The sequence below is a fragment of the Symphalangus syndactylus genome, chromosome 24 (genome assembly GCF_028878055.3).
Source record: "Symphalangus syndactylus isolate Jambi chromosome 24, NHGRI_mSymSyn1-v2.1_pri, whole genome shotgun sequence".
NCBI lineage: Eukaryota > Metazoa > Chordata > Mammalia > Primates > Hylobatidae > Symphalangus > Symphalangus syndactylus.
Window position 1 is genome coordinate 27,401,779 of NC_072446.2, and position 288,358 is coordinate 27,690,136.

At 42.4% G+C, this 288,358-nt stretch overlaps 7 protein-coding genes and 2 long non-coding RNA genes across 19 annotated transcripts; 5 read left to right on the plus strand and 4 right to left on the minus strand.

The window, feature by feature from the left end:
• Positions 1–1,594: 1,594 nt before the first annotated feature.
• Positions 1,595–2,662, plus strand: WFDC12 (WAP four-disulfide core domain 12). Its single transcript, XM_055265804.1, has 3 exons — positions 1,595–1,717; positions 1,821–1,979; positions 2,144–2,662. The coding sequence occupies exons 1-3, from the start codon at positions 1,639–1,641 to the stop codon at positions 2,239–2,241; spliced, it is 336 nt and encodes a 111-aa protein (XP_055121779.1). The 5' UTR covers positions 1,595–1,638; the 3' UTR covers positions 2,242–2,662.
• A 7,052-nt stretch (positions 2,663–9,714) lies between these two features.
• Positions 9,715–16,374, plus strand: WFDC5 (WAP four-disulfide core domain 5). Of its 2 annotated transcripts, XM_055265803.2 has the most exons (6): positions 9,715–9,860; positions 10,507–10,712; positions 10,905–11,032; positions 15,073–15,213; positions 15,307–15,447; positions 15,834–16,374. In XM_055265803.2, the coding sequence occupies exons 3-6, from the start codon at positions 10,948–10,950 to the stop codon at positions 15,836–15,838; spliced, it is 372 nt and encodes a 123-aa protein (XP_055121778.1). In that variant the 5' UTR covers positions 9,715–9,860; positions 10,507–10,712; positions 10,905–10,947; the 3' UTR covers positions 15,839–16,374. The 2 variants fall into 2 exon arrangements, with proteins under 2 accessions (XP_055121778.1, XP_055121777.1); XM_055265802.2 differs by lacking the exons at positions 9,715–9,860; positions 10,507–10,712 and having other exon boundaries at positions 10,847–11,032.
• Positions 16,375–24,538: 8,164 nt separating this feature from the next.
• On the plus strand, positions 24,539–33,414 carry KCNS1 (potassium voltage-gated channel modifier subfamily S member 1). Its single transcript, XM_055266378.2, has 4 exons — positions 24,539–24,846; positions 26,529–26,607; positions 27,073–28,115; positions 30,387–33,414. Exons 2-4 carry the CDS (start codon positions 26,532–26,534, stop codon positions 30,855–30,857), a joined length of 1,590 nt encoding a protein of 529 aa, XP_055122353.2. The 5' UTR covers positions 24,539–24,846; positions 26,529–26,531; the 3' UTR covers positions 30,858–33,414.
• A 12,397-nt stretch (positions 33,415–45,811) lies between these two features.
• STK4 (serine/threonine kinase 4) lies at positions 45,812–163,282 on the minus strand. 3 transcript variants are annotated; one of them, XM_055266389.2, is made up of 12 exons: positions 157,712–157,792; positions 156,421–156,571; positions 152,960–155,751; positions 151,306–151,434; positions 147,594–147,708; positions 142,215–142,379; positions 134,077–134,244; positions 132,034–132,171; positions 128,821–128,949; positions 127,985–128,171; positions 101,675–101,832; positions 45,812–51,072 (listed from the first exon to the last, which is right to left on the minus strand). In XM_055266389.2, exons 4-12 carry the CDS (start codon positions 151,320–151,322, stop codon positions 50,914–50,916), a joined length of 1,236 nt encoding a protein of 411 aa, XP_055122364.2. In that variant the 5' UTR covers positions 151,323–151,434; positions 152,960–155,751; positions 156,421–156,571; positions 157,712–157,792; the 3' UTR covers positions 45,812–50,913. The 3 variants fall into 3 exon arrangements, with proteins under 3 accessions (XP_055122364.2, XP_055122362.2, XP_055122363.2); XM_055266387.2 differs by lacking the exons at positions 152,960–155,751; positions 156,421–156,571 and adding an exon at positions 163,138–163,282; XM_055266388.2 differs by lacking the exons at positions 45,812–51,072; positions 152,960–155,751; positions 156,421–156,571 and adding exons at positions 72,860–72,958; positions 163,138–163,255.
• A 1-nt stretch (position 163,283) lies between these two features.
• LOC129474773 (uncharacterized) lies at positions 163,284–165,966 on the plus strand. The gene is made up of 3 exons (XR_008654631.2): positions 163,284–163,625; positions 164,065–164,188; positions 164,300–165,966. It is a non-coding gene; the product is annotated as an uncharacterized lncRNA (long non-coding RNA).
• Positions 165,967–168,178: 2,212 nt separating this feature from the next.
• LOC129474768 (uncharacterized) lies at positions 168,179–169,304 on the minus strand. Its single transcript, XR_008654627.2, has 2 exons — positions 169,132–169,304; positions 168,179–168,430 (listed from the first exon to the last, which is right to left on the minus strand). It is a non-coding gene; the product is annotated as an uncharacterized lncRNA (long non-coding RNA).
• A 19-nt stretch (positions 169,305–169,323) lies between these two features.
• TOMM34 (translocase of outer mitochondrial membrane 34) lies at positions 169,324–186,942 on the plus strand. 2 transcript variants are annotated; one of them, XM_055266417.2, is made up of 7 exons: positions 169,324–169,596; positions 173,263–173,362; positions 174,526–174,678; positions 177,746–177,915; positions 180,857–181,004; positions 185,579–185,705; positions 185,946–186,942. In XM_055266417.2, the coding sequence occupies exons 1-7, from the start codon at positions 169,470–169,472 to the stop codon at positions 186,048–186,050; spliced, it is 930 nt and encodes a 309-aa protein (XP_055122392.1). In that variant the 5' UTR covers positions 169,324–169,469; the 3' UTR covers positions 186,051–186,942. The 2 variants fall into 2 exon arrangements, with proteins under 2 accessions (XP_055122392.1, XP_055122393.1); XM_055266418.2 differs by lacking the exon at positions 169,324–169,596 and adding an exon at positions 171,509–171,572.
• A 1,947-nt stretch (positions 186,943–188,889) lies between these two features.
• On the minus strand, positions 188,890–217,724 carry PABPC1L (poly(A) binding protein cytoplasmic 1 like). 6 transcript variants are annotated; one of them, XM_055266366.2, is made up of 15 exons: positions 216,046–217,724; positions 213,567–213,760; positions 209,524–209,639; positions 207,343–207,482; positions 207,111–207,205; positions 204,649–204,786; positions 201,784–201,879; positions 198,141–198,407; positions 196,569–196,659; positions 195,816–195,944; positions 193,541–193,647; positions 192,362–192,455; positions 190,937–191,067; positions 190,382–190,456; positions 188,890–190,004 (listed from the first exon to the last, which is right to left on the minus strand). In XM_055266366.2, exons 1-14 carry the CDS (start codon positions 216,236–216,238, stop codon positions 190,388–190,390), a joined length of 1,860 nt encoding a protein of 619 aa, XP_055122341.2. In that variant the 5' UTR covers positions 216,239–217,724; the 3' UTR covers positions 188,890–190,004; positions 190,382–190,387. The 6 variants fall into 6 exon arrangements, 5 of the variants coding, with proteins under 5 accessions (XP_055122341.2, XP_055122342.2, XP_055122340.2 ...); XM_055266367.2 differs by having other exon boundaries at positions 188,890–190,456; positions 195,816–195,929; XM_055266365.2 differs by having other exon boundaries at positions 188,890–190,456.
• A 120-nt stretch (positions 217,725–217,844) lies between these two features.
• On the minus strand, positions 217,845–240,664 carry YWHAB (tyrosine 3-monooxygenase/tryptophan 5-monooxygenase activation protein beta). 2 transcript variants are annotated; one of them, XM_055266428.2, is made up of 6 exons: positions 240,466–240,664; positions 224,541–224,843; positions 222,250–222,373; positions 221,243–221,406; positions 220,265–220,360; positions 217,845–219,978 (listed from the first exon to the last, which is right to left on the minus strand). In XM_055266428.2, the coding sequence occupies exons 2-6, from the start codon at positions 224,838–224,840 to the stop codon at positions 219,922–219,924; spliced, it is 741 nt and encodes a 246-aa protein (XP_055122403.1). In that variant the 5' UTR covers positions 224,841–224,843; positions 240,466–240,664; the 3' UTR covers positions 217,845–219,921. The 2 variants fall into 2 exon arrangements, with proteins under 2 accessions (XP_055122403.1, XP_055122404.1); XM_055266429.2 differs by lacking the exon at positions 240,466–240,664 and adding an exon at positions 238,607–238,702.
• Between the last annotated feature and the right edge of the window lie 47,694 nt (positions 240,665–288,358).

The window sequence follows — 288,358 nt, forward strand, 5'->3', positions numbered from 1 at the left end:
GGCTTTGTGATTATATTGAAGAATATCCTTATTCTTAGAATTTGCATGCTGATGTATTTAGGAAATAGGAACATAATGTATTCAATTTCATTCAAATATTTCAACAAATGTAGCTATAGATATTCTAAAATATCCCAAAATATTAATAATTGTTAAATCCAGTTGTAGGTATACAAGTAACATTGTTCTGTTATTTCAATTTTTCTGTATGTTCAAAAAGTTCATAATAAAAAGCTGGAGGAGAAAATAGCCAATACATTCCAACATTCCAGTATTTGTTTATTAACTTCCCAGACTCCATCCCTGGTATCCGAATGATCTGAGTCCAAGGATATGACTGGTGAGATTGTAACCAAAGATTCACCATCTAATAAGGAGTTGGCTCACTTCCAGGAATGGAGGGATCCTCCCTGCCTCTACTTAACCCCAACTCAGTCCCTTCCACACTTTAGGATGTGGAACACCCCAAATCCAAATCTTTGCATTACTCAGGGGTCCTGTTAGTAAATGACAGAAATCCAATTCAGACCAGCTTAGGCAGAAAGGTGAATGTATTGGGTGGTAACCTAACCCCGAGTATGAGTGGGGCTGATCTCAGGAAAAAGGTTAGTGCAGGACTAAATTTCCTCAAAATTACTCCCTGTCCATCTCTCATCTCTTCTTATCAGCATCTTAGATTTATCTTCTCAGAATTTCTCTCTCACCAGGGCCAGGACCAAATTTCTGGAGTTTCTGGGCTTATATCTGCAACTTTTCCAACAGGAAGGATTTTCCTCTCTTTAGTACCCATTCAAAGAAAGGACTCCAAAAGCCTGGTCTCAGACACACACACACACACACACACACACACACACACACACACACACACATCCATGTCTTCTTCCAAATCCAGGAGTTTGGGGGGATGCAGGGGCAGAGGAGGGAAAACAAATCCTATGAAGACGATACAGTATAATTATTATGCTCATTGTATGAATGAGGAAACGGAGGCTTAGAAAGGTGAAGCCGCTTTCAAAGTCACACAGCTGGTGACAGGTCCAAGATCTGCTTTCCTCCAGGCCACATGAGATTGGCGGGGAGCAGGAGCACACGGTGCTGGAGCGCAAGGCTGAGAGTGAATGTTCAGGACAGACATTTTAAGCACCGCCATTCAGATTCTTCCTTGCGGTGAGGAGAGAACTGAGAACAAGTCCAGGGCAGCACAGGAAGGAGGGAAGATTTTGGTCCCAGGTGAATCAGGCATGAAGAGGGGCTGACAGAGAACATGGTGGAGTTGAGGGAGTCTGGCCCTGTCGCTGCCTCGTGTGTGAACTTGAGTAATTTCATGCCCTTTCTGTGCTTCTTTTCCTCCTTCCATAGGACAGTTTGGCCCTGGTGGCACCTAATGGTCAATCAGGTGGCCATTTCTTCTCGTCGTGCGAAGAACGAGGGTCGCTGTTGGATTTCTTCATCTATTCCAGTGCGGAGCCTTAGGGAAAGCCCCAAGTCCCTCCTCAAAAGGGGCCATTTCCAAATAAAGCTGGGAAGTGCAGCCTCCCTTGCCATTTTGAGCCTTCAGCTCCACCCACTGGCGTGCCCAGCAGGGACACTATAAAGCCAGGCTCAGCCCAGCTCCCAGCCAAGCACCTGCCTGGCAACATGGGGTCCAGTAGCTTCTTGGTCCTCATGGTGTCCCTCGCTCTTGTGACCCTGGTGGCTGTGGAAGGAGTTAAAGAGGGTGAGCAGACATGGTGGAGCTGGGTGGGGCTGGGCTTGGGAGAGGTCCTGAGGGGCCCTCTGGGGCTAGATTTCTCATCTCACCTTGTGGTTTCCTCCACTAGGTACAGAGAAAGCGGGGGTTTGCCCAGCTGACAACATACGCTGCTTCAAGTCCGATCCTCCCCAGTGTCACACAGACCAGGACTGTCTGGGGGAAAGGAAGTGTTGTTACCTGCACTGTGGCTTCAAGTGTGTGATTCCTGTGAAGGAACTGGAAGAAGGTAAGGAGACCTGCCTCCCAGGGCTGGGGCTGTCCCTTCCCCTGCCTCTATCTGACCCATGAAATTTCGGAGGAATTATTCCTTTTAGCTGGTATGAGGAGGGATGGCTAAAGCTGGCAAGGCCCTCAGAGACCAACTAATCTGAACATTTCCATTGTCCAAAGGAGGAAACAAGGATGAAGACGTGTCAAGGCCATACCCAGAGCCAGGATGGGAGGCCAAGTCTCCAGGCTCCTCCTCTACCAGGTGTCCTCAGAAATGAGGCTGGGTCCTTTCCACCTCTGGGGGTCACTCTCACTTGGCACCTGCCCCTGAGTGTCCTGAGACTTGGAATATGGAAGAAGCAATACCCACCCCCACCAAAGAAAACCTGAGCTTGAAGTCCTTTTCCCCAAAAAGAGGGAAGAGTCACGAAAAGTCCAGACCCCAGGGACTGTACTTTCCCTCTCTACCTGGTGCTCCTCCCTAATGCTCGTGAATGGACCCCTCATGAATGAAATCAGTGCCCTTATAAGAGACCCCAAAGAGCTGCCTTGCCCTTCTGCAATGTGTGATCACAGCTAGAAGGCGCTGTCAGAGATGAGAAACTGGTCCTCACCAGATGCTGAATCTGCTGGTGCCTTGATCTTGAACTTCCCAGCCTCTAGAACTGTAAGAAATAAATATTTGCTGTTTATAATCCACCCAGTCTATGGTAATTTGTTATAGCAGCCCAAACCAGCTAAGACAACCTAATAGTAAAAAAAAAATTCTATTCAACATTATCAAAGTGAATAAAATATAAAATACCTACACATAAACAAATTTAGAGATGTACAGAAATTTTCGAAAGAAAACCCTGAAACTTTATTAAATGACATTTTAAAAGATCTGGATAAATAAACTAAGCTTTTCTACAGAATAAATAAATCAATAAACGTTTTTTAAAAGATATGCTCTTCCCCAAGCAGGAAGCCTCCACAAAATGTTCATCTTGGTCAGCATAATTTATACCTGAAATATAATTAAAATTAAAACCCACTGGGTTTTGCAAACCCTAATGAAATAATTGATTCTGGCAATGATCATCCATGGCTTCTGAATATTTACAGGGCACCATTTCATCAGCCCATGGTATATTTACAGTTTGTAACAGGGGAAACACAAGTTTACAACTTGAGGATTCAGGTGCACATCGAAAACACATTAATCTGTCTCCACAATGCTAAAAATGGGTAAAGCAGACCTCCGTTCCTCCTGAGGTGATGCAACACAAAACACACAGTATCATTCAAGAAGGGCTCCTGCCAAGACAGTTGAGCATGAACCTCACCAAGTCTCTACAGCTAGCAATCATCTATGGGAAATGTGAAGGACAAAGAAGATGAAAGACATCACAGGGAAGCAACATGAGACATTCTAAAGAACAATTTGTCTGTTTTGTTCAACAAGTCAATAGCATGAAGAAGAAGGAGGAGGGAGGAAAGGAGAATAAAAAAGAGTTGGAGAGATTGTTCTAGATTAAAAGAAACTTCAGATACATTACAGCCAATGCAATACGTGCACCAACAACCATACAGTCACTTTTGAGACAATAAGAAAAACAAGATGCAAATAGAATATTAGATGATGTTAAGAAACTGCAGTTAATTTTCTTAGGTGTGACAGGAGTATTGTGATTATGTGAGAAAGTGTCCTTAGTTTTTAGAGATGCACACTGAAGTATTTAAAAATAAAGTATAAGATGGGTTAGATTTACCTTAAAATACTTCAGCCAAAAAAGAGGTGGGGATATGCATGAAGGAATTCTTGTAAAATGGTTCATTGTTGAATCTGGATGATGGATGTGTAGGCTCCATAAAAGTATTGGCTGTTCTTTTGTGCATTTTTTAAAACTTTTTATGATAAAAACAAGGGTTTGTTTTTGCAACTTAACAAAATGATCATTAGGTTCACATGGAACAATGAAATACTTGTAACCTGGAAAACTGAAAATGTAGACTAATGAAGAGTAACGGATACTACCAGTCACTATAAAACATATTACGGAGCTACAACAATTACAACCACAATACAAGCATACCTTGTTTTATTGTGCTTTGCAGTCTTTGCATTTTTTACAAATTGAAGGTTTGTGGCAATCCTGCACCAAGCAAGTACATTGGCCGCATGTTTCCAACAGCATGTGCCCACTATGTGTCTTTGTGTCACATTTTGGTAATATTCACAATATTTCAATTTTTTTCATTATTATTACATCTGTTATGTTGGTCTGTGATCAGTGATCTTTGATGATACTATTCTAATTGTGTCAGAGTGCCATAAACTGTGCCCACATAAGACAGTGAATTTGATCGATAAATATCGCATATGTTCTGATTTCTCCCCCAACCGGCCATTCTGTGTTTCTCTCCCTTGGAACACAACAATGCTGAAATAAGGCCAATTAATCATCTTACAGTGGCCTTTAAGTGTTCAGGTAAAAGGAAGAGTCATGTCTCTCACTTTAAATTAAAAAAAAGCTAGAAATGATTAACCTTAGTGAGGAAGGCATGTTGAAAACCAAAAACGGTCTAAAGCTAGGCCTCTTTTACCAGTTAGCCAAGTTGTGAATGCAAAGGAAAAGTTATTGAAGGCAATTAAAACAGCTACTCCAGCGAACACACAAATGGTGAGTGAAACAGACTTATTGCTAATATGGAGAAAATGTTAGTGGTTTGGATAAAAAAATCAAAACAGCCACAGCATCCCCTTAGCCAAAGCCTAATCCAGAGCAAGGCCCTAACTTTTTTCAATTCTATGAAAGCTGAGAGGTGAGGAAGCTGTGTAAGAAAAGTTTGAAGTTAGCAGAGGTCGGTTCACAAGATTTAAGGAAACAAGACATCTCCATAACATAAAAGTGTAAAGTAAAGCAGCAAGTGCTGATGGAGAAGCTGCAGCAAATTCTTCAGAAGATCCACACAAGATAATTGATGAAGGTGGCTATGCTACACAATAGATTTTCAATGTAGATGAAACTGTCTTTTATCAGAAGAAGAGGCCATTTAGGACTTTCATAGCTACAGAGAAGTCAATGCTTGGCTTCAAAGCTTCAAAGGACAGGCTGACTCTCTTACCAGGGACTAGTGTAGTTGGTGACTTTAAGTTAAAGCCAATGCTCATTTACTATTCCAAAAATCCTAGAGCCTTTAGGAATTACACTAAATCTATTCTGCCTGTGCTCTATAAGTGGAACAACACAGCCTGGATGACAGCACATCCATTTACGGCATAGTTTAGTGAATATTTTAAGCCCACCGTTAAGACCTACTGCTCACAAAAAAAAGATTTCTACTTTCCTTTTGTAATATTTCTACTTATTGACAATGCAATTGATAGCCCAAGAGCTCTGATAGAGATGTACAAGACGATTAATATTTTCATGCCTGCTAACACAACATCTATTCTGCAGATCAAGGAGTAGTTTTAATTTTCAAGTTTTATTATTTAAGAAATACATCTCATAAGGCTATAGCTGCCACAGATGGTGATTCTTCTGATGGATCTGGGCAAAGTAAACAAAACCTTCTGGAAAGGGCTCACAGTCTAACTGCTATTAAGAACATTCATGATTCATGGGAGTAGGTCAAAATATCAACATGAATAGGAGTATGGAAGGAGTTGATTTCAACTCTCATGAATGACTTTGAGGGGTTCAAGACTTCAGTTGAGAAAGTCGTCGCTGCAGATGTGGTGGCAATAGCAAAAGAACTAGAATTAGAAGTGGAGCCTGAAGATGTGACTGAATTGCTACAATCTTATGATAAAACCCGAATGGATGAGGTGTTGCTTCTTATAGATGGGCAAAGAAAGTGGTTTTGAGAGATAGAATCTACTCCTAGGAAAGATGCTGTGAACATTGCTGAAATGACAAAACCAAGAATTTAAAATATTACGTAAACTTAGTCGATAACACAGCAGGGTTTGAGAGAATTGATTCCAACTGTTTGTTGTTGTTGTTGTTTTCAGAGACAGGGTCTTGCTCTGTTGCCCAGACTGGAGTGCAGTGCCATGATCATAGCTTACTGTAAACTTGAACTCCTGAGCTCAAACAATCCTCTTACCTCAGCCTTCTGAGGGGGTAGGACTATATGCATGCACCACCATCCAGCTAATTTTTTAATTTTTTGTAAAGGTAGAGCCTCACTGTGTTGCCCAGGCTGGTCTCAAACTCTTGGGCTCAAGTGATACTCCTGCCTTGGCTTCCCAAAGCTCTGGGATTACAGGCATGAGCCACTGCACCATGCCATGACTCTGATTTTGAAAGAGGATGTACAGTGCATAAAATATTATCAAACAGCATTGCATGCTACAGAGAAGTCTTTCACAATATACCTTTGTATCACACCTGCACATGTACCCCCTAATTCTAAAATGAAAGTTGAAAAAAAGGAAGAGTCCATGGATGTAGCAAACTTCATAGTTGTCTTATTTTTTTAAATTGCCACAGTCAACCTATCCTTCAGAAACCATTACCCTGATCATTCAGCAGCCTCAACATCAAGGTAACACCCTCCACCAGCAGAAACATGATGACTCACTGAAGGCTTACATGATTATTAGCATATTTTAGCAATAAAGTATTTTTATATTAAGGTATATATTTATTTTAGACAAATGTTATTGTGCACTTAATAGACTACACTATAGTGCAAACATAACTTTTAAATACACTGGGAAACCAAAAAATCCACGTGGCTCACTTTAATCCCAGCATTTTGGGAGGCCAAGGTGGGAGAATCACTTGAGTCCAGGAGTTAGAGACCAGCCTGGGCAACATAGAAAGACCCCTGCCTCTACAAAAAATAAAAACTAGCCAAACATTATTGCAATATTCTCTTTATTTCAGTGGTCAGGAACTGAACCCACAATACATGCTCGCCTGTGCTGGCATAAGAATGAACAGTCAAAAGCAAAGAACGGGCAAGGCACGGTGGCTCAATGCCTGTAATCCCAGCACTTTGGGAGGCTGAGGTGGGCAGATCACAAGGTCAGGAGATGAAAAGGAGCTTGACCAACATGGTGAAACCCTGTCTCTACTAAAAATACAAAAATTAGCCAGGTGTAGTGGCACGCGCCTGTAATCCCAGCTACTCAGGAGGCTGAGGCAGGAGAATTGCTTGAACCTGACAGGTGGAGGTTGCAGTGAGCCAAGATCGTGCCACTGCACTCCAGCCTGGGCGACAGAGCAAGACTCCATCTCAAAAAAAAAAAAATGAAAACCCATAAACAGCCCCTGTTACATACAAGACTTAAGTTATTGATAAAGTTTTAATTCCTAATCAATGGCAAAAGTTTACATTATTCATTAAATGATCATAGGACAATTGCTTAATTACTTACAAAAAAGATATTTCCTATTTCACGCTCTATACCAAGATAAACTTCAGCTAGATTAAAGAATTAGCATATCTTTCAAAAATCACAAAATAATAACAAGTAAATATAGTGAATATTTATCTGACATCAGAGTCAAAAAGCCTTTTTAGCATAAAAATAAAAGGAGAAAATATGAATGAAAAGATTGATTACCCTAAAATTTAATCCTTTGATACTAAGCAAAAATGAGGAAACAAATATTTGCAATATAGCATTAAAGCATTTATCAAGCTTATCTCATTCAGTTCTCAGAACCATCCTATAAAATATATATGATTATGTCTATCTCTACTGGTATACAAGAATAAACAGGGGTTTTACAAAATTAATGTCAGATAGAGCCTATGACACCAAGATTCAAAACTAGGTCTGCCTAACTCCAGTACACATCTTTCACTACTTCACCATACTGCCCCTTGTGTATGACAGGTTAATAGATTCTTAATATATAAACAGCTCTTAAAACTCAAAAATGAAAGGACCCCCAATAACAATGAGCAAAATACAAAAACAGGCAATTCACAGAAAAAAGATACATTCAGTATGCAAATATGAAGAAATGCTCACCATCATGGGTATTAAGAGGAAGAGGAAGACAAATTAAAATGAAATATTGTTTTCCATTAGCAAAGATTTTATTTACTTACTTTTTTAATATTCTGTATGTAGTAAGAATATCCACTGAGGATCTTTGGCTGTGAGCAACAGCATCTGATCTTTGGACTGTTCTGTTTAGAGCACTGGCTTCTCTGTTCAAGACTCTAATGAAGGCGTGGGCAAGTTAAGGGTGGAGAAAAGTGCAGTGGGTGTAACCTGGATTGAGTGCCCTCAGCTTTGATAGGAGAAGTACCTGCTGATCGGCAACCAACCAGAATGACAGGAGTCAGGGAGCAATGGTTCCACCGAAGGAAGAGATGCTGGGCAGACAAAACAATAGACACCTATTGCAGGGCAGGTGAAGGCTCTTGTACACTCACTTACTTCCTTTCTGAAATTTAATTTGACCAGATATATCCAATGCCTGGAAACATCATAAGGCCTTTTGACCTAGCATTTCTAACTTTGACAAATTTACTTTAATAAAACAGTCAGAGATGTGACTCCAAAATGTACACAAAAAGATGGTTATCACAGCTTTATTTATGAGAGTGGAAAATTGGAAACCTCTATGTTTCATAATAGGATACTGATTATGTATATTTGGCATATCTTTTTTCCCTAAAAACTTTACTGAAGTGATGTTTTGACATACAGATCTAACAAAACAGCATGCAGCCATCAAAAAACATGATGTTTAGAGAACATTTCACAGCACAGGAAAATGTCTACAAAATAATTTTAATTTAAAAAGCATTGGCCAGGCATGGTGGCTCATGCCTGTAATCCCAACACTTTGGGAGACCGAGGCGGGTGGATCACCTGAGTTCAGGAGTTTAAGACCAGCCTGACCAACATGGTGAAACCCTATCTCTACTAAAAATACAAAAAATTAGCCGAGCATGGTGGTGGGCGCCTGTGGTCCCAGCTACTCTGTAGGCTGAGGCAGAGAATTGCTAGAACCTGGGAGACGGAGGTTGCAATGAGCAGAGATCGCCCCATTGCACTCCAGCCTGGATAACAGAGCAAGACTCTGTCTCAAAAAAAAAAAAAAAGGGCATTTCATGGCTGGGCACAGTGGCTCACCCCTGTAATCCCAGCACTTTGGGAGGCCAAGGTGGGAGAATCACTTGAGTCCAAGAGTTAGAGACCAGCCTGGGCAACATAGGAAGACTCCCCATCTCTACAATAAAAACTAGCCAAATATGGGGGTGCACGCCTATAGTCCCAGGTACTCAGGAGGCTGAGGCAGGAGGACTACTTGAGTCCATGAGGTCAAGGATTCAGTGAGCCATGATGGCACTGTGCACTCCAGCCTGCGTGACATAGTGACATCCTGTCAAAGACAGAGAGAGAAAGAGAGAGAGAAAGAAGAAGGAGAAGGAAAGAGAGAGAGAAAGAAAGAAAGAAAGAAAGAAAGAAAGAAAGAAAGAAGAAGGAAAGAAAAAAGAAAGAAAGGAAAGAAAAGAGAGAAAAGAAAGAAGGAAAGAAAGAAGAAAGAAAAGAGGAAAGAAAGAAGAAAGAAAGAAAAAGAAGAAAGTAAAAGAAAGAAAGGAAAGAAAGAAGAAAAGAAAGAAGAAAGAAAGAAGAAAGAAAGAAAGAAAGAAAGAAAGAAAGAAAGAAAGAAAGAAAGAAAGAAAGAAAGGAAGAAAGAAAAAAGAAAAGAAGAAAAGAAAAGAAAAGGGGGGGAGGGAGGGAGGAAGGAAGGGGTCATATATTTGTCCTCCAAAATAAAGCTTCCAAGGAGGTGCTAGCATTCCAAAAGTAACATCAGATCATAGAAGACAGAGCCTCTCCTATCTTGATAGCTTAGAAGACAGCACGAGAGATTCACATTAAACCCAAGGAAGAACTTCCTGCTGCCAGGGCTGTCCTGGATTGAAATCGGTAAGTGAGACAAGCCCGGTAATATCACCCTCCTTTCTCAGGATCAGTTGAGGCATTGACCTGCTTTTAAAACCCAGGAACTGAATGAGGATGATGGGGAGGCCACAGTGGGAAGTCCCAGCTTCGTCAGGAATTAGCTGCATGTCCTTGGGCCAGTCGCCTCTCATCTCTAACTCACAGTTTCCTCGTCTTTCAAATGGGAAGGCTGAGAGAATGTACCTCGATGGAGTTTCTGTTTAGGATGTCCCTTAGGATGTCAAGTCTCAGCTCCCTCTCTTCTACCAAATGCAGGAGCCAACATCAGAGATACGAAATCTAAGGTGGGGGTCCCTGGATGAGATGACATTTTTTTGCTCAGGATCCCTTAGGGCCAGAGAAAAGGTTTCAGTGGCCACGCATCCGCTGTGACCAGCAAACAGCCAAGCCAAAAGCCATGCTCCCCCACCCTCGACAGCCAAGCCAGCTCCAGGAAGAGGGCAGTTCTACCAGAAGCCACTGGTGATCTCACCGAAGGCGCGGTGGTCTTTCTCCCATCCACAGGACCCAAGAGGAGAGGCCAGGGCTGGCCTCACTCATTATGCCAACCTGGGCCAGCCTTCTTTGGCTGCAAGCTCTGGCCTAACCCTAATGCCTTCTCCCTTCCTAGGCATCCAGAACTCTGCAAACCCCCACTCCTTTGTTATTCAAAGCTGACCTCTACCCGCTGCCTAGACATCACTGGGGCTTCAACATCTCTGAGAGCCGGGAAAGCAAGCATCTGACTCAACAACCTTCACCCGGTATACAGATGAAAAAACTGAGGCCCAGAGAGACAAGACTTGCCCAAGATCACAGCCCAAGTCACCGATACAGGCAAGACTGGATCTGAGTCCCCCACATGCAGGATGTGCCACCACCCTATCTTCAGCTATTGTGACAGCATCCCTTGCACTGAGGCCTCCGGGCCCTCAGGGGGTGGGGCCAAGATGAAGCAGGCACGGTGTCACTCCACACCCCTCTCCTTCCTCTCCTGACTAAGTTTCTCTGGCTTCGCTGAGGCTGCAGGTGTTAATCTGGGGGGCCTGGGCCCGGAGCCAGCAGCAGAAATATGAGGATCCAGAGCCTCCTCCTTCTGGGGGCCCTCCTGGCTGTGGGGAGTCAGCTGCCCGCTGTCTTTGGCAGGAAGAAGGGAGGTGAGTGCGGGAAATCCCTCTGCTGTGGGTACCAGATTGTCTCTACTTCTCTAGAGAGAGTAAGGTTTGGGGGAAGGCAGGTAATGCCCTGTGGGGTGTGTGTGTGTGGTGTGCATGTATGTGTGGATGCCTGATTCTTAGTGCTTTCAGAAGACTGTGTTTTTATTTGTGTACATTTGTATCTGTCCACCTGCCTGTGTTGGTATCTGTAAGTGTCTTTTCTGCCAGTTTCTCAGTGCTTGTGTGTGCCTGTCTGTATGTTAGGGGGTGACAGGGCGGGGAATACATGTGCCTGTCTGTGTAGACGTGTGTCTTTGTGCCTGCTTGTCTGTGCAAAGCTCTGTCTGCACACGTATGCTTAGGAATGGCTGCATGCATGTGTCTGAGCTTGGTGCCTGTCCATGTGTGTCCATGTGTGTCTCTGTGCCTCCAGGTGTGGGGAGGGACCCTGTCTGTGCCTGCTGGACTGTGGCGTGACTGGGTCAGTGGGTCCACCACCCCATCTGTGGAAAGGACTTGGGAATTGAGGAGAGGGTGTGGCTTCTGGGATCTAGGCTTTGTGGGGAGGAAGCTCTTTCTAACTCTCGTCGCCCCCAACCTCCTGTCCCTGTTCCCACCCCTGACAAGGCTGGGGCTGGCCTGCTGACAGGTGAGGGAGGGCTGCTGAGTGGCTAAACAGGTGACTCCTGATCTGGGTGAGGCCTCCACCTCCGTCCTCTTCTGGGGCTGGAACACTCTAACCTACATTCACCCGTGCAACCCTGGCCCTGCCTTAAAGAAAGGGGACAGTAATGGGGACAGGCTGAGGAAGGAAGTACACTGGTGAGCTCCAAGGCTGGACCCCGTGTTGACTGTGATTCATGCACCATCACCACGTAACTCCTCCATGCGATGCTATGAGGACGGGACTATTTTTATCCCCATTTTGCAGATGAGGAAAATTGAGGCGTAGTGGGGAGCCACTTAACAAGGTCAAAGACCGACTCTTGAGTTAGTGCCAAACGTGGCATTTGAATGCAAGGATTTGAAATCAGAAACATTCACCTTACCAACTATTACAGCAAAAACCCAGGACTGTACAGGAGAATGCACCCCCAACGTAGCAAGGAGCTGAGAGACCAAAGAATGACTTAGACAAGGCCAGATTGGCAAGTGCATGAGTTTATTAGGACTTCCAGGCAGGGCACTCCTGGAAGGCAACAGGACAGGTCTGGAGACTTACTCCTTGTAAAATCGGGTCCCATGCCTCTCTCTCCGGAGTAAATAGTGTCTGGAGGAATAAGGGCCTGGCACACAGTAAGCACAGCATAAGTGGGTGATTTGGCAGAGTCACTGTGTTCCCAGGGAGCACACCCCAATATTCAGCCCAGCTGCTCAGAGGCAAAGAGCTGGCACAGCAGAAACCAAGCCTGCGCAGGGCCACTCTGCATGGGCAGGTGTGACATGCTTGTCTCTCTTCCAGTTCACCACACCTTGTCCCCCACTGGCTTCTCTCCCGTGAGACATTGCCGAGCTGTTGGTAGAATTTCAGACAATGGAGGAAGGTGACGAAGCCAAGGGAAGGGAAGTCTCAAGTTTGTTGCCTGTAGAAGCCCAGCCACCTCTGTTTATAAGAGCTCCCCATTCCGCCCCTTCTCACTCAAACGTCTGGGTGTCTCTGATACAAAGAGCCTGGCATAGTCCCTGATAAACAGCAAGTGCCTAATTGAATGCTGTCAGTGGTTATGTGGTAATGGGAAGATACATGTGTCTGTGTAGCTCTGTGCATATGATTCTGTATATATGACTGTGTATGCGTATATATGTCTCTCTGTTCACACACATATGCTATATATTTATATATTTATATACATAACTGTGTGTGTCTGAGTGTCTATCTGTGTGTATGTATCTATGTAGGTAGGCATGTGTACATGACAGTGATTATGTTCTAGCTCATATGTACATACATGACTGCCTGTTTATATATGTGTTTATAAACATATTGCATATATATAACTATCTCATGTATGTCCGTATGTATATATGTGTGTATTAAGTTGAACCATGTAAAATTGCTACTTTTGTAGATAAAACAGTTGACTCTCTGCAATTTCTTATTGTTAAGCCTGTAGCTAATTGTGTCTCTAGATCTGTGTGCTTGTGTATTTGACTATGTGTGTGTATCGTCTGTGTGTACAGGTGTATATATTTAACCATGTTTGGATATGATTCTTTTGCTCTCTAAGTCTACACACCCATGACGCATGCATCCGGATGACCATCTGTGTGTGTGTCTGTCTCGATGTGCACGTCTGTGAGTGGAGAACCTGGTTTGGAGGGATGTTAGGAAAGGCAGGCAAACAGAGTGAGTATGACCACCCAGAGCCTCTCACGCCGGCTCTGCACACGCCAGGCTTTTATCCCCACCTCCACATTGCAGCTATCGCAGTTCTTCCACTGGAAATGCCAGCTGCCATGCCTCATCCCTATCTATCCATTCCCCAAGGCCAACTCCAGGCCCCTCACCACAGAAGCTCTCCCTGCCTGACCCACCCGGCCCCACCAGCTTTGAGTGCAGGTAGCTCCGTTTGGCCCACCCTTTGAGACCTGCGCACCTTTGACTTGGACTTGTGAATTCAGGGCTAAACCTTGGACCTCAGACAGTTTCCCAGAAGGAGCCCTGCCATCACCCCCACCACCCCAAACCCACACTTTTCCCCCCTCCCCACGCCAAGCCTCTCTTTGTCCAGCAGGGGGCAGCAATTCAATTTAAACCAACCCGATCTGACAGCTGAAGTTGACTTAGAGCACGTGATGTGAGCAAGGTGCCTACTTATGTGTGCAGCCAGCACCCAGGCAGGGGGCTAAGGGGGAGGGGCGGACATAGAGGTAAAGTCACAGCACCAGATCCAGCTGCCCCTCGGAGCTCTTGAACATTTTCTCTGATGCTGGATTGAATTGAAGGCCTGGGACCTGCTCCATCCCTACAGCTCAAAGACAGCTCAGGGTGGAGACTCACAGAGGTCAGAGGGAGCCGGGTCCTGGGAGTCCTAAGCCCAGCCCATGTGGGTCTGGACAAGTCACTGCCCCTTTCAGGCCTTGATTTCCTCCTCTACATGGAGGAGGATACTGATTTCCAGCTTTGTGCATGAAATCTGAACATGGCCCAAAATCCCAGCAAGAAGAATGGTTAGGTAAGCTCTGGGACGGAACACTCTATACCATTCAGAGGAGTGCCTCAGAGACAGAGTTAATGCCCGATCCTTGAAACCATGCCATTTGCAACCGTGATGAACGCAACAGTGCAGACGTGGCCAGCTGTGGCTGTGACAGTGCACCAGGCTGGCCACTGCTGATGCACATGCAATGCTGGGCCTCACTTCAAAACCCTTCAAGTCACTGAGCACCCACTGTTGTGTGCCAAGTGCTGTGATATGGACCAATGGTGAGCAAAGCTAGCAGGGTGTCTATTCTCATAACCTCCAGCCAAGTGAGAGACATAGACGAACAGATGCAGCGTCACAAACTCTGGAGGAAAGAAATGAGTGTGTGTGGGAGGTAGGGGGGGTGCTGACCTAGTTAACGTGGGGTCAGAGAAGTAGGGTCTTCTGAGGATGCGATGTTTCTGCTGAGTCCTAATGAGCTGACCAGGCGAATGGAGTATAGAAGAAGTACACTAGGCAAAGGATGCAGCCAGAGCAAGAGCCCTGCTTGGAGCAGATCAGGAGGCACTGAGTGGAAGGGCAGTAGAGGATGGGGCTAGAGAGATGGGCAGGGCCCAGACCAGGCATGGCCTTATTGGCCACAGTGGAGATGTTGGGCTTCATTTTCCCCTATCATTTGTGCCACCTGAGTCTCAAACTAGCCCAGCTTCCCATTTCACAGCCAGAAAACCGAGGCTTGGAGTCATTATAAACAAACAAACAAACAAAAACAACTAGCCAAATGACAGGCAAAAAGCAAGGGATGGAGAATTCAGATCTTGTCATTCCCAGGTCAGCACTTATTACATAACCGTGAGCTTCCTCCAGCGGCAATATTGGGAGATTCTCTTACAGAGAAATCGGGGGGCTGCCCGCCAGATGATGGGCCCTGCCTGCTATCGGTACCTGACCAGTGCGTGGAAGACAGCCAGTGTCCCTTGACCAGGAAGTGCTGCTACAGAGCTTGCTTCCGCCAGTGCGTCCCCAGGGTCTCTGGTAAATGCCCCCCTCCACCTTGCTGACCACCCAAGCCCCAAGCTCCAGGGCCGGTGGGCAAGGACAGAGCTCACCCAGTTCCCTGTGTTGCAGTGAAGCTGGGCAGCTGCCCCAAGGACCAACTGCGCTGCCTCAGCCCCATGAACCACCTTTGTCACAAGGACTCAGACTGCTCAGGCAAAAAGCGATGTTGCCACAGCGCCTGCGGCCGGGATTGCCGAGATCCTGCCAGAGGTATGGCTCCTGGGTGCCCAGGGCAGGTGCCTTCCCTCTCTGAGCCCCAGCTCTAATACTTTCTTCATTGCTACAAGCTTAACAGGATGCCTCCCCAGAAGTCAGGGCCTCCCATGGCCAGGATTAGGGAATTGGATTGGGGTTGGGGGAGTCCTGCTAGGATGACAGAGGACCCGGGTGTCCTTGGTTCTCTTCTTGAGCTTGCTGTGGCACCTGGACGACAGCCCTAAACTGCTCTGGGCTTCAGTTTGCCCTTTTGAAGGGTCGGAGGAGTCCTGCCTTGGTGGCAACCAGAGCTGAGCTGGTGGGGCATGGATGGGAGACCAAGGCCAGAAACCAGAGCCCTATTACGGGAAGGAATTAACCCTTTCTTTCTCCTTCCTCAGGCTAATTCTGATTTAGGATCTGTGGCTCTGCAACCTAAGCTGGGGACCAGCGGAAAGAGTTCACGATGGGAGGCCTGGGGCCCTGCCCGCTGGACAGCACTATCTCTACCAGCGGTGGTTCCAGCCTTCTGATAAACACTGGCCTCTTCCCTGCAACCCATCCACCCCTGGTTTCTCCTCCTGGGAGTCAAAGTCCATAGCCTGAGCTCGGAGGAAGCCCTCTGTATCAACCCAGTACCCTGCACCACTGCCATACAAGCTTCCCACCCTTCCTAACACTTTCACACCAATCCGTACATGCTGCTTCCTCCACCAAAAATGCCCAATTCTGGCAGACCCTGACCTCTCCCTCAGGCAGCCCAACCATCCAGAATGAATATTCTAGCAGAGTTTTCCAAACATCATTCGCCTCTTTCATGATTTTCACCATACCTACAAAACAGCACCATGATAGGTTGCACGGTGCCTGTACCACCATTTACTTAATGTTTTCTTTAAATGACTCACTTTTGTATATAAATAAATTCATTTCAAAAGAAAATTGATATCACTACTATAAATGAGATAAATGAGATCAGTTGCCACAAACGGAACTATGAAAACAAATGCAGTGGAAACAGCTCAGTTCCATTAAAGTAAATCATATCAGATTAAATGATATTAAATAGTGTTATTAAACTCTAGCTAGCTATAGCCACCTGCCAAGACTGAGCCTGAAGCCTGTACTAACTCTATGTTTTTGGTTTTTTGTTTTTTGAGACACAGTCTTGTCCTGTTGCCCAGGCTGGAGCGCAGTGGCACGATCTTGGTTCACTGCAACCTCCGTCTCCCGGGTTCAAGAAATTCTCCTGCCTCAGCCTCCCTAGTAGTTGAGATTACAGGTGCCCACCACCATGCCTGGCTAATTTTTGTATTTTTAGTAGAGACAGGTTTTTACCATGTTGGCCAGGCTGGTCTCAAGCTCCTGGCCTCAAGTGATCCACCTGCCTCAGCCTCCCAAAGTGCTGGGATTACTTATGTGAGCCACCGCGCATGGCCGGTCTATGTTTTAATCAATGAAGATTTAAAGGGTTAAAGATGCAAACATCAGCCAGGCACGGTGGCTCACGCCTGTAATCCCAGCACTTTGGGAGGCCGAGGCAGGTGGATCAGGAGATCGAGGCCATCCTGGCTAACATGGTGAAACCCCGTCTCTACTAAAAATACAAAAAATTAACCAGGCGTGACAGCGGGCGCCTGTAGTCCCAGCTACTCGGGAGGCTGAGGCAGGAGAATGGCGTGAACCCAGGAGGCGGAGCTTGCAGTGAGCCAAGATCCCACCACTGCACCCTAGCCTGGGTGACACAGCGAGACTCCGTCTAAAAAAAAAAATGTTGCAAATGTCTAAGCTGAGACTTTCTCCCTCGGGTAATCAGAAGGCTTGAGAAGGGTATGACTTTCTCCCTCCAAGAGTCCATGTTGCCTGACACTGCATCCAGGTACATACCAAGGTCACTGCAAATTGCCCAAAATTTGGGGAAATGTTGTTCAAGTCGTCGGGATGTCATTATTGTGGTGGGTCTCTCTCCACCTCACTCACCTCAGTTTCTCCTGGGTCCAGTATGCAGTCAGGGTTTAATGAGTGTTTATTGCGGGGAGAAGGGGTCAATGAGGGAATGACAGTCATCCCAAGGGACAGCTGGATTCCTGACTCTCCCACTTTCCTCCCAGGAAGGAGGTGGCAAATTCCCTGCTCTATCTGCTGGGCCTCTTGTGTCTAGCACAAGACTGAGGGACTGGGCGGTCCACTGTGGAGGTAAACTTCGGAATCCTTGGTCTTCTTTCCCTGTTCTCTTGACCTTGCAGTATGATGACAGGTGCATCCTTCTGCACTCTGGGCTTCTGTTTGCCCCACTGGAAGATGGAAGGGATTCTACTTCCTCACCCTCCTTGTCCTTCCCATGGGATTCAAATGCTTGAACAGTTGACTCAAAAGTACCAAATGCTAACTACATGGATATAGACTGAGGTCTTGGAGAGGGGAAGGAGAACTATCTGGGAGTCACTGACTCTGAGCAACCTTGGATATTTCTGTTCCTCTTTCTGGGCCTCAGTTTCCCCATCTACATATAGCTTCAGACAGTTAACACAGATAATAATGTAGATTGGATTATTTGCCTACAATTGTCCCTTTCCCCTCCCCACCCCATGCTTACAGTGGCTTCCCTCAGGGAGAGTGCACGTCCTGCCCCAGTGACTTGGGCTTGGCGAGGAGACCTGTTTTAGCTAATGGGATGTGGGTGGCAGTGACAGTGTAGCCTGTTTAAAGACAAAACACCACCATTCTTTTTTTTTTTTTTTTTTTTTTTGAGATGGAGTTTCGCTCTTGTTGCCCAGGCTAGAGTGCAGTGGCACGATCTGGGCTCACTGCAACCTCCACCTCCCGAGTTCAAGTGATCCTCCTGCCTCAGCCACCCAAGTAGCTGGGATTACAGGCACCTGCTACCACACCCGGCTAATTTTTATATTTTTAGTAGAGATGGGGTTTCACCATGTTGGCCAGGCTGGTCTTGAACTCCTGACCTCAGGCAATCTGCCCACCTCAGCCTCCCAAAGTGCTGGGATTACAGGTGTGAGCCACCGCACCTGACCTCCACCCTTCTTAGAGCTTCTGCCCTCTGCCATGAGAAGAGCTTGCCCGGAGCCACTTGTCTTGCTGGAGAGACACCTGGGGCAAGCCTGAAGCTGAGCCAGACCAGCCAAGCCTCAAACTTGCCAAAGAGAAATAAATATTTGTGGTAAGAAGACACAGAGATTCAGGGGTTGTTTGTCACAGATTTATCACAGTAAGAGCTTGACTAATTCAGATTCTGGTTATTAGTCTGTAATGAATGTCTACTGTAGATCTCCCACTTTTAAACATCATTTCATTCATCCAACCCATGACCCTGAGAAAGGCTATTCCCATTTGACAGTGAAGAAATAGTGGCTATGAGATAAGTGACTTGCCCAAGACCCCCAGCTGAGAAATGATATAGCCAGGATTAAACCATACCTTACTCCTCCCTTGAGAGTAATAAAGGCAGCAACAGCTAACAATTACAGATCATGTGCCATGGACCAGGTATCATTTTAATCACTTTACATGTATAATCTTGTATAATCTCATTAAATCCTTGTATCCTTATCGGGTAGGCTTCATTACTTTTCCCTATTTCACACATAAGGAAACTGAAGCACGAAGAGGTTAATTTGGCCAAAGTTGTCCAACTGGTAAGTACTAGAGCGGGGATTCAACCCCAAGCAGTCTAACCATAAACTTTACATCCCTATTGACTACACTAATTAATTACAATCGGTCTTTGAAGATTCCTCCCATCTGAAGATTCAGTGCCACATCTGAAAAATGAAGATCACAAAGACCCAAGAAGGTTAAGTGACCAGACTTAATTCTAGACAACTGGAACCCAAGCCTGTTGATACACAGCTTGTTGCCCTAGGTTTCTTTCCTCAAAGGCATCAGGAAGAAAATTAGGGGGTCGCGGCAGGAAGCTCCCAGTTCAGCCAGTTAAGACTTGGCTGCCAACAGCCCTATGACTATCCTGGAGCTCTGAGTTCTGAGCTAGGTCCTTGGAATGGCAGGAGGTGACAGGTCACAGACCATGGCTTCTCTGGCTATAGGTAGCAGCATCTACACAGCCCATTCTAGATTCCCTGCTCAGCTTCCTGGCTAACTCACTCCCTGTTCCAGCAGTTCTGTGAGTTGGTCTGTGCCGTGCCAGCTCCGAGTTCAGCTCCAACCCAGTCAGCTCTATCTCTACTGCCTGTCTCCGCTGCCTTTCTGGAAAGTCTCCTAGGAGGCTGATTTCCTTTTGCAGACTCTAACCTTGCTTTCCTCCCTCACTCATTCAATAAATGTTTGCTGAGCACTTAATATAGGCTCTAGGCTGTGCTTCACAGAACTCATGCACTAGTGGATGAGACAAAGCCTTAGCTAGAGAGTTGCATGACATATACCAGACTGGAGAGGCCTGGGAGGCTATGGGAGGCCAGGAGAGATCTAACTTAGCCTAGAAACCAGGCAAGTCTTCCTGAAGATGATATCCAGGTCAAGACTTTGAGTTTTAGCAGGAGCTAGCCAAGTAGAACACTTCTAATTATCCATTCTCCCCTTCTTCCTTACCAATAGCAGTGCCCATGGTTAGAAATATTTGCCCTGCCCCACCCCCAGGCTCTTGGAGTGCCGGTGACATTCCATATTTTGACCTGGATGGTAGTTACAATGGATACATACATTTATTTCAAAAAAAATCATTCAGCTGTAACTTAACATTGTGCACTTTACCATGGGAACAGTATATTTCAATTTTAAAGGTAAATTAAAATTTTAGAAATATGTTTCCTCTCCAGGCTCCTTTGCACCAAACAACGATCATGTGACCCAAGACTGGCCAATCAGAAGTAAGGAAAATCTACTGGGGGGCTACATGGCAAGCTATAGTTTTCCTAACTAAGGAGATGGACTTGGCCTTTTGTCTGTCATCCATTTACCCTGTGTCCTTCCTGGAACATGGCTGCTGCCACTAGGACAGCTATCTAGTGTCTTTGAGGATTGTCTTAGTTGGGTTCCCCCAGAATAAATCTTGAGATGAAGAATCATATAACAGTGATGCTTTGGAAGTGTTTCCAGGAAAAATGGCTACAGGAGTACAGAAGTTCACCAGGAAGAGAAGAAGCCAGTGACGATGTGAAATCCAGTGAAGTCCCACAGGGCAGTTCTAGAAACAAGCATAAATGGAGCACACACATTCTCAGGTACTTCAGGTTCTCCCTGTGTGGAACCATAGCAGGCTCTGGCAGCCTCAGGAAAGCCCCAGATACCAGCTGTCAGGAGGAAAAACATACCAGGAGCCTGTGTGCACAAAAGCGGTAAAGGATCCCAGAGGAGCTGTGGGCACGAATGAGTCACATAAGAAGGTGGAGGAGGAAGTGACAAGGAGCCTGGGTCTTCAGGGCTATTCATGAGCAGCTGTACCTACCCCGGCCTGCCAAAAAAAAAAGCAAACTCTTGTCTAGTGAAGTCACTGTAATTCTGTTTCTGTTCCTGCAGCTAAATTAAATTCTAACTGATATGCAGGGTAAAGAAAGGGCAGGAGGAGTTGTTCATGGAGAGGGAACGGCATGTGCTGTTCCTCGTCTCAATCCTGAAAGGTAGGTGTTGTTCCCATTTTACAGATGAGGAAGATAAGGATCCAAGAGAAGTGCTTGGCCCAAGGTCACACAGCAGTTTAGTGGCAAAGGCAGGATTCAAACCCAGTGTATTCATTATCTATTGCTGTGTAACAAGGTTTCACAAATGCAGCAGCTTAAAGCAATACACATGTATTATCTCACAGTTTCTATGGGTCAAGAACCCGGGCACAGCTTAACTGGGTCTTCTCCTTCAGTTTCTCTGCTTCACGAGACTGCACTCGAAGGGTTGGCCATGGTGGGAGCCTCATCTGAGCCTCAATTAGAGAAGGATCTACTTTCAAATTCACAGGGTTGTTGGCAGAATGTCAGTTCCTTGAGGACTAATGGACTGAATACCACAGCTCCTGGCTGGTTGTTGGCTGGAAGTCACCCTCATTTTCTTACCTTTCCCGCCTGGCAACTTGCTTCATCAAAGCCAGCTGGAAGGCACAGCCTTAAGTAACCTAATCAGAGAAGTGACATCCCATCACTTTTGCTATATTCTGTTCATTAGAAGCAACTCAGTAAGGCCTGTCCACACACAAGGGGAGGGGATTGCACAAGGGCATGAACACCAGGAGGCCGACATCACTGGGAGACATCTTAGAAGATGCCCGTCACATCCAGGTCTACTTAATTCCAAAGTTTTCTGTATTTTCTGCAAAATCAAGCTTACTCTGAAGGTAAAACCCCATGGATTCCAACGACTAAACCTGGTCAGGGATTGAGGGAGAATTTGGGAGACAGACCATCCATGGTACCTGAAGGACAGGGATGCCCTGTCCTTCCCACTCTTGTGGCTCACAAATTCCACCAAAACTTCATTTACCTCTCACTATGTAATCTGGGGATGAAACCAGATCCTGGTTTCATTCTCTTCTGCCCTTGGGAAATAGGTCTGTCTTTTCTCTCAGTTTTGGAAACAGTCTCTGCAGCTCCAGGGAAAACTCCTGAGTCCTGAGGGGTAGTGAAGGCTGCAGACAAACTCTTAGGCCAGGAAACAGAAGACCTGCTTCTCGGGAAATCTGCCTCAGTTTCCCTGTTGGTCAAATGAGGGAATTGGACAAGATGCTCACTAAGCAGCTTCTTGCTCTAACTTCTTCTTTCGAGGGAAAAACTAAAGTGGCACAGCCTAGGGCTGTGCTGTCTAATATGGCAGCCATGAGCCATGTGTGGCTACTGAGCACATAAAATGTGACTAGTCAAAACTGAGATTTGCTATAGATAAATCTCAAAAAAATCTCTCTCAAAAAATAAAAAATAAAATAAATTAGTACACTAGATTTATATATGGGAGGCAGAATTCAGATGATCCCTCCTCAATGATCCTCATCCCTGTATAATCTCCTCCTCTTTAAGTGTAGGTGGAACCCGTGAATGTATATTATATGGCAGAAGGGAGATTGCCCTGGGTGGGCCTGGACTAATCAGGTGAGAGTTTTAAAGTCAGAGATTTTTCTCTGGCTGGTTACAGGATGGGAATTCAGCACTCTGATGTGCCTGAAAGAAAGCAAGCATTCATGCTATGAACTGCCTATGGGGCAGGAACTGTAGGCAGCTTCTAGAATCTGAGATTGACCCCTAGGGGACAGCTAACAGGAAAAGAGAGACCTCAGTCCTATAACCACAAGGAAATGAATTCTGCCAACAATCTGTGAGCTTGGAAGAAAACTCTGAAGCTCACATGAGAATCTCAACCCTGGCCAACACCTTGGCTTCAACCTGGTGAGACCCTGAGGGTCCAGCCAGGCCATGCCCAGTCTTCTGATCTACAGAAACCATGAGATCATAAATTTGTATTGTTTTAAGCTACTAAATTGTGGTAATTTGTTATGTAGCAATAAGAAAAATTAGTACACTGGATTTTAGAGACTTAGTACAAAAAAAGGAAAATGTAAAATATCTCAATAATTTCTTTACTGATTCCAATGTTGAAATTATAATATTTTAGATTTAATAAAAGACATCAGTAAACATACAGTTGATCCTGAAACAACACAGGTTTGAACTGCTACTGTCCACATATATGCAGATTTTTTTCCAATAAATACATTGGAAAATTTTTGGAGATTTGTGACAATTTGAAAAAACTTACAGATGAACCATGTAGACTAGAAATATCAAAAGCCTTAAGAATAAGTTAGATATGTCGCGAATGCCTAAGATATATGTAGATACTATTTATGTGTTAATCGACTGTTTATATTATTGGTAAGGTTTTTGGCGAACAGTAGGTTATTACTAGTTAAGTTTCAGGGGAGTCAAAAGTTATATTCTAATTTTCTAGGCAGGCATGGAGGAGTGGTTTCCCTAACCCGCACTGTTCAAGGGGTAACTGTAATTTCACCTGTTTTTTACTTCTTTAAAATGTTGCAATCAGAAATATAAAAGGATATGTGTGGGCCAGACACGGTGGCTCATGCCTGTAATCTCAGCATTTTGGGAGGCCAAGGCAGGTGGATCATTTGAGGCCAGGAGTTCAAGACCAGCCTGGCCGACATGGTGAAATCCCTTCTCTACTAAAAATACAAAAATTAGCTGGGCGTGGTGGTGCATGCCTGGAATCCCAGCTACTCGGGAGGCTGAGGCAGGAGAATCGCTTGAACCCAGGAGGCAGAGGTTGCAGTGAGCCAAGATTGTGCCACTGTACTCCAGCCTGGCAACAGATTGAATGAGGCTGTATCTCAAAAAATAAAAAATAAAATAAAATAAAATAATATATGTGGCTCACATTATAGGTGTTGGACTGTGCTGGCCTAGAGGACTCAGAAGTCAGCCATGGGACCTCCGGCAGGTCACCACATCTCTCAAAGCAGTTCTTATCTGTGAGATAGGAATAATAGTAGCACTTACCCCACAGATAAATTTGCAGTTTGAGTGAGATTGAGGTCTATGCTTGACCCAAGGTAAGTACTCAATAAGTGTTGGTAATTATCATTATTATTAATAACAATATCTGCAAAGGCTCATATCCAGGCCCTAGTCTCCAGTAGCCTCTCCCCAACCAGGCACACAGCAGCCACACAACAGGTACATGTGTGGGGATTTCACAACCTCTACAAAGCTCTTTGGCACATGTTCTTTGCCCTCACAACCCACTTGGCAGGTGGGAATCAGGAACCCGTGGGCAGGTAAGGACACTGCGCCTCAGGGGTAAAATAATCGTTTCAAGCTTCACAACTCACCTAGGAAGAACCTGGGGCTCCAAGGGAGATGAGGCCACCTTCTACAGCTCCCTAACTCAGATGCCCACGGTCTGAGAAAATGACTGGAGCTCACCCCTAAAATGGGGGACATAAGATCCTGGCCCTGTCAAGTGTGTGCCAGGAATACCTGAGATCAATCACTTGCAGCAGCTGAAGTACCCTGGCACATACTAAACACTCAATTAAGCAAATCATTTCTACTGTTGTTCCTTTGCCAGAGAAGCTTCTGCTGAAATCCCTCTCTAGGGGGAATCCTCACGCCCTAAATGACCCCTCCTTCCCGGCCCCGTAACTCCAGAGGATGCCCCTGCAGGTAGGCCCAGTCTCCAGACACCACCACCCCCCAACCGAGTCAGGAATAGAAACCGCCGCCTCCGGCCGCCAGCGGCCTCACTCCCTCCTCCGGCAGCGATCGATGCGGCCTTCAGCCGCGGGGGACTAGGCAAGGAAGAAGGAAGGAGAGGGCAGCGGGGCCGCCTGCAGCAGGAGGCTCGGCGGGGCCGGCGGGGCAGAGGCGAGATCGAGTATAGCCAGCGGCTCCCAGCCTCGGTGCCTTTGGGACGGACACGTGAGGCGCCCGGGAGGTGCCACCACAGGTAAGGGGCCTCCTTTGGGGAGGGACGTGGCTCCGGGACGGTCCCGGGCAGCCAGAGTGGGAGGCGGGGCTGCCTGGGGATCCTGGTGCTCTTATCCCCTCTAAGAGACCCCCCACCCCCAGCCAAGGAGGAAGCAGTGTGGGGTGGCCGCGCTTTGGAGACCCTGGCTGGTACAGTTTGCTCATCTGTAAAATGGGATTAGAAAACCTCCCTGGCAGGGCTGGTGTAGGGATTAAACCCAGTGAGGTGTGCATGGAGCCCAGAGAAGTGACTAGCAGATAGGAGGTGCTCAAAATAAGTGTGTGGAGAGAGAAGGAAATAAAAAAACCTGGTCTCCAACCTTAGCTGTGCCATGGACTAGCTGGGTGATTTTGAACAAGTCACTTGATCTTTCTTACTGATATTCAGGTTCTTGTCAGAAAATGTTTGTTGAATTAATTATCCCGTTTCATAGAGCAGGAAAGTGAGTTCCTGATGGATGAAGGGATTTGCCCAATATTATGCTTCTAATGGGTGATGGAACTGGATTAGAAATTTCATTTTTTGATGCCAAATGCAGGTGGAGATCCAAGTGGAGGTGGGAGTGGAGCTACATCACACATGTTTATTGTGCATTGATTATGTGCCAGGGACCATGCTGCCGATAAACACCTTGCATCATTTAATTCTCTGAGCCTCTCCTGGAAAGTATGATGCTACCCGGTTCCACACACAGGGAAACAAGCCCAGGGAGGGCAACGAATGCACTCAAGGTCAGCAGCTAGTAAGTGGCAGACTCAGGTCTGACCACAGGGAAGTACACAGGATTAACATTTATTGAGCATCTACTGTTTTCCCAGGGCTTTGAACATATACCACAATAATGATTCATCCAAAGCAACATTATCCCCATTCCAGAGGTAAAAGAGCTAAAGCCCAGAGTGGGAAGGAGACTGGCCTGAGGTCACACAAGTGATAGAGCTAAGGGTGGAACCCCAAATCCATTTAATGCCAAGCCCAGGTGCTTTACACACACTTAATCCCTAGTCTAGATATTACTGAACCCACAGTGCAAATGAGATTGCCAGTGGTGAGGAGGTGTCACTAGCCCCCAATTCTAGCAGTCAGGAGTTGGTGGGTAGTGGAAGAACCTAAATCCTTCCTGAGTATCCACTAAGGCTGAGCACTTTCTATAATCTACCTTAATCCTCCAGCCATCCCTGGAGGTAGGTGCTATTGTCTACGTTGTGCAGGAAATTGAGACCTGGAGGATAAATAGCTTCCTCAAGGCCCCAGGTGCATCAGGGGTGGAAATAAACCCAGGTTTGCCTGACTCCAGAAGATAGTGACACCAGTAAATAATTTATTAAATTCCTTCTGTGAGCCAAGCCCAAGAAAGACATCGGGTCATTTAATCTTCATAACCACACTTTGAGGTGAATATTTTTATCTCCATTTCACAGAGGCTCAGAGAGGTGATGTTACTTGCCTAAGGTGACACAAGAGAGCCACGGATCAAGGTCAGGTCTGGCTGACTCTACAGATGCTTTACATAATCTAAAGCAGGAGCTCTCAAACTTGACCATGTATCTGAATCACTTTCCAATCTTGTTAGAACACAAACTGCTAGACCCCACCCTTAGAGTTCCCGATTCAGTAAATCGATGGCAGGCTGAGAATTTGCATCTTTGACAAATTCCCAGGTGATGCTGATGCTGCTGGTCCGGGGAACACACTATGAGAACCTCCGGTCTAAAGTGGTGCTCCCAACACCCCCAGCAGGTAAGTGTTACTATCCTCATTTTGCAGAAGAAACAGGTTCAGAGGGCTGGCGGGCCCAAGATCCCACAGTAGACCTTTGGTGTAAATAAATCCAAGTTTGTCCTGGAAAAGAAGACATCCTATGTGAGCACCCACTAGGTGCCAGGACATCCTGCGATTCCGCCGCTTTCATATCCTTCCAGGTAGATCTCAGCATTTATTTTCCAAAGGAGAAAAATGAAATGGGGGTGGGGTGGGTCAGTGATTTGGCCAAAGTTAAATGATGGGGATGAAGGATAGTCAAAGCCAGGCCTGACTCTGAGTCCTGAGGGCACCTGACATTTACTGAGCGCTTCCTGCATACCAGATGCTTCACACAGAGCCTCCAACACTCCTTGGCTGGTTGGATGGAGGAGGGGATTTTAACCTGGTCTTCCAGGAAGGGAAGCCCGGGAACTCCTCAGCGCGCCCTTCTGGTGTCCGCAGGGAGGAGCACTGAAGTCTTTGTGAGCGAGTTCCCGGCCCCCGACACCGGGATCCGCTGGCGGCGAAGCGACGAGGCGCTGCGCGTGAACGTGGGTGGCGTGCGGCGGCAGCTGAGCGCGCGCGCCCTGGCGCGCTTCCCGGGCACGCGGCTGGGCCGGCTGCAGGCCGCGGCGTCGGAGGAGCAGGCGCGGCGCCTGTGCGACGACTACGACGAGTCGGCGCGCGAATTCTATTTCGACCGGCACCCGGGCTTCTTCCTGGGCCTGCTGCACTTCTACCGCACTGGCCACCTGCACGTGCTCGACGAGCTGTGCGTCTTCGCCTTTGGCCAGGAGGCCGACTACTGGGGCCTGGGCGAGAACGCGCTTGCCGCGTGCTGCCGCGCGCGCTACCTGGAGAGGCGGCTGAGCCAGCCGCACGCCTGGGACGAGGACAGCGACACGCCGAGCAGCGTGGACCCGTGCCCCGACGAGATCTCCGACGTGCAACGAGAGCTGGCGCGCTATGGCGCGGCGCGCTGTGGCCGCCTGCGCCGCCGCCTCTGGCTGACCATGGAGAACCCGGGCTACTCGCTGCCGAGCAAGCTCTTCAGCTGCGTCTCCATCAGCGTGGTGCTCGCCTCCATCGCTGCCATGTGCATCCACAGCCTGCCCGAGTACCAGGCCCGCGAGGCGGCGGCCGCCGTGGCTGCGGTGGCCGCGGGCCGCAGCCCGGAAGGCGTGCGCGACGACCCGGTGCTGCGACGCCTCGAGTATTTCTGCATCGCCTGGTTCAGCTTCGAGGTGTCGTCGCGCCTCCTGCTGGCGCCCAGTACGCGCAACTTCTTCTGCCACCCGCTCAACCTCATCGACATTGTGTCTGTGCTGCCCTTCTATCTCACGCTGCTGGCTGGTGTGGCACTGGGCGACCAGGGCGGCTCGGGCGGCAAGGAGTTCGGCCACCTGGGCAAGGTGGTGCAGGTGTTCCGCCTCATGCGCATCTTCCGCGTACTCAAGTTGGCGCGCCACTCCACCGGGCTGCGCTCGCTGGGAGCCACGCTCAAGGTACGGCCTCTGAGGCCAGGTTGGAGCGGGGGTGGGCGGGGGTAGCCATCCAGCAGGTTAGCAGGTGAACTTACAAGCCTGCCGAGTCCAGGCTTACGTTGAACTGAGATGCCGTCCTTTATGCCAGGCACAGGGCTGGACACCAGGTGTATGTTTCACATTCCCAACAGCCCTGTGAAGAAGGGCTTACCGTTATCTCTTTTTCCTGGGGAGAAAACTGGGGCATAGCTTTGCTTGTCTTTCTTTTTCAAAACAAAGAAAAAAGACAAAGATCACTTTTGATATATCTGTCAAACATCAAATTATATATATCACAAAGATGCTCAAAGCAGGATGCTAAATGGCTTTCTGCTAGAGCCTTTCTTCTGGCACTATCGGGGGCTCTGATAATCATAGGTCACTCTTAATAGATAAAGTCTAGGAATAGCCCCAGGAGCTAACACTTACTGAGCACTAAATCTGTGCCAATTTCACATCCGTTATCAATTTAGTCCTTAGGAGAACTTCCTCAGGAAGATGCTATTATTTATTCTCTTCCCGTAGATGAAGAAGCTGAGGTTGGAGGGTTGGCTCTTTAAAGCCTGGTTGCAGTTTACTGAGCATCCTCCTTGTGCCAGGTGCTGCATTGTGGGTGAATCACTGCCCTGGCAAGCTTGCACTCAAGGGGGTGAAATTAGCCTGGTTTGAAGAGGGAGGCAAGGCGAACGGCGTGTGCCGAGGCCTGGAGAGAGAACAGGATGAATGCTGGGAGGGGGACATGGAGGGAAGGAGATTCCCAGAGATGAGATTGAAGAGGTGAGTGGGGCAGGGCACCGAAGGGCCATGAAGTCTTGGCACATGATTTTGGACTTTTCCCAAGGGTATAGGAGAGCTCGTGAGGGTGTTATTGTCACTGCTTGGCAGAGGTGGAAACAGGCTCCGAGAGGTGACAGTGCTTGTTGGAGGTTCCTCAATAAGCAGTAGAGCCCAGAGAAGAATCCAGCTGTGCCTGGCTCCAGCACCTCATGTTCTTTCTGCTAAAGCTCCATGCGGCCCTGCTGATAATCCCCAGACAATGCTAAAAGAAAGATCCCTTCCACCCATGGCTTAGTAAAGCCTCTTATATGCCCTCAGGATACTGGGTGCTGGCAGATGACCTAGGCAGAATCCAGGTATAAGAAATTACATTCGCCAGACCCCCTGAGCTCAGCATCTCCCCAGGGAAGATCCCTGTGCCCCAGAACGTTGCCCTGTCCCCTCCATGCAGAGAGCCAGGGCCTGACACTGCTAGCTTTGTCTTCAGTAGGGGAGAAGAGTATTACTAATCAGGGCTGCCAGGGTCTAAGACGCAGGTGTAATATACTCCAGATGAGAGCCTTGCTACTCAAAGTGAGGCCCCTGACCACCAGCAGCTTTCTCATCACTTGGAAGCTTCCTAGACTTGTAGATTCTCTGGCTCTACCCAAGACTATGCGATTGCGTTCTGCCAAGACCCCTGCATGATTCCTGCACGCATTAAAGTTGGAGAGACTCTGCTCTAGACTAGGGGTTCTCAGCCTTGCATTACTGACATTTGGGACCAGGTAATTCTTTGATGTGGGAGCTGCCCTGTACATTTTAGGATGTTTAGCAGCATCCCTGGCCTTTACCCACTGGAGGACAGTAGCACACCTGTCCCAGTTGCAACAACCAAAAATGTCTCTAGACATTCCCAAATGTCCCTTGCAGGGTGGAGGGGGGGAGGTGGTGGGCAAAACCACCCTGTTTGAGAATCACTGCCCTAGAGCTTGGCCTCAGGGACAAAGCAAACATACACAGCCATAGGAAAGTGAATTCTGTGGGTGGTCCAGGGGACTTATGTCCTCTCAGCTTCCTGGAGGAGCAAAAAATATTTTTATACTTTTCAGACCAGTCAAAAGTACATGAAACCAACTTTGCATTATGGAATATAAACTATGGGTCTCTTGGTTCTGCAACAGTGTAAAAATCACAAGCTCTTCATTCCCTGGCTGTGGTGCCACCAGTAACCCCGGAGTTCGAAAAAACAGCTGTAGCCTAGCAGATACCTCGGACAATAGAACTTAGGCCTGTGCTCAATACCAGGGAGTTTTGCTGCCAACTGTAGTTGAAAGATCTTAGTTTAAAGTCAGGGGACCTGGGCCTTAGCACCAGCTCTATCTTGCTGACTTTGGACCTGTCCTTTATACTCTTTGGGCCTCAGTTTCCCCACATGCCTAATACCAGGACTGTAAGCCCATCCACTCTGACTTGGCTTTCTACATTCTCTTTCAGCACAGCTACCGTGAGGTGGGCATCTTGCTGCTGTACCTGGCCGTGGGTGTGTCAGTGTTCTCTGGTGTGGCCTACACAGCTGAAAAGGAGGAGGACGTGGGCTTTAACACCATCCCAGCCTGTTGGTGGTGGGGCACAGTGAGCATGACCACCGTGGGCTATGGGGATGTGGTGCCAGTGACGGTGGCTGGCAAGCTGGCAGCCTCAGGCTGCATCCTAGGGGGCATCCTCGTGGTAGCGCTCCCCATCACCATCATCTTCAACAAGTTCTCCCACTTCTACCGGCGCCAGAAGGCTCTGGAGGCAGCCGTGCGCAACAGCAACCACCGGGAGTTTGAGGACTTGCTGAGCAGCGTTGATGGGGTATCGGAGGCATCTCTGGAGACATCCCGAGAAACCTCTCAGGAGGGACAGCCTGCAGATCTAGAGAGCCAGGCCCCCAGTGAGCCTCCACACCCTCAGATGTATTAAAACCAGGGATCCGTGACCCCCTGCCATGCCCCTACAGTCAGCTGAGACAGCAGAGATTCCTCCCCTGCTAAAGTTCTTCATGGTAGTGAGCTTCTCACGATCACTCATGCTGTCCTGAGAAATGAGATTCAAAAGCTGCATTCCTTCCTCCAAAGGCTCAGGGCAGGACAGTGCTACCCTAGATTCTGTGAGATTCTGCAAGCAACTCAGAAAGCTTTATAAACCTGCCTCCAAGCCATTCGTGAAGCAGGCATGAGCCAGAGGGAGGAAGTTGAAAGGATGCTAATGATTCCTGAGCACCTCCTGTACATGAGCCAGGTCATGTTTGGCCTTGTGTTGGAGAAAGATCATTATCCCCACTTCACAGATGAGGAAACTGAGGCTAAGAGATGAGCAAGGCCTCTCCCAGATGTCACAATTAGAAGTGGCAGAGTCAGGTTTGGAATCTGGGCTTGTTGGTGGGCCTGGAGCAGTGCTCCATCAACTCCATCTTTCTTCTGCCCTCATAAAGTTTGCATGTGGTTTTTGGTGATTCATGGATCCCCAGAGTTGATCCACAAGATAAGAAATCCCTTTCAGAGCCAGGGAAGGGTCCAGACAGGAGATTTGGATATAGGAGCTCTGGATATCGGCTGTGGTTCCTTTCTAGGAGCATCCAAAAGGAGTCAGCAATCAAAGATCAGTCCTGGAGGGAAGGAGGATGAGTCCTGGGAGGAAGTGCCGTAGCATTGTACTTGCCTCTTTAGCTGGTATGCAAGATTTGCTAAGCAATAATCTTCTGACCTTCCTCTCAGGGCTGATGTGAGAGAAAGAAAATCTGAAGGGCCCCTGGCCTGAGATCGAGACAACCTAGCTGCTGTGTAAAGTGGTCCAATCCCTGCACCCAAGTCCAGATTCCAGCCCCTCTGTCAAATGGTCAGAATCTGTGACCCAGAGGGCAATGAAAGCCAAGGAGAGCAGAGGGGTCTCTAACTTCAAGCCAGCTCAGCTCTGAAATGTTGGTGGCAGAGGGCTGACATATATGAATACTGGCTTCCCAGACCCTCCCCCAACAGTCTGACCTTGGCAATTCCTTTCTGCCCATCACACAGACGTCCAGCCCTACCTAGAGTACCCATCCAGGCCCATGTGTGAGAGTCCTCTCCCTTCTGGCCAGCTCCAGCCCCCTCATCCTTGCTGGGGGCATATCTCTCATATCCACCTGCCGAATCTTCTCTTCACTTGCTGAGAAAGTCAGAGGAGGGGACCCAGTAGCCCTTTCCACATACTGTGGCTACAGCACCCAGCACTGTGCTGTTGTTGTCTGACTGTGGCTATCTCTGTCCCATCACCCTGAGCCTCAAGATGGAAGACATTGTCTGCTTGAACTCTGGGCTTGGTGCAGAGCAGGTGTTTGGTAAATGTTGAATAGATCAACCAATTCCTACAGCCCACTAGGTGCCAAGCTCAGAGGGGAAAAAAAGATAGCCAGAGAGAGAGACCTGGCCCTCAAAAAGGTGTGAACAAGACTGAAAAGGAGGTCCATTCAGCTCCGCCTGCCCTGTCCCTGCTTGGTTCTTGAAGTTTTTACAATATATTCCTTGTAGGTTCTTCACTCACTCACTCAACAAATACCCATTGGAAGAGTTAAACTGGGGCTTCGTGTGTGGCCTGCAGTCATGTTTTGGCTTAGTCCAACAGTATTTTTATTATATTTTAAGAATCTGAATGCCTTTGCATGAGGCATGTACTCTCAGGTTCCCCATAGTGTCTCCCCCGCTGCCACCCACAAACAGACACACATGCTGTTGTGTTATGCCCAGCCACTCTGATTTACTGGCTTCTGACTTGTGGACTGCTTACTAGTCTCAAGAGATACAGTGGTAGAAAAATATATCCCTATACTCATGAAGCTTACCGACTAGTAGGGAAGATAGACTCTAATGCAATAATCACATAAATATATCATAGTGAGCTCTACTAAGTACAGGTGTGTATAATGTATCAGGGACCATGGCCCGAGAAAGTGAGAAGGCTTTCCTGAGCAAGTGCCAATCTAACCTGCCATCCAAATGAAAAATTGCTAATTAAGCAAATGAGGTTCCAGGGGGGAGTACTCCAAGCAGAGAGAATGGCATGTGTGAAGGTGTGTGTCATACACAGGGCCTAGTACATAGTGGGCCCCCTACATACGCATGGATTGTGGGTCTCCAGATTGGAACAGAGGATGGAGCTAAGCAGGAAAGGGCCTCCCTTGAATTCACCACACACATACCAGCCCTTCTGCACACTCTGCTCCTTACATCTAGGCCCAGCTGAACCTAGGTTAGGGGCAGATCAGAAGGGCTTAATGTACCACCCTTATGGTCTTGCGGAACACACCAAGAAACCCGATGGCTTCCATATTTTCTGACCCTACAAACAGGTCCCTAATACTGGTGTGGAGAAAGCTCAAGAGAGAATCATCTGGCCTGAGCCCACCATGAGGCTGTTTGTGGTCCTGGCAGAAAAGCAACAACTCGCTCCCCTTCCCATGTATCAATGAAAACCATTATGCAAATAAAGAGCTGGGCCCCAGGATGTGTTTCTGCTTGTATGGAGATGGCTCCCTGACATGCTGTCTGAGTGACTGGAGAGGGTGGGCAATATGTGGAGTGACTTGGAATCCACATTCTCAGGCTCCAGTCCTGGATTTGGCACAGACTTTGTCCATGGTTGTGCCAGCCAGAACAGGTTGCAAGTGACAGGAATTCAGTTGGAACAAACTTGGTCAAAAAGGTTAATTTATAAAATAATTAAAGTGAGGAATGACTGTTAACAATTACAGTTTGGGGGTATAAGCAACAGAAACTGACATTAAGCAAAAAATGAATTTATTGGAAGATATATTAGTTTCCAGCAGCTGCTGTAACAAATTCAGACAAACTTGATGGCTTAAAACAGTAGAAATGTATTCTCTGACAGTTCTGGAGGCCAGAAATCCAAAATCAAGATGTCAGCAGGGCCACCCTCCCCTCTGGAGGCTCTAGGGGGAAACCCTCTCCTTTTCTCTTCTAGTTTGTAGTGGCTGCTACCATTCTTAGCTTTCCTTGGCTGTGGCTGCATCACTCAAGTCTCTGCCTCTGATCTCACTTCACTGTCTGTATATGTCAAATCTTCCAATGCCTCTGTCTTATAAGGACACTTTTGATGACATTTAGGCCCACCAGGATAATCCAAGATGACCTCATCTCAAGATCCTTAACCACATTTGCAAAAAGACCCTTTCCCAAATAAGGTAACAGTTACAGGTTCCAGAGATTAAAATATGGACATATGTTTGGGGCCACCATCTGGCCCACTACAGAAGGGTATCTGTGAAATTCACCTGACCAAAGGAAGAGCTGACTGACGAGGCCTCAGGAAATACAAGGATGAGGGGAGCTCTAGGGACCTCAGTAGCAAGACTCATGAACCTTCTGTTTAAGACACTGCCACCCACATGATCTGCCTCCAGTCACCTTCCTTCCCTGTATCATCCTGCTCACAGTTCCAATCCCAGGAGAGAGTCTGATTTCACTTGAGTCATATGCCTCTCTCTTGGGAGGGATGGAGGGCAAGGTACTGTATTCGTATTTGTGGCAGTTGGAGGAAAGGTACTTACCCAAAGAAAAGACCACATATTGTCACCAAAATAAAGGCAAAAATAACATACCATACACTCCCATCCTTTTCCCATACACACAGATTTATGCATGTTTCTAACATAAGGAAACTCTCATATATAACCAAAATATACTGATCTCCCCAAAGGAAAGACACCCTATGTGGCATATCCTGTTCATGAATCCAGTTGTAAGTTCATTCTTCCACTGGTACCCCTAATTCTGTCTCAATATCCTGTAATATAAGGAATAAATGGTAAATGTAACTGCCACCAGCATACCCTATATGATACTAGAGGAAAGGAAAAGAAAAACACAGCAAGGAGGAAGAGAGGCCATTGCTACGTCTTCATTTCTGTAATGGTCATAAGGCTGCCACTGGCATTTATAACATCCCTTCTCTGTGAGCCATGTCATGCCCCCTGCCTTTGGCCAGCACTTTAGTTGGTTGGGATTGTTTGATGGGGTAACCTAAACCTTTATTCCTAGCGAATCTGAGTACTTGTTAGTCCTGCTGACATGTGAAGATTCCCCAAGGAATTCCATGGAGTTACTTGCATTCCTTTCTGCCTACTTTGTGTAGCAGTAACCATATTTCCCCTTGACAGGGTGGTTGATTACCCTAATCAAGACTGTAACTCCCTTTATACACTCATAGGGAAAAGAAAAGCTCAGAAGGTCCAGGTGACAGTCTCAGTCTCCAATTCAGAGTATTCTTCCTTGAGTACCAAAGAAGTATTCTTCCCTTGGGTACCAAAGAAGTATTTTTCCCTTGGGTACCAAAGAAGTATTCTTCCCTTGGGTACAAAATCTCTAAGTCAGCGGAGCTCAGAGTCATAGGGATAGGAAGCAATAGATTTGCAAGTGGGTCATTGGGTTTAATCAGAAAACATGCAACTTGATTGAAAGCAAACTTCTCATGCAATCAACTTACATCATTAGGGTCTACGTGAGCCAAATCCCATGTACCCATGGATACACTTGATGATGGAGTCCTTACTAGGCAGGCTTGACTTTCTATCTGGATGGATGATATCATAGTTGGTCACGTTGGATCATAAGATTACCTGATATCCCATAGTTAGGCCTTCATTCACCATCAAAGCCCAGTAGCAAGCCAGGATCTGATAGCAGTAGAACCAACAAAATCCAAATTAACATTGTACTTCTTTTGTGGTGATAGAAGTACTACACATATGTCCAGGGTACTGGACACTCTTAAGAAACTTCACTGAGGTACACTGGATTTATCTCCCACCTTGTAAAAGATGTGTCTTACCTACAGAGCTGAAGTGTCTGCTCCTTTGTGCTCTCCAGGCCCTGTTAATGTGATTTAGTCAAAATTAGTTTGCTGTCTTTTAGAATAGGGATATTTGGGGAATCAAGGCCTTCCTGGTACAGAGCTGGAGAACAGAGGTATGCCTGAGTTAGAACAGTAAATGAAAACTCTTATCCCTTCTAGGTAATAACAAAATGCTTCCAGTGGTTTCTGTTCCTCAGAGTAGAGAGTGAAACTAGTAGATGCATGACTCCAGGGACTGTAATGATGAGCATATATCTAACACAACAGTTAAAAATGGAATTATCACCTGACTAAAGTAATCCACTATCATTTTCCAAGACCCATCTAATTTTGCACCTACCGGAGGAAATTAATGGTGTTTTGATTGGAGTCATCAGCCTGCAAGGTCTTTGGTAGAAACACTAATCTCTGCAGCCTCCCCTAAAGATGTGTTACTACTGTTGACTTTTCTATTTTGAAACAGTTGTTCAGTTGGATTCTATTGGCCTTTACATCACAATGGCCCTCACTTCATGGGTCAGAGAGCCAATGTGGGGATCTTTTCCAACTACCTCTCTGAAACTGCTGATATAGAATAGTTTTGGAATTCCATTAGGCCTCCAGTGGCATGGACAAAAGCCAAAACACTATTTTTCACATGATAGATGGACCTACAGTGGTACTCTTGAAACCAAGAAACTGGTATTAGCTCAAAGTCTTCATCAAGGTTCCCTGAATGGTGTATTTCCCTTTCCCCAGTATCCAGTTACCTTGGGAAATGGCCAGATCCTTTTGGAGAAGGCAAGAGAAATATTCACATTACACTCATGTAGTATAGCAGAGTCCTTCCTCAAAGGCGAGTAGCAGATCCTTCAATCAAAGGGCTTTAGATCAATAAACGCAAGCCCAGTGTTAGGTGATGATCTGTAACTATCACAGTGGCTCAAGTCGTGACTCTTTTTTTTTTTTTTTTTTAGCCAGAACTAGAGGGTGTTTTTGGTTTTCATTTTGCTTTGTTTTGTTTCTTATGTTTTGCTGGTTAAACAAATCAAGTAAGACTTTAGTGGGTTGCCTTTAACTTTTTAGGGCCCTACACTGTGGCAGTCTGCCAGTTACTACTTGAGACCGTCATTACGACAGCTTACTACTGTTACTGCCTGAGACCGTCATTACAAGACTGAATGAAGGGACGAACATAGAAATGAAAACTTAAGACAAAAGAAAGTATTTTAAAGGAAGGGGCCAGGGGAAGAAGAAGAGAGCTCCCTGCTTCTAGTGAGCAAAGGCAGCCCCCGAGCTTCCACAGTCCTTCCTATTTACTGGGTAACAAGAGCAGGGAGGAGGAGGTAACGACTGGTCAGCTGCTTAATTGATCACAGGTTCATATTGTTACTAACAGGCTTCAGATGTACCTAATCACAAGAAACACTATGCTTGGGATGTGACTGCCCTCAGCATTCCTGCCGGGTGGCAGATGCAGTTCATCAGTTTGCCAACATTCTGCATTTATGAGAAACAGTTTGCTGCTTACTCATATAGCCTCCAGTAGTATACGGAGTTGATCACGACCCTCATTATTTCGGCCTGTAACACTACAGCATGAGTTCTTGCCTCATACAGAGCCTACTGAATATTCCAGAGATCACTCCCACTTCATTTCTGAGGATAAAGTGCCAACGCCTGGCCTCCCACATCTCTGCATTCTTCTTCCCCTCTGAATCAGGCAACCTATTTCAAATTGCAGCCCCTCCACCCAGCATTCTTGACTTTCCTCAAAGCAAGAGTAAAGTGTGAGGGCTACAGTTAGAGGTATTTGTGGGAAGGAGGCACAAAATAGATCCAATCCAGCCTCCTGTCTTCAGAAATCTTTGAATCTCTTGCTCTACATGATGCCAAGGGATTTGGGGCCCTTAAGTTCCATTTCACATGGGCCAGCATTTGTTTTAAGTTTGCATTAGCCAACTCATCACATTGTTAGAGCCTTGCCAGCTCCTGGAGCTAGCACAGAGAATGCCAAATAATCCCTGGCAAGTGAATCCATATCAAGAAGATCAGCCTGAGCCAAAATTACATTCCACCTTCCTTGATAAAGCACCACAAATATCCATTTCCACAGATACTTCCCCAAATTTTTGATGGTGTCAGTTAACAAGTCTCTTCAATTCTGTATGGGTCCAGGATTTTTACCTACTGTGTCTACTTGTCATGCTCTAGGTCAAACTGATCCCCACCTTCCAGCTAAGTAGCCTTGAGGGATGGGGCAAGCAGGAAATTGTGAGCTTTCTCCTGTAAGAAAAGGTGTGAATTGTTTGCACCCGGTGTTTTAGAGAGCTTTCAGTTTCTTCCCACATCCTCTCATAAGATCATTCCACTTGTCATAATCCCACTGCCTGTTAATGCCTAACTTCACAAAGTGCAGCAGGGTTGTGAATTCAGCAGCCTGCATCATCAATTGCCAACTTTGGTATTTGGAGAACTCGGCCCTACTGCAAGTCATAAGAGAGTCTTTTACTGTAGTCACAGAAATGCTGTCCGTTCATTCTGTTTAAAAAAAAAAAAAAAGGCATTGGGGCTTCCTTTGTTGACTCTCCCTTTATATTAATATATGCAGTTAGAAACAAAATGCTCTATCACACAGCCTGAACATTCCTCACTTCCTTAAAATTAACTGTGACACGTGTTATCCCTTCTCTGAGAGCCTTCTCAGTGGTCAGATGCTATGAAGTAATGTAAGACATAGGCCTTTACCATTGCAGACCATTGCTGGCTTCCCAGACTAGAGCATGAGCAACAACCTCATTGTATTTTGCCCCATCACAGTCCAATAATTTTGAATATCCCACATGGGATATGGTGTCTACAACTCAACTCTAGTTCCAATTTCTGTATCAGTTAGGAATTTTTGGTTGCAAACAGCAGAATGCAACTCTGGAAAACTTAAGCCAAAAAAGGACTGTATTGGAAAGGTACTGGATAGGATCAAAGTCAAATTAAACAATGAGGCTTTGAGAAAGACAGCAATTCGAGCAACATAGGGATTGAGGTAGGTAAAACTCATAAATCACCTCTTTGGGGCACTGCAATTAAAATAGCTTAGTGACAACTGCCTCCATTGTATAAATCACTCTGCTCAAGCTAAAAAATTCCCTGAAGATTGAGTCTAACTAGACTGGTTTGGGTCATATGCTCATCACATGACTTTGGGGCGAGATGGGAGGAACTATCACAGACAGTCCCACCAGGACATAGATGGCAGAGGGGTAGCTCCCTGAAGGAAAATGGGGGTCCTTTCATTAAAATGAAGGGAAAGGATCCAGGGGAGACAAAACCAACACATATCTTTTACAATACCACTGAGTGAGAATGGCAGCCAGGCGGCTTGGTTTCAGCAACAACGAAATCAAGAATGAGAGAGAGACAGAGAAACAGATAGACAGAGGGAGATTGGTTTCTGCATCACATGGTAGATAACAGGGTTACCAACATCTCCCAGTTTGGTATCTTGTAGCACCTGCACCAGAGAACTTCCCATTTCCAGTTTGAAAAATCTCTGATTGGCCCAGAGATTGGTCACCTTGGGTGAGGTGACTGGATCACTCAACTGTGGCGAAGGGGTTGGATCATGTGAACCTATGGCTGGAGTAGGAGTCAAGCAGTTCCCAGAAGAGGGAGTACAGGACAGATCTCATAGTAATCCTCTGCAGTCTTGCTCTCTTGGTCTTCAGTTTCAACTTCTGTAAAATGGAGGGATAATGTCCAGAGATATTAGGAAGCAACTGGGGGCACGTGGGACAGCTCAGCACATCTGGGCTCTGAGATGTGATGTGCTTGTTGTTAATGATAAACAAACTGATAGTTTCACCCTCTTTGCAGTGACCTCAAGGTGGCGACTTCCCTTGTGAGTGAGACATAATATTCCTTAGGGATTATCAGATTGAAGATCTGCCCCCTCTCCAGCCCCATTTTACAGATCAGAAAAGAGAGACCCCGAAGTCCAAGGTCACACAAGAAGCAAATCCCATTCCTCAGTCCCTTTGAGTGAGAAGAGCTGTTCAACTCAAATAAGGGCCAAGCAGGGTGTTTACACTGGGACATCAGAGTGGAAGACTCCAGTTGACTTATACAGCACTTTTTGAAGCCCCCAAGAGTGAAGATAGCCTAGCAAATAACAGTCATCCTCCACATAGCCTTGTCACTGTAATTTGCAAAGTGGTTTCACATACATTATCTCATATACTTCTCACAACAACCCCACAAGACAACAGCAACAACAATAAAATAGTAGTATCACCACTGAACAGATGAAAAAACCAAGATCCATGGTCAGACAGTTAAAAAGTAGCAGATCAGGGATTCAAACTCAGGCTTTTTAATACCAGATTGTACTCACTGAGCACCACTTCCCACTATTATCACTTTGTCTGGTAAACTTAACTCCCCAGGCACCAATGAAGCAAGTGGCTTTGAAGTGTGCGTCCTATAATGAGTTTCTTCTATCTGAAGGCTCTGGAAACAGCCCTGAGGTGCTGGCTGGGATGGTCCTCAATACCAGACCTCATACTTCAGGCCAGTCCGGCCCTGCCGGTGTGGAAAGAATTCTCCAGGAAGTTAGTAAGTTGAGAAGATAATCTTAGAAGACAGGAGTCTTTGAGAAGGAAGGGGAGGGGGTGGCGTGGGGAGTGTCTTTCAGAATCCTGTCTGCTAGAAAGGAAGAGAAGGACAAGAGCAGTTGTAGACTGGTATTTAACCTTGTTCAGAAGGGCAGAGTTCAGAACCCTCAAGAAATTCATTCATTCAAGAGGAAGAATTGCACACACCTTGGTTTTTGAAGTCACATCTGGGTTCAAATATTGGCCCTGCCACTCATCAGTTGTGTGACCTTAGATTGGACCTGTTGACCTCTAAGGGGTATTATATCAGGACCAACCCCCAACTGGTATCCAACCCCCACCCCACCTCCCCACCATCTTTTCCTACGTACCTAGATCAATAAGGAATCTTTCAGGTACAAGTGAAAGAGACCCAACAAAGTGACTTAAGTACAGGTGAATCCAGAGGTTCCACTGAAGTCATCACGTCATTTTTCCCTGCTTGTCTCTCTGCTCTGTGTTTCTGTGTTGGCTTCAGACAGTGAGTTATTTAAAATATTTGAATAAAATGGAAGAATATGAGGGATGCCATGCAGTGCAGAGGAAAGAATGTGGTTAAGGCCAGAAAGTTCGGCTTGAATCTGCTTCTTATGACGTGTGTGATCTTGGTTGGGTTTCTTTGTCTCTCTGAGCCTGTTTCTTCACTTATCTTGGTTTAATAACACCCACACCTCAGAGTGTTATGGTCAAGTTCAGGTAAGATAATATATATGAAAATGCCTGGCACAAGGTTAAATATTAAAGAAGCCCAAACAAATGCAAAGCAAGGAAATAGAGCTCAGTAGCCTCTACCAGGGCTCTTGTTTTCCTCTGGAGGGCAAAGGAACTCCAAGCAGAGGGCACTGGGAAAGGAAGGGGTTTGCTTATCTAGAGATCACAAACTGGACTCACACTTGAGGCCATACTTGGGGTCTGGAGTGAACACTGGAGTCAAGAAGCCTAAGTCTGAATCCAGGCTTGACACTGCCAAGTCTTGGGCCTCTGTTGGATCATTCATTGGAACAAGATGCTGGCTGGGATAAATGCTCATGGGCTAAGAGTAACCACACCTTACATCTGCAGAGGCCTAGGTAGTTTCCAAGGGGCCTTCCCATCCATGGTCTTGGAAGCTTCTAAAACAGCCCAGTGGAGTAGAAGGCAAAAAGCCTTGTTTATTCAAGTATAAAATACATATGGGGAAAAAAAAGCACAGATCCTAAGAGTTCACATTGATACATTTTCTCATCATGAACACACTTATGTAACAAGCACTCAAAGAATTAGAACCTGAGTAGCACTGTAGTCCCTCCTCATACTCACATCCAGTCACTACCCCACAACCAACAAAGGCAAACGTTGCCCTGACTTTTAACATCATAGAGTAGGTTTCCTTGGTTCTGAACTGTATATAAAAAGAATTGTATAGTATGTACTACTTTGTGTCTGGATTTTTTATTGTGGCAAAATACATATAGAATTTACCATTTCAACCATTTTTAAATGTAAAGTTCTGTGGCATTAAGTACACTCACATTGTTGTGTAAGAACATCTGTCTCCAGAGCTTTTTCATCTTCCTCAACTGAAACTCTGTGCCCATTAAACACTAACTCCCTATTCCTCTCTCCCTCCCTCTGCCAACCACCATTCTACTTTGTCTCTATGAAGAGACCTTGCTACTCTAGGTACCTTATGTAAGTCCAATCATGTATTTGTCCTTTTGTGACTGGCTTATTTCACTTAGCATAATGTCCTCAAGGTTCATCCATGTTGCAGCAGGTGTCAGAATTTCCTCCTCCTGAAGGCTGAATAATATTCCATTGTATGTGTAGGCCCTATTTTGTGTATTCATTCATCCATCAATGGATGTGTCTAGCTTCATTTAAATGTTTGAGAGATACAGCCATATTGTTGCATGTACTGAGAGACTGAATGTACAAATGGACAATCCCAGAATATATATATAAATAGAACTTTGACCCACAACCTGCGGTAACCTGGTCAGGAAACCAACCCCTTATCTACAATAAGTAGCCCAGGTTGCCAGCCTGCTGTAAGTCAGACTTGCAGGAAGCCAGATTGCTATCTCCAGTGGCAATCCAGGAAGCTAAACAATAACTTCTGTAACAATCAAGCCAAAATGGTCAGGACTTGATTAATAACTGACAGCTTCCCCAATTTTTGTCCCACTTCCAACTTAGGATCAAACAGAGAAACCAAATGTGCACCCCTAAATCAATCACATAGGATGTCCTGCTTCAAGTTAGCCCACCTACAGCTTTCCCATGCCAACAGCTTCCAACAGGGCATCCCTGAAACCTTCCTTTTTTTTCTATTGTAGAGCTTTCCCATTCCTTTGCCTGCCTTTGAGTCTCTGCCAAAATGCAAGTAACAGTGGCTGACTTCTTTACTGTAGCAAGCTCACAATACCCTTTTGCTTATTTCCACAGTAGCTATAGGTAGCTCATTCTCATTGTTGTATAGTATTCCACTATGCGAATCTATGTAATTTATTTATGCTGCCACTGGGCATCTGGATGGTTTCCAGTTTGGCAAAATTATAAATAATGCCATTATGAATATTCTAGTATATGTCTTGTGGTAAAAAAGCATACACACTTCTGTTGAGAAAATACCTAGGGAAGGAATGCTAGGTCATGGGTATATTCACCAGTACTTGAGTTCCAGTTGCTCCACATCGTCACCAATACCTAGCATTTCTATTTCTTCCATTTTAGTTATTATGGTGGGTACATGGTAGTAATGCATTAAGGTTTAATCTGTACAGTTGTCCCTTGGTATCTGTGGCGAATTGGTTCCAGGAACTCTGATGGATACCAAAATCTGCATGCAGATGCTCAAGTCCTTGATATGAAATGTCCTAGTATTTGCATATAACCTATGCACATCCTCCTGTATCATTTAAATCATTTCTAGATTACTTATACCTAATACAATGCTACATAAAATGCCTAATGTAAACGCTATGCAAATTACTGTTATACTGTATTGTTTAAGGAAGAAAGACAGACACAATTTTTTTTTCTTTTCTGAGATGGAGTCTCGCTCTGTCACCCAGGCTGGAGTGCAGTGGCACAATCTCGGCTCACTGCAACCTCCGCCTCCTGGGTTCAAGCGATTCTCCTGCCTCAGCCTCCCGAGTAGCTGGGATTACAGGCGTACCACCATGCCCGGCTATTTTTGTATTTTTAGTAGAGACAGGGTCTCACCATGTTGGCCAAGCTGGCCTTGAACTCCTGACCTCAAATGAGTTCTTGGCCTCCCAAAGTGCTGGGATTACAGGCGTGAGCCACTGTGTTGGGCCATTTTTTTTTCCAATATTTTTGATCCATGGTTGGTTGATGTAGAACCTATGGATACGGAGGGCCAACTGTATTTTCCTGATGACTAAAGTTGAGCACTATTTCATGAAGGCATAGTTTCAAAATGCATAAATCTGTCATGCCAGTTCCTTGCTTAAAACCCTTTGACGGCTCTCCATCTCATCAGGAATAACACCCAAACCCCTTCCCACGGACCACAAGGCCCTGAACATTCTTGCCTTCTCCCACCTTGTACACACTGTTCCAGCCATGGAAGAATCCTTCCATTCTTCCAACAAGCCAAACTTTTGTTCTTATCTCAGGGTCTTTGTTCTTGCTGTTCCCTCAGCCTGGCTGGTTCCTTCTTGTAATGGCAGGTCTCATTATAAACATCGTTTCTCCAGAAGCGTCATTTATCATTCTACATAAACCCATCTCTCCCTACACATACACACATGTGCACGCACACACATGCACACGTTACTCTCAATCCCATTACCCTGTTCTTTTCTTTTTGCTGTACTTCATCATTCTCTGAAATTACCACGTGTTTACATGTCACATAGACTTTCTGTGGAAACAACAGCTACAGATCTAAACCAATCTTGAGTGAGTGACTCAAAAATCACAAGCATCGCTGCCATTGATGATGTGGTTTTCTGAAATGGAGAACAACTCTTAGTAAAGGTCCAAATAAAACAAACTACAAGTGTCTCTCCATTCTTCATAGTTCATTCTTAAAAAAAACAAAACAGTAAAACCATATAAAAAGTACTTTGTGTTTACATGTAAATGAACTTTGGTTTAGTATCACATGTTTATAAACAAAATTTTCACCAAAATTAATAACCAGTGGAACATCTGAATGTTGTGTTGGATACTGGACAGATGCTTGTTATGCAGGACTGTCCCAGAATGCACTGCAGAGCATCTAGCAAACCTGCCCCTGCCCATTAAATGCTGGTAAGGCTCCTCAATCACTATCACCACAAAAACACTCTCATACATTTCCAAAACACCCCCTGGTGGGCAGTACTGCACACTGTAAAAGTCCGTATGTCTATAGAAAGGGTACACCATCATATACCTAAGAGTGTGTGTGAGAAAACAAATGAAGTCATCTAAACAGCTCTGCATTGTGCCTGGCAGATAATAAGTGCTTAATAAATATAAACTTACTTCATCCCACCTTCTTTCCTTCATCTGGCCATAGGTTCTCAGTGTGATCAATAAGGAACATCTGTCATCAACCCTGGCCACAGGAAGGAAGGTACACTAAATATTTCAAGGAGTGAGGTGAGTAAGTTACGGAACAATAAACACACTTATCACCCCACTCCAAGAAAGGCCCACAGAATAACATGACAGTTATACACATAGACTGTGGAACTATTCTATTAAATACTGTACAGCAATTTCACTCAAGAGAACTACATTTACTTTTCAATGTAACTCTATTCCCTCTCTGCTATGGGGCAACTTTCAAGGCTGAAAAAAAACCTAGGGTCAGGCTGGAGAACTATTCCTGGATAAGAATGGGCCATACCAGGGCAGGAACCTGCTGCTCCACCTCTGAATGCTGGGCCATGTCTGGCCTGGCTTCATGCAGCAGCAGTTGAGGATGAAGGATTCCAAGGTGATCATCTCACACTAGAGGCTTTATACAGGTGGGCTCTTCTGTCCAGGATGTCTTCTCTCCCTCACTTCCTACTCTGTATTAATATAGCCATCTCTTCTTCATTTTTAAAGTTTCAAGGTATATTGTCTCCTTTAGAAGCGTTTCCTTGGACATCCCAGCAGAACCGTCACTCTCACTTCTGTGTATCCACAGGCCCTGTACCTTCTTCTACCATGGTATGTTCAATGTTGTGTGTTTTTGTCCTTGGCTAACTCCCCAAATGCCCTGCAAGAACTGTGTCTGGTTCATCTTTATTATATTCCTGATAACTAGCTCAGTACCCTGGCACACAACAGAAGCCCAAGAAAAGTTTACCAACCTCTCCCCAGCTTTGGATCTTAGAATAAACACACTACAGAGTCAATGTCACAAAGATTGTTCACAACACCATTATCCAGGCTATACATGGAGGTTCTCATTAATAAGGGTTTGTGGTCCAAAGGACAGTTTATTTAAAACAAACGTGATGAGGTATAGGAAGAAGAAAGGAAGAAGAACAACAATTCTAACATAAAAACACAGGAAGCATCTCAAACTTAAAAAAAAAAAAAAAAAAAAGAGTGGGGGCAATGGAGGAAGCTACGTCTCATACAAACTGCTGACCTCAATTGATTACTTACATCCAAACCTTACAAAATAGCATTTCAAGTCAGCACTTAAGCCAGTGTTATTAGATTTTCTTACAAAAAGTTAAAGCTACAAACTTCACATTTTTAAACTGTACATAGCAACAGCATTTAAGCTTTTTTTTTTTTTCCAAGTTGGTCCGAGTACAAGCTGGTAAAAGAGATTTTTTTTCCAAACACAAACAAGAACATGTATTCCAAAGACAATGAATATAATACTGATAAAAACACAAACATAGTGCTTAAGAAAAGATGGGGTGAGATGGAGATGTAGATTGGGCAGGAACAATTTTCTAGTAAATAAGGAGCTGCAATCTTTAGAGGCAATATGGTATGCTAGAAAGGACACTGGAATAAGAATCAGAAGACCTGGATCTGAATCCTGGCTCTGCCATATTCTAGCCACATGAGCTTGAGCAATAGACTTTACCTCTCTGAGCCTCAATTTTCACATCTGTAAAATGAGGATAATAATACCTATATCTCCCAGCACTATTAAGTTTCTATAGATAGGGCTATTCAGATTATCTACTTCTTCTTTTTTTTGTTTGAGACGGAGTCTCATTCTGTCACCCAGGCTAGAGTGCAGTGGTGAGACCATGGCTCACTGCAGCCTTGACCTCCCTGGGCTCAGGTGATCCTCTCACTTCAGCCTCCTGACCAGCTGGGATTACAGGTGTGGGCCACCATGCCCGACTAATTTTTTTTTTTTTGATGTTTTGTAGAGATGGGATTTTGCCATGTTGTTCAGGCTGGTATCTATTTCTTCTTGAATGAATTTTGGTACTTTATATTTTTCAAGGAATTTGTTTATGATGTTCTATTGGTTTTTTAATACCCATAGGATGTATCACAATGTCACTTCTCTCATTCCTGATATTGAAAAGACTTACTGAGTTTTAAATGGTATAAATTTCTGGCATCTAGGCCGGGCGCGGTGGCTCAAGCCTGTAATCCCAGCGCTTTGGGAGGCCGAGGCGGGCGGATCACGAGGTCAGGAGATCGAGACCATCCTGGCTAACACGGTGAAACCCCGTCTCTACTAAAAATACAAAAAATTAGCCGGACGTGTTGGCGGGCGCCTGTAGTCCCAGCTACTCGGGAGGCTGAGGCAGGAGAATGGCGTGAACCCGGGAGGCAGAGTTTGCAGTGAGCCGAGATCGCGCCACTGCACTCCAGCCTGGGGGATGGAGCAAGACTCTGTCTCGAAAAAAAAAAAAAAAAAAAAAATTTCTGGCATCTGGCAGGTGCTAAATAAATGTTTCCTGGATCGAAATCTACAGTCTCAAGGAGTCAAGGCTACAGTTCTTAAGGTGCTTCAGATGACTGGTTCTATCTATTTATCAATATGTCTATTGATCCACTCATCCACTCATCCATGCATCCTCCCACCCTTCCTCTTCCCTGTCAAACATTCATCCATCCAACTGGTGGCTTGGGGAAAGGGACAAAAAAGGAAAAAAAAAAAAAAAAAAAGGAATGTGCTTCAAAATTACTGATGGAATAATTAAAATAGTCTTAAAGAATTCTGAGATTTTTGGCCAGGCAGGGTGGCTCACGCCTGTAATCCCAGCACTTCGGGAGACTGAGGCAGGTGGATCACGAGGTCAGGAGTTCAAGACCCGCCTGGCTAATATGGTGAAACCCTGTCTCTACTAAAAGTACAAAAATTAGCCAGGCGTGGTGGCACAGCGCCTGTAGTGCCAGCTACCTTGGAGGCTGAGGCAGGAAAATTGCTTGAACCTGGGAGGCAGAGGTTGCAGTGAGCCGAGATGGCACCACTGCACTCCAGCCTGGGCGACAGAGTGAGACTCCGTCTCAAAAAAAAAAAAAAAAAAAAAAGAAAACAAAAAAAGAATTCTGAGATTTTTTTTTTTTTAAAAGACAGAATCAGGTCATTGTTTCTTGAAGGCAGAGAACAAGCAAGGACCTCAAATTTCTCTGGAAGCTCGAGCTGCAAATGCCCAGGCAATGACGGAAGCCCAAGGCTCGTTGAAAGCAAGCTGATATATCTTAAATTTAGTATTCAACAACAACAACAACAACAAAAACTAGGACTTGCTCCTTTGCCTTTCTGTCACTAGAAAACAAATATACCTTGTCAGGAAATTTCTCTGATCCAAAACAAACTGACTTCTGGCCAAAAGGCTCCATCAAGCTAGACTGGTAAGCAATAGACTTTGTTGGATCAGCAAGCTGGGTGCACACATGCCTGAAACAAAACAAACTCCAGATCAAAGTTCATGACCCAAGAATAGTTATGGGGGAAAACTGAACTTTCTTTTTTTTTGGATCTAGCTTAGGAAAGGAGAAAATGGGCTTTCTCCTCCTGTCTGGCCAAGTGCAGAGTTCTTTGTCTAAAAAAGAAAGAGAGGCCAGGAGCTGTGGCTCATGCCTGTAATCCCAGCAGTGTGGGAGGCCAAGGCGGGTGGATCACCTGAGGTCAAGAGTGCAAGACCAGCCTGACTGACATGGTGAAACCCGTCTTTACTACAAATACAAAAAAATAATCTGGGCATGGTGGCACATGCTGTAATCCCAGCAGGAGAATCGCTTGAACCTGGGAGGTGGAGGTTGCAGTGAGCCAAGATCGTGCAATTGTACTCCAGCCCAGGCGACAAGAGCGAAAATCCATCTCAAAAAATAAAAAGAAAAAAGACAGAGAGAGAGACAGAATTATTAATTAGCACAGCAAATGGTGCAGGGGTATGTATCCTGGATGCTTTGGTTTTTAAAACTTACTTGGCTATCAGACTTAACCACTAATTCAGCTGTCTTTCCAACCTAAAAATGCCAGTTAGAGTTATTTAGTCTATGCAAGAAAAGGTAGTCACTTCATTTTAAAAAGGCTTGTGACTTTCCTTTTTTGTGTAAATATGATCCCCTATAGTGATGCTATGAATCCTGATTCTATCATTTACTAGCTGCATGACCTTGGGAAGGAATCTTTCTCTCTGAACTTATTTCTTCAACTACAAAATGGAGATAAAGTAGTTAAGTCACAGGGTTATTGTGAAGTTTAGAGCCTACCCAGCTCAGTGCCTGATATATAATAGGTGCACAACAAATCGTAGCTGCCATTTATTATTCCAGCAAGATCCTCAAATTGTCCTGTTTTCCGTATCTGCCACATAGCTATTTCAGTGGCCAAGCCCTGAAGACTAACAACTGCCTCTTGCATTTTTTAAAAACTTGTTTTAATTGCAAATAACAGAATCTGGCCACAGAAGAGGCACATTCCCTGCCTTTCCATTGATTCCCAGGTTTCAGGAGCAAAAGCAATTATGGAGTCAAATTACAGTATCTTGAGGTGCAACCCAGTCATGGCTCCCCATCTGAGGGAAAGAGGTAAAGTTGCAGGAAGATGGCTCTATGCTGTCTTTTGCAAAGCCCTCTGATCTGCTTCAGGCCCAAAACCTGCCTCCATGGGTGCTTGTCTGCTATATTTGGCAGATGTTGCGGAGCTCAAGGACTCGCTGAAACTGAATGATCTGGCTTGTCCAGGGAATCTCTTTACAGCCAGGTCATCTACTGAAGAGCCAAGGCAAGAGCAAGTTTCTGTTAGCAAGGTTCCCTGGAACAATTAACCAAGACTGACACAGGTCTCTTCCCCCAAAGAAGGGGCTGCATGGTTCAGTGGCCTGGGAGTGAGGACCCTGAATTCTAGTCCCAGCTCTTACGCTAACTTGCTTTGTGATTTTGGCCATTCCCCTCTCTACACCTCAGTTTTCCGATCATCCGTACAAGAGGGTCAGACCAGATGATCTCTATGGTCCCTTCCAGCTCTGACATTCTGTGTGTTCAGATTGAGCCTCCTGGAGAACAAATCTTAGTCTAATATTCATTTATCCTTTCCAGGCTGCTTAGCAGTAAAAGAGAAAAGAAAACAGTCACATATTTGAATGTGGGTCACAAAAGCAATCCCCTCTACCCCTATGTGTAAGGAATGTGGAGCAAAATGCCACATGTATGATTTTTACATGAACAATGAGAGCTTCGAAAACGCTTTTCCTTTGTGGACTGAACACAGCCCCGTGTTTGCTGAGAGTTCCTGGTAGACCTATCCCCTCAGTGGATCATGTCTCCTCTTAAGGCACTGGGCAGTATCTGTGCTGTGACTTTAGGCAGTTGAGAGAGTGGAGATGGATGAAAGGCATTGAAAGAGCAAAGGCCAATTTGCAAAGAGGGTGCCAGGCTTCTCCTGGGACTCAAGGAGTAAACATAAACTCTCAAAGCTTTCCCTTGGACATCACCAATAGCTCCAGAAGCCAGTGATGACCACACAAGGCTGAAACCATGGTAAAAGAACTGTCCCAAATCTAATTTTTAAATGCAGCCCTGCAAAGGGGGAGGTTGGCTCCTGGGATTCAGTGACCCCCTAACAGCCTCCCAGTGTACTCTGCCCTCATGTTCCACAGTACCATAATCTTACAGAAAAGAGGCAAACTGTTTAAAACTGTACCTGTACAGAGATGCCACCACACTGCGTGGGGAATCTATTTATAATTTATATATATATATATGCATATTTATATATTTTTTGAAAGTCTTCCAGAAAGAACAATCGAAAGCTATTGGGAGAAGAAAAACAAACAGACAATGTAAAACTTTCCCAGCTATCACTCAACTAGGAGTCTCTGTTCCTGGGGTTTAAAACTCTGAGTTAAAAGCGCCAATATAAATCCTTTGAAATAATATACCTGACCAATGTACATACACACATCAAGATGGAACGTTGACTGTCAAGAGAGCCCTTCCCACTGGCGCACATTCCTGAGTTCACAAAGGTGCTGTGGAGAGACGACAGAGCAGAAGTGCTGGCTAACAAATGTGAGGCAAGCCATCCAGAATTCACCCAAAGCCTAGGTGGAGCTGGGGCCCTCACAGCCTAGCCTTGCTCAGAAGTTTTGTTGCCGTCTCTTCTTAGCCTCAATGGCATCCAGGATGGGCTGCCGCTTGGACTGGTACTTCTGCCGGATCTCTTCAATCTCCTGCTCCATCATGGGGTCCAGGGCCAAGAGCCTCTTCTGAAGGTCCTCCACTGTCCAACTCTTAAGCTAGAAGAGAAGTGGAAAGTATAGTCACGACAAAGCTTAAGTCAGTGGCAGAACAGTGGAGAAGCCCAGCCTTCCCAGACACCCAGAGGGAAGGGAGACAGGAGGAAGACACTGTGGTCAGATCACAGGTTGGGTGGTGGTGGTTGGAAAGTGACAATTCATTCCAAAGAATGGCATACCTTGAAGCTTGTCTGAGATAATTTATCCCTGGAAGAGATCTAAGTGCTAACCACTTTGATTTAATGTGCCTTGACCAAGAACTTAGTGAATAATACTCTTACCTCCCCTATCTTTTAAATTAATTAAATATAGATTCATTGTTAGGGCATTAAAATAACAGTAACTTGATGTATGTGAAATAATGGTTGCCTCCCCGTTCTTGTTCTGTCCACAAGATGAGCATCTATCTGGACAGCGCCTTTCCCACTTTCAGGATATGACACCACGGAGGATAGATGCTGATGAGGCGCAGATGCCATCCCCTAACCCTGCCTTCCCATACCCCCAATGTCTTGACACTGCCCTGTTATCATCACCAGCATTTACTTGAGGCTACTATATACCAGGTAACACTCTAAGGCCCTTGGGAATACAGATGGAACCCTTGGCAGGGGTTGGGGTAAGGGTGGGTAGCTGGAAAAACCTCAAACTTCTGAGATTAAGTTTCTATCATCCAGAGAAAAACAATGAGCTGATATATAAATTAATAATAATGGCTGGCATTTAGTGTTTTCTATGTACCAGACACTGAGTGATTTACATATATGGATTCCTTTAATCCTCGCAGCAACCCATGCTACAAGGACATTATTATTCCTATGTTACAGATGAACAGTTCAAGGAGGAGGGTAGCTAAGTAACCTGCCCAGTGTCTCCCAACTAGTAAGTGGCAGAGTCAAGACTCAAACCCAGGCAGCGTGGCTCTAGAGTCTATGCTCTTAACCAGTGTTGCAGAACAGCAGACTAGCAAAGCACAGGTTTTAGAACTAACTCAACCTTTGGTTAAAACGTGGTTCTGCCTGTTGCAGATGCCATGAGACTCTGTCAAGTTACCAATCTCTCCAGGCCTTCCCCATCTACAGAAGTCAGACAGCAGTGCCTCATCACATGTATTATAAGAATTAAATGAGATCATGGCTGTAAAGTTCTCAGCACAGTACCTGCTGCACTGTGTGTGTAAAGACGGCAATGGGTGTTATAAGCCTCTCTCTTCATAAAAGCCCAGGAGTGTACCACTGTTCAACCTGTGTCTGCAGCTGTGGGGCAAGGGGCTCTGCTGCCATATGTGTGGAGTGTCCAGTGATTACAAGTCTGGCCAATCTTGGCTGTCAGGGGTGGGAATGAATGCTGACATTATCCACAGTGGGTGGTGATATTTTATTCTGTGTGCTCACAACCAGTTTAATAGGTACAGTGTTTCAAGAACTCAAAGTCTTACAAGAGGTCTGTTGTGCCCACATTTAGAAAATCATGATCCTCGGCCCCTTCCTGAGGTCTCCACAGGAAAGTAGTATAGGAGCTGGGTGAAGGGCCCTCTGTCTGTCTACCCTTCCTTGAGTGGGTGGGGTGAGAGCAAGTGTGAAGTGCTACAGTGGCCTCCCTAGAAATGGCCTGTCACCACAGGAATTTTCCTTGGCCTGCTTCAGGGAGGGTGTCTGAGAAGTGAGAAAACCCTAATAGTTCAAGACGAAAGGTGCTTTGTAATGTGAGAATGGAAGACTTGAGAGTGTGGGTAAATGCTGGAAAGTTGGGCTGAAAAAAAAAATGTATCTTTCCAGCCTGTGGTTTTATACTACCTTAGAGGTTGGTGTTCTTGGCCCAAGGACACCCCCTAATAGCAATGCTTGCCTAGTCTTTGGCATTTTCAATTCCTTCTGCAAAGAGAGAATTCCCCAAGCCTACTACTGACTGTAACTGGTAGTTAAGAATGTAATCTTTGGGATCACAGGTCCTAAATCTGTACTGGCTATGTAACCTTAAACAGTAATTTCACCTCTTGAGCCTCGGTTTCCTCCTTTGGAAAACAGACAATACTATTTCGTTCCTCCACCCTGGGGTGGTACTAAGACTTACACGAGATAATGGTCTGATGGTCTTAGCTCAGAACTTCATATGGTATGTGTTGGGCAGATAGTAAATATTCCATAAATGGAAGTTATCACTGTTGTTATTGTTGCTATTGTTATTATTATTATTGTATATATGATTGGTAAGTCTCTAATTAATCTTCCATAAATAAGCTGTTTCTGTAACCTCTAATTCAAGCTAGAATCAAACATGTGAAAAAGAAAATATTCTACTCTATTTTGTGCTAATGCCTAAGGGCTGGTACATAATACCTGTTAACTTATGTACAGTTTAACAAAATATTTTTCACCCATCCATTTATAAATACTCATTGAACACCTACTATGGGTCAGGTGCTATTCGAGGCACATAGGCTACTTTAGTGAAAACAAACAAACAAACAAAAATCAGTGCCCTTGTGAAGCTTACATTTTAATGAAGCAAGGAAAATAGCAATAAACACAGTAAATTAGTAAATTATTTTTATATTAGAAGGTGCTCTGGAAAAAAAGAAAATAAAAAATAGCGTGAAAGAAGGGGAGCTGGGAATCAGGAGGGTAGACTTGCTTTTCATCTAGCCACTAGGATGAAGAATAAATTGCAAAATGAAGAAATGTAAGTTAGTGGAGCTGCACTGACTTTGCAACTTATTCTGCAACTTTGGGCAAGCCCCTTCTCCTCCTTAGACCTTAATTTCCCCATTTGTGAGAGAGGGCTGACTAGATGATCTCAGAAGTCTTTCCAGACTCAATGTTTCTCAGTGTATGACCTATGGATCACCTGTATCAGAATCACTTGCTAAAAATACAGATTCCTGAGCCCCAATCCAAAGCTACTTAATAAGACTCCCTTGAAGGTGAGGCACAGGATTTTGCATTTTGAAGAAGCTATTCACGCTGGGCATGGTGGCTCATGCCTGAATCCCAGCACTCTGGGAGACCTAGGTGGGAGGATTGCTTGAGCCCAGGAACTCCAGACCAGCCTGGACAAATAGTGAGATCCCATCTCTGTGGGGGAAAAAAAAATTAGCCAGGTGTGGTGGTGCACACCTATAGTCCCAGCTACTTAGGAGGCTGAGATGGGTGGATCGCTTAAGCCCACTCCAAGGCTGCAGTGAGCTGTGACTGAGCCACTGCACTCCAGCCTGGGCAACAGGGCAAGACCTTGTCTCAAAAATAAATAAATAATAATTAAAATAAACTAAAATAAAGAAGCTATACAGGTATTTCTTATAAATCCTCAAGTTTGATAAACATGATTCTGTACCTTCCTTATTTTTCTGTTAGTAAAATTCTCACAAAGTATTGCTGCCTGTCCCTGGTCTAAAGCTTCTCCTGGGCTTCCGATTTCTAGGCAGTTTTGTTGCTCTTGACTCTAATCTGGGGGCAACAAGCACCCTTGCCGCATCTCAGCCACCTTCAGACTAATTTATGGCTGTCCTAAGAACTTTGGGGTTTAAGTTACATCTGACCTATTACAACACAGCCAGCCAGGCACTGCTGATGACTCAGTCATATCATCCAGATATGGATTTTTCTGAAAAACAAGCTCAGACAATAGTTTCATGGCGCCAAGTGTGGCATTTCACCTTCCTGGTCCTTGGTGGCATAAATACATTTCAAATGGATATCTTGCAGTAAAATAACTATGGTTCTACAGTTTTGCTACAGCCAGAATCTTGAAGCAGCAAATTCTCAATCCAGCCATGTAAGTAGCTTGAGCTGTTTTCACAAGGTATGGGAAATATCACCATTCAGTACCTCATCTATCCCATAGGATATGAATATCCTCTCTATTCTGTGATATCCATACTCCATACTCGCACATCCAGATCAGCTCTCACTGGATATTTCAGTCCCTGATTATCTCGTGAAAATCTGTGATATGGTTTGGCTGTGTCCCCATCCAAATCTCATCTTGAATTGTAGTTCCCACAATTCCCAACATGTTATGGGAGGGATCCAGTGGGAGGTAATTAAATCTTAGTAACTAAATAGCATGGTCAGGTCTTTCCCATGCTATTCTAATGATAGTAAGTCTAATGAGATCCGATAGTTTTTTTTTTTTTTTTCTTTTGAGACGGAGTGTGGCTCTGTTCCCCAGGCGAGTGCAGTGGCAAGATCTCGGCTCACTGCAACCTCCACCTCCTGGGTTCAAGCGATTCTCCTGCCTCAGCCTCCCAAGTAGCTGGGATTACAGGTGCCTGCCACCTGCGCCCGGCTAATTTTTGTATTTTTAGTAGAGACAGGGTTTCACCATGTTGGCCAGGCTGGTCTCAAACTCCTGACCTCAGGTGATCCACCCACTTTGGCCTCCCAAAGTGCTGGGGTTACAGGTGTGAGCCACCACGCTAATAGAATCTGTAGTTTAACACATCCAAAGCAAAACTCTTGAGTCACATCCCTTCCTCATCCCCAAATCTTGTCTCCTTACTCCCCAGTCTTCCCTATCTCAGGAATGGTATCATCATCCTTCCATTTGCTCAAAATCATTCCCAATCCTTCCTTTTCCCTCACCCCCGCCTCCTGCCAACATCCAATCCTTTAGCAGTCCTATCAATTTTGTCCCTGAAATACTGGTATAACTCAAACCCAACCACTTTTTTCCATCTCCATCTACCTTGGTCCAGGCTATCATCATCTCACAGCAACAAACATAATTAAAAATACAGAAATGAATCCAATCACATCACCCTTAGGTTTCTTTCCTATTGCATTGAGAATAAAATCCAACTCATCAGTGGCTACATGGGACTCATATGGCTGGTCCCTGCCTCCCCTCCAACTTCATAATCTATTACTCTCTCCTTTGCTCAGAACCCTACAGCTACACTTTATTTCAGATCCTCAAACAGGCCATACTTTTTCCAGCCTCAGTGGCCTACAGAGTTAATGAATCTTCTGCCTGCATGGTTCATGCCCTGTTCTTCCTTATCCTACAGGTTTTAGTTTAGATGTCAACTCCTCAGAGGATGCAGGCAAGCCTTTTCTGACCATCTTATCTAGAAAGGCTGCCTCCTCTCCATTATCCTCTATCTCAGCCTCTTGTTTTCTTCAAAACAATCATGTACCTTGTAATTATTTTTATTTATTTTCTTTTACTTGTCTCTCTTACTAGGATATAAGTTCTGTAAGGGATTGACCTTGTCTTATTTACTATGCTAAACATAATACTGGTTGAAGAAATGAATAAATTATCCTTCATTTCTAGTCAACTAAGAACAAAAGCCACTGAAACCAATGAAGCAAGCTTACATGGGGCATCATCATTTGCAACAAGGTTCTGGATGGGTGCTGAGAAGAGTTAGTGTAGAATAAGAAGTGAGTTCTGCCCTCAAGGAGTTTTTAAACTTAAAAGTAATTCCCCTCAACATTCTTTTGGAATCAAAGGAAATCTCTGTTCACTTAATGAAAATGTCTGTGTTTTGTACTGTCTGTTAAGAAGCAGGGCTCCAGTCTCGGCTCAGTTATCTCTAAAGGCATGTCCATTTAAACTGTTTATTCAAACAAAAAAGAACTTCTGTTATAAGAAATACACTTCGGAAAGAATGAGATCATCAAAAGAATAAGAGACATGATCCTGCTGGACAAGACAAAATAAAGGCCAACCCTAGAGCCACAGACTTGCTACTGAAGGTGGGTTTTGCTGAAGAGATCAGACCAAGTATAAGGATTTCTGAGTCTCTTTCTGGGAGAGATCACAGTGGAAGGAGAAACTAAAATAAGCCTCTTAATCATGGTTATTTAGAATTTCCTTGCCATAATAAGGCTAAGCAACACATCAGTCTTGGGTAAAGGAAGAGGACGGGCTCCGAGCCTGACAGTACTAATGTCTTACAGGAACTCACTCACTCACTATTGTCTAACACCTAGACTTCCCTCACCATCACCTTTACCCAGTGTGATGAGGTCTGATGTCTGCCAAAGGATGTCTGAACAAGTAAAAGCAACAACATTTGTGCAGATGAGATTTCTCTTAAAAGATGTGACCTTTCGAAATGTGTTGTATCTTAAAGTAGACATATTTTTAGTTTAAAGTTCAGCCTCACTCTGTTAGCAGGATACAAATGCTGTCTTACTGTTGGATTCTACACATTACTTCACCATTTGCATCTGTTAAGTGCTGAACTCAGCATTTTATCTGCACTATTTTATTTAATCCATCTGTAAGGTAGGTATCGTCATTATCCTCCTTTTAGAGATGAGGTCACTGAGGATAAGAGTGGGAAAATAATTTAAGTGATACAACAAGGAATTAGAAGAGACAACAAGCAATTGGAAGAAATATGAAGGGTTTCTGGAAATGGGAGTGTGTTTGTGAAAAATGTGGAAGACTGGAAGAATTATGAATTTAGCTGACATTAGATACATCAGATGGCCCTCACATTCAGAAATGCCACTAGTGGTAACGGGTGACTTTAGACAAGTTACTTGTCCTCTCTGAGATTCCGTTTTCTCATCTGTAAAATGGGTATGCTGTCTACTTTGCTGCTTTTGTTCACATAAAAATACCAAGTGCCTACTACACACATGGTGCTGCTGCTGAGATGCAGTGACTCCAGGGTGCTGAATATGATTCAAATCAAATCAACCAATTTTATTGGCAGCTACACTAGGCCAGGAACACTGCTGGGCAACATGAATATAAAGGGCAATACACCTGTCAGAGAAGCAGCTCAGGTTAGGGGCAAGAGCACTGGTATTAAGTCAGATGGACCGGGTTCCATACAAGTTCTGCCCTTGGTAGTCGGATGCCTTTGCATAAATCATCTAATATGTGCCTCAATTTTCTCATTTTTCAATGGAGGACATTATTCGTTCTACAAGGGCGGTTGTAAGGTTTGGAGGTATTGGTAAGGTATATAACATAATGTCATGCATCCACCAGAAAGAAGGTGGGTGAGGGCTACCACCTTATATCCTTTTTTGGGAAATGGAGGAAGTATGTAATGTAAATAATAGCTGCTGTTGCTCTAAGATGAGCTCACAACACGGTGCAGGACACATACCACATACACAGAGGCACCTCTATTGAACTCTGTGTGAGAAACCCTACATCATACCCACTTGGTTTATTTCCTCTGGGCCAGGCCACGGCAAAGTCCTGATTCCCAGCATCACTATGAATAATGAAGGCTGATGGGAACTGATTTATTCTTAAATCACCTTAGCAACTCTGAAATTCTGAATCATACCATTTTTCAAAGTCAGCTGCATAATTGGCCCAGAGACCCACTGGGAAGCTCCAGCTGATACTTCATCACAAAGATAATTCAAAGGAATTACACTGACAATTAGCCCATCTTGAATCAGCAGAGTCAAGCTACACTAAACACATGAGAATGTATAGTAGAGCTTCCTCTTCCCTTGTCAACCAGTCCCATAGGGAACACAAATGGGTCTGGCCCATATCCAAAGTACAGGGTTTAGGCCTATTTCAAAGTTCTGCTCCTCTGCCACTATAAACTCTCACCTCAAAAGTCTATTGTCCCTAAAAACCATCAAAGAGAGACCTGCCAGAGCTTTTAAGGACAAGTTTCAATTCCATATGTATCATATATGAACGCTCACAATTCTTCCTCCAGTGTCACAAACAGGATTTCTCAAACACATCATCCCTTCTGGATGGGCGAGTCAGACTGATCCTGTCTCAGGTGATGTTTTATTGTAACCAAGAATGAGGAAAGAACACACCTTTGGAATTTAGCAAGATGACAGGGAAGCTTGATAGAAGCTAAAAAGTTGAATGAAGCCATCATCATACCATCCCATATCTCAACACTGGCCACTAGAAAGTCTGGAAAAGTGCAACAAAAAAAATGTACAAAGGCAGTCAAAAGGCATCTAGAGCACTAATTTAGTACTGAGGATACTTACTCTTTCTTGATGTGAATATGTTACTATTTAGGAATGGATTCTAGTTTAGGGAGAGGTGACTCTAATAAGATGAGATTCTTAGGTAATGCAGTAATCTCTCATCAGGTGACAGAAAGCCAAGCAGAAAAATCAAAGAAGATGACAATCAAATCATAACTTGTGTGGATTAAGTAAGTACCACACCATTAGTTTCAAAAGACCTTGCTCCTTAAATAAGCCTTGTGGGAATTTTAATAAGAGACTTTCTCTGACTCAAATTATGGTCATGCCAAATTATTTTTCCATCAGTCCCCTATAAAGTCTTCCTAATTCTTCTCCAATAAGGAGAGAAATCAGCAAAACCATGATGAGTTAACAATTGCCTCAGTCCCATTTTAGGTTTATAATTAATCAACACTTGTAATTCTCATTATCAAAATTCCAAACAAAGAAAACTTGACCACATATATAAAAAATATTTACCAAGAAGACTGGAATGAAATGTAGATCATAAGCCTGGGTGAATCAAAGAAATCTGGCTTCAAGTAGGCATGGTGATGTAATGACAAGACCTCTGACATGGATCTCTTAGAAGACTGGGTTCAAATAACCCAAAGACTTTGTCCACAGAGCCTAGAGAGGAGACTCAGCACATCGTGTGTGTACATGTGTGTATGTATAAAGAATATGATTTAATAAATGGCAAACACAAAAAACAAGTTTTCTTCTTTAAATAACATTTTATAAAATATGAAGTACTTGCATACTGTTAGTTTTTTGTGATTACAGTAGTCCCCCTATCCACAGGGGATACATTCTAGTGGATATCCAAAACCACAGATGTATATATTTTGGTACTATCTAGCTAGATATCTCTGTGTGTGTGTGTGTGTGTAGATATATAATGTGTATATATATGTATATAATGTGTATATATATACACATACACAATTTTTTTCCTATACATATATACCTATGATAAAGCTTAATTTTTAAATTAGGCACGGTAAGAGATAAACAAGGAAGCATTTTACAGCTTCTCTTTGGCAAATCCAAATTGCCAGCATCACAACTCTTATGCTTTGGGGCCATTATTAAGTAAAATAAGGGTTACTCATATAAACTAGAGGAACTAGAGAAAGAAGAGCAAACCAACCCCAAAGCTAACAAAAATAAATAACCAAAATCAAAGCTGAACTGAAGGAAACTGAGATGTGAAAAAACATATAAAAGACCAATGAATCCAGGAGTTGGTTTTCTGAATAAATAAATAAATAAATAAATAAATAAATAAATAAATAAAATAATAAGACTATAGCTAGACTAATAAAAAAAGAGAGAAGATCCAAATAAACAAAATCAGAAATGACAAAGAGGACATTACCACTGACCTCACAGAAATACAAAAAACTCCCAGAACCTATTATGAACACCTCTCCCTATACACACAAGCTACAAAATGTAGAACCAGGACCAGATGGATTCACAGCTCAATTCTATCAGAGGTATAAGGAAGAGTTGGTACCAATCCTACAGAAACTATTCCAAAAAATTGAGGAGGAGGGACTCCTCCCTAACCTATTCTATAAGGCATCCATCTATGTCTATCATCCAGACACCAAAACCTGACAGAGATACAATAACAACCACCACCAAAACAAACAAACAAACAAACAAAAAACTTCAGGCCATTTTTCTCGAGGAACACAGATGTGAAAATCCTCAACAAAATACTAGCAAATTGAATCCAGCGGCACATAAAAAGGTTAATCCACCCCTATCAAGTAGTCTTTATCCCTGAGATGCAAGATTGGTTCAACATACACAAATCAATAAATGTGATTCATCACATAAACAAAAACAAAAACCACATGATTACCTCAGATGCAGAAAAGGCTTTTGATGCAATTCAACATCCCTTCATGTTAAAAAAAAAAAAAAAAACTTCAACAAACTAGTAACTGAAGAAACATACTTCAAAATAGTAAGACCCATTTACTAAAAACCCACAGCAAACATCATACTAAATGGGCAAAAGTTAGAAGCATTCCCTCTGAAAACCAGAACAAGTCAAGGATGCCCTTTCTCACCACTCCTATTCAACAAAGTACTGGAAGTCCTCCCAGAGCAATGAGACAAGAGAAAGAAATAAAAGACATCCAAACGGGAAGAAGGGAAGTCAAACTATCTGTTTGCAGACAATATAATTCTATACATAGAAAACCCTATAGACTCTGCCCAAAAGCTCCTTGATCTGATAAACCACTTCAGCAAAGTTTCAGTATATAAAATCAATGTACGAAAATATAATAAGTAGCATTGTTATACACCAACATCCAAACTGAGAACCAAATCAATAACGCAGTCCCATTCACGACAGCCACAAAAAAATAAAATACCAGGGAAATGAAAGATATGTGAATAGAATACAGCTAACCAGGTAAGTGAAAGATCTCTACTTAAAGAATTATAAAACAGTGCTCAAAGAAATCAAAGACGACACCAACAAATGAAAAAACCTTCCATGTTCATAGATGGGAAGAATCATTGTTAAAATGGCTATACTGCCCAAAGCAATTTACAGATTCAATGCTATTCCTATCAAATTACTAATGACATTCTTCACAGAATTAGAAAAAACAGTTTAAAAATTCATACAGAATTTTTAAAAAGCCCAAAAAACCAAGACAATCCTAAGCAAAAAAAACAAAGCTGCAGGTTTGAAGTTGGTTTAACCAAATTCAAACTAGGCTACAAGGCTACAGTAACCAAACCAGCATGGCACTGGTACAAAAACAGACATACAGATCAGTGGGACAGAATAGACAGCCTAGAAATAAGGCTGCATACCTACAACCAACTGATCATCAACAAAGGTGACAAAAACAAACAATGGGGAAAGGAATCCCTGTTCAATAAATGGTCCTGGGATAACTGGCTAGCCATATGCAGAAGATTAAAACTGGACTCCCCGTTGGCCAGGCACGGTGGCTCACGCCTGTAATCCCAGCACTTTGGGAGGCCGAGGTGGGTGGATCACGAGGTCAGGAGATCGAGACCATCCTGGCTAACACAGTGAAACCCCGTCTCTAATAAAAAAATACAAAAAATTAGCCAGGCATGGTGGCAGGCACCTGTATTCCCAGCTACTCGGGAGGCTGAGGTAGGAGAATGGCGTGAACCCAGGAGGTGGAGCTTGCAGTGAGCCGAGATCACGCCACTGCACTCCAGCCTGGGTGACAGAGCGAGACTCCGTCTCAAAAAAAAAAACAAAACAAACAAAAAAAACACTGGACCCCCCCCCCTCGTTATACCATATACAAAAATCAAGTCGAGATAAATTAAAGACTTAAAAGTAAAATCTAAAACTATAAAAACCATGGAAGATAACCTAGGAAATATCACTCTGGACATAGGACCTGGCAAAGATTTCATGACAAAGACACCAAAAGCAACTGCAACAAAAACAAAAATCAACAAATGAGACCAAATTAAACTAAAGAGCTTCTGCACAGCAAGGGAAACTATCAAGGGAGTAAACAGACAACTTACAGAATGGGAGGAAATATTTGCAAACTACGCATCCAACAAAGAGCTAATATCCAGAATCCATAAGGAACTTAAACGAATTTATAAGCAAAAAACAAACCTTCCTGTTAAAAAGTGGGCAGAGGACATGAACAGACACTTTTCAAAAGAAGACGTACATGTGGCCAACAAGCATATTCAAAAGTGCTCAACATCATTAATCATTAGAGAAATGCAAATGAAAACCACAATGAGGCCAGCTGCAGTGGCTCACACCTGTAATCATACTTTGGGAGGCTGAGGTGGACGGATCACTTGAGCCTAGTAGTTTGAGACCAGCCTGGGAAACATGGTGAAACCCCATCTCTACAAAAAAATACAAAAACAATTAGCCAGGTGTAGTGACACATTCCTGTAGTCCCAGCTACTCAGGAGGCTGAGGTGGGTGGATCAACTGAGCCCAGGAGGTCGAGGCTGCAGTAAGCCATGATCACACCACTGCACTCCAGCCTGAGTGACACAGGCAAGACCCTGTGTCCAAAAAAAAAAAACACACACAGGCTGGGTGTGGTGGCTCACGCCTGTAATCCCAGCACTTTGGGAGGCCGAGGTGGGCAGATCACGAGGTCAGGAGACCGAGACTGTCCTGGCTAACATGGTGAAACCCTGTCTCTACTAAAAATACAAAAAAAAAAAAAAAATTAGCTGGGCGTGGTGGTGGGCGCCTGTAGTCCCAGCTACTTGGGAGGCTGAGGCCGGGGAATGGCGTGAACCCGGGAGGCGGAGCTTGCAGTGAGCCGAGATCACGCCACTGCACTCCAGCCTGGGCGACAAAGTGAGACTCCATCTCAAAAAAAAAAAAAAAAAAACCCACAGTAAGATTATCGTCTCACATCAGTCAGAATTTTTTGCTATTACTAAAAAGTCAAAAAATAACAGATGCTGGTGAGGTTGTGGAGAAAAGAGAATGCTTACACACTGCTGGTGGGAATGTAAATTAGTTCAGCTATTGCAGAAAGCAGTGTGGTGATTCCTCAAAGAACTTAAAACAGAATTACCATTTGGCCCAGCAATCCCATTGCTGGGTATATGCCTAAAGGAATATAAATCATGAAGACACATGCACAATTATGTTCATCACAGCACTATTCACAATAGCAAAGACATGGAATTAACCTAAATGCTCATCAACGGTAGACTGGATAAAGAAAATATGGTCCATATACACCATGGAATGCTATGTAGCCATAAAAAAGAACAAGATCATGTCCTCTGCAGCAACATGGATGGAGTTGGAGGCCATTATCTTAAGCAAACTAACACAGGAACAGAAAAACAAATACTGAGGCCAGGCACCGTGGCTCACACCTGTAATCCCAGCACTTTGGGAAGCCGAGGTGGGAGGATCATTTGAGGTCAGGAATTTGAGACCAGGGTGGTCAACATGGTGAAACCCTGTTTCTACTAAAAATACAAAAATTAGCTGGGTGTGGTGGCACATGCCTGTAATCCCAGCTACTTAGGAGGCTGAGGCAGGAGAATTGCTTGAACTCAAGAGATGGGGGTTGCAGTGAGCTGAGATCGCACCACTGCACTCCAGCATGGGCGACAGACAGAGCAAGACTCCATCTCAAAAAAAAAAAAAAAAAAAAAGAAGAAGAAAAGAAAAACAAATACTGCATGTTCTCACTTATCTAAACAACAAAAACATGAGTACATACAGGGGAACAACAGACACTCCAGAGGATTACTGGAGGGTGGAGAGTGGGAGAAGGGAAAAGATCAACAAATCACCTATTGGGTACTATGCTAATTACTTGGTGATGAAATAATCTGTACATCAAACCTGAGAGACATGCAGTTTACCTATCTAAAAAACTGCACATGTACCCCTGAACCTAAAAGTAAAAAAAAAATAAATAAATTTCCATACTAAAAATAAAAGGGTTACTTAAACACAAGCACTGTAATACCAATACTACAACAGTCTTTATGATAACCAAGATGTCTACTAAGTGACTAATGGGTGCAACAGAGTGGATATGCTGAACAGAGCGATGATTCATGTCCCAGGCAGGATGGAGCAGGATGGCACAAGGTTTCATCACACTACTCAGGAAGACGCATAATTTAAAACTCATGAATTGTTTATTTCTGGAATTTTCTATTTAATATTCGGTGGTTGTGGGTAACTGAAGCCATGGAAAGCAAAACCATAGTTAAGGTTTGGGAGCTACTGTAATTAAAAAACATTCTTAAATTTACAGGACAAAATTCTTAAAGTAGTATTTTGCATGCTTAGAATTTATTCCAACTCTATTATGGCATGAGCTTTTACAACTTGCTCTGGAATTCACAAGGCACCTGTTTTGTTTTGTTTTGTTTTTGTTCTGTGAGTTTTATAACAGCCTTTGGCCAAAGGTAATATAGTTTTGACCAAACACAGATTTTTTTCCCTATCATCTTGACCTTGACTCTCCACAGCAAGAACCCATCAAAAACTTTCATATCCCCCAAGGTTTACTTGCTGATGTCTATCTAGCGTTACATCTTTTTAAAAATGCAGCCAGTACCCACTCTGTGTCAGAACCCATGTAAGGATAGAGGAGTATGGGTGAGTAAGAGTGGGTATGGGACAAAAAAAGTATATGGCATGCTCCCTTCACGCTAGTTGTGGAGAGAAAAGAGGTAGGGAAGTCACGAAAGCAAGCTACAGTCTGGGGTATTAGTGAGGGCTAATGATCATTAACATTAATTAGAGATACTTTTAATTGAGTTCTATGTGCTGGACATTGTGCTCAGCACCTTACATGCATTAACTCAAGTAATCCTCACAACAGTCCAAGAAATAAGTACTCTTATCCGTCATCTTACAGACGCAGACACTGGAGGCTTAGAGAGATATAGGCATTTGCCTCTGGTCCCAGAGGTTGTAAGTGGTTGAATTAGGATAGGAATCTTAGCGTGTCTGACTGTAAAGCCTGGCCAACTGTGTGTCAGGGCAACATGTGCTATAGGAATTGACAGATAGAAGAATCCCTGTGGTCAGTCTATGGGAAAAAAAACTTTATCTCGTCACACTTTTATAGTGCAGAGAAGCGGGGGTCATTCTAAATCAGGGAAAGGTCTGAATTTTAACTTCTAAAAATGAAATGCAAGTTTGGTTATATCAAGTAACACATTTGAGATACAGAGAACTAATAAAATTAGGTTAAATAAATGAAAAGACTTATGAGCTCATTAGTCAGAAATACTAACAACAACTCCCAATTCCTTCAGGTGCCATGCTTTTTTACACCTCCAAGCTTCTGCTGGATCTATTTTTGTCTTCTGCTTAGAGGGCTGCCCATTCAACCTTCCAGCTCAGCGCAAGCTCCAACTCCTCTCTCAATCCTGTATCTTTTTCTTTTACTAAAGTAGGACCTATTTGAGAGTAAAGACTATATCTAATATATTTTCAGAGAGCAGGCCAGCAAAAAATAATTCTTAATAAATATTTAATAAAGAAATAGATCCTTAATCTTTAAGCCTTTATTTGAAAATGATACTGACTTTTTACTGGGTTCTCTCAAGCACCAGTAAGACACTAGGCTTTTCAGCATTGAAAGTATGCAATCAATACATAAGCCTAAGAGGATAGTTTAAGTTCATTAAATAAAGTTGTATCAATTACTCAAAATTGACCCATGCATACCAAAATCAAAATAAGCGACTAATTCAGTATCCTAATTGCAATAAAATTACAAGGAAAGAAATGAAAAAAATTCACTCTAGTCCTGGTTGCTTGATTGCTCTTTAAGAAAAATTCTATTTTAAGAGTATATTATATTCTCCCTTATCTGTAGTTTCAGTTACCCACAGTCAACTAAAGTCTGAAAATATTAAATGGAAACTTCCAGAAATAATCAATTCCTAAGTTTTAACTGTGTGCCATTCTGACATGCATGATGAAATCCTGCGCTGTCCTGCTGTATCCCACTTGGGATGTGAATCATCCCTTTGTCCAGCATAACCATGCTATACACACTATCCACCCCTCAGTCACTCAGTAGTCACCCTGGTTATCAAATGGACTGTTGCAGAATTGGTATCACAGTATTTGTGTTCAAGGAACCCCTATTTCACTTAATAATAGACCCAAAATGCAAGAGTAGTGATGCTGGCAATTCACATATGCCGAAGAGAAACCATGATGTACTTCCTTTAAGTGAAAAGATGAACATTGTTGGCTAACAACAAAAAATCATACACTAAGGCTGTTAAGATTACAGTAAGAATGAATCTTCTACCCATGATACTGTGAAGAAGGAAAAAGAAACACATGCTAGTTTTGCTGTCATACCTCAAGGAGCAAAAGTTTCAACCACAGTTGTGTGATAGGCGCTTGGTTAAGATAGAAAAGGCATTACATTTGTGGGTGAAAGACATAAACAGAAATGTTCTGACTGACGGCAATGGGGTTCAGTACTATCTACGGTTTCAGGTGTCCAGTGGGGGTCTTGGAACATATTCCTCCATTGACAAGGGGGACACTGTAGTTTTAAATTGGTGTATAAATTTCACACTTAAGGAAGCCAATCTGTGAGAGAAACACTTTCAGGAAGTTAGTAAACACCCATTACACCTCCTAGAATAACTGTAAATGTCTATAGAAGGTAGAGTACAAGAATGCGAGGCTCTTGATGTTTGAAAGCACTAAAGGGAGGCATCAAAAGTAACCTCATTCTTGTAGGAATATTAATCTTTCAGAAGGTATGAAAACCTAAAACACCAACTGCACTGAGCTACTGTTTTAATGCAGCTTAATAATTCAGGAAAAGAGCTAGCTAATCACATAAGAAACCCTGCGAGCTATGCCTCCATATGCTTTCTTGGGCTGGAAACTTCCAAGACAGCAAAAAGGCCAAGCTGCTTCTCTCTCTTCCTGCCAAATAAAAAAAGCCCAAAGAATCCCAAGCAAAATTTGAAAGCTAAAATGCAAATTGATCTCACTTTATTTAATAGATGCAGTCTTAAAAGGCATCTTCAGACTAAATAGGATCCAATTTTAAACACATAAAAGAAAAAAAATGCTTACAGCAAACTTGTCAAGAATACAAATAGAAATTCCCTAAGTAAGCTACTTTGCAGGTCGAAGTTTTAAAATTGGGAATTTCTCAGCGTGGAAAAGATTGCAAGTACATAGCACTCAGTTTCTGGAAAGTATATAACACCCTGTAAGCCTTACTGCTGGGTACTCCCATGTAATGAAGGGTGAGAGATTCACAACCTAAATACCCAAAAAAGAAATACCCTCTCAAGCAATCCTTTGAAAGAAAAAAAAATCTGCAACAAAAGAAGACAAGAATTCTGCAAAGCATGTCAGAATCTTTTTATAATGGCCATAGTCTTAGGACTTGAACTCTCTACAGTGTCAAAAACATAAATTAGGTCTAGATAGGGGTAGGGGTGTGTGTGTGTGCGTGTGTGTGTGTGTGTGTGCGTGTGACCTTCAAACTGCTAAATATAAGTTTTTATCATTTGTTCATTTTTCTGGTTGAAGACTCTAAAAAAGATTGGTTGAATCCTTACTCTGTAAAAGCATTAGTATGTATATAGCCTAAATATTTTAGGATAGTCCTTTATTCTTTTTGGCAACTGTCTAATTGGTATAATCAAATGTGAATTAATTTATGCCATGGTAATACTTCTCAAATGTGTATAAATTCCTAAACCAGAAAAAAATTTTGTAAAGACCACGTGTCCTAGTTTTTCATTTTGAAGGGTTTAAACACCATATTCCTAGCAGTAAGCTCGTCTAGGCTCAGAGTTAAAAACACTTAGCTTCTCTGGTATAAAACCGTTCTTTAAAATGTGCTTCCTAAATGTTTTCTATAATGAGCAAACATCTTGAAGAAAGAAAGTGCTTCCAATCTGGGGTCTGACTTACAACTTGGAATCCATGATTCCAATGACTGGGAGAGGGGAGAATAGTGACAATATCATGATTAGTATATAACACAGGTCCCATGGGAAGGTATAGTTCTATTTGTCTATAAACATATCTTTGTTACTTAAAACTACGTAAGTTCTAATTTTCATAAACTCTTTTCCCCTCATGAAGGGTCTGATTGTTAATAGCACAAGCATATAGTTATTACTGCTCTTGACTTGATAGTACTTCTTTTTAAAAGAATAGGGAGAGTGTGTTACCTCTAAGATCCAAGTGCACCCTTCTAGATGCACTCTGTGATAAGCATTTCTCTGAAGAACGTGTGCTGTGAAGTTTTCTCAGTAGAGCACTGGGAGGAAGAGGCTGTCCTGAGTGTCCAGCATGGGAGTTGGCAATATGGGTGTGAAGACCATCAACACTGTGGCCCAGCTACAGCCTAGAACGTGGTCTTTCTGTGACCTTGCAGGCTCAGCCTACCCTAACGTTTTGGGAGCTCAGCTGACATGGACACCAAAGCCTCCACATGGCTCTTGTGTTCTAAAGGCCTCCTGGCCCAGCCAGGGCCCACACCCCACTACCCACTGGATGGCCAGTAACCCACTGGATGGCCTGCTGTCTGCCGGCACTCCAGAGGGTAAACGAGGGCTTGCCCAGAGACTCTGGATCAGCTCCAGTCTTGTCAAACCAGCAAACTCCTCTGTGATTCCATGGGCTGAACCACATCTTCTCCAATGAGGTCTGAAGCCCTGGCAGTTTGTCCTTCCTTGGATATACGCCCTCAGCCTTAGGGAACCCTACAGAGTTTCTTCATATCTGATAGTTACTCTTATCATAGGTAATACTTATTATATTAAACTTCCCCTCTTTAACCTACTGTGTGGTTTCTATCTCCTCTCTGAACCCAGACTGCTACAGGGAGGAAGGGTGCAAGTGAATACACATGAGCTCACGTTTGCCCACTAATGGAAGAACTTTCAAAATGATAAAACCTAAATAAATATTTATATTTGAAAAATGCCAAGATACTTTCCAATCCAGAAGAGTCTGGATGATATTTACAGTCCAAATGCAGAATTAAAATATTCTCATTTTCTCCCACTGAAAATAAAGTAGTAGTGAACAGATAAATTCTGGTAATATCCATACAATGGAAACTACTCAGCAATAAAAAGGAACAAACTCCAGACACATGCAACAAATGAACAAATCTCAAAACAGTATGCTAAGTGAATGAGGCCAAACACAAAAGGCTATATACTGCACAATTCCATTCATCTGACATCCTAGAAAAGACAAAACTGTAGGGACAAAAAACAGGGCATAAGGGAACTTGATGGGATATTAGAAATGTTCTATAGCTTGATTATGGTGGTATTTATACAACTGTATATTTCTATTAAAACTCATCCAACTGTACACTTAAAAGGAGCATGTTTTATAGAATATAAATTAAACCTCAACAAATCTGACTTTACAAAAATACTACATATCAAAAATTGTGGCAGGTAGTTGAAATAATATTTAAAGGAAATTTTACAGCCTTAAACGTTTGTTAGAAAAGAAAGATAACTGGGCCAGGAGCGGTGGCTTACGCCTGTAATCCCAACACTTTAGGAGGCTGAGGCAGGCAGATCATGAGGTCAGGAGTTCCAGGCCAGTCTGGCCAACGTGGTGAAACCCCGTCTCTCCTAAAAATACAAAATTTAGCCAGGTGTGGTGGTGCGCACCTCTAGTCCCAGCTACTTGGGAGGCTGAGACAGGAGAATCGCTTGAACCTGGGAGGTGGAGGTTGCAGTGGGCCAAGATCACGCCACTGCACTCCAGCCTGGGCAACAGTGCAAGACTCCGTCTTGAGGAAAAGGAAAAGAAAAAAAAAAAAAAGAAAGAAAAAGAAAAGAAAGATAATTAAAAATTAGTAAGCTGAATTGTCCAAGTGAAGAAAAGAAAAATAAACCCACAGAAATCAGAAAGAAGAAAATGATGTAAGAACATAAATTAATGAATTCAAAAGTTAATGTGCAGTAGCAAGGATCAACAAAACCAAAAGCTGGTTTGGGCTTAAAAAAAAAATTACATTCTGATAAGATTGATCCCCACCCCCCCACCAAAAAAAAGAAGAAACAAATAACAGGAATGAAAAGCAAGCTATGAATACAGATACTGCAAGTTTTAAAATCTGAAACTTGATGCCAATAAATTTTAAAATGTACATGAAATTAAGATGTCTTGGGAAGTGGCAGAGTCCTACATCTGGAGTGAAACCAAACAAAACTGACCACTAAGAAATCTAGACCACAAGGACAAAGTAGAATGAGTAGATTGTTAAAAACACATACTCAAATGACACAGCCACAGAGGATGAAACCATCTCTGAAAATAGAGACAACCATGATATTTCTGAATATACATGTTTTCCCTAAAGGCAAGAAAATAAGAAAAAAAAAGTTAACGCCCCATCTCCAGTTCTGACAACATGGCAAAATATCGAGGTCACTCCTGAAACCTCGCCATGTAAGAGAAGCAGCGATATCCAGGGGCCAGAGAAATTGTGTACATGCCCATCCCCACCCCTTCTTTTGATGCTTATATTGCTATTCTTGGTAAATCAGGTGAAAATGAATACCAAGGGTAGCCCTATGGAGAGAAGAAATCACAAGGACAGGTGGGACAGAAGGTTAAGCTCTGCCTGTATTGCCTTGATGGGAGGGCAAGATTCAGACACCTTGTTGTACAGTGATTACAGGAATAGTAACAATAACAATAATAAAAGCCAGAATTTTTTAAGTATTAACTGTTCATTATTAGCAGCCATACATACATTAAGTATTTTATATGTATTAATCTCATTTGCTCTTCATTAAATCTTACAGCTATAATTATTAACCCAGTGCTACAGATAGGGAATTTGAGGTTTGAAGAATTATATAATCCATTGAGGTTAACACAGCCTGCAAGTGGTTGAAATCAAAATTGAATCAGGTTCTGTCTGACTCTGGAGTCTGTACTTTTTCCTTTTTTTTAAAAAAAAAAAAAAAAAAAGATACGGTCTCCCTCTGTCACCCAGGCTAGAGTGCAATAGTGCAATCATAGCTTACTGTAGCCTCAAACTCCTGGGCTCAAGTGATCCTCCTGCCTCAGCCTCTTGAGTAGCTAGGACTACAGGTGGGCACCACCATGCCTGGCTAATTTTTTAATTTTTTGTAAAGACAAGGTCTAGCTATGCTGATCAAGCTGGTCTCGAACTCCTGGGCTCGAGGGATCCTCCCGCTTTGGCCTCTCAAAGTGCTAGGATTACAGGTGTGAGCCCTGCACCTGGCCAGGAGTCTGCACTTTAAATGAAATGTCACCCAACATCTACTACTATTGGCTAAGTGCTTTCACACTCATTCTCTCAGCTAAACAGAGAGAGAGAATGAAGCACAGACAGCAGTAAAGCCTATGTGCTGGGCAGCGTTAGCATAGAGAGAACCCATGATTTAGTTACTTGCCTTGGTAACAATGAATTGGCAAATTTTCCTCAACCCAAGCTACCATAGTACTAAGTAGTTAGGGGAAAGAGATGGTGGCTTTCTCTATCTGCAAAATGGGAAATCCAGATAATCCCAACTAACTTTTGCTAAAGTTCCTGTGAGAAGTAATCAAAATTTCATGGATAGAAGTTCCCTGGGGACAAATTTTGGCTGAAAAAAAAAAAAAAACTACTATCTTTACACAGAGCTTTGAGCAATGATTTGAACTACTTCCAATTTGTGGAATTCCCTCTTCTCAGAAATGACTGCAGGTAGTCAAGCAAATGTGAGATGATGCCTCTTGTTGGAAATACAGCAAGAGCTGGAAAATATGTCCTTTAAGACCCTTTTCAATCCTGAAAGTTTATCATTCTCTGATACAGTGTTGGAACAGATGATTGAGAGAGACAATGGCTTCTAAGAATTCAAGACATGCCAATTTGTCACCTGTGCTTACAGTGAAGCCACACAGAAGTAACCATGGAACAGCCCTTCCTAGGGCCTAAGGTGCTATGATACTTATTGCAGTTCTTAGGATCCATTTCTGAGCCAGTCTGGACTCAGCTCTTTTTCTCACCATGTAGTTGAGATTAAAATCACCCTGTAGTTTAATATCAGAGAAAAGATGGCCACGAGAATGAATGTTAAAGAAGAAGCCTGCCAAGCAGTCATGGATCAAGCAGTCTCCGAACCAAACAAAGGAAATGAAAAACGGTCTCAGGCTCACACAGGCTGATACTGTTTTAAGCAACCTCTTGAGGTCAAAAACCACAGGCATTTAAGTCCTGCTCTCAAAGCCATTTCAATAACTGAGTTAAAAACCAAGCTCAAATCAGCTAGCACGATCCACCAGCAGAACCAGGCTACTGTGGTTCTGAGACAAAGATGACATTCATTTACCATGTGGTTTCTCAGAAAGCGTATCTACACAGCAGGTTTCCCTGGCAATTTTGGATACATATGTCTTTTCCAGACTGCTGTTCTTGGCTAGTTTTCTGAAAGAAAAGAGCACAAACTCTCATTATATTCCAAAGCACAAATAAATTCAGTCTCAACATACTTTAAACCAAACTTTATAGGAAAAATAAGAAGTTAAAACAAAAATAGTGTACCCTGTCAAGAACAATTTAGGATAGTCTTCTCACCCGAAACTGCTCGGCAGGACTACTTCAGTAAAAGGCCATTAACAGGCAGTGGTGTTGAGCTTGGCTAGCTACTGGGCATTCACATGGCACTGCCAGGTCAGAAACCTAAACACCAATCATAGTCTCCATTCATCTTTCTTCTAGCACAGAAGAAAAGAAACTCATCAGAAAAAGGTTAAAAAGTAGAGCATGGAGATTGTCCAGAAAGGTGGTGGCAAGAGTCTGAGAGCGCAGGTGCTGATGGTTAAAACCCCAGCTTAATTCACACACTCAACAGGCAAAAAAACGCAACAACAAAAACAATCACAAAGACTCAATCCCCAAACCTCCCGCTGACAAGAAAAAAGCCTGGCTTAATATATTAGAATGACCTGAAAATAACCCAACTCCAACCAAAAAAGCCCCAAATGTTAAATGTCAAGTAAAAAGAGGATGATTAAATCAATCAAAAGAATATAATGTGATAGGCTACTATGTGACCCTTAAAAATGATTTCACAAGTGTTTTTAATGATATGAGAAAATGTTTAAGATATGTTAAGTGAAAAAAATCAAGATTTATTATGCATGCAGAATGATCTCAGCTGTGTAAAATAATATCTAAGTATTAAAAAACTGGAAGGAAATGTTAAAGTGTAATTATTATTTCTGGGGGTGTTGGAAGAGTTGTAAGAGACATTTTCTTCTTTAAGCTTTTCTTCAGTCTCTAAACTTTCTATAAGGAGTGTGTTTTTACAACTAGAAGGTTAAAAAAAAATAGCATTGTAACATTCTAGAAGAGCAAACCAACAACAAAAAAGAAGAAAATAATAACATTTATTAAGTGCTTATTGCAGGCCAGCAGTAAGGACCATTGTCCTAAAGGTGCTTTACATGCATTACAGGTTTAGTATCCCTTATCCAAGATGCCTGGGACCAGAAGTGTTTTGGATTTTGGATTTTCAGATTTGGGATTACACAACCTGTATCTCATTTGATACTCACAACAGCCCTATGAAAGAGGTATGACTTTACCATGTTTGACAGATAAGACAATCAAGGGTTAGACAGGTGACATAATAGGTGGAGAAGATAGGCTATAAGCCCTAACAGAATAACTCCAGTGGTTTTAACCACTATATGCCTCTCAACCACAATGGCATAATCTGTCTCCCTGCCTGCAAGCCTGACCTAAACATAAGCCTCAATGACAAAATCTACTTTAAAAGGCACTATAATAATTTAGGATAGTGTGACTGCCAAGGTACTAAGATCCTCAGATAAATATTCAAAAGAGGAACTAAAACACCTCTAATGAAGCTATAAAAAGAATCTATGTGATAGAGCAATGCATTGCTGCGCTGAAAACATACCAGCACAACAAATCAACCCACAGCTAAATCCCACTATACAAGAGAAGCTAGTAATAACTGTCAAAGAAAGACCCCTGGTAACCACTTACTGAACTACCACGAAAAAACGAATGCACTAAAAGATACAATAACAATGAGCTAGACAAAAAGCCCCCCAGCAACAAGACGCCTGGACCATCACAGGCTAGAGAAAAGAAAGAAACTAAAGAGAAAAATAAAAAGCATTGTACCTGATGCCAAATTATATAAAATACAACCAGCACAGGAGGACCCCCTTACTTTTCTTTCAGTCTAGCACTAAAGGCCTTTTGGTTAGAAACAATCAATTTTGCTTGGCAAAAAAAGGATCAAGACATAGAAGTACTTTGGATCAAATTCTGTAGAATCAGCCTATTCGAGATGCATTAAGGTTAATGCCAAAACCAATATGGTGTTCTGTTCACAGTTTCTTTTAGAGGTTTTAAAAGCCGAAAAACATTAAAACTCAGAGTTTGAAGTGCAAACTTTCTATCTGTAAAAACAAGCCACCTTTAGGTACTGTAAGCTATTAAGATTTGGTAATTCTAAATTAACTCTGTATTTTTTTAAATCCTTGGTTGTTAGAAAAATATAAAGCTCGATCGCTACCTTACTCTTAACACCAAGACAAATACCTGATAAATATTGCAAAAGAAAAAATAATAAAACATTGTAAAACAAAGTAAGGGTTAATATTTTTGTAATCTTAGAATGTGAAAAACTTTTCCAAACATGACATAAAATTCCAGAAACCCGCAAGAAAAAGCTAATAAATCAAAATATGTATAAATTTAAATGTCTGAAGTTAGATACTATACACAAAGCTTTAAAAGATATTCTAGGAGAATATCTTTACCACATATGTTAAAAGGTTCATAACCTGAAGAAGTCTTTAAAATCAATAAAGAAAATAAGAATTACCTGGAAAATTCAGTAAATAACATAAAATGACAATTCACATACCAAAAATGATAGGGAAATTTAACAATATGTATCAAAATTTCAAATTTATGAACAGTTTGACCCAATAATTCTACTGCAGGAATTACTTCTAAGGGCATACCATGCAAAGATGTCATTAAAGCAATATTTATTAATATTAAAAAGCTGAAGGCTACCTAAATGACCATGAACTGGAGACTGGTTAAATCAGAGGTCACAAACACAAATGTTTTGAGAGACTGGCAAAGACAACAGAAATAAACTCAACAGGTCAGTCATAAAACAAAAACAGGAAGTGGTGGGATCTGTGAAGAGCTGGAGAACTCAGACCCATTTCAGTAGTTCAAAGTATAAAAATTACAGGTGCCACAGGCCAAACTGGCTCCCCCTTCCCCAGTACCCACATACCCCCAGAGTGAGATGTGTAATCTATAGCCATGGGAGGAGCACTGCTGACTGTTCTCTCTGCAGCCAGCCTAGGAAGATCCCCTTACTCTGAATGCTCGTCTGTTCTATCACATTTGAGTAGATACAAAAGAGCTCATTGATGTGGACAAACAGATTCTCAGGATTAACAAAACCTTAAAGGTCATCTAGTCTAATTTGAAGCTTTCCTTGAGGCTGCAGTCATTCAGACGTTTAGGCCCAGGTGAACAGCGTGGGGGGGGGGAAGGAAGTGAAAGTGATGGAGTACAAAGCCAGAAGTCAGGGAATGAGGACTACACTTGGCTTTCCTGTGGGATTTTCATTTTCCACAACAACAAAATTGAGATGGGAGGAGAAGTGGTAAGAATTCTTAAAAAGCTGAAATCCTGTGCATCACATATTTTCTATATCACTGTACGTAAAACTCTATTAACTGAATACCAGGAACTCAAGCACCATTCTAATATGAAGTGCTGAATTCATAGTACCATTGTTAAACATCCATTTAGCAATGAACTCTGGGCAGCTGTTACCCTCACTGACCATGCTGGCATAGGGAAAAGTTTCACAGATAATGTGACAGATTGTATATGGTATTTTTACTGCAAGATCTTAATTCATCCCAGGAACTGTTTTAAAAGAATAGTTGTAGTTTTTAATTGCAGTCTCAGTAGCACTTCCAAAAGTGGAAAATCTCCACTTGAAATTGGAATGGAACACTTCTTCCCAATGTGTGAAAATAACTTTATGCTTGGTCCTGCATATCTAGGAATAAGAGCACTTGGGGGGGTAGAAAATTTCTTGACTTTACCTAATTTTTAATAGCACTACATTAAGATTTATTAAACTAGATGCATCCATGTCTAAACAACAGTTTTTGCTGTGTATTTTCTCCTAAGTAAAGGGCAAATGGAAGTGACTAGTGGGTCTATAAAATAGATTCAAGTTTGCTCTCCCTCCAGCTGCTGGCCACCCTCTGATCCAATGCTCTGCAATGTGAACTCTGCTAGATGAAAGGGTATACTCGGCAGCTGATGGATCCCATACAGCTCTCTGTCTCTCTCTGTCTCTTTCATACATACACACATACATTTACTTGAGCTATTTTACATTAACAAATGTACCATCAGGATAAAACTGTTTTGAAAAAAAAAAAAAACATCAATGTGGGAACTGTCCAGGACTTATAGCCTCCAGGCAGGCACAGAAGGGAAGCAATCAGAGAAAACACAAAAGGTCTATCAGTGTTTTAGTCAGTATCCTTGATATTTAAACCCTAGGAACAAGAAAGTCATAACAGAATTAATGTCACCCTAGGAACAAGAAAGTCGTAACAGAATTAAGCTCATCTTAGGTATAAAACAAATATCACAGCTGGGCATGGTGGCTCACGCCTGTAATTCCAGCACTTTGGGAGGCCAAGGCGGATGGATCACCTGAGCTCAGGAGTTCGAGGCCAGCCTGGCCAACATGGGAAAACCCCGTCTCTAATAAAAATACAAAAATTAGCCGGGCATGGTGGCGGGAGGCTGAGGCAGGAGAACCACTTGAACTCAGGAGGCAGAGGTTGCAGTGAGCCAAGACCACGCCACTGCACTCCAGCCTGGGCAACAGAGCAAGACTCCGTCTCAAAAAAAAAAAAAAAAAAAATCACAAAGCAAACAATGTGTGAACTAGCAGAGCCTGCAACAAAAGTGTGAAATAAGCGTGGGTCTTCCTCTTACCTTCCTTTTTTGGGGCAGCCCACCTCAGTATCTTTCCCTTTTCTGGTATTTCATCCATGTCTCCCACCCTAAGTGTTACACACGTAAATAAAATTTACTGAATGCCTACTCTGTGTCAGATACTCTGCTAAGCACTTTAAAAGCATTTTTAAATTAATCTTCTCAATAACTCAGAGGTAAATATGATCAGTATCTTCATTCTAGGTTGGGTGACAAGCCTAGAGTAACTGATCCCATAAATAATGAAACCAGCAATGGATCCAAGTCTATCCGCTCTTGGTCGGTATATTAGACTGCCTTCTATGCTCATGTTGGTGTCCTGGGTGTCCTAAGCATTTCTCTGCTTTTAAAAGAACAGCAAAAGAACCTTATATATACTGAGCATCTTTTACACACTTTACACAAGCTCTTTATTTTAGGCTCATATGATCTCTATGAGAGAGACGCATTAGCTGCATTTTTTAAATTGGCAAACAAAGACCAAGAGAGTTTGAGGGCTCTTGAAGACTTAATCTTATCTTTAGCAGACAAAGACACAGAGTCCCAGAAAGGTTAGGTGGCTTACTTAGGGACACAAAGCTAGTTATAGTCAGAGCTGAGACCTGATTCCCAATCCACTGCTCTCCTTCACTATAAATAAGCCATCACTCTAAAAGGAACTCACATATTAATAATAGAGTAGGAATGCCAGGCACTTTGCTAAATGCTTTATGCTTTGTCCAGTTCGATCAAGGGAATTCCCTACACTGTATTTCCAATCAATGTTTTTTACTACAGTTTTACCAAAGAAGCAGGGAAGAAATCTAAATTCCACATCTATGAAATTATAGTCCAATTAACATATTCCTATACACATAGATGAATGGATATTACAAAAAGAAAATCTGAAGAAATTTAAAAAGTTTTCCAAAGAGTGCACAATGGGCTCAAATAACATAATCAAATAACACATTCTGAGTACCTGCATGCTATGGCAATTCACTAAGGGCTGCATACGTTAGAGAAAGAAAAGATGCAGCATCTGAATTAGATGAATGTTCACCATCGGCACATATATAACCGTTCTCATGCAAACAAGCGTATGTTATTCTGAGAAAAATAATGGTCTATCATTTATCAATCATGCACCAAGGGTGGGACAGGTCACCTAGCATCCCTTGTCACCTAGCGCCTCAAAGCCTCTCTGTCAAATGAGTGGGAATAAGATCTATAAGATCTACCGTGTGAGGATATTATGAAAAGAAGATGGGATAAAACATTTACAGGGACCTGACACACAATAAGCATTAAATAACTGCTATTTTCATCATTTCCTTGTCAAATTCCACAATGTAGTCTTAAGAGACCAAGTGTCTCTGCCAATAAAATTTAAAATAAGACAATGAGCAACCAATATGAAGATTACTAAAAATATTCATTATCTAACACTGGAGTAAGAAAAGCAAATTAGGCTGGGTGTGGTGGCTCACGTCTGTAATCCCAGCACTTTGGGAGGCTGAGGTGGGCAGATCACGAGGTCAGGAGTTCGAGACCAGCCTGGCCAACACAGTGAAACCCCGTCTCTACTAAAAATACAAAAATTAGCCAGATGTGGTGGCGGGTGCCTGTAATCCCAGCTACTCGGGAGGCTGAGGCAGGAGAACTGCTTGAACCCAGGAGGCGGAGGTTGCAGTGAGCCGAGATCGCTCCACTGCACTCCAGCCTGGGTGACAGAGGAAGGCCTCATCTCGGAAAAAAAAAAAGAAAAGCAAATTAGCAGAAAAGCCCATACTGATTAGACAATAGATAACAGAGTAGAAGAGAAGAAAAATTCAGGAACAAGTACCTGAATGAGACTGACAAGCACACTGTGACAGATATAACCAGAAAATATATCAAATATTTCCTGTATCCATTAAGATTCCTCCGCAATAGATAACTTTATTTTCAGAGGTTACATTTTTTTTTTTGTTTTTTCCATTTAGTTTTGAGATAGGGTCTCATTCTGTTACCCAGGCTACAGTGCAGTGGCACAATCATGGCTTGCTGCATCCTCAACTTCCTGGGCTCAAATGATACTTCTGCCTCAGCCTCCTGGGTAGCTGGGACTGCAGGTACGCACCACCACACTTAGCTAATTTTTTTTTTTTTTTTTTTGTAGATACAAGGTATTGCTGTGTAGCCCAAGCTGGTCTTGAACTCCTGACCTCAAGCAATCCTCCTGTCTTGGCCTCCCAAAGGGCTGGGACTGCACCCAGCGAAAACCAAAAATGTTCTTAAAATAATAATGCCTTTTTAGTTAGAATGACATTTTCTGGCTGGGTGCGGTGTCTCACGCCTATAATCCCAGCACTCTGGGAGGCCAAGGCAGGCGGATCACCTGAGGTCAGGAGTTTGTGACCAGCCTGGCCAACATGGTGAAACCCCATCTCTACTAAAAATACAAAAATTAGCCAGGCATGGTGGCATGTGCCTGTAATCTCAGCTACTCAGGAGGCTGAGGCAGGAGAATCATTTGAACCCGGGAGGCGGTGGTTGCAGTGAGCCGAGACTGGGCCACTGCACTCCAGCCTGGGTGACAGAGCGAGACTCCGTCTCAAAAAAAAAAAAAAAAAAAAAAAAAAATGACATTTGCTGACAATAGCAAAATTCCTGTACAACCCATAATTAGAAAGTAAATAAGAAAGAACAGCAAAAGAAAGTACAAATTAAATTGCTCCAATAAGAATTGTTTGCATAAACAATTAATGAAATACAAAGCTTGTCAATCTACACTGTGTTCACAATAAGCATGAAAAAAACACGGTGAGTTAATAATAAATACTCCTCTAATGTCACGAAATTCCCAGGAAGATGCAATAAACCTGAAATCATTCTTCCTGGTTACTGTAGTCCCTATCACATGTTATTTGAAAGAAGATTCTTTTTCCTGGTTTATAATATTGGGTATTTAATATGTAAGCATAGTTTTTATTTTTGTTTTTGTTTTCATGTGAGAAAACACACACACAAATTAATACAGACAGGTAGCCACTTAGGGGTTTGGGTTCCAGACCTGATTCTGGCACTAAGTAGGAAAGATGCCTTTGTAAAATGTCTCTGGGCTCCAGTTCCTCAAACTATAAGAGGATAAGAAACCCCACCCTGCTACCTCACAGAAACACTGTAAGCATTGCCGAACAAAATATGAATGCATCTTTAACTATATTAAATGCTACCTAGATCTAAAGTGATAATGTTACTATCATCAGCAAACAGAGTCATACCAGAAATCCAGGCTTAACTGCTCCTTTGTCTTCCTCACTTCTGAATTATTTGTCATCATTCAAAGAGCTAATTTTTTATAATAGTAAAATAAAATGTGAAATAAAAATAAGTGATAACACTTAATACACAATGAACCAAAAATAAACATCAATGGCCTTATAATTCTTGGCTAATAAAATTCTACCAAAGTTCTGAAAGTAAACTTAGTTCAAATAACTCAACGTGTATTTCATTTGATCCTTTCTCCAACCCTGTGGGAAAAGCAGGATAGGTACTATTATATTTAATTTTTACAGACCACAAACTCAAATTCAAAGAGAAGGGTGACTCACCCAAGGTCCCAGCTGGGTGGGCCATTCACCCTTCTTCTGATGTAATGTAATGTTCTGATGTAATGTAATGTTCATTCTACTGGTCTGTGTTACAAGTTTTCCCTATTTTCAAAGAAACTCACTTCACACAATGTCAAATTTCTAAAGTGATTCAGTAACTTTTTTCTTTTTTTTTTTTTTCTTCCAGACACGATCTTGCTCTGTTGCCCAGACTGGGGTGCAGTGGCACAATCACGGCTCACTGCAAACCATATACTCCTGGGTTCAAGCAAGCCTCCTACCTCAACCACCTGAGTAGCTGGCACCACAGGCACATGCCACCCTGCCTGGCCAACTTTTTAAAATGTGCTTTTATTTTTTGTAGAGATGGGGGTCTCACTATGTTACCCAGACTGGCCTTGAACTCCTGGACTCAAGCGATCCTCCGACCTCAGCCTCCTAAAAAGCTGAGATTATAGGCATAAGCCACTGGTTCGGTAATTTTATCATTCACCTGGCCTGGTTCAGTAATTTTATCATTCATTGTACATAGCCAGCAAACTCTTGCCTTAAGCAAATGCCACATAGGAGATTGTGCACTCAAGAAGTGAAAGGGCGGCATCTATTGGTAGAAGTGTGTTACTGTAAGGGAAGTAGTTTCAGAGCTTCAAGATTTGAAAATTTATGTTGACCTCAACAGTTCATGATTTGAGGTGGGTGGAAAGAAACACTGTATTATTGTATAGAGATGTAAGGAAAAGAAAGGAAGAAAGCATTAGGAAGTTCTAAAACTGATACCTATGATCACTTTGGTAGTCAATTTCCAAGCAGTAACAGTTTTAATTCCTTTGTTTTGGAGTAGTTTTACATCAGTCCCTCCAGGTGCAAGTATTCTTTGGGAATGTATCTCTGGTTTTATAACAGAAGTCAATGGCAAATCACTGGGGGAAAAGTTTAGGTAATGAAATTTACTCCATGGACATTTTTTCAAGAAAGGAGGGGAAAGTGGAAGGAGGGAGGAGAAGCTGACATTTATGAAGTGACTACAGGTGAAGTATCCCTTAACCAAAATATTTGGGACCAGAAGTGTTTTAAACTTTAGATTTTGGAGGATTTTGAAATATTTGCATTATACTTACCTGTTGACCATCTCTAATCCAAAAATATGAAATTTGAAATGCTCCAATGAGCACTTTCTTTGACTGTTCAAAAGTTTCAAATTTTAGAGAATTTCAGGATTCCAGATTTGGGATACTCAATCTGTATTATATTGCAGGCACTTGATGTGCATTACTCCATTTAACTCTCATATAGGTTCAAAATGTATCCTATGGGTTCTAGTACTACTTCATTTTACAGATGAGGACAATGAAGCTCAGCGAGGAGAGGTAAGTGGCCCACAGCTACTCAGCAAATGGTGAAGTCAGGATTTGAACCCTGAAAGCCTGATTCCAATGATCTTAACTACCAAACCTACTGCTTCTTCACTAAAAGAACAGCCACTTTGGTACACAACTGCAACTTTATCAAGCCTTCTAAACAAATGTAAAATCTTTGCTATTGTGAACAGTGCTGTAATGAACAACCTAAATGCCCATCAATGATAGACTGGATAAAGAACATGTGGTATATATACACCATGGAATACTATGCAGCCATAAAAAGGAATGAGATCATGTCCTTTGCAGGGATATGGATGGAGCTGGAGGCATTTATCCTTAGCAAACTAACACGGAACAGAAAACCAAATGCTGCATGTTCTCACTTATAAGTGGGAGCTGAATGATAAGAACACATGGACACATGGTGGGGAGCAACACACACTGGGGCCTGTCAGAGGGTGGGGGCTTGGGAGGAGGGAGAGCATCAGGAAGAATAGCTAATGGATGCTGGGCTTAATACCTAAGTGATGGCATGATCTGTGCCATAAACCACCATGGCACACATTTACCTATGTAACAAACCTGCACATGTGCCCCTGAATTTAAAAGTTGGAAATTTTTAAAAAAGTAAAATCTAACATTTTCAGTCAAAAAATCTGGATGTATAGAACAACCAATACCCTGAGCTGTGTTTTTTTCTCAGTAGCAGTACAATAAATTACCATCAATGAGCCTTCTCCTCCCTACACTGTCCATTAGAAATCTCAGTAATATCAGCATCAAACTCCAACAGAGAAATGAAGAAAGGAAATGAAACATGCTTTCCATTGCAGCATTACTGGTGCTTGGAGTAGGTGTGCTATCAAAGACAAAAGATGCTAATTGCATTGTATTTCATTTGAGTAGTGGAAGATCCAGATTTGTATTAGGTAAAAGTGGTCCTGTTGGGAGAGGGAAATGACACCAGGAACACACCTTAGATAATGAGAAAAGTTCTGCATCATGTTTTTTCTTTCAGAGGCACTGGGCTACATAAGCAAATATCACTTTCAAGAGTTCTAATAGAGACCCTTTCTTTGGATGGAGTGGGAAAACTTGCATAAATCTCCTTTGTCTTCTCAACATTTCATGTCCCAGGAATAAGGATTACTGAATTGTCAAGAGTTCGTGTGAGAAAAAAAAACAGGAGGTAAAGCTGAAAAGAAAGACTGAAGAAAATATCTTTAACAGCTCAAAAGAAGAAGAGTGAAAAATATGTGTCTAAGTGAATGAGATCATAATTCAAAGGCGTGGCTATAGATCCAGGAATAAGAAAAATACATTCATCTCAGCTGAAAACTAAAAACTGTGCTTTCTAGAGTAATAGCTAATTTATATTTTAAATTTCAGTCACTGAAACCTTCTTGATGAATAATAAACAACACTGAAGTTACAGTTGTTTTTCTTTTTCTTTTCTGACTTCAAATTATAGAAAAATTAAAGTAACTGAACCAAATCTGGCTTTGGTTGTAATGAGATTCAAACTTTAAAAATTTCAGGTTCTGATTACAGCAATTAGGAATTCCAGTCCTCCAGGTTGTTAACACCCGGCAACATTTTAATACCTGGGGCAGGCTAACAAACAATGTTTGCCAGGAGATTGATTACTCACTCTTCCTGTGACACGTGATGTTATGACTAGAGTCTTAGGGGCTGCTTTATACAAACAGCACTAAAATGTGGAAGAGGGAGACCTCTGAATAAATCCACTCCTTGCTGTTAAAAAAAAAAAAAAAAAAGCTAAACACGCTTAAAACATGTAACTTGCTTCTCAAAACTGACAAAGCATGAACCTAAAAAACCAAAACAATCATAAAAAAATTGCATTCCCTATTTATGAATAGGTTTAGGAAGCAATCAACTTAAAAACTGTTGCAAACAACCTAAATGTGTATCAACAGAGGACTGGCTGAATAAACTACAATACATTCTCACAATGGAATACTAAGCATAGGAAAAAAGAATGAGGACTATCTCTATGTACAGCTACGGAGTAACTTCTAGGATACATAATTAACAAAAAACAAACAGAAAAGTATGGATAGGACACTACTGTTATCTCAGAATGGTAGTACAAACATACACGTATTTGTCTGTGCATGCATGGATGCGTGCATGCATGGATGCATGCACGCATGTGTCTTGTGTATATCTCTCAAACATAAAAAAAGGAGGAAACAGAGGAGACAGGAAGAGAAACTAAATCTGAACAACTTTGTTTTGTAGACTTGCCCCTTGGAACCATATAGCTTATATAATTATAAAGCAAAACAATAAAAAGCAACACCTCAAACAAAAAGCAAAATGAAACAAAAAAACCTATCAGCCAATTGAGTTTGTGGCATAACCACACAGAAATTATTCCCAGTAGCTTTAACATATAATAATTTGATTGTACATCTATATGGGATGTCCCTAAGGACAACAAGCTGCAACACAAATCTTTCTAACTGTTTTCAGTATTGTTGTCAGAAGTACTGATTATTCTGAGGCTGACATTTATTGTGAATTGAAAAACAAATGAGTAATTATATTAGAATTGCTGGGAAGATATTTGGCATGGGGGAAAGGATTACAGATGTGGGATGAAAGTGGTTAAGGAAGAAACTAGTAGTATTCAATCTACACTGGAAATAGCATAAGAATGCATAAGTTTGTAATTAACACATTTCCTGGATTCATCCATTGAAAAGGCTTAGAAAAAAATGACCTAACTGCAGTGAGCACAACTTGCACCCAGACTGTGGTCTCTAATTACCATTTCCCATTTTAAAAACCTGAGTTCCTTTAAAAAAAAAAAAAAAGTCTGTTTCCAGGTTTGGAGCAAGATGAGCCTGGAACATCTCACATCTCATCATACTAGAAAGCAAGGATGCTCTCACAAACTACTAGGGAGTATATAAAGCATACCTCAATAAAACATTTAAAAGTAACTACTGGGGTTATATCAAGATGGAACCATTTGAACATAAGAAATAGTTGAAAGGATTGAAACAGATCAAATAAATTTAAATCCACGAATTTATGATACAAAAAAATCACTGGTTATATCTTTGGAGAATGCTAGGGAACCAATACACTATTTTGAAAATGATAACAAAAATTAAAAAATCAAGTGCATACTGTCTTTTCTATATACATTGTACCTGAGATTATCTAAATAATGAAATGCTTCTTTACTTCAATTGGTAAACGGAGAAGAAATGATCAAATGTCACCACTTTGTAACCTCTAATGAAATGGCATCCAGACAATGACCTTCACTGGTTTCTAACAACAGAAAAAGAGAGATGACCATATATCCACATACCACCTATGAAATACCCTTGCCAAAAAAAAAAAAAAAATTGAACCTGATTCTGATCAAGCTTCTAGATCAGCAATTCTCAAAGTCTGGCCTGTAGACACCTGGAAGATCCCTGACACCCTCTTAGGGGACCCTGTAAGACCAAACTATTTTCATATTAATCTTAAGACGCTATTTGACTTTTCCACTGTGTTGACATCTGCACTGATTACACAAAAGCAGTGGGGGGTAAAACTGTTAGCCTCAGTATAAATCAAAAAGTGGCACCAAATAGTGTCAGCAGTTATTGCATTCTTCACAGTCACTGGCTACAGTTTTTTAAAAACCCTTAAGAATTTCCTTGATGAAGTAGTAAAAAAGTTCATGTCTTTTTAATAGTATCTATGATGAAATGGGAAGTCCGCATATAGCACTTCTGTTGTAACTGAAATACAATGGTCATTTTGAAGCAAAGCATTTGTGCAATTGAGCTGCAAGCTCAACCAGCTGCTTTTTCCACAGAGCACCATTTTTACATGAAAAAATGACAAATTGTGAGTATTCAGACTTGGGTATCTGGCAGACATTTTTTCAGAAATGAAAAAAGTGAGTCTGTCACTCAAAGGAAAACAACTAAGAGTGTTGTAGTTGATAAAATTCAAACCTTCAAATGAAAATTAGTATTCTGGAAAACTTGAATCTACCACTGTGAGCTTGACAACTTCCCTACACTTAGTTAGATACTCTTCTGATGAGACTGGTCATAACTTCAAGGAATGTGTGGTTTTTTTTATATTGTTTAATGAAATGTGCCAACATTTAGAAGATCCATGTAACTGAATGAAGCAACATTTTCCAAATGCCCAATGCGTGATGTTACAAAATCACGTGTGAGTAAAAGTTCCACTCAAAATTTTAAAACACTAATGAATTTTAATATACACAGTAAGAAAATTTCATGATTTTAGTTTCATACTCTACATTGCAACTAACCTATAAGAAACCACTACTTGTTGAGTTTTGGTATAGGGTCAAAGAAGACTATCCACAGTTATCTTAAACAGCTATTACAATAGTTCTGTCTTTTTCAACTACACCTCTTTTTGCTAGGCTAGACTTTCTTCCTATACTTCAGACAAAACAATATATTACAACAGACTGAATGCAAAACAGATACGATCATCTATCTGTCTAAGCCAAAAAATTTGAAAAATGTAAACAATGCTATTTTTCTTACTCATTTGTTTTTGTTTTGGGAAAACAGTCATTTTTCATTGAAAAAAATTACATTAATGTATATATTAACTTATTTTTTTAAGTAAATAAATTCTTTAAAAATTTTGCAGTTTTAATTTCTAATTCAGTAAATATTACTAGATATGACCCCTATAAACAAAAGCCCTCTGGGGTCCTCAATAATGTTTATAAGTATGAAGCAGTCCTGAGGACCACTGTTCTAGATAAAACTACCAATGTATAAGAAACTCAGGGAACATACTAAATAAGACCACTTAGATGCAATCAGCAATATCCCGAATGAGGGAAACTATATGGGATAACAACTGGGTTTCTCCAACAGTATCTCAAAGTACATGAGCAGGGGTAGCAGAAAGGGAGGGCTTTAAATTAAAAGTGACTTAAGAGACATATCAACCAACCTCCTATAAATCTCATTTGGATCCTAATTCAAACAAGCTAAAAAATATATATAAATCCAGGAAACTAAACAGTAACAAGGCATTTCTTGGCATTAAAGAAATTTATTACTCCTAATTTGTAAAAGTATGATAAAGGTATTATATTTTTTAAAAGGTCATTAATCTTTTATAAGTACATATGAAATATTTAGAAATGAGATATGCCTGGGATTTGCTTCAAAACAATCAAGCAGTGTGGGTGGTGAATAGTGGAGGTGAAGGATTAAATAAAACAAGAATAGTTGACTTGATGATTGCTGTAACTGAGTAATGGGACATTAAATTTTACCTTACCATTAAAGGCTGGTAAATTTAAGAATATGAACTAATTTTTAGACTCATTTTGAAATAAATGAACAATAATTTCAAAGAATGTTTTGGGAGAGTTATTTTTGTCTCTATGAAATGGCAGATAAAGTTTCAAATTGTAGATAACTGAGTTCCCAGAAAACATCAAGATGCATTCTTGAGAGTACTGACTTAAGCACAGGCAAATAAAGCATCTCTTCTACCATATCAGTCATGATTTCAAATTATAAATAAGGTAGTAATAATTCTTACCTCCCAGCAAGTGTCTGATTTCTAACATGTGCAGCCAAAAGCAAAAAGTACAACCTAATAATAAATGAGTAACTGACTATGTTCTGACAATTCAGTGAAGCTTCTTTTTTTTTTTTTTTTTTTTTTTTTTTGAGACGGAGTCTTGCTCTGTCGCCCAGGCTGGAGTGCAGTGGCGCAATCTCGGCTCACTGCAAGCTCCGCCTCCCAGATTCACACCATTCTTGTGCCTCAGCCTTTCCGAGTAGCTGGGACTACAGGAACCCGCCACCACGCCCGGCTAATTTTTTTGTATTTTTAGTAGAGACGGGGTTTCACCGTGGTCTCGATCTCCTGACCTCGTGATCTGCCCGCCTCGGCCTCCCAAAGTGCTGGGATTATAAGCGTGAGCCATCGCACCCGGCCGAAGCTTCTTTGTAAAAACCCAAAGAAATCTCAACTTACAATCAGATTTGGAGCCCTGATCTAGGAGAGAATGGTTAAGATAAAGTTTCGTGGAATCATAGGTTATTATCGGCCTCCTGGGAAAAACTCAGGGCTAGAATTTTTCCTTCTCTACCACAAAAAGCCATCTGAATGGCTTACAACTATCCAAGGAATCCAAGCAATCAATTTTGTTCAGGTTCTGTTACTTTTATCAAATTAATTTTGAATTAACAGTTTGGTGGTTTTATATCCTGACGGACCCATTATCACACAACTTCAGATGGATATTAGCTCTCTGTGTTGCATTAGGACTCTATTTTTAATTTCTCTGATATACCAAGGAAAAATCTAAAAGAGTACTAAATATTTCCAGCAAAAAAGGGTACATTGGGCATTAATTTACTTCACCTGAAGTTCTCTCCTTTGTTCCCTTCCTCCCCTTTCGCACTCATCCACACTGGTAATGCTCCAACTCAATTACTCAGTACTTCCTGGACCCATGCCACACTCCTTAGTATCTCCACAGACACACTTCATCTTTCAAAACACACTTCCAGTGACACTTATTGGTGCCTTCCCTGGGGTTCTTGCTCTCTCTTTTGGGCTCTTACAGCCCCTTCTTTATGTACTTTATGGATAGAACTTACCAGAATAGCCTAGAAAAATGCCACACAGTACAGATAGTTAAAAGGATGGGCTCTGGAGTCAAACTGCTTTGGTTAAAATCCTCACTGTGCCACTAACTGTCTGTATAACTGTAGTCAACCACCCCCTTTTAGTCTCAGGGTTTTCTTTTAATTGACAAATACAAATTGTACATATTTATTTTATACAACATGATGTTTTGAAATACAGTAGTCCCTCCCTTATCCACAGGGGATGCATTCTGAAAACCCCAGTGGATGCCTGAAACTGTGGATGGCACCGAACCCTATACATTCAGCTTTTTCCCATACGTAAATAACCTATAATGAAGTTTAATTTATAAAGTTGTTACAGTTAAGAATTTATCAATAACTAATAATAACACAGAACAATTACAACAACAATTCGCAGATGGAAGATTCACATTTGTTCACAATTTCATGGATGGATGATTCATTCTTAACCATAAATCTTAGCAACCTCAGCATATGGTTTTTTTCCCCCCTTATTTTTGGTCAAGAACTTTCACCTTTTCTCTTAAAAGATGCACTTTACATCTCCTCTTTGGCAAACTGGAAGTGCCAGCATCGCTACTCTTGCACTCTGGGGACATTATTAAGCAAAATAAGGGTTCCCTGAACACTAGCACTCTTATACCTCAACAGGTGATCTGATAACCAAATTGGCTCCTAAGTGACTAGGAGTAGGTACCGTGTACTGCACAGATATGCTGAACAAAGGGATGATTCATGTCCCAGGCGAGATGATGCACAATGGCACAAGATTTCATCATGTTACTCAGAATGGCATGCTACTTAAAACTTAGAAACTGTTTATTTCTAGAATTTTCCATTTAATATTTTCAGACTGCAGTGGGTAACTGAAATCTCATAAAGTGAACCTCATAAGGATATACTGTATGTACATACATTGTGAAATGGCTCAATCAAGCTAATTTACATGTGTGCTACCTCACATACTTACAATTTCTTTGTGGTAAGAACACTTAAAATCTACTCTCTCAGTGATTTTCAAAATACAATACAGTGTTTATTAACTAGTTACCATGTTGTACAATAGATCTCTTGAACTTATTCTTGCCATTAAGCCTCAGTTTTTTTTACCCCTAAAATGGCAATAACAACATTCCTACCTCATGGGATGGTTCTGAGAACGAGGTAACATATGTAATGCCTGGCACATAGTAAATTTTCAATAAATGTAAGCTATCATTAGTATAATGTATCAAAATCATTTGATTATTTTCTGCTACATCATAAACTCTCTAAGCGTAGTGACTATATTTGAGTTTAATTCAACTAGTAGTTGAATAAAATAATGAATGAATTCAGAGACTATGTCTGAGTTTAATTTGAAATGGTGTGCTAAGCCTGGCAATTGCTAGGTATTAGGAATACGAAGACGGGTAAGATAAAGTGAAGGCTGTAAAAGATCTCGCAGTCTTAGGTATTCACACATAGTACACACAGAGAACCTCAATAAATATAGATTGAATTAATATGTGAGGGCCAGTTACTATCAACTCTTTTTATAGAAGAAGTCATAAGAAATCTGAAAGCAACTTCATTTGAATAAATAGGAAATTTACTCTAAAGCCTAAGGATACTGAAAGCTAATAATCAACAATACTTGCAAAGCTGATAACTGACTGAAAAGTGTTGTGGTTCTCTTAATCTGTATATATATAACTTGGCTTTATTTAGACTAAAACCAGGAAAAATCTCAATAGAAAGTTTAAAAATGTATCTCCTAATGCTGTCCCTCCCCCCTCCCCCCATCCCACAACAGTCCCCGGAGTGTGATGTTCCCCTTCCTGTGTCCATGAGTTCTCATTGTTCAATTCCCACCTATGAGTGAGAACATGCGGTGTTTGGTTTTTTGTCCTTGCGATAGTTTACTGAGAATGATGTTTTCCAGTTTCATCTATGTCCCTACAAAGGACACGAACTCATCATTTTTTATGGCTGCATAGTATTCCATGGTGTATATGTGCCACATTTTCAACGAGTTAATGGGTGCAGGAAATCAACATGGCACATGGATACATATGTAACAAACCTGCACAATGTGCACATGTACCCTAAAACCCTAAAGTATAATAAAAAAAAAAAAAAGAAAAAACAATCCTACAAAAAAAAAAAAATGTATCTCGTTCTATTTATTCCTTTTAAGTTAAGCAAGTAATACATTAATATAGTAATAAATTCTCTTTCTGTGTAAAGACAGCTAAAACTAAAGTTCTCTCCACAGGTAATGACTTTCAAGTTATTTTTAGATCCTGTCTTTTTTATCTATGCAGCTGTATGTGTACATATACATAGAAATGGTAGCATGATTTGTGTTTTTTTTTAATTTACACAAATTTTACAGTTTGCATTATTTTGTATTTTATCATTATATAATACACTCATATATAATGCAAACTATGCATCCAACAAAGGTGTATATATTTTTAAAAATTTATCCATATTATATACACCTATACACACATATACATACATAGGTATGTTTCTCAATCCTACTCTGTAACATTGATCTTTTGTTGTTGTTGTTTTAAGACATGGGGTCTCACTCCATCACTCAGGGTAGTATACAGTGGTGCAATCCTAGCTCACTGCAGCCTCGAACTCCTGGGCTCAAGAGATCCTCCTACCTCAACCTCTCAAGTAGCTGAGATTATAGGCATGTACCACCAAGCCCAGCTTTTTTTTTTTTTTTTTGTAGAGATGGGGATCTCACTATGATACTTAGGCTGATTGCAAATTCCTGGGTTCAAGTGATCCTCCCACCTTAGCCTCCCAAAGTACTGGGATTACAGGGTGAACCACCACACCCTGGCCTATGTTCTATTCTTATGCCAATATCATAATGCTTTCATTATTGTGGTTTTGTGGTATGTTTTGATCTCTGGAAGAATAAGATCAACCTTCTTCTTCTTGTTCAAAAGTATCTTGCATATTTTTATGTATTTACACTTCCACATGGGAAGTAAATATGGCATAATGTTTAAACATCTATTTATCTAAGTTTTCAAATTTAATAATATAAAATTATAAATCATAATCTCTGATCACACTGCCATATTCTGTTTCTAGTAACTGCCTCTCGCCTTTCCCCTACTGCAGTTTATTAGTACACTCTTCCTTTTTAACTTGGTCAAATCTACCAAATATCAGGTCCTTTCAAATATCCTGCTGTTGGTTTTTACCAATCAACTTTTTGTTTTGTTTTCTATTTCATTAAATTCTGCTTTTATCTTTATCCTATTTTTAACTTATTTATAATTTTTCTTGTATTCTAAGAAGAAAATTCATTTAAGGCTATAAATCTTCTTCTAAGTGCCATTGTTTACTGCCTCCCACGGGTTCTGAATTACAGGGATTTGAATTTTGTATAATTGTTATTATTCATTTCTAAGTTGTTTATAATTTATATTTTTACTTTATCTTTAAAGTAAGATTTAGGAATATATTTTTATATCTCCAGGTGGGATAAAGTGGCTTTGACTACTTTCTTAATGTTAATTTCTAATTTTATTGCATTATAGTCAGGTAATGTGGCCTGAATAATTTCTCTGTTGAGATTTCTTGTTTAACCCTTTCAAACATTGGCTGGACATGGTGGCTCACGCCTGTAATCCCAGCACTTTGAAAGGCAGAGGCGGGTAGATCACCTGAGGTCAGGAGATCAAGGCCAGCCTGGCCAACATGGTGAAACCCCACCTCTACTAAAAGTACAAAAATTAGCCGGGCGTGGTAGCAGGTGCCTGTAATCTCAGCTATTCGGGAGGCTGAGGCAGGAGAATCACTTGAACCCAGGAAGCAGAGGTTGCAGTGAGCCGAGATCATGCCAGTGTACAACTCCAGCCTGGGCAACAGAGCAAGACTCTGTCTCAAAACAAAAAACAAGAAAACATAGTTACTCAAAGTTGACAAACACAAGCAATGGGGAAAGGACTCTTTATTCAATAAATGATCCTGAGATAACTGGCTAGCCATATGCAAAAGATGGAAACTGGACTCCCGCCTCCTTAAACCGTATACAAAAATCAACTCAAGATGAATTAAAGACTTAAATGTAAAACCTAAAACTATAAAAACCCTAGAAGATAACCTAGAAAACACCATTCTGGATATAGGACCTGGCAAAGATTTCATGATGAAGACAACAAAAGCAATTGTAACAGAAATTAAAATTGGCAAATAGGTTCTAATTAAACTAAAGAGCTTCTGAACAGCAAAATGAACTTTAAACAGAGTAAACAGACAACCTACAAAATGGGAGAAAATTTCTGCAAACTATGCATCTAAGAAATATCTAATATTCAGAATCTATAAGGAACTTAAACAAATTAACAAGTAAAAAGCAAACGACCTCATTAAAAAACGGAGCAAAGGACATGAACACTTCTCAAAAGAAGACATACACATGGTCATAAGCATGTGAAAAAAATACTCAACATCACTAACCATTAGAAAAATGCAAATCAAAAACACAATGAGATACTATCTAATACTAGTCAGAATGGCTATTACTAGAAAATAAAAAAATAACATGCTGGCGAGGTTGTAGAGAAAAGGGATTACTTATACACTGCTGGTGGGAATGTAAATTAGTTCAATCATGGTGGAAAGCAGTGTATCGATTTCTCAAAGAACTTAGAAGAGAATTATCATTCAACTTAGCAATCCCGTTATTGAGTATATACCCAAAGGCACAGAAATTGTTCTACCATAAAGACACATGCATGTGTTGTGTTTGCTGCAGCACTATTCACAATAGCAGAAACATGAAATTAACCTAAATGCCCATCGATGACAGACTGGATAAAGAAAATGTGGTACATGTTCACATGGTATACTATATAGCCACAGAAAAGAGCAAGATCACGTCCTTTGCAGCAACATGGATGAGCAGGAGGCCATCGTCCTAAGCAAACTAACATAAGGACAGAAAACCAAATACAGCATGTTCTCACTTGTAAGTAGGAGCTCAACACTGAGTACACATGGACACAAAGAAGAGAACAACAGAAATCAGGGCTTCCTTGAGGGCAGAGGGTGGAAGGAGGGTGAGGATCGAAAAAATACCTATGGGATACTATGCTTATTACCTGGGTGATGAAATAATCTGTACACCGAACCCCCATGACACACAATTCACCTGTGTAACAAACCTGCACATGTACCCCTGAACCTGAAATAAAGGTAAAAAAAAGAATAAAACATAGTTGTTTTATGAATATTCCATGTTTTTAAAGTTTCATATATATTAGAATTTTTATCTATTTTCTATCAATGTTGTTAATTGTATTAGCTTTTTGTCTAACTGAAATGTCAATTTTGGAGAGAAGAATATTTAAGTCTTCTTAATTAACTTCTTGAAGCTATAATTGCAGTATTCTCATTGCTCCTTGTATTTCTATCAGTTTGGGATAAATATATTATGTTTCATATAGGTGCATGACTTACATCTTCTAGATAAAGTATACCTTTTAACAGTATAAAAATATCCTTCCCAGGTAACATTCTTTTGTCTTAAATTCTATTTCATCTGATTTGTTTTTTGTTTGTTTGTTTTTTGTTTTTTGTTTTTGAGATGAAGTCTCGCTGCATCATCCAGGCTGGAGTGCAGTGGCACGATCTCGGCTTACTGCAACCTCCACCTCCTGGGTTCAAGCAATTCTCCAGCCTCAGCCTCCTGAGTAGCTGGGACTACAGGTGCATGTTCCACCACGTCCAACTAATTTTTTGTACTTTTAGTAGAGATGGGGTTTCACCATGTTGGCCAGGCTGGTCTCAAACTCCTGATCTCACGTGGTCTGCCTGCCCTGGCCTCCCAAAGTGCTGAGATTACAGGTGTGAGCCACCATGCTTGGCCTCATTTGATATCAATATTGTTTCACCTACTTTCTTTTACTGAGTATTTGCCTAGTGTATCTTTTTCCATTCCTCTGTTTTAAATTTTTTGGTTGTATTTTCTTTTCGTTACATCTCTTGTAAACAGCGTTTAGCCGGAATTTGACTGTTATTTTTATCCAGACTCTTTCTCTTTTAATAGGGGATTTTAGTGCACTCACATTTACTGTGATTACTGATGCATTTACATTTAAACTGCTATCCCACGTGTCACTTGGCTCCAGCCTCAATGAACTCCTTTCCTTCCTTACACAGAATCTATGTCCTGTCTCACAGTCTCTGTACTTGCTTCCCCTACCTTCCTGTGACTTGCTTCCCCTCTTCACTGATGTCTCAGCTGAATGTCCTGTCTCTCCACAAGGCCTTTTCTCACAATATCTCTATACTGTGCTTTAAAAAAAAGAAAAAAATTCACTATTATTACCTGAACTGATATCTACTAGGGTACTGGCTTACTGTCTGTTTCCTTCACTGTAAACTCCACGAGAACATGGGCCTGGTCTGTTTTGTTCACCACTGTTGGCACTTGGGCCATTTTTTTTAATTTTTGTAATAGAGATGGGGTCTCACTATGTGCCAGGCTGGTCTTGAACTCCTGAGCTCAAGCAAACCTTCCACCTCGGCCTCCCAAAGTGCTGGGATTACAGGTATGAGGCACTGCACCCAGCCCGGGTCATCTTAAGCTAAAATATTAGTGTGTTTTTGGAAGATCCATGAGCCAAAATGGATTTAAGTTTACAGCTTTTTGTGGCTTTATGAATGGCAAAATGGGAAGGTCTGAATTCTCATAAAATATTACATTCTTTTCCAAAAATGTGATCTGCTAATAGACTATGAAATACCAATTTTAGAGACTATTACATTTTCAAGCACCTTTTATATTTTAATCACTATCTATCTTAAACATTATTAGAAATCTTCGGGGGGGTTTCTCAACCTAACAAATAGGCAATTCACTTATAGAAATAGGACAAATATTCAGTTTCAGATGCAAATATGAAGTTTTTGTCAGTATAAAATTCTGCTACTCAGAGAATGGGTGAACCCAGGAGGCAGAGCTTGCAGTGAGCGGAGATCGCGCCACTGCACTCCAGCCCGGGTGACAGAGCGAGACTCCATCTCAAAAAAAAAAAAAAAAAATTCTGCTACTCCTGATTAAATTACTTCCTATTTGCCATTTTGGGCAAAAAGGTCATTGGAAAACAGCAATTCCCTTCATAGGAGGAAACAGAATTATCTTTTTTCATAATTAAATACTGTCTGCCTAGAAATCAGAAAGTCTGTAAGAGATTATGAGGGAGGCTGGGCGTGGTGGCTCACGCCTGTAATCATCCCAGCACTTCAGGAGGCCAAGATGAGTGGATCACAAGGTCAGGTGTTCAAGATCAGCCTGGCCAAGATGGTGAAACCCTGTCTCTACTAAAAATACAAAAATTAGCTGGGTGTGGTGGCAGGCACCTGTAATCCCAGCTACTCAGGAGGCTGAGGCAGAGAAGTGCTTGAACCCGGGAGGTGGAGGTTGCAGTGAGCTGAAATCATCTCACCACTGCACTCCAGCCTGGGTGACAGAGTGAGACTCCATCTCAAAAAAAAAAAAAAAAAAAAAAAGCAATTGTGAGGGAAACATGTTAGCAAGTCTGACACATATCCTTCGTTAAGCTTTCAGGAGATTATTCAGAACTTTCTTCAAAGGACTAGCTCTTTATTTGCCAGACGTCACTGACAAACATACATTTTCCATATTTTATGTGCTTCTTTGGTACCTCCAGTAAGAGTATAGGAGACTCAAAAGGAGAATAACAAGGAAATTTAAAAATCATACAATGTTAATAAAATAGAAATACATCCTTACCTCTGAATTTCTATAGTACCTAATAGAAAAGAAAACAAGAAATGTATATAAAGATACACTACTCTAAAAACCTTTTAGAACAACTTTAGTGGGTTAGAGTCACCAGGAGGACAGGTTAAAACACCAATGGGTGCTGTCCCCAGATATTCCTATTCAGTCCGCCTGGGGTAAGGCCTGAAAAACTGCCTTTCTAACAGTCTCTAGGTGATGCTAACACTGCTGGTCTGGGACCACTTTGAGAACCACTGTTCTAGACTATTATTTCAAATGCTTGCTTTGGGATCAAGGTAAAAGCTATGTAACAAGAATATCAACAGTGAAGACAGTTTTCATTTGATCTTTGTTGGGAGAGCAGCTCATGTATCTCTCATCTCAATTTTCTTTTATCACTCAGCTTGAAATTTTTTTGTAAGAGACTTTTATAAGTAAATTATCTTGACATTCTGAAGGTACAAATAGAGTAGAATGTTATATATCAGAATAGGCTGGCTCAAGCATATATAAATCCAAACAATTTAATGCAAGAGTCCCAATACCAAATGCCCCCAAATGTCAGACAGGTCAGACAGTTAATACGAATTAGTGAAGTAGGTCAAATAGTGTGAAGAAATAGAGAGGTCATACCTAAAGAGGGCAGCTGCCACTCAGCTCCAGACAACCATTAACCAATAATGTAGGTCTACTGTGCCAGATCTTTCACATTTTCAAAATAAGCTGGAGATCCAACATTTTGTGTAAAATCTCTTAAGTTTTTAACATAAGCAACTAATTTTAAAAATTTAAACACTGTATAGAACACACAAAAAGGTCTGTGAGCTGGATGCTGCCAGTTTATGACCTCAGATTTATCATGCAATGTGCTAACCTGGTCACTGTGCGCCACGGGCCCACTCCCTCTAGAAGTCATCTACTTCCAAAATAAAAAGTACTCTCTCTAAAGACCTACTAAAGCTCCTCTGTATAAGTAGCTTGCCCACCAAAACAAATTTCCTGCCAGTGATCTTAGTATGAGAAAACTGTGGCAAAAAGAAATAAATTCTTTACAGGTTGAAACTACTGATCCAAGAATAATGATTAGAATTAAAGTTGGGCAAAAGGCCTGAATAGACATTTCTCAAAAGAAGACATAAAAATGGGCAACAGGTATTTGAAAAAATGCTCAACATCACTAATCATTAGGAAAATGCAAATTGAAACCACAATGAAAGGGCCAGTGCCGTGGCTCATATCTGTAATCCCAGCATTCTGGGAGGCCCGGGTAGGAGGCCAGGAGTTCCAGATGAGCTGGGGCAACATTTCCAGACCTCATCTTTACGAAAAATTTAAAAATTAGCCAGGCGTGGTGGTCCATACCTCTAGTCCTAGGTACTCAGAAGGCTGAGGTGGGAGGATTACTACAGGCCAGGAGTTTGAAGCTGTAGTGAGCTATGATCGGACCACTGCACTCCAGCCTGGGAGAATAAGCAAGACCCTGTCTCTCAAAAAAAAAAAAAAAAAAAAAAGAGAGAGAGATATCATCTCACCCTAGTTAGAATGGCTATTATCAATAAGACAGGAAATAACAAATGCTGGTGAAGATGTGGAGAAAGGGGAATGTTCATGCGCCTTTGGTGGGAATGTGAAGTAATAAAACAATTACAAAAAACAGTATAGAGGTTCCTCAAAACACTAAAATAGGTCTACTATATGATCCAGCAATCCCACTGCTGGGCATATATCCAAAAGAAAGGAAATCAATATATCAACAAGATATCTAAACTCTCCTATTTGTTGCAACACTATTCACAATAGCCAAGATATGGAATCAACCTAAGTGTCCATCAATGGATAAATGGGTAAAGAAGATGTGGTATACACACAATGGAATATTACCCAGCCAGAAAAGAGAAAGAAATGTCGCTTCTTTTATTGCAACATGGATATTACTGGAGGTCATTATGTTAGCTACAATAAGACAGAGACAGAAAGACAAATATTACATGTTCTCACTCACGTGGGAGCTAAAAAAGTGGATCCTATGGACACAGAGTGCAGAATGATGGTTAGCAGTGGCTGGGAAAGAGGTGAAAGAGGGATGAAGAGAAGTTGGTTAAGGGGTACATAAATACAGTCAGAGAGAAGGAATAAGTTCTAGTATTCAATAGTACAGTAGGAAAATTATAGTTAATAATTTTTTGCATACTTCAAAACAGCTGAAGAGAAGATTTATAATGTTCCCAACACAAAGAAAAATGTTTGAGGTAACAGATATCCTAATTACTCTGATTTGATCACTACACATTATGAACAGGTACTAAAATATTACATGTGCCCTAAAAATATCATAAACAATATTTTTAAAAATTAAAAAGGATTAAAGTGACTGGGTTTTCAAAATCGCTGACTTCTTTTTTTTTTTTTTTTTTGAGATGGAGTTTCACTCTTGTTGCCCAGGCTGGAGTGCAATGGCACAATCTCGGCTCACCACAACCTCCACCTCCTGGGTTCATGCGATTCTCCTGCCTCAGCCTCCCGAGTAGCTGGGATTACAGGCATGCACCACCACATCCAACTGATTTTTTTTGTACTGTTAGTAGAGACGGGGTTTCTCCATGTTGGTCAGGCTAGCCTCAAACTCCCAACCTAAGGTGATCCACCCGCCTTGGCCTCCCGAAGTGCTGGGATTACAGGCGTGAGCCACCGCACCCAGCCAAAACCGCTAACTTCTGTAACATTTAAAAACAAGGAAACTAGGCTTAGAAGTACTACAGATTTGAGGATTCTCAAGCATTCTATCGCCATAATGATGTGATTTGGTACCCCGCAGTTAAACATCTTTGCCTGAAGACTGGCTAAACTGAGAAATCAGTCCTTATACACATGTTGAAGACAACTATACAGGCAACGTGGAATAGATGCACAATAATTCAAATTTCATAAGTCTACTCTGATTAGCAGTGGCAGCCTGGTGCACTGTGTTAAGAAGGATTCTGAAGCTGAACCCCGATTCATTGGAAAAGATGGGTTCCAAAGGCCTAGAAGAGGAGAACAGCAGCAGATGTGCCCCATAATTTGCCACCTTTGAATAGTAAATAAAAACACTGCACCTGTGTTCAGAAACGCTATAGTTCTCCTATAATGTATTAATATAGCAACTAGAATACCTTTTAAATATAAATAGGATCAAGTCACCCCTCCCAATGGTCTTTCATTCCACTCAAGAGAAAAGCTAAAGTCCTTTTTATTACACAAAAAGCCCTATATTATCTCATTCTCCATTATATCTCTGATATCATTTCCTGCTGCACATCCTATTGATGCCATTCCAAAACATACTGTTTCTTCATTGTTCTGTAAACACACCAGCCAAGTCCCTGCCTCAGGATCTTTGCATCTGCTATTCCCGCTGCCTAAAAATCTCTCCTCTGGATATTCACATAGTTCACATCCTCATCTTCTTATCAATGAGAAATTCCTTGACTACTCTATTTTTAAAAAACTACACACACACATACACACACACACACACACACACACACTCTTTCTCTTTCCTAACCTCCCTTTTGCTTTATATTTTTTACAATACTTGCTACCATTTGACACACTAAATACTTTTCCTTCACCTAGAATGAAACCTCTATGAGGGATGGGTTTTTGGCTGTTCTGTTAATGACTATATCCCTAGAATAGTGTCAAACACATGACATTAAAAAACAAAAACAAAAACAAAAAAAACACTGGATAAGTAAATGAACAAACAGGTAATAAAACAAATGAACCTGGGTTCTATCATGGGTTCAGTGACTAATCAGTTAATTTACCTCAGATGAGTTATTCTGGTCCTCAAAGGATCTCTACCATTAGTTGTATAAACTATGACACTCCTGCCATTTTATAAAAGAGAAATTAAGTTATGGAAGAATGGCATCATTTCCTCTAGGCCAGTCAGGAGTACAGTGGAAAGCCAGAACTAGACAGGCCTACCAGAGTTCAAGCCCAATGCCCAATCTAAACTCTTTCATGAACAACAGAATTATGACAGATGAGGATAAAACTTCAGAATTTAAGAATGTAAAAATCAAAAGTTCCTGAAGAGAAAAATCTTTTCTAGTAATAGTCAAGAAGAAAATGCAGACTTCTTAACTTACTTTTTCCCAAAATTTTTATTGCTCTACTCCTTAAATTCCTATGAACATTAATAAGTGTCTATGGTTGAGGGAAAATGTTCCACAGTAGAGAAAGGAAAACACACCCTGTTTTTCATATGAAACTGGAATAATTATACATTCATCCTCTGAAAAAATTGAGAATAATCCTTTCAGCAGGGTTAAAATTAGGAGAATAGTTAGCAAAACAACAAGGACACCACAAAATAGTGTCAATTGCCCTCCAATCGAATTCTTAAATATAAAATCAAAACCCCAAATAAACTATTAAACACAGTTGCAATTTCATTTGATGATTGAATACTTCTCTCACCATGAACAATTTCAAATTGGACAAAAATAAAAAGTGAATATTTTTTGAAAGTGAAAAAGATGCCACTAATCAGGGACCAGAAAACTGTTCAAACACCAATCAAAATATTGTCCTTCAGCTCAGGAGACACTGTCAGGGATGGTTTCGGAGACTCAAAATGCCCAAGAAAATGCTTGGGCACTTTCAGTGAAATGACATAATTCAATGTGTGATATTTCAAATAACTTCTCCCAAAGACATAACCATTTACTTCCAACACTACTTACAAACTCATAGTCTCCATCCTGTGGTATTTTCCAATCTGGAGAATTTTTCAGTGGACCAGGTACACTCCTGCCAAAGCTGTTGATCTGGTTTTCCTTTTCTTTTTGTTCAAAATATTCAAGAAAAGATGGTTTTGCAGGCTGCATGGTCTCATCCCTTCCTGAAAACCAAGAAAAATGAAAAATGAAAAGAAACACTCTAAAATTTTAGATAAGTTTAATAAACAGACCTATCTCCAGATGGGCTACAATCTCTGGATCAGTGGATATTTCTGTTAGATAAAGGACTCCTTCAAGAATCTAGTGAAACTACAGAAAAATGCACAAATGCTTGCCCAAAAAATTCTCGTGGAATTTCAGAGGAGTTAAGATTTCCCCTAAAATACATTCAGAAATTTCCCTGGGGTCCCTTTTTCTAGATGGAAAAATTTGGGTGATGCAATGATTCTGATAATCTGCAAATAATACATTTGGAGTCTCCTATAGCAAATAGCTCCTGTAATATTTAGAATGAAACAGAAGCAAGCAAAATATTTATTTAGCATCTATCATATACAATATTCTCTAGAAGCACTTAAGTAGGAAGAAGGGATGATACAGTAGGGTGACTTTCTTTGATAATCTCATAATCTAACTGGAATAATGAGAAAAATATACACGAAAAAGAAAACAAATAAATCACAATTCATGCACTATGAAATATCATGTAACTTTAAAAATACTATCTACATATGGCTTACAATAAACTTAAGGGAAAAAACAGGATACGGTATTATATATACAGTATGCTTTTGACTCCATAAAATCATACATGTAGGAGAAAAAAAAAAACTAGGGGAAAATACCCAAAATGTTAACAGGGTTTATCTCTGGTATTGGGACTACTGGTGATTTTATTTACTTCTTATGAACATTTTTTAAAGAAGTTAGTATTGAACAGGTATTAAATAAATAGAATTGATTATAAGAATTATATGTGCCCAGTTCTTGGAGGCTGTGTGGTCAGGGAAGACTGGTAAAAGGGGACTTAGACGGGGCCTCAAACCATCCTGGAGAAAAGCATCAGCAGTTACACAGCAGCAGTAACCATTAAGAGAGCAGAATACAGCAGCTATTAGTTACTAGTAACAAGAGCAGAAAGAATAATTTTACCTGGCATGATTTAAAAATCAAGCTAGCTGAATGTACCTGTTTCAAAGGTTGAAGTATCTTTGTGCCTGTGATTAGTATTCTAATATAGGGAAACACAGGAAGTATTTTTCATTGCTTTCCACGAACATAGGGGTTTATACGGCCCTTTCCCACAGTAAACAGGAAAAACAACCAGAAGGTTCAGCACCTTAAGAAGTAGACCAGAAGGTATGTAGAAGACAAAGAACAGCAAGTGTTTCTCTCCAGGCATCCTTGGTCTATGCAATCTTACTTATTTCGTGACAATTCCTAGTCCAATTTCAGGCCAGCCGCCCTACCTCTCAGAACATTTGTCATTTTTCTCACTATCACCATTGCTAAGATCAACAGCAGCCAATCCCATATCTGCCCATATCCACACACTGCCAATGGTTTCCTACTACACTGTTTTCTCCTCACTAATTAAGAATTAAATATATTATTTGCTAGGACCAATCAGCAAGCATATGGTGTTTTGTTTTGTGTGCTCTAGGTATGATGTGAGGTACTTTTCATGCTTGTTTTCATTTTTAAATTAAATTTAAGGTACTACTTCATAATATAGTTCTGCAAGAAGGATAACAAAATAAAACTTGTAAAAATGGTGGTGCACTGGATTTGCCAATAAGTCTTTTGCTCAGTCCCCTCCTCTCAGACCACCAAAGAAGAAGACTGGCTCAGAGACAACTCTGCAGCAATCTTACACATAATCCTACACATTTTTTTAAAAAAAAAAGCATTCAGGGAACCAACTTCCAAAGTGCTGCAAATTGCTGGCATATACAATACACAGTATACTTTCATACAAAATATCTCAACTCGCTGAACAGAATAGAAAGTCCAGAAACAAAATACAAAGTCCAAACGGCTATCTGAACAATGGGACAGCTATTTGAGAAAAGATTAAATTGAATCTATATCTCATACCTTAAGCCTGGAAAACTCCAAATAGATAAGAAATCTAATTGTAAAAAATGGAAACCTTTAATACTAAAACAAAATGTGTGAATGCATTTAAAACCTGAGTGCGGAAAAGGCTTTCTAACTATGATACAAATCCAGATATAATTTAAAAAATGGGTAAAAACCTTTTATGTGAAGAAAACACCACAAACTTTAAAAAATTAATAATCACACACACAAACCTCATAAGCCAAGACAAAAGACAAATGACAAATACCATAAAAATGTTTTAAAGAGTTTTCTTTTTATTTAAAGAAAATTTTAGCCAGGTGTGTTGGTTCATGCCTGTAATAGCAACACTTTGGGAGCCGAGGCAGGCGGATCACCTGAGGTCAGGAATTCGAGACCAGCCTGACCAACATGGTGAAACCCCATCTCTACTAAAAATATAAAAATTAGCTAGGCATGGTGGCCGGTGCCTGTAATCCCAGCTACTTGGGAGGCTGAGGCGGGAGAATCACTTGAACCCAGGAGGCCGAGGTTGCAGTGAGCCAAGATCACACCATTGCACTCCAGCCTGGGCAACAGAGTGAGATTCCACCTCAAAAAAAAAAAAAAAAAAAGAAAAAAAAATTTTAAGACTTATATATTAGGGAGATAAGCTCCCAAGAACTTCTTAAATCAAGAAAAGGACAACAGAAGAATAGAAGAAAACTAGACTAAAGACTTGCAAAAATAATATACACACAAAGATATCCAACGGGTCCTTAAACATGAAAAAATTGCTGAGGTTCACTCATAATACGAGAAATTCAAATTAAAACTACTTAGAGGGACCATTTCTTACATTTCAGACTGGCAAAGCTTCAAAAGCTTGAAAACACACTATCTGTTGGTAAGGCTGTGGGGGCACAGGCATTCACACATTGCTGACCTGGAATGCAAAATGGCATAACCCCTGTGAAGGGGATCTGACACTATCTAAATATCAAAATGTGAAATTGGGAAAGGCATAGCAACTTGTTGTGTTGTATTTGAACTGAGGTATTATGACCTCATGATTTAAAAAAAAAAAAAAAAAAAAAAAGACATTTCTGAGCTTTCTTCATCAAAAGGTGTTGGAGCAATGACACTCCAGTACAGATAAGCACATGTAAGTGGCTCAGATATTGGTTTCCAAATACCATTTCCTGCAAAAAGGAACTAGAATTAGAAAAACAGTCGACTCCAAGTCTAAGGCAGGGAAATTACAAAATGGACCTGAATCTGGAATATCTTTTGTGCCAAAAAAAAAAGCAAGCAAGTACTCAAAAATTGATGGGGACATATCAAAAGGATATAGGAGCCACCTTGAAGGTCCTTCACTGATAAATTTTTGGACACTCTGAGCATCAAAAAGAATGCATTCAATAAGAGATCAGAGCAATAATCTAAAAGTGAAGGAGGTTTAGGAGACAAGGGAAAACTCTTCTTTAGAGAAATTACTATTTACGCTGGGCACAGTGGCTCACACCTGTAATCTCAGCACTTTGGGAGGCCAAAAGAGGAGGATCCCTCAAGCTAAGGAATTCGAGACCAGCCTGGGCAACATGGTGAGACCTTCACTCTACTAAAAATAAAAAAAATTAGCCAGGCATGGTGGTACATGCCTGTAGTCCCAGTCACTTGGGAGGCTGGGAGGACTGCTTGAGCCTGGGAGGTCAAGGCTGCAGTGAGCCATGATCATGCAACTGCACTCCAGCCTGGGAGACAGAATGAGACACGGTCTCAAGAAATAAAAAGGAAAAAATCACTCTTTGACCACTTTATTGTGGTAACAAAAAAGAGCATCTCCTTTGTAGGAAATACAAACAAAAGAGGATATCTTCTTTCTTAGGAAATACACACTTAAAATTTGAGAGTAAGCTGCATATGTCACACACCAATCTCTCTCTTCTCATTATTTCTGTCATTCATGTATGTTTATCCATCCACCCATTCATCTTTATATATGCACAGATAAATGACTAAATTGAGTTCATCAATAAAAATAGTGATTTCTGGACAGAAATAACAGGTAATTTAAAACTTTTGCTCCAATGGAATTTACAAAAACCATAAGGGCATCATTCTTTTTTAAAATGTATTATATCTAATAATAAAACAATATATTTCTATGGTTCTTCATTAATTACTTTCAGTTACAATACAGGTGGACTTAAGAAATTGAATCTTTAAACCAAGGATGATGAAACACTAAAGATAACATTTCTGTGGTCTAATTCTAAACCATGTCATAAAAATCAAAGAAATGTCTGTTAAGCGAGAATATAATCATTTGTCTAATTTCTGTCACTGTTCAGGTGAAAAAGTGAGAACATCTGCTTTCCTCATATGTGAGTTCTTCTTTCTCACCAACCCACTTAAAAATTTCTAATTTTTGGAGTTAAAACACCAACTGTTCTTTGTCTCTTTCAACAATGAAAATCCACAAATAAGAAAGTCTATCTAAAATGTATTTGCTTTTACCTTCTGTTATCAATACCAGGGACCTGATTATACCTGACATTTATTAGAATTCAAAGTTCCAAAAACTAAAGTGAAATAAAAAGAGAAGTTTTTTAATCTAATCACATATTCAGATACAAGCTGCAAGTAAAATGCACATATGTATTAGAAATTTAACAGCGAAATGATTAGCTAAAATGTTACATTTATCAGATTGCCAGAAAGCTAAAGTTGATTTTGGAGACAGAAGAATGGAAAAATCCCTCTCCTCAAATTTTATGTTACGTATATTTTAACACAATAAAAAAAAAAATGGAAAGTAAATCCCTATCCTGCAGTTCAAAGATTTAGATTCCGGTTCTGACTGTATGATCTTGGTAAAACCACAGGTTCCCAATCTGCAAAAAGAAGACACAGGGCCAGATTATATCTAATGTTCCCTGCAGCTTTGAAAAATTCCATGATTTTATGACTTGGCAGTAGCATATGAAAACATATTTATGCTCAGTTATTAATAACTGTTCAAAAGAAGAAGTTCTTATCTCTAGTAGGATTATGATACTGGATGCCTCTAATCTAAAACATGCTACAACTAGATCTGTACAGGCATAAAGCAAAGACCAAAGTGAAAAATAGTTAAGACTCAAGAAATATTTTAGTGACAAGAATATCTCTGATTCTTTGGATTTTTTGTTGTTGGTGGTTTAACAGATGGAAGAGGTGACTCAAACTGTAATAAAGATATCATCTAGAGATTCAGATGATAATAACATTTTATGGAACTAAAGTGAAAAATTGAATGAACTGACTGATAGGGGAAGCCACCTTAACTGGCAAGAAACAGCAGACACTCAAAAATAGTTAGCTGATCCTTGTATTTAGTGATTCCAGAAATTAAATGCCTCCACCATAATGGTTCTTTCCTTATGTGTGAGAGTGCTTTACTGACATATTAAGTTTATATGAAGAAGACAGCATTCCTATTGTGAATAACACTGTCACTAAATTGCAGAACCTGTTCTAAGTCTGATTTTATAGACTGATAATAATTCTCAGTAAACGGATTTGCATTCCTATCACAGTTAGTATATGATAAATTGTTTTTAAAAATGGCCACAACAATTTCCTCTTGGTATCTTCATCCTTACCTTATGTCCTCTCACAATGACTCTGGGCCTGGCTATGTAACCTGCTTTGGTCATTGAGACAATAGCAAATGTATAGCAAGAAGAGACTTAAAAATTCTTGTGGGCCGGGCGCGGTGGCTCAAGCTTGTAATCCCAGCACTTTGGGAGGCCGAGGCGGGCGAATCACGAGGTCAGGAGATCGAGACCACGGTGAAACCCCGTCTCTACTAAAAATACAAAAAATTAGCCGGGCGTCGTGGTGGGCGCCTGTAGTCCCAGCTACTCGGAGAGGCTGAGGCAGGAGAATGGCGTGAACCCGGGAGGCGGAGCTTGCAGTGAGCAGAGATTGAGCCACTGCACTCCAGCCTGGGCGACAGAGCGAGACTCCGTCTCAAAAAAAAAAAAATTCTTGTGTAGGCTGGGCATGGTAGCTCATGCTTGTAATCCCACCACTTTGGAGGCCAAGGTGGGAGGACTACTTGAGCCCAGGAGTTCGAGACCAGCCTGGGCAACATAGCAAGACTTGGTCTCTACAAATAATAATTTTTTAAAAAAATTAGCTGGGTGTGTGGAGCCTGTCATGGGGTGGGGGGTGGGGGGAGGGATAGCATTAGGAGATATACCTAATATAAATGACAAGTTAATGGGTACAGCATACCAACATGGCGCATGTATACATATGTAACAAACCTGCACATTGTGCACATGTACCCTAGAACTTAAAATATAAAAAAAAAAAATTAGCTCGGTGTGGTGGCATGTACCTGTGGTCTCAAATATTTGGGAGGCTGAGGCAGGAGTATTACCTGAGCCCAGGAGGTCAAGGCTGCAGTAAGCTATGATCGCACAACTGCACTCCAGCCTGGGTAACAGAGCGAGACCCTGTCTCAAAAAAAAAAAAAAAGTCTTGTATATTTTACTATCATATAAATAAAACTGATTGAGCCTGCTAGATGGTGAAATACTACGTGGACAGGCCCAAGTCAACAAATATCTCAACAAATAAATCAGCCATCCCCAGCTGTTATTGCACCAGCTGACCACAGAGCACGGCTAACCAGCTCAGACCAGAATTGCCTGCCTACCTGAGTCCAACCTAATTGCCAACCTACAGAATCATGAATCAAGTTAAATAAAATGGCTATTTTAAACCACTAAATTTCAGGATGGTTTATAATGCAGCAAAAACTAACTGATACAGTTTCAGTATCTCTCTCTCTTTCACATAAACATACACACACACACACACACACACACACACACACACACACACACACACACACACATAAACATACACCCCTAAATCTGGAAAAAGAGTTCTATTCTTTGGAAACTTAGGTTCAAATTCAACTAATATTCACTAAATACCTTCTAAATTTCAGGCTTTCTACTAGGTGCTTTCACATAATGGTCTCATCCAAACTGCACATCCAAACTGCATGACTACCATATAAAGTAGAGGGGGAAAAGCCTTACAGTCAATAGGTATCTACTAAGTGCCAGAAAATGTACTATATCACTTAATCCTCAAAGATTCTTTTGAGATATGTGTTATTATGCCCGTTTCACAAGTGATAAATTTGCAGATTTCTAAGCTAGTAACCAACAGGGATGGGATTTGAATGCCAAATGTCAGGTTTTAAGTTTAGTGAGCTACATCTCATATTGTACAGTCTCTAAAATCAAAATAAAGATTCTTGACATGTTAGAACTGCCATTAAACTAAGTGCAGAAAGAGTAGGGAAATGTAATTTTCCCAGTAACCTTATCTTTGAACCTTTCTTTCAGCACCCGTTAGCTAGATAGATGATCAAGTGTGGACAGCAGCTTGTCAGTTTGAAAAGCGTTAAGAGAATCATTCCAAGCTGATTAAAGGCCATGCTGTCCCCCAGGGCTTCAGCTAGCTGGTGGGTTTTTTGTTTTAACTTGAGCTAGTGTATTTTTTCTGATGTATCCCAAGAAATAAAGATGTTCAGCTGAATGATAATACAAGAAACCTAAAGCCGTAGAAAGAATGGACTGAAGAGAGAAATCAAGCCTTGAAAATACCACATCTTGCTCTGATTCTTTTATCTGATGCCGGCAATGCATGAATTCCTATACTAAGACTGGCCTATTTTTCTTTGTAAGCAGCATTTGTCAAGCTAAATGAGCAATCTGTCTAAGCCTACAGACAAAGCAGTGAATTCATAAGCAACTGCATCTTCCATTTATTTTTCTTTGAAAAATGCTACGTAAAAGCAGATGGAACCAACAACCCAAATGTCTATCAGGTGATGAACAGATAAACAAAATGCAGTGTATCCATACAGTGGAATATTATTCGGCAACAAAAAGAAATAGTGATACATGCTATAACATGGATAAACCTCAAAAACATTATGCAAAATGAAAGACACCATTCTCAAAAGGCCACATGTTATATGATTCCATTTACATAAAATGTCCAAAATAGGCAAATCTATAGAGACACAAAGTAGATTAATGGTTGCCTGGGGGTGAGAGGCGAATGAGAAGTGACTGCTAACAGGATTAGAGTTTTTTGAGGGGATGATAAAAATGTCTTGAATTCAATAGTGCTTAAACTTGCAACACCTTGTTAATATCCTAAAAAAAACACTGAATTCTATGCTTTAAAATCGCAAATTTTATGACATATAAATTATATCTCAATTTAAAAATAGTGGCCAGGCATGGTGGCTCATGCCTGTAATCCCAGCACTTCAGGTGGCCAAGGCAGGAGGATGGCTTGAGGCCACGAGTTCGAGACTAGCCTGAGCAACACAGTGAGACCCTGTCTCTACAAAAAAATTTTTTTTTAAATTAGCCGGGCATAGTGGTGCACACCTGTAGTCCCAACTACTCAGGAGGCTAAGGAAGAAGGATCACTTGAGCCCAGTTCAAGACTGCAGATGCCACTGCACTTCAGCCTGGGCAACAGACCAAGATCCTGTCTCCAAATTAAAAAAAAAAAAAAAAAAAGTAGAACTTTAAAAATTAGATAGAATTTTAAAAATTAGATTGTGGTGATGGTTGCACAACTCTGTGAATAAACTAAAAACCATTAAACTGTACACTTTAAATGAATAAATTGTATGGTATGTAAATTATATGTCAGTAACTCAATTTTTTTTAAGCAGCAAGACACCTTTCCTTTACTATTTGCTCTTATTTCTGGATTCATATGAACTACAACATAATGCCTGGGTAGTCATAACTGCGAAGGACCTTGACCAAAGACTGAAGCCCACTGTTCCATTGGAATGACCATCTACTAGACCTTAAACTTCATGACCTTCAATTTCAAACCTCCATTTTCCAGACTGTCACTAAGTAAACCACAATGGTCAACCTACTATTTCCTTAATTCCTAAAATGACTCTTTTCTACTTAAATCATAATTAATTCTGTGCAAACCAGAGAACTGGGCAGAGCCTGCCTTTTTTTCTGTTTCATGCATGAATGTTTGCAGGAAAAAAAAAAAAAAAACTCTGGTAATCCTGCAAATGTTTTCCTCTGGCTTGGAATAATATGCCTTAATGTGCAATTCTTATCACAGGGTTTGTTTTTTTCTAACATTTGTTATGAGTGTGTGGTTTTGGGTTTTGTTTTTGTTACCAGGCATCTAAGTGCTTTACATGTATCAGCTCATTTCATTACACTGGTTACTATCCAAGTAGCTGTGTATGGCCATAAATATTCCTTTGAATGTCCTTTGAAACCACTAAGAATTGCTGGAATCATAAGTTATAAGGTTCCCTGGAGCCCAGAATAACTCTTCCAGTTAAGCAGTTTTGGTAATTGCCTCTATATGAATGGACTTAATTTCTGGGCAATGGTGCTCTAGCTGTTTTAATTCTGGTGAACTGAAATATATCAATTCAAAGAGATCTAAATCCAAAATTCAAAGGGTTACTAACTACAGCAATAGTGGCAGCACATCTAAAAAGATAAAAAAAATGTTCACAGGTGAGAATGGTCCACATCTTGGTTCTTGCAAGAATTTCCTAATTGGTCTCATCTTTTACAGTCTTTTGAAACTCCATTTTATCACTTTCCTAGTCAAAGTGTCTTCAGATACCCTAATAACAGGAGAATCAGGTTCAAACTCCTTATTTTCGAATTCAAAGTCTTCCAAAATCCAATCAACACCCACATCTGCTTCAGCCAACCTGAATAATGAAAACACATTTCTACCTTTCTGACTTTGCACCTGCCTGTAACATCCTTCCCCAGCCTTCCTGCATATCTGAGTCATCCTTTTCACAAATCCTTTAATGCTTTCCTGTACCACTTACCTAGCATTTGTCTTAGTATATCATTACCTTCATATGTGGAGGTCCTTTCTCCTACATTGCCATTATCGAATACTATTATTTGAAGCGCCTAGAGTAATGCTCTATACACATAAGGAATTAGAACAATTAGAACAGTACACATGCCATAAGTATTAGATAATGATAATGACAAATGTCATCTTCCCCTTTTAATATATAAGTTACTGAAAGCGGTGAATGCCTCATTTGGTTTTCATACTCTACACGTTAATGACACATAGTGACTATCTAATAAATGCTTCTTGGTTGGCATTAAATATTCATTATAAACAAATACTGATTCCAAATTGATATTTCTAGAGCATAAACATTTGAAAAGAATCATCTGCTTTTTCTTTACAGATCCACTTAAATTGACATTTTAAAATGTATCTCCATTTTCTTGCTGAAAAAAAGGTCAGAACAGCAAGCTTAGAGCACCAGAGAAATAATATATTCCATTAACTGATGAAGAAAGATTTATCTGCCTCTTAGGTTTAAGGACCAAAGTATATCTTTTGTGATTCACTTTCCTATGTTCCTCATTACCATTATGCTACTGCCCTCTCTTGAAAAATGTATTTCCTCCATGGCTGTTCTTGGCTCTCCTTTTACCAATATAACTATACTGGAGTAGCTGTCTTTCAAAATATATAGGCCTTGAGCCCTTCACCCAAGTTACACTGAGATCTGGTACTTTCATATCCTAAAATGTGGTCTGGCAGGGTGTTCTGAATGAATTTTCAGGCACCAGGAGTCTGTGCTTTTTGGCTCATTCCAAAAGAATCAAGAATGCTAATGGTTTCCAAAGATAAAAGGGGGCCCAACATCTGGATACAATAAGAAAAACTGCACAAACAATTAGGATTTAGTCTCCACTCTGGCAGGACAACCTTGAATTATTTTTGAAACTGTGAGAAAAACCTAAGTACCAAGATGTCTGCTCTTCTATTGTAAATCTCACCCACGAGGGAGCTACTGATAAAATGCACGGTGAACCACAGCGGTTATCTTTCGGGGATGGAAAAAAAATCCAGTCGGTAATAAATTCCACTGTATTAAGATAAGAGGCTGAAACTTTACAAAGAAGGCTCATGTGTATCTAAAGTCTAGCCCTCTTAAAAATCTGTCATCTTGTATTCTGAGCTATTTAACAGATTCTCAAAACACGTATCATCTTATTGCCAAGGAATTTAAAACACAGACACACACACACACACACACACACACACACACACACACACCACACAGAGCCTCCCTCTCTCTTCTCGGCACAATGGTAAAATGTTACTGAAACTGACAAGTGACCTTCCCTTAGCTCAACCATGTTCATGTCAGCACTCAGGCATTCTTGGGCTGGCACTTACAAAACATCATTAATACTAAGAGTAAAAACTAAAAGTAAAAACTAACTATCAAGAGAAAAGGAATTAGGAAGAAGAAAAGCAGCGGTGGTTGAAGAAATGTTTAGGTCCAATGAAAAAAACACTCATACATTAAAAGATTTATTATAATACCTACCATTTTTGAGCATTTACACACTATTTTACACATACAAAGATCTCATATCATCTTGACAAAACTACAAAATAGGAACTTTGGTACCCCATTTTTTCAGACCAGGAAACTAAGGTTCAAAAAAGAAAGAACTTGACCAAGGTGATGTAGTCTGTAAGACCCTAGCGAAGTTTCAAGCCAAAGACTCTGACGCTAAAAATCAATGTTCACTCCACTACTCCTTTGTCCTTCTCTTGCCCTTACTCAGAGATAGGGTTCCAACAAAATCAAATGTTTTCAGCTTTAGTTTTGGGGTGCATAACTGCACTAACGCTGTCTGAAACTCTCATATGATGCTGACTGTGAGTGGCAAGCATACACTAACACAATACTCTGATGATAGATGTTTAAATCCTGAAGGGATTAGAAATTAGACAGTAAGGATACTGTGGTAAAAGAAGTGTTAAAATACTTGCAGTACTTTATGTCCTAATTACTGTACTTGCAAATGCCATAATCTGAGTCAGAGAGAATAAGACAGATAACACACAAGGGAGACAATGTTCTAACAACCCCTTTCAAACTGCAGATGGAAAGAAAATAGGCTCTGAGTCAAGAATTCCCATCTTATGCAGCTCTGAAATCAGTATCTGATGGACGGTGTTGAAGTAAAATCATTTTGACAACAGCCTAGCCTTTCACCTGATTTCAACATGAGGAAACTCATAGCAACAATAGGTGCCTTCATGAAACTTAGGACTTTCTGAGGAACTATAAACACATACTGTTTTTACCACAAAATACTATCTCAGTAATTTAACTAAAACATGTCTCTTAGTTGCCCTAACTTAATTATGTCATTATGCTTTAAAATTCTATTTCAAAGAGATTAATGTGGCTGTTGCTCTGGGAGAAAAATTAGAATCTTATGCACTAAGTACAAGTTTTAAAGAGGAATCATCATCTCACTCCCTTCAATTCACTGAATCTAATTTGAAGGCTTGGTCAGGGGAAACATTCCTTCAATTAGTAGTCCAAGTTCTGCCTCCCATTGACCTATTAAGCCTGGAGATGAGGAGGGGTGACCAGGGCTATGCATCTCTTGCGAATGTGGTAAGGACAAGAAAACCATGACATTATCGCCAATGAATCCTGAGAGGAAGAACCGCCGCATGTCAAATCTTTAGTGGATGAGTACATGTTATTACAAGTGGCCATCCTTTGGCTTGTCATTTCCTCACACAGGGCAAAAGCATTTAACTGCTAAACTACAAATCTGTGCAAATCAAGCTACTTCAGTTGCTCCAAAATGTTTTTGTTATCTCTGCCTCTAAAAAAAATTTTTTTTTTTGCTTTCAAACATATAATTTACTTTTTAAATATTTAATAATGTTGTAAAAGTTTGGATTCTTTCTACATCAAGTATAAAATTAATCCTTTTTATTTTATTTTATTTTGAGACAGTCTTGCTCTGTCACCCAGGCTGGAGTGTAGTGTACGACCTTGGCCCACTGCAATCTCCACCTCCCGGGTTCAGGCGATTCTCCTGCCTCAGCTTCCTTAGTAGCTGGGATTACAGGCACGCCCCACTACGCCCCGCTGATTTTTTGTATTTTTAGTAGAGATGGGGTTTCGCCATGCTGGTCAGGCTGGTCTCGAGCTCCTGACCTCAAGTGATCCACCCACCTCGGCCTCCCAAAGTGCTGAGATTACAGGCATGAGCCACGCATCCTGGACCGTTTTCATTTTAGCTCTAAATATTAACACCCTATTTCATAATGATCAAATAAAACAAGAAATTCTCCTTTAAAAAAAATGGTTGCTTGAAAACGGATAATGGTGAAACTATTTTTCTGCATATTAAGATAAAAGAAAAATATATAATTTAATATAAAACAGAAAATATGTAAAAAATTCCATCATTTTCACAGTACTACCAATTGTATTCAGTGCCACCAATATATTACTTTGGATGACATATGTTAGTAATACCAAAATTAACAAAACCCACAACCACACAGTGACAATTTTAACAATTTAACAATTTTAACAAATCTCCTTCAGAAGCTAAAAGATCAAGTATCAAAAATTGGTAAAGAATAGACAAATGAAAGACAATTAGCAACTGATTGCCAATTGCATAGATTCCTGCACCAAACAATTAGAAAATACATTATTTTTAAGACACACAAAACACATTTAATGAAAATTAATAACATGTTAGGCCACAATGTCTCAAAAAATAACAAAGAATTGATATAACACAGACCACATTCTTCAACTGCCATTCTATAAATTAAAAATTTTAAATAAGCAGTTTTTTAAAATCATACATTTGCTATTAAAAAACACTTCTGAATAACTCATGGGTTAAAAAATAAATGTGTATAGCACAAGCACTACAGACTGGAAAAAAATATTTACAACATACCACATATGAAAATGTATGGAATACAGCTAAAACAGAACTAAGAGAAAAAGTTACAATGTTGATTAAATGTATTAGTAAGCAAGAAAATTAAAAAGCTAAGTATTCAAATTAAAAAAAGACAAAAAAACATCAATTAAAGATTTTTTTTTTTTAATAAAACCTCTTAAACTAAAAATAGACCAAAACTTATTTAGCCTGTTAAGGGGTATCGACCAAATTCTGCCGCAAAATCAGACTCGATGGTAAAAAATCCCAAGAATTTTCTTTAAAGTGAGCAACAAGACAAGAATGTCCACTACCAGCTCTACTATGCAACACCGTATTGGAGGTCTTAATAAGAAAAAAAAACCTTGGCCAGGCTTGGTGGTTCACACCTGTAATCCCAGTACTTTGGGAGGTTGAGGAAAGAGGATTACCTGCACCCAGGAGTTCCAGACCAGCCTGGGCAACATAGGGAGATCTCATCTCTACAAAAAAAAAAAAAAATCACGGGTGTGGTGGCACATGCCTGTGGTCCCAGCTACTCAGGTGGCTAAGGCAGGAGGATTGCTTGGCCCCAGGAATTCAAGGCTGCAGTGAGCTAGGATCGCACCACTGCATTCCAGAGTGAGATAGTGTCTCAAAAAAAAAGAAGAAGAAAATCGTATATAAAGATCAAAAGGAAAAACTATAATCATAATTCACAGACAATAAGACTGTCTCCATTTTTTTAAAAAGGAAATCTCCATAAACCGGTTACAATGAATAAAATAGTCCATAAATGCCTACAGTAGTTGTCTATACAAGAAAAATGTTAGAAACAAAAGTTTTTTAAACTATGCCATTTGTAATAGCAACAAATAAGTATCTAAAAATAAATTTAACAAAAAGCTCTAAAACATCTTTGTGGGACAATTATAAAATTATCTAAGACTATAAAAGATAGACCAAACAGATTGAAAGATAAATAAACCACATTCATACATAGAATTAACATAGAGATGTCAATTCTGCCTAATTAATCTATGTATCCAATGCAATTAAGTCAAAATTCCAGTAGTATTTTATAAAGTTTGATATACTGATCCTAAAATTTATATGGGAGAGGCCGGGTGCAGTGGCTCACGCCTGTAATCCCAGCACTTTGGGAGGCCAAGGTGGGCAGATCACGAGGGCAGGAGATTGAGACCACCCTGGCCAACACGGTGAAACCCTATCTCTACTAAAATACAAAACATTAGCCGGGCATGGTGGCGTGCGCCTGTAGTCCCAGCTACTTGGGAGGCTGAGACAGGGGAATCGCTTGAACCCAGGAGGCAGAGGTTGCAGTGAGCTGAGACCGCGCCACTGCACTCTAGCCTGGTGACAGAGCAAGACTCCATCTCAAAAACAAAACAAAACAAAATTTATATGGGAGAATAGTGATATAAATTTCAAGAAGTAATCTGTGATGAAAAGAAAAATAAGAAGGGGATGGGAAATCTATTGTAGACAAATGGTCAAAGAAGGACTGAGAAGGTGACAGGATCAAAGACCTGGATAGAGGGGGGAAGCAAGTCTTTCAGATGGAAAAATAAAACAGACTACTGGAGCTCATATTGTAAACAAAAACAAATTCCTGATCTATATCAGGAATATATATATTTTTACTGTAATTTACTGTAACATAAGCCTTAGTCCTGGCTCCCAACAACTTGACTTAAAAATATATATATATTTGTATGTATACATATATATTTTTTTCAAGTCAATTCTACATAAGAATTATTAGATTTTTTAAAAAATTTATTGAATTATTCAAGTAAGGCCATTTTAGCTGATTACAGTTTAAAAACTATATGCATGGTACCATGCTACAGAAAAAGAACACCAATTGTGTCAAGTCCACTGAGAAATCTGGGAAGGGAGAGAAAAAGTGACTATTTTGAGATGTTTTGGCTGACTTCTTATTTGAACTTTGCCAAGTATGAGGTATCCAATCTCCCAACTAAATAAAATAAAGACATTGCCCTAGTGTCACTGCGGTTACTTAAAATACACTTAAGAATGAATAAATAATGGTCTTGTTCTAGCATAAAGCCTACCTTTATATAAAGGGGATTTGTGAACTCAAATGGGAACACAGTTATAACCCATTAACTTAATACAGAGCTCCCTCTGCTGGCCCAGAGAACGCACAATGATCCTAACACTGACACAGACCCTCTCATGTCACTTCAATAATGTGTCCTGCTGTTTGGGGAGGTAAACAAGGTTATTCTAGAGCCCTTATTCAAAAACAAAAACAACAACAAAAACAAGAACATATCTAGACAAATAGAAGAAGCCTTCCAAAATCCCCAATCTAATATTTTATCCAGACACAGGTTTTCAAAGTAACGTGAACCATGGTTTGCCTCTTTCGTTCTCACATGTATGCTTGAGGCCACTTAAAATCAATCAAATCCCACCTTAATCCCTTCCCTCCAACTGCAATCTGACTCCTTCCTATAGATTCAGATATATACATCCAAAACAAATCCCCTCAGAGGTAACAATATCATTAGCTTATCAGAGGCATGCCCCCTCTGAAAACCACCTGTCCTTTCCTTCTGGAAATACTGAGGACATATGTAGAGTAACTGGTTATCAAAACAACCAGCAAGGAGAAGTACATTACTACAAGCTGAGATTTACCAACACATGATCTGTAACATAAGCCTTAGTCCCACCTCCCAACACTTGATAAAGGGGCTCTGCTAGAGGTAGTATAATCTAATGATTCAGAACATAACCTCTGAAATCAAACATATCTGGGTTCAAATCTTGGCTTTTCTGTTACTCATTATATAATCACAAGCATGTTACTTAATCTCTGCAACTGCAATTGGATTTCAACTGCTTATTAAACAGAGAGTGGTTCTATTTACCACACAGCATGGCTGTAATGATCAAAATATGTGAAATGCTTAAAGGATAAATGCTTAAAGGACAGTGTGTGGTATATATTAAGTGCCTAATCACTAATAATTATTATTAGCAGTTATAACATCCATCCTATTGAGTATAACACATAAGTTACATATAATAAATAATTGGGAGGCCAGGCACAGTGGCTCACGCCTGTAATCCCAGCACTTTGGGAGGCAGAGGCAGGCAGATCACGAGGTCAGGAGTTTGAGACCAGCCTGACCAATATGGTGAAACCCCATCTCTACTAAAAACATAAAAATTAGCCGGGTGTGGTGGCATGCACCTGTAATACCAATCTCAGGAGGCTGAGGCAGGAGAATCGCTTGAACCCAGGAGGCAGAGGTTGCAATAAGCCGAGATCACACCACTGCACTCCAGCCTGGGCAACAGAGCAAGACTCCGTCTCAGAAAAAAATAAATAAACAAATAAATAATTGGGAAGTCCTAGCCAGAGCAACCAGGCAAAAGAAAGAAATAAAATGCACTCAAATAGGAAAAGAAGAAGTCAAACTATCTCTCTTTACTGACAATATGATTCTATACCTAGAAAATCCTAAAGACTCTGCCAAAAGGCTACTAGAATTGATAAGCACCTTTAGTGAAGTTTCAGGATAAAAAAATGTACAAAAATCAGTAGCATTTCTATACATAAACAATGGCCAGGCTGAGAGTGAAATCAAGAACACAATCCTACTTACAACAGCCACAAAGAAAATGAAATACCTAAGAATACAGGTAACCAAGGAAGTGAAGGATCTCTACGAGAACTACAAAACACTGCTGAAAGAAATCAGAGATAACACAAATAAATGGAAAAACACTGTATGCTCATGGATAGGAAGAATCAATATAATTAAAATGCATATACTGTCCGAAGCAATTTACAGATTCCATACTATTCCTATAAAATTGCCAATGACATTCTTCGCGGAACTAGAAAAAACTATTCTAAAATTTATATGGAACCAAAAAGAGCCCAAATAGCCACAGCAATCCTAAGCAAAAAGAACAAAGCCAGAGGCAGTGCACTACCTGATTTCAAACTATAAGACTATAGTAACCAGAATGCTATTCTGGTACAGGTACAACAACAGACACATAAACCAATGGAACAGAATAGGAAACTCAGAAATAAAGCTGCACACCTACAACCATCTGATCTTCGACAAGGCCAACAAAACAAGCAATGGGTAAAGGACACCCTATTTAATAAATGGGATAACTGACTAGCCATATTAAAAAGACTGAAAGTGGATCCTTATCTTTCACCATATATAAAAATTAAGTGAAGATGGATTAAAGATTTAAATGTAAGACCTCAAACTATAAAAATCCAAAAAGAAAACCTAGGCGATACCCTTCACAACACTGGCCTTGGCAAAAAGTTTTTGGCCAAGTCCTCAAAAGCAATGGCAACAAAAGCAAAACTTGACAAGTGGGACCTAATTAAACTAAAGAGCTTCTGCACAACAGCAAAAGAAACTGTCGGCCGGGCGCGGTGGCTCACGCTTGTAATCCCAGCACTTTGGGAGGCTGAGGCGGGCGGATCATGAGGTCAGGAGATCGAGACCACGGTGAATCCCCGTCTCTACTAAAAATACAAAAAATTAGCCGGGCGTGGTGGCGGGCGCCTGTAGTCCCAGCTACTCGAAGAGGCTGAGGCAGGAGAATGGCGTGAACCCGGGAGGCAGAGCTTGCAGTGAGCCGAGATTGCGCCACTGCACTCCAGTCTGGGCGACAGAGCGAGACTCTGTCTCAAAAAAAAAAAAAAAAAAAAACTGTCAACAGTGTAAACAACCTACAGAAAGGGAGAAAATATTCACAAACGATACATTCAACAAAGGTCTAATATCCAGAATCTATAAAAAAAAAAACAAACTTACACAAATCAACAAGCAAAAAACAATTCCATTAAAAAATGGGCAAAGGACATGAACAGACACTTCTCAAAAGAAGACATACAAGTGGCCAACAAATATATCAAAAAATGTTCAGCATCACTAATCATCGAGAAATCCAAATCCAAACCACAATGAGATAGATATCTCATACCGGTAAGAATGCCTATCACTAAAAAAAAGGTCAGAAAACAACAGATGCTCGTGAGGCTATGGAGAAAAGGGAATGGTTATATACTGTTGGTAGGAATGTAAGTTAGTTCAGCCACTGTGAAAAGCAGTTTGCTAATTTCTCAAAGAACTTAAAACAGCAATCCCATTCGACCCAGCAATCCCATTACTGGCTATATACCCAAAGGAAAATAAATCATTCTACCAAAAATGCACATGCACTCATACGATGAGTTTACCACCACACTATTCACAATAGCAAAGACATGGAATCAACCTAGGTGCCCATCAATAGCAGACTGGATAAAGAAAATATGATACATATATGCCATGGAATACTATGCAACCATCCATGTAAGCAGCCATAAAAAAAGCATGCAATTAGGCCAGGCGCAGTGGCTAACACCTGTAATCCCAGCACTTTGGGAGGCCATGGCAGGTGGATCATTTGAGGTCAGGAGTTCAAGACCAGCCTGGACAACATGGTGAAACCTTGTCTCTACTAAAAATACAAAAATTAGCCGGGTGTGGTGGTACACGCCTGTAATCCCAGCTACTCAGGAGGCTGAGGCAGGAGAATTGCTTGAACCTGGGAGGCAGAGGTTGCAGTGAACTGAGGTCGCGCCAACACACTCCAGCCTGGGCGACAGAGCAAGACTCCGTTAAAAAAATGCAATTATGTCCTTTGCAGCAACATGGATGGAGTTGGAGGCCATAATTCTAAGCAAACTAACACAGAAACAGAAAACCAAATACCGCATCTGTTCACTTAGTGGGAGCTAAACACTGAGCACACATGGATGTAAACATGAGAATAACAGACATTGCAGACTGCTAGAGGTGAGAGGGAGAAAGGGGACCATGGGTCGAAAAACTAGCTACTGGGTACTATGCTCATTACCTGGGTATAATATATTTATGCATCAAACCTGCACATGTACCCCCTGTATGTAAAATAAAAGTTGAAATTTTTAAAATAAATAAATGAATAAATAATTGTTTTGAACAAACAAAAGCCATCCCTGGATTCTCAGTGAAAGACAGCACCAGAATCACCGTAACTATGATGAGTTTTCTATTATGGATCTAATGCCTATGAATATAATAGGCAACCAAAACAAATCAGAAGCTCTGTGGAATGAAGACAGCATAGACTCTGACGTGCTTTCTTTTTTTGTTTGTTTTTTGAGACGGAGTCTCGCTCTGTCACCCAGGCTGGAGTGCAGTGGCACGATTTTGGCTCACTGCAACCTCCACCTCCTGGGTTCAAGCTACTCTCCTGCCTCAGCCTTCCGAGTAGCTGGGACTACAGGCGCCCGCCACCATGCCCGGCTAATTTTTGTATTTTTAGTAGAGATGGGGTTTCACCATATTGGCCAGGCTGGTCTCGATCTTCTGACCTTGTGATCTGCCTGCCATGGCCTCCCAAAGTGCTGGGATTACAGGCGTGAGCTACTGCATCTGGCCAACTCTGAAGCGCTTTCAATGTCCAGCTCCACCACTTACTAGCCATGTGACCATGAACAAGTAACAATCTCTCTGAACCTGTTCCTTTATAGAGAGAGTGGAGAAACATCATCTCTGTAGACAGTTAAGATAACGGAATGAGCTGAAGTGCTAAGGCCTCCCCTCCTGTTATAAACACACAGAAACTCAAGACTTAAAAAACAAACAAACAAACAAAAAAACAACCCATAGTGCTCAGAACCAGAAAACGAAAACTTCCAGATGCCAAAAGCAGGAAAGAAACGCACAGCACTGCGCCGAGTGGCCTACTGGGAAAACCAAATCACAAGGACTTTAGCTTTAAGGCTGATGTGCAAATAGCAATCAGGATAAGGCAGAAGGCAAGACATACCTCTAAAAGGGGAAGCCAGAACTCAATTCCCAGCATAAAGATAGGAGCCAGGACAATACTGCCCAGAAGCTTGAGAAGATGGCTTACAAATGGCTTCTGCTTAGGTAGGTAAGAGGTGGAAAAAATCAACTTCTAGAAATACAATTCCCTTGGCTGTACCACAAGTACAATGTGGAACTGAGAAATAATCTAAAGACTGCTCTAGAAAGAAATACCCCATAGGGCCCTAGGGATGCCTGTACAACCCAAGGAATACAAAGGACCTCCAAGCAAGATAATTCTCACCAAACATAAGCTCAAAAACAAAAATTATAAAGTGTAAGAAGAAATGTAACAATATGAGAGATAACAAACGCAATAAACAGAAAAATTAGACCCCAAAAACACAAAATAATAGCATGATCTGAAAGTTTTTTTTTTAAAAGGGAAATTGAAATCTTCAAAGAGATAAACAGAAAAAATCTGTAAGACAAGCCCAGAGCAGCGGTATGCACCTGTAGTCTCAGCTGCTTGGGAGACTGAGGTAGGAGGATGATGAGCCCAGGAGTTCAAGACCTGCCTGGGCAACATAGCAAGACCCCATTTCTGGGAATAAATACATATATACATACATACATACATACATACATACATACATCTGAAACAAAATGAAGCAAAAATAAAATAAAAAAGGAGAAAAAGAAATCCCAGAAAAAAATAATAATAATAGAGAAACCAAAGAGAATATTCCAAAACTGAATAAAGTCCTGGGTCCTTAGATTGAAAAGTACAGAGCCAGAAGAAGTGGTATTAGAAGGAAGAAAAAAAAATCCAACATAGAGACAATAAGTTAAAACAGAAAATATTCAGGAAAATGAAAAAAAGAGAAAAAAGTAAATCATCTACAAAAGAACAATATTGACAACAGAATTTCCATCACCATCAACAGATACCAGAAAATATCAAAATGATCTCTTCAAAGTACAAAGAGAAAATAAGAGTCAACTTAGAAATCCATGCCTCAGTAAACTATATTCAAAAAAGAGAAAAAAATTAAGACTTTTATTAACCATACGAATTATAAAAGTTTGCTACCCATTACACCCTACTGAAAGGAGAAGAAAAATGAGCCCATAAGATAAAGTATAAGCTTTATACCATAAGATAAAGTATAAGCTTTAAGAAGCAAAGGTAAGCAAACATATCAGTAGCTCACTATGTTCATAAATTGTATTGACTCTAAATAATGATTATAGTAGCTAACGTGTTTTTTTTTTTTTTTTTGAGACGGAGTCTCGCTCTGTCGCCCAGGCTGGAGTGCAGTGGCGCGATCTTGGTTCACTGCAACCTCCGCCTCCCAGGTTCACGCCATTCTCCTGCCTCAGCCTCCCAAGTAGCTGGGACTACAGGTGCCCGCCACCATGCCCGGCTAATTTTTTGTATTTTGTTTAGTAGAGACGGGGTTTCACCGTGTTAGCCAGGATGGTCTCGATCTCCTGACCTCGTGATCCACCTGCCTCGGCCTCCCAAAGTGCTGGGATTACAGGCATGAGCCACAGCGCCCAGCTGCTAATGTTTTTTAAAAATCTGGTGAACCAAAGCAATAGACAACAATAACAAAATATGAGAGAGGCAGTTTGAAAAAAGGCAAAGTGTCTTAAATCCTTTTTCTTATTCAGGAAGAGGAGAGAGATATTGATTAACTTTGAAATTTATTAGGAAAGTAGAAATTTAAGTAAGCATATACTTATGCATACACTTTGCCAGTTGGTAGAAGAGAGTGGGAAGAGGGGATTAAGGTAAGGAAAAGGAAGTGATGGTGGTGAGGACTCAATCAATCCAACAGAAGGAAAGAAAGGAGGCTGGGCATGGTGGCTCACGCCTGTAATCCCAGCACTTTGGGAGGCCAAGGCAGGCAGATCATGAGGTCAAGAGTTCGAGACCAGCCTACCAACATAGTGAAACCTGGTCTCTACTAAAAATACAAAAAAAAATTAGCTGGGTGTAGTGGCACGCGCCTGTAATCCCAGCTACTTGGGAGGCTGGGGCAGGAGAATCACTTGAACCCAGGAGGTGGAGGTTGCAGTGAGCCAAGATCACACCACTGCATTCCAGCCTGGGCGACAGGGCAAGACTCCATCTCAAAAAAAAAAAAAAAAGAAAAGAAAAAGGAGAAAAAAAGAATTTCATAACAAAAATATCAAAAGCAATTCCAACAAAAGCAAAAATTGACAAATGGAATCTAATTAAAGAGTCTCTGCACAGCAAAAGAAACTATCATCAGAGTGAACAGACAACCTACAGAAAGGGAGAAAACTTTTGCAATCTACCCATCTGACAAAAGTCTAATATCCAGAATCTACAAGGAACTTAAACAAATTTACAAGAAAAAAAAAATCCATGAAAAATTGGGCAAAGGACATGAACAGACATTTCTTAAAAGATTATTTATTTTTATTTTTAAGGCTAGTCAAGTGAAACAGTGGGAGTGGAGAAAAACAAAAAATTGGTTGAGGCCAGGCGCAGTGGCTCACGACTTTTAATCCCAGCACTTGGGGAGGCCAAGATGGGGGGATCACTTGAGGTCAAGAGTTCAAGACCAGCCTGGCCAACATGGTGAAACCCCATCTCTACTAAAAATACAAAAATTAGCCAGGCATGGTGGCACATGCCTGTAATCCCAGCTACACAGGAAGCTGAGGCAGGAGAATCACTTGAACTCAGGAGGCAGAGGTTGCAGTGAGCCAAGATCACACCACTGCACTCCAGCCTGGGCGAAAGAGCAAAACTCCACCACAAAAAAAAAAAAAAAAAAAAGAAAAAGCTGGTTGTGATCAATTAGTTGTAAAAACCACTGCACTCAGACTAACCAACAGTTATCATTTTTTTAAAGACATTTTTAGAGGCCGGGAACAGTGGCTCAACCTGTAATCCCAACACTTTGGGAGGCTGAGGCGGGCAGATCATGTGAGGTCAGGAGTTTGAGACCAGCCTGGCCAACATGGTGAAACCTCATCTCTACTAAAAATACAAAAAAATTAGCCGGGTGTGGCAGCACACGCCTGTAGTCGCAGCTACTCAGGCGGCTGAGGCAGGAGAAACACTTGAACCCCGGAGGTGGAGGTTGCTGTGAGCCAAGATCGCACCATTGCACTCCAAGCCTGGGCGACAGAGTGAGACTCCGTTTCCAAAAAAAAAAAAAAAAAATTTAGAGACGTTTTAGGTTCACAGCAAAACTGAGAGGAAGGTAAGGAGGGTTCCCGTATCCCATATACTCCCTGCCACACATGCATAGCCTCCCTTAACATTTATAATTTTAATTTCCAAGGATAAACATTTCATAGAGGTTTAAATAAGGAACTAAATGAAAGTCTATCTATTTTCACAAATTTTAACCTCTAGAAATTTCAGTTCTGTAAGTCATGAATTACACAATTTTTATAAATGTGTTGACTATTAGAGGAATAAGGGACAATGAAAATAAACAAGTTTAGTAATTATTTAATTTTACTGATTAGGGCACTGAGACCCATAGGAGGAAAGTGAATTATCTAACACCACATAGATCAGTATCTGAGCCCAGGCTTGTACCTGGTCCAATATTAAATATTAAATCAGGCCAGGAGAGGTGGCTCACACCTCTAATTCCAGCACTTTGGGAGGCCAAGGCAGGATGATCACTGAAGACCAGGAGTCCAAAACCAGCCTGGGCATCATAGCAAGACCCTGTCTCTACAAAAAATTTAAAAATTAGCTGGGCACACCTATACATACTCCCAGCTACTTGGGAGACTGAGGTGGGAGGATAGCTTGAGCCCAGGAGATCAAGGTTACAGTAAGCTGATCATACCTACCGTACGCTAACCTGGGCAAGAACAAGACCCTATCTGTTAAAAATAAATAAATAAATAAATACTTAAAGTCAATTATAAAGAAATGGTATGATGACTGAGGTTTACTTTAATTCATTTTACTATTTTCTACAGTTATTATCAGAAAAAAAAAATCTTGCCCAAAATACCACTGATATCATAGCATGTCCTATAAATCAGGACTTTGAAGCCTGCATTACCTTAAGAATCTTTTTTTCCCCTTCCTCCTCTCACTGTTTTTTATGGCCTTAAAAATGAATACTTTTACAAAGTGTTTACTATTTGCTTTTTGGTGAGGTGGGGCTGAAATAAGATGGGCAGTGAGTTGATCATTGCTGAAGCTGAGTAATATAGGTCTATAGGGGTCATTATATTATTCTGTGTAAATGTATGTAAGTTTTAATTTTCCATAATGATAAATTTAAGTAACTCCTAAAACAATAAGGAATTTTTAAAAATCTCAAAATAAGTGGCAAATCTGTCAAATCTGTAATCCAAAAAGGAGAATTACAAAACCTGCAACAGACTGTGAACAAATTGTATTTAATGTTACTCAGACTGTGACTGCTTAGGTTTTTAAATAGTTCTCTTCATGATAATAATAAAAGATGCATGTTTCTCATTAGACATGCTAAAACTATCCAAGTTCAGAAACTGAAAAGAATAAACAACTCATTGAATTAGCATTTGAATTACGAAAATCACATTTGGAAAAAAATTAATTCTTTAAATAAAAATGGGCACATTTTCAATTTCCCTAACATGTGCATGCACAACACACGCTAACAGGTCGGCCTAGTTGTGTTACACAGTGATTATAATCGTCTACATAATTAAACCCCTTAAGACAAGTAGACGATTTAGTACTCAGAGTCAATGAAAAGAACTAGAGGTCAGTAGCTCATTACTGCAAAACGAACATTCTTAACAAATCATACTGGCTACTTTTAAAACAGGAGGGGAGGAGAAGGGCAATCTAGTACATGGCATTTAGTTGATAATTTGTATATTACCAAACATGGGATTTCTAGAGTGCCTTAATCTTGAGTTTAGGGGATGAAACATAAAGCACCATGAGCACTGAATGACACAAGAATTTCACTCTAAGATAGGAGCTGAACACAAGGTGTTAGGCCTAGTCACAGGCAAAAAAGGATCAGCCAGATATGGAGAGAAACAGAGATGAGTTTAAACTAGAAGAAACTGGATAGAACTTTTCAACTTGTACAGTCATCTTTCATTGACTGACAGTGTTGGTAAACTTGGGTTAGACCCAAACTGTCATGAAAATAAACTCAAGATGTATGTACAGTAAATAACTCAGAATGTCATTACACCTTCACAGGAATTATGCATCAAACAATGCATGTGCTTGCCTCCAAAGATCAAGGTAAGGAAGGAAAATAATGACAACATTCAATGAGAAAATGGCTGTTCTGGTTCAAAAGCAAAATCCTTTCTCACCATCAATGCTTTCTTCACTTTGACTCCACAGGCCAGCTTTCCCCCTCCCCAAACCTCCCGCCCCCATTGCAAACCTCCAAGTTTTCTACTCCTTTGGTTGTGACAAAAGAAAGAACTCAAAGCTAAGCCTGCATGAACCATGAGAATCTGCCTTCTCTGAAATATGTATGCTTGGTCTAAGAAGTCAGTGGATTTACTCAAAGCCTTACTTTTCATAGTTCCTTCCTCTTCTTCATCCTCTGCATTGATCACCATGGTGCCCAGCTGTGACGGCAACGTGTCATCGTGCTCAATCATAGTATTGGCTCCATCAGTCATGGTGCTGGCTACTCGGACAGTGCCCATCTCATCACCCACTGCTCGAACCATCGTGCCAGAATCCATTTCATCCTCTTCCTGTAAAAGGATACGATCTCAAATTGGGGCTAATTTGACAAAAGACTGAGTTTTCTGAATAACTACTACTTATCTTAGTGAAAATATTTCGAGATTTAACGCTTATTCAGGTCCTAAACTCAGCTTCCAGAAATGAAAGCACTGTTACTTAAGCAAAGAAGACAAATTTTTCCATGTGATAATAAGCAGTGTATCTAACCCTAAAGGAATTCTTCCTCCACTCTTCTTAATAGAGTTTTGCAACATAGATCTAAGAAACTCATGTGAACATCTTTGGAATCTCAGGGTTGAGAGGAAGTCTATAAATGTAAAAGCTACATGTTAAGTATGGATCCCAGATTCCTCAAAAGGATATGAAAAGCCAAGTCCCAGACCTGAGCATTCTCTCTCTCTAAAATAAAAAGTTAAATTGAGTAAAAGACGGGGGCAAAAGAGGAAAATTTAAAAGTGTTTTAGGAAGCACTGGGAGAAGAACAAGCACAGATACAGCAACCCTCTAGCATGTGTTGGTCCAGGTTAGGACATAGTTATGCTGGAAGAGTCTCCAGCTGCAAGTTGATCCAGTATCTCCTACTCATCTTACCTGGTTTGGCAATCATAAAATAACAAGCATCAATGCCTGAGGCCCACAGCAATGGCTGCCACTCACTGAGTTTTCTTCATCGTCCTGGTCCACTTCCCGCTGCTGGGATTCCTGGCGTTTCAGTTTCACATCCATGGCTTCATTAATTAAGTCTCGCAGTATTGACACTCCTTTGGCACTCTTGACAAATGGGTGCTTAAAGAACAAAGTAGAAAATACTGGAGACAGTTTATATGGTGACAGTGCCAAAACAGTACCTGGAACACAGTAGGTACTGGATAACATGTGTTGAATCAATCAATGAATTTGATCTTTCTCTTTGTGCTTCGGACAACGGCTAAACCACACTCTCTTTATAACTCTGGGCAGAGCAAATTCAGTCTTCGCCTATCTTTTTCAGCCTGGCTGAAATGCCTATGCCATTTCTCTTTGTCAAATCTAGCGATTCTCAATAGGGAGTATCATCTCCTGGAGGAAGTTGTGTAAACATGTTGGGAACATGTTATAGCTGTCACAATGTTTGGTGAGCACAGATGGCATGGGACACTAGCAATTTTGCAAGGTACAGAACTGTCCTGTACGACCATGAACTGTGGCAGATTCTGCACATTTTTTCAAATGTCTCAGGGTGTGTACACACCTTGGTAGATAATACCAAAAAAATGTTTTCAAGAGATACGCAAAAAGGTCAGTGATTTGGGAGGTGATTTTAGAGAGGCGAGCTTAATGGAATAAAGAAATTATTTAGAAATCACTGAAAAATCTACTCATCTGACTTATTCTTTCTATGGTAGCATTTCCAACTACATATTTAGGTAAAAAGGATTTTAGTGCAAAAATGCAGTTGCTGCAGACATACTAAAACTGATCATATATATGTAACAGATTTTGACCCTAATATTATTCAATCACCAGACACTTGAAACAAAGGGGTATTGTTGAATTTCATTAATAAAAATTGCTTTATAAGTTTTTAATATTAATACCATCATATGTTTTTATTGTTTGTATTTGTAGCACGTGGTAAGAAATCTATGCTGTGAAAGTTACATATGGAAATTCTTTTTGGGGAATTGCCTGTTGTCTTCCAAACTTACTCCAATATTGTGTGCCCATTGTTTCTTGGCAATCCATTCTCTGTTCTCCATCACCCATCAAAGGATGCAAGTTCCAAGTAAGAACTCCAGAGATGGAAAATATACCTCAAAATGTGGTCGGATTGCAACACAGGAGATACATTTCCATAACATTTTGTCACTATCCCATCTAGGTTTGGCAATCCACTTAGAAATAAGACCCAGCTCATTTGCAATAATACCATATTGCCTTGTTCTTTCCACTTAGAAAATCTGTAAGATCATATCCCACCTTCTGTAATGAGACAAATAAATCTGGCCTGTTATTATTTAACATCAGTTTCATGCTAGTGTCCACCCATTCTTTTTACTGTATTTCTTAAATGGCGTAGTTTCTGATTTTCTTTTTTTCTTTTTTTTTTTTTTTTTTGAGATGGAGTCTTGCTCTGTTGCCCAGGCTGGAGTGCAGTGGCACAATCTCAGCTCACTGTAACCTCTGCCTCCCGGGTTCAAGTGCTTCTCCTGCCTCAGCCTCCTGCTGGGATTACAGGCATGTGCCACCATGCCCAGCTAATTTTTGTATTTTTTTAGTAGAGATGGGGATTCAGCATGTTGGCCAGGCTGGTCTCGAACTTCTGACCTCAAGTGATCCGCCTGCCTCAGCCTCCCAAAGTGCTGGGATTACAGGCATGAGCCACTGCACCTAGCTAGTTTCTGATTTTCTTACAGCTCTTGTATCTAAACTCATTCATGAAGCCAGGCACAGGTATCTATTTCATTATGCCTGCAAACTGGGTCAGGCTGAAGTATCCGCACGTTGAAAGCCATATTATTTCATTACAAATTATCTTTACTTTTCTCCATCACATCATAGACAATATTGATTCCTTTTAAATTATGGGCATAAAAAGGTTTTATTATATGTGAGTTTCATTCCAGAAAAATAATGAGAGTTTTTAAATATATATGTTGGTTATTAAAAGGGGGCACTGAGTCTGAAATGGGTCTGAAATGGCTGCAAACGGTTGGCCCAGCCCAATTATAATAGCTGATATTTATCACATTCATACCATACTGTCTTCAATACATGTGAATATTGTTCAAAGTAACACACATTATATCATTTAATCATCACAACACATGAGGCAGGTACTATATCCCCATTTGATAGATCACAAAACTAAAAGAACAGAGAGGTTAAGTTACTTGCTCAAGATCACAAAGCTAGTAAATTGGGAGCCAGGATTCAAACCTGGGCAATCTGACCAGGATCCAAGCTCCTAACCACTAAGCGTACTGCCTGCCACATCCCACCTGTCCTTCAAGGACCAGGCCTAGAAGCTACCTCCTCCAGGAAAGCACTTTTTGCATCTCCAGTCCAAAGAGGCCTTCTCCCACCCTGAACTACAACAGTACCCACCACTGATCTTAATTCTTTGTCACACTTGGGTAGACTTGATGGTACCCCTACTTTGGAATAAAAAAGGCTCAAGTTCTAATATTGACTGTGCTATTTACCAGCTGAGTGACCCGAAATGAGTAAACCTCCCTAAGCTTCTATTTTTTCATCTATAATACTGAAATAATACCCACCCTTCACAGGGTCTATGTGATGATTAAATGGCACATGTGCAAAGCATGTGGCACACAGCAGGTACTCACTAAATGTCAGTTCCCTTTCTCTAATCCCATACTGCCCTGTATTTTCTTGCATTATTGTCTTGTTCGATGATTTAACATTCTTTTCTACTCAAATAGATTCAAACCTCCCTAGAGGTAGGGAATGTCTTAAACTTCTTTTACTTTGTTTTTTGAGATAGCGTCTCACTCTGTTGCTCAGGCTGGAATGCAGCAGCGCAATCATGCCTCACTGCGGCCTCAACCTCCTGGGATCAAGAGATTCTCCCACCTCCCACCTCAGCCTTCCAGGTAGCTGGAACTACAGGCATATGCCACCACACCTGGCTAATTTTTTGCATTCTTTTTGTAGAGACATGGTTTCACCATGCTGGCTGGCCTCAAACTCCTGGACTCAAGCAATATACCTGCCTCAGCCTCCCAAAGTGCTAGGATTACAGGCGTGAGCCACTGCACCCAGCCTGCCTCATACTTCTTTACTACTTCCACGTAGGTGACCTCATGGCATCTTTTGGTCAGCATGTAAATGAAATTGAGCGAGGCGGCGTCACAGGGTGATTCATACCTGCAGGAGCTGAGTGGCTGTGGCTCTCTGCTCAGGGCTCTTTACAAGACACTGTTTCACAAAATCTGTAAAGTTATCTGACCATAGCTCTGGTTTTCGGAATGTGGGAGGAGGATTTGTAGGAATCATGAAGATTGCCTGGTTAGAACAAACAAACAAACAAAAAGATAAGGTAAAATAAAAGTAATGCTCCAATAAAAAATACATCTGGAATTACATTTGAAGCTTAGTAAATGATTTTTCACTTATCCACTGAGAAGCTCACCCAAATTCCAACAAAAGTCTAAGCATCTGATGGCTAAAGAACCTGATGTATCTCCCTCTCTCCTTTTCCCTCTCTCATATATGGGTCTTGTTCCCTAAACCTCACAACATCAATCAAGCTTTTTTATTTTTATTATTTTGGTAACCACAGTACATTGCCTTTCAAAGTAGAAAGGCGAGTCCTAAGAGTATCTACATCCTAAAGATAACCTTGGTCCCATAGTTGTCAAGTTTCCCTGCCTCTTAAAAGTTATTACCACCCCCAGATGTCAGCAGCAACTACACAATAAGGTCATCAACTGGAAGTCCCAAAAATCACAATGGGGTCATTAACTTCCAAACTAAGCTAAATCAACATATATGTGCTGGGGAAAAATTAAAAATTGGCCCACTATGTTGCAGTTACATTCTACTATGTCCAAAAATAAGACTTTTATTAAATTTCCAATTTTGAAAAAGCCATGTTTTTTGAAAAGTAAAACACTATACAAATAAGCAACTTAAATTATATTCTTTATATCTAAAATTGTAACTAGTAAATCTCCTCACTCCTTCTCCCAAAAAAGAGGTAGGACTTATCTTGGGAACATGAATTTTTATGTCTTTTAATAGGAGAATTAATTAATCAGAGAAGAGGAAGAACTGGGGTGAGGAAGGATGGAAAGGACCACAGAGCCCCTGAGGAAGGCAGGGTTGGCAGGGGGGTGTATTACAACAATGCTGTAATGAAGGGTTGTGGGACAGTTAAGCCTGGGAACTGCTTAGGGTGTCAGCACTGGAAGAGCTTCACCGGAGATGCATTCTATGGTCCCTTAACATTCTAGAAGGAGGTAGAGGTTGGAGAGTACACAGCCTCCAGATGAAGAGAATCTGGGGATCTACAAACCAGAACTTACAAATTCAAACACCTATAGGGGCCAGGTAGAAGAAAGACAAAAAATGAACAAGGCTGGGTTTCAGTGATATGCGTTCAAAAATACAGTTTGCTGTCTTCTTAACACTATTATAAGAAAAACATTAGAGAAACACTGTAATAAGTGGCAGCTAATACTTGGTGACACAACAGGGAATCATGGAGACTGATAAAGTAGAAAGTTCATACTCTGTATAAAGGAGACAACCACTACTCAGCCCTAGTGAATGTTGACATGTTAAAATGTGGTTGTCTAAACTATTCAGTGAGTGAGTGAGAGAGAGAGAGTAGCACAAATCAAACTAAACATTTCTATGGCCTATGTCCTGCCAGAGGGCTATCAATACACAACCTCTGGAATGGAGAGGGGTGGAACACACTTAAATTAATTAATGACTACAACTAGAGTCAGTAGAGGTGTATCATCTATACTGACACTTAGGAATTACACATAATTCATTTATTGTTTGCAACCTAATCAAGTAAGCCATTGAACTAACTTTTTTTTTTTTTTTTTTTGAAACAGAGTCTCACTCTCTCTCCCAGGCTAGAGCACAGTGTCACGATCTCGGCTCACTGCAACCTCTGCCTCCGGAGTTCAAGCGATTCTCATGCCTCAGCCTCCCAAGCAGCTGGGATTACAGGCACACACCACCACACCCAGCTAATTTTTGTATTTTTAGTAGAGACAGAGTTCACCATGTTGGCCAGGCCAGTCTCGAACTCCTGACCTCTGGTGATCCATCCACCTCAGCCTCCCAAAGTGCTGGGATTACAGGTGTGAGTCACAACACCTGGCTTGAACTTAACTGTTTAATGATGATCAGTAACTAACCACCCCACTGGCTTTCTATCCACTTCCTCACCCTCATTGGATGGATATCGGCATAAGGGGGCTTTCCTTCAGCCATTTCTATGGCAGTTATTCCCAGGGACCAGATGTCTGCTACACAGTTGTATCCAATTTCCTGAATCACTTCTGGAGCCATCCAAAATGGTGTTCCTATCACTGTATTCCGCTTGGCCATGGTATCCTAAAATAGAAAGGGAGAGAGACCGACACTAAGCTTACAACTACTAAGATGTCCACAGAGGAAGTCTACAGAAAAAAAAAAGAAGAAAAAAAAAAAACTACTGAGAAAAAGAGGCTTTTCCAACAATAAAAAAATGCCTTGCACTTGAAATACACATAAAAACCATACTCTGAGCATGATCAAGCAGGCATAGAAGAAATTCAAATGACAAAGAAACACAAAAAGATTCTCAATCAATTATTAAAACACAAACTAAGATTGACAAAAAATTTTAAATTAATAATTAATGCTGATAATAGCATAGAAAATCAGGCACTGAAATAAAATGTTACTGTAGTATAAATTGGTACATTTTAATACATAAGCTGGCAATATTTATTCAACTTTTAAATATTCATATCCTTTGATCCAAATCTATTTCTTGAAATCTATCTTATGTTCAAGTATTTCAAACTATATGCACAAAGATTGTAGAAATGTCTGTAATGGGGGAGATGAGGCGGAAAAGGAAACAACTCAAATGATCATCAAAAGATAGTAAGTTAAATATAATAAATAACCATATACTGAAATATCACATTAAAAAGAAAAAAAAATGAAGATATATACCTTTTCCTAGCATGAAAAAAATGCACAACATACACTACAAAGCAAAAGTTGTACAATTATATATAATATAGCCCTGTTTTTGTAAAAGGAAAATACATATAATAATGATCATAACAATAATAAAACAATAACCAATAATAAGAAATGTTGTTATATCATAGCACAAAAAATCTGGAGTAATACACACCAAACTATTAATTATATCTAGCAGGCAGAATCACTAAAGATTTTAACTGTCTTTCCTGTATACATCTGTAACATTCTGAAGGTTTACATGAGTATACATATGCAATAAAAAAATTTAAAACTCGATATATAAAAAATAATATACAAAATACCTTAGTTTGTGGCCTAAAGAAGAAAATGTGGATATGGTACACATTATAGCAAATAACCATTTGCATACTTTCTCAGGATGGCATGGCCCTACTGAAACAGAACCTCCCTACAGTTCCTATGCTTTAGCAAAAGAAGGATTTTTTTTTTTTTTTTTTTTTTTTTTTTTGAGAAAGAGTTTTGATCTTCTGCCCAGGCTGGAGTGAAGAGGCACAATCTCGGTTCACTGCAACCTCCACCCCCAGGGTTCAAGCGACTCTCCTAACTCAGCCTCCCAAGTAGCTGGGACTACAGGCGCCCACCACCATGCCCGACTAATTTTTGTATTTTTAGTAGCGACAAGGTCTCGCCACATTGGCCAGGCTGGTCTCGAACTCCTGACCTCAGGTGATCCACCTGCCTCAGCCTCCCAAAGTGCTGGGATTACAGGCATGAGCCACAATGCCCAGCAAAAGAAGAATTTTTAAACAGAACTGAATATGAAAAAGGACTTCCAATCATCATCACTGATATTCCTTCTGAAATGCCTGTGATTTAGGTTACGCCAGTCAGAAGCAAATGACATGTCATTTAAATCAATCTCATTGTCAGTCCTATGTAAAAAACTAACACAGGAACTAACTTACTGCTTAGTCATTTCCTTAGCTCTGAAACTTCAAATTTGCAAGGGTGTTTTCAAATGGTGGTAGTCAAAATTGTTTTCACTGGATTATTTCAATTAGAAATGGTTACTTGGATAGCTAGAAAGTTTTTGGAAATTAATAAGAGCAATGAGTGTACACTAACCCCACTTAGATTTGTATTATAAAGTTATATTAGTAAAACAGCATAGCAATAAAAAATATAAAGTCCAGAAGTTGACTATGGCATATGTGTATATGTATGTGTGTGTGTGTGTACATATATATCATATATATGTATATATAATAACCTGTTATATATACCACATATACATGATATGATTAAAATGTCATTTAAAATCAGCAAGCAAAGAATAGATTATGGAAAAAAAAAGCACTGGGAATCTAGTTAGTCATTTATAGAACTCTACACTTAAATGCCTACCTTATACTTTCACCAAAGTAAGTTCAAATAAGTTGAAATTTTAAACATAAAAAACAAAGCCCAAAGAACACTTTTAAAAAGTATATTAGACAGCCAGGCACAGTGGCTCACGCCTATAATCCCAGCACTTTGGGAGGCAGAGGTGGGCAGATTGCATGGGCTCAGGAGTTCGAAACCAGCCTGGGAAACATAGCGAAATCCCGTCTCTACTAAAAGTACAAAAAATTAGCCAGGTGTGGTAGCAGGCACCTATAATCTCAGCTACTCAGGAGGCCGATGCACAAGCATCACTTGAACCTGGGAGGCGAAGGTTACAGTGAGCCGAGATTGCACTACTGTCCTCTAGCCTGGGTGACAGAGCGACACTGTCTCCAAAAAAAAAAAAAAAAAAGTACATTAGCCAGGCATGGTGGCACACGCCTGTAGTCCTAGCTATTTGGGAGGCTAAGGTAGGAGGATCACTTGAGCCCAGAAGTTCAAGATTACAGTGAGCTATGATCATGCCACTGCACTCCAGCCTGAGCAACAGAGCAGGTGTGCTGGCTCATACTTCTAATCCCACTACTTTGGGAGGCAGAGGCAGGAGTTCCAGACCAGCCTGGTAAAATAGGGAGAGCCTATCTCCACAAAAAATGTTAAAACTTTAACTGGGCGAAGTGGCACACACCTGTAGTCCTAGCTATTTGGGAGCCTGAAGCAAGAGGATTGCTTGAGCCCAGGAGTTTGAGGCCACAATGAGCCACGATCATGCCACTGTACTCCAGCCTGGGTGCCCGGGCAAGACCTTGTCTCAAAAAAAATAAAATAATAAAAAATAAAAAAAAAACATAGATTAACTGTTCTATAATGTTAAGGAGAAAAGGGTTTTTTAAGCATGACATTAAAGACAGAAACCATAAGATAAAAGGTAGATGGATTTTTCTATATAAAATTTGGAAACTTATGTAGTATTTTTTAAAAAGCCATAATCAAAATTAAAAGACAACTAGTAAACTAGAAGATATTTCAGCATATACAAAAAAGGAGTAATAATTTTAACATAAATTTTTTTAGTTTATCTTTTTAAATAGATTTATTTAAAAGATGCAACACTCAGCCAGGCACAATGGCTCAAACCTGTAATCCCAGGACTTTGGCATGCCAAGGGGGGCAGATTGCTTGAGCTCAGGAGTTTGAGACCAGCCTGGGCAACATGGTGAAACTATATCTCTACAAAAACTACTAAAAATTAGCTGGGGGTGGTGGTGTGCATCTGTAGTCCCAGCTACCCAGGAGGCCAAGGTGGGGGGATCACCTGAGCCTGGTGGTTGAGGCTGCAGTGAGCCGTTATTGTGCCACTGCACTCCAGGCTGGGTGACACAGCAAGACCCTGTCTCCCAAAAAAAAAGGAAAACTGACACACACAAAAATGAACATTTACAAATGAATTGTTATAAATGGCCAATAATCAAATGCAAAAATATGTGAACTGCTTTGAGAAATAGCAGGGAAGATACAAGTTACCGCCCATTCAGCATTAGCAAATATGAGGGGAAAAGAGCACATTTATATACTGAAGTTGGAAACTGAAATTGTTCACTTCTAGAAGAAATTCAGCACTATGCATCAAAAGCACTTTGCCAATATACATTCACATATTTTCTGACCCAGATTCCAATGTAAATAAATTATCCTAAGGATTTACTCAAGGAAATGCTGCAAAATTTAGTTGCAAGAATGTTAATCACAGAGTTTATGTTTATAGTGGTGGGAAAACTCTAAGCAACCTTAATGGGCACCCAACATCCAACTGTAGGGAAAGAGTTAAATAAATCATGCTATATCCATACAATGAAATACCCATGTTGCCACCAGAAATAATATTAGAGTCTTGGGTAAAGATGACAGCTTGAGCAAATACATTTTACTTTCACTATCTCTCAAAACTCACTCAAAAAGATACTAAAAGGATTGTTTTTTAAGAGTAAATCTACAAGAATAAAAAAACAAAGGGGAAAACAATCACAGCCACAAAATTTTAAAAGCTGGAGAGCAGATGGCCCAATAGTAACTAACTGAACAGACTATAAGATGGAATCCTCAGTCAGTCGCCAGGAAAACTAGGAAACAATCTGATTTTAACACCAACCCCTCCAAAAGGCTTAGAAATTGGTGGCATCAGGTAGAGAAAAGAGGGGTGAAAATCGACGTCCAAATAGGAAGCCTGGGTTGAAAGAGTTAAGCAGCAGCTAAGCACCCTAAACCCTCCTCTCCCAACTAGTGGGCTTCCCTTGCCCCACCCTGGCATTAGACTGGAGGTGTATTCTCTGGGGAGTGAAACCGAGGATCTCTAGACTATAGAGAGTGTGGGTGGTGTTGTGAATCAGGAACATTAAATGAGCATTAACATGCTAACAATCCCCACTGCCACCACCGCCACCACTTCCCAGAAGGCTGCCAACAAGGCCTACAGCCTCTAGACAAGAGACGGGAAAGGGGCCTAAACTTGGTAGTACTGGAGGTTTCACAACCAAACAGCCAAGTCAGATCATCTTATACTACAGTTTCAGTTTATTTTAGTGAAAGAAAAAAAATCTCATTTTTTTTAACAAAACAACATACATGTTCACAGTTAATTAAAGAATAAAACAAAAACACAAGTCCAGCAAGGTGCCAGGGCACAAGATAATATACAAAAATCAATTGTATGTTACACTAGCAATGAACAATCTGAAAATAAGGCAAATCCATTTAAAATAGCATCGAAAAGTACAACCTACTTAGGAATGAATTTAACCAAATACATGCAAAACTTGTACACTGCAAATTATAAAACATTGCTAAAAGAATTAAAGAAAATCTAAATAAATGGAAAGACAGCTTATGTTCATAGATCAGAAGACAATATTGCCAAAATGGCAGTATTTTCAAGCTGATTTAAGATTCAAAATAATGTCTACCAAAATCCCAATGGCCTTTTCTGCAGAAATTGACAAGCTGATCCTAAAATTTATGTGGAAATACAAGGGACCCAGAATAGCCAAAACAATCTTGAAATAGAAGGACAAAGTTGGAACACTCACACTTAACCAATTTCAAAACTTACTTCAAACTTACAGTAATCAAGACAGCATAGAACTGGTACAAGGACAGGCATATAGGTCAATGGAATAGAATTGAAGGCATAGAAATAAACTCATACATTTCAACAAAGAAAAACAGTCTTTTCAACAAATGTTGGAACAACTACGTATCAACATGTAAAAGAATGAAACTGGATGCCTATCTCACACCATGAAAACTAACTCAAAACAGATTACAGATCTAAATATAAGAGCTAGAACTATTAAACACTTCAAAGAAATCCTGCATTAGCTAATGATTTCTTAGATGTGACACCAGAAGCACAAGCAACAAAAGAAAAAAGAAACTAGACATGACCAAAATTTAAAAATGTTGTATTTCAAAGGACACCTTCAAGACAACCCACAGAATGAGAGAAAATATTTGCAAGTCATGTACATAAGAGACTTATATCTAAAATATATAAAGAACTCTTACAATTCAACAATAACAAGGTAAATAACCCAATTAAAAATGGGCAAAAGATTTAAATAGACATTTTCCCAGAGATACACAAATGTCCAATAAGCAGAAAAAATGACAGTCAACATCACTAGTCATTAGTAAAATGCAAATCAAGACCACAAAGAGATACTACCTCATACTCACTAGGATGGTTATAATCAAAAACACAAAAAAGAAAATGTTGGCAAGGATACAGAGAAGTTGGAATTCTCATACATCAGCAGGGAACACAAAATGGTGAGCCACTTTGGAAAACAGTTTGGCAGTTCCTTAAAAAATTAAACACAGAGTTACCATGTGACCCAGCAACTCTGTGTATCATATGAAAACAAAGGTTCACATAAAAACCTGTATATAAATTTCATAGTAGCATTATTCCTAACAGCCAAAAAGCAGAAACGATCTAAATATTCAACCAATGAATAAGTAAACAAAATGTGTTACAGCCATGACGGAATATTACTGAGCAATAAAAAGGAATGAAGAATTGATGCATGTTACAACACGGATGAACTCGAAAACATTATGTTAAACAAAAGAAGCCAGAAACAAAAGGGCACATTGTGTATGATTCTATTTATATGAAATATTCAGAATAGGCAAATCTATAGTGACAGAAAGTAGATTAGTGGTTGTCAAGGGCTCGGAGGAGAATAGGGACTAACAGCTAATGGGTACAGTTTATTTTGAGGATGATGAAAATGTTCTGGAATTAGACATTGGTGATAGCTGCACAATTTTGTGAATATACTAAACACTGAACTGTACACATTTAAAGGGGAGAAAAATTCTGCCAAGGCAGGCATTACAGCAATAAGAACACTGTAAGTCATTATTGGGTAATCAATCAATTACTAAAATTATTACTAAATGGAATGGATACTCATATATATATATAAACATATATATATATACACACACGTCTATATATATACACACATATATATACACACACATGTGTATATATATACGTGTATATATACACATATATACGTATATATACGTATATATATACACACACGTGTATATATATACACATATATATACATACACACGTGTATGTATATATACACATATATATACATACACATATATATACACATATATACACACATGTGTATATATATACACATATCTATACATACACATATATACACACATATACACACACACACACACACACACACACATATATACACACACATACATACACATTTTTTTTTTTTGAGATGGAGTCTCACTCTGTTGTCCAGGCTGGAATGCAGGGTGCAATGGCGTAATCTCCCAGGTTCAGCCTCCCAAGTAGCTGAGATTACAGGCATGCGCTACCATGTCCGGTTAATTTTTGTATTTTTAGTGGAGACGGGGTTTCACCATGTTGGCCAGGCTGGTCTTCAACTCCTAACCTCAAGTGATCCTCCCACCTTAGCCTCCAAAAGTGCTGGGATTACAGGCATGAGCCACTGCATCTGGCCAATATTATATTATTTTATAGACCATCAAAGGGTGTATTTTTTCAATTTGGTTTCCTGACTAAGACTGTGGTTTAGGTAATATTGTCTGGTACTGTTTACTTGTGTGTTAACAACAAAACTTTTTGGAGAGCCCACAAATCATAATACTGAATAAGGTTCTAATTTATTTTAAACATCAAAGCAATTTCTGTGCTGTTACAATACCTGAGGCTCCCTAACATGTCCCAGGCAAACTTATAATAAAAAAAAAATAAAAAAATAAAAACTGCACATAACACCAGTTCTAAACACACACTATATATATTCATTCTACCACCCAAGAAAACCACTTGATATGTAATATTTTTGCAAATTTTAGAGTATACCTGCCTAGAACTGTTTCTATTTTTCTACATATACTTTCATATATACTTATGTATTTTATAGAATCAAATAATTCTAGACTTCCTATTTTGAAAACAAGTTTTTTTTTTTCTTTTTTCACTTCCACGCACTAGTTAGGCAGGAGAAGAATCAAGAGACTGTATTCTGGACTCAAACGAAGAGAGTGTTTTCAGTACAGTAACTGCCAAGTACTACCTGGAAGTTGAATGAGATGATGTCATGTCTTAGTCAAGGAAAGCAGTTTGGACTTAATTTTTCTTCCTTTTATAAATATGGTGATGTAGTGCACTAATCTATCATTTCTTGTTTTACTTTTCATCTTTATAAAAGTTAAAGTTAAGCTATGTGACCTGAACCCCAGGAAAAGATCTAAAATAACCCACTGACTAGCTCTTTTGTAACTTATTGGCAGATTCTGTGATTTTTTACTAATACAATTAAGTCAAGTATTATATTTTAAAAATAGGCAAATAAAAGGAACTGCTTCTCAGGACAGAACTGAAAATTATCAATACAAGTAATATTTTTACTTACTGTAAGTTGACCTGCTACCCCAAAATCTGCAAGTTTTGCATGTCCTTCTGTATTTAGCAAAATATTTCCTGCCTTGATATCTCGGTGTATTTTTCTCATAAAATGAAGGTATTCAAGTCCCTTAAGAGTTGATTGTAATATTGTAGCTATTTCATCTTCTGTTAACTGAAATAAGAATAAGAAGTTCAAATTCTATCAGTTTACATCAGCGCATTAGAAAAAGGACAAAAAATCAGATCCAAACACCTTTCTTTAATATAAACAGATCTTATTCAACCTGTGAACAGCATTTGACTGCTTATACCAGATACACTGACCACTCCCAAGGCTATATTTCCATACCAGATCTCCCCTCAATCAGATTTATTTATCTCCAACTAGAATACCTAGCCAGCATCATAAGCATAACATGTCAAAATCAAACTCTATGTCTATCACCTTACCCCTCTCCCTCTGATCCATCCAACCTTCTACTTCTCCCACAGTCCTCCCTCTCTCAGTAAAAGGAAACTTTATTCTTTCAGTTGCTCTGGTCAAAAACCTTGAAGTCATCCTTGACTTTTCTCTATCTTCAAAATACTGTATATCCAAATACACTGTCTGTAATCACCATGGTCCAAGTCACCATTGTGTCCTGCCTGCACTATTCTCATAATCTCCTCACTGGCTTCTTTCCTTCTACTCTTGACACTCTACAATGTATTTTCCGCACAGAAGCTATAATTAAAATGTAAGCCAGAGTCAAAACCTACCAATGTCTTCCTAACTCACTTAAAACAAAAGTCAGTCCTTACCAAGGCTTTACATGATCTGGCTCCCAGCTACCTCTTTAACTTCATCTTCTACCACTTTCTACCTTGCTCAATCTGTTTCAACAAGGGCTTGCTTCCTTGCTGTTCCTCAAACACTCTAAGCACATTCCCCTTTCTGGGACTTTTCAACTGCCTATTCTCTTCCTCCTGATGTCTATCCAGTTTGCTTCCTCAGTTTGTAATCTGCCCAAATATCACCTCCTCAGAAGATGGAGAGGGCTTTCTTACTCCATTTCTAGCTCATACTCTATTCCCTTAAATTACCTTGTCACTGCAGTATACTACCATCTGACATATTACCCATTATTTATCTATGTATGTGATGTCATCCCTGTTAGAAACACAAGCTCCTACAAATGTCTGATTTGTTTACTTTTGTTTCCCTAATACCAATAAAGCCACCTGGCACACAGTAGGCACTGAAAAAAATATCTGTTGAACGATGATAAATAAATGAAAGTGAGAATGCTAAAAACTAGTATAGAATATCTGATCTGTCCAATATAGACTTTCTGCAGACCCAACACCAGTCCTAAACAAAATCTATCAACAAACTGTTACACAGTTCCCCTTCTGACAAACAACTCAGATGTGAAATGCAGTGTGCTCTGGTGCAAAAAATATAGGATTTGGGACTAGGAAGACATAGCTTTTACTCTTGGCTCTACTTTCATGTGACTTAAGGAAGTTACAGACCTTCTCTTAGCCTGTTTCCCAATCTATAAAGTAGGAATATAACTTTTCTTTAAGAGTGTCATAAAATCAATTAATATAAGATGTCATAATTTAACACCTCTAATATTATCAATCAATATTTAATAAGTGCCAGGTACTATGCTAATAATATGAAAAAAAGCCACGCACAGTGGCACATGCCTGTAATCTCAGCACTTTGGGAGGCCGAGGCAGACAGATCACTTGAGGCCAGGAGTTCAAGAGCAGCCTGGCCAACATGGTAAAACTCTGTCGCTATTAAAAATACGAAAATTAGCCAGGCGTGGTGGCAGGCGCCTGTAATCCAGCTACTCAGGAGGCTGAAGCAGGAGAATCACTTGAACCCGGGAGGTGGAGGTTGCAGTGAGCTGAGATCGTGTGCACTCCAGCCTGAGTGACACAGCCAGACTCTGTCTCAAAAATAAATAAATAAATAAATAAATAAATAAAGGCTAACCGTTACTAAGAGTTTAATCTATGCTAAGCACTATGTTTGTAATCTCATTTCATCCTTATAACAACTAAATGAGGTAGAGGAACTATTATTATCATCATCGTTTTATACATAATGAAGCTGAGGCACAGGCAAGTTAAGTCATTTATGCCAAAGGTCAGAGAGAAATGATGAAGCTTTCACTAAAGTCCAGGCAAACACTATTGGCAAGGTAGTAGGCTAGAGTCTGGGGTGCCTTCTATAGTGGAAGAGAACAAAGCTCATGACTTGACTTACCACCTCTTTATTCTAACCAGCTAAGTTAATCAGTTAAAGTAGCACTGCCTAATAGAAATCTAATGGGAACCACAAATATAATTTTTAATTTTCTAATAGCCACTTTGAAAAAGGAAACAAGCAGACGCAGTGGCTGGTGCTGTAATCCCAGCTACTCAGGAGGCTGAGGCAGGAGGATCACTTGAGCCCAGTAGTTCCAACATGCAGTGACCTATGATCACACCACTGCACTCCAGCCTGGGCAACAGAGCAAGACTCAATCTTAAAAAAAAAAAAAAGAAAAAAAGAAAAAAGAAAGAATTAATTTTGAAAATCTGCTTTACTTAACCATATTTATCCAAAATATTATCACTCCACCATGTCATCAATATGAAAAAATCAAAGATTTTTGTTTACAATTTTTTTGGCAACAATTCTTCAAACTCTGGTGTATAATTTATATTTACAGCATATCTCAGTTCAGACTAGCCACATTTTAAGTCCTTAATAACCACACGCAGCTAGTGGATATCATGGTGGACGGGGCAAAGTTATAACATTTGGCAAAATAACGTGTAGTAATTTAAAAATCAGCACTTAGGTCGGGCACGGTGGCTCACGCCTGTAATCCCAGCACTTCGGGAGGCCGAAGCAGGCAGATCACGAGGTCAGGAGATCGTGACCATCCTGGCTAATATGGTGAGACCCCGTCTCTACTAAAAATACACAAAAAATTAGCCAGGCATGGTGGCGGGCGCCTATACTAGGGAGTACAGCTACTAGGGAGGCTGAGGCAGGAGAATGGCATGAACCTGGGAGGCGGAGCTTGCACTGAGCTGAGATCACACCACTGCACTCCAGCCTCGGCAACAGAGCAAGGAGACTGTCTCAAAAAAAAAAAAAAAAAACCAGCACTGAGTAATTAAGTTAAAATTTCTTAAATATAATAACCTACTATTACAATGGCAAAAAAAAAAAACCAAAAGTGCCATCAAAATTAATTTTGGACTGGTTTAAAATACCTGAAATAAATTGACTTAATGCTGCATATAAGAAGCCCTGAAGTCCAATGTTTAATTCAATAAATTATTCCAGTTTTGGAACTTCTTTACATATATCTTATGTTAGGATATTATTCCTAAAGAACTTGCTATTTGATTAAGCAAACACACTAATTCTGAATAATGTAAATTAAGAAGATAGTATATGAATAATCCAAAAGTTATAACTCAGTTTTAAAACATCCTCACCTTATAATTTGTGTAGCACCTCACAATTTACAAAGTACTTTTACATATTTAATTTTCCCAACTTTGCAAATATGTAATACAGATATTATTATTCTTATTTTTGTTATTAAGACAAAAAAACTACAGGCTAAGATTTTCCCTGCTTCTCCTCTTATCCACCCACAATCTACCCAGAAGTCAGAGTTATCTTTTTTATTTTTTGAAACAGAGTCTTGGTCTGCTGCCCAGGCTGCAGTGCAGTGGCGCAATCACAGCTCACAGCAGCCTTAACCTCCTGGGTTCAAGCAATCCTCCCACTTCAACCTCCATCACACCCCAAAAGTTAGCTGGGACTACAGGTGCAGGACACCACACTTGACAAATTTTTTTTTTTCTTTTTTTTTTTGTAGAGACGAGGTCTCACTATGTTGCCCAAGCTGGCCTCAAACTCCTAGACTGAAGTAATCCTCCGCCTCAGCCTCCCCAAGTGCTGGGATTACAGGCATGAGGTACCACACCCAGCCCCAGAGTTATCTTTCTAAAACATACATCAGATGACTTGCTCACTTGCTTAGAATCCAGCAATGGTTTCCTATAGTACCTGGGATAATATTCAAACCCATTCCCATGACCTACAATATCCAATACCATCAAGCCCTGCCCACCTGTCAAACCTCATCTCCTACAGCTTCTCCTTTGCCTATTCCCTTCTAGTCATGGTAGCCCTTCTATCACTCAGACATGCCAAACTCATTCCAGCCTCAAGGTCTTTGCACTCGTTACTGCCCACCTACAATGTTCCTTCAGGACTCTTAGCTCCTTTTTGTCATTTGAGTCTTCCTGTAAACGTCACCACTTCTGAGTGATCTTCCTCAACTATCTACTCTAAAACAGCCCACCAGTCTCCACAACTTTACCATCACTTCATCCTCATTCATTTTCTTCATAGTATATATCATTATTATATCTTTTCTATTAATAGTTACCATTAATTTGCTTTTGTTGCCCTATTCCAAAGTACACTACCATGACAGCAGAGTTGTCATCTGTTTTATTTACTATTAGATCCTTCAGGCCTAAAACAGTGTTCAAGAAATATTTACTGAATGAATACATAAAGAGATTAAGTAACTGAACCAGAACTAGAACCCATGACTCCTAGGTCTTACACTGGCAACCACAGTATCAGCAAATCATCTTTCATAAAGGGATTATTCTCTGATTAACAGGAAATAGAGGAAGTTAATCTGTGAACATGCTAGGTAGAAGCAGAAACCCAAATCCAAATCCAAATTTAAACATTTAAAATTCATTCTATAACCAAGATTTAACAGTCATTTTTTTCCCAGTAAGAAATAACCAAAGCATGCTAAAAATCACTGGACTAAATTGGTGTCGAAACTGCCACATTGCCAGGCATGGGGTGGGGGGGTCACACTTGTAATCCCAGCACTTTGGGAGGCCAAGGTGGGAAAATTGCTTGAGGCCAGGAGTTCGAAACCAGCCTGGGCAACATAGTGAGACCCCCGTCTCCACAAAAAAAAAAAAAAATTAAAAAACAAAACAGAACATTAGCTGGGCATGGTGGTACATGCCTGTAGTCCCAGCTACTCAGGAGCCTGAAGTGAGAAGATCACTGGAGCCCAGGAGGTAGAGCTATGACTGTAGTGAGCTATGACTGTGCCACTACACTCCAGCCTGGGTGACAGGGGACTCTTGTCTTTTTAAAAAAAAAAAAAAAAAAAAAAGCTCTCACACTTAGGAGACATAAAAGAATAAAGATGGAAAATAACCATGGAAAAGGGGAAATCTGACAGTCGTCTCTCTAGTAGGTGAATGCCCTGAAAAAGAGGCAGAGAAAAGAAGATGGCATAAGAAACTAGCTCAGTTGCATTGTTCTAGAAGGTAAACCTACCGTTTTATTTCGTAATCGAATGATATCAGATACAGAACCAGCCCCACAGTACTCCATAACGATCCATAAGTCTGTGTTCTTAAAATAACTGCCATAATATTTGACTACATGAGGGCTAGAGAGAGAGAGACAATACAAATTAATAAAATGGCCTTCAAACATCTCTTAATTCATGCTATTAAGTATATAAAAATTAATTCCTCATCCGGAAAGAACAATTATTCATAGTTAAGGATAAAATGGGCAACCTCTTGATAAGAATGCAAAATGGTATAGCTTTTCTGGAGGGTAATAAATCCCGAAAGTATAAAAAACACGGTGGATCCTTTAACCAGCATTTCTATGTCTACAATTTATCCTCAAAAAAGAATTATAAATGTTCAAAAAGTAATAGTTACCATCATAGCACTATTGACAAAAGTGGAAATTTAGATATCATCTAAATGTCCATCCAACATTAGGGAGTTTATTTAAGAAATAATGATACAGGGCCAGGTGCAGTGGCTCATGCTTGTAATCCCAACACTTTGGGAGGCCGATGCGGGCAGATTGCCTCAGCTCAGGAGTTTGCGACCAGCCTGGGCAAGATGGTGAAACCCTGTCTCTACTAAAATACAAAAAATTAGCCAGGCATGGCAGTGTGCACCTGTAGTCCCTGCTACTCGGCAGGCTGAAGCAGGAAAATTGTTTGAACCCAGGAGGTGGAGGTTGCAGTGAGCCGAGATCGCGCCACTGCACTCCAGCCTAGGCGATAGAGCAAGACTCCATCTCAAAAAAAACAAAGAATGCTACAGCCATATAATAAAATATCGTGAATGCATGAAAAATGTTATTGAGGAGTATGTGATAACATGAGAAGATACTGTGTTTACAAAAACAAACAAACAAACAAAAAAGCAGGCTACGAAACAGTAATTATTGTAAAACTCCAAAGTGATTTGGAAGAATATGTGTATCAAGCAGTATTTAAGAACGATGATTTCAGCCAGGCACAGTGGCTCACATCTGTAATCCCGGCACTTTGGGAGGCTGAGGCGGGCGGATCCCGAGGTCAGGAGATCGAGACCATCCTGGCTAACACGGTGAAACTCTGTCTCTACTAAAAATACAAAAAATTAGCCTGGCATGGTGGTGGGCACCTGTAGTCCCAACTACTCAGGAGGCTGAGGCAGGAGAATGGCATGAACCCAGGAGCTGGAGCTTGCAGTGAGCCGAGATCATGCCACTGCACTCCAGCCTGGGCGACAGAACGAGGAGACTCTGTCTTAAAAAAAAAAAAAAAAAAAAGATGATTTCTCCAAAGGGAAAAGTGATTTTCTTTTCTATTCATTTGAATTTTTCTAAGAAGTCATATGTACTTTGTAATGAAAACATACACACACTACAATCTATTATAAAGAAAAAATGTTCAGGATCAAATCTGGAATTTTAGATCTCAAGCTGGAAGAGAGATACCAAACAAGAAATTTCAGAGAAATATCAAATATCCTATTAAAATAAAATAATGTGCCCTCTGAGAACTGCCAGCTTTAACTGGCTAGATTGTTATCATGGCCAAATAAAGTTTCATAACAACTGATGCTAAAACCAAATTGGCTTCATTAACTCAGAACTCTTAGAATTTCCTCTTCAAACCTTGGGAAACACGCCAGTGACAAGGACAGCAAAACACACACACACATTAAATATTAATGAAAAAAGTGTCTAAGGTAAATATGAACACATTTACTCTCCCTGTAATACAATACTGACAGGAGTTAAATACTGTAGGCCATTGCTATCAAGTATTTACTACTGGAATATGTTCTCTATAGTCTTGCATTGTTGGCTAGATTCTCCTCTACATATATATATATGTATATATATATATACTTAGCCTGTCCAGTTAGTCTATAAACTCCCAGAGCACAAGGACTCTGCTCTGTATTTCACTGTATTCCTTACAGAGCTTAGCACAGAGTACACTCTTGAAAATATCTCTTCTTTAATTAAAGACATTTCTATACTCTGTTTGGAACACAGCTCCTGCACAGTCTATCGAAAGTGACTAAGTCCCAATTTGCCAAATGGAAAGAACTTCCAAAATGTATCTGAAAAAGAAGCAAATGGAAAACTGCCACCTTCATCTGGTCAATCCAATCAAGAAAAATGGGCATTTTATCTAGTAGACAGTAATCACAAAAATAGAAGGGACAAAAAAAAGGAGGGAGAGAAAAAAGAAAGGACTACATTCCCAAGTCTGTGAGACGGAAAGGCTTCTGGACTAATTTTTGGTAGGTAGCCCCCCTAAACCTTAATGTAGAAGTTTTGCAAACAGCGGGTACTAAGTTGATCTGCTGACCAAAAAGCCTTCAGAAGAATGAATGCAGCTTCAACTGAGAGAATTTCTCACCCATCTTCAACTCCCTAGAGCTGGCATTGCCCCTAACTTTGTGTTTGTCTCTAATCTAAACAGTGCCGGGGAAGCCTGCTCTATCAGTGACCAACCCATGTTGTCATGGAATTTCAGAGCAAACCACGTGATTTTCTGTGGTTGTCTTTTGGTTTGACTTCCTGCTTACAACATTTGACAAATGTTAGTTCCTCAAAAATAAATACTTAAGTACTCTCAGCTAGAATAATTTTTTTTAATGTGAAGGAACAAACAGTAGTATATACATAACTACTCTTTTTTTATAGATTTACCTGATATTCTAAGGTTTCTAGAACTAAAAAACATTTGCATTATCTGTTCTTTGCTATCTCTGTAGAAATGTTTTCTCAATAGGAAGTAAAAAAGATCATTATCACAAAAAAAAAAAAAAAAGCAAGCACCACCTTCTGCCTCTTCTTCCTAGTTTCTAAAAGGGCTCACTGAAGAAAAGAAAAAAAGCCAGGCATGGTGGCTCACTCCTGTAATCCCAGTACTTCGGGATTTGGCCAAGGCAGGCAGATCATTTATGGTCAGGAATTTGAGACCAGCCTGACCAATATGGTGAAACTCTATCTCTACTAAAAATACAAAAATATTAGCTGGGAGTAGTGGCACATGCCTGTAGTCCCAGCTACTTGGGAGGCTGAGGCTTAAGAATCGCTTGAACCTGGGAGGTGGAGGTTGCAATGAGCCGAGATTGCACCGCTGCACCCCAGCCTGGGCGACAGAGCGAGACTTTGTCTCAAAAAAAAAGAAAAAAAGAGCCGGGCGCGGTGGCTCACGCTTGTAATCCCAGCACTTTGGGAGGCCGAGGCGGGCGGATCACGAGGTCAGGAGATTGAGACCACAGTGAAACCCCGTCTCTACTAAAAATACAAAAAAAAAATTAGCCAGGCGTTGTGGCGGGCGCCTGTAGTCCCAGCTACTCGGGGAGGCTGAGGCAGGAGAATGGCGTGAACCCGGGAGGCGGAGCTTGCAGTGAGCCGAGATTGCGCCACTGCACTTCAGCCTGGGTGACAGAGCGAGACTCCGTCTCAAAAAAAAAAAAAAAAAAGAAAGAAAAATTGAAAAAAAAAAAAAAAAAAAAACCAAAACACCATGCGTAAAAATTAAGGAGGTTTAGCTACAAAAACAACCATTATCATCATATTTTTTTCTGGAAAGAAAATGCACAGTGATTCCATCGAATTCTCCCTTCTGCAAAATATCTAAGTAAATGTGTCTCTAGGTATCAAACTCTACACAATCATAGCTAATTCAAAAGCACATTCTCCCCAAAGGAAGCCCACACGCCTTTACCTGTCACATTGCTGCATTATAGAGATTTCTTTGATTATCTCCTGGAGGTCTGATTCCACAGGAACTTGCTTAATAGCAACAATCTGACCGGTCTCTTTATGAATAGCTTTGTATACGCTGCCATAGGACCTATAAATTTGGGAGAAGAAGAACATTTATAAAATCAAAGCAAGCCAAGATATAAGAAGTGGTAAAACACAAGCAACTGATAGTTCTAACATATATCCGTAAGTGCCTAATACATATACACTTGCAAAACTAAGATAGCTAAAATACTTTTCGGGAAAAAACTGTCAAGAGAACTACAACAAAATGGCATCTTGAAAGCTTCACATTCAAAACTGTAATGAATGTATTATTATGAGATAGTAATATAGTAGCTGCCATGCACTGCATGCCTGCTATCTGCTAGAGACTGTACACCATCTCAATTCATTCCTACAAAAAATGAAGATGAGATGATGATCCCTATTTTACAGGTAAATGTAAAAAGGTTCAAAGGGGTATATGATTTGCCCAAGGTCACATAAGTTATCAGTCCAGGATTTGAACCCAAGTGTGTCTGAAAACAAAGCTTATGCTGTCTCCGCATCTATACTGGGGTACGATATGGAAGTGGCAGTCTTTGTTTTATTGCATTCACTCTAGTACCACAAGATCTTTCTGTCCTTGCTCCTCTTACTTACAATAATACTTAAAATATTATGGAAACTAATTAAAATCTAAGCCTGTTTAATATTAGTATCAGGTAAACACAGCACACACACTCTTTGCTTCCTACTCCATCTTCCCTTAACAGCTTAACATCAAAATAAAGTTTATGTATCTAGTCAATTTGGAGGCTACAAGTCCACTAGACTTTGAAAGTAAAGAAGCTGGATTTGAGTCCTACCAACACTACATTTAGCTATCATTTACACCTTATTAACCTTGTTGTACCTGAATTTTCTCATCTGTAAAATGACAATAATACAAACTACCTTACAAGATGTGATGGTATCTCATTTGTGATGGTCAAATGAGAGACCATCATCACTTTATACAGACAACATTTTCATTGGAATCCTGGGCAGCTGTCCATGAAATAATACTGAGTAAACTCTCTTTCATATTTCCCAACACACCTGTATCTTCACACTGTCTTGGTGAAAAAAAAAATCAAAATAACAGTGCCACCTACTATGTCAAAGTAGAATACTCTAACTGCCAAATAGATGCTCATGAACTGTTTTAATGTGAAAGTAACATAAAACTTTTTAAGTCTATGCAGAGCACATAAAAAAAATTCCATTCCATTAGAAGCTGTCATACTTGCAAAAGTAGCATAATGATCCTTAAATATCACACCAAATACTTTTTGCCAGACAGAGCCAACTGTTGAGCATGTGTCCCTTCTTCCTTGCTAAAATAACCTCCTAATTTGTTACAGTGGTGATGTGCTTGGTCCCAGGAGATATACCATGGTAGTCCAAGCCACTCACAGAATTCCTATTCCCTTCTGCCGGTGACTGAACTAGTGGCAAACATGTCACCCAGTTCTGGCCACTGAAATTTGAAGATAATTCTGCTGAAAGGTTTCTGGGAAAGACTTCCTTCCCTAGTAGGAGACAAGCCCACAAGAAGGCCCATTTCCACCTGCCACTTCCCTTCTTACTTTGGTTACTGCCATGCGAGGGATGATGCTTGAAACTAATGCAGCCATTTGAGACTATGAGAATTGCCCAGATGTCAAACCATTGTCAAGCCAATTAACCGCTTCTCGAATCTCACACCCCTAGATGTATTATTTGGTTCTTAATGTCTTTATTGGTTAGCCACTGTTTGTTGGGTATTGTTACTTCCATCCAAAGGCATTCTTGATAAATTAGCTCCTGTATGTCTGAAACTGTCTTTATTTCACCTCCACTCTAGAATGATAGTTTGGTTGGATACCGGATTGACAACAGCTTTCCCTCAGCACTGTTGTTGCAGTGTTCCAACATTGATTGTGGCTGAGAAGTCTGCTTTCATCAGATTATCATTTTCCATGGGTAATCTCCCCATAGCTTTTAAGGTTTCTTTTGTCCTTAACAGTCTACTATTCTACTGTAATATAACTAGGAGTTGATCTGGCACTTCATAAACTTCTTCAATCTGAGGGCTCGTGTCTTTCCTCAAGAATGAAAAACTCTCAGGATTATTATGTGATTATTTCCTCTATCACTTCTAGGATCTTCTTCTAGAATTCCTACTGAAACTGTATTAGACCTCCTCAATTTATGTTGTCTTCCTGGTTTCCAACACTGTATTTCTCTGCTCTGCATGTTGTGATCAGTATCATTTCTATCTTTCAATTCACAAATTCTCCTTTCAGTTTGTCTAGTTTACTGTTTATCCAATTTATTGGGCTTTTAAAACTTCAATTGTTGTAGTTTTCATTGCCAAGATTCCCAACTTTTTATCTGCCTTTGGGCAAATGTGTTAATAATCATGTTAATAATCTGATGTTCTTTTAAAAATGTTATCTCCTCCTTGATCTTTTTGAAAATTGTAATCATATTAAATTATTTTTGAGATTGCTCCATTATTTCTTTTTCCTTCAGTGTGAATTCTCCCATTCTGCTGATTATCTCATGGCAGTAGATTTCCTTGCACAGATTTCATTTTCTCTTGAATGATTTTCCTCTATACCACACTCAACTGTCAGATGATTTCATGGTTTTCTCAGTACAGTCGTCTGGGATATACAACTTAAACCAGGTCTTATATTCAGAGTTTGGGGTTTTTGCCCTTCAAGATACCATACTTAAATACAATCCAAGCTCAGTTCCTATTATCGAACCAGTATATCCATTTTTTCCCTAGGCCACAGGCAAATGACACTTTCTGGTTGTGGTCAGGCAAATTTATTTCAGCTTTAGTTCACAGACGGAGAGCCAAGTTCCAGCCCCCAACTTCATGCAGGAAGCTCAAATGCAATCTCCTGACAAGGATAAGGCATGCTTTAGTCTCCACTGATTATTTAGATTTCTTTCCTATCCCTTGTCCACAGCTGTCTATATATCCTTATATTTAAAATAATTTTCACTCATTATTCTTATGTATTAGAAAGTTCTCTGCATACACTCACTCAGCAATCTTGACCAGAACACTCTTCATACCTCCCTATGCATCCTGATAGCAAGGAAAACTCTGATAGCTCATATGAAATTAAGATTCCTGATTCCATATACTGCATTTACAGTATTCTGAAGGTGGGGATGGGGGGGGGTTAGAAGATTTCAGCAATCATACTCACAAGCAAGTCCCTTAAAACTTGACTCCCTACAACAAAATGCGATGATTCAATGAATTACAACTGACAGCAGAGAATGGAGAAGTAGGTGTTTTACATAAGCCATGCAAGGCAAGGATCTATGTAGAAAAATGGAAATATTACAGTATCTGACGCCAAATTAACCAGATACAAGTCTTAACAATAGCACTCATTTTTTATGAAACCATGGGCAAGATGCTTTTGTTATCATTCTATGATAAAAATTTAAATAAGTCAATGCATACAACTTTAAGTAGAAGAAAAAAGGTGCTAGGCTCCACTTGAAAATACTTCCCAAGTGCTCTGCACTCATCCTGGTCTGGAGCTTTGGCTCTACTCTGCCACAGATCCATATGATCCTCATAACACAGAATGATTGCAGCCTCCAGAATCCAACAGTTTTTTTAGCCAGAGCTCATTTCACAAGATACAAGTCAGTGAGAGTTCACAAACCATTCATCCTCCAGAACAATTTAAGAATAGCACTGGCCAGGCGTGGTGGCTCACATCTGTAATTCCAGCACTTTGGGAGGCTGAGGCAGGCAGATCACAAGATCAGATCAAGACCATCCTGGCCAACATGGTGAAATCCCATCTCTACTAAAATACAAAAAATAAGCCAGGCGTGGTGGTGTGTGCCTATAGTCCCAGCTACTCAGGAGGCTGAGGCAGGGGAATTGCTTGAACCTGGGAGGCAGAGGTTGCAGTGAGCTGAGATTGTGACATTGCACTCCAGCCTGGTGACAGACCAAGACTTAATCTCAAAAAAAAAAGAATAGCATTGTGTCACATGTTTGGAAAAGAAGTGCAGTGAAGGTCTTCCTTCAAAATATTCCTAGTTAAATGAGGCTTGCTTAGGTTCATTCAGTCAGAATAACAGAAATCCAAGAAATACCAGAAATCTGGTATTATTTAGAACAATAAGGTGATAGTATGGGAAGAAAGATCTGAAACTTTGTTTTCTCCCTGGTGATATCTTCATAGGGAAATTTCCACATTCCTTGCAGAAGACATCCATAGATCTAAAACGCAATTTGTCCAGGTGCAGTGGCTCACGTCTCTAATCCTAGCATTTTGGGAGGCTGAGGCAGGAGGATCACTTAAGGCCAAGAGTTCGAGACCAGCCTGGACAACACAGTGAGACCTCGTCTCTACAAAAATAAATAAATAAACAAATAAATAAAATACAATTTAAAAAATCACAGTTAGCTTATTTTTTGTTTACATTATATTCCTGATATATTCTCTGTCTATAATCCTCCTTAGACATTCCACAAACCCAATCAGCTCAAACAGAGCTACCTATAAGAACACCTAAAAATACTTTAAGACTTGACATGATGAGGTCTTGAAAATGCTTCAGCTGATACATTTAAAATAGAATAGCAATAGTTGCCACTTACTGAACATTATTATTGTAATAAGCACTATACTTTACCCCAATTACCTCAGGTAATAACCTAACTCTATGAATTGATATATTATTATCCCAACTTTACAGATGAGGATTGTGAACCTCCAAAATAGTAAGCAATTTGCTTAAGCCCACTTGTCTATTATGACCAGTAAACAGTAGAGCAAGGATTTTAAGCCAGGTCTGCCTCACGTTATAGTAGTAAGAGCAAACTGTACTAGAAATGAGAGAAATAAGTTACATAGTCAATTACGCCTATCAGTCTTGACCTTATTCTAAGTATAACTTACGAGCATTGTTAGATTAAAGGTCACGGCCTTGCTGCCTTAGGGAAAATAGCAAGGATGGCAAGCTGAAGCTGAAAATGGCAGGCAACAGATGTAGAGGGACTGTAATTTCCCCGTACCTTTAATGATGCCAGTCAACTGGCAGTCTTCAGATTCATCTTGGACTTGTCTTTTCACAGCACAGCTGGTGTGTCATTTTTACTTCCCTTCTCTGCTTGATTTCTTGCTGGATTCCAAAGAGTATTTTTCCAACTTACAAAAAGACGATGACTAATGTTTTTTACAAGGAGGTAAATCATAAAAAAAACCATTTCATGTAATCCAGGATTGGGTTTAATGTTGTAAATCTGTCTCCTAACATAAAAAATACTAAACCCAAAAAATAATCTAATGACATAAAGGAAATGATTTTAAAGAGCATATAGTCATCAGTTGGTAGTTGTTTTTACAAGTTAGTATGTTGGGTCTTCCCGTGAACCAGAAATACTCCCAAGGGATTAAAAATACAGACACACACAGACACACAGACACACACACACAAACACACATGCGCGCGCGCCCGCGCGCACATAGCCTGTCTCTGAAAGACACACAAGAAGCCGCTACCCTCAGTGATTCTGGGTGGCTAAGAGATACAGAGAGGTAGGAGGCAGTTTTTTTTTTTTATTGTATGTGTCTTAATATTTTTTTAAATTTTGAATCATGATTGTATCACCTATTCAAAAATTAACAAGAAAAACTTAAGAAATGGTGTCATTAACATTTTAATTTCCTGGTCATTACAGAAGAAGGAATAAATACACAGGATTGAATTAAAATGATATATAAAAGTACAAAAATTATGTAAACTTAATTGTATCATGAAAGTCAATGGTAGTCACTGCGCATTACTAATATCACTTCATCAGTATTTTACAAACGCATTAACAAATCTGTGTTTCACGAAATCCACTGGCTCCCAACCCAGGATTGTGGATGTTCTAAGTAGCTGTGAAGGTGGTGATAGTGCTTGATTTATTTACTATATTTCACAAAGGTGCACATATTAAAATACTAAATTAAATTGATTTTCATTGCAACAGTTACTGCATACCAATCAGAAATTATGAACAGCAAATTAAAAAATTTCTTATAGAATTATAATCTAATTAGTGCTATCTGTTAAGTAGATAAAATCATACAGATTCTACAAAAGAGAAAACAATAGATATTCTTCGTGTTAAAAAGACCAGGAATCACTAAATCTGTCTATAATAGGGATTGGAGTAAAGCAAAGAAGGACATCACAAGCTGTAAATTTACCTTCTACCCCACCTAGAGCAATGCTGAAAGGTTCATATCCTTCTGCTTCTTCTGAGGCAGGAAAAAGACTGGGACCCAATGACCTACCCATAGTTTCTTTACACTCACCCTTCTCCAAGTTTCTCTAAGACATCAAATACTTCTTCTGGTTGTTTGGTTAAACTATCTTCATCCAACTTTTTCAGCTGCCTGTGAATAAAGAAATATAAACACAAAATACATTTTATTTGCTAGCAACTAGAACATAAAATACATCATTTATTTTATAATTAGCATCCCAGGAACTTCTCTATACAGTCTTCACTAGTTAAGACTGTTTTAAGAAACAGGGTTTCTTGGGAGGCCGAGGCAGGCGGATCACGAGATCAGGAGATCGAGATCATTCTGGCTAACATGGTGAAACCCCGTCTCCACTAAAAATACAAAAAAATTAGCTGGGTGTGGTGACGCACGCCTGTAATCCTAGCTACTCAGGATGCTGAAGCATAAGAATGGTGTGAACCCAGGAAGCAGAGTTTGCAGTGAGCCGAAACTGCGCCACTACACTCAAGCTTGGGTGACAGAGAGAGACCGTCTCAAAAAAAAAAAAAAAAAAAAAAAAAGTCATGTGGCTGAAATGCTGTAGATTCAAGCATTCGATGTATCCTTCAAAATCTATTTAAATCTTGAGATTTCATGAATTAAAATGATGTAATTATCTCTTCAGAAAAGGTGTTTAATGTAAGGTAACTATGAATTGAAACATAACTATGAATTGGACTGCAGACTAAGGAAGACACAGGAAACCTTTGCTCTTCCATTAGCAAGTTTTTTTTAAGTTTGTCAAAACACATAAATTCTATAGGTATCACAGAAACAGAGAGTGGAAAGTGTACGTTTAGACATGATCAAAAGTGAAAAATCACTAGGCAGCTGAGAGTTTCAGATATTCTCACAAAGACCTTCCTATGAGTAGATACATACCTTTGACTAGTCCCAAAAATCAAAGGTACTTGGCTGCTCACAATTTCTAGATAATTCAGATTTCTGACTATGCTAGACAATCATAACAAACATGGGAGGTTGTAAATTAACACTTTTTTAAAACTCTGAGATCTCTGAAAATTACTAATGAGCTTAAAGAAGGAACTTGCCAAGGAATATGTGTGTGTGTGTGTGTGTGTGTGTGTGGTCTACACAATGGCTTCCTGAAACTACAAAGAACAACAAAGAATAGAGAGCTGAGGAAATGGTGAAATATGGAAGTAGTCACACTGGAGACTTCTTTGTAGAAAAAAAAATGTTTAGACTAGCTGGATAATATCAATTATTACAAGAAAAGACTTAAATACACACACATACACACACACACACAAATGTGTATCTTCCTAAATAAAACACATTAAAATCAGAAGACAAAAAATAAAACAAACCAACAAAAACCCTGACCACATCAAGTGTATCTACCAATAAACACTGATCTCAAAAGGACAATCTTACAGAAGTTTATGAATATCAAGGACTATGTACTAGAGAAACGGAGAACTGCTCCAAGTCAAAACTGCCTTAACTTGATATCAACAGAACAAAATGATCACAGTGACCTTTGAAAATCAAAAGGTCCTAAAAATTAAATACCAATGACATCATAAAAACTCCTACCTTCAAAATGAAAAGGGATGAAGTGAAACTCCTCTTAAACTTCAGAACTGAAACTTCTATAAACTCAGAAGTCAGAATGAACAACTCATATGCCAGGGTTTTTTTGGTAAAGTCCTGAATTGTAATTGTATAAACATTGGACAATACCTCATTTCTCAAGTATAATCAAAGTTGTATAAACAGCTTATACAAAGGAAGATCAAATATGTTTCTTTGAAGTGTTGACTCTCTGTGGTTTACAAAATGCAAAAGTCACTATTTCAACTACTTCAGGGACCATAGCATAACAAAGGAAATTGCCACTGCCTTGAGAGAGACAGCTGCAAACCTCTGATAATACCTTGACAGACAAACTTTATATGACGGCTCGGATACTTCTTTGAAACAATCTAAGTGCTTTTTTGTTTGTTTTTGATCTTGGGCTATTAAAAACAACTTGAACTTAAGGCGCTATTACATCTCTGGTGCCTGATAACCAAGAGGTGGTCAAAATATATTTGGAAATGGATTCACAAATGTAATGATGGGAATCACGAATTTCACCAGCAATCTTTGTGAATTATCACAATAAAACAGAATTTCACCTAAAAAGTATTACTGAATTATCAACATTTCTATAAAAATATTTTGATAAGTGACTCATAATATTTTATACCATGACTCTTCACAGAACAAACACTATTACCAAAACAGCCTGACTCTGATAATGCAGTTCTCTTATCTGGGACTTCCCCAGGTTCCAGACAGTTTCAGCACTTGCTCATAAATGAACAAGCCTGGTCAACAGAGCATCCATGGACCAAATACTGGTGGATGCTCCTCTCCTAAGTCAGATGGCCATGTGGATGGCCAGCATCCCAGGAATGCACTCTACACCTCCCACTATACCATTAACCTAATGGCAACTCATTTTTTTAAATTATTAACTCGTATATGAGACACCAATCTGTCATCATTCACTTAATCACACACACACAAATGTCAAACTCACGAACACAAAGGGCATTTCCTGCACTGGGGTTGTTGGAAACACATGCCATCTGAATTTCTGAAAAGACACCTGTATCTTTCCAAACACAAATAATGGTGTCTATGAAGTAGTCACTTACAGGTTTGGCTAATTCTCAAAGTTTTCTCCCATTTCAGAACTCCCATAAAGTTCATTTTATGTGTAACTATTTCTTTTTCCACACAGAATTTGACATGGATTACAACAATTATACATGATAAATGGACAGAATCTTAAATAATAAAACTCTGTCCCCAGCTTACCCCAATTCATATGTTGAAGTCCTAATACCCACCACCTAAGAATGTGACTGTATTTGGAGACAAGGCCTTTAAAGACTTAATTAAGATAAAATGAGGTCATATGGGCATGCCTTAATCCAATATGACTGGTGTCCTTATAAGAGGAGATTAGGACACAGACAGGTACAGAGGGAAAAACACGGAGACACAGGGAGATGGTCATCTACGAGCCAAGCAAAGGCCTGGAAAGAAACAACTCTGACAATGCCTTGATTTCAGATCTCTAGCCTTCAGATCGGTGAGAGAATAAATTTATGTTGCTTAAACCACCCACTCCATGATACTTTGTCATGTCCTAATAAACTGATACAAATGATAATAAAATTGATCTGCTTCAAATTAGGCAATCTACTAGTTACAATGAGCAGGGAATCACCAGCCACTTAAGAACCCAGTCCTGCAATGCTCTTCTCTTGTGCGTTTAATACATTTTTTAAAATCCAAAAGATACAAGAATGAGCATGCCAAGAAACTTTAGTCCTTTGCCCAAGATTATGTAACACAGGGCAAAGGGGGAAACAAAACTCAGATTCCTAATCCTCTTTTCAATTAAACCAAGGCCTCAGAGAAAGAAACTAAGAAGAATGAACGTAGTTCAGAAAGAAACATAACTAGTGTGCATTTATAATTGGATCACTATGGTACTATAGCAAATATCTGCTAACATACACAGAGACCTGTGAAACAGGGGTACTTTTAGAGAGGCATCAGAGTGAGGCAGTTAAGAGCATGGCCGGGCGCAGTAGCTCTCGCCTGTAATCCCAGCACTTTGGGATGCTGAGATGGGCGGATCACGACGTCAGGAGATAGAGACCATCCTGGCTAACACGGTGAAACCCCGTCTGCACTAAAACTACAAAAAATTAGCCAAGCGTGGTGGCACGCACCTGTGGTCCCAGTTACTCAGGAGGCTGAGGCAGGAGAATCGCTTGAACCCCAGAAGGCAGAGATAGCAGCGAGCCGAGATTGCGCCACTGCACTCCCCAGACTGGGCGACAGAGTGAGACTCCGTCTCAAAAAAAAAAAAGAGCATGGACTTTGGACCAGACCCCATGGATATTAAAATCCTAGTTCTACCTCTTACTTGCTATGACTTCTCCCAGCAAATCACTACCCTGTCTGTATCTCAGTTTCATCATCTGTAAAACAGATATATAGGGATATCTACCACACAGGATTGTTGTGAGGTTCAAATGAGTCAATAAACTGAACCATATGAAGTTACCGTTTTTATGGTTCAAAGATGGTCAAACATCAGCAATTTCATATGCTTCAGCAGGAGACATGGAAAGCACTTAGAACAGTGCCTGGCACCCGGTAAGTGCAATATGAGTGTAATAATCATTACTATTACAGTCTCAGCACACTATGCTAGGGTGAATCCAAAGCCCATCCCAACCATCTATTTGCTTCCTGCAATGTTTGTGCACCTCAAACACCCCCAAGCTCAAACAATCCCTAAGAGTGCTGCCCAGGCAGTCAGTCCCTTCTTTTCACCTCTTGGTTGCCCTGCACTTCCACACCCTGAACACTTCCTTCTTTAGAGCTCATTCTGCTGCAGGAAGTCAGACGTCTCTGTGAAATAGAAGTAACCACACTGAACCTCAGAGAAGCATGACTTCTTCGGTCTCTAGTCCCTACCTTTCTCCAGATGTGGCAGAGTGGCAAAAGACCCGGGATGTCCACAAGGGAAATCCAGGAGTTGAGATTTTCTAGGATCAGCCACCATCCTGATCTTGACCTAAAGCAATTCCAGGTACCACTAGGATCTGGTGCTGATATTCACAAAACAACTGAGGCCTGAAAAGGGCACAGTCTGGCAGGGTTCAGTGACCCGGAGTAAAGAAGGAAACACGTTTCCCAACCACTGTGGACCTCAGTCTCCCCATCTCGAAAATATCCTCTTATTTCCTTACCTACCTCCCAATGTCAGGTTCTGAAGAGCTGAGGAGGATGTGAAGACCATTAGGAAGACACTCTGAACATCAGTAATAAAAGATGCCATCCTACAGTGGGGACACCACCAACAGCATCCTCTGAAATGCTACCCTCCACCATCCCCTCCCTTGCTAGACCTTCAACCTTTCCTCGCATGCTTTCAGCCTTAGGCGGAAAGCTTTTCCGCTCCACAGATCCCCCCACCGCACCCCTCAAGTGGGACTTGAGACCCTTAGAAAGTCCACCCGGCCTTCCTCTTGGCCAGTTCTCGATCCACCCCCTTAAAGAGATCCCTCACAGATTCTGCTTCAGCATTCGCCCCTACCTCCGTGAGTCCCTGCTTGGATAACGTTCCCCCGAGTGGCCCGGCCTCAGCAGGTACTCTAACTTGTCCCCACGTTCCTCAGCAGAGTCTCACCACAGCGAGTGCTCCCTCTAACCGGTCCCAAGTCTAACCCCCTTAGCAGATGCTCCTCTCAGCCGGACCCTCACCCACCAGACGTCCCCCCCCCTTCACTCAGCAGGTGTCCCATCAGCTGGGTCGCTTCGCTCCGGGGACTCCCACACAGGTGTCTCCCCTCAACCAGTTCCCGCTTTTTCTTCCCCTGCCCCCATGCCCGTCCTCTTAGCCAGTGGCCTCTCACCGGCGCGGCGGGTTCCTCAGCTGAACCGTCTCCATGGCGCTGCCGGCAGCCGCCCAGACCCGCTCACTGCTCCATCCTCCCCGCGGACCTCCTGAGCCCGCCCCGCAGACCCTCCCACACTTCCGCTTTCCGCCCCTACCGGAAGCGGAGCGCCGCGCGGGAGTGGGGCGGAGCCACGGCCCTGGTCACGTGGTTCGGGCGTGAGTCTTGTGGCGCGGTGGGGCGCGGACCCGGAACCGCCAATTGGTGAAGGCGCCTCCAGGCGGTGCCCGCTGGTCTCTAGGGTGTCAGCGGCGCTGTCTTGCTGCGATACCGGAGCGCACAAAATACTCGGTCCCCAGGCCAAGAACGCACCTCTACCTGGGTCCTGGGCCCCATTTCACAGACTGAGATGCGTGAAGCACCTCCTTTAGAAGAGCTGACGATTCTTAGCAAACCAAGTTTTGCATGATTTTGGTGAGGCGGCGCTGCCCCAGGAATGCCTGGAGGTATTTGTGGTTTTCTGCCACTTACCTGGTTGAACTCTGGTCCCAACGGGCCCCCTGCACATTTTCTCCTAGGATGCTACGGAGCATCAACGCGCAAATTGCCCCACTGTCTTTCTTAAAGGCCTCCCCTTTAAGTCAGTTTGCAGACATAAAAATAAGCAACATTAATTAAGCATTTGCCGTGTACTTGTCTTCATATATTCTCCCATTTAATCCCTCATGTCAAGCCTATAAGGTCATCCCCATTTTTATTTATTTAATGATTTAATACAGTCCCTACACGTTTTCAGGGCTTTACCTCATTTAATACTCCTAACAACCTAGACGGTATTATTGTTATTCCTATCTCATAAGACCAGAGAGGTGAAGTATCTAGCCCAAGGTCACATAGCTTAGAGTATAGGTTTGGGGATTTAAATCCAGGTTGGTCTGATTTCAGGGCCTGCACCACCAAACTGGACAGCCATGGATGTGTAACCTCTTTTTGGGCCTGAGAGACACACCTTTTTCTCCACTCAGAGCTCCGGCTTCAGCTATTGTGCTTCCGAATGCCACTACCATCAGTGAGTATTAGGAAAATGGCAGATTCTACCCAATTGACCCATGGGGAAAGTTATAGGAGAAAACAACCAGAACAACCTCTCACTGTTTTTAATTGCCTTGCTTTTCCCAAGGATATGCCATCTACAGAACTTAACACCTGAGCACCCACCTTTCAGGGCCACCCATGGACCCAAAACCGGATAAAGGAGCCATTCCCTGACATAGGAGGAAAACATTTACTGAGAAGCTACTGTGTGCCAGACACAATCTCGGACTTTCACTTAATCCTCAAAACAGCCCTAGGAAGAAGTACCTACCGTTATCAGATAAGAAAGCTGAGACCCACGGTTTACACAGCTAAGGAGAGCAAAGGTTTTAACCCAGGACTGTCCTGACTCCACAACAGCAAAGTTGTTGTTTTGTTTTTGGTGTTTTGTAGAAATAGGATCTCCCTATTATTACCCAGGCTGGTCTCAAACTCCTGGGCTCCAGCAGTCCTCCCACCTCAGCCTCCCAAAGTGCTGGGATTACAGGCAAGAGCCACCACACCTGGCTGATGAATAGGAATTGGGTAAACATTTTTGAAAATTAAATACCAAATTACCATTACACAATGCCAAACATCCCTCCTTTGTCCCCTTCCCAGGATTTTTCCAGAAGATGGACTCACATTATGATGGCCCCCTTTTTCCACAGAATGTTCCCAATGAAAATTTCTGAAATGATGGGAATGTTCTAAATATGTGCTGTCCGAAAGAGTAACCATTAGCCACATATGGCTGTCGAGCACTTTAAATGTGGCTAGCATAACTGAAAGGCCACATTTTTATTTAAATTTAAATAGCAAACAGTGGCTCATCATAATAATAGCTTAAGAGAGAAATGCTGAGCAGGGTTACTGGGAGAGGTATTTTCCTATAAGCTCTGGATATACAGTTGACCCATGAACAACAAGGGTTTGAACTGCATGGGTCCACTAATACAACCCTTATTTTGTTTTGTTTTGTTTTCAATAAATACAGTCAGCCCTCCCTATCAGACGGTTCCGCATCCACAATGAAACATGGTTGGAAAATACAGTATGGGATGTGAAACCTGTGTATAGGGTGGGCTGACTTTTCATTTCCATAAGTTCTGCAGGGTCAACTATAGTACATGAGTATACTCACATTTTAGTATCCTAATAGATCCTGGAACCAATACCTGGCGGAAAATGGGGGACAATTGCATAACAGTATTCAAGGGACTGGCCGTGATGGCTTGCATCTGTGATCCCAGCACTTTTGGAGGCCAAGGCAGAACAGGAGTTCAAGACCAGCCTGGGCAATATGGTGAAACCCCTTTTCTACAAAAAGCTTAGCCAAGCATGGCATATTTGTGTAATGCCATTTGCATGGCCCACATGGTCACCCTGGACCCCGTGGATCAGGCCCTGCCTGATGCCACCGCCACCACTTCTGTGCCAGGCCCCCAGTGTGATGCAAGTTGCATGATGCTGTTTGCTGTAGTGCCTTTTAATGGCATAGCTTTGGCAGGTTTGGAGATGTTCAGAATAGGCAAATCTATAGAGCCTGTGGTGGATTTGTGGTTGTCTAAGGCCCTGGTGGAAGGGAGCATAGGTAAATTGGAAGGGACGATTAAAAGGTGTGAGATTTCATTTTGGGGTGATGAAAATGTTCTAAAATTGGTTGTGGTAATGGTTATACAACTCTGAATATACTAAAAGGCATTGAATTGTACACTTTCAATAGGTGAACATATATGAGTTATATCTCAATAAAGCTATTTTACCAAAAAAGACACCTCTTCCCAGAAGACTTCTCTGTTCCCTTGTCCCTCCCCTGACCCTCTCATCTGTCCCTCCTTCACATTATTTCAGTACTGTTTTTATCAGTCATGGTATTTATAGGAAGCACTGCAGGAAGGGATTTCCAGGTATTGACTGCTGTGTAAGAAACCACCCCAGAGTTTATAGGCATAGAGCAACAGTCTTTTTTTCTTCTCAGAAATCTACAATTTGAGCATGGCTCAGCAGGAAGGCTAATCTCTGCTTATGGTGTCAATCAGGATCAATCAGCCCTGTCCAAAAGGCATATCACACAGCTGACAGGTTGGTGCTAGCTGTTGGCTGGAAGCTCACTTGGGTCTGAAGGCTGGGGGCATCTCCACTTTTCTTGAGCTTCCTCACAAAATAAAGCCTGGGTTCTAAAGCATGTTCCCAAGGGACAGCCAAGTGGATGCTGCAGTGCCTTTTAGTGGAAGATACTTAATGTCATTACCACTGTGGAGGGGGGCCACAAAGTCCCACCCAGTTTCAAGGAGAAGGGACGTAGACTCCACCCCCTCATAAGGCAGTGGCAAGGGTCTGGAAGAGCTTGGGGAACCAGAAATATTATTGGGGCCATTTTTGGAAAATAAAATTTGCCACAGCTACACTTATCCGATAAACCACTCAGGAAATACTGAGCTGCAAGCAAGTGAAAACATCTGAATGTTGGCTTAAAGCACCATGGCATTTACTGTTTGTTTGTTTGTTTGTTTGTTTTGAGACAAGAGTCTTGCCGTATTGCCCAGGATGGAGTGCAGCAGCCCAGTGATCTGGGCTCACTGCAACTTCCACCTCCTGGATTCAAGCAATTCTCCTGCGTCAGCCTCCTGAGTAGCTGGGATTACAGGTGCGTGCCACCACGCCCAGCTACTGTTTGTATTTTTAATAGAGATGGGGTTTCACCACATTGGCCAGGCTGGTCTCGAACTCCTGACTTCAAGTGATCTGCCCGCCTCGGCCTCCCAAAGAGCTGGGATTACAGGTGTGAGCCACCACACCTTGCCTTTATTGTTTATTAATAAGCCAATAAGTCAGCAGTTGATTCAATGACTCAGCAATATCTATTTCATTTTTTCCCCTCCCATCCTACTCAGCATGTTGGCTTTTCATACTTGTGTTTATTGCCTCACAGTTGCAAAATGGCTGCCACACCTCCAGGTATCATATCCTTAACCCAGCACTACCCAAAGCAGAAAGAGAGCAAGAATGGCTACTTGACCCAGTACCTCTCTGTTATGGGGAGGGAAACCTTTCCCATAAACACCCAGCAGACTCTCTTTTTTTTTTTTTTTTTTTTGAGATAGAGTGTTGCTCTGTCGCCCAGGCTGGAGTGCAGCAGTGCAATCTCAGCTCACTGCAACCTCCACCTCCCGGGTTCAAGCTATTCTGCCTCAGCCTCCTGAGTAGCTGGGACTACAGGTGCGTGCCACCACCCCAGCTAATTTTTTGTATTATTAGTAGAGACGGGTTTTCACTGTGTTAGCCAGGATGGTCTTGATCTCCTGCCTCGTGATCCGCCCACCTCGGCCTCCCAAAGTGCTGGGACTACAGATGTAAGCCACCGTGCCCGGCCTCAGACTCCCTTTTATCTCATTGCCCAGATCAGCATCACATGTGCATCCCTTGATGAATCACTGGCAAGCGAAAATTACATTTTTTCTAATTGACTTAGAGCAATCCTGATTCACTTCCCCAGCCTGGGAGAGTCTCAGGCAAAATTCAGGCTCCTGGAAGCAAAGATGGAAGTCACTGAGTAGCCAGCCAGCAGCATGGGCCTCATCTGGTTTTCCCACCACAGTTAGTGTTCATCCTTGGTGGGAGCAGGGGGCAAGGGGAAGCATTTCAGATAGAACAGCCATCCAGCCCTCAAAAAGCTTATAGTCTGGTGGAGTTAAGTGTATGCAGATCACTATAACTGAATTCCTGAAGGTAGAGACTAGATCTTTATCAATCAATGACGTTTACTGGATGCCAGACCCTATTAGGGTCTTGGATAAACAAAGATAAAGAGGACCCACTTCCTGCCATTAAAGACCTCGCAGTGTTTAAGGAAAACTACAAACTGGCAATCAAAGGGTGACAAATGCAAAGTTAGGGATAAAGCTAGCGACCAATAGGGAGCAAAGGGAGCATAGTGGGGGGTGGGGAGGGGGCTGGAATCAGGAAAGGCTTTCAGAGAAGATGATGTTTGAATGGAATGTTATTAAGTTAATTCAGGATTAGGCAGGAGAAAAAGTATTTAGGAAAAAAAATTCAGGAGAGGGCGATAACAAGCAAAGGCTAGGAAGCAAGAACGTAGTGTGTGCAGATAGCAATGCGTGGGACATAGAGACATCAGATGAGGCTGGAGATAAATTGAAGTCACCCTCCGTGAAAGATCTTCATCCATTCTGAAAGCTGATCATACGAATTGGGTCATTCTTGTCACATCCAACTAAGACAGAATTGAAAAGCCGGGGGAACAAATACTTAGGGCATGTAACATTGTTCCAAAAAAGCAATTTTTTTGCAAGCCTGGCTGCTAAAACTGCCTGCTGTAACCTAAAACCAGTTTTATCTAATAGCTACTGAAACAGCCTGCTACAATTCTGAGTTTTATCCACCACTATCACTTACCAATCAAAGCTTGCCAGCACCCCAAGAAGCTGATAAACCCCCACTTTACTAGTGCCAGTAAATTTCCTTGAAGAGCAATATGTAACATTTCTGTTTTATAAAATCTACAAACCTTCTCTTTGTTCTTCTGACATACCAAAGACAACCTGGTCTGTGTGTAAGCCCTGAATTGCAATTCTTGATTCCCAAATAAAATATTTAAACTTTAGAGATTCATCTCTCTATGTTGACTTTGACACCATCAATCCACCTGTGCATTAATTTATTAAATAAACATCTATAGACCACTAGGTGCCAGGTACTTTCTAGCCTTAGGAACCTTTGCACTTACCATCCCTCTGGCTGGAACAGCATTCCCTAAATCTTGTCTGGTCTCAGCTCAATTATTATCCCCTGAGAAAGGCCTTCCCTTATCCCCTTATTTAAAATAGCCCACACGTGGTCACTTTCCATTGCATTATCTTGCTTTGTTTTCCTTACAGCACTAATCACATGAAATTAGAGTCTTCGTTTGCTTACCAGTTAATTGCCTGTAGGGACCCCACTAGGACATAATCTCCCTGATAGCGGGGCCAGCCTCCTTCCCTGCGTCATCCACAGCGTTCTAGCAACGCAGGGAGCCCAGAGCATGCAGCCGCCCCGCGTGCAAGGGGAGCTTAAGTTCCAAACCGAGCACGCGCAGAGGGCGGGACGCTCCGGGCCTCCAGGTCTCGCAGGCCCCGCCCCCGACCCGCCCCCTCGCCGCCGGGTTCGCTGTGGGGCGGAGATATTCGCCGCTGGCGCTTGCGTCCGGAGGGTGTCCCGCACCACACGGGGGAGGACGGAAGGCGCCCCAAACTCGCTGGCCTCGCCCCGGGATGGCCCCCAAATTCCCAGACTCTGTGGAGGAGCTCCGCGCCGCCGGCAATGAGAGTTTCCGCAACGGCCAGTACGCCGAGGCCTCCGCGCTCTACGGCCGCGCGCTGCGGGTGCTGCAGGCGCAAGGTACGACCCCGGCCCCCATCTCGCCCCCGGGCCTGCTCCTCCAACCCCCGCAACCACCGCCCGGGCCTCGCGCTGCCCGCGGCCAGCAGTCCTGCCCGGCCCTCCCACCCTTCCAGCCCCTTCCGACTCCCGCATCCTACCAGAAACTTCCTCGGCCCTTTCTTTTCACCTGCTTGTTAACTGCCCTGTTGGCCCCCATCCTAAGTTATTTAGGCCTCGTTCTGAGCCCTGAGGATAGAGCTAAACCCTCCTCCCCCGCAGCGATTCATTTTTCAGTTAGTATTTGTTGAGTAGCTGTTATATACCGCCTGTGTAACAAGACACGAAAAGTCCCTTCTCTCAAGGACGGCGCATTCTTGTGGGGGCGGTGGGGAGGGCGTGAGTCTTAAGCGAGTCAGTAAGTAAATGAGACCTGTGGGATAATCAGGGTTGGGAAGAAGACAAATAGAGTGATGTGATAGAGTTGACTGGAGTAGGAGATCAAGGGCAACATCTCTAAAGAAGTGATATTTGAGGTGATGTCTAAATGATGAGAAGCCAAGCGCACAAGGTTTTCGGTCCTGAAGGGAACTGCAATGTTCAGGAAGGCCCCCCAGGCGATATAAACATGGTGTGTTTCAGGGGTCAAAGCATAGTGAGCCAGGGCAGGGAATAGGGAGACATGAGGTCAGTTAGGAAGGCAGACCCTTATTTATTGTGGAGGTGTTTTAAACCCTGCTAGGGAGTTTGGATTTCATGCCAAACTGGAAGCTTGGCATGAAAGCTACTGGATGGGAAGCTACTGGAGAGTTTGAAACAGAAGAATAGCATATTCTTACCAGTTCTTCCAGCGTCCAGCTTTCGTCAGCATACCGCAAACCTTTGCCCAAAGCCCCTTCTTCAGAGTGACTTAATCAGAAACGCTCATTAGTTAAAGCCTTGACTTTTGAAAGGAGCCTTGGATCCTGGTTTCTGTGAGTCACCGTTCAGTACCTATTTCCCTTTGCCGCCTAACTTTTTTTTTTTTTTTACTTGGCTAGCATCTGTTGAGTGCTTTACCATGTGCTAGACATTTTAGACACGATCTCCTTTGATCTTTATTATGGCCCTGTGGATAAGATGCTTAGAAAGGAGGAGTCCAAGAGAGTTAAATTGGCTCCCTCGGGGTTACACAGTGAAGACATGGCAGAGCCACGATTTGAATATGGATCTGTTTGATTTTGATGCTAAGTCCAAATTTTTAATCATTTTGCTAGACCTCTCCTCACATCCTTTCCAGATTTCATTCTTTTTTTTTTTTTTGTCTGCACTTTTTGCAGTTTCAAACCACTCCTTTGCCCCCTTCTTTTTTTCTAGAAAACTCTCCTTTAGGCCCACTTCCTCATGTCAGCCTTACTTGATGAAGTTGCTGAGGAAGCTGAGGTATTGAGGTTGCTGCCGTTTTCATTCATCTCACCCCAGCTGGTCTGGAAAAGCTTGTACATTTGTATGGGTTAATTCTGGGTCCATAGAAAAGCTATCCTGGTATCTAGATTTAGCAAGGACCAGAGTTTGGTTCTGCTGCTGCTGCTACAGATTTTCTAGGTAATTTTGGGCAAGTCTCTTGATTTCTCTGGTCAGTCTTCTTGATCACGAAGAGAGCTCAGGGAACAGGCTAACACAATGAACCCTTCCAGCAAGTCTGTGAAGTGATATCCTCATGTGGTTAGGTGGGCACGTGTGATCAGAGGGGTAGAGTGACTTGTCAGGATCGCAGGGTTGATGCCCTTTCCACCGCACCACTGCTGTTTCTGAGCAACCGTACTCTGGTGACTCAAGATGGATTACAGGTTTTGGGTACTTATTATTAGCTCCTTAAGGGCAAGGATATATTTTACTAGTCTTTGTGCTTTCCGTCCCTGGGCCTGGCAAAACAAGAGGGGAAGATGCTTGTTATTGTTGGTATTGAATGAAAGATATCAAATACCAATATGGCAATAGGATACTTAGTGAAAAAAGTAAGTTGCAGAAGGATAGGCAATATGATGCCTCTTAGGAAATGCTTTAATAGACATAAAATGGTATCTTACCTGTTACACACACACACACACACACACACACATACATAAATGTAGAACATGCTTGAAAATGTTACATACCAACTTCAGGATTGTATGGGCCTCTGTGAGTCTGGGGAGGGAGCACAGGGATAAGGATGGGCATGGCTGGAGTTCTAGCTTATCAAAAAAATTTTTAAGAGCTGGGTGCCATGGCTCATGCCTATAATCCCAACACTTTGGGAGGTCAAAGCAGGAGGATCACTTGAGGCTAGGCATTCAAGACCAACCTGGGCAACACAGTGGGACCAGTGGGACTCTGTCTCTACAGAAACTTTAAAAATTAACTGGGCATGGTGGTACACACCTGTAGTCCTATCTGCTTGGGAGGCTGAGCTGGGAAGATCACTTGAGCCCAAGAGTTCGAGGCTGCAGTGAGCTATGATTGTGCCACTACACTCCAGCCTGGGCAACAGAGGGAGACCCTGTCTCTAAAAATTAAAAAAGTTGGGAACTAATATAACATGTGCTAAATCTAGTGGTGGATTCTGAGATAATGGTTTTCTGTATGTTTCAAAATTTTCAAAAAGAGACCCTGTTTTCAATTCTTTTTAAAATTATGGCCCACACTAGTGGGTATGAAGTGGTTGAAAATTATCTTTAAAAATAAAAATCATTGTTTGTTGGGCACGGTGGCTCACATCTGTAATCCCAGTACTTTGGGAGGCCGAGGCAGGCGGATAGCCTGAGGTCAGGAGTTGAAGACTAGCTTGGCCAACATGGTGAAACCCTGTCTCTACCAGGCGTGGTGGCGGGTGCCTGTAATCCCAGCTACTCAGGAGGCTGAGGCAGGAGCATTGCTTGAACCCAGGAGGTGGAGTTGCAGTGAGCGGAGATCACTTCACTGCACTTCCAGCCTGGGCAACAGAGTGGGACTCTGTCTCAAAAAAAATAAATAAATAAAGATCACTGTGGCCACAGTGAAGGACTTGAGCCTCTGTGATTCCTGAGGGTAAGGACTGCCTCAAAAAAATGTCTAATAATTCTCCCCATGGGGTAGCTTAAGGCTTTTTCCTAAGTTCTCTGTACTCCCATCACACCCAGCTCAATTATCATTTCCCTAACAAAGTCCTCTCTGGCTTGACCAGGTAAAACTAGTCTCATGTCTTTCATGGGTCTTTTGTGCCCCTACAACTTTTGGTCAATCCATTTATCATGTGTTTATCATCTTGTTCCCTCCCTCCCTTCCTTTCTTTTCTTTTTTTTTCTTTCTTGGATTTAAATGCTTTTTGTAATAAAATACACACCTATCCATCCACTTACCCACCCAAACCCAAGTAGTTACAGCACGGATTTCTTTGAGGCAGAAGCTAGCTATTTCATGTATATCTTTTGTCTGTTATCAAGTTCAGTGCTGGAATGAGTGAATGAGGAAATACTTGGTTCCCTTTGAATGGCAGAAAGCTCAGTGTCCTTGCTGTCACATAAGAATGACAAACATGCCAGCCCAGCCGACCAACAAGCCTGATCAGGTTATAGTTACCTCTACTGCCTTAACACAAAGCCCGAAGAGCTCTGAGTATGAAATGTATCCTATTGCCCTGAGGCACCCATTTCCCAAACTGATCATCTTCTGACTCTACCTGGGCAGGTTCTTCAGACCCAGAAGAAGAAAGTGTTCTCTATTCCAACCGAGCAGCGTGTCACTTGAAGGATGGAAACTGCAGAGACTGCATCAAAGATTGCACTTCGTAAGTGGCCGAGGGTAACTTTGGGATGCCTGAGAGTCTCAGAAGAGGAGGCCGGGTTAATCTGGCTTGTTTCTTCTTTGGAAGGATCCCATCAATTACATCTGGGACAGATATTAAGAAAGTGTCACTGAGTTTCACCAGGTCACTGAGAATGGGAGTCTCTATTTGGTCCTTATGGCCCCTGACTTGCGTCTTTGGAGTCTTGGCTCTGCTGCTGAAAAAGGAGTGGGATGGGCAGTTAGAAGCAGGCCTTAAAGTCTTTGTGCAGTTTGAAACCTGGGAATGAGGTGGAGTGGCAGACCAGTAACTGGCTTCCCCAGGTGTTTTTCTGGGATGGGAGTATGTGAGGGGAAGGGAGCGAAGGAAAGAAGGAGGAATAGAGGTTAATAGATTGTCTCAGAAGGAGAAAGGAAAAAAATGGTATTCATGAATGACCAGTTTTAGAGGACACTGAACAATGTTTCATACCTCTTTTTCTTCAAGCCAGTCTAATATTCTTTTATCATCATGAAACTCTCACATTTACCTGAAATGTGTTCTCAGATCTGATGTCCTCTGACATTGCTTTAGACTCCTGCCCTGGTGATAGCCAGGAGAGCAGGAGGGGTCTGAGCATGCTCACAGAGCCTGTGGTGAATTAATTTGTGCCATGCCCTGTGCTAGATTTCCCTCTTTGAGTGTTCACAACCAATCTGTGGGGTACGTTTACCATGTGTCCCAGGCCAGAACTTAGTTGCTGAGGGTTGGGGCAGTAAAGTGATTTACCTGGGTTACATAGTTAGCAGAAGAGGTGGAATTCAGACCCCACCCCATCTGACTCCAAAGCTTGTTTGTTATTCCCGCTAGACCACAACTGTAAAAAAACACAGTAGCATGAAAGCCATGAGGCTTTTGTTCTTGATTTGGGGGGAATTGAAACTGAAAATTGATGCACATGCATGCACGTTTAACAAAATTCATGTTTCTCCACCCTCTTTCCCCTCCTCACTTCAGTCTAAGTTGAAAAATCCCTGTTCTGAGGTTTGGCATTTTTAGCCATGTCTCTCAGCCAGAAATTACTTCCTGTACACTGAGTGCTCCAGATAACCCTGCCTGGAAGAAACTGCAGGGAAACCCTGGTGGCTCAGCAGCCAGCCAGTTGACATTTTTGCCTCCTATTCTAGAGCACTGGCCTTGGTTCCCTTCAGCATTAAGCCCCTGCTGCGGCGAGCATCTGCTTATGAGGCTCTGGAGAAGTACCCTATGGCCTATGTTGACTATAAGACTGTGCTGCAGATTGATGATAGTGTGACGTCAGCCCTAGAAGGCATCAACAGGTGAGCTCCATTCCCAGCAGGTGGTCTCCACGGCAACTCCCTGTCCTTCTTGATTGGCTGCAGGCCATTGCCTTGTCTGTCTTCTGAGGGGATCCCTTTGGCTACACTTAGAAAACTCCTGATGGGCATGAAGGGAAGGTGTAAAAGGAAAATCTGCTTTTGTATTTAGCAGGTTTTCAGGGAATCAGAATTAGTAAGATTGATTGATTGATATTTGCCTACATGTGCCTCACAGTGTCTATGTACACAGTAATATTTATTGTGCACTGTTTAAGGTGTTGTGCCCGGTTCAGTGGGGGATACCAAAATGAGAAAGAGGTACAGACCCCACTAACCTTCAAAGCGCTAACACTAATTGGAAGAATAAGACACAAGCCCAAGCAGCTATGACAAGCCTAAAAGGATATGGTTTGTGGACATGGTTCAGTATATTGCACTGTGACCCCTCCAAGAGGTTCCCCAGGTGCATTTCCTTTCTGGTCTCTGAGCAGTTATTGGCTTTTATCTCATGGATATTGTCATTTGTATAACTGATCATGTTTCCCCTCTGCGTGTGCGGCTAGAAAGCCAAACACTACACTAATAGCAAACCCTTAACAGGACTTCATGGTATGTATTTAGTGCTTTATTTCTGGCTTGACTTGTCTGCCAGCATTCTTTGTTTTCTCTTTGCCTCCTTTTTAATTTATCTGATCCCACAAAATCTACCAATTATGTGACAGACTTTGCTGTAGGACCTGGGCTGATGACTGAGACATACCTCTTCCTGCCCTCATAGAGGTCCCGGTCTCAAGGAGGACACCAGTCAGTAATAGGCAAGCACAGTAGAACATGATAAGCGCCATGGTAGGAGGCAGCACAGGGGGCTCTGAGGCCAGAAAGAAGCCACCTAGCTAGCTGAGAGGAAGAGGGGGAGGCCAGAGAGAGCTTTTCAGAGGAGGTGAGCTAAGACTGAGAGATATGGGGTAGGGGGTGAGCCAGAAGACAGAGCAGCGTGTGCAAGGGTGAGCAAGTGTGACAGATCACAGGAATTGTAAGAAGTCGGTCTCACATGGTGCTGCAGGCAGGAGCTCAGCTTGGGACAGGTTGGTGAGGCCAAGTCACATAAGACCCAGTGTTCAGGGCTTGGACTTAATCCTAAGCAAGTCAGGCTTTATGAAAAGGTCTTTAGCTTGGAGCAACACAAGCAGATATGTATTTTAGAGAAAAGCTCTTTGCTGTCATGTTGAGGGATGATATGAAGGGCAACAGGATAGAAAGGAGCCATGCAGCAATCCAGGGGAGAGGGTGGAGAGAAAACAATGGGACCAGTCAGGGGACATGCAGGAAGTATATCAACAAGCTTTAGTGGTTGCGGGATAGTGAGAAGGGAGGAATAGAAGAAGATGCTCAGATTGTTGACATTCAGTCGGAGGTGACTGTGGGACATAAGACTAGAGATCTAAGTAAGACGGTTGGGTATTTACATGGAGCAAAGGAAGAATATACAGGCCAGACATACGGATTTGAGGGTCATCAGCATAGAGGTGGATTAGGGCTGTGAGAGAGAAAGAACATCACAGCAGGCGTGAAGAGGATGGAGCTTTGAGAAACTCCAGCATTTGAGGGACTTACAGAGGAACAGCAGCTGGAGAGGTGGGAGGAAACAGGGCATTTATGTCCCAAGGGAAGGAGTATTTCAATAAGGATGGAGACATCATTAGTGTCAGGTGTTCCAGGGAGCTTACATTAAAGGTTTAGCAATGAAGTCACTGGTGGCTCTGATGGAAACTGGTCAGTGGGATCAGGAGCCAGAGGGCAATGCTTTCAGAAAGTCAGGCTTGAAGGGATGCCGGGGAGTATACCTGTGATGGCAAGGAGTGTCCAGCGTGGTTTTATTAGGTGAGGAAAGAGTTAAAGGGACTTAAATGCTGATTGTTGGAGTTAATAGAGAGGAGGGATGAAGATGTGGGAGAGGGAGGTGCTGCCTGGGTGTGGTCCCTGAAAGAGGCAAGAGGAGATGGGATCCAGAGCCTAGGTGGGAGGATTGGTCCCATTGTGTCTTCTGTTGTGACAGGAGAGAAATAGGAAGGATTGGGCACCCAGGCGGGTTTGTATTTGGGGTATGAGGAAGTTTGCTCTAAAAAAGGGGAAGGGCCAGGGAACAGGTTTGAGGAGAGCAGAGGTTTGAAATAGCTTGGCCGCCAGGAAAACAGCCTAGCCAGAGACATCTTGGAATTTGTAGTGATATTAGTCTGTGGTTTTTATTCTTGTAATATAGGAAACATGGTTGTAGGAGCAGAAAAAGTATACATTTAGCATATTCACTCATTCAACACATAACTGATTGGGCCTTGGTGGTTGCCAGGTGACATACCAGGTGCTGGAGATCAGTTGACAGAATGAACGTGGTCCCTGGGTGGCATTTTAAGCTGAAATCTAAAGAATAAGTTGGAGTTAGCCGGGTCTGGAAGGTGGCAATCTTTTTCCAAAATGGAAATGATTGTTCTGGGTAGAGGAAAAAGCATGTGCAAAGTCTTGAACAGAAGGATCAGAAGGGAATGTGGCTCACAGTGAAGGGGGACAGGAAAGGGTGGGGACCAGATCTCACAGGCCACATTAGCCTAGGGAATTGGGAACCCCTGAGGAGTTGTAAGATTTGAGAATGACATAAGCTTTGCATCTTTTAAAAAGCCTGAGCATTAAATGTCAGGTGCTTGCATGGTTGTGTACTCGATTCATTGACAAAATATGAAACAAAACGTACAATTCTTTCTTGGAGAAACTATAGTCTTTTTGGATCATGGTTTAAGTATCCTTAACAAGCAACAGATCACCACTTTCAAGGTAACATAGTTTGACCAAGCTCAAGGAGTGTCATGGTGACTGATCTGAGATGGTGTTTATGGGTGGCAGACTCCTGTTCCTTTATTGCACATGTTGGAGGAGCTAAAGCGGTGGTTCTGACCAGGGGGAGGGTGGCACCTCTGGCTCTTCTGAAAAGGCCTACCTCCCACGGGTGTGTGAAAGGAGAAATATCTTCTTGACCCAGCTGGAAACCTCCCTGCAATCCTGCCTTCTTTTCCAGAATGACCAGAGCTCTCATGGACTCGCTTGGGCCTGAGTGGCGCCTGAAGCTGCCCTCTATCCCCTTGGTGCCTGTTTCAGCTCAGAAGAGGTGGAATTCCTTGCCTTTGGAGAACCACAAAGAGATGGCTAAAAGCAAATCCAAAGAAACCACAGCTACAAAGAACAGAGGTGAGCTGTGACTCCCTGCCCAGAGTCTTGCAATCTCCCGCTATCCGTTTTCTTTAGAGTAGTCCTGCAAAAATTGGCATTGTTTAGCTGAGTTATAAAAATAATCTTTGGAACAAAGTATAAAACAAAATAGAAGTCTTCACCTCTTAGAGATTGTTTTCTCAGCTGTATAGTGAGGGTGATGATAAAGTCTTCCTCACAACTATGAGGACCGAGCGACATAAGACACGCAAAACTCCCAGCCTGGCACATAGGCATGCAGTGTGAGTTCCCTTCTCTTTCCTCTGGTAGCACTTGGGATGTAGTACTTAGGATGTTTTTGGTTGCAAAAACAGAAAGCTCAACATGGTAAAAATAGTATAGGGAATTTATTGGCTCATAAAACTGAAAAATCCAGAGAGAATTCAGGCAAGGTTTGCTCCAGCAGCTCAGTGTATTAACAGACTAACTCCATTTTTCTGTACTTGTCTCAGCTTTATTTTCTGTTGTGTGTCAGCTTTGTCTTTGGCAGGCTTCCCTCCTAGTAGCAAAATAGCTATAGCAGTTCCCGGCCTCTCATCCATACCCCATGCCTCATGACCAGAGAAAGTCTTTCTCTGATAGCTCACTAGGAAAAGATAGGATTTTTTTTTCCCAAAAAAACTCTTGCTCACATATTTTCTCAATCGATTTCTCACTCTATTCTGGTCTTCATGGTCACAGGCCATTCCCTGAAGTACACACCATAGCCGGGGGATGAGATTTTGTAATTAGGTCACCCCTGAGGCACCTGCCCCACCTCCAGAGCTAGAGGGTGATGCTTCCCAGGAGCATGTACACTGTGTGAATCCCTGGAGAAGCATGAAGAAGAGAAAGGAGATCCAAGCTGGGCAGCCAAAAACAGGAGACTCCTCACCTCAACTGTATGAAATGAAGAGGCCATTTGTCAGGCACTAGGAAGCTCTTTTAATGTTCCAGGGGAATGGTCCCAGTCCAGCAAGCTAGGGATTCAGGCTAGAGGTGCAGAAGGGATCAGAGATGGAGCCCTGCCATGTGTAAGTGACCTTTAGGTGTTAGGGGAGGACAAGAGTTACTCACTGTCTACAGGAGAACGCCTCTCTGGTCATGGGTAGCATTCACTCTGGTTTGTGGGAGCCTGGTAAGTGTTCCCCACTCTAGGATGAAAATGTGGGGTGCTAATGAACCTGATGGCATCAGTGCACCTACCATTGATTGCATTCTTTCAATCAGTGCACCTACCATTGATTTCATTCTTTCAATCAGTGCACCTACCATTGATTTCATTCTTTCAAGGTCACTGAGCCATGTGTCCCAAGCCATGTGTATGCTAAGCAGTGTGACACAGAGGACAGGTAGTCTTGGCCTAGGGACTGAGACATGTCAACAGTGTCTTAAAACACAAGGAGGAGGAACATGTGCTTTAGAGTCTTACTGTTTGAGGATTTCAGGATAGAAACTGACTTAAGTGCATGAGAGAGTCGGGGAAAGACTCAGAAGGGGTGGCAGTGGAGGTGAAGCCTTGAGCTGGACCTTGAAGAAGGAGGTCATCAGGTGGGAAGGAAGGAGAATCCTTGGCAGAGACAGTGGAGAGAGTTGGAGAATGAAAGTGCATGGGGAGAACAGTAGGAATAAGGATGACTGCAGAGTGGTGTGTTGCAGGGTGCCAGTGAAGCTGAAGCCCTACTTCGAGAGAAACCTGTGTGCACATGCACAGGGAGACGTACACACACGTTCGTAGAAGACCGTAATAGCAAAAAACAACCGGAGATAACTCAGATCTCCATAAATGGGAGAATGGACAATTCAGCTTTGGTATTGCAGCAATGAAAATGAAGGAGCTGCAGGTCTGTGCATCAACACAGATGAATCTCAGGAATATAACATTAAGGGGAAAAAGAAAAACCAAGTCATAAAAGAATACACAGACTTATTCTTCTGTATGAAGTTCAAAAACAAAGTAAACAGCAAATGGTCTGTGGGTACTGTTGTATATAGCTATACTGTTTAAAAAGGTGGGGAAGAAGCACAGAATTGGGGATAATAGTTTCCTCCAGGAGTGGATTGAATTGAGGAAGGTCCCCCAGGACTTCAAAGGTCCTAGTTATGTTCTTTTTCTTAAACCAGGCGATGAATTCAGGGTGTAAACCTATCATCTTACCCTGGTCATAAATATTTAGTATTTTATAAAGATAGTTTTAAAAAATTTGAAAAGCAGAGGATATGGAGCCGAGGCTGGAATAATTAATTGGGGCCAAGCAGTGAAGGGCCTGAACACCAAGTTGAGCAGCTTGGATTTCACCTTGTTCTCTCTGCTTCCTCTCCTTGAAGGCTGGAGCAGAGTTGCATGTGTTAGATGAGGGAGGATACTCACAGGCTCAGCCCAAACCAGAAATGAGGAATAGCAGGCTCTTCTCCCCTTTTCTCACAGCCCAGAAGCTATACCTTTTCTTTACCAGATGTTTATTTATTAATATTTATTTACTTATTGTCCTGCTTTAAGTTTATAGTGTGTTCTGTACTTTCTTACATACTCTCAGATTTGACCCTGAAAATAGCCATCTGTGGAATTAGTATTGCCCTATTTTATAGGTGAGGAAACTGAAGTCCAAAAGTTAGGTAGGTCACACAAGATCTTCCACCTACCAAGAGGCAGTGCCAAGGCTAGAACCTGGGTTGCTTTTTATCATTTATATATTTTTATGTGCATGCAAAAATGTTTTTATATCAGGAATCCCCAAGTTCTTGATGAAAAACTGTTGAATTGCCCAGAAGCTATTAATTGGGGGAAGTCATTAATCAGGAAGGATGATTTACAACAGGGGAGGAAATCTCTGGGGGAGAGGATTGTAGACAGTTTGGAAGGGACGATGCTGAAGAGACCTCACTGATCTCAGTTGGGTGCTGCTCCATGGTTTTTTTCCTCTTCTGAATTTGTATCTAGTGCCTTCTGCTGGGGATGTGGAGAAAGCCAAAGTTCTGAAGGAAGAAGGCAATGAGCTTGTAAAGAAGGGAAACCATAAGAAAGCTATTGAGAAGTACAGTGAAAGCCTCTTGTGTAGTAACCTGGAATCTGCCACGTACAGCAACAGGTATCTCCTATATAGCTGCTGGCCTGGGGCATTTCAGGACATTTGTTCCATAGTCTTCTCTTGGACTGCAACGGACCCTTCATCCCTAGCATTTACTCAAGTATGTTATGGCTGAAAACAGGCATCCACGTTGTGAGCTAGACATGGCCAGTGGCATTCATTCTCTCAAAAGGGTAGAAACTGAGGGATGCCAAATGGTAGCCTGGGCTTTGTTGGCCCCTGTCCCCAGAATTTTCATAAGCATACAATGTAACTAAAAGCAGTGTGCCTGCTCTGCAAACACAACCCTAACACAAGTCTCTTAGCCTGTCCCCCCAACCCTGCTGCTCCCTATCCTTCTCCAAGACCCTCCTGTTAGAAATTTTGGCACCATTTCTGTCAGAGAGCACTGGCCCAGAAGTCAAAGTGTGAAGTAACCATTGCCTGGCATGAGAGCAGGAAGGACGGGTACAGTCTAGCCTGAAGGGTTAGACTTGTGGGCCTGTAGAAAGCCCTGCACCAGGAGCTGCCATCAGTGACCACTGACTGAGAGCCTGGGAGCCAGGGTGCAGTCCCTTCACTGTGTAGGAGTGACTGTTCTGCAACAATGCTCGGAGGTATAGGTGGTCTTTCTCTTTTAGTGTTGAGAAAATTGAGGCTCAGAGAAGGAAGGGTTTTGCCTTAAACTCACCCGGCCAGTAAATGTTGGCACCAGAATTGGAATCTGACTTCAACAAGATCTTCCTGTTACTTTTACTCTCAGAAGCTTGAAACATTCAGCAAGAGACCATATCAAAACCAAATGCTTAGTATAAAACATTTATTATAAAATGTTAGAAATCTGTTTATCCTTCCCTACCAGCATACACATATCACTCTCTAGTTCAAAAATCTTGGATCTAATATAGACACATTGTTCCTTATTCCAAACTCTTGAGATAAAATGTGTTTTCCAGCCACGGTGGCTCAATGCCTGTAATCCCAACACTTTGGGAGGCTGAGGCTCCGGGAGGATCACTTGAGGTCAGGAGTTTGAGACCAGCTTGGCCAACATGGCAAAACCCCATCTCTACTACAAAAAATCAGCTGGGCGCCGTGGCACATGCCTGTGATCCCAGCTACTCAGGAGGCTGAGGCAGGAGAATCACTCGAACCCAGGAGGCAGAGGTTACAGTGAGCCAAGATTGTGCCACTGCACTCCAGCCTGGGTGACAGAGCGACACTCTGTCACAAAAAAAGAAAAAAAGAAGTGTTTCCCATTTTAGTGAGGTAATATGGTCTGAATTATGTAACACCCCAGCAGCATCTGGGGCAGCTTGCAGAAGTTAATTGTTAGTATTTCTGCCAGTGAAACTTGAAAATTCCGTGTTCACATGGGGTGGAATAGAGAAACTAAATAGCTTCGTGTCAGTTCAGATCAGGTTTTGCTGCCTGATGAGTTGGAAAGAGAACTTGTAGTTTTAAAGCTTATATTTTGGAATTTTGCACCTGTGGTTTTATGTGGTTTTTTTTTTTTTTTTTTTTTTGAGACAGAGTCTTGCTCTGTCACCCAGGCTGGAGTGCAGTGGCGTGACCTTGGCTCACTGCAAGCTCTGCCTCCCGGGTTCACACCATTCTCCTGTCTCAGCCTCCCGAGTAGCTGGGACTACAGGCAGTCGCCACCATGCCCGGCTAATTTTTTTTTTTGGATTTTTGGTAGAGACGAGGTTTCACCGTGTTAGCCAGGATGGTCTCGATCTCCTGACCTTGTGATCCGCCCATCTCGGCCTCCCAAAGTGCTGGGATTACAGGCGTGAGCCACCGCGCCCGGCGGTTTTATGTGGTTTTACTGCTGATTGGACCAGAGGGGCCTCAGTCTGCCAGGCTAATTTGAAAAAGAAACCTGCAGCCTATTTGTTCCATATTTGTGCGGCATCTTCTAACTCCTCTATCTCTGGGCCCTCTTTCACCTTGCTTACCTATGCGGCTGGACACCTCCATTAACTCATTTTTCTGGATCATTACGACATTTGGAGCTGTGTTTTGTCTAGTTTAGATACTGTTCCTCATGCAGGTGTCTGTGCCACACTGTTTTAATTACTTTTGCTTTATAATATCTTATAGGGCTGGTCTTTTCTTCATTCTTCTTAATCAGAACATTTCTAGTTTTTTCCCATGTTTGTTCTTCTAGCTAAACCTTTGGATCATTTTGGCAAATTCAAAAAAATATCTTGTTGGACAGCTTTTGGTTGTGATTGCATTGGATTTATAATTTAATCTAGAGGACTAATGACAAAACTGAATTTTTAGCCATTGTGGCTAACATTTTACCATGTCCTGGAATGTCTTGGACATAGTCTAATGCTCCACCTCATGTACACCCATCTGAATGACACAGTGCCCAGGCTTTGGCTTACTTTGGCTCCCTTTGTGCAGGTGACATCTGAGTGCGTAGCACCTACAACTTGCCAGCCCTGAAACAGCTCTCATAACAATCTCATTTGTACTCACAACAGTTCTTCAGCTTAGGTCATTGTCCTGTGTTACCTAATCAGGCTCAGAAAGATGAATTAATGACCACAAAGTTAAACAACTAGTACATGGTGGCTGAGATTTAAGCCAGATCTTTGTGACTCCAAAGCTTACTTCCCTTTCACTCACTTGTGTTATTTCCCAACCCCTTTGTAATTAAAACCCTTCTGACGGGATACAGAGTCAGTTCATTTACCAGAAGTCAAGGGGGTTTATTTTATTGCCTGAAGTTATGCATTTTGTTCATCTTAAATATAGTCTTTAGAAGACTCACATGACCCTATTAATCACCACATTTCTATTCCGAAGTCACGATACACTGTGGTTCCTCTACTTCCCAGACACTCGGCTATTTCTTTAAATTGCTAAGCCCATTGGGAGGAAACTTTAGTTTCCTTAGAATTCCTCTATGTTCAGGCCGGGCACAGTGGCTCATGCCTGTAATCCCAGCACTTTGGGAGGCCAAGGTAGACAGATCGCTTGAGGTCAGAAGTTTGAGACCAGGCTGGCCAACATGTTGAAACCCCATCTCTACCAAAAAATACAAAAGTTAGCTGGGCATGGTGGCACGCACTGTAATCCCAGCTACTCGGGAGGCTGAAGTGGGAGAATCGCTTGAACCCAGGAGGCGGAGGTTGCAGTGAGCTGTGATCATGCCACTGCACTCCAGCCTGGGCGAGAGAGCAAGACCCTATCTCCAAATAAAAAGGAATTCCTCTGTATTCAAAGTTTAAAACGGGCTACTATTTTAAAACTTGGTGGTTTACAACAACCATTTTATTTTGCTTGTAATTTGTGAGTCAGGAATTAGGGAAGGGCATTTCTCATTTGGGGTCTCTCATGCAGGGTCAGCAAGATGGTAGCTGGGGCTGGAATCCTCTAAAGCCTTCTTCCTCGAATGTCTGGCAGCTGGACTGCCTGACTCAAATGGCTGGGCAATGGAACTGCTAGAGCAAGCTGGCACCTCTTTCCACTTTCTTAGCAGCCTTTTCATGTGTGCTGGCATGAGCTTCCTGAGAGCGTGGTGGCCTCAGAGTAGTTGGCTTCTTCCCTGTCAGTTCAAGGCTCCAAGAGCGAGTGTTTCCAGAGACCAAGGTGGAAGCTGCAAGGCCTATGATGACCTAACCTTGGAAGACACATTGTGTCCCTTCCTCTGTCCTCTGTTGGTCAGAGCAGTCACAGAGCCTGCCTGAATTCAGAGAGAGAGAGCAGATACACCTCTGCCTCTCAGTGGGAGGATTGCCAAAGAATTTGTGCCTGTCTTTTAAGTTGTTACAAGAAGATTTTTCTCTCCGTTAATTTATGAATTCCATGCAATCACAAAGGACTAGTAGAATTTTCTTCTTTAAATTCATGGTAACTTTGTTAGAAAAAAATGAGAACAACGACATGAGAGCATCTGGTGTACAATAAAGTCTGGGGCAAAGAGAGATTACTTAATAAGAGGTGTTGGGTTGGCCAGGTTAGAGTTAAACTTGAATCCTACCTTACTTCTTATTTTAAAGTAAGTTCTAAGTGGATCACAGTTTGGAATGTAAAAAGCGAAACCATTAAGTTCTAGAAGAACACATGGATTAACTATCTTGCAGTGGGGAAGGTATTCTTATGTGAAGGGAAAAAAATGTTACAGAAGTCATTAAAGGAAAAGTTAGAGAAGTTTGATTTCAAAAGATTAAAAACCCTTATTGAAGATGTTCAGCTTTACCCACAACTAAGCAACTAAGACAGATACTGTTTTCTTCCATATTGGCATACATTAAAATTTAAGACCCAAAGTTGGTACAGTTGTGGGAAAATAGGCTCTGTCAATAAGTATTCAGCTTTTTTGGAAAGCATTTTGGCAGTAACAATCAGATTTTATTTCTTTTTTTTTTTTAAGAGATGGGGTCTCCCTGCGTTGCCCAGGCTCTAGCATGTTTCATCCGTGAAAGGGCTAGGATTGTTGTGAGGATTTAAGAAGATACAAAGTAGCCAGCACAGAGTAGGTGTTCAGCAAATTGGAGATCACTTCTCAAACTACCGCATGGCATGTGGGTGGCCCATAAGAAGTGACTGAAACCTCTGAAATGGTCTTTCCCCTTCAGAGCGCTCTGCTATTTGGTCCTGAAGCAGTACACAGAAGCAGTGAGGGACTGCACAGAAGCCCTCAAGCTGGATGGAAAGAACGTGAAGGCATTCTACAGACGGGCTCAAGCCCACAAAGCACTCAAGGTAAAAAAAAAATCCTGGCCAAAAGGTCCCAACATAGCTACAGAGATTTATGCCAGTGTCACCATTTACAGGGTGTAGCCAAGCTGAGACAATATCTGCAGCTTTTCCGTCTCATCCTGGGCCCAGGATAACTCAGAGCAGGCCTGCGGGCTGGGGTTTGAAAACACTTTGCTGCCTCAGCAGCTATCCCCACCCCAGTCCAGGAACCTTCCCCCACACTCTTGTCTTTTCTTCTATTAGGACTATAAATCCAGCTTTGCAGACATCAGCAACCTCCTACAGATTGAGCCTAGGAATGGTCCTGCACAGAAGTTGCGGCAGGAAGTGAAGCAGAACCTACACTAAAAACCCAACAGGGCAGCTGGAACCCCTGCCTGACCTTACCCAGAGAAGCCATGGGCCACCTGCTCTGTGCCCGCTCCTGAAACCCAGCCTGCCCCAAGTGAGCTCTGAAGCCCCCTCCTCAGCCCCTTGATGGCCTCCCACCCTGTAAGAGACTTTGCTTGTTCAAATTAAGCTCAGTATAGTCAAACACAAGACATGGTTGTTGCACCAGAAAGGTCCCCCCTAGAGCTAAGCATGAAGCTGAAGCTCTGTCCTTATTCCCCCTGGCCCAGCTAGCTGATCACACCAACAGATCCTCATCAGCAAAGCATTTGGCTTTGTCCTGCCCAAGTGTGCTGCAGACTGAGTGCTGCCCTTGTAGCTTTCCCAGACCCCACCTCACTGCAGTTCATCTGAACAACCTGAGCTCCTGGGCAGGGGTGGAAGGAGGGGGATAAACCTAAGGTCCTGATCCAAAGCAGCCTGTTGAGCTGGTTCTCCAGGGCTGCAGTCTCTCCAGGTGTACAGCTGCTGTCCCTGCCCTGTCCTGTCCTTGCACAGTCTCCTGTGTCTGAGCCCCAGTGCCTTCTGTTCGGGCCCTCCTTTGGTGGGAAGGCAGAGCCCTGACCCTTGGATGGCTGTCCTTGACTGTGCTGCTGCCTTCTACAGAGAGGCACCTAAGCTGTTTAAAGAGCCCAGTGATTGTGGCTGCTCCTCCTGGAGGTGGGAGGGGGAAGGAGGCCTCCTTGGTCAGTGTCCATGCTTTCTGGGCAGGGACTTGGCTTTTTGTTCCAACAGTGGCCTTCTCTGGGCTTCATAGTTCTTTGTAATATGTTGAAGTTAATTTGAACTGACTGATTTTGTTGAACTGTGTGTTTAAGCTGTTGCATTAAAAAGCTTTCTTCTACATCAATATCTGCTGTGCTTTCATTTATGCCTTTTCAGCTTTGCACCTGGAATGCTGTAGTAATAATAAAAGTTATTGCTTATTGGGCATTCATTCATTTGTTGAACAAATTTATTGACATGTCTGCATGGGCCAGGCATTTTGAATAGTGCTAGGGAGATAGCAGTGAATAGACACAGCCCCTGCTCTCAGAGGGCTGGTAGTCCAGTGGGAAGGCAAGAAGTTAAGCAGACAACCACACACATGTAAAATTGCAGCTTGCCTGAGTGTTGTGAAGCAGTCATCAATGATTTCCCTGCCCAAAAGGGGAAATTTGATGCAGTGGAGGGAAGGGGGTCCCTGAGTAAGTAAAGCTTGAATTGAGTTCCAAACGGGGAGGTTAACTAGTGAAGAGGGGAGGGAAAGCACCGTGGACAGAACGGCCATGTAAGGCCCTCATTGGGAGCGTGGCCAGTGAGTACAGGGACCTAAAAGGGCTGATGAAATTCACAAAACATGGTATGGGGTGAGGCTGGAGAGTGCTCTAGGATCTAGCTAGAATCAAGGGCTGCCTCCCTTTCCTGGGCTGGTTTTCACCTTATGGAAGTAGAGCTTTAGGATTCCATAGAGCAGAGTAGACAAAGGGGTCTGATTATCCCTTGGCTCCCATCACACAGTGCTAAGCAGCACTCGGCGTTAAGCACACCACCTCTGAGCTCTCTTAAGGATGAGTCTGTTGTCTGAGCCGTCACAGACATCCAGTCTGAAGCAGAGTTAGAGTCAGACAAACCCCATCAGCACAGTCAAGGGACAGTTTCAAAGTGGGGCACTGTAACCCTTTTATTTCCTCATAGCAGGCAGGACTGATGTGAGGACATCCAGTCACAACCGATTTACATCATTCTGAGCTCTAGAAGGCAAGCAACTTGATTTGCTAGTGAAGACACAGGGTGGGGCCGGCACAACCCAAAGAGGCTACTCATTTTACAAAAACGTCTGAAGAACACAACATAAGCTTCCTCATCCCCATCACTCATCTTTGAAACTTAACATCATGTAGTCTTTTCCGGAGACGCTTTGAGGAATAAAACTTCTGCTTCTCATAGGCTAATGTTTCTAGGAGAGGGACAGACAGCTATCAATGTGACTGTCTTAATGGTCGTAATGGAATTCTACCCCGACTCCCAGAGAAGGTAAAACACCGTTACGTGAGAATGACAGGGCAGAGAGCAGATCATGCAGGGTCTCCTAGGCTATGTAAAGTAGTCCTTATTCTAATGATGGGAAGCTACTGCAGGATTTATGCAAGGATGAGACATTAGGCATTTTGAAAAAAGCCTTAGGACTGCATGGTGGAGACAGACTGCGGGAGGGCCAGGGTAGATGCAGTTAACCGGTAGAAGGCAGTGAGCACAGGGGTTGAGCTTAGCTCAAATTAGTGGATTTATTCCACTAAGTAGTGGTAGTGGATTTGGATCTGGTAGGAGGTCATGTTGGTGGATTTTCTCTGGAAGATGGGAGGAGAGAAAGTGGTGTGGCAGCAGAGCCGGGGAAACCCTCTGATTTTGGCTTTTGATACAGAATGGTGGGGCCATTTATGGAGACAGAACACTGGAAGAGAAAATCAGAGAATAAGGCTGGGCACGGTGGCTCAGGCCTGTAAACCCCACCCGAGGCAGGTGGATCAACTGAGGTCAGGAGTTTGAGATCAGCCTGACCAATAGTGAAACCTCATCTCTACTCAAAATACAAAAATTAGCTGGGTGTGGTGGAGTGCACCTGTAGTCCCAGCTACTCTGGAGGCTGAGGCAGAAGAATTGCTTGAACCCAGGAGGTGGAGGTTGCAGTGAGCAGAGATCACGTCACTGCACTCCAGCCTGAGCGACAGAGTGAGACTCTGTCTCAAAAAAAAAAAAAAGAGAACCAAGGAATGAAAAAGAAAGAGAACTTAGAAATCATAAGCTTGATTTTAGACATGAATGTTAGCAAGATAACCAGGAGCTGATGGCAGGTAGGCGGTGGAATGTGAGAGACTCAGGTGCTCTTAAGAGTTGACTGGGCTGAAGAAAAAAACGGAGTCATCCTAGACTGGGTACAAATTGAAGATCTGCTTGCAATTTAGATAGCTCAGGAGAACATGGCATGAGAAAAGGAGAGGGCCCAGGACAGAGACTAAAGAAATGCCAGCAGTCAGGATTTGGGGAGAAGACGATGGATCTGCACAGGGAACAGATTAAAAGCAGCCAGAGAAGTGGGCAGGGCATGGCGAAGACAGGTTGGAGGTCTGTGGAGTGGAGAACAGGAAGAGTGAGGACCTGAGAGTGGCAGAGCAGCCCTGAGGACTCAGTCAGATGTGTTGCTGGTGAATTTTTAGCAGAACCCAGTCTGTTTGGGTCATAGTAGCCACTTTGATTTGGCCGCTCGGGTACAGGAGAGGGCAAAGACCTGGACTGTATGTCCCTGATAGGAGGTGAGCACTAACTGACACAAAGAAGCTTTTTGAGAGACTTCCCCATTCCCTGCAGGGGAGGAAAATCCCGACCTGGGAAGGTACCCTAAAGTGTTCCTACAAGGGTTAATTATTTTACACAACCCCTTAGCCAGCCGAGAAGCAGCTGGGTGTTTGCCCTGCAGGGTGCCCAAGCCAGGGGCTGCATGCACATCAGATGGGGACCCCTGTAGCTCTGGTCCATTGTGTGATATCCAGGTCATCATCCACTGTACTGTTGATGGGTCAGTTCCTGACACTTCTCCTGCTCTTGTGTACATGCCCTCTGTGTACTTCAGCACTCCTTTATGGTTTCTGTTTCTTAGAGCCAGAGGCCCACCCCAGTCATGTCTACCCTTTGCTCTGTCCCCACCTCCCTCAGACACAAAAGGGCCTCCTGGGAGGCAAGGCAGATTTTGCAGCACTTTTAATACACAAAGCAAAAGGTAATAGGCTGGATGGGTGACCAACCTTCATTCACATACAGAGCCCAAGTATAGATACAGACTAATTGGGAAATAAGTTAGAGTTTGCAGGGCCTTAGGGCTGAGAGCCAGAAACACTGTCCTTTTGGCAGCCATGGAAGCAAGGATTTCCTTTTCTGAGGATAAAAATGTAAAAATAAGTGTTTTTAAAGTATGGCAGACACCCAGTCTTCAATAAAGAAGGTGGTTACATCCTGGCCAGGCCTTCAGGCAGGCAGAATGGAGCCAGGCAGGGCCCCGAGAAAGCCCAAACTATTCTGCATGAAGCCAGGCAGGGCAGCTGGCAAGAGGGCACCTCCTTCACCCTCCACCACCCCCCATTCGGATCACAGTTAATCATCTCCTCTGATTCTCACGACTTCCTCCAAACTCCTTGGTGCTTCAGAGAAAGCCAGGGACACAGCATAATTCTCAGTGTTTGTGAAAGTCAGTCCCTGCCTATTTCCTTACAGCTTCTCCCGGGCTCAGCTGCTTCTGCCACCATTCCACCCACCTGGTTTCAGTGCATGTACGCCTTCGGCTGCTCCACAGCCTGGTGTGCCTGAAGCACGGCCACTGCCTCGTCGATCTGTGAGACATGAGTGGCGGGGGCGCTTAGTGCAGCTGTCTTAGCAGGTCACAGAAGAGCCTTGACCTCCCCCGGCTCAGCATCCTGGATACAGGATCCTCCTCCATCCACACGGTTTCTGTGGAACCCTCCCATCCACAACTGCTTGCAAGATCCCAGGGCCCTGTCTGTCACCTTTGACACAGAGGTACATTGCTGAACAGCTGGAAAAATCTTAACCCTTACACTCAGTCACAACACACTTCCTTGTACCAAAAGACCTACCTACAGAACAACACAGAATTAGTCTACAGAAGGGCTGAAGAAGCAAACCCTTACCTAAGGCCCCTTCCACTCTAAGATTCAGCAGGCCTTCAGGTATCAGCAAGAAGAAACACTTTATCTGGCCAAACAGCTGCCCATTGGCTCCACTAGGAGAGCCCTTGTCGTTAGCTCTCCTCCTGCCCCCTCGGGCTCCCTGCTGCCCAGGCTCCTGCTTACCTTGGCATGGAGGGATTCTGGAGACTCCAGCATGAGCAACAGCTCCGAGTTGTCGATCTCCAGCAGCATGCCCGTGATCTTGCCAGCCAGCTGGGTGTGGACATCATGGATAAGGGGGTAGAGACGCTCCCCTGTGTGGAAGACCCTCCAATTGCTCGTGCACTGCCTATCTCACACCCCAGCATCCCAGGGCTCGTATGGAGTGGAGCACTGAGGACATCTGGGTTCTTCTCCAAGAACTGCTCCTTCTAGGCTATGACATTTAACACTTGATCTTCTAACATAAGGTACTTTTAATGACCGGGCCTGGTATTGGTGGTCAGCCCATCTCAGCAATGTGTCCAGGGCCCAGCCAGGACTGGGTGCCTTAAGTGGGGGCGGAAAGGGTCTTCCCATGAAGAAAGTGAAGATGTTTACCAAGAACTACTAACAAAGCCTTCTACTTCCATTAAGCTCATTTAAAATGTTTCTGGGTGAGGCCAGGCATGGTGGCTCACACCTGTAATCACAGTACTTTGGGAGGCTGAGGTGGGCGGATCACCTGAGATCAGGAGTTTGAGACCAGCCTGGCCAACATGGTGAAACCCCATCTCTACTAAAAATACAAAACTTAGCTGGTCATGGTGGCATGTGCCTGTAAACCCAGCTACTCAGAAGGCTGAGGCAGGAGAATCACTTGAACCTGGGAGGTGGAGGTTGCAGTGAGCCGAAATCATGCCACTGCACTCCAGCCTGGGCAGCAGAGCAAGACTCCATCTCAGGAAAAAAAAAAAAAATTGGGGTGAGGGGAAGGGGTAATGTGGCAAAACCCTAAGTAAGCTGAGGAAACAATGGGGTGGTGGTAATGGGGGCCTTCAGTGAAGGATCTAGAGGTCTTGGTGGCTATGCAGTAAAGAACCTGCCAACCAGGAACAAGCTTGTGTTCACCTAGTAGCATTTTTATTAGGGCCTGCCATGGACACTAGGGGTGGAGATGAATTGCACAAGGAATCCAGAATCTATGGGGAACATCATGTATTTACCAAACGCACAGATTCCCCACCTGCCTGCATTGAGCACTGGAAACGTGAACAGCAGCTTCCTCCCGTTCAGGAGAGGTGTGAGGAACTTTAACTCCCACCTACAGGCCATTTCTCGGCAGAAACCCAAGACCATACCCCCACTCCTCCCTTTGTTCCCTGATCTCCCCACATCTGGAGTGTCTCCCAACCTCAAAGTCACAGGACAGCAGCAGTGGAAGAAACCTCAGGACCATCCAGTCTGACCAGGGTTTTAAGACAAGAGAATAGGTGCCTAGAGAATAGTCAGCTTGGCCACGGTCACCCAGTAGGGGGGTCGGTGACAAAGTTGGACTTTGATCTCACATTGGACCACCACTCGCAGCCCTCCTCTTCTTGCTCCAGAGTAGGAGAACCAGCCACTCACCAATCATCTGCTTTTGCTCATGCAGGGGCGCAGCAGCCAGCATGGACGCAGTCAGGGGCTCCTGTCCCGGGATGTGCACAGCCGGCTCCTGGACCTGCATGGTGCCGGGGACACACCCCTTAATCACCATGGACAGGCATGTCCTCAAAACACTTACCCTGGCAAGTGAATAGAAGGCCAGGGAGGCACTGGAGGAGGGGAACAGAGGGCAAGGTCTGGATGATCAGGTGGGGTGGAGAGTCCCCAAGAAGGGCAAAGTGGATTAGAAGACGAAGTCCTGCCTCTAGCTTAGACATTTCCTGTAGTGCTATAAACTTATAAAGGTCCCTGATGAACATTGATAAATGAAAGCCCTGTGTTACCAATAACTTTGTGCCAAATAAAGCACTTTTTATCAAGTAGATTTATGGACACGTCCCCAGCACACCTCTCACCCTTTCACATCTTGGTAATTTTAAAACATTTTTGGCCAGGTGTGGCAACTCACACCTATAATCCTAGAACTTTGAGATCAGCTTTGGCAACACAGTGAGACCCCCGTCTCTACAAAAAATACACAAAATTAGCCAGGCATGGGATCACATGCCTGTACTTGGAGGCTGAGGTGGGAGGATCACTTGAGCCTAGGAGATCAAGGCTGCAGTGAGCTATGATCACACCACTGCACTCTAACCTGGGTGCTGTCAAAAAAAAAAAAAAAGACCTTTTTGCTTTTTAAAGACTATTCTCGTTCATTTTGCAAGAAATAGTTCAGAAGAGACACATTGAAATTCTATGTAGGGTATGATAATGCTGAATTTTAGACCTTTTTTTTAGGAGAGGGAGATAAATACACAGTCTTTGATTACAGGACGTATTTTCTGTTTTGAAGATTAAGTACATCCCTTCAATAATCAGCATATTCTTAGAATACCTTTCCTTGGTGTTTATCACAAATACTAACGACATCCAGATTAATTTTGGTAATAACCGAGGCAAAACAAATTGTAAATAAAACGTAATACTGGCCCTCTTTCCCCTTCTCGCTGTAAGGGTGATCTCTCATTGATTGTACACATTAATAAATGAAACTTTATAAGCCAAGAAAAGAAAAAAAGCCAAGGCCCAACACCTTAGCTAAGGTTCTGGGCCAGGCGGCCAGGAGCCCAGGCTAAGAGCAGCCAGCTGGGCTGGCCTTACCCGATAAGTGCTATGTGCTGCTGGGGAACATTTGTACGGCAGGAGAGGCCGGCCTGGTGTACAGCATCCTACCCCACCGGGTCCTGTGGTCTGAGTACCAATGTTGGCTGCAAAACAAACAAACAAAAAAAAGCAGAGTTCAAATAGCTGCTATCCAAAAACAAAACAAAACAGAAAATAACAAGAGTTGACAAGAATGTAAAGAAATTAGAACACTGTACACTGTTGGTAGGAATGTAAAATGATGTAGCCACTACAGAAAAACAGTATAGGGCTTCCTCAAAAAGTTAAACAGAATTACCATATCATCCAGCAATTTTACCTCTGGGTATACACCCAAAGAATTGAAAGCAGGGTTTCAAAAAGCTATTTGTACAAACATTTTCTTTCTGTTTTTTTTTTTCCTGAGATGGAGTCTTGCTCTGTCACCCAGGCTATAGTGCAGTGGTGTGATCTCGGCTCACTGCAACCTCCCCCTCCTGGGTTCAATCAATTCTCTTGTCTCAGCCTACCAAGTAGCTGGGATTACAAGCACATGCCACCACGTCTGGCTAATTTTTGTATTTTTAGTACAGACAGAGTTTCACCATGTTGGTCAGGCTGGTCTCGAACTCCTGACCTCATGACCCCCCCGCCTCGGCCTCCCAAAGTGCTGGGATTACAGGCGTGAGCCACCACGCCCAGCCTGTACAACCATTTTCACAGCAGCATTATTCACAATACCTAAAGGGTAGAAAAGCGTCCATTGATAGATGAATGAATAAGTAAAAATGAGGTCCATACATACAATGGAATATTATTTAGCCTTAATAAGGAGATTCTGACACACGCTACAACCTAGATACATCTTGAGACATGTAAAGTAAAAAAACTAGCCACAAAAAGACAAATACTCTATGATTCTACTTATATGAGGTACCAAGAACAGTCAAATTCACAGAGACAAAGTAGAATGACAGTTGCCAAGGGCTATGGGGAGGAGGAAGGAGACGTTATGGTTTGATGGGTATAGAATTTCAGCTCTGCAAGATGAACAGAGCTCTGGAGAGTGGATAGTGGTGATAGCGCACAACAGTGTGAATATACTTAATGCCATTGATCTGTACACTGAAAAATAGTTAAGTGGTAAATTTTGTTATGTGTATTTTACCACAATAAAAAGGAATAAGCAGGGGTGTCAGGGCCTGGCAGCAACCTAAGGCCAGGGACTGAGTATGCCTTGTTCATGCAGAACCTCCAGTGCTGAGCTTGGGGCCCCAGCACACTGTGGATGTGAGAACATTTGCAGAATGAAAGAACAGATGCGCTTGCTATACAGCCAAAATCTACACCCTTGTTTATCGTCACTGCAATACTTACCAGGCTTGAGGCCCAGTGCTAAGCCCTTGCATGCATGATCTCATTGATCCTCAACAACAAGCCGGGCATGGTGGCTCATGCCTGTAATCCCAGCATTTTGGGAGGCCGAGGCTGGTGGATCACCTAAGGTCAGGAGTTCGAGACCAGCCTGACCAACATGGTGAAACCCTGTCTCTACTAAAAATACAAAAATTAGCCAGGTATAGTGGCGCGTGCCTGTAATCCCAGCTACTCGGGAGGCTGAGGCAGGAGAATTGCTTAGAACCCAGGAGGCAGAGGTTGCAGTGAGCCGAGATCACACCATTACACTCCAGCCTGGGCGACAGAGTGAGACTTGATCTCAAAAACAAACAAACAAACAAAAATTAAGGCTGGGCACGGTGGCTCATGCCTGTAATCTCAGCACTTTGGGAGGCTGACGAGGGCGGGTCACCTGAGATTGGGAGTTCAAGACCAACCTGACCAACATGGAGAAACCCCGTCTCTACTAAAATTACCCAGGCATGGTGGCACATGCCTACAATCCCAACTACTTGGGAAGCTGAGACAGGAGAATTGCTTGAACCTGGGAGGCGGAGGTTGCAGTGAGCAGAGATCACGCCATTGCACTCCAGCCTGGGCAACAAGAACGAAACTCTGCCTCAAAAAGAAAAAAAAAAATTTAAATTCTCTACAATAAAATGGGGGTACTATTTTTGTCCCCATTTTAAAGATTAGATGATCGGATATAGTAGTCAGCAAGGGCCCAGTCAGTTGGTCTCAGGAACTGGAGGCCAAGCTAACCACCACGCTACAGTCTCCGAAGTCGGCTTTGCTCACCAAGAGGGCGTATGGCAAGGTCACCATGGAGGCTGGTCCTGACTCCTAGTGCCAACTTTGCCCCGCCCCCATTCCCCTTGGTCCTACCCACACTCACCTACTCTCTGGGTATGAGGCACCGTGCGTGGCACCTGGGTGGAGGCCTGCCTGACACTGCTGATGGGGGCCAGGGGGCACCGAGGCACGACTGGTGGCCGGACCATCGAGGCACCTGGAGGGTAGGCAGCTTGTGGTGCAGACACCACAGAGAGAGAAAAGTTGGATGGAGTGGTGGGAATAATCAGGGTGGCACACTGTGCCTAGAAGCTTCCAGGGCCACCAAGAGAATGGGAAGGGAAACTACAACATTCACAACAGAAATAGGAGTCAATTCACTTAGACCCAGAACTCCAGAAAAGGGGAGTGTAGGAATCTACAATTTCAAAGCCAGCTCATGTCTACCTAGAGCCCCAAACTGCATAAGCACCAGGATCGTACACCTTAGTCCCTCAAGACAGTTTCAAGTGAGCGTGCATTTCACTCTTACAGAGGAGGGCCTTTGGTCAACAATAGAGCCAGAGGAATTTCACCTTCTCAGCTTTGCAAGAATTTTCAGAGTCACAAATCAGAGGTGTCTTTGGCGATGACTGCTGGTGGCTAGCTGCATGTCTTTCATTGGCTCACCACTGCGCTTGGTAATTTACACACATCTCATTCAGGCCCATGCTCAGAAGAGGAAACTGAGGCTCAGAGAAGTGAAGTCACCCACCTTGGGAAGTGGCAGAGCCAGGTTTCATCCCTGTGTTATGACTGCCCCACAGGGCCCACACCAATAGGCCAGTCTGAGAATGGAAGGGGCTGGGTCACTCACAGGAAGGTCTAGGTGGCTGGGACGTCCACCTGGGGGCAGGCTGGGTGGGTGTCACTGGGCCACAGCCATAGTATGCAGCCTGGGCTGGAGGCTGCATGGGAAAAGAAGACCCAGACTGAGGGGCTTGGCGGCAGGGTAGGTGAGAAGCTACACCTCCTCAGGGACACCATGGCAGGAACTCCACTGGCTCCTGCAGGGACTGGGGAGTCAAGACCCACAAGACTGAAATGAAAGCTCCTTCCTCCCATCTCAGGATGTCCATTAGCCCCGAATCCTGCAGGACAAAGATCTTAGATTTCAATCTTGGCTCCTTGTCAGCTAGCCCAATGACCTGGATAAAAAGGGTGACATCTTACTCCAACTTGTGTAGCTTAAGCAACTGCTAAAAGGAGAGGAATGTTCTCACCCTGGTGGCCTTTAATGGGTGACATCTTTCTACTTCCTGTAAGTCCCACGAGGTCCTTTCCCAAACCATGCTCCTCAGAACATTAACATCCAGGGGAGATGTTAACAGGCATCCCACAAAAAAATGACCATCTAAGCTGGGGAAATGCTGGATAATCTGTGCCTGTTTTGGAGAGTCTCAGTAGATATTGGCATCTTAGGGTAGAATAGTGTAGACAGTAAAGAAATTTAGGGCTGATCATGGTGGCTCATGCCTGTAATCCCAGCACTTTGGGAGGTCAAGGAGGGCAGATCACTTGAGGTCAGGAGTTTAAGACCAGCCTGGCCAACATGGTGAAACCCCGTCTCTACTAAAAACACAAAAAATTAGCCAAGTGTGGTGGCACGCACCTGTAATCCCAGCTACCCGGGAGGCTGAGGCACAAGAATCGCTTGAACCCAGGAGGCAGAGTTTGCAGCGAGCCAAGATGGTGTCACTGCACTCCATTCTGGGCAACAGAGCAAGACTCTGTCTCCAAAAAAAGAAAAATTTAATTTAATTTTTTAAAAAATGTAGGGTGGGGGACGGTGGTTCACTCCTGTAATGCCAGCACTTTGGGAAGCCAAGGCAGGAGGATTTTTTGAGCCCAGGAGTTTGAGACCAGCCTGGGCAACATGGCGAGACCCCTTCTTTAAAATAAACAAAAATATTAGCTGGGCATGGTGGCACGCACCTGTAGTCCCACCTACTCAGGAGGCTATAGTGGGAGGATCACTCAAGCCCAGGAATTCAAGGCTGCAGTGAGCCATGATCATGCCATTGCTCTCCAGCCTGGGTGACATGGAGACCCCGTAAAGGAAGGGAAGGGAAGGGAAGGGAAGGGAAGGGAGGGGAGGGGAGGGGAGGGGAGGGAAAATGCAGGTTTATTTTGCTTAACGCAACATTTCCCAAACTTGCTGGATCATTAAGAGTCTTTTTCAGCACAACATTCATGAGCTTCTCTCACTGGAAATGCCATTTGACTAACACTATCTCTCCCTTTTATAGAGAGGGAAACAAAGACTTCCTAATGAGTCCTCGGCAGAAGCAAGTTAGAAACCTCCATTTCCCTAGAACTCTAGTTTTCATGCTCTGCCTGGCTGGGACAGGGGAGAAGGCTGTGGTGGGAGTTGTGGGCAGGCCGTCACCTGGGGCACGGCAGGCAGGAAGTAGCTGGAGGGCTGCTGAAAGGAGCCCAGGAGGGGGTTGCTCAGGGTCCGCATGGTGGAGAGGCGCTGCATGTACTGGTTGGTCAAAATGGCCTTCCGCTCCTCTTTGCGCTGGGCCAGTGCCACGTAGAGTGGCTTGGTGCCCACGATGCGCCCGTTCATCTCTGTCACGGCCTTTGTCGCCTCTTCTGGGGAGGAAAAACACACAAAGCCAAACCCCTTGCTGTGGCCACCCTCTGTCATCACCTAAAAGCAAGACAAGACAAGAGCTGCTGGGGTGGGGAAGGAAGGCTCCTGGGGCTGCGCTGCCTCCCTCCTCCCCACGGCAAGGTCACCAAGCCCAGCACTGGGCAGGCCCGCGAGAAAGCTGTGATGGAGGGATGTAGCGTGCACCCCTGTTTACTGAGCTGTGTTCGAGGGATGTAGTGTGCACTCCCGTTTACTGAGCTGTGATGGAGGGATGTAGTGTGTACCCCCCTTTACTGAGCTGTGATAGAGGGATGTAGCACGCACCCCCATTTACTGAGGAGTGATGGAGGGACGTAGCATGCACCCCCATTTACTGAGCTGTTTGAGGGATGCAGCACGCACCCCCATCTATGAGGCCTGCTGCATGCCAGATACTTTACATGTCTTCACACCTCACATGTACAACCTCCCGATGCGGGAGGCATCACGGCTCCCACTTTACAGCCGGGATAAGAGAGACGCGAAAGAGTGACTTGTCTGGGGTCACTCAGCCAGTGGTTCATATGTTAAGGCAATGGCAGTAGTACCCTTTGGTAAGGACTCAACCCAACACACGGTTCTGGTAAGTTTCTATTGCCTCTGCTAAGTACCAAGCCAAGTTCTTTAGGAATTTGGGAAAGAGGTTCTTAGCCTTTTTGTTAAAATAACCTTTTTACTTTGGAGTAATTTTAGATTTACAGAAAAAGTTACAAAAACAGTACAGAGGGTTACTGTATATCTTTTTTTTTTTTTTTTTTGAGACGTAGTTTCACTCTGTCACCCAGGCTGGAGTGGAGTGGTGCAATCTCGGCTAACTGCAACCTCAGCCTCCCAGGTTCAAGCGATTCTCCTGCCTTAGCCTCCTAGGTAGATGGGACTACAGGCGTGCGCCATCACACCTGGCTAATTTTTGTATTTTTAGTAGAGAGAGGGTTTCACCATGTTGGCCAGGCTGGTCTTGAACTCCTGACCTCAAGTGAACTGCCTGCCTCAGTCTCCCAAAGTGCTGGGATTACAGGCGTGAGCCACCATGCCTGGCCTGCTGTATATCTTTCACCCAGTTTCCCCCAATGTGAACATAGTACATTTTTAGAAACTACAAAATTAACACTGGTGCAATGCTATTAACTGTTTTATACCACTAGCTCCTATTAACTATAATGCTATTAACTGAACTCCAGACTTCATTGGAATTTCACTCTTATTTCCCCTAATATTCTTTTTCTCTTCCAGAATCCAACCCACATGGCATTTAGGGTTTGTCTTTTTTTTCTTTTTTTAAAAGAGATGGAGTCTCACTCTGTCATCCAGGCTGGAGTGCAGTGGTATGATCATAGTTCACTGCAGCCTCAAACTCCTGGGCTCCAGGGATCCTCCTGCCTCAGCCTCCCAAGTAGTTAGGGCTATAGGTACACACCACCACACCCAGCTAATTTTTTTTTTTTTAAGTTTGTAGAGATCGGCAATCACTATGTTGCCCAGGCTGCTCTCCAGAGATCCTCCTGCCTAGGTCTCCCAAGGTGCAGGGACTACAGGCAGGAGCCACCACATCTGGCCCTGGGTTTTTAATCTTTTTTTAGGGTCAAGACACTGGCCTGGCTCATACAGCCCATAAGGACTAGAGTTATTTTTAAAATCTTCTTTTTTTCTTTCCTTTTTTTTTTTTTTTTTCTTTTGAGTCAGGATCTCACTCTGTCACTCAGGCTGGAGTGCAGTGGTGCAATCTCAGCTCAACTGCAGCCTCAACCTCCCAGCCTCAAGTGATCCTCTCAACTCAGTCTCCCAAGTAGCTGGGACTGCAGACAAGCACCACTATGCCTAATTTTGTTCATTTTTTGTAAAGATGAGGTCTCATCCTGTTGCCCTTAGCTTTTTATGATGTGTAATCAAATTTACTGAGACCTAATTTACATGTACCACAGCCTTCTCTCGCATTTTTCAAAAGGATCTTAACCTAAAAGACAACCTTTTTTCCTCCAAACACAAGGCTCCCTGAAGGATGTTTACAACTGGACTCAATAGCCAAAAGAGAACTTCTAGACCACTTCCTCAGAACCCAACATCACATCATTCAGGCGGGTCCCCCCATCCTGTCACTCACACTGATCTCTTTGGAAAATTTCTCATTCCCACTCCAGCTCCCTACCTCCTCACAGCCAAGTCAAACATTGCTGCTACTGCCACTTCTTCCAGGCAGCCTTCCCTTCTGTTCCACTGAGCTCCTGTAGCTCTGCCTCCCATACTGTCCCCCATCTTATAATCCATTTGAGTTAGTGACGGGCTAACTTCCTCACTACACTATAAGCTACTCGAAAGCAAGGATCACATCTGATTTGCTCCTGTTTCCCACAGAGCCTGGTAAAACAGCAGGTATTTAAGTATAGAATGAATAAACACCGGATCATCTTAAAAACCATCTGGGCACTTTTCTTTTTTTGAGACGGAGTCTCGCTGTTGCCCAGGCTGGAGTGCAGTGGCATGATCTCGGCTCACTGCAAGCTCCGCCTCCTGGGTTCATGCCATTCTCCTGCCTCAGCCTCCGGAATAGCTGGGAGTACAGGCACCCGCCACCATGCCCGGCTAATTTTTCGTATTTTTAGTAGAGATGGGGTTTCACCGTGTTAGCGAGGATGGTCTCGATCTCCTGACCTCATGATCTGCCTGCCTCGGCCTCCCAAAGTGCTGGGATTACAGGCGTGAGCCATATTGCCCAGCCTCTGGGAGCTTTTAAAAAAAAATAAAAAGCCCAGGCCCTACACCCCGGGGATCCACATTCCATGCCTGACTCAGGTGTGTGTATTTAAGAATTGCCCAGGGGGTTGTAATGAGAAGCCAGAGTCAAAAGCCATCCAGTGAGCCCAGTGTCCTTATCTATAAGACACATCTGCTAAAGCTCATAGAGCTGCTGAGTAGATGGGCCAGTTGCCATATCTCAGGGGCCTAACAGGGTTGGGCACACAATTGGTGCTCCAGAAATAGGTAAGAACAAATGAAGAATGACGAAGTCCAGCCCTCTCACTTTCCAGATGGGAAAACGGAGGCCCAGGAGGGTGATGTCACTGGCAGAGGCCAGACAACAAAAGTCAATGGAAATACTAAGATGTGAATTTCTGGAATCTGGCATACAGTAGGCACTCAATAAATGCCAAGGTTACAGTGAGCCCCAAGTCCAGCTGTGTGACTGGGACTATATTTCTACCCTCTTCCCCTCCAGCCCAGACAAGGCTGCAGATGGGCTACAAGCTCCAACGGGGTCAGCAGAGCCCCAGAAGGGGTAGCTGGCACCAACCCCCTGGAGGCCGCTGGGCGAGAGGGCAGAGGGGTGGGGTTGTGGGGGGATGGTGGTGAGAGGATGGAAGGGAACGCTGCCCCCCGGAGGTGCCCCAGCCCTCACCTTCGCACTGGTAATCACTCCATAGGGAGAGAACTCTTTCCTCAGTTCGTCGTCATCAATGGAGTCGTCCAGGTTCTTCACGTACAAGTTCACACCCTGGGAGGGAAGAGAAACTGCTGGATGGCTCCTTCCCCTCCAAGCCCCAACTGCCTTGGGGAGAGCAGGGGGCTGACAAAGGCACAAGGGGCACGGGGAGCCCCACCAGCCCAGCCTCCTGCTCCCTGTCTCCCTCAGCACCCAGGTACCCACATCCCTCAGCACTCAGGTACCCACATCCCTCAGCGTGCCCATCACATGCAAGCTGTAGTCCCCACATCCCGAATTCCCCTGCAGTTCTCACACTTCTGCACTGGTCCCAGCCTCACCACAGCTATTCCCCATTTCACAGATGGGGCCCACGAGGATGTCCCAGGTCCCGTGGCAGGCTGAGGTGCAGAGCAAGCCCAAGCCGAGCTCTCCAGATGGTGGACGTCTGGCAGCAGGAGGCAGAGCTCCTCGAAGGCCGGCCCATGACCAGACCACTAACACAGGCGAGCTGCCCCTCCACCGCCTGCCAGCCCAGGAACCTCGGGCACTTACTCATGCTGGTGCCAGGTGCCACTCTGAGCTTTCCCATACATTTTGATTTTTTTTAAGACTTTTTTTTTTTTTTTTGAGACGGATTTTTGCTCTTATTGCCTAGGCTGGAGTGCAATGGTGCAATCTTGGCTCAGCGCAACCTCTGCCTCCTGGGTTCAAGTGATTCTCCTGCCTCAGCCTCCCAAGTAGCTAGGATTACAGGCATGTGCAACCAGGCCCAGCTAACTTTGTATTTTTTAGTAGAGACAGGTTTCTCCATGTTGGTCAGGCCAGTCTTGAACTCCTGACCTCAGGTGATCTGCCTGCCTCGGCCTCCCAAAGTGTTGGGATTATAGGCGTGAGCCACCATGCCAGGCCACATTTTGATTTTTAATCTTCACAACAACGCTGCGTGAAGGAAACTTTTATCCTTGTTTTACAGACAAAACTGAAACACAAAGAAGCTAAATAGGTTGCCCCAGATCATACAGTAGCTAAGTGGCAGAGACAGGACAACTCAGGCAGACTAACTTCAGAGTCTGTGCACCTCACTGTTGAGTGACAGCTGCCTCTAGCACCTTGACTTTTCTCCTTCCAGACCTCCCAAACACAACAGCGTATGAACGTACAAGAGAACAGAGACCACACAATTGTACAGCATAGCATCCTGCTCTCATAGATTATGTGATGAGTATTTTGTTCTGCAGGTCTGAAAGCCCCTGGACACACTGTATGTACATAAGAGGATGTATGTGTTTCTCAGCCTCAGACCTAGTGACATTTTGTGCCAGATAGTTCCTTGCTGTAGCATTGTCCTGGGCACTGTAGGATGTCTGCCAGCATCCCTGGCCTCTACCCCATGGATGACAGTAGCACCCCACCACCCGCACGACACTGAAAATTCTAGACATTGCCAAATGTCCCCCAGGAGGCAAAACTGCTCCTCACTGAGGACTACTGAGTATGTGTTCGTGTTTTTGTGTGGATGTATATATTTATATGCCCCTCTCCATAAAGGATCTAGAACTTTTATGAAAAATCTTAGAGGGGGGCCAGGCATGGTGGCTCATGCCTGTAATCCCAGAACTTTGGGAGGCCGAAGCGGGCAGATCATCTGAGGTCAGGAGTTCGAGACCAGCCTGGCCAACATGATGAACTCCATCTCTATTAAAAATACAAAAATGAGGCCAGGCGCGGTGGCTCACACCTGTAATCCCAGCACTTTGGGAGGCCGAGGCGGGCGGATCACAAGGTCAGGAGTTCAAGACCAGCCTGGGAAACATGGTGAAACCCCGTCTCTACTAAAAATATAAAAATTAGCCGGGCATGGTGGCACGCACCTGTAATCCCAGCTACTCGGGAGGCTGAGACAGGAGACTTTCTTGAACCCAGGAGTCAGAGGTTGCAGTGAACCAAGATCGTGCCACTGCACTCCAGCCTGGGTGACAAGAGCAATACTCTGTCTCAAAAAAAAAAACAAAACCTTAGAGGGGTTCACTTCCCAATGAAGTTTTAAATTGCACTGATCTACAATATATTTACAATATTCACTTTTTTTTTTTTTTTGGAGACAGAGTCTCACTCAGTCACCCAGGCTGGAGTGCAGTGGTGCTTTCTCAGCTCACTGCAAGCTCCGCCTCCTGGGTTCACGCCATTCTCCTGCCTCAGCCTCCCAAGTAGCTGGGACTACAGGCGCCCACCACCACGCCCGGCTAATTTTTTGTATTTTTAGTAGAGACAGGGTTTCACTGTGTTAGCCAGGATGGTCTCAATCTCCTGACCTCGTGATCCACTCGTCTCAGCCTCCCAGTGTTGGGATTACAGGCGTGAGCCACCACGCCCAGCCTACAATATTCACTTTAATTATTAACTCCATATAATTCAAAGGCTCTCCAACATTCCAACTTTTGGATGTAACATATTTGGCCTGATTATTCTCAACCAGGAATAGGATTTCCTCTAGGGGCATCTGGCAATATGCGGGGTACTTTGGTTGTCTGAGACTAGAGGATGCAACTGGGATTGAGTGGGCTGGGTGGGATGCTAACCAGTCCCACATGAAGGATTATTCTAACCAAGAGGTCCCCAGCACCCCTACTAACCCCTATCATGGCTGGACAGTTGGGTTGTGCACAGTTTCTCACTGTTATACATCAGGCAGTGTGGGCCATCCCATGCTCATTCGATTCCCACCTTGAGCCAAGTGCCTAGAAGTAGGTTAACTAGAGGAAACAGTCACCACTCAGGGCCCCCGACACACAGCTGCTCTCACACAGAAGTGGCTGCCACCAGGAAGCCTGACCTCACCTGGTAACGCCTCAGCCGGTCCTGCTTCATCTGCTCAAACCGGCGCTTCAGTTCATTCTGCCGCTCCATGCGCTTTTGGGCCCGGCCCGCGTACAGCAGCCGCCCACTCACCTCCTTCCCGTTCATATGGACCACAGCCTGGTGAGAGGAGGAGGGAACATGCTTGGTAACCACTCAGATGTGGCCCTGGCCCAGGCTCATCTTCTGGATCTAGAGGGGCCACCTGCAAACCAGGCTGACCACACCAGCTGAGAATAATCAGTACCAGGACAAAGGCCACTTAAGTATATCCACTTTGGCTCACACCTGTAATCCCAGCACTTTGGGAGGCGGAGGAGGACAGATCATCTGAGGTCAGGAGTTCGAGACTAGCCTGACCAACAGGGAGAAACCCCATCTCTACTAAAAATACAAAATTAGCCAGGCATAGAGGCACATGCCTGTAATCCCAGCTACTCGGGAGGCTGAGGCAGGAGAATCGCTTGAACCTGGTAGGTGGAGGTTGCAGTGAGCCGAGTTCGCGATTGCGCCATTGCACTCCAGCCTGGGCAACAAGAGTGAAACTCCGTCTCAAAAAAAAAAAAAAAAAAAATCGGACTGGGGGTGTATTTTAAGAAATAAAACTGATGGCCAGGCGCAGTGGCTCATACCTGGTAATCCCAGCACTTTGGGAGGACAAGGCTGGCGGGTCACTTGAGGTCAGAAGTTCGAAACCAGCCTGGCCAACTTGGTGAAACCTCATCTCTACTAAAAATACAAAAATTAGCCAGGCATGGTGGCAGGCGTCTGTAATCCCAGCTACTTAGGAGGCTGAGGTGGGAGAATCCCTTGAAACTAGGAGGTGGAGGTTGCAGTGAGCTGAGATCATACCACTGCACTACAGCCTGGGCGACAGAGTGAGACTCCGTCTTAATAAAATAAAAATAAAATAAAATTTAGATTTGCAAAGTTTCCCACATTTAAAATGTAAAATGGCTGGGCACAGTGGCTCACGCCTGTAATCCCAGAACTTTGGGAGGCCAAAGCGGGTGGATCACTTGAGGTCAGGAGTTCGAGACCAGGCTGGCCAACATGGTGAAACCCCTTCTTTACTAAAAATACAAAAATTAGCCAGGCATGGTGGCGGGCACCTGCAGTCCCAGCTACTCAGGAGGTTGAGTCAGGAGAATCACTTGAACCCAGGAGGCGGAGGTTGCAGTGGGCCACAATCACGTCACTGCATTCCATCCTGGGTGACAGAGTGAGACTCCGTCTCAAAAATAAATAAATTAATAAAGATCAAATAAAATGTAAATATTTATATATTCCTATATTTTAAATGTGTATTACTAAGTGAAAGAAGCCAATCTAGGTGACATACTCTCTGTTCCTGAAAAGGCAAAACTACGGAGCCAGTAAAAAGATCACTGGTTGCCAGGGGTTAAGGGGCATGGAGGAATGAACAGATGGAGCACAGGGGATGTTTAGGGCACTGAAAGTACTCTGCATGACACCATAATAGTGGATACATGTCATTATGCGTTTGTCCAAACCCCTAGACTCTACACCAAAAGTAAATCCTAATGTAAACTTGGGACTGTGTGTTAATGATGTGTCAAAGTAAGTTAATCACTTGTAACAGATGTAACCCTTGGGAGCAGGACGTTGATAATGGCAGAGCTGTTCATGTGTTGGGGAATGGGGTATACAGAAAACCTCTGTTCCTTCCACTAAACATTGCTCTGAACCTAAAACTACATTAAAAAAAGAACTTAAAAAAATTTAGGTTCTAACTGTAACTACACATGGATAATCTGAACAAAGAAGCAAGCATAATTCTTTCATAGTGGCATGACAGCATCATCAACGTCCTTACTTTGAGTTGGATTTCATGGCACAAAATAATCCTCTTTGCTAAGTGTGAAAGCCTTTTCGTGTGTGAAGATGGCATCTTGCTGTTTTGCCCAGCTGGTCTCGAACTCCTGAACTCAAGCAGTCTTCCCACCCAGCCTCCCCAAGTGCTGGGATTACAAGCATGAGCCATCACATCTGGACAGTTTTTAAACAATTAGAGACAGGGTCTTGTTATGTTGCCCAGGCTGGACTCAAACCACTGGGCTCAAGGGGTCCTCCTGCCTCAGCCACCCACGTAGGCTGAGACTACAGGTGCACACCACCACACCTGGTGGAAACTGATTTAAGTGGTCAGTTCATGAGTAAATATTTTTATATAATAGTGACTTTTGCATTCCTACCTAAATATTCGGTTCTGCAGACCTCAGGGCTTAGAAGTGACCAAAGAAGAATGAAGCCCCTGGCCTTTGACCACAGGAAGGAAGGGCTCTGCCTGCACACAGGACTCTCCCACCCTCTTCGTTTAGGCCGGGGAGGGACTTTCTTCCCCTCTATAGGGAGCTGGGGCCCTCTTCCTAGTCCCAGCTCAGTCCCCCTGCTGTGGAACAGAGCCATGGGGAGGCTCCTACCTTCTGGGCTTCCTCATGCTTCTCAAAGTTGACAAAGCCAAAGCACCGCGAGTGGCCGCTGTTGTCCCTCATCACCTTCACACTCAGCATTTTCCCTGCAAAGGACCATCCTGGCTCAAAGGGGAGTCTGGGAAGTCCTCAGGAAACCCCAGGAGGGCCCCTCCTCCCTACCAGACTTTGGAAGGGAAGAGGAAAAACAGTGATACCCCCGCTCCCTTGGGGACACACCCACCAAACTGGGAGAAGAGGTCCTGCAGGCCTTGCTCGTCCACATCCACCGGGAGGTTCTTCACGTAGATGTTGGTGAACTCCAGGGCCCGTGCCCCCAGCTCCGCCTCCCGCTCCCGTCGAGACTTGAAGTGGCCCACAAAGCTGTGGTCACGACACACTGGCTGATGGCTGTGGACAGCTACCAGCCATCAGCCACCCCCATGCTAACTCCTGCTCAACTGCTGCCCTTCTCCAGGCTTACATATCCCTCATCAGGAAACTGGGCAGGACAATACTCCTTAGAACATCCCCAAGGCCCGGCTACCTCCAACAGCTAAGATGTTATATTATGTTCCAGAGCTTGTCCCCAGCAGAAGGTTAAGAAGATTTCATTCTTGCGACAAATGCACATATAATTACTATTATATACCAGGCAGCTGAGAGCACAGAAGAATGAGCCTGGGAGTCAGACAGACAAGGGCTTGAATCCTCGCTCTGCAGTTGCCTAGCTGTGTGACCCTGGGCAAGCTACTTAACCTCTCTGAGCCTCAGAGTTCATTGCTGTAAAATTGGAACTCAAATTCTCATCATGGGGCTTTGCTTATTAACATGTATTGGGTGCACTGGGGAAGCAGGGGTAAGTAAATCAGACACAGTCAATGCTAGTGTTGCTATGGGGGGCATTGACTAAAATCACTTAAATACAAGATTAATTTTATTTTTATTTATTACGTTTTTGACACTCAGTTTCGCTCTATCGCCCAGGCTGGAGTGCAGTGGTGCGATCTCAGCTCACTGCAAGCTCCGCCTCCTGGGTTCAAGCGATTCTCCTGCCTCACTCAGCCTCCCAAGTAGCTGGGATTACAGGCATGTGCCACTACACATGGCTAATTTTTGTATTTTTGGTAGAGATGGAGTTTCACCATGTTGGCCAGGCTAGTCTCGAACTCCTGAGCTCAGGTGATTCACCCACCTCTGCCTCCCAAAGTGCTGGAGTTACAGCTGTGAGCCACCACACCCAGTCACAAGATTAATTTTAAAAGTTCATTTCCAAGTTCTTGTAAACACACCTAGGAGAGTATCCCAGATTTTAAAAATAAAAATAAATTCTGATGGTATCTATAGCACGTTTAGCACAAACAAAGTTGTACCAGGCACCAAAATTTGAAGAAAACTGAGTGGCAAAAGTGAACTTGAGTAAACTGGAGCTAATGAAGAGCATTCTTCTGAGAACTGGGAAAAGCCCACCAAGATTTGTTTGACAGGTTGACTGGACCCTCCCCTGAGTAACCCTGGACAAAATGACTCTCAGTGCATCCCCCAGCTCAAAGCCACCTTCTCTCCATGGCTCTGACCATGGGGGCTGGCCTCTCAGATGAGCAAAATCAAAATTCTGGGCAGGGAACAGCCAGAGGCAGATTCTCTCTATTATCTGCCTCTCAGTTTTCCCATCTGTGTAGTGGGGATGATATCAAAGTTAACAGTATGATGAGGGCAGGCTAAGCATATGCCTACTTTTCTTTCTGCCAAAATCTCACGAAACACGAAAGGTTTAAAGAAAAAGCCAGGCACGGTAGCTCATGCCTGTAATCCCAGCATTTTGACACTTTAGGAGGCTGAGGCAGGAGGATCACTTGAACCCAAGAGTTCAAGACTAGCCTGAGCAACAAAGTGAGACCCCATTTCTACCCAAAAAAAAAAAAAAAAATCAAAAAATTAGCCAGCTATGGTGGCATATGGTCACCTGTGGTCCCAGCTACAAAGGAGGCTGAGACAGGAGGATTACTTGAGCCAAGGAGGTCAAGGCTGCAGTGAGCTGTGTTCGCGCCACTGCAGTCCAGCCTGGGCTACATAGCAGGACCCTGTCACGCACACATACACCCCATACTGAGAAGGCTGGAAAACAGATGAAAACACTGAGTCCATTGATGACATGACCATTAGCCAGTCCCTCTAGAGTTTTAAAATCACCACTTCCTTTACCACTCAGAACAATAATGCAGATCATCAGCTCCATCTTTCTGTGAGGAAAGAGTCCCTGAGAGGTTGAGCAGCTGCTCCGAGGCCACACTTCTAGGAGGGCTGCCTGCCGCTCAAGTGCCTGGTGCCCATTAGCAGCTTGAGGGTAGCATCAATTCCTAGTCAGTGGTGCCATGCTTCTGTCCCTGCAGCCTCCGCCCCTCCCTCAGGCCCAGCCACTCACACTTTGCGGTCATTCAGCAGCATCCCATTCATGGTGTTGATGGCCTGCTGTGCGGCCTCATGAGTCTCAAAATGGACAAAGCCGAAACCCCGGGAGCCATGCTCGTCACACGCCACCTGGGCCACAGGGAGGAAGGACAGGAAGAGTCCTGACAGAGGGTTCAGGTAGAAAGGAATGGCAAAGGTGATCACGACCAGTCTCTGCATGCCTGCTGTGTGTATGGAAAAGGCAATCCTGCATGTTAGGGATGGGATATGGAAGCTCAGAGAGTGCTGCCACTAAAGTTAACGGATTAAGGAAGGCTGGGTGCAGTGGCTTATGCCTGTAATCCCAGCACTTTGGGAGCCAAGGAGGGCGTATCACTTGAGGTCAGGAGTTCGAGACCAGCCTGGACAACTGGTGAAACCCTGTCTCTATTAAAAATACAAAAAATTAGCCGGATGTGGTGGCGGGTGCCTGTAATCCCAGCTACTCAGGAGGCTGAGGCAGGAGAATTGCTTGAACCCAGGAGGTGGAGGTTGCAGTGAGCTGATATTACACCACTGAACTCCATCCTGGGTGACAGAGTGAGATTCTGTGTCAAAAAAATAAAAACAGAAAAGAAAAAACAGATTTAAGAGGGAGAACGAAATGAACATAGGTTTCATCTATACTGCATACTGGCTTTTAATTGTCTTCCTAAGGCAATGGGCAAAAGGGTTAGATTCAAACCCCCAAATCTGCATCCTTGTTTCTATCAGCAAACTAGAAACAACCTGGGTATTCATCAAGGGGAAGCCTCGATGGTACACCAGTCTACTGTATATGCACAGTTGAAGAGAATGTGGTAGGTTACATGGCTGACAGTCTTGTTAAGTGAAAAAAAAAAAAATCCATTCAGGCTAAAGTGGGCATCTACACACTGGAAATTTTGAAAAAGACACATAAAACGTATTCATATTACTTTTGGGAACTAGGGCTGAAAGAAACGGAGACTTCTTTTTCACTTTCTTCCCTTCCACATTGTTTAAACTTTACCAATTCATGAATTACTGCAACAACAAACTCATTTCAATTTTTTTTTTTTTTTTTTTTTTTGAGATAGAGTTTCACTCTTGTTGCCCAGGCTGGAGTGCAATGGCGCAATCTTGGCTCCCTGCAACCCCCACCTCCCAGGTTCAAGCGATTCTCCTGCCTCAGCCTCCCGAGTAGCTGAGATTACAGGTGCATGCCACCAGGCCTGGCTAGTTTTTTGTATTTTTAGTAAAGATGGAGTTTCACCATGTTGGCTAGGCTGGTCCTGGACTCCCAACCTCAGGTGATCCACCCACCTTGGCCTCCCAAAGTGCTGGGATTAGGAGCATGAGCCACTGCACCCGGCCTCAATTTTTTTTAAAGATGCACAATATCCTATTCCCATTCTGTAACCCTCCTGACTCAGGCCAGCAGGACAGAACTTGAGAACAGGGAAAGACCTTCTAGTTCACATAGTCCCCATCCCTCTTGTGGAACTCGCAGAAAGACCACTAACCCCCACTTCAAGGTGACTGTGGCTCCACTCATCCCTGTGGCTACAGGCTCAGCTCAGCTAGTGGCATTTTCTGCCTGATGACAAGCACTGCCTCTCAGCCTAACTTGCACACCACCACTGGGATGCTCTTTCTAAAATGTAATTCTGACCACATCCCTTCAATCTCTAGTAGCGTCTATCCACAGAACTATATCAACTTGGCATTTGAGGCTCCCCAATGGGTGCTGCACAACAGATCTTGCTTCCAAACCCATGCCTTGCACATACCCCTCCACCTCTCATCCTGAAACAGGGTCCTTCCACTTTCAACTCAAGCCTCAGCTCGGCCATTCGGATTTAATCACATTGACTGGGTCCCCACTGTGGGTCAAGAACCTGCTAAGGGCATTACATACTTCCCTTGTTATCTATGCCACGAGAATCCTTCCAGGCATTTCTTAACCTCTGAGCCCCAGAGGGAAAATGAGAATAAATGACTTGTCCAAGGTCAGCCAACAGAAGTAATTCTTTGATTGTTACAGTTATCACTTAGAAGCTTAACAGTGTGCCAGGTACCCTTTTAAGGAGTATACATGTATGCAGAAAACCTAACACACAGAAAGTACGTGATAAATCTGCCATTATTATTGTGAAGAACTTAATACACAGTTAAGAGTCTCTTTCTTCCTTTGATCCTCAAAGACAGGAAACAGCCCCGTCTCTCTGTCACAGATAACCCTTAGTGCATTACTACATCTCCTTAAGTCTACCTGCTTCTCTGAGCCACAGGGATAGCCTCTTATTGACGGGAATTTGAGAGCCCTCATTGGGAACTTCAGGATTATGCTTGGCACACAGTAGCACTTGATAAAAGTTCTGACATGCCAGGCACGGTGGCTCACTCCTGTAATCCCAGCACTTCAGGAGGCTGAGGCGGGCGGATCACAAGGTCAGGAGATTGAGACCATCCTGGCTAACACGGTGAAACCCCGTCTCTACTAAAAATACAAAAAAATTAGCTGGGCGTGGTGGCAGGCGCCTGTAGTCCCAGCTACTCAGGAGGCTGAGGCAAGAGAATGGCGTGAACCTGGGAGGAGGAGGTCGCAGTGAGCCGAGATCGCGCCACTGCACTCACTCCAGCCTGGGCAACAGAGTGAGACTCCATCTCAAAAAAAAAACAAAAAACAAAAAACAAACAAACAAAAAGTTCTGACACATAGGCTACAAAAACTGTCCCTATCCTCCCTAGAATAGCAGACACTCCAAAGGCTACAGGGTAACTAATCAACCATCCTCATAAAATCTAGAAGCAGAACCCCCAGGTTTAAGCCCTCTGTTCCAGACATACTGACCTGCTATATGGCCGCCGATCCTCGACATCCTTATATAGAAAGTCGGAGAAATAATCAGAATCCTTCTCAAATGATATACCTCCACTGGCTCAACAGATATTTATTGAGTACCTAATATGTGTCACATCTTATTCTAAGTATTGGGATACAATAATGACTAAGAACAAGATCACTGATGGAACTTACATCTAATGTAAGACAATCTTAAAAACAAGATTTAATAACTTAATTGCCTTGATGGCCCCAATTAATGGCCTTCCTGTAGCCACACCCTTCATCCTATAATTTCTACTCCCCTCTCACTCTGAATGTGGGCTGGTCTTGTGACTTGCTTTGGTCAATAGAATGTAGTGAAAGTGGCCAGGTGCGGTGGCTCATGGCTGTAATCCCAGCACTCTAGAAGGTCAGGAGTTTGAGACCAGCCTGGCCAACATGGTGAAACCCACCCTGTCTCCACTAAAAATATAAAAATTAGCCACGTATGGTGGCTTGCACCTGTAATCCCAGCTACTCGGGAGGCTGAGGCAGGAGAACCATTTGAACTCAGGAGGCTTGAACCCAGGAAGTTGCAGTAAGCTGAGATCACGCCACTGTACTCCAGCCTAGGCAACAGAGTGAGACTGCATCTCAATTAAAAAAAAAATGTAGTGGAAGTGATGGTTCCAGTTCTGCATTTAGTTCTCAAGAGGCCCGGTGTGCTTCCACTCTTGTCTTCTGAGCCCCTGCCATTGCCATGAGAATACCATGAGAATAGCCTGGACTAGCCTACTGGAGGACAAAAGGCCAGAGGGAGGAAAGCCGAGATGTTCCAGCTGACAGCCAGTCACTCCCTCATATACCCAGCGAGAGCTTCCACTCAGCTTTCAGTGGGCATAGGAGGGAACCCAGCCAAGACCAGAAGAACTGCCCAGCTGAACTTTGCCCATTGCCAACTGTGGAATTATGAGCTAAATAAATGATTGTTGTTGATAGCCACTAAATTTGAGGGTGGTTACACAGCGAGAGCTGACTGATACACAGGTAACGTCTGATCATTCATGGAAGATGAAACTGAAAGAACGGCTATCACTCAGTGCTTGCTGTACCTGAAACTTGACTGAAAGGACCTTGTAAACTGTAAAGTGAGGTGTTGCTTGTCATCCATCTACCAGGCAGGTAGTTGACACCGATCCACCCAAAGACATACACCCTTCATCCTCTACCTTGCAAGAGAGGATGTTCCCAAAGGTGGAGAAGGTATCATATAAAGCCTTGTTGTCAATGGAGTCCTCCAGGTTCTTGATGAAGATGTTGCCCACACCTGACTTGCGAAGTCCTGGGTCTCGCTGGGACCACATGATGCGAATAGGCTGGCCTTTGAGCATCTCAAAGTTCATCGTGTCCAGTGCCCGCTCCGCTGGACAGAAGGAAGAGGAGAGAAATTAGCAAGTTAAGGGAATTTTCTTACCTTGATCACCCACCCCTCGAGGTGCTTAACTAGGAGCCAATAAAGAGAAAGTCATTGTCTGGGTCCCACCCGAGATAAGAGCCCAAAGGCTCAGGAAGGATAAGCTGAGAATTAGTGTGTATGGTGCTCCCCCAACCTTCCAGTTATGATCTCATTCAACTCCCTGCGGCCACATGAGCATGGATTCCTGCCCCCCATTTTACAGATGGGAAAACTGAGACTAAGAAACATGAAAGGTCTGTGGCAGTGTCAGGTCTATTCTGGCTTCTAAAGTACACTGGCTTCTAAAGTACACTGAGTGGATAAGAATGTCCATATGACAAGCACTTTGAGGAAATTAAAACTCAGAGGTGCTGCAGGGCAGAGCTGAGTTTAGATCTCAAGCAGTCGGGCTCTGGGGAAAGTGGACATTACCTCTCTGAGCCAGTTCCTCACCTGTAAAGGGGGAACGATGATAATATTACCTACTTTTCCACACCTAACAAAGGGAGATACTGCCAACTACCAGGTTGTTGGAGGGACTGAAAAAGAAAGAAGGTATGCAAGGTGCCTTGTTTGTAACTTTGTGCCTGACACAAAATAATGTCTCAAAACAGCAGCCGATGCCCAGCCTCCAGCCACTGCTGCAGCCTGTGTCCCTCCCGGGTGATACATATGACCTGTTTCAGGGAGTCTGCTAGTGCAGAGACGTGGAAGGGGGCTGTGGGGAACACAGTGGAGCAAGTTTCAGGAAGCCCGGCTTCTCCACCTAGTCTTATCATAAATACCTGGGGCAAAACCCTCTCTCTGCAGCACGGTTTCCATCTATGAGGTGGGGCAAAAAGGCCAAGTCCCACTTTATTCACAGGGCTTGGAGGAAGACGGGAAGAGGCAGGAGGTGGAGCAAAGCAGAACAAAGAAAGGTGCCCAGGAATCCAGCTCAGTAACGGGCAGGGAACAGGCCCTGCGGAAAAACCCCTTCCCTAGCAAACCACCCACTCAGGGAACTACCCGGTCCACCCAGGCGACCTGGCGCAAGGGATCCCTCTAGTGGACCCCGGGCATTTTTTGGGTGAGTTTCTGGAGTCTTACGTCAGAATGTTAAAGCTACTATTTTTGTTGTTGTTTTTTTTTTTTTTTTTTGAGATGGAGTCTTGCTCTGTCGCCTGGGCTGGAGTGCAATGGCGCAGTCTCAGCTCACTGCAACCTCTGCCTCCCGAATTCAAGCGATTCTCGTGCCTCAGCCTCCCCAGAAGGTGGGATTACAGGCGCCCTCCATCATGCCCAGCTATTTTTTGTATTTTTAGTAGAGACAGGGGTTCGCTATGTTGGCCAGGCTGGTCTCGAACTCCTGACCTCAAGTGATCTGCCCACCTCGGCCTCCTAAGGTGCTGGGATTACAGGCGTGAGCCACCGCGCCCGTATCACTTAAGAGCATTTACGAGGTAACAAGTGATACAAGAGATAACTTCATAGACACCAGTTCTCCATTCTTTATGCTATCGGAGAATAAGCCTTAGCCCCATTTTGCAGACGAAAAGGTGCAGACGGTGAAGTCTTGCCCAACACACCCTAGTGGCAGAACGCCCTTGGAACCCGGTGCTCTTATCTTCATCCTCTCCACTCTCAACAGAAGTGCAGGCAAACTCATCGGACAAGCTCTAATCAATGCTATCAGCTCTGAGAAAGCGGCCTTGCGGCCTGGAGGCAGCGGTTTTTCAGAGCCCGTGCAGGTAGAGGCGCCCAGTGTGGATCTCACGTCGCGCTGGGAAACGGCTGAGCCCAAGGCTGGGTTCTCCTGCCTCCCCGCTCACCAGCTGTGCCGCCTTGGGCATCTTCCTCACCAGGTGCTTTGAATCTCTCATCCTCACAAGCACTCTATAAGGCAGCTAGGACCCCCATTTTCCAGACAGGCATCTGAAGCTCAGAATGGTCGAGTAACTTGCCCAGAGCCACACAGCTGCTGGGCTTCTATCCCTGGTTCGCCCGACCCCACCCCACCCCGCCCCCAAAGGCTGTATCTGTTTTCACTCGGCCCTAATCTCTCTCCTCTGTAGCGGAATAGCAGTAAACCACACTAATTACCAATTCCCGTCTCGGGGGCCAGGCCTCTGCCAACGCCCTGTTATCTTTGAGCCTCAGTTTCCCCGGCTGCAAAGTGTAAGATGAAAGCGCAAGCGGCCCAGTTCCGGCTTCTGTCTGTCCGCCTGCTTGTCCGTCGGTCCGTCCCCTCCCGCCCCATCCCCAGGGCTCACCGTCCGCGGGCTGCTGGAAGTTGATGTAGGCGTAGCCCAGCGAGCGCCGGGTGGCCACATCGCGGCACACGCGGATGGACAGGATGGGGCCGGCGGGAGAGAATTTCTCATAGAGCATGGCCTCGGTCACGTCGGGGTGCAGATCGCCCACGTAGAGTGAGGCGAGCGGGTAGCCCGAGCCGCTGGCGTTCATGGTGGGCAGGGGGCCGGGGCTGCGGGGCAAGCAGGAGCCGGGTCACCCAGCGGCCCCGCGCTCACCCGGCGGGAGCCCTCCTTCCTGGGCGCGGGCCCGCCCCTTCCCTTTACCGCCCCCCGGGTCCCTGCGCACCAATCGTGGGCGCGCTCGGACGTCCCTCCCCGGGATCCCTCCTGGGCCCGCACCCCACCTGTGAGCACTTGGGGATCTAAAAGCTACAGGTGAGGACACATCTGACCCCGCCCTGGGAGGCGGGAAAAGCCTTCAACCTGGCCTTGAGCAGGGCTGCGGGGACTTGAGTGGCTCTCAAAACCCCCAGCTCTTTTTAAAGGGCCGAGGACCGGGACGGAAAGGACGCAGGGAATTGAGTTCTAACCCCGGAATAGATCATCTTTCTGAACCCGTTTCCCTTCTCTGTAAAATGGGAATGACCCCTCCTGACATGAATGAAAGGAGAACCAGACCGCGCTTTTTGCGTTTCACATACAAGCGGAATTCCGAAGAGGCCACTGTTTCAAAGCTTGTGTAGAGCATTTTATCCTGCTCCATTGAAGATGTCTTCCTCCAAACGGCCTGATCCAGTCCCACCGTTTCGCACCAAGGATGGAAATGGCTTTGAGACGTGAGAACTGGAGACCACTAAGGCCTTTCTTGGTACTGGCTCATATTACCCAGACCCCTTTTCCTGGGACATTCCCTGTCCCTCTGCTAAGCCATTACACATCCATTACACCAGGGAGGTTCACTTGAGTTACTTGTGACTCAGCCTAAATGCGGACAGTTGGGAACTAATAGCAGAGCAAGACCTAAACAGAGCAAGACTGTGAATCTGAGCTTGCAGCGTCAATCTGGTATAGGGACATTAAAAACAACACAGAAACTACTCCACTGAGCACCAATACTTCACGTTTCCTCTGATAGGACTTTCCTGGTCTCACTGATCCAACAAAGCAGGTAGGCCCCCACTGACCTCTGGCTGAGTGTGGCTTCAACAGGTGGAACAGCTCCCCAACTAGGGACAGAAGGTGCCCATCTGGCTGTCCAGCCTCAGAGTAGCAAGGAAGCACTAATTCTAATCTTGGGCTAAAAAAAACCCCTCTATCCCGATTTTTTTCTCTCCTTGTGGTAGTGTGGATGTTTTCAGAAGGGGCAAATCCTGTGAGGAACCAGCTCTGCAGGCCACCATAGTGTGAGGACAGGTGAGACGCCAGCTTGGTGATGACCAAGCCTCATGCAACCACAGGTAACATATTTCACTGGCTTGGTTGTATCTCAGGGTTAAAAAATAGGGAAGGGATGGGGGGGCTTGAATACAATGCAAAATAACTGTCCATACCAAATCTTAGAAGTCACTAAAGAGGACCTAATACCTGCATGGTTTGTTGTGGAAAGTAGAGAGGTATCAAGTAATGGGTGGAAAGAGGCTGTTTAATTAATGGTAATTTCTCCCCCTGGATAACACCTTGACTTCTGGTCCTAAATAATAAAATAAAACTGTTTGCCTATTTTTAAAGAAAAGAGAGTTAAAAATAAGTGTGATCAGAATAGTTAGCTAGGTCTGGTAGCAACAGAGATGGTGGTGACACATCAATTGACAGGCAACTAACTGATAAAATTTTTATTTCACTTTTGAATTTTTACACTTTTCCTGATTATTCTGTGTAAGGTGAAACTAGAACTGTTTAAAAGACATACACAAATCTAGTACATCAATAACCGGGGGTTTTTCTTTTTTGCTATACTATTTTCACAACCACGGGTGTGCTTGCTAGGCAATATAACCATCACAGAAGCAAACGTTAGGCAGAATACTGGTAAGAAAAAACAAAGCAAGAAAAGAGCTACCAGATATACAGACAGGCTTGGTTCCACATTCACTACTGCATTTTCAAGCGCCAAGTATTAACTGCACATTTTTGTTCAGCTAGAAAGGAGGGATTTTTTTTTGTTTTTTTTCTTTTTTTTTGGTTTTAAATCAGTGCATAAATTTTTCTTTTCTCATTTCAGCAGATGGACAAACAGATGGACTCTACAGCTAGGTGGAATATTAAAGTTAGAGGGGTGATTCTGTGAGACTGATAGGCCTGACTATTCTCAATTCTCTCCACTGCAGTGTCCATGCAACTTCCCTGAATACAGGGTCTCCTTAAACACATCTGAGCGCTGAGCTGGATGAGTGCACTTGGGAGACCTGGTGACAGGCACAAAAAGCATAATCAGGGCTAGCCTCAATACAGGCAGAAATCATGGATATTTAAAAATACTTTTTTGATTCAGATCCTGGTATGACTGAAGAGCAACACTGTGTTGAGAACTGGAGGAAGACAGAGTTCTGGTGCCAGAAGCACTTCTCAACTCTTTAAAGCCAGGCTTGCTCACCAAGGTGCTCAGTAATGTCTCTCACCCCTGCCCATATATAGCGTTAAAAAGTGAACAAAAGACAGATAAAGATAGAATTCAAAAAGGAAAAAAAGTAAGGAAGCAGAGGGACAGAAACTTAGAAGAGAAAACCAAGGTCAATAGGCAAAAAGGATGGTGGGAAAGAATGTTTAGATTTCAAAATTTAAAAGCCCCGAGCTAGGAAGAACCTGAAAACTGAGTACTCCTCAAGTGAAAGGCCATCTCTACAGAACATCCTTTTTTGTTTGTTTTGTTTTCTTTTTTGGAGATGAGGTCTCGCTATGTTGCCCAGGCTGGAGTGCAGTTATTCACAGGTGCAACCATAGGGCACTACAGCCTTAAACTCCTGGGCTCAAGCAATCCTCTTGCCTCAGCCTCCCAAATAGTTGGGACTAGATGCACGCACCACCACACCTGACTCAGGACATCACTCTTAAAGGTATTATCCAGGAAACAGATAAGGTCATTCATAAAACACACGGCTTTTTTTCTTTAGCTCAGTGTTGACAATGAAAATAGATTCCACTATTGAAGCACAAGTTGCAAATTGGTAACATAGTGAACATATTGCTGTAGGAAAGGGGGTTCAGTCTGGTATGTTATATGAGCACTTGAACTTTTCAAGGTGTCATAAGCCAGTTATCTGCCACAAAGAATTTCCATTTCAAGATTCGAGTTTCCTCAGAGGAAGACACTGTGGACATTTGTGGTCATGAACTTTTAAGTGGCAACAGCCCAAACAGGTCAAGTGTCTTTAAGTCCCGAACAACGGCAGCATTACTGTGAATTACCATTAAACTCAAATGCCAAATGATGTGTGTCTCACTCCAAGTTCCAGCATCACAATATAATCTCTATAACTTTCTGTACAACTTTACAATGGAATTGTGTTTCAATGATTATTTTGACATCAGATTAAACCTTCCAAAAGTTACACATAATTCAGGTCTATTTTTTCTACCAGTAAGAGTTCTGCTAAATTACAAAACCCCATAATCACAGTGTTCAGTTTAAAAAAAATTAAACACACAGTAATCCTGTCAATGTTAATCAAAATCAAAACTTCGGAATGCCGTGGCATTTATGTGACCAATCTGGGTTTTAGATACGAATACCAGCTGTTTATCCCATGAACCATTTTTCCTAGGCTGAGGCTGTGAAAAATCGAAAGTCGACGTACGATTCTTTTTTTTTTTTTTTTTTTTTTTTTTTTTATCGCACAAGGGATATATGTGGAGGGTACAGAGTGACACTGAACAGATCACAAAGCACGAGAAACATTAGTTCTCTCCCTCCCCAGCGTCTCCTTCGTCTCCCTGGTTTTCCGATGTCCACAGCTGCAAGAGAAAGAAGTATAATCAAAGCAGGGCTACTAAAAGTTCCCTAGGTAGGTGGCCCAGTATGTATAATCTTATCTCACTCAACAGTTTAAAATTATTCCTGTGTCACTGCAGACAGGGATGACTGCCAAGGTCAAAACTTCAGCAGTCATTTATAACAAATTTAACAACTTAAAACTGTAACTACATTTAACAGGGTACAAATCCCCTCTTGAAGATAACAGTGAATTATTAAGTAGGTGAATAGGAAAGAGACTATAAACCCTGTGGAAGTAGTACTTACAGTGAGATTGTCCCTAAGTAACTGCATGATCAGAGTGCTGTCTTTATAAGACTCTTCATTCAGTGTATCCAATTCAGCAATCGCTTCATCAAATGCCTAAAACAAAGAGCCTTTAGCAAAGAATTCACAAGTTCTCTGGAGCTAGTTTAGCCCACTTTTTTTCTGCTAAGTGAATATAATTTATCTTCTTGTACAGTACTTTGGGGGAACCTAGGCTGTTATTACCCTGTCTGTTAGCTGTTTCCAGCAGAAGTATATGGCATATTTACAAAGCACCAACCAACAATGACAGAAATTCTGAGATAAGAACTTTGCTGTACCTAATAACTAAGCAGTATTACTGCTAACCCTAGCACAGTCATTCTGGGCAAATGCGTGTGATTTTTTAATTACCAAAGACATTTCTAGCAATCTTCTATTTAAAATTATTCATTTATTTTAACTAAAACTCAAAAGGTCTGGATACAATGGATAAAGTGAAACTCACATCACTAAATCTGATTTAAGTGATGCAACTTTAAGGCACCTTTCCCGAATAAAAATACTTTTAAAAAGTTGTGTGCATGTTGAGGGACTACAAAAAATATGTAGAAAAGGCCGCAGGAAGAATATGGAAGGTAATCCAACACACAACAAGAATGTGGTGTGTATTTCTTTTATACAACTATAACCTCAAATCTTGGTACAAGAATTACAATGTATAACCAAGGCCCAAAGCTTGGTAAGAAACAACTAACTACATTTACCTGGAACTTTCTACAACCATCCCGCAAAAAACAGTAATCAAAGTCAGCAGAAGGTATTGAGAATGAATTAAAAAAGTAACAGATCTGTATTTATCTCATAAAAGATACACTCCCACCCCCAGAAAATCTTTCAAAAAAAGTCCAAGACAATGAGTATGTTCAGGAATAAAAAGAAGTTAATAACACAAGCACTGTTTTGCTATGGTTAGATATCACAAAGGGTCTTTCTCACCGTTTTTGCCAGGCTACAGGCCTTTTCAGGAGAGTTTAGAATCTCATAGTAAAAGACTGAGAAATTAAGTGCCAGACCAAGTCGAATTGGGTGTGTAGGTTGCATTTCTTTCTTACTAATTTCAAATGCTTCCTGGTAAGCCTGCTGGGAGTTCGACACAGTGGCTGTAACATAAAGATGAAAATATTAAAGGCTTGGTTCTTTCATAGGTATCACACATTGGACCAACTATCAAATTATTTTCTCAGTCCCAAATTGGGCAGGAGCAATGACCTACCAAATGAGGTGTCAGTGTCTCTGCCATTCAATTATACATTTGTTAGATATTTATTCTAAACCAAGTTGTATATTAAATGCTTTGGGGGAAAACAATGATGACAAAGTCTACTAAAGCAGTTAAGAAATACAGCTATAACCTTTAACAATACAGAATGTGAAAAACCATATGTTCTAGTGCAAAGATCACAGGCTTTAGAGTCGATAGATCCAAACTTTAATTCCCAGCTCTTACTCCCTAGGTCTGTGGCTTGGGGCAAGTAAAAACCTCCATAAACCTCAGTTTATCTGAAAAATGGGCAGCCTGCCACCTAACTCGTAAGGCTGTGTGAAGAGTAAGTGAGACTCGAAAGTACTTGGCACATAGGCACTTAATAGTGTGGTTAAGATTATCACATGTGATAAAAGCAATGCATCACTAGGGTAGTTTCATACCACCAAGTATAAAAAGTTTCACCACTAAAAAGAGAGCTAACAAATAATACTCAAGATAAAGATCTTTTTAAATATACTGCGCACCAGATTTTTAATGCCCTCCATATTTCCCTGTCAGATAAATTTTTATTTGCCCACCCATGACCCCGTTCATCACAATGCTATGGTCTTTTAAATTCTTAGTACTGTGACACTGGTGTCTATGGCGAACAGACAAAGCAAAAATCATTAAAAGTCCCTGTGAAAGAAGACTGGCTCCATTACTGGTCAAATTTCTTTTTAAAGATATTACTTACTTTGTTTGTTGTCTCCAGATGCCACTTCGGAAAGATACCTAAAATAATCTCCTTTCATTTTCAAGTAGAACACCTTACTTTCTGGTTGTGTAGCATTGGGAATAAGATATTTGTCCAACAGCTCCTAAAAAATGATTCACATTGTTAAGAATTTAGAATTATTCACAAGATGTTAAAACTATGTTTGAGATTCAAGATACACACTACTGCTTCTAAATAATTTTTTGGAAGATTAAAAAAACACCAATTTTTCATCCAAGTTACTAAATGTTGTTTAGCCCAGGTCATAACAGCAGATGCCTGTATTCTTCTGTTAAAAATCACTTTGACCATCCATAGGGGATAATTAAAGTATAGCCATACAATGAAATGCTTTGTAGGCCTTTAAAATGATGCAGAGCTACACAGTAATGGAAAGGTTCTCAAAAGAAATCTGAGTGAAAAAAAGCAGATTATAAATACCACAAGAATCCTATTTTAACATTAAGATACATATGTGTACATGCTCACAAATACATAAGGGAAAAGCCTGGAAGGAGTATGTTAATAATGGTTCTCTGGGTGGTAAGATTATAAGTGATTTTTACTTTCTTATTTATATTCTTCTGACTTGTTCTCCCCACCCTTTTTAAACCCACAAACTGGTATTACTTCTATAATTAAAGGGGAAAAAAATATCTTTCCTTAGGAGGAAAAAGGTGACAACAGAGCAAAACTGCCAAGAACTAAGTTTAAAGTCAATCTGACCTGGGTAGAAATCCCTCTTCTGCCACTTACTATCTGTATCTGTATGACTCTGGACAAATACCTAATCACCTTGAGCCTCAGTTTCCTCAGCTATACGAAGGGTCATCTTCTAGGGTACAGCCATCTTCTAGGGTAGTTATAATGATAAATAAGTTGACAGACATAAAGCGCTTAACACGTTGCCTGGCACGTAGTAAGCACTCAAAGAGTAGCTAATACTATTAATAATAAATTCCTTTAAACATTTATGCTTACAACAAAAGTAGTTCTGAAGGAGTCCAAGCTTCGTATACAGAGCAATATTTTCGAAGAGTTGTTTTAGAATGTGGCATCCTGAAAAACTGGTTAAGAGGCAGTAAGTACCAAGCTCTTCTTCACATTCTTTCAGATGCTCTTAAAAGTTGGTCTACATTTCATGAATTATGGAACTTTCTTGCCCTTGAAATGCATGACATACTTCATCTGAATACCAGATGTACCTAACATTCAGGAATTAGTGCACCATTAACAAACCCCCAAATTACCAACAGGCAACAAATTTAGTCATGACACTCTTACGCCATGAGGCTAATAAAAAGAGAAGCTCAATGCAAAGCTTAGTTATAAGGGGATTTAATCAACCACAGTGAGAAGATGCAGGGGGTGGTAGTCGTTTTAATATTCTTTGTAGACAGACAGTGTGTAACTCCTAATGGGTTAGGGATAAGGGGTGCTGCCTGATGGCTGACAAGCTTTGTACTGGTTTTCAAAAGAAAGGAGCCATGGGCAGTAATTCGGAAAGGCAGCCAGCAGGGAAGGTGGTAGGTCCCCAAGTGTGAATTCCTTTTCCCTTCAAAGCAGCCCTCACTGAGTTCATTTTTACCTGATTTCACCTGGAAGAAAAAGAAAGTTCCCAATGGGCTCAGGATGTGGGGGAAAGACAATATGATTATGATTTGTTTTAGAGTACGTATCCCTCCCATTCAATCCCAAGTGGCGGCCAGAGGGAATCAATCATCTGACTAAGGGCTTATGTAAAATACAAGAGAGGAGAATGCCCAAAACACTTTGAATTTGGCTCTGGGATGCATGCCGAACTTGATGGATGTGCCTAACTTTCAGACCAAAGTAGGACTTTACAGTGTGAAGGCATGACTGGGGCGAGGCTGAAAGGCAGCTCAGCTTTTTCATCTCCCTCCCCTACTGGCGATGACATCACTACTCTGACTAATATACACAATAGACTATCTGTAGCTGTATCTATTAAAATCCTGTCTATCTGGCCTCAATTTTAAAAGATGGAGGGAGGCTGAATAAATGTCACTGTTTTTCACAGGTCTTTTTGATAGGAGAGGAAAATATCTCAGAAGTGATGTACAACCTCTGATCAGGCAATAGGTGACAAAAATTATATCATATGCTTAAAAATTAGTTGTGAATGGCCGGCAGCTTTCCAGTATATTCAGACACCTCTCTCTCATAAGCTGTTTTGAGAGTCTGCATTTATACATTAAATTAATACTATTTAGAAACCACTGTTCAAAACAGAAGCACTGGCCTCTTACCAGAACGTCATTGCAGATGTCCTGCAGTTCTGCCTCTATCTTCTCACGGTACTCTTTGCCCATCTGCTGCTTCTTCTCATTCCTCTCTGTTTTCTGCTCAATGCTGGAGATGACACGCCAGGAAGAGCGGCGGGCGCCTACCACATTCTTGTAGGCAACAGAGAGCAGATTTCTCTCTTCATTGGAGAGTTCATGCCCCTGTTCTGTGACTGCCTTCATGGCTGCAGCCATATCATCATAGCGCTCAGCCTGCTCAGCGAGTTTAGCTTTCTGTACCAGCTCACTTTTATCCATTGTCATTCCCTAGAACAAGAGCAAGAGAAAAAGAGCAAATGTCAGGTTTCGGGGCCTAGGAAACGTGTGTGAATCTTCTTCCAACCCATCTGGAAAGCAGCATACTAAATGTGAAACATCTCGTTCCAAATGCCATCAACAATATTGATCATATATCAAACACCTCTAGGGTTAAGTACTTTGCTAAGGCCTTTATATTATTTTGGTCAAGTAATCTTCCCAACAGTCCCAGAGTAGGTATATTCATAACAACTCCTTTCCCCTTCTTATGGGTGAAGAAATGGAGGGTGAGGGAAGGCAAGTGATATGCCCAGAGCAACATGCAAATAGATGGTAGAGAGCCAGAACTCCAGCTCACATCTATCTGGCTCTAGAGCTTTTGTTTTCTTCCATTAACCTAATTCACCTGCCTGGCACATACAGACTGCTTAATAACCATTTCTTTACAAGTTTATGCTTACTAGCCGGGTGCAGTGGCTCACGCCTATAATCCCAGCACTCTGGGAAGCCGAGGTGGGCAGATCACGAGGTCAGGAGTTCGAGACCAACCTGACTAACATGGTGAAACCCCATCTCTACCAAAAATACAAAAATTGGCCGGGCGTGGTAGCAGGCATCTGTAATCCCAGCTACTTGGGAGGCTGAGGCAGGAGGATCGCTTGAAACCAGGAGGCAGAGGTTGCAGTGGCCGAGATCATGCCACTGGACTCCAGCCTGGGCAACAGAGTGAGACTCCATCTCAAAAAAAAGTTTATGCTTACTATATATATGTCCTTGACTTCTCTCAGTAATTGTCTGGTTTGTTTGTTTTAATGACTTTAATCCAATGATATCCTGTAATACAGGAAGTCCTCTCTTCACTGTCCTGTAAGGAACTCTGGTTTTGACTAAACCTGTTTTTTCCATAGTACAGGAAAAAGTAAGTATGATGATTGTTTCAATCAATCCTGAAGCAAAAGATATGATTTTAAATGATCTATTTGGCTGCACCCATCAAGCAGTAGATACCTGAAAGATGGGAAAGATTATTATCATATCTTCTGTAATCTGCTAAAACTTTGTTACTAGGACACACTGCACAGGAAGAACATAAACTAAGGGCAGTCAGACTTGGGCTCTATCTAGCACTAGCTCTGCTACTTACTTACAAGTGGCATGACCTTGGTTAAATCACTTAACCTGAGAGCTTCAGTTTCTTTACTGGGCAATAAGAACACTACCTAGGGTTGGATGTGGTGACTCACGCCTGGGAACCCAAGAGTTCAAGATTATCCTGGCAAATCAGTCTGTAACAGAGTAAGACCTCATCTCTACAAAAGAAGAAAAAATTGGCTGGGTGTGGTGGTGTGCACCTGTAGTCCCAGCTACTCAGGAGGCTGAGGTGGGAGGATCACTTGAGCCCAGAGTTCCAGGATGCAGCAAGCTGTGACCGTGCCATTACACTCCAGCCTGGGCAACCATGTGAGACCCCTGTCTCTAAAACAAAAGAAAGAACACTACCAACTCTTTTAGTGGGCCCGTTATGAGGAACAAAAGACCTGATACATGTGAAGGCACCCTGAAAAGTATAAAGCATTATATAAAAATATCAGGCACTAATTTTGTATATGGTATGGGTTGCAAGAGAAAGGGGTGCATAACAAGATGTACAGCAACTTAACTTGAAACCATAACTGAATTCATCTGAACCATAACTGAGTTCATTTAAAATTTTTCCGAAATAGACAAAAATCCTAGTGACTTCAGTTTATCGATTTATCAAATCCATATGCCAATCAGTGAATACCTCCTATCAACTCACCACAGTCAATTCCCCACTGCAATAATCACCATTTACAGAGTGTGGTAATTTTAGTAAGTAATTTTTGGATAAAATAATTGAAAAGTTATTTACTAAACAAGAAGAGTTAACTTTACGTACTGTTGGTTTAAATACTGATATATCAATCTGTGCCACACAGTATAAAAATACGCTAATATCTTGAGCTATAAAAACATGAAATGCTACTTTAAACAGTAGTAGTAACGTCAGGTTTTTTTGTGTGCTTTGTTTGTTTGTTTGTTTGAGACAGAGTCTCACTCTGTCACCCAGGCTGGAGTACAGTGGTGCGATCTCGGTTCACTGCAACCTCCACCTCCAGGGTTCAAGCAATTCTCCTGCCTTAGCCCCCGGGTAGCTGGGATTACAGGCGCGTGCCACCAGGCACAGCTAACTTTTGTATTTTTAGTAGAGACAGGGTTTCGCCATTTTTGGACAGGCTGGTCTTGAACTCCTAACCTCAGGTGATCTGCCCGCCTTGGCCTCCCAAAGTGCTGGGACTTACAGGCGTGACCCACCGTGCCTAGCCAATGTCAGTATTTTTAAAACAAATTCTTTCATTACTATATACATGGTCTCACAATTTAAGGCTCTGAAAATGATTGTTTGGAGATGGAGTCTCATTCTGTCACCCAGGCTGGAGTGCAGTGACGTGATCTCAGCTTACCGCAACCTCCGCCTCCTGGGTTCAAGCGATTCTCCTTAGCCACCCGAGTAGCTGGGACTACAGGCATGCGCCACCACACTCGGCTGATTTTGTATTTTTAGTAGAGGCAGGGTTTCACTATGTTGCTCAGGCTGGTCTTGAACGCCTGAACACAGGTGATCTGCCCGCCTTGGCCTCCCAAAGTGCTGGGATTACAGGTGTGAGCCACCGTGCCTGGCCTCTTTGCTATTTTTAAATTAATCATATTCTGCTGGGCGCAGTGGCTCAGGCCTGTAATCCCAGCACTTTGGGAGGCCGAGGCAGGTGAATCAAGAGGTCAGGAGATCAAGACCATCCTGGCTAACACGGTGAAACCTCATCTCTACTACAAATACAAAAAATTAGCTGGGCATGGTGGCACGTGCGTATAGTCCCAGCTACTGGGGAGGCTGAGCAAGAGAATCGCTTGAACCCAGAAGACAGAGGTTGCAGTGAGCAGAGATCGTGCCATTGCACTCCAGCCTGGGCAACAGAGCAAGATTCCATCTCAAAAAAAAAAAAGAAAGTATGATATGACCTCCACTCACAAAATGGTTTTGCCTCAAAAGTAATTTCTGTATTTTCAAGAGAGAAGTTCTACACACAGGGCCTTATCACCTAAAAATGTTTTGGGGAGCACAATAAGATACACTCAAAATCTAGGTGATTCAGAAAGAGTTGATTCTCCAGTTCGTAACTATGATTTTTCTTCCTACTACTTATTATCTAAATCACATGCAGAGCTGTGTCTTATATAAGGCTCACTAATTGTAAGCTTACATTCAATGAGGCAAGTCTCACTTTGATCCATCTGACATCTTCACTCGTAACACTAGAATAAAACTAAGGTAGAGAGAGTAATCCTCAAGAAACATTCCATTTGTTCCCTTCTATTTCCCACTACCCCCACAGCAGTTAGAAGAGGCCACGTGGTAGTTCTGTCCAATGAAAGATAAGTAGAAATGATGCTACTTCCAGGCTAACACTGTGAATATCCTACGTGTGGCTCCCCAGGCTGCTGAGACGGCCATGTATTCTAGGTGGTACAGTCATGCAACTGTAGAGTTTTTGTCAGCCTGAGTCCCCGGGTGACTGTATAGTGCAAGACTCCTGCAGACCTGCACTGGACACGCAGGGTGAAAACAAAACAAACTTTTGCTGGGTTAAAACATTGAGATGCCGGAGCTGTTGGATACAAGACAACCTGTTCTACTCTAATACAAGTACATCAAAAATACTCTATCAATCTTAAAATTATATATAGTCAGCCCAGATACACAGGTTCCAGATACACAGATTCAACCAACCGTAGTGGAAAATAAAGAAGGAAAAAAACACAAAATAAACAAGTATCTTCAGATTTTGGTATCCCCAGGTGTCCTGGAACCAACACCCCCTGGATACCAAAGGATGACCACTGTCTTAATATGTCTAACTTTCTTGACCATAAGGTCTTTGAGATCAGGACAATAAATATCTTCATCATTAAATAACCCTACTTCATGGTTCCTAAAAGTGCCAGGTACACCAGAAAGAAGCCAACTTTCAATGACCCAACAACCTTTAGAAAATTTCCCATCTGTAGACTAATTCAAAGTTAGAACTGTCACTTAGAGGCCCACTTCAAAGTTCATAGAACAGTACCTATGCAACTCTACCTATGGATGACTCCAAATCATAAAGTACTGGCCAAAAGCCAATTCAGAGCTAAGCCATCCCATGTGGTATCATAATGGAGTAATAAAGGATTGCCATTGCTGAATAATGCCATCAACCTCTTCAGCGCTACTAGGCCCCAAAATTAAGCTACCCCCCTTTTACTTCTCTCCTTCTCAAGGATTAAAAGTTAAATCATACTACTCCAAAGAATCTGGACTATTCAATGGGACCTCCCAAATATGCCTTCCCTATTTCCCAAAATAGAATGTACCCTTTCTGTTTGGGGTCAGCTATTCTAAGCTTCTCTGAGATTACTGCAAGATTTCTTAGAGATTGAGAACCATCATGGTAAGATAAAGACTGAATGCACACCTTTTTAAAATCTGTATCCATTTATCTGTTTCAAATATTTTTAATTATACACATACAGAAACAACTTACAGCAAACAAAATCCATAGCTAAAGGTCCTGATGGCTACTGCTTACATAACTTTTGACTTATATAATATGGATTTTGAAGCAACTAGACCAATTTCAACAGGAAATGGGTTACACAACACCCAGCAGTTTGGAGAAAGGCAGCAAACAAAGGAGAAATGAACTTGTTCCTATTTCTACATCTACAATAAATCTCCCATCCAAAATCTTGCCCTAGTGGCACTGCTTTCAGTCACTCATTATCTACAGCCCCCTCCATGCCTTTGCTATAAGACCCATTTTCCTATAACTCTGATCAAGTCACTTCCTGCTCAAAATTCCTTAAAGTTCCCTGATGCCAAAAGCAGAGTCAGATTTCCTCCCCTATCAGTGAAAGCTTGCCAACCTATTTTCCAGACCCCCACATCATGCCTTCCACATCATATGTGCTTCTGCCAAAATGGTTTTCTTACATACAAAGTATGCTTTTCTATCTTTGTTCACTAAGCCACTCCCTCTACCTGGAATGGCTTTTCCCAAATTTACTCTGCATACAAGATTCTTCACAGTGTGGCTCAGATACCATCCCTTCCATGAAGCCTTTCTTAAGCTGTTTAAGCCATAGCCACATGTGGCTATTCACTTAAAATGTGGCTAGTGACACATATTGAAATCATATTTTGTTCATAATGGGTTAAGTAAAAACAAATAGAATTAATTTCACTTCAAAAAAATTTTAAATGCAGCTACCAGAAAAATTTAAATTACATGTGGCTTACATTCTATTCCTACAGGACACCACTGCTCTAAGATGAATATATTCTTACAAAGCATTTCGCTGATACCGGTCAATGTCTTATCAAGTTTCTTCAGTACTAAAATTACTTATATAGTATCTCCTATTTCCCTTCCTACACCATTAGCTCCTTTGGGCATATCTCCCACAGCATCCTGTACATAATTGGTAGGAACAAATATCTGCTGAATGAACGAACTGATCCTGAAATGTAAGCATAAAACTGCAGAGTTGGTAGAGTTCTCCCTTTTCTCAAATAATCCAAAGCACCTATTAGCCTTGCAAGCATATTAAATCTTCATTACATTTGTACCTAGTTCCTTCTTGGATTTCTGTGCCCTCTGAAATTCAAAGAGTAATTCCAAAATTACTCTTCCAGTCAGGCATGGCGGATCACATCTATAATTCCAGTGCTTTCGGAAGCCAAAGCTGGAGCATCGCTTGAGACCAGGAGTTCAAGACCAGTAACATAGTAAGACCCTGTCTCTACAAAAAATAAAATATTAGCCAGGTGTGGTGGCTCATGCCTGTGGTCCCAGCTACTTGGGAGGCTGAGATGGGAGGATCGCTTGAGGCTAGGAGGCCAGGGATGCAGTGAGCCATGATTGCACCACTGCACTCCAGCCTGGGTGACAGACACCCTATCTCAAAACAAACAAAAAATTACTCTTACTAAATTACCTCTAGTCTTGCCTTTGTCCTTACTCAGTAACTTCCAATGACTCCCTTTTGGCTACTCCATCAAATTTAAGCTCTACCTGGCTTTCAAATTCCTGATAAATTGTCTCCTCTTTACTTGTTTGGCTTTCTCATCCACTGTTCTCCAACATGTACCTTTCTCTCAGGCTGGCCAGCACCGCATGCCCTATAAACACCATGCTCAAACGTGTCTGAAACTGCTTTTGTAGTTCCCTTCATCTACAGTGCTCTCCTATTTACTGCCTGCCTATCCAAACCCCATCCATTCTTCTAGGGCTACAAACCCTTCCCTGACTGCCCTAGCCCTCATTGATTTACCTTGCCTATGACTCCGAATATACTTATAGCCTACTGCATGGTCTAGGGCTTCTTTATGCCTTTCTATGATACAGATGAGTACTGTACCATTTACAGCTTCACGTGTGTGCCCTCAAAGGAAAGCTTCACATTTGTTTCACATTTAATGCTTATAACTGTGCTAAACACAAAACTCATATGCAAATGAATATCAAGTTTTTCTACAAATCATCATTGGGAGAGTACAAGGAACACAGAGTACCTATATGTAGTATAGTCAGAAGGCAGCAGGACTGTGTGTCACAGAGCAATGTGCCACTATACAGCCATGTGAGCATGTTAAATCTCAGCCTTCCAATCCATAAAATGAAGATGGCATCTACCTCAGGAGAGTTGCTGTGAAGATGAGGGGCAGGGAATTAAAGAATACTAAATGTGGAAATCTTCCTTGGAAAACGGATAGTGCAAAATCAAACTGAAGTACTATTATTCTTCTCCACGACTATTACACTGCAGTCGCCCAGAAAACCATAAGCTTGAATTTTCTTTTTAAATATACAATTTTGTGAGAAGGAAAAGCAAAAGTCTAGATTAATCTTGTACAGATAGTGTGTTATGTTAAAATGGACATACATGTTAACTGTAACTGAAGTTTATCCATTAGTTTCTAATTGAATTTTCTAGTGATATGCCATGATGGCTTTTAATCAAGACCTGTTGTTCCAAGACTTTGAATGAGGTTCCCACTAAAAAAAAAGCCAGCAAGATAACTCTTTGTCTCCTAAAAAGTTTTTGAAAGACTATAGTCTCATCATCAGGCCTGGCACCACTGCAGAAGCATCAAGATACTGGGGCAGGCAAACTCATTAGAGGCCACAAAGGGCCCAACCGTGCAGTAAGCCAAGAGATTTTCCTTGTGCTGGGCATATTTCAGGAAGAGACTGATGTGCTTGAGAACAGGAGCTCTCCAGCACACCTACATGATGATGATGGCTGTCGATCTGTTCTAAGCCACTGGATGCAGCAAGTGAGGACTGGGAAGCATTTGTTGATAAATGCAGAGATTGCTTAGTGAAAAAATGGAAGCAAATCTAAATATCCAACAATACAGGAATGGTTTAAAAAATAAGGAGATTGGCCAGGTGCACTGGGTCACGCGTGTAATCCCAGCACTTTGGGAGGCCAAGGTGGCCAGATCACCTGAAGTCAGGAGTTTGAGGCCAGACTGGCCAACGTGGTGAAACCCCGTCTCTACTAAAAATAGAAAAAAATTAGCCGAGGTGGTGCACGACTGTAATCCCAGCTACTCGGGAGGCTGAGGCAGGAGAATCACTTGAACCTGGGAGGTGGAGGTTGCAGTGAGCCGAGATTGCGCCACTGCACTCCAGCCTGGGCGACAAGAGCGAAACTCCATCTCAAAAAACAAAAGGGGAGGAGGGGGGAAAATAGATGGTACAAGATTACATGGCCATCAAAAGAAGAGATTTAATGTCATTAAAAGATTTATTTAAGAGCAATGGGGGCTGGGGGGAGGAAGCTGCACAATAGTATTTTATTTCTGTAAAATATCCCCTAAAGAACAAACAAACCCGAACAGAAAGGTTAACACCAAACGGTTAACACTGGTTCTCTCTTTAGGTAATAACAGTATTATATCCTCATTTTCTTATCTTTTTAATTTTCTTCAAGTATGTAATACTTTTAAAAAAATTTGGTACTATTTCTTTTTTTAAGAAAAAAGGTGTTTTTCTGTTTAAAGACAAACCACTAGTGCAGATAAACAGCTATGAAAAATAATTCTAAAGGTACTCACAAAATAGGATTTTCTTCAAAGAAACAAAATCCTAAATCAGACAATAAATGCTGAAAATGGCGGATCTAGGAAACAGCCTAGCCCCTCTATCTCAATTCCTTCCCCAAGGGACATCTTTCTTGTCAGGGTGAAAATACTGAGAAGTTATTTCCCAGTGGCTAGAGCAGATATCCTAGGATAAGAATCAAAAAAGAAAGAAAGAAAAGAAAAAGAAGACTACCTATTGCTAATCCATTTTTTTTTTTTTTATAAAGGCACTGCAAAGACAGAAAAGAGTTGAAAATGACAGCTGTGGCCTTTAGAAGCACTGGCTTTCAGCTATGTTTTGTTTTCAAGGAAAAGAACACGCTCAATTCTAAAATAATAAGCTTTGAGTTTAATAATTTGTTAGAAATTTCAAATGAGGACTCCATTATTATATGTCAGGAATTACCCAAGCTCTATACATATAAAATATATGGTGGGGTCTGCTTTTAGCAAGCCTTACATACACATCCGAGCTTCTAAAGAGAAAGTAGGTGATTTTTCTACATTTCCACATTGTAACTTATCTGAATCTTGTTTTCTCAGTGTTAAAAGGAGACATTAATAATTATCAAATAAGATAATGAACATCAAATGCCCATATAGTGCTGGTTAAAGGCTCATAAGCCATTCTTATTCTTTATTCTTAAGCTACCTCACAAAAATGTAACACATATAATCCAATGTGTGTTGAAATAACTACAAAATGAAAAACTACCACATTCCTAAGCACTCTTTGGATTATTCATTGAAAGGAATTTAAAAGAAAGCAGTGTAGTCTTCCCCTCAGACAGCTTAAACTCTAGTGGTAGAAACACAAGAAAAGAGCACATGTATATCTATTATGCATCAATTAAAAAAAAAAAACACAGCTCATGTTTAAGGGTTACAATGCCTCTCCTTAGAAAACCAACCAGAAAGAATTAGAGGAAAGAGGTTTAAAGGTAGCTAGGTCATGACCTAAAAAGAAATGTTATTAATAAAGTGCCTGTATGTTTTTCTAGATGAAATAAAAATCAAAGGCCAAAGCAGATAAAGAAATGAGAAGGAGGAGGAAAACTGACAAGAAAATCTGAAAAATCTAGGCTCAAATTTTTCAATGGGGTAAGGAACTGATCACATATTCTGAACAGCATTCACAGATGTACCATTCCAGACAGAGCATCCACAGCACTGTAAAGTAGAAGTTTTAGTTCTGCAGTCTCTCTGCTGAAGAAAAATCAGATGCCAAGCTACCGCAGGAGGGACTGAGAAAGTCAGTGGGACCAGGTGGTTAGTGGGTGTTACCCAGAAAAAGTTAAACACTCCTGGCTCTCAGAGAAAACTACTCACTAAAAAACACCCACTATAAAACTGTCTGTGTGCCATTCTACACATAAAATTTAGAGTCCTGCAATAAATTTAATTCCATTCAAACATTTGCAGGTTCTTTGTTAGGAAACAAAACACAGCATATCTGTAATACAAAGTCATTAGCACTATGTCCAGTGAACACTGAATTTGGAGAGAAACTGCATTTCTATTATTTCAAAATCCCTTCCCTCTTTCGCATCAGTTGTTGAATATCATTGCTAATTATGTCCAATTAGCCACGATTAAACTTACTGAGGATGTTAAGTGACAGGCGCAAGGTTACACATGTGACTTAATGGTAGATAGGACAATAAATTGACTTCTTGGCTTTAAGTAATCAATCCAAAAGACACTATGTTAATTCTGATCCATAAAGACAGCCCAATTGGTTGACCTTATGAATAATTTCTACAGTTTGGGGCCCACTGACATAATGAAGCCAATCAGTCTGATTTACCAGTACCGCACACCAAGTCCACAGGCTATGTGACCTCTGTGAATTTGTTTTCTCATCCATAATACAGGCAAATCTGGGTTGGGCGTGGTGGCTCACGCCTGTAATCCCAGCACTCTGGGAGAACGAGGAGGGTGATCACTTGAGGTTGAGTTCAAGACCAGCCTGGCCAACATGGTGAAACCCCGTCTCTACTAAAAATATAAAAAAATTAGCCGGGTATAGTGGCAGGCGGCTGTAATCCCAGCTACTTGGGAGGCTGAGGCAGCCTGAAGGCGGAGGCTGCAGTGAGCTAAGATCACGCCACTGCACTCCAGCCTAGGCGACAGAGCAAGACTCTGTGAAGAAAAAAAAAAGATAGGCAAATCTACTTACTAGGGTTCCTGTAAGGAGTAAAACTATGATGCAAAACAGTAAGCACTCAAATAAATGGCATCCACAGTACATTCCACACAAAACTTAAAAAACAAATGGTCAGCCAGTGAAGGGAAACTTTACACGTACTCTGCTTTCTTTAAAGACTTTTAAAAGAAAGGCATGTAACAATTTCCCTATGCTTATTTCTAAAATGGCCCTTATCACAGTTTACTGCAATGCAAGTGTCTCTGCTGGCTCCCACACTGGATTGTGAGCTTAAGGTAGGAATCCGGCCAGGTGCGGTGGCTCACGCCTGTAATCCCAGCACTTTGGGAGGCCGAGGCAGGTGGATCACAAGGTCAGGAGTTCAAAACCAGCCTGGCCAAGATGGTGAAACCCTGTCTCTACTAAAAATACAAAAATTAGCTGGGCGCAGTGGCAGGCACCTGTAATCCCAGCTACTCAGGAGGCTGAGCAGGAGAAATGCTTGAACCCGGGCTTCAGAGGTTGCAGTGAGCCAAGATCGTGCCACTGCACTCCAGCCTGGGAGACAGAGTAAGACTCCATCTCACAAAAAAAAAAAAAAAAAAAAAAAAAAAAGGGGTAGGAATCCAGATTTGTATCTTTGGACACCCAATGTGGAGCACAAGGCCTAGCACACTGAATGACTACTTGATCAACTGATGCATTCTTAAAAAGTGAAAAAGCAATTATTTCCTATGTGGACAGAGGAAGGTAGCACACATCTGACCTATAAAATACAGACTGTTTTTATAGTCTTAGACTACTTTTTGAAAAAACCCAGCCAGCTCTCATCAAGAGGCAACACTATACATTCTAACTAACATTTTTCAGCTACCAATCATTGTATTTATAGATTCAAACTGACTTTCAACAAGCCTTTGGATTACTTTCTGTCCATCTCCTCCATTCAGAAGTCCAATCAGTTCGCTATACAAAAAGTTCACTACACAAAAACCCAAACCAGCTAACTCGTTTAGTAAATAACAAAAATATCCATCCATCATTTATGGCCTGCAAAGCACTCAGGGATTCCTAGAAACCCATTTGATCCTAAGTATCCTATGAGGCAGGTGACATTGTCCCCTTTTATAAATGCAAAGAGTTAACTCATTCAGGGTCACACAGCTATATATGGCAAATCTGGGATCTAAACCAACATTAATTTTAAAATTAATGCTCTTTCCTTTATGTAACCCTATCTCCTAAAGATCAGTCATGATCTCCAATGCCCACTTAAGGAAAAGAGAGAATTGTCAGTTTTTAAAAGAACTATACAAGATTGTTAACAGTGAAATTTTAAAACAGGCCTATTAAGCTAATGTATCTAGCTTTAAAAATAAAAACAAAATCAAGGAGTTAAAAACAGCATAAAAACATGCCAAAGACTCATCAAAATGTCAAATTTTAAAGGAAAGCTCTTAGCTGAGGGCAAATAATAATAATAGGACTCGTATCTACTTTATTGTAGCCTTCAATCTTCTTGTCCTGGTCAAGGCCATTCGGAAATAACTTCCTGTTGGTTCTCTTAGGGAAAACAATAAAATAAACTAACCGGTACGGGAAAAACTTACATAATAAGGAACTGGCCAGAATTTAAAAAAAAAAAGTCAACTAACCTACAATCTGCTAGGAATGACTTGAGGCTACTGATCATTTACATCTTATTACGAGTATTAGATACATATAACCACACCTCTATTAGAAAATCTTTTAGAAGAGAAAGCAGTAAGATGATTGGCCTTCAGCACACATGAGACAGAAAGCACTTTTAGTCTATGTTTCCTCAAGTATTCCCCTTAGAAAAATTCCCTCAGAATCCAGCTCCAACCATTAGTTTCTCCATCATGACATACAGATGACTGCTAAGATCATATTCACATAGAGATCGAAAGGATTCTAAAGCTTAAAGGTTGCTATTATATAACCATAATTTCTTGCCCCTTAACTAGTGAATTGTCATCTTTCCCTATCCCTAGAAAAATGTAGAAACAAGGAACTTAAAAGTATCTTTACAAGGAAATTTTAGTTGATTCTCTAAGGTACCAGCATTTAAAGGAAAACTCAGTTTGTTGACACTGAAACAGCAGGTAGCACAACAGGATGTTTTAATTTAGAAGTTTCTCTCTATTTACGTAGCTATATTTCCTCATTTCCTCCCTGCCAATAAAATGAGAAAAATCTGAACATCTACTGATGAAGTAGTAAGATAAACAAAAATTAATGGTCACAATCAAATTCTATTAGATGAAGAACCCAAAATTCTATGCCAAAGTAACTGATGACTTTCTCCCTAGTATGAAGCAAGTACTAGAAAAACTGGATTGTTCACAAGCTTGCTTCCTGATGCATGCTAGCAATTATCATCCCTACAGGCCAGAATGGGTATATGCTCCACAATAAATTGTCCTGTATCTATCTTCAAAAATAGCTAATATACCCATTCAAACGTTTACTTTATTAGGACTGGTGTAAAGAAAAACTAAGGACTAAATGGTGTTCACATAAAACATACGCATGTGCTGGCTCTACCACATGCAGAAATCTATAATATCATTCCTCAGAACCAGATCACCTGGTTTCATTCCTGGTTCTGGCACTTACCTTGCGCTGTGTGTGAGACCTCGGGAAAGTTATTCTTCTCAGTGCCTTAGTTTCCTCATCTGTAAAATGGGGCTAACAGTCTTACCTTTCATTGGTTGTTATGAAGAGTGAGCTAATATGCTTAAAGTGCTTAAAGAAAGCTTAGCACACAGTAAGTACTGTAAGTGGTAACTATTATTATAGACTAATTGTCTGATACCACCTCATTAGTTGGCCAAGTAAATCACAAATGGATGGATTCTATATAAATGTCCACAAACAGCATATATGCTATGTCTAATCTATACACGTGTATATTCATGCAGATGGTCAAATAACATCTATCGAACCCCCACTATATCCCAGATGCTTATTTTCATTATTGAGCTTGTCACAACAAAAACATACCAAAAGCTGCATTACCATTTGTGCTATATAGACGAGAAAATGACTCAGAAAGACTGGATTTGCCTATATGCAAAATAAAGTCCTATAATAATATACCATTTTTTGAAAGCAACATGTGTACAAAGCAGGGTTTAGTGTCATCAGATGTTAACTGGAGAAAAAAAGCCATTAATAACGAACTCTGATTAAAAAACAAACCAAAAGCTTATATTTAACAATTTTCAGTTTATAAAAAAGGTTTATAAAATTTACATTTTTATAAACTGTAAAACAATTTACAGTTCATAAAAAATGATAACCCTGGAAATAAGAAAACCAAGAACCAGAGATTAACATGCTGTTCAGAAAGCTAGAAAATATTGCAGGCAAGATTTCAACCAAATTTACCTGACTCCAAGTCCAGTGCTCTTCCTGCTTCTCTATCCACAGCCAAATGGGCAAAATGTACTTTTTGTAGCGGCCCAAATCTCTGGAGACTCTGCCTAGAGAACCAGCATCATGGGAATTTGCTCAGCCTGGTTTTATAGAGGCTGCCTCCCTGATCTATAGCGCTCCAATTCTAAAATGGCTTCAATATAACAAGCACTGCAAGACGTGAAATGTACAAAAGATTATCGGGTAGGAGTCATACTCCAGGGGCTGGCAATCCATAAATATTTGCTACTGATGAATGAGAATATTCAATTTGAAAAAAACTAGGTGTATAGTCTAGGCCAAATCACCTCATTTCTCATAAAGACTTCATCTGCAAAATAAGTGAATGGTTTCTTATCTCATTGGACGGACAGGCCAGGAAAATAATTCTGCAGTTGCTACAGGATTATTAGCCTTCCATTTTGAAAGCCACACTTAAATTTCTAACTTAGGTCCAGTAAGATTGACAGGTTTTACACTCACACACTGTGTGTTGCCAAGGACAGGGATCCAAGAAAAATGAGGGCTCAAACAAATGAGATATCCCTAAGTAAGAAATAGGGTACACTGGAAGTAGTCAAGAAGAAATTCACCAAGAACAAATACGTATATACATTTCCAACATGAAAATGCAAAAGCTGCAGCGTCCAGGTCTACAAACTGCATCTGTGTCTGGCTTCACATGAACTGACAGAATGAGAAATGCAGACAATTTTCATATTCTTATAAGTGCTTCACCTTTCTCTTTTGGTTCCCGAGGCAGGTTGATTTTATGTTCATAGCATCATCTTGCCAAACTCCATCTCCCACACAGGGCAAGCAAAATCAGGACCAGCTATCTAGCCTTACCAAAGAGAAATGCAATGAAGGCAACGACAAGAAACATGTATTTTACAGAAAGGTTGGCAAATTGCTTACCAAGGCTGCCACCTCTGAAAACCCCATTATATGGGAGTTCTCCATTTGCGGCAAAGATGCACTCACCTTCCCACCTCTTCTTCCCTCCGCTCCCCACCCCCCAACCAGGAAGCCACCGGGCAAATTTCAGACCGAAAAACGTGCTAACACACAATATGGGGGAATTTGGGGTAAAGACACAAAAGAATCTGGCATTAAATGACGGTAAATACTGTGGGAAAATACTCCGATTCTCATCCCCTGACATTTTTTCCTGGGGATCTGGCCTAACTCAGTAACCGGCTCCAACAAACACATTTTCTTGATTCAAACCCAATTCCCTTCCTAGGAAATCTTGGGTCCTGCCAGGCTCCATAACCAGTGAAGGATGATGAAATGGTTTTACTGCAAAATGCGAGGGGGTTCCCCCACTGCTGTCTCCCAAGGTTAAACCCCTTACTCATCCAAGAGGAGTCAAACACGGGGATTGGGGCTAGAAAACTCACCCGCGTTTAATTAAATTTTATTTTCGGGAAACCAGAAAGCACGGAGCAGAGGTGACAGGGCTGAAGGGGACGGTTCTTGCCGACCAAGACGCAGGGAGGGGTCGCGTGGGGACCGAAGCAGATAGTGAGGGAGGGTCCGGGATCCCCGACTCCGCTGTCCCTTACGGCGCAGTACGGAGTTGCACCCCGCCCGGCCGGCAGGACCTCAGGCGGCCCGGGCCTCTCCAAGAGGTAAAGGGCCCGGCCCCGGAAACAGGGAGGGGCCGCTGCGAGGTCTGGCCTCGCCGCTAGCGGCCGCGCGGAGCGAAACAGGCAGCGCGCCGCTACCCCCCGGGGCCCACCCGCTGGGCCGCCGTCGTCGCAGCAGCCAGAAAGGGGCTTCGACTTTGGGCACCCGGGGGCCCCGGTCGGACCCCGCGCCGCACTCACCGTGGGAGGGCTGCAGGGAACAAAGACTCTTCCGAGCGAAGCTCCGAGCGAGATGACCTCTTCCTTCCCAAGCCCACTCCTCAGGCGGCGGCAGCGGTGCCTGCAGTGGCTGCAGCAGCGGCGGCGGCGGCGGCGGCGGCTACTCCGGCTCCGGAATCGGCGGCGGCGGTGGCGGCAGCTCCGCTTCCGCTCCGATCACCACTTCCGCTCCGGTCCTGGCCGCGCCCCGCCCCAAACCGTGTTCTCATTGGGCAAGCGAGGCACGGGGTTGCCGCGGCCCCACGGGAGGGGCGCAGACGGAAGGGAGGAGGAAGAAGAGCGAAGGGCAGGGTTGCAGCGGCCGGGGCAGGGTGCATCGCCGGGGGAGGGACCCAGGAGGAGGTGGGCGGAGAAGAAGGAAATGGGGCGGGGGAACGGGAAAAGGAGGTGGGAGGAGAGAGGGCGGAGCTGGGGGTGGTCAAGATAGGGGCTGTGTGGGAACAAGGAGGACTAGGAGTGTGGTGTGGATGGGGATTGCCCTTTCTGCTGAGACTGGAAACGCGCCAGGGCCAGGCCCGGAGAGTCGAGGTTTAGCAGTTCCCCCTCCACCCCGAAAGTAATCCTCACTGGGTCGGAGGCCGATGTCAGTCGTCTTGCTGTGTGTATACTGGAGCCAGGGAAGAACAGAAATTGCTCATCCCTCAGTGTTCACTTAATCCTTTCAATCATTCAGGGTACTTACTTTTTCCTTCTTTGGTAGACTGAAGAGGCCACGTGAAGTGCCAGGAATCCAACGCACAAACGTCTTTTTTAAAAACCTGTGTAGGGCCGAGCGCGGTGGTTCGCGCCTGTAATCTCAGGTGAGAGGATTGCTTGAGGCCAGGAGTTGTAGGCTGCAGTGAGCTATGGTCATGCCACTGCACTCCAACCTGGGAGACAGAGTGAGACCCTGTCTCCAAAAAAACCCCACAAAAATCTGTGTACATGATTTCTTCTTTAAGATGCCCTCTCCTTGAGGAAGTTCAGGGAAGGAAACAGGCCTCCATGGCTCCCCTCCCTTCCATGACTGCTCTCACAATCACCAACATTCTACTCCTCTCAAGGTAGTTGATTTTGTTGTTTCGTTTTGTTTTGTTTTGTTTCTGTTTTTGAGACAGAGTCTGTCTCTGTCGCCCAGGCAGTGTCACAATCTTGGCTCACTGCCATCTCTGCCTCCCAGGTTCAAGCAATTCTCCTGCCTCAGCCTCCTGAGTAGCTGGGATAACAGGTGCATGCCAGCACTCCCGGCTAGTTTTTGTATTTTTAGTAGGCACGGGGCTTCGCCATATTGGCCAGGCTGGTCTCAAACTCCTGACCTCAGGTGATCCACCCGCCTCAGCCTCCCAAAGTGCTGGGATTACAGACATGAGCCACTTTGCCCGGCTTCAAGGTAGTTGATTTTTAAACTCAGTCCTTCAAAATGCCTCTCGCCTTCCCTCTCTCCTGTTCATTTATTCTTTCAACGAATGTTGAACAGGCTTTTTGCTTAGTGCTGGAGACACAGCAATGAACAAGGCAGATGGGGCCCTGCTGTCTTGGAGTTTGCAGTCGGGTAGGAGAAAGAACCAAGTAAACAGGCCTTTGCCGTCTTGCCTTTACCCTTACTTAGCTAAATGACAGACTTCTAATTCACCGTTTTACTCTCAGCCTCGCCTGTCAACTGCCAAGTGATCTTTTAAAAATACCATTCTAATCGTGTCCTGTTCTTGCCTAAATTATTTGGTGTGCACTCAGACCTAGATGACAATATATAAGTTCCTTGAGTGTGACAATCAGGGTTCTCCAAAAGCTGCCCTTATCCTTTAGCTGCTATTTCTCCCCCATCGTAAATACCCCAATTCAATTGGATGATTCCTTTCCCTCCCAATATGCCATCCCCAGTATTTCTAAACAATTTGACTTAGTTGCCAACAGTTTTTTAAACTGAAAAGTTTCTGTGTGAACAGAAATCTGCCTCTCTGCCTTGTCTGGTAACACTGTGTCCAAATTTCTGTGTGGCAACAATTGGCTGAAGCCAAGGAGTGGCTGCCTATTCTAGACTGGGCATGGACTTTCCCAAATGCCAGGGACCCTTCTCGACCTCAGTCTGCTTTCGTCACTTATGTTATCTGTCATGTAGGCATGTGTGCCAGTGACCCCTGTACTGTGCCACCTTTTAAGTTGAACAAGATTGAGAACGTGTTGTGTAATGTAAACAGCATGGTTTTGGGTCAAAACCATTGGATTTGAATCCTGGAGAGGTTAGTGCAAAAACTTCCCCATGAGGATCGTCTTTGGCAGACCCTAGGCCAGTAATCTAGAGACTACTCAGGCTAAGTAACCTTTAATGTCACGTGACTGTGCCTTATGCCATCATCCATAAAATAACCTAATGGACCAGAGGGCTAATGCCACAAATGACATCAACAGTGCATGGAGGGAACAGAAGTGCCCTTTTTCAGGCATTCCTAGGTGCCTGTTAAAGGGTTGCATGGATTAGCTTATTTCACCATCTCTGCATTCTAGGCCGAGGGTCAGCAAACCACAGCTATGAACTGCCAGCGATACAGAGAAATGTTAAAATACAATGTGGTAGGTGCAACCATAGAAATAAATATATGTGCAGGGTATTATGGGAGCTTGGGAGAAGAGCACCTAACCCATCTTGGGAATATGATGGAAAAGCAGGAAAGATTTCCTTAAAGAAGTGATACTCGAGCCTTATATACTGCAATGAATCTTTTTTCAAATTATAGACTTAATTTTTAAAAATGTTTTTGTAGAGACAGGGTCTGATTATGTTGCCCAGGCTGGGCTCAAACTCCTGGCCTCAAGTGATCCTCCTGCCATGGCCTCCCAAAGTGCTGGGATTACAGATGTAAGCCACTGTGCCTGGCCAATAGACTTAATTTTTTAGAACAGTTTTGGGTTTACAGAAAAATTGACCAGATATTACAGAGTTCCCACATTCCCTCTCCCTCCTCCATACAATTTCCCCTATTATTAACATCTTGTATTAGAGTGGTACATTTGTTGCAATTGATGAGCCAGTATTAATACATCATTATTAACTAAAGTCTGTAGTTTACATTGGGGTTCATTCTTTATGTTGTACATAGTTCTATAGGTTTTGACACATGCATAATGTCATGTATATAAATAAAAGTTTTACTGTCCTAAAAATCTTTGCTTCAACTCTTCATCCCTTACTCCCTCCCCTCACCCCAACCTTTGGCAACCACAGACCTTTTACACTATGGTTTTACCTTTTCTAGAACATCATATAGTTGCATCATAAAATATGTTGCTCTTTCTTTCCTTCCTTCCTTCTTTTTTTTTTTTTTTTTGACAGGATCTCACTCTGTCGCCCAGGCTGGAGTGCAGTAGTGCAATCACGGCTCACTGCAGCCTCGACCTCCCGGGTTCAAGTGATTCTCCCACCTGAGCCTCCCTAGTAGCTGGGACTACAGGTGTGTGCTACCACGCCCAGCTAATTTTTGTATTTTTTATAGAGATGGGGTTTTGCCATGTTGCCCAGGCTGCTCTTGAACACCCAGGCTCAAGCAGTCCTCTTGCCTTGGCCTCCCAAAGTGCTGGGTAATAAAGTGTGAGCCATTGTACCCAGCCCATATGTAGCCTTTTCTGACTGGATTGTTTTATTAAGTAATGTGATTTAAGTTTCCTTCATGTCTTTTTATGATTTGATAGCTTATTTCTTTTGATTGCTTAAAAATATCCCCTTGTATGAATCTACCATAGTGTGTTTATCCATGAACCTATTCTTTTTTTTTTTTTCCCAGACAGAGTCTCACTCTGTTGCTCAGGCTGGAGTGCAGTGGCATGATCTCGGCTCACTGCAAACTCCGCTTCGCAGGTTCAAGCGAGTCTTGCCTCAGCCTCTCAAGTAGCTGAGATTATAGGTGCGTGCCACCATGCCTAACTAATTTTTGTATTTTTAATAGAGACGGGGTTTTGCCGTGTTGGCCAGGCTGGTCTCGAACTCCTGACCTTAGGTGATCCACCCGTCTCGGCCTCCCAAAGTGCTGGGATTACAGGTGTGAGGCACCACACCTGGCCCATTAACCTATTCTTAAGGATTGACTTGTATCCTCCAGAAAGATGTGTTGAAGTTTTCACCCTTGGAATCTGTGTATTTGACCTTATTTGGAAAAGGGCTTTTGCAGTATAATCAATTAAAATGAGGTCATTCGAGTGGGTCCTAATCCAACGTGGCTGGTTCCCTAAAGAAGGAGGAAAATGCCATCTGAAGACAGGACACACATGGGAAACAACACATGACAATGGAGGCTGAAACTGGAGTGATGAACTGCGAGCCAGGGAACACTAAGGATTGCTGGGCAGCACCAGAAGCCAGGAAGAGGCATGGAAGGATTCTACCCAGAGTCTCAAAGGAGCATGACTCTGCTGTCACACTGATTTTAGACTTCTAGCCTCCAGAATTGTGAGAGAATACGTTTTTGTGGTTTTAAGCCACCCAGTTTGTGGCCCTTTGTTATGGCAGGCTTAGGGAACTAATAGACCTACTGAGAGATATCTTGATCCAGCTGTTGACAATTATGAAGAAAACCATGATAAACATCTATGTGCAAGTTTTTGTGTGGGCGTAAGTTTTCAGCTTGTTTGAGTAAATACCCAGGAGTGTGACTGTTAGATTATATGTTAAGACAATGTTTAGCTTTGTTAGAAACTAGTAAACTGGCCAGGTGTGGTGGCGCATGCCTGTAGTCCCAGCTACTCAGGAGGCTGAGGCGGGAGGATCACTTGAGGCCAGGAGTTCTGGGCTGCAGTGCACTATGTTGCCTGGGCGTCTGCACTAAGTTCAGCATCAATATGATAACCTCCCGGGAGCAGGGGACCACCAGATTGCCTAAGAAGGGGTAAACTGGCCACGGTTGGAAACAGAGCAGGTCAAAACTCCCGTGCTGACCAGTAGTGGGATGGTGCCTGTGAATAGCCACTGTACTCCAGCCTGGGCAACACAGCAAGACCCCATCTCTAAAAAAACATTAAAAATAAAAATAGGCTGCCGGGCCCAGTGGCTCACGCCTGTAATCCCAGCACTTTGGGAGCCCGAGGCAGGTGGATCACGAGGTCAAAAGATCGAGAACATCCTGGCCAATATGGTGAAACCCCATCTCTACTAAAAATACAAAAATTTGCTGTGTGTAGTGGCGCATGCCTGTAGTCCTAGCTACTTGGGAAGCTGAGGCAAGAGAATCACTTGAACCCGGGAGGCAGAGGTTGAAGTGAGCCAAGAATGTGCCACTGCACTCCAGCCTGGCGACAGAGTGAGACTCCATCTCAGAAAAACAAACAAAAAAAAAAGGCCAGGCACAGTGGCTCATGCCTGTAATCCCAGCACTTCAGGAGGCTGAGATTGGTGGATCACCTGAGATCAGGAGTTCAAGACAAGCCTGGCGAACATAGTGAATGAAACCCTGTCTCTACTAAAAAAACAAACAAACAAAAAAACCAAAAAAATACAAAAATTAGCCAGGCTTGGTGGTGGGTGGCTGTAATCCCAGTTATTTGGCAGTCTGAGGCAGGAGAATTGCTTGAACCTGGGAGGCAAAGGTTTCAGTGAGCCAAGATCGTGCCACTGCACTCCAGCCTGGGCAACAGAGTGAGACTCTATCTCATAAATAAATAAATAAATAAATAAATAAATAAATGAAAAATAAAGAAACTACCAAATTGTTTTCCAAAGGAGCTGTACTATTTTGTATTTCTACCAACAGTAACAGCTCCAGTTGCTCCATATTCATGCCAGCGTCTGATATAGTGAGAGTTTTTTGTTGTTGTTTGTGTTTTTGTTTTTCTGAATTTAACCAGTTGAATAGGTGTGTAATGGTATCTCATTGTTCTAGTTTGCAATTCCCTCATGACATACAATGTTGAGCATCTCTTCATGTGCTTATTTGCCACCTGTATATTTTCCTTGGTTAGGTGTACGTTCAGATTTTTTCACTCATTTTAATTGGATTATTTGCTTTTTTATCACTGAATTTTAAGAATTCTTTGTATATTTTGCATACTAGTCCTTTACGTGATATGTGCTTTGCAAAGATTTTTTTTTCTTGTCTGTAGCTTGTCTTTTATCCTCTTAACAGTGACTTTGCACTAATTTTAATGAAGTCTGACTTACCAATTTTTCCTTCATAGATCATGTTTTTTATGTGATGTCTGTTGAGCTAAAGAAACTCAGGCAAAATTAATATAGAATTTATTTGGACCAAAGTTGAGGACTGCAGCCAGGGAAGCACTAGGAAGTGCCCCACAGAACAAAAGAGAGTCTCAAGTTTTTAAAGAAAAAAGAACAAATTAGGAGAGAGCATGATGCGGCCAGGCGCACTGGCTCATGCCTGTAATCCCAGCACTTTGGGAGGCCAAGGAGGGCAGATCACCTGAGGTCAGGAGTTCAAGACCAGCCTGGCCAACATGGTGAAACCTCATCTCTACTAAAAATACAAAAATTAGCCGGGTGTGGTGGCGCGGACCTATAATCCCAGCTCCTTGGGAGGCTGAGGTAGGAGAATCACTTGAACCCAGGAGGCGGAGGTTGCAGTGAGCAGAGATCGCGCCACTGCACTCCAGCCTGGGCAACAGAGTAAGACTCCGTCTCCAAAAAAAAAAAAAAAAAAAAGGGAGAGAGGGTGATTACAAAAGTTGTTTTTAATGAATTGTCATTGGTTTACAGAGATAACATTGATTAGTGATTGGCTATATACATTGTTGAACTATAGAGCATGCATTATGGTGTTCAGCATGGGGTGTTTTAGGTTAATTCATAGCTCTTGGTGGCAATAGTCAGTCTATAATTCATTTAACAGGCATCTTCGAAATGATTACTTACCTCCAGGTGGGAGGAGACGTGAGTGCTGTCACATTTCAGTGCCTCTCTGGGCCTGATAAAGGGGCTCACATTCTTCAGATAAAAAGAGTCTTTTCTTTCTCATATCTAAACATTCATTGCCAAACCCAAGGTCACCTAAATTTTCTTCTATGTTATCATTTAGAAGTTTTGTAGTTTTGCCTTTTTGAGTTAAATTTTGTGAAAGTTATAAGTATCTACATGCATTTTTGTGTGTGCGGACGTCCAGTTGTTCCACCACCATTTGTTGAAAAGGCTATCCTTTCTCCATTGCATTGCTTTTGCTTCTTTCTAAAGATCAGTTCACTATTTGTGTGGGTCTATTTCTAAATTCTCTATTCTGTTCCATTGATTTATTTGTCGGTTCTTTTGCCAAGACCACACTGCCTTGATCACTATAGTTTTGTTGTAAGTCTCGAAGTGAGGTAGTGTCAGTCCTCCAACTTTCTTCTTCCTCAGCATTGTGTTGGTTGTTCTGGTTCTTTTGCATTTCCGTATAAATTTTAGAATAAATGTGTCGACATACACAAAATTACTCATTGGGATTTTTATTGGGATCGTGTTGAATCTATAGATTTAATAGGGAAGAACTGATATATTAACAGTATTGAGTCTTTCATCCATGAACATGGAATATCTATCCATTTATTTAGGTTTTCTTTAGTTTCTTCCACCAGAGTTTGATAGTTTTGCTCACATAGACTTGTACATATTTTGTTAGATTTATACTTATTTTTGTGCTAATGTAAATGGCATTGTGTTTTAAATTTCAAATCCCACAAGTTAATTGCTGGTATGTAAGAAAGCAATTCACTTTGTATAATAACCTTTTATCCTGCAACCTTGCTATTATTTCTTACTAGTTCCAGGAGTTTTTGCCAATTTTTGGGGATTTTTCATATAGATAATCATGTCTGTGAATAAAGACAGTTTTGTTTCTTCCTTCTGAATCTGTATACCTTATATTTTCTTATCTTATTATATTAGCTAGGACTTTTGTACAATATTGAATTGGAGTGGTGAAAAGGGACAGGCTTGCCTTGTTCTAGATCTTAGGAGAAAGCATCTAATTTCTTACCATTGAGAATGCTGTTCATTGCAGTGTTTTTGTAGATATTCTTTATGAAGTTTAAAAAGTTATCTTTCTTTTTTTTTTGAGACGGAGTCTCGCTCTGTCGCCCAGGCTGGAGTGCAGTGGCGCAATCTCGGCTCACTGCAAGCTCCGCCTCCCGGGTTCACGCCATTCTCCTGCCTCAGCCTCTCCAAGTAGCTGGGACTACAGGCGCCCGCCACCACGCCCGGCTAATTTTTTTTGTATTTTTAGTAGAGACGGGGTTATCACCGTGGTCTCGATCTCCTGACCTCGTGATCCGCCCGCCTCGGCCTCCCAAAGTGCTAGGATTACAAGCGTGAGCCACCGCGCCCGGCCAAAAAGTTATCTTTCTATTCCTAGTTTGCTGAGAGTTTTTATAATGAATGGGTGTTAGATTTTGTCAAATGCTTGTTCTGCATTTGTTGATGTGATCACATGATTTTTTTCCTTTGGTCTGTTGTTGTGATAGATTATACTCATTGATTTTGAAATATTAAACTAGCCTTTTTATACCTGGAACAAATCCCACTTCATCGTGGTGCACAATTTATTTTATACATTCTTGGATTTGATTTGCCAATAATTTGTTGAGGATTTTTGTATCTGCATTCATGAGAGAAACTGGTCTCTAATTTTCCTTTCTTGTAATGTCTTTGTGTAGATTTGGTATCAGGGTAATGCTGGTTTCCTAAAGTGAGATAGAAAATATTCACTCTGCTTTTATTTTCAGATAATTGGTATCATTTATTTCTGAAAAATTTTGTATAATTCGCCCAGTGAAACCATCTTGGTCTGGCACTTTCTATTGTGAAAGTTTATTACATATTGATTCACTTTCTTTAATAGGTCTAGGCCTATTCAGATTATGTTTTTCTCCTTTTGTGAATTTTGTTAATTTGTATCTTTAAAAGAATTGATCCATTTTATCCATGGTGTTAAATTTGTGGCCACAGAATTATTTCTATTTCTTTTTTATCCTTTTAATGTTCATGAGATCAGTAGTGATGGCTTTTTTTTTTTTTTTTTTTTTTTCAGATAGAGTCTCGCTCTGTTGCCGGGCTGGAGTGCAGTGGCACGATCTTGGCTCACTGCAACCTTCGCCTCCCAGGTTCAAGCAATTCTCCTGCCTCAGCCTCCCAAGTAGCTGGGACTACAGGCATGTGCTACCACACCTGGCTAATTTTTGTATTTTTAGTACAGACGGGGTTTCACCATGTTGGCCAGGATGGTCTTGATCTCCTGACCTCATGATCCACCTGCCTCGGCCTCCCAAAGTTCTGGGATTACAGGCATGAGCTACTGTGCCCGGTCTTGGCCTTTCTTTTATTTATATTATTAATTTATATCTTCTTTCCTTTTTTCTTCATTAGCCTGGCCAAAGATTTATCAACTTCACTGATCTTTCAAAGAACCAGCTTGTGGTCTTCTCAATTTTTCCTATTATTTTCTTGTTTTTAATTTCACTGATTTCTGTTTGAATTTTTATTTCTTTTCTGCTGCTTCCTTTAGGTTTATACTGGTCTCCTTTCTTGGGTTCCTAAGGTGGAAGTTTAGATTAATGATATTAGGTCTTTCTTCTTTTCTAATACACACATTCATTGCCATACATTTGCCTCTAAGAACTGCTTTCCTTGCATCCCCCAAATTTTGATTTTCATTTAATTCAAAATATTTTTTAACTTCTCTTGAGACTTCTGTGACCCACGTGTTATTTACTAGTGTTTCATTTCCAAAATTTTAGGATTTTCCAGCTTTCTCTTATTTCTAATTTAATTCTCTGGTGTTATACTTTGTATGATTGCTAGTCTTTTAAATTTGTTAAGATATGTTTTATGGTCCAAAATGTAGTCTATCTTGGCTAATGTTTCATAGGAGCTTGAGAAGAATGTGTATTCTGCTGTTTGGGGATAAATTAGTCTATAAATGTCAATTAGATCCAGTTGATTGATGGTACTGCACATCTATATTCTCACTAATTTTTTCTGCCTACTGGATTTGTCAATTAGTGATAGAGATATGTTGAAGTCTTCAACTATAATAATGGATTTGCCTGGCCGGGTGCGGTGGCTCACGCCTGTAATCCCGGCACTTTGGGAGGCCGAGGCGGGCGGATCACAAGTTTAGGAGATCGAGACCATCCTGGCTAACACGGTGAAACCCCATCTCTACTAAAAATACAAAAATTAGCCGGGCGTGGTGGCGGGCACATGCAGTCCCAGCTACTCTGGAGGCTGAGACAGGAGAATGGCATGAACCTGGGGAGGCGGAGCTTGCAGTGAGCCGAGTTCGTGCCACTGCACTCCAGCCTGGGCAACAGAGCGAGACTCTGTCTCAAAAATAATAATAATAATAATAATAATAATAATGGATTTTCCTATTTCTCCTTGCAGTTCTATATGTTTTACCTGTCATAATTTGATTGTCTGTTGTAGTAAGGCACATACACATTAAGGATTGTTGGGTCTTCATGGAGATCTCACCCTTAATCATTATGTAATGCTCATCTTTATCCCTGACATTTCCCTTATTCTGAAGTCCGCTTTGGCTAAAATTAATAGAGCTATGCCCGGCTAATTTTGTATTTTTAGTAGAGATGGGGTTTCACCATGTTGGCCAGGCTGGTCTCAACTCCTGACTTCAGGTGATCCACCCGCCTCAGCCTCCCAAAGTACTAGGATTACAGGCGTGAGCCACCGCACCCAGCCTGTTGTCTACTTTTTCCATTAGAGACCTTAGCACACTAATCACAGTAATTTTAAATTTCGGATCCAATAATTCCAAAATTTCTGCCACTGACTTTGTCTCTTCATACTGTGTTTTTTCTTGCTGTTAACGTGTCATAAATTTTCTTGACAGTCAGGCATGATGTATCAGGTAATAGTAACGGAGGTAAATTGGGCTTTAGTGGTTTTTTTGTTTGTCTGTCTAGGAGTTAGGCTGTGTTTACTGTTTGCTGTAGCTGTAAGTATCAGAGACTTCAATTTCCTCAAATGTTCTTGTTTTTGTCTCCCTTGTTGTCTTGCAGTTTCTCTGGAAACTTGGCAATTCCGGTTTGTGTCTTGCAGCTCTTTGAGTTGTAATCCACTGTTTTTACATGGAGCTCTGTTGCTGTGGTGGTGAGGTATTGGTGAGGGGAAAGCTTAATCTTATAATTAAATCTCCATTTTTGGTTTTTTATTCTTATTTTTATTTTTTGAGACGGAATCTTGCTCTGTTGCCAGGCTGGAGTGCAGTGGCACGATCTCAGCTCACTGCAACTTCCACCTCCCGGGTTCAAGTGATTCTCCTGCCTCAGCCTCCTGACTAGCTGGGACTATAGGCACATGCCACCATGTCCAGCTAATTTTTGTATTTTTAGTAGAGACGGGGTTTCACCATGTTGGCCAGGATGGTCTCGATCTCTTGACCTTGTGATCTGCCTGCCTTGTCCTCCCAAAGTGCTGGGATTAGAGGCGTGAGCCACCACTCCCGGCTTTTGTTTTTTTTAAAACGGGCCCGAGTCCCTGGGCTATAACCTCCAAAAGAATTTCTTAGCTTTTTTTTTTTCTCCCCCTACATGAGACGGGAAAGCTAAAGGAGGCTGTAGTTGTCTAACTGCCCTTCCTCTAGGCTAGTAAGATGCTGGTAAAGTAGTATCCATTGAGGGCAGGCCTTTGCTACAGAGAACAGAGCACTCTGGGCTTATTTCCACATGGATAATTTACCCTACTCCTGTCCGAAGTGTGAGGGAATTTTGTTCGGATCTTCACTGTGAGAAACTGGTGGGACTCTGGGAGGCCAAACTCACAAAAATGTACCTCCACCCCATAGCCCCCCCAGAATGGGCACCTGGGTTTTTTAAACCCTCAAGCTAGTCCACACTCAGCTTCCAGCAATTCATAATTACCGCTTAAATGTTCCCACCAGTTATTGTTTCCAGCTGCTTCTGCTCCTGGTAAACTGTGATTCTGTGTATTCTCCTGTCTGTCTGGTTTTCAGGCTGGCAGTGTACCCTATGACCTCAATTTTCTGAGGATCACTTGAGCCCAAGAGTTCGAGGTTGCAGTGGGCTATGGATCATGCCACTGCACTCTAGCCTGGGTGACAGACCAACAACTTGCCTCAGAAAAAAAAAAATCTATTTTAAAAAAGTACTCGATTTCACAGATTCAAAGATATGCATATTCTCATATTTTAACATATCTGAAATCATGTGTTTTACCGTCAGTGGCATGTCATCTTATAAAATCAAGAACATCTCAGAGCAATGCAATGTAAATTCTTATTTTTGTCTAGGTAACACTATGCATAATTTCAAAAGCCAGATAATTTTGTTTTCATTATGAAAGAGGGCACTTCCCCACCCATCATCCTTTTGCTAACCTCTCCCAAGAGGTGGTGATTTTCAACTCATTTAGCTGTTCCTTCTGCTATGTGCCTCCATATTTCTAAATAACATAAACAGCTGTTTCTTTGTTTATTTCTTAAAAAAAAAATGACAATTGGGACTACAGGAGGCTGAGGCAGGAGAACTGCTTGAACCCAGGAGGCAGAGGTTGCTGTGAGCCAAGGCCAAGCCATAGCACTCTAGCCTGGGCCACAAGAGCAAAACTGTGTCTCAAAAAAAAAAAAAAAAAAAAAAAGAAAAGGAAAAAAAAAAAACCACAATTCCTTCTTAAATTCTCAATTTTGGATAAGTTTCTATTGACTTCCTACTATGGACTAATCGATTTTGCTCTCTAAAATCACTTTACACATATACCACTATAGCATTCTTTCAATTTGTTTATATATTACTTGGAACTTTTTTCCCCTGGTGTTAATAATTGCTTTAAAATTAGATTTTATTCTTACTTAAGACTAAACCTGCACATAGTTGAATAGTTGATAGAGGAAAATAGTTCTTCAAGACCTGCTATATGTGTGTGTTTTAAAAGTCTCTCTCTCTTTTTTTTTGTTACGGAGTTTTGCTCTTGTTGCCCAGGCTGGAGTGCAATGGTGTGATCTCGGCTCACTGCAACCTCCGCCTCCCGGGTTCAAGTGATTCTTCTGCCTCAGCCTCCTGAGTAGCTGGGATTGCAGGCACCCACCATCATGGCTGGCTAATTTTGTATTTTTAGTAGAGACGGGGTTTCTCCATGTTGGTCAGGCTGGTCTCAAACTCCTGACCTCAGTTGATCTGCCCACCTCGGCCTCCCAAAGTGCTGGGATTACAGGTGTGAGCCACCACACCCAGCCTTAAAAGTCTTTATTTAATGCCTTTCCCTATATCCTGCTTCTATGAGCAACCATCTTTTGCTACCAAAATTATGCACTTAATTTGTAATTCCCTAATTTTCTTACTTTTAGCAATATCTATTGAGGAATTTTTATGGAATATAAAGACTGTCTCTTTTTCATACACCCTATGCAGCATCTTCTCCAAATCCTCCAAATCTCACAGGTAAATGTCACGTTCTGTCCCTCCCTATGCATCCTTTTTTTCTTTCTTTTCTTTTTTTTTTGTTTGTTTGTTTTTGAGACAGGGTCTCTGTCACCCATGCTGAAGTGCAGTGTGGCACTGCACTTCAGCTCATGCAGCCTCAACCTTCTGGCCTCAATCAATCCTCCCACCTCAGCGCCCCTGTAACTGGGACTACAGGTGTGCACCACTGTGTCCGGCTAATTTTTGTATTTTTTGTAGCGACGGAGTTTCACCATGTGGCCCAGGCCGGTCTTGAACTCCTGGGCTCAAGTGATCCACTTGCCCAGCCTCCCAAAGTACTGAGATTACAGGCGTGAGCCACTGCTCCAGGCCCCCATGCATCGCTTCAAAATGATTATATCATAGTTTTAGTTAAATTTATATTCAGTGTTTACAGTTTTGTGACCCTAAATACACTATTGTCAGCCTTGCTCATCTGTATTCCATGATGGCTTTCCCTTTCTTATACAACTTTTTGTTTTCCCTAATATTAACAAAGTTTTGTTTCTTGTTTGTTTGCCATTTTCTATATTCTTGTTGCTAATGATTGCTCTCTATTGCTGCTGTAAAAATTACTACAAATTTAGTAGCTTAAACAGAACCCACTTATCTCCCAATTCTGTAGGTAAGAAGACTGAGTATAGTGTTTGTCTGCTGGGATCCTCCACTTAGAGTCTCACAAAGCAAAAATTAAGGTGTCAGTTGGGCTGCATTCCTTTCTGGAGGTCATGGAGCTGAATCCACCTTCAAGCTCATGGAAGTCATTGCTTAGATTTCATTTCTTTTTTTTCTTTTCTTTTTCTTTTTTCTTTTTTCTTTTTTTTTGAGATGGAGTCTTGCTCTGTTGCCCAGGCTGGAGTGCAGTGCAGCAATCTTGGCTTACTGCAGCCTCTACCTCCTGGGCTCAAGTGATTCTCCTGCCTCAGCCTCCTGGGTAGATGGGACTACAGGCATGTGCCACCACACCCGGCTAATTTTTGTACTTTTAGTAGAGACAGGGTTTCGCCACGTTGCCCAGGCTAGTCTCGAACTCCCGAGGTCAGATAATCTGCCTGCCTTGGCCTCCCAAAGTGCTAGGATTACAGTCGTGAGCCACCGCGCATGGCCCTTCATGGTGTTTTAAAATGTGACACCATCCCTCCAATGTCCTATAAACTGGTAGTTCAATCTAGAGGTCTGATTAGATTTCAGTTCAGTTTTTGGCAATCATATTTTATAGACAGGACTTGTATTTTCTATGGCGTCATCTCAGGAGGCACATAACGTCTAATTGTTCCTCAATCATCTCTCCCAATCTGAAAATATATTTTCTTCAGCTCTGGAATAGTTTTCATGAATTATTTCTTTGAATATTTTCTTCCTTCCTCTCCCCATTTTCTATATCTTCACTTTCCAGAACTCTAATTTTTCAGGTGTTTGACCCCTTGGAATGGCTTTCTAATTTTACTGTTTTTTTCTTTTTCTTTCCAATTTTTCATCTTTTTGTCTTTGTGTCTCTTTTCTGAATATTATCTTCCAAACTGTACTAAGTTATGCTTCTGTGCAGGAGATAGGAACGGAAACCACTCTAGGTATTGTAGGCAGAAAGGGATTGACTATAGGGAATTAGGTGGTTACAAATGCATGAGAAGAGCAGGAGTTGCAGAAGTCCAGGAGGCTTTTGTTTCAAAGTAACCATAGATGTGATTGAGAGACCAGAGGTGCTGCTGCTACTCTTGCTCTGGTCATTGTAACTATCTGAAACACGTAAAGCTGGGGACTAGGCAATGGATCAGGGAGTCTAGCTGCTTTGATTTTGCTCAAAAGTAAAGTTCAAAGATAAAGAGGGCTATTGTTTGGCTTGAATGAGAAGTTGAAATTGCAAGGCAGTCTATGATATTTCAAGGTCTTTGCTATACATCCAACCAATTTTGGCTTTTCATTTTAATGGAACAAGGGCTGAGATCCTAACTCGGAGAGGTCTATAGGCTTAATCAGAAATAGAGCTCCTCAGTGGCTCACTCCTGTAATCCCAGCGCTTTGGGAGGCCGAGGTGGGTGGATCATCTGAGGTCAGGAGTTTGAGATCGGCCTGGCCAACATGGTGAAACCCTGTCTCTACTAAAAATACAAAAATTAGTTGGGCGTGGTGGCCGGCGCCTGTAATCCCAGCTAGTCGGGAGGCTGAGGCAGGAGAATCGCTTGAACCCGGGAGGCAGAGTTTGCAGTGAGCCGAGATTGTGCCATTGCACTCCAGCCTGGGCAAGAGAGCGAGACTCTGTCTGAAAAAAAAAACAAAAAAAACAAAAAAAACATATTTTTTAGCATTTAATTTTAAGTAGGGAAATACTTGCTATATTCATTTTTAAATTAGGTATATTTATTACATAGTAATGCATGGATATATTTTTATTGTAAGAAAACTAAAATATTAAAGATTAAAAACTAAAATTCCCTGTGATGGCCACCTCCCAATGCCATTTCTACTCCCCAGAAGTAACCACATATCAGTTATATATAGCAACATGTATTATCAGTGATGGTAGGTTAGGTTATGCTGCAATAACAACGTCCTCAAAGTCTGTGTCTTATAATAGTAAAAGTTTATGTCTTTTGTTTTTTCGTTTTTTTGTTGAGACAGGGTCTCACTCTGTCTCCCAGGCTGTAGTGCAATGGCATGATCATGGCTCACCGTAGCCTCAACCTCCTAGGCTCAGGTGATCCTCCCATCTGAGCCTCCCAAGTAGCTGGGACTACAGATGTGTGCCACAAGGCCCAGCTAATTTTTTGTGGTTTTTGTGGAGACGGGGTTTTGCCATGTTTCTCAGGCTGGTCTCGAACTCCCCAGCTCAAGCAATCCATCTGCCTCAGCCTCCCAGAGTGCTGGGATTACAGGCATGAGCCACTGTGCCCAGCCTAAAAATTTATATCTTAATTGCATGTTTGTGATGGGTTGAATTCAGCTGTATCTCTGGACACAGCTGGAAGAAGCAGCTGGAACATGCTGATCTCATGGAAGAAGGAAAAGAGAGAATGGGGGAGCCTCTTAAAGCTTCTGCTTGGATGTCTCACATGTCACTTCCGTTCAAATTCCCTTGGCCAAAGCAAATCATATGGCTATGCCTGACTTATGTGGGGTGGGGATGTAGAATCCTTCCATAGGGCGAGTCAGTAAAAAAAAAATTCCATCCTTTTATAGTGTATGTAAAACTCTAGAGATAGATATCATTTTATATAATTTATTAGGGTACTGAATCTTACTTTCTTCATGCAAAAATATGTCTTAGAGGTCTTTCCATGTTATACAAATAGATCCATCTCTTTTTAATTTAATTTTTTAATTTTTTAACCCCAGGGCAGAAGGCACCATCTCCTTTTTATTTTATTTTTATTTTTATTATTGAGATGGAATCTCACTCTGTCACCCAGGCTGGAGTGCAGTGGCACAACCTCGGCTCACTGCAACCTCCAACTCCCGGGTTCAAGCGATTCTCCTGCCTCAGCCTCCCAAGTAGCTGGGATGACGCGCCCACCACGCCTGGCTTTTTTTTTTTTTTTTGTATTTTTAGTAGAGATGGGGTTTCATCATGTTGGCCAGGCTGGTTTCAAACTCCTGACCTCAAGTGATCCCCCTGCCTTGGACTCCCAAAGGGTTAGGATTACAGACGTGAGCCACTGTGCCTGGCCAATTCTTCCATTTCTTATTTGAGAATGTCAAAGAATGCATCTCCAATCAGCCAGTGGAATATTGCATTTTATTTATTTGTTAATGGCTTGCAACCCATAAAATAATCCATACATTATATCAACATGAATTACCAAAATGTATTGGTTATTGCAGCTGGATGGCATGCATAGCCTAGGTCACAGGTGGGTGGAAGACAGACAAAACAATTTTTACCCTCTAAATTCCTCGTCCACTACCCCATCACTGATGTCTCCCTCCCAGCCATCTCCCTTATTTGAGGAGCAATGCATGGGGAATAGGTAGTGGGCACTGCAGTACATACTGTGGTATGCCACCCAGACCCCCATCCCCAGGATGGGGCATTTATTCCCCCAGCTGCTGGGAGCATTGGCTGCTGGCAGCTCTCAGCTGAGTCCCTATGACTGTTCGATGTGGACATTCCAAGGTCCTGTCCTCTTGCCATCCCAGCTCCATATTCCCCATGGCATTAGCCAACGCCTCTGCTGAGGTTGCACTGCAGTTTGACTTTTCCCTTCCACAGATGTAATCCCGACGGCACTCTGCAACAGACTTCCTGACTGCAAATCTGCATGTTGGAGTCTGATTCCTCGGGACCTGACTCACAACAGCCCACCACAGGCTCTGAAGTCAGACAGAACTGGGTTTCAGTCTTATCCCAAACACCAACTAGATATGTAACCCTAGAGATGATAAGTCCACTCACTATACACCTTGTATGCCTCGGGTTTTTAATATCAACTGAATGTTGATAGTTTCTTGGAAACTGCAACTTTAAGTGAAATGATGTATGATGAAATCATTTTTTCCCTCATAATCATAATGGAAAGGACATTACTTGAGGTCGTGCTGCACATCATTTTGCTAAAAGTCGCAGTTTCCAAGAACCCATTGAAGAAGTTAAGTGAGGACTTACTGTATTCACTTCTTGCAGCTACTGTGAGGATGAAATCACACATGTAAAACACTGAGCACAGTATCTGGCGCATGCTAGGTGCTCAAAACAAGTGCTAGCATGTTAGTAGTACTATTACATTAAACTGATAATCTTGGTAGAATAATTAGGTGATCCAGGACAGAGGAGATGGAGAGATTTTGCTAAAATTCATTCTCTCTTTTTTTCCCTTCCTTGCCTGCATTTCCAGTGCCCTCACGCCCCGCGGAAACAGAAATAGACCCGTTGTGCTAACTTGTTTCCAGAAGATGGCGCCAGCAGATAACGCTGCAGACCAGTCCCTTTGGTTTTCTTTTTCTTTTCTTTTTTGTGTTTTTTTTTTTTTCTTTGAGATGGAGTCTCGCTCTGTCGCCCAGGCTGGAGTGCAATGGCAAGGTCCCGGCTCACGGCAACCTCCGTCTCCCAGGTTTGAGGGATTCTCCTGCCTCAGCCCCCCAAGTAGCTGGGATTACAGTCATGTGCCACCACGCCTGGCTCATTTTTGTATTTTTAGTAGAGAGGAGGTTTCACCATGTTTGCCAGGCTGGTCTTGAACTCCTGGCCTCAAGTGATCCGCCCACCTCGGCCTCCCAAAGTGCTGGGATTACAGGTGTGAGCCACCACGCCTGGCCAGGAACAATTGTCACTATTCACAGATTACATATCAATTTCACATGTGTTATCTCATTTGATTCTCCTTCACCAACCATTTACCAAATGCTGATTATTCCATCATTTACTGTTTTATCCCTTCACCAACAAATGCTTGCTGAGCACTTACTGTAGCCAAAGAGCATCTTTAAATGCCTTCTCAAACGCAATGACTAAGAAACAAAAAAGGAAATAGAATTCTAAGCCCCTGCTGGAGAGCTGGACTTTCCAGAGATGAATAAGACAAGTTCCAGCCACTGATTTCTTTCTGGTTCTAGGTTGATGTCAACTTGTGCTCTGGAAGGAGGCTGCTTTCATAAAGCAGAAGAAGCTTAATTCAAGTGAAACTGAGTCCGAAAGAAAGCAATTCCTCTGCAGGAGCAGCTAGGGTGCATCTCAGAGACTGTCTGCAGTACTTCCCAAGGGCTATTGATCTGAGAGCAGAGCATTGGGTCCTTGGACTGGTGAAAATAGCTGAGCAGGCGAAAGAAGAATAAAACCCATAAAGGGAATGGAGAAAAGATGTCGAAGGGCTTCCGGGTAGGGAAGGTTAGCTGGACTGCATTCAGGAGCTCCAGACAGAAGTGACTCTGCAGTTCCTTGAGCTTCGCAGGCAGGCCTGCAAGCAAACCTGGAAACCATGAGACTGGGGCTTGGCGATCCATTTCTTTGGTGGGGACAGAGGTGCTCACTCTCAGCCTTCTCACACTCATTCCAGAACTGTGATGGGGTGAGCTCACCTGACGATCACCTCGGCAATGCAATTTTAGGGGTGTCAAGAAGGGCTCCTTCTATTGATGAAATCTCTTTCAACAGTTACTGTCTGATGCCGCAAATGCCACCACTGGTGTCCTTTATTTCTCTTCTTTTCTTTTCTTTCTTTCTTTTTTTTTTTTTTTTGAGGCAGGGTCCCACTTTGTCACCTAGACTGGAGTGCAGTGGCGCAATCTCGGCTCACTGCAACCTCTGCCTCCTGGGTTCAATCAATTCTCCAGCATCAGCCTCCTGAGTAGCTGGGACCACAGGTACGTGCCACCATGCCAGGCTAAGTTTTATATATTTTTGTAGAGATGAGACTTCACCATGTTGACCAGGCTGGTCTCGAACTCCTGACCTCAAATGATCCGCCTGTCTCGGCCTCCCAAAGTGCTGGGATTACAGGCACAAGCCACTGCGCGCGGCCCATTAGTGTCCTTTAATATGAATATTGCAGGAGTTAAAAACAGGACTTCTATAAAGAAATGTATAATTATATTGGCTTGGAGAAAAGTCTACAAGTGTACACATCAGTTGTTAACAGGGGTTATCGTGAGCCAGAAAGTGTGGAGTAAGTAAGGGGGATTAATGGAGGTTGGAAAAGGAAGAAGAAAAGGATAGATAAGAAAAAAAAAACACACACTTAAAAAGGGTTCTCTTGATTAAAAGAATGTGTATTATTTGTCATGATTTATGAAAAAGGTTACTTCTATTGCCCATACACATTAAGACAGGCATGAAAGATGCCCACTAAAATGTTAACAGTAGTTATTATGTGCTGATGAGATTTCAAAGAATGTTACTTTCTTCCTTATAACTTTATATATTTAAATTTTTTATAGGGAGCATTTAAATCAGGAAAGTGGGAAAAAACAAAATTAAGAACATTATTGCAAGCCAAATGAGAAAAGCAATAACAAAAAAAGAACAAAAGTAAAACAAAATTTGAGCCATTCAAATTCTAACTTCTGTATTCCGTGGCTGTGTGACTCTAAAGAAATTACTTAACTTCTTTGATCCTCAGTTTCTTCCTGTTTAATTTTTAATTTATTTTATGAGATGGTGTATTAGGGTTCTCTAGAGGGACAGAACTAATAGGGTAGATGTATATATATGTAAAGGAGTTTATTGTGGAATATTGACTGACACGAGTTTTGTTGAAAGCATATGGAGTGGATTATAGAATTACAGGGGAACCAAACTCAGAGGTTGAGAAGCCAGGCATGGTGTCTCCATTCACATCAACGGAATTGGCCTGGGGACACTGCTGGACCTCTGGCTCCAGACAGCCAGTGCTGCCCGTAACCCCACTGGATTGTCATCTCTGGAACTGGATCTTACTGTCTCACCACACCTGCCACAGAACAGTCTCTATATGAGTTTGAAAATCAAAGTCCACAGCAGATGCACCTGATGGGCAATGCCTAAGTCACACAATGATGTCCTCCATGCGAGGAGGACATGGCATTTTCTGCTTCCTCTGTGGAATTGAACTCTGGGTTCCAAGGAGTTGAATGAAGTAGGTAATTCCCTTACACACAGAAAGTGGGTTCAGATGTAAAATTGTGAAATCTCAGTACTCAAGTCTGCAAAATGGAAATTATATTAGTACATTTCTTAAAATATTATTCACAGGATTAAAATAATACCTGTAAAATTCTTAGAATTATGTCATCCACATAATGGTTTCATGAATACTAGATCTGATTTTTCAGTTATATGAACATTTTGGCATAAACCATTTGAGAGTCGGTTGTTAGTTTTTTCTACTTGCAACTTACAATCCTGACTAATATGAGGACTAATGATACACAGGGTTGTTGTAAAGCTGGAGTGAGGAAATCTATGTAAAGTTCTTGGTACATGGTGATATGGCTTGGCTGTGTCCCCACCCAAATCTCATCTTGAATTGTAGCTCCTGTAATTCCCACATTTCATGGGAGGGACATGGTGGGAGGTAATTGAATCATTGGGGTGGGCTTTTTCCATGCTGTTCTCATGATAGTGAATAAGTCTCATGAGATCTGATGGTTTTATAAAGGGGAGTTCCCTGCACATGGCCTCTTGCCTGCTACCATGTAAGATGTGACTTTGCTGCTCCTCATTTACCTTCTGCCATGATTGTGAGGCCTCCCCAGCTATGTGGAACTCTGAGTCAATTAAACCTCTTCCCTTTATAAATTATCCAGACTCTGGTATGTCTTTATTAGCAGTGTGAGAACAAACTGATATACATGGGAAACTCTCAGTAAATAATATTAATATCTACTTATTACTGACATTAATACTGTCACTACTAATTAATGGTTTTTATGATCTTCTTTTATGTAACTGCTAACATCAAAGTTTTGTAAGAGGTACCTAAAAGGGCAATCTAAGGAGGGGTTTTGAGTATTTAGGGTTTACAAGAGGTACCAGGACATCAAAGAGAAAGAACACTGAGGAAGGAAAATAGGCTTATAGGTGAACTCAGAAAATAGTTGTTGAATTGTTGTGGAATCAGAAGGACCAGAGAGAGACCTTGGAGTGTATACAGGAGGATATCTTTATTGAGTGCACTCAGACCCAGCTGACTTAACATCCAAAGACTGGGCCAAGAACAAAGACAGCACTTGGCTTCTATGCACACTTTAAAAAAGGGTGGGCTAGCTTGAAGCAGGCTTACAGTGGTGTGAAAGCAGGGATACAGAGGCAGGATAAAGACAGTTAATCAAATTGTAACAGGTTCATAACTCAGGGTTATGCATGACCATTGCTATGCAACCCAGATGTCCATTACCTAGGTTTGCCTAGTGCCTAGCTTGGCTTATTCCATGGCCCTCACTATGGCGCCCAGGTGGCCTGCTCAGATGGCTTATGACCTTCACACCACTGCTTAGATAAAACAGAATACTTGAAGTCACCAGTTACAGAGAACAAGAATCTATAAACTCATACCATAAAACAAAGGAAAATTTTTTTTTTTTTGAGGCGGAGTCTCGCTCTGTGGCCCAGGCTGGAGTGCAGTGGCGCAATCTCGGCTCACTGCAAGCTCCGCCTCCCAGGTTCACGCCATTCTCCTGCCTCAGCCTCTCTGAGTAGCTGGGACTACAGGTGCCCGCCACCACGCCCGGCTAATTTTTTGTATTTTTAGTAGAGACAGGGTTTTACCGTGGTCTCGATCTCCTGACCTCGTGATCCGCCCGCCTCGGCCACCCAAAGTGCTGGGATTACAAGCATGAGCCACCGTGCCCGGCAAATTTTTTTTCTTCTCCCTGTGTTGAGGGAGTGCTGGGAGAGTCTCCAGAGCACATTCCTTTGTGTCCTGGCTTCTTAGATAGTATTATCAAGACTTTCCCTGGGTCTGGGCTATGCCCATTGCTGCCTCTGGGACAAGTCAGCCTAATACAGGAAAGCTTATTTCTCTTTTTAATTTTATTTTTCTTTCTTTCTTTAATTTCCTACCTTAGAATGGATGATGAAGAAGATGAAAGAATTTACAAAGAGGCTCTCTTCTTCTAGTAGCAAGAGTTATATTCATTATGAGAGACCTACCCTGAGCTATGCACTGTGCTGGCTGTTGGAGCTACAGAGATGTTACGAAGCACTGTATCTTTTTTCATTTTTTTTTTTTTTTTTTTTGATACAGGGTCTGGCTCTATCACCCAGGCTGGATGCAGAGGAGCGATCATGACTCACTGCAACCTCAACCTCCCTCACTCAAGCAATCCTCCTACCTCACCCTCCCAGGTAGCTGGGACCACAGGTGGGTGCCACGCCCAGCTAATTTTTTTGATTTTTTTTTTTTTTTTTTTTTTTTTTTTAGTAGAGATGAGGTCTCACTATGTTGCCCAGGATGGTGTCAAACTCCTGGGCTCAAGTGATCTTCCACCTCAGCCTTTCCAAGTTCTGAGATTACAGGTGTGAGCCACTACACTTAGCCTGTATCTGTTTTCAAGAAGTTTTCAGCCTGGTGCAAGGGTTGAAAGCCCAGGTACTTATGGGTTCCAGTCTGATAACGTAAACAAGGGAAGTGAGCCAGGTGTGAGGAAGGAACATGAGTAAAAGAAATACTTCACTTTCTTATTAATCCACTGTAAGAAGAAACCGTATTGCAAGAATGATGACAAACGGCTCCTGACATGAGGCTTTAATGTCAGGGAGACAGTAGGGCGTGGTGGGGACTGTGAAGAAACAGAAAAGCCATGCGTATCCAAAAGGGACCACTGCTAGGAGGGCTGGACCCATGTTGCTGGATTTACAGTTTATTGAGAAAAGCCAACAATCTGGATTTTAACGTGAAATCTCTTAATTTTTAGTTTCTGGAGATGAACGCAAACAGCTCAAAAACACCATGTGGCCCCAGATGGAGCCGGCCAAAAGAGCAGGATTCTGTCTGAATGCCAGACCTGAGCCTGAGGGTCCAGTATATGATCTGCAGTCCACTGGGAGGGACAGATGGGTGTAGGGGCAATTTAGATGCAGCTTGGTAAGTGCAAAGACAGAAAGATGTGGTGTGATGTACACAGAAGAAGAGCTGGAGGATTTTTGAGGAGGAGGCCTAGAGGAGGACTCAGGTAGGTCAAGAACAGTGCCTGACTTGGCACTAGGGTCGGGCAGTGTAGTCAGAGGGACAGCATAGGGGAGTGCAGTGGGTCAGGACCCAGTGGGCTGGCAAAGCTCAGATGGGGGTGAGGAACGGGAGCCGAGCTGGGGAGGTGGGCAGGGCCGCATGGAGCACAGCCTTGACGGAATTGTCAGTCTGTTTATAAACTGTGATTTGCCTAATTGTAATTTCTGCTCCTTTTGATAGAAAACTAGAGATTGTTTCTGTGCCCCCAAACCAAACACTTCCCGTAATAAAAAGAAGCCCTTTCAGCTATTGAAGTTGGCAACAGCCCTCCCCCTCCCTCCTTTCCTCCCCCTCACTCCCCCTCATCTGTGTCACATTCTCACTCCCATGATATTCAAGAAAATAAATACTTTTGACCTTTGTCAGAACACCTTGGACTTGCCAGCACAAAAAGAAACAATTTGCACAGGAGGAAATGTTTTCATTCTTCCCAAATCGCTCCCTTTTCTCCATGTCCAAAGCCAAATGTAGTCGATGATTCAGAGGTGGCAGGGGTGGCCAGCAGGGCCCTGGGCTGGGTGTCAGGAGCCAGTTCTAGTCCTGGGCTTGCAGACTGATTCCTTGTGTGGCTGTGGATAAGACGGGGCCCCAAGTGCTCGATGGCTGGGAAAGCAGTAGGTTGGATGGTCTCCAAGAATCTGAGGTCTCTGCTCTTCCATCGGGACTCGGATCTGGACCTAACATGAGTTTGGACCTCATCCCTCTAGCCAGTACATCTAGCCATGCGCCAGCTGCTCTGCCAAACTCTAGCCATATATAATTTCACTTAATCCTCATACAAGTCCAGGAAGTGGAGAGTGTCACCCCACCTTCCCACCTTATAGAAAAGGAGGCTGAAGTTCAGGGAAGTTAGGCAATGGCAATTTTTTTTTTGAGATGGAATCTTGCTCTGTCACCCAGGCTGGAGTGCAATGGCATGATCTTGGCCCACTGCAATCTTCGCCTCCTGGATCCAAGCAATTGTCCTGCCTCAGCCTTCCGAGTAGCCGGGATTACAGGTGCCTGCCACCACACCCAGCTAATTTTTGTATTTTTAATAAAGATGGGTTTCACCATGTTGGTTAGGCTGGTCTCGAACTCCTGACCTCAGGTGATCCGCCAGCCTTGGCCTCCCAAATTGCTGGGATTACAGGCATGAGCCAATGCGCCTGGCAATTTGCCCAATGTAAAAGCTCATATGTATGACCTCAGACTACACTATTTGAGGTCAGGTGCGGTAGCTCACTCCCGTAATCCCAGCACTTTGGGAGGCCGAGGCAGAGGTCAGGAGTTCGAGACCAGCCTGACCAACATGTCGAAACCTCGTCTCTCCTAAAAATACAAAATTAGCTAGGTGTGGTGGTGCATTCCTGTAAGCCCAGCTCCTCAGGAGGCTGAGGCAGGAGAATCCCTTGAGCCTGGGAGGTGGAGGTTGCAGTGAGCCGAGATCGTGCTGCTGCACTCCAGCCTGGGCAAGAGAGTGAGACTGTCTCAAAAAAAAAAAAGACCACATTATTTTCCAACTTCAGCACCACTCCCTGGAGATCACCTCTTTTAATCATTTTGATTTTCTCCCTAAACATAAACAACAGTGCCATGGTCTGAATGTTTGTGTCTCCTTAAAATTCATATGTTGAAATCCTAGCCTCCAAGGTGATGGTATGAGAAGGTGAGGCTTTTGGGAGGTGATAATGGGATCAGTGGCTTTATAAAAGAGGCCCGAGTGAGACCTCTTGATCTTTCACCACGTGAAGATATAGTAAGAAGGTGCTGTTTATGAACCAGAAAGAGACCCTCACCAGACACTGAATCTGCAAGCATCTTGATCTTGGACTTCTCAGCCTCCAGAACTGTGAGAAATAAATTTCTATTGTTTAGAAGCCACCCAGTTTATGATATTTTGTTATAGCAGCCTGTCTTAGTCTATCTGTATTGCTATAAAAGAATACTCGGGGCTGGGTTTATTTTGGCTCATGGTTCTGAAGGCTGCCCAAGAAGCATGGCACCAGTAACTGTTTCTGGTGAGGTCTTCAGGCTGCTTCCACTCATGGCAGAGGGCAAAGGGGAGCTGGTGTGTGCAGAGATCATATGGAGAGAAATGAACCAAGAGAGAGGGGGAGGTTCACAGGCTGTTTTTAACAACCAGGGAACTAATAGAGCAAGAATGCACTCATTATCAATCACTAGGACAACACCAAGCCATTCATGAGAGATCCTACCCATAACCCAAACAACTTCCATTAGCACCCCTCCAACACTGGGGATTACATTTCAGCCTGAGATTTGGAGGAGTCAAAGAAACCATGTCCAAACTATAGCACAGTGTGAACAGACTATTTGTAATAGCTGCGTTAACACCCTTGTTGGCTAATTCCATCATTTCTGTGATTTCAGGGTCTATTTGTATTAATTGATAGTAAAAATTTTCATGCCTGATAATGTTTTATAGGATGCTAAATGTTTTTTGTGGGGTTTTCTTGAGACAAGTCTCGCTCTGTTGCCCAGGCTGGAGTGCATTGGCACAATCTCGGCTCACTGCAACCCCTGCCTCCTGGATTCAAGCGATTCTCCTGCCTCAGCCTCCTGAGTAGCTGGGATTACAGGTGCCCGCCACCACACCCGGGTATTTCTTTTGTATTTTTAGTAGAGAGGAGATTTCACTATGTTGGCCAGGCTGGTCTCAAACTCCTGGTCTCAAGTGATCTGCCTCCTTCGGCCTCCCAAAGTGCTAGAATTACAGGCTTGAGCCATCATGCCCGGCCAAGAATGCAAATGTTTGAGTCAGCTCAGGCTAATATAACAAAATGTGATACTCCATATAGCTTAAAGAACAGACATTTATTTCTCACCATTTTAGGGCCTGGGAAGTCTACAATCAGGTGCCAGAATGGTTAGGTTCTGGTGAGAGCCTTCTTCCTGTCTTGCGGGTGGCTGCCTTTCTGTTGTATCCTCACATGGTGGCGGGCGGGGGGTGGGGGGGGAGAGAGAGAGAGAGAGAGAAAGAAAGATGTCATGCTTCTTCTTGTAAGGGCACTAATCCTGTCATGAGGTCTCTGCCCTCATGACTCAATTACCCCCCAAAGACACCATCTCCAATTACCATCACATTGGTTTCAACATATGAATTTGAGGGAGAACAGTTCATTGAATAGCACTGGACATTGTAAATTTTGTAATTGGGTGCTGGATTTTATTGTGTTTCTTTAAGTAGTATTGAACTTTGTTTTGGGATACTGTTAAGTTACCTGGGATCATCTGGGTTCATTTTAGCCTTGCTTTTAAGATTTTCAGAGGCAGGTTCCAAATAGCCTTTGGTCTAGGGTTAATTTAGCCTCATGACTGAGAAGAGTCTCCTTATGAGGGCTCTGCTTGAGGCCCAATATGTTAAGAAGTGTCTGCATTTTAACTGTTGGAATCACAAACAATTTCTCACCTTATATGAGTTCTTTAGCCTACTGCTTTCCAGCAGTTTCCCCCCCGGCCTTGGGTACTTTTTCTCACATGTGTGTAACTCAGTACACAGCCAAAGACTCAAGAGGGCCCCTTGGAGATCTCTGAAGTTGAGAACTCTGGACTCCCCTTCAACACTCTTCCCTATAAATTCTAGCCACTTTGGCCATTTTGCTTGAGTTTCCCTTCTATGAGCTGCATTGTGAAAACTGTCTCCACACAGGAAGGGGTGATCTTAAGGCTCATGTCATTTTTTTTTCTCTCAGGAATCATAGTCTTCATTGTCTGTTGTCTAGTATATGGAAAGCATTGTTTCATATCATTTTGCCCGTTTTCCTAATTGTTTAAGGGAAGGTCAATCTGGTCTCTATTACTCTATCATTACTGAAAGCAGAAGTCTCTGCCCAACACTTTTGAGAAAAAAATTATACATCTGGAAGATCTGAAAGTCTGAAAAACACTGCTATAGACCTTTTAACTCTCTTCAAAACCATCCCAGAAAAAAAAAATTCTTTATAATGTAGGATTTGACCAATCTAGATCAAAATTGCACAATTTCCCCTCCTTGAAATTAAAAACCAAGAAGGTGGGGAAAGGAGAGAGAAAAAGGAGAAAGGAAACATGAAGGTGTTCTCTCCTTGCTGTGTTTGAACGTGTGTGTCTCCCCCGAATTCATAAGTTGGAACCTAAGACCTGATATGATAGTATGAAGAGGTGGGGACTTTAGGAGGTGATTAAGACATAAGGGATCTACCTTCATGAATGGGCTTAGTGCTGTTATAAAAGAACTATCAAGGCCCTTTTAGACCTTCCATCTCTTCTGTCATGTGAGGACACAGTATTCATCCTTTTTTGCTCCCTTCCACCATTTGAAGATGCAGCAAGAAGATGCTATCATGAGGCCGGACGCAGTGGCTCACACCTGTAATCCCAGCACTTTGGGAGGCTGAAGTGGGCAGATCGCTTGAGGCCAGGAGTTTGAGACCAGTCTGGCCAACATGGCAAAGCCCCATCTCTACTAAAAATACAAAAATTAGCCAAGTGTGACGGCATGTGCCTGTAATCCTAGCTACTTGGGAGGCTATGTCATGAGAATCACTTGAACCTGGGAGGCGGAAGTTGCAGTGAGCCAAGATTGTGCCACTGCACTCCAGCCTGGGCAATAGGGTGAGACTCCATCTCAAACAGTAAAGAAGGTACCATCATGAGAGCAGAGAACAGCCCTTACCAGATAGCAAATTTGCTAGTATCTGTATCTTGATCTTGGACTTCCCAGCCTCCAGAACTGTGAAAAAATAAATTTATCTTCTTTATAAATTACCCAGTCTCAGCTATTTTGCTACAGTAGCACAAATGAACTTGGATACTCTCCAGCACCGAGAAATTCATTCTGCCTGACTTGGAGGCAGCATAATTGTTGACAGCACAGGCACAGGTGCTAACTGCCTGGGTTCAAGTCCCAGCTCTGCCATTTACAAGCTTTCCTTGGGCTGGTTACTTGACCACTCTGTGCTTCAACCTCCTCATTTGTAGAATATGATGATGGCACTATTAGTGCCTACCTCTTAGGTACTAATATTAGGTACCCTCTTAGAGTTGTTATGAGAGTTAAATAAATTAATGTTTTTTTCTTTGTTTTTTGAGATGGAGTCCCGCACTGTCGCCCAGGCTGGAGAGCAGCAGTGTGATCTCAGCCCACTGCAACCTCTGTGTCCTGGGTTCAAACGATTCTCCTGCTTCAGTCTCCAAAGTAGCTGGGATTACAGGCACACATCACCATGCCCAGCTAATTTTTTTCTATTTTTAGTAGAGACGGGGTTTCGCCATGTTGGCTAGGCTGGTCTCAAACTCCTGACCTCAGGTAATCCACCCTCCTTGGCCTCCCAAAGTGCTGGGACTACAGGTGTGAGCCACCATGCCCGGCCAATAAATTAATGTTTGTAAAATACTAAGGACAGCAAATGGTACATAGCAAGCACTATGTAAGCGCTTGATTAGAAGTATGCATTTTTTTTCATTAAAGAAGTAATACATATTTAGTGTAGATATAGAAGTTCACCAGGGTGGAGAAGTGTGGCCTGTTGAGGCTGTCTGTCTTCCACGGTACCTATTAGGTTGGATTTCCTTAATACAGCATATTTGCTCAAGCCTAGCTCTCAATCTTGCAGGTGTGGGAGAAACAAAGCTTGCCGTTGTGGCTGGATCAGATCTATCAAAGGCAACTTCCATCTCTATAGTACCAACCACTGGGAGGCCCCAGCACGACTGTGTATTCAGCAGTGCTCTCTGCCCAGTGAAAAATTTTCACCTTCTTTATTGGGCAAAAATAACCACACAAAACTGGTTGTCTCTACTTTCTACAACTCATGTGGACATGTAAAATTTTCTTTAACAAACATGTTTTATAACAACTAGTTAAACAGTTACAAGTTTTATGGTTTAAAGATTGTATTTACAATCTGTGTAGTCCTACAGCGGTATCTCTCAGAAAGCCACGTGTCTTCTCATTAAATATTGCTGAACATGAGGAAAGAATGAGCAACTGTAATATAATCAGGAAAAATTTATACATATATGTTATTTCTTACTTTTTGAAAATTATGGTAAAATACTCATAAAACTTACCATCTTAACAATTTTCAAGTGCACAGTTCAGTGATATTAACTACATTGTACTATTGTGCCATCGCCACCATCCATCCAAAAACCTCTTTTAGTCTTGCAAAACTGAAACTCTGTACCTATTTAATAATATGGCCCCATTCTTCCCTCCACCCAGCCCCTGGCAACCCCCATTATTCTTTCTGTCTCTGTGAATTTGACTAATCTAGGTACCTCATATAAGTGGAATCATAAGGTATTTGTCTTTTTGTGACTGGCTTATTTCACTTAGCATTGTGTCTGCAAGGTTCACCTACGTTGTTGCATGGGTCAGAATTTGCTCCCTTTCTAAGACTGAAGAATGTTCCACTGTATGCATGTATCACACTCTGTTCATTCATTTATTCATCAATGGACACTTGGGTTGCTTCCACTTTTGGCTATTATGAATAATGTTGCTGTGAACGTTGGTGTACACATATCTCTTTAAAACTCTGTTTTCAATTCTTTTGAATATGTACCCAGAAGGCAAATGGCTGCATCATATGGTAATTCTGTTTTTTAATTTTTTGAGGAACTGCCATTCTGTTTTCCATAGTAGCCGCATCATTTCACTTTCCCAAAAACAGTGCCCAAGAGATCCAATTTCTCTACATCCTATATAACACTTTTTTTTTTTGACTTATTGATAGTAGCCATCCTAAAGAGTGTGAGATGATATCTCATTGTGGTTTGATTTACATTTCCCTCATGATTCCTTTCTTTTTTAAAAAACAATTAATAGCTTACATACAGTTATAAGATAAAGTGCCATATCTTACCAGCATGGCAGAATGAAATAGTACACATGCATATACCTGTGAAACCACCACCAGATTAAAATATAGAACATTCCCAGCATTCCAGAAGGCTCCCTCATTCCCCTCCCAGTCAGTAAGCTCTAAGATAACCACTCTTCTGGGGCATGTATAGTGTTCATCTACCCTGTGGCTTTTGCCCCACCAGACCAGTTTCCAACAATGCCCTTGGCATATTGTTCTATTACAGTCACAGCAATGTTAACATTCTACATAACCTTCTCTTCCTTATCTTGCTGAGAGGGCAATTTCAGTGCAGTATTTAAAATTCTCCAGGTACTCATGTCCTCCAAATTATTTCCCCTCTCTTTACAAGTCTTCTTATCAAATTCAATTGTGACTTCACACTTCTGTAACTAAGATTTGTTTGATTCTACACAGGTTTAGCAGCTGATGTCTTCCCTCAGAAGTGGAATTACGTTTACCAAGCTCATGAGACCGAGATGGAAAATCGGAAAGTCAATGTATTCGTTGATAACATGAAATATAATTGTTAAGCAGACTGACATCTACTCAGCAAAACCAGCACATTCTTTCCTGAAGGCAGAGCCAAGTGAAAAGTCAAATTACACAGAGGGTGGCTTGGTGAGCATTTAATCATTCAACATGAACTACTAAAAGACAATTACATGTCAGGGACTATGCTGGACACTAGGTGGAGAATAGTGAATAAGAAAGACAGGGCTCTGTGCTTGTGGATCCTAAAGTGTAGGAAAAAGACAAGTCCTGAACATATAATCAGACTCGTAGGTTAAAGAAAAAAAAAAAAGACTGCATATCTTAGACTCTGCTTCCTCCCTGAATCCACTAAAATAACAGTACGGGGATTTTTTTTAAAAGGCAGTGCATTCGGACAGGGGTCAGCAAACTACGGCCCGCAGGCCAGATCCAGCCTGTTGCCCATTTATGTACAGGCTAAGAATATTGTCCACATATTGTCTGTGGCTGTTTTCATACTACAATGACAGAGTGGAGTGGATGCAATGGAGACCATATGGCATCCAAAGCCAAGAATGTTCACTATCTAGCTACTGAGAAAATTTGCCAATCCCGGTTCTTGAGCAGCACTGTACAATGGAACTTTCTGCAATGCTGGAGATGTTCTGCACTGTCTGATGCAGTAGCCAACCACTACCTTTGTGTGGCTATAGAGCACTTGAAAAGTGACTAGTGCAATTGAGAAGCTGAAAGTTTATTTTAATTACATTTATTTATTTCTGAGACGGAGTCTTGCTCTGTCACCCAGGCTGGAGTGCCAGTGGCGTGATCTTGGCTCACTGCAACCTCTGCCTCCTGCACTCAAGCAATTCCCCTGCCTCAGCCTCCCGAGTAGCAGGGATTACAGGCACTCGCCACCACACCCGGCTAATTTTTGTATTTTTAGTAGAGATGAGATTTCACCATATCGGCCAGCTGGTCTCAAACTCCCGACCTCAAGTGATCCACCTACCTTGGCCTCCCAAAGTGCTGGGATTACAGGCATGAGCCACTGCGCCCGGCTGAAATGCTCTTGGTTTAAGGATGACAGTCTCACTCTCACAGTAGCCAGTTTCTTCCTTTCATTGTGGGTACCTCTGTCTCTCTCTGTTTTTGTCTTTTTGTTTTTTTTGTTTTTTTGTTTTTTGAGACAAGGTCTTGCTCTGTTACCCAGGCTGGAGTACAGTGGTGCAATTATAGTTCACTGCAGGCTTGACCTCCCAGGCTCAAGTAATCCTCCCACCCCAGCCTCCCAAATAGCTGGGACTACAAGCGCACATCACCATGCCTGGCTATTTTTTAAAGTTTTCTGTGGAGACATGGTCTACCTATGTTGCCCGGGCTGGTCTCAAGTTCTAACGTTCAAGTGATCCTCACATCTTAGCCTCCCACAGTGCTGGGATTACAGGTGTGAGCCACCGTGCCTGGCTTTGGGTACATCTCTTATCTGAGTCCGACTAACCGGGTTCCTCTGCTTTCCACTACCTGTGTGAACTTTGGGCAAGCCACATCATCGCTAAGAGTCTTCATGTCTTCAACTGTAAACTGCACATAGCAGTCATAACCATACCTACCTCACAGTAGGATTGCTGAGAAGGGAAAACGAGCTAGGGAAGTGTAGTGCAATGATTAACAACGAGAGTGCTTGGGTCAGCACTCATTCAAAGTGCTGGGGTCAGCCTGCTTTCGAAGTCCGGCTCTACCGTTTTCTAGCCATATAACCTGTGGCAAATTATTTAGCCTGTCTGGGTCTTTGGCTTGTGTGGTAGGCACAATCACAGCCTCCCAAAAATGCGCATGTCCTAAAACCAAACCTATGAATATGTTAGGTTACATGGCAAAAGGGAATTGAGGTTGCAGATGGAATTAAGACTGCTAATCTGCCGGGCATGGTGGTTCACGCCTGTAATCCCAGTGCTTTGGGAGGTTGAGGCAGGAGGATTGCTTGAGCCCAGGAGTTCCAGACCATCCTGGGAAACATGGCAAAAGCCCATCTTTACCAAAAAAAAAAAGTGGCGCCCACTTGTAGTCCCAGCTACTTGGGAGACTGAGGTGGGAGGCTCGCTTGAGTCCTACAGGCGGACGAAGGTTGCAGTGAGCCAAGGTCGCGCCATTGTACCCCACCCTGGGTGACAAAGCCAAACCCTGTCTCAAAAAACAAAAACAAAAACAAAACCCTCCTAATTGCCTGACTTTAAGGCAGGGAGAGTATTCTGTGTTACTCTCTGGGTGGACCCAGTGTAATCACGAAGGTCTTTAAAAGTGGAAGAGGGAGGCAGGAGAGGAAATTCAGAGGGAAGAAGATGCGACTGCAGAACAGCTGGAGTGATAAGAAAGACTTGATCATTGTTGCTGGGTAGATGAACAAGATCACTAGCCAAGGAATGCAGGTAGTCCCGGGAAGGAATGCAGCCCAAGGTGCCCATGTAGACTTGTAACCAGCAGAACTGTAAGATGACACATTTGCATTGTTTAAGCCACTAAGTTTGTGGCAATTTGTTGTAGCAGTAATAGGAAACTAACACGGCTTGTCAATTGAAAATGGGCAAAATGATCGTATTGGTGATAGCTGTTGTGAAACCTCAGTTCTTATCTTCTTAGTTTAAAATAACTTAACCAGCCGGGTGCAGTGGCTCACACCTGTAATCCCAGTACTTTGGGAGGCCAAGGCAGGTGGATCACCTGAGGTCAGGAGTTTGAGATCAGCCTGGCCAACACAGTGAAACCATGACTCTACTAAAAATACAAAAATAGCTGGGCATGGTGGCCTGAAATCCCAGCTACTTAGGGGGCTAAGGCAGGAGCACTGCTTGAACCCAGGAGGCAGAGGTTGCAGTGAGCCGAGATCGCATCACTGCACTCCAGCCTAGGTGACAGAGCGAGACTCTGTCTCAAAAAATATTAATAATAAAATAAAATAATTTAACCCATTTCTCGTTTGCTCTGAGAATACTTGTGCAGCTGCAGCATTTAGCCTGAGATAACTCTTGGACAGACATCATTCTACAGCATTCTCTTTTTAGTAGTGGTATTTCCATTTACAAAATATAGTGATTCTCAATCACTGAAAATGTCAAATCCTAGAAAACATAGCATTCCTATGCATGATGTTAATTCTGTGGTGAATTTATGGCACCAAAATGGTCTGACAAGGAGGTGATAATGTTTTCAGCATTCCACAATGATACTGTTATTGAAGTAGACCACAGAGATGGAAATAAAACTAAGAGGCCATGTGTCATTGTGGAATATACGAGAATATGGGAGCGGTGGACTCAGTTGATCAGATGCTCTCTTCTTATCCAACTGAGCACAAAAGGCACGAGGTTTGGTATAAGAAACTCTTTCGCCACCTTCTAAACATGGCAGTGCTGAACTCCTACATCCTGCTCGAGAAGGACAATCCTGAGGACACGATTAGCCATGTAAATTTCAGAATGACGCTGATTGGAAGAATGCTGGAAAAGCACCCTAAGCCAGGGTGGTAACGACTTCGAGGTCGTCTGTGTTCTGATGATGTTACACCTCTTCACCTGTCTGGAAGACACTTTCCCAGGAGCATACCACCCACGTCAGGGAAACAGAATCCAGTGGTGGCTGCAAAGTTTGCTGCTCACACAACAGGAATGGCAAGAAGATCTGAAGAGAAAGGCGACATTTTTGTGCGGAATGTGATGTTCTGCTTTGTGTTGTTCCGGGCTTTGCAATTCACCACATGAAAAAAAAAATTAAATACTGATCATCATATACATTTCTGTTACATTAGGATTAAAGACAAGTTCTATTTAGAAATAAGTAACTCCGGGCATGGTGGCTCACACCTGTATTCTCAGCACTTTGGGAGGCTGAGGCCGGTGGATCACTTGAGGCCAGGATTTTGAAACCAGACTGGCTAACATGGTGAAACCCCATCTCTACTAAAAATACAAAATTAGCCAGGTGTGGTGGTGGGCACCTGTAATCCCAGCTACTTGGGAGGCTGAGGCAGGAGAATCACTTGAACCCGGGAGGCAGAGGTTGCAGTGAGCCGAGATCGCACCATCGCATTCCAGCCTGACAGGTGACAGAGCAAGACCTTGTCTCAGAAAAGAAAAAAAAAAAAAGAAAGAAAAAAGAAATAAATAACTCCAAGAAGAGATTTTATATTTTATTTTCACATTGAAAATCAGTCAGATTTGCTTCAGCCTCAAAGAGCATGATAATGTAAAGTTAAATGAGTGCTGGCAGCCAGCTGCACTTTTTTTTTTTCCTAAATGGCAGTCGGTTAAACAAGAGACACACAGCAAAGGAGATGCAGCACAGAGCAATTTATTGCAAAGGAGAAAGAATATTCTGAAAGTTAGGTACAGAATAGACAGTCCACCCTGAGGGGTGATTCCGAGCGGGGAAACTCCCTTTATGGGAGTCTTACCTAAGGGGATAGGAAGAGGTGTTACTAGCAAGCATATTTTGGATGGTCCTCTGGGTGAACACGTGCAGTAGCACACGCTTGTTCATACACTGCATGTCTCAGTAGCATCTTAAATCTCTACCCAAGAGTGTGTTTTTTACTATTATAATGAGCAAGGGTCAGCCTGAGGACAGGTGAAATCAAAATGTGCATGCTCTTCACAGGAGACATTCCCTACTGGAGATAGCTTTGGTTGCATGAGCTGGACTACAATGCAAATGCTGGGGCTTATTGTGTTGATGGTCACAGTCACAGCCATGGTTCCTTGGCCTGAGGACATGTTACTTCCTTGCCTATCTATCCTGCCTCAGTATGTACTTCTAGGTTTGTCCAGAGGATTATATGAATTCACAGCAATTCCAGGCGCGTATAAGTTGTGGTAGGTAAACTAGTGGTCTACCAAAGATGTCCACATCCCAATCTCTAGAACCTATGAATGTTACCTTACATGGCAAAAGGGATCTAGTAGGTGTGATTAAATTAAGGATTTTGAGATAGGGGCATTATCCTGGTGGACTCAGTATGATTGAAAATGGAAGAGGGAGGTAGGAGGGTTAGAATCTGAGAAGGAGACGTGACAATGAAAGCAGAGGCGAGGGTGTTTGTGTGTGGTGGGGAGAGATTGATTTGAACATGCTACACTGCCAGCTTTGAAGATGAAAGAAGGGGCCACAAGCCAAGGCATGCAGGTGGCCTTTAGAATCTGAAAAAAGCAAGGGAACGAGTTCACTAAACACAGCACTGCTGACACAGTGATCTCAGGAATTCTGACCTCCAGAACTGTAAGAGAATACATTTGTGTTTTGGGCTGGGTGTGGTGGCTCACTCCTGTAATCCCAGAACTTTTAGAGGTCGAGGTGGGAGGGTGGCTTGAGCCCAGGAGTTCAAGACCAGCCTGGGAAACGTAGACACCCTATCTCTAAAAAAAATTTTTTTTTTATTAGCTAGACATGGTGGTGCATGCCTGTAATTCCAGCTACTCAGGAGGCCAAGGCAGGAGGCTCACTTGAGCCTGAGAGGTCGAGGCTGCAGTGAGCTATGATCACGCCACTGAATTCTAGCCTGGGCAACAGAATGAGACCCTGTCTCAAAAAAAAAAAAAAAGATGTGTTTTTAAGCCACTAAGTTTGTGGGATTTTGTTATAGCAGCCACAGGAAACTAACATAGTGTTCCATAAATGTTAGCTACTGCCATTAGGTAGACCCTTTAGCGTGATGTCAGGCACACAGTTGGTGCGCTTAGTAAATGATAGTAACAATGAGTAGAATTCACCAGAAGGGGCACAGCAGGATGCCTCTACCTTTTCTGCTTGACTTTTGGCATCTTCAGTATCTGAAATTTGAGGTTTGTGTTTTTAAATAAAATTCTAAATCAGCGGCTTTGTTCTACATTCAGGCCTGATTTCACACTTTAATGAATGTTAATCATTTTGTTACAGAGACAGGCAGTGATGATAGGGAACACCCCTCAGGGTGGAAGTCGGATAGCCTGGGCCCGGTCGCAGCTCTGCTTCTATCTGGCTGTATGACTTAGGTCATCTTGCTTTCTCTCTCTGGGCTTCATTTTCACCATTTAGAAAAGGAGGGAATTAACGTAATAATAACTGCCATTTTTTTGATAGCTATGATATGCAATGTATACTTGAAGTTTCTTTTTCTTGATCCTCACAAAACCTGTGCAAGGTATCACCCCCATTTTAGAGAGGTTAAGTGATTCACCCAAGGTCAGAGCATTGCTATTCAGCAGAGCTTAGATTTGCAATCAGAGCTCTTTGACTCTTTTTTGGTGAACCCCTTTACCTTTCCCACGTTTCTCTGACCTCGATGCCATCTTTAAAGGACAGCTTTGGCCGGGCTCAGTGGCTCACGCCTGTAATTCCAACAATTTAGGATGCTGAAGCGGGCAGATCACCTGAGGTCAGGAGTTCAAGACCAGCCTGGCCAACATAATGAAACACTGTCTCTACTAAAAATACAAAAATTAGCTAGGCATGGTGGCACATGTCTATAATCCCAGCTACTCAGGAGGCTGAGGCATGAGAATCACTTGAACCCAGGAGGCGGAGGTTGCAGTGAGCCAAGATCGTGCCACTGCATTCCAGCCTGGGTGACAGAGCGAGACTCCATCTCTAAATAAATAAATAAAGGATAGATTCATATGCCTCCTGGTTTTCTCTGTAGGTTACCATGAGAACGAGGGCGGGGCTGCAAACAGCCCTAAGACCTTCCTCCAGCCCTCTGCCTTTCCACATGGGGACCCTGGAAATGGGTCCAGTTTGTGTGCTCCTGAGAACCTGTGACTAAGCCCCTTGGAAGCTTCCCTCAATCATGACCCATTTCCCATCTTCTCTTTTGTGACAGACACTACTAGTTACTTAACCAATGCCTTTACTCCCTTTCTTACTTAGTAACAGAATCCCAGTTTTGTTTGAATGACAATATGCCCAGTTAAAAATACCCTTGCAGCTGGTCCTCTGACCCAGTTCTGACCAATGAGATGTATAGGAAAATCTGGATGAGGCTTCCTTGGAATCTCTTGTCTTCCTCATACAAAGGCGTGGGGAAAACTCATCAGGAACATGCCTTCTCATCTTTGCTTTTGCTTTTACCCCTACCTGGAATGTAGGTGAGACTTCTGGAAGTGGGGCAGCCATCTTGTGACTATGAGGGTGAGAGCCAGCTGCTAAGGATAGCAGATCAGGAAGATACAAAGAGCTTCAACCCTTAAGGATTTCTCTGAGCCTCTATAACCGCCTGGACTGCCTACCACTGGACTTCTTGTTAGGTGAGGGGAAAAAAACTGTATCTGGTCAGACTTGTTACATAAAACTCAATGTAATTTTGAACTGACAAGTTCCCCAAGACAAGTCTCTTGTCTGTCCTGTGGCCCTGATATGTGGTGTTAATAAGCATCTGTGGTGACCCAAAAATAGACTTGGGGATGGAGAGATTGGCTGTGGCTCTGATTCTGAACTTGCTGATCCATCACCTGTTCCATTTGTGCTCTGAACAAGAGTACTGTTAATTACCAGTCCCCTCCGCCAGCCAGAGCACAGGGGGCTGTGTCTGTGTGCTCTCAGAGAAGTTCAAATATAGCTCAGGCTCCTCCACTGCTTTTGCTGAGTTTGCAGCATCTGCAAGTCTGGCAGCCCCGGTGCAGAGTGGGGAAGCTTTTCCTGGAAGGCTAGGGTCTGAACAAGGGGCCAGAAGCCAGGGATGTCCGCAGGCCTGGCTGAAGTAAACAAGATTTCCTTCCTGTGAGGTGGGTGCAATACTTTCCAGTTAGTAGATGACAAAACCTGCTCTGGGTCAAATTAAGACTTAGAGGGTGAAGGGACAATGTGTTAGTTTCATTCTTTGGTTACATGCAACAGAAGTGAACTCTGTATAACTGGATAAAAAAAGTGTATTGGAAAAATATGGGATGGCTTACAGAATCATAGGCAAAGCTGAAAAATCAACTTGAGAGCAAAAAGAGTCATACTTCCAGGAGGTCTTGACAGCAGAAAGCAGCATTGGAATGACATATTTGGGTTATGAACCCATTCTTCAGTTGAAGGAGGACAGGATGCCTTTACTGGAGTTTTTCTAGATGATCTTGGAGATTGGAAAGAGTGGTTTACCAGAAGTAGTGGAGGTTTCTAGTACCTGAAGAACGGTGAGAAGATGTTGGGCAGTACAAACTTTTAAAAAATGTTCACTGAAGATAATATGGAATTGGTCAGGGGCATAGGTTTGGGGATCAGGCTGATCTTACTTAAAATCTTAGCTCTGCCCTTTACTGTTTGTCCTCAGTTAAGCCAATTAACTTCAGTTTCCTCACCTGTGTGTGATGAGAATGAGACTTGTTTAAACCCGCTAGAATGTCAGCTGTATAAGAGCAGGGATTTGTGGGTTCCTTCCTTCCACTCTTAAACACCCAGCACCTAGACCAGTACATGGCTCATCACTGATATTAATTGAATGGATGAATAAACTTTACATTTGTCCCAGAATATTTCTTAGGTAGAAAGCTATTTTGTTGAAAATATAACAAGGTAAGTGCTTGGAGTGAAATGTGAGCATTGCTCCTGCCTCACTGCTTCACTCCGGGGAGGGCGAAGGAGATTCGGGCAGACATTAAGAGAGAGGAACAGATGCACACGCTATAGTCTCTCTACCTAATGCACCCCCAGCAGCATGCCGGCCCGCTTACTCACAAGCACGGTCCCTGTGCCCTCATACTCACAAGCTTTAGGTGAAAATAACTAGCCCTCATTGATGCAGGATGAATCCATCCCAGAAGTCTTCAGGACTTCCGGGCACAATGTTGATGGGTTACACTCTGCTCATAAGTTTCACGTGTTGAGAAGTCTGAAGTCACCATGCTCCTACGTTTCACAGTGAAACATGACATTGTGGCAAGTAGAATAAATTATAGCCCCAGGGAATGCGAGCATTGTTAAAAAAAAAATACACACAACAGGACTTAACTGGTGGAATGAATGCACATCAATTCTTCAGTCATGTTTTCATCTACCAGTCTTGACAAGATGAAATTCTAAGTCGTTTCACTCCCCAGGGCCATTGTCGAAATACAAATCATAAAAGAAAGAGACAAACCTTGAAGAAATAGGGATGCTGGTACCCATGATCTTTAGCCCCTCCAATAACCAGCATCTCTGCTAAGGAATTTTGGTACCCATAATCGCTAGCCCCTCCAATAATTGTCACACTCACAAGCACCATGACATGTCACTACCACCAAAACCAAGCCCCATGTTGCTGGCAGTGGCAGCAACAACAGTGGCAGCACCAGCTGAAGGTGAACCGCTTCTCCACCTCATCAGTTTCACCATAAAAATCAGCAGTGACATGGTTACCACTAGATAGTAAATGATACTGGGGCCCCGCCCATGTTCCCACACTGATTTCAAGTTATAGAAACCAAATTTGAACTAGCTTTAATAAAAAGGGGTTCCTCTTGGGCTCAAATCCATCCTTAGGAGGGATTGGCAGCTGGCCTTAGGGCTAACTGGAAAGAGGAATCCAAAACTAAACAGTTTCTCTCTCTCCCCCCCCTTCTCTTTTTCCCTCCCTGCTCTTGCCATCTCTTTCTTTGTTTCTCCCTGCATCCTATGGTCTTGTCAAGAGCAGGGATAGGGGAGGGCTGTTCCAGCTACCCCAAGCCCTTTCCCCCATCTGATTGCAGAGAATAGCTGTCCAAATCATTCAGAGGGTGGTGGGATCTTGACCTGGGATTTCACGGATCTCTCTGATCCATGAGACAGAGACTGTGAAGAATTTGAAAAATCTTATGGATCAGAATAGTTGCAGAAGCTCATCTTCTTTCCCTATGATTGGGATTACTGTACGTGTCTGCAGCCCTTCCTGAGAAGCAGGTGGTGTAAATTGTGTGTATGTGGGGGGTAGGGGGAAGAATGTGGCTTTAATGTCACAGAGATCTAGATTCAAACAGTAGCTTTCCTGTGCCTGCCTGGTACATTGCCTGATAGACATTTGATGGTTAACTGGCCGAGTGGCTTTAGACAAGTTACTTCACTTCTCTGAGTCTCTATTTCTCCATAAAATGGAGATGACCAGCATACTTAGCAGGCAGAGTTGTGATGATTTAGTCAAGCACTTGGAACATACCTGGTGCTTAGTCAACATTAGTTCCCATGCCCACTTGCTTTTGCAATGGAATAAGCTCTCTGCTGTTATGCCATTTCCAACTTGGCCAGAGGGGCAACCCCCACTCTCACCCAGGGCTATAGGCTAAAGAGAAATGTATCAATATTAAGAAATATTTGTATGAGGCCCTCACTCTTTGCTCTGCTAGCAGTTACATAATCTCAAAGTCATCTCCATCTTTCCCTGCCACCCTGGCTGGCCTCCGGGCAATTAAACATTGATGTCGTAGCTATACTTATCTTCTCTTCCCTCTTTCAGCCAAGCCTTGGACATCAATCCATCTTTCAAATAAAAAATTTGACCCTCACATTTGTGGAGTTCTTCAGTATATGTAGCACTTCCAAATTCCCTTTTTTTGACATACTCATTATAAGGAATTAAAACAATATAAAAAAGTACAAAGAATAAAGTAAAAAAGTCAAATGATCAAGGTCAACATCACCAGTGAGAAGTCAGGTAGAGATCACGTGCCCTTTCATGTAATGAATGGGATGACAGGACACATCACTTCTGTGATTTTTCTTCCCCAAAGCCTAAAACCTCAGTCAAATCATAGAAAACACCAGACAAGCCAAAATTGAGAGACATTCTAAAAGTATCTGACCACCACTTTTCAAAAGTGTCAAGGCTATGAAAGGAAAGGAAAAACCAAGAAACTGTCATAGGCCAGAGGAGATGAAGGAGATGTGATATCTAAACACAATGTGGTATTCTGGTTTGGCAAGTGGAACATAAAAAAGGCATCAGTGGAAAAATTAGAAAATCTGAATGAAGTATGTATTGTAGTTAACAGCATCATACTATAATAATTACCAAGTTAATGTCTTAATTTTTATACAGGTAGCATGATTACATAAGATGTTGACATTAGAGGAAGTTCAGTGGGGAGGAAATCAGAACTTTCTGTCCCATCTTTACAACTTTTCTGTAAATCTACAATCATTTCAAAATTAAAAGTTTAAAAATGAAAATAAAAAGCCAGAAATGAGCATAATTCAAATGAGATGAACATCACTCCAAACATCTTTCAATGCATCTGTACAGATAGGTAATCAGAAATAATTTCTAAAAATTATTTCATATTATAATACTCTTCTCAAGTTTTGAAGGGTATTTCATTTAGTTTACTTGAATTTAATGGAATTTTAGAAACAAATGTAAAGAAAGAATGAACTCTAGATACAAATTTCTCCACCAAAAGAAATATATGAGCCCCTTAAAGATCCCTCCTGAAAACATTAAGAGGTTGCAGACATTGTTGTTTTTAGCCTTATATATCAATTTTAGATGGTGACTACATGCAATAAAACACTGGCACTGTTATACTCTTTCCATCTCTTCTCCCCAGACTTCCCGTTTTATGTTGCTATTTTTACTATGTTGTTATTTTTACTTTAATGGAGTGAATCAGTTAAAAAGTGCTTTTAGGCTGGGCACGGTGGCTTACGCCTGTAATCCCAGCGCTTTGGGAGGCCGAAGTGGGCAGATCACCTGAGGTCAGGAGTTTGAGACCAGCCTGGCTAACATGGTGAAACCCCATTTCTACTAAAAATACAGAAAATTAGCGGGGCCTGGTGGTGCATACCTGTAATCCCCACTACTCAGGAGGCTGAGGCAGGAGAATTGCTTGAACCTGGGAGGCGTAGGTTGCAGTGAGCTGAGATCACACCATTGCACTCCAGCTTGGGCAAAAAGAACGAAACTCCATCTCAAAAAAAAAAAAAAAAAAAGATTGCTTTTAGCCATGAATTACAGATAGCCTGAGTAGCCAGTATCTTAAATAAACAAGTAGTGAAGAGTTGGGCAGTTGCCGTCACCATTTCAGTGTTTCAAGGATGTCAGGGTTGAAGGGTCTGTGTAATTCTCCTGGGATTTTCCTTTCGATTGCAAAACAGCTGCTGAAGCTCCAGCCATCATGTTCTTATTCCACCCAGGAAAAAGGAGAGAATGACTAAATCAGAAAAGGAAAGTTTTCTGCGAATTTCTAGTCTGTATTTCATTGACCATAACTGTGTTATATGCCACCCCTAGCTGCAACAGAACTAGGAAATGTGGAATATTTTTTTAACTAGGCACATTTGATGGCCTCAATCAAATTAGTATTTCTTAGTAAGGAAGATGGAAATAACTGAAAATTCTCAGTTATTTTCTTCATTTTATATTTAAGCCTGTTTAGTATTTACCAGCAATTTTATATACCAAAGATTTTTAAAATATAATTTTTTTAGATCCACTAAAAACATTAGTGAAATTTTTTTATATCCACTGGATTTTAATTTTTTAGATCCATCTTTATTTTGATCCATGTCTTGGTTGGCAAGATTTTATTGTCAGGAGTAAGCTGAAGCTGGGATCTTGAGAAACACCCACAGTAACCTACCTTGCTCTTCTCTAATTTCTCCACTGCCCTGGAATTAGACTTGAAATGGAAAGAAAGAATCAAGGTGGCCCAAACCTAGCTCCCTTGCCCAGGCAGAAGCTGCCCCTTTAAAAGAGAGAGGAGGCAGAGGTGGCTCACTGCTGCCAGAAAAAGGCTTCTGATTGACAGCCAGTGTGCTCCCTGGAGACCTGATGTCATCACCAGTGAGCAACAAGGCATCCAACAGGCAGCCGAACCATGAATTGTTGCTGTGACCAGGATGGCTCCATGGCCAGGATGGCTACAGGCAGCCTTTGCCCAGCTGAATTTTAAAGTCAGAGGAACTTATCTTAAGGGTGTTGCTTCTAGTTCATCTAAGGCTACTCAGGGATTCTCACCTACATTTCCTCCAAACAGGGCTGGCCACTGGACTTCTCTCCACCATTCTCAGTATCCTTAGAACCACGGTGTTGTGCCTGCGAGACTAGACACAGGTTGGTGCCCAGCACTGGAGTCCTTGAAAAGCTCTGCCACCTCCAGGGTTCTAGATCTGGACTACAGCCTGGCTGTCATGTGCATGTTCTCCCCCAGCCCCCAAGAATAAGATACTACAGGCTCATTGGAGGGGTGGGAGATGCAGGGGAAGGAAAGCACAGAAGGCCGGGCATGGTGGTGCATGCCTGTAATCCTAGCTACTCAGGAGGCTGAGGCAGGAGGATTGCTTGATCCCAGGAGTTCGAGTCCAGCCTAGGCAACATAGGAAGCCCCCATCTCTAAAGAAAACCCCCAAAACAAAAAAATGAAAAATAAAAAAAGCCCACACATACACAGAACAGTATAAAGAATAAAATGAAAATTATACTTAGCGACAATCACTGCTAACGTTTTTTTGTCGTCGTTGTTTTGTTTTGTTTTGGGGGGACCAGGGCTCTTTCTATGCATTTATGTATTTTTGAAGTGAGATATAACTTACATAAACTTGTATAAAGCACACAAATTTTAACTGTACAACTGGCTTAATTTTTATGTATGTATACATCCATGCAACCCAGCAGGCTTCCCAGTCGATGACCCCTTTCCCCTCCAACCTTGATCATTACACCCTGGTCTTTCCTATTTTTAAACTTCACAAAAATGGCACACATGCATTTTTAAAATTAAAATGGGACATAACTTACACATCATTTTCCCCATTTGATATACCATGAACATTTCCTGGTGTCATTGTTGTTTCAGAACTTATTTTTAATGACTATGTATTTTATCATATGATCCTACATGATTTATTTAATGTCCCCTAATTCTTGCACATTTAGCTTATTTCAGAATTTTTGCCATTTTAAACAGTACTATGTACAGCATCTTTTTTACACCTAGTGTTCCAGAGGATAGGATAACAAGGTGGTTCAGAGAATGGATTTTGGAGTTAAAGAGATCAGGATTTGAGCATCCTGTCACTTACCAGCTACTTGAACTTAATCAACTTACACCACTTCCTTGGGACTCAGTTTCCCCACCTAAAAATGGACTTGACAATACTCCTCACATTGTATGTTGCTATAAGGGCTAAATGAGTTAAGTGTAAGTGCTTAGCATACTGTCTGCACAGAGTGAACACCCTGTAAATGTTAAGCTGCTATTATTCATTTTTGTATCCACTTCTAATTATTTCCTTAGGAGAAATTCCTAGAAGTAGAATTGCTGGATCAAAAAGAGTGCTTGTCTTTAGAATTTTTAAATACAGCCTGCCAAATTGCCCTCCAGAAAAGCCATGCCAACTCACACAACTACCAGCTGTGCTTGAGAATACCCTTTCACCACTCCCTCAACAATGAGTATCGGAAGGAAGGAAGGAAGGAAGGAAGGAAGGAAGGAAGGAAGGAAGGAAGGAAGGAAGGAAGGAAATGAGTGAGTGAGGGAGGGAGGGAGGGAGGAAGGGAGGGAAGGAAGGAAAAGAAAAAAGAAACTTTGCCAATCAGACAAGGAAAAAAATATCCTTTGTTGTTTTACTTTCTAATGAGGCTGAACACTTCCTTTTTTCATATTGGCCATTTGTTTTTCTTCGTTTGGAAATTTGTCTAGTCAGATCTTTTACTGTTTTTTCTGTTGGGATGTGGGTTGGTGTTTCAATAACTGGACCACTACCCAATTCAAGAAGTCTGTTCGACAGTTCCTGTGACAGGGCTCTGACCTTGGTCCCTGCCCCAAGTTGTCACCTTGGTGTCTGCCTGATTTTATGGCTCATCTAGGTTTAGGCTTCTGCCAAGACCCCTTGCCAACCTGAGATATGCAGATGCCCAGAGCAACTAAGAAATCAGTGTCACTTTTTCCTTTAAATAAACATTTGCTCAACATTTGTTTAGAAGAGAAGCTGCATCATGCATGAAGGAACAACTGGGAAGGAAGACCTCTTGTGACAATACTTTGGATCATCTGTTACAAGCAATTCAGCTCTGGCCCCAAACTTGCATTACTGGCTTAAAAAAACTAGAGTCCTGTAGTAAAGCATAGCTGTCTTCCTAGAAGGCAGTTTAACATCATCTTCCCTTCTCCAACACTCCAAGTATTTATTTTAAAAGTATACTTAACCCCTGAACAACACACGTTTGAACTGTGTAGGTATATTTATGTGCAGATTTTTTTCAATAAATATATTGAAATGCTTTTGAAGATTTGTGACAATTTGAAAAAACTCACAGATGAAACATACCCTAGAAATATCAAAAAAAGGAGAAAGGAAATATGTCATCAACATATGAAAATATGTGAATACTTACCTATTGTTATCATTTACTACCATAAGATATACACACATCTATTATAAAAAGTTAAAATTCATCAAAACTTACACACACAAACAGATGGTGCGTGGTGCCATTCACAGTTAAGAGAAATGTGAACAAATATGAAGATGCAGTATTAACTCATAATTGCATAAAATTAGCTATAGTTAAAAAAAATAGCCAAGTGTAGTGACATATGACTATCATCCTAGCTACTCAGGAGGATCTAGTGATCTCTGTATGGGAGGATCACTAGAGCCCAGGAATTCAAGGCTGCAGTGAACTATGACCACACCACTGCACTCCAGCCTGTGCAACATAGCAGGACCCTGTCTCAAAAAAAGCACAAACAGACAAAAAACTGCAAGTGTACTACTGTAATAATTTCGTAGCCACCTCCCGTTGCTATTGCTGTGAGCTCAAGGGTTGCAAGTTTCCACTTAAGACGCTGTGTGCTGCTAATAATCTCTGCATGAGCCGTTCATCTCTCCAGTAAATTGCCTGGGGCAGTAAAAAGTGATCTCGCAAAGTTCTTAGGTATTTTTCGCTGTGTTTAGTGCAATGCCATAAACCTTGAATGACATCATGGGACTCATAACAAGTGCCACCAGTGATGCAGGAAGTACTCCCAAGAAGTGGAGAAAAATTGAGACATTATAAGAAAGAGTGGAATTGCTTGATATATATCATAGGTTGAGGTCTGCAGCGGAGGTTGCTTGCCTTTTCAGGCAGACAATTCATCTTGTAAATCAATAACATAAATGTATGGTTTCAATAAGTACAGTATGGTAAATATATTTTGTCTCTCTTACAGTTTTCTTTTTTCTTTTTCTTTTCTTTTTTTTTTAAGTCAGTGTTTCACTCTGTTGTCCAGTCAGGAGTGCAGTGGCATGATCTCTGCTCACTGCATCCTTGACCTCCCTGGGTTCAAGCGATCCTCCCACCTCAGCCTCCTATGTAGCTGGGACTACAGGCGCCCGCCATCATGTTCAGCTAATTTCTTTGTATTTTTTATAGAGACAGGGTTTTGTCGTGTTACCCAGGCTAGTTTCAAGCTCCTGGACTCAAGGGATCGGCCTGCCTCAGCCTCCCAAAGTGTTGGGATTGCAGGTATGAGCCTTGGTGCCCAGCTCATTTTCTTTTCTCTAGCTTACTGTAAGAATACAGTATGTGATACATATAACATACAAAATATGTATTAA

Bases quoted from the DNA above. Each gene is read 5' to 3' on its own strand.
- WFDC12 (XM_055265804.1), top strand. From the start codon at position 1,639: ATGGGGTCCAGTAGCTTCTTGGTCCTCATGGTGTCCCTCGCTCTTGTG. The intron at 1,718-1,820 runs GTGAGCAGACAT...TTCCTCCACTAG, and splicing joins TGTGGAAGGAGTTAAAGAGG to GTACAGAGAAAGCGGGGGTT. The intron at 1,980-2,143 runs GTAAGGAGACCT...CATTGTCCAAAG, and splicing joins TGTGAAGGAACTGGAAGAAG to GAGGAAACAAGGATGAAGAC.
- WFDC5 (XM_055265803.2), top strand. From the start codon at position 10,948: ATGAGGATCCAGAGCCTCCTCCTTCTGGGGGCCCTCCTGGCTGTGGGG. The intron at 11,033-15,072 runs GTGAGTGCGGGA...ATTCTCTTACAG, and splicing joins CTTTGGCAGGAAGAAGGGAG to AGAAATCGGGGGGCTGCCCG. The intron at 15,214-15,306 runs GTAAATGCCCCC...CCTGTGTTGCAG, and splicing joins GTGCGTCCCCAGGGTCTCTG to TGAAGCTGGGCAGCTGCCCC.
- KCNS1 (XM_055266378.2), top strand. From the start codon at position 26,532: ATGCTGATGCTGCTGGTCCGGGGAACACACTATGAGAACCTCCGGTCT. The intron at 26,608-27,072 runs GTAAGTGTTACT...TGGTGTCCGCAG, and splicing joins GCTCCCAACACCCCCAGCAG to GGAGGAGCACTGAAGTCTTT. The intron at 28,116-30,386 runs GTACGGCCTCTG...ATTCTCTTTCAG, and splicing joins CGCTGGGAGCCACGCTCAAG to CACAGCTACCGTGAGGTGGG.
- STK4 (XM_055266387.2), bottom strand. From the start codon at position 163,172: ATGGAGACGGTTCAGCTGAGGAACCCGCCGCGCCG. The intron at 157,793-163,137 runs GTGAGAGGCCAC...CTTTATTCACAG, and splicing joins CTGAGGAACCCGCCGCGCCG to GCAGCTGAAAAAGTTGGATG. The intron at 128,172-128,820 runs GTGAGTGGCAGC...ATCCTTTTACAG, and splicing joins AGGACGATGAAGAAAACTCA to GAAGAGGATGAAATGGATTC.
- TOMM34 (XM_055266417.2), top strand. From the start codon at position 169,470: ATGGCCCCCAAATTCCCAGACTCTGTGGAGGAGCTCCGCGCCGCCGGC. The intron at 173,363-174,525 runs GTAAGTGGCCGA...CTCCTATTCTAG, and splicing joins TGCATCAAAGATTGCACTTC to AGCACTGGCCTTGGTTCCCT. The intron at 185,706-185,945 runs GTAAAAAAAAAA...TTCTTCTATTAG, and splicing joins AAGCCCACAAAGCACTCAAG to GACTATAAATCCAGCTTTGC.
- PABPC1L (XM_055266366.2), bottom strand. From the start codon at position 216,238: ATGAACGCCAGCGGCTCGGGCTACCCGCTCGCCTCACTCTACGTGGGC. The intron at 209,640-213,566 runs GTAGAGGATGAA...CCTGTGGCCCAG, and splicing joins GGAACATCCTCTCTTGCAAG to GTGGCGTGTGACGAGCATGG. The intron at 207,483-209,523 runs GTGAGTGGCTGG...TCGTGACCACAG, and splicing joins CTGCTGAATGACCGCAAAGT to CTTTGTGGGCCACTTCAAGT.
- YWHAB (XM_055266428.2), bottom strand. From the start codon at position 224,840: ATGACAATGGATAAAAGTGAGCTGGTACAGAAAGCTAAACTCGCTGAG. The intron at 221,407-222,249 runs GTAAGTAATATC...TTTATGTTACAG, and splicing joins ATCTGGAGACAACAAACAAA to CCACTGTGTCGAACTCCCAG. The intron at 219,979-220,264 runs GTAAGTACTACT...TTTCTCTTGCAG, and splicing joins TACTTAGGGACAATCTCACT to CTGTGGACATCGGAAAACCA.